Below are 263,216 nucleotides of genomic sequence, written 5' to 3'. Positions count from 1 at the left end.
TAGCTGACCACTTGACTACTTTGGAAAAATTTGCTTACCCTGAAAACGCGTCTGCTTTGAGAAACTTGTTCGGATTACGAGTTTTCACCTAAAATATTCTCATGATGCATTTTTAAATTACTATTTTATCTCACATATATCATATATCGTTATAATATATTTTTTTTTATAAAAACTCTAAAAACTTGCCATCCAAATGGATAAGATTTCATTTGTCTAATGTAAGATGATTTTTTATCACTAAAATGAAAACTAAAATAGCAGTAGATTTGAGTAAGTACTAAATCTGGGGCAATGCCGGAATACAATACGTACGGTTGGTGTAAAATAATTGCCGATACAAAATACTAGTTATTGAAAAGGTTAGATGAGTGGCAATAGGATCAAGGCAAATATCCAACCTTGCCCACTCCTTTTTTTTTTTTGGTTGTCCGCCCGGTATCCGAAACTTTGCCCCGACTAATCCGGACCCGACCCGCGTCGCGCACCTGGCTATGGTGGGTGAGTCTCCCAACAGGGGTGTCTGCGTACACTAGGACTCGAACACGAGATCTGCTTAAGCGAATCCGAGCCGCTTACCACTCGGACCAACCCCTGTTGGTACCTTGCCCACTCCTTCACAAACAATTACTAATCGAGTGACCAATTCATTAATAGCATTCCTTTTATTCTGTTAAAGAAGTTTTCTTTTACCATGTATCATGCTCCTTCGTTTCACATGGCAAATTTGAAGATTTTGCTTCAAACTGAATGTTGTAAATTTTCAGATATTTAAGAGTTTCACTTGTCCAATTTATCATGATTCGGACGAAAGTTGAAAGCTGAAAGAATTCGAAATCTAAATGAAACTCACGTATTTGATTTGATTTCTTTTTAGGTGCCAGGAAAATATATCGTGATAAGAACCTCTTCTAGTTCCCCCAGAATGAAAAAAAAAAAAAAACGAAAATACCACATAGAACTTACGTCTGCCAAACCACTAAGAGACGTACAATCATTGAAATCGAACTCTATCCTATTATAAATTTGCATTTCAGACCTGTGATATACTAAACTCTAATTTTTGACTTGTTTATGTGAACAAATCTATACACTATATCTATATCTATATTTGTATCTATACTATATATACTTGTTATGTATAATGGGAGGAAGGGATTTTGGTGTAAAAGAAAATTCTATCATCATATGCTTTTTTTCCTAAATTACCCCTGATAACGATTAACTCAACACGTCCTGCTAACAAATAACATATATTTTTCTCTTACGGTTTGTCTAATGGATGCCCATAGGGCACTCGTTAAAATATATGTCAAGTATCATATTTTTTGAAAATGTAAGATTAATTAGGTAAAGTAAATAAATACAAGGGAGAGGGGTAAGCAAGATTAAATAGAAAAGTTGTATAAAGGAATGAGAGGATAATAATTGTTAATATGTGTATATATATATATGGTAAGTTAAATGAATACTAGGTGTGGTAATGGGTGCCTTTATAAAAACCCTTCTTATTATTCCGTTCTTAATTTATTTAATAAATCTTAGGTTTTATTATAGCAACCACTAGTTATGGCTATGTTTTACCACCAAATAATTATCTATTTGCACATTTTATTTTGGTGAATTTTTTATATATCTATTATCAAATATAAAATCAATTGACAGAAGGAGGGAAGGGTTGAGTTAGGTGATAAGATGCCTTGGGTTCAAACTCTCTCATTTATAATATATATACATATAATTCTCCTAAAAATGATTTCAACAAATATACTAGAAGAACTCATAAACCATATCATAGTCATCAAAACTTAAGAGTGCTTGGCCTCCGTAATTACCGTGGGCTAAAGCCTAGCGTATGCTTCTAGTATATTCTTTTGCTCATCTTTTTGTAGATCATGTAGTATGACTATATATTCATAATTTAATATGATTTTTTTTTATTTGATGCTCTAAAGGCGCCAAACAAGAATATTAAAAAGGAAAAACAAATTAACTATGAACATTCTAAAATGATTACCCATATTTAGTGCCCCAAAGAGACAAATTAACCCTACTACTAATATTTAAGAAACTTGGTCCATTAATTTGACACAGGAGTAAATCAAAGCGATTCCACTAAAACAAATCATTAGCGGCATCCAGATACAGATGCAGACTGCAGTCAATCATCATTCTCTCTTTTCTTTTTCTTTCAAAGAAAAAATTGGTGAGAATGTCAATCATCATCCAATCCAATAAGAGAGAAGTCCCATTCCCTCCGTCTAATCTCCATCTTACAACTAATAAAGAGTACAATTGAATTTGCAAGGAAGGCCACAGAATTTGGTTTTCAGTCAGTCTGATGTCTGGTGTGCCCAATGATCAAGGTACAGCACCTCCACAGGGCATCCACATGCCTTTTAGTTGTAGAATTTTGTTGTGGTGGGCTTGGCAATAGCCAATAATAATGAAAATAAGGACAAATACATACTTATCAATTACGTAGAAATATATATATATACAGGTCCTCCAGTCCAACAATAATTATTATTATGATTAAGGTGTTATTCTGTAGTACGAGATTGGGACACTAGAGGGTCCAATTTTTTTTTTTAGCTCAGCTAATCTAAATAATGGAGCCCAAGAAAGAAGAGTCTTTCTTCTTCTTCTTCTTTTTTTTTTTAAAGAAAAAAAATCTTTTGACAATGTATGGTATCAGTAGTAATTAGGAAAATCTTTTTTTTTTAAAAAAAAAGGGTAAATAAAGAAGAAGGAAATGGTGATTAAGCATTGAGCATCTCCAGGGCAGGGGGAAAAGTAAAAACAAAAATAAAAAAATTACAAGAATAAACTAGGACCGTGGCGGTGCCACGTGCTTTGGTATCTTTTCCGGTCGTTGGCATAATTTCCGCCGCCATCTAAGAAAATGTACGTCGACTTCCCATTGGCGCTGTACCGTAACAGTCACCATAGCAGAAAAGGAGAAATAAAAAGTCACTACTACTGCTACTTTCCTCCATGAATTTGATGGTTCCGACAAACAAAGATTTACCCATTTCTGTCATGAACTGTATCCGCCTGCAAACTTGCTCGGGCGACTTGATTAGGGAAAAGAAAGGATACGTCTTAAATGCGATATAATCACACTTTCTTTCAACTGAATGACGTGAAATGAAAAGTTGTTTAGAAACTAACTAGGGCAGTTTTCTACTGCTGCTGCTGCTGCTTCAGGTTCAGTGATATTATAATACCACTAGCTAGCTAAAACCATTTTTAATTATTGGTATCAGTCGTTTTAGGGGAGTAAATTAAGAGAATGTTGAAGGGTTGAATTTGGAGAGAATGTCAAGAAAAACTTCATTTTTCTTTAAACGCCAAATGCAATTGGCGGCTGATTATTGGATGTAGTATCACAATTGGCATTCCTTTATTGGAGTGTAGAATTTGGTGCTTCTTCTTCTTCTTCTTCTACTCCTTTTCATATTTACAACAGGATTGCACATTCCCAACTGCATTGCTCGGCAATTGTTTTGTTCAGACCTCTCATTCAGTAGTGAGCTGGAATTATACGTACGAGAAGTCAATGATTATGAAGTTTGAAACCGAGAGAGAAAAAGCATAGAATAGAGATTGACTCATCAGAGCCAGCCAAGACGGATCAGATTTAAAAGAAGAAGTTTTAACTTTTAATTTTGCCACCACAACAATCATTAAGTTCTGTCCGATGCATTGACTTCTTTCTTGAATTTTTTTTTTTTTTAAAAAATGGAAATCTAAATCTGATACATTTAACGTATATTCTAGGAGGTGCAACAACCTGATGTCAAATTCAGACGACATTAATCATACAATATTGAAATTTTTTGTTTATCAGATGATTACAGCTTAATTAGACACTCAAGAGCAGAATGAAAGATATAATTTTTTTTTTTCCCACGAGGTATAACGATGAATTGGTGGAACAATGGAAGATCATATGCTACATTATTTGCTTGCCATTTACGTGCAATTGTGTACGCAAAGAATGACATATAGTTAATTTGTAAACCTATCTAATTCACACTTTATTAACGTCTAATTACACTCATACATGTTGATGTTGTAGTTAAGTGATAATTGATTATCGCAACAGTAATAATGCTAATAATCAAGATGGCAATAATGCCGAAAATAGTATCCACAATTATGAAAAACAAGTTAATTTACTTCCAAATCGTTGAACTCTTCAAACTAATAGCAGTAAAAAAAAAAAAAAAAGGAAAAGGACGCTGATATTAATTATGAATGCATGTACAATGTCGATCTAACCAGAAGGTACACAAAAGAGCGTGACACCAAGGGCCTAGATTCCAAGATTATTGAAAAGATTGAAGGTCCAAGGCTAAGCATGAGCTGTGTTCTCACATGTCTAACCCCAATTATTAAGCACTAATTATTAGGATAAAATCTGCCATAATTCTTCTTTCGCATCAAATACAAGATAGATTAGGGCGATTGTTGGTTGGCGATTAGAATTCAGGATAGGGATGGCAATTGTGTATCTAAAAATGTTCGTTCACTTATACCTTGGACCTGCTGGATTTAGGAACAAATTTTGTTTGCATTAACTTGTTAAAGCAAACAGATTATATATATCATCGCCGCAGCTATTTGAACCAGCAAGTTGGAGGAACCAATATTTACCCACGATACTTACCGTTTAATTAGCTAATTTAGAAAGCCATCATTTTTTCTATCTCAAGCAAAAAAAAAAGAAATCCATCAATTATTCACAAAACAAAAAAGAAGATGAATATTAGCAACTTCATTTTCATTTTTTTTTTTTATTGATCGTCAACTCCTGCACGATTCTTATTTCTATTTCTACTCTGACCTATCTAAAAGAAGATTCAAGGGAATTAATTAAAATGAGTGATTCTCACTTATGGATCAAAGAAATGAACTACCGCACACCTTTTAAATTAAATTTTACTGCAAGTGATTACGTTCGAAACCCCAACTTACGATTCACCTGATGGTGGTCAATTCACCTTCATTAATGTTCAATTAAACTCAACAAATCGGCCCACGAAACAATTCATCCAATAGAAATAAAAGAAGCAATGCACAATAATAATACACAAATAGACGACAAGTGCTTTGGTTGTCAAGAGAATAATACCAAATGGGGAATGCAGATGATGTGACGTGTCAAACAAATAAGGGGGTTACACGTCACGGACGCCTGACGCATGGATTATTATCGGAAAACCAATGACAAATGGAGTTGCTAATCAAGGAAGAAAAATACAATGATTGATTGAGAGTTATAGGGTCAGGGTTTGTTTCCTATGTGGGTATTTTCAGTTAGGCGTATGCGTGGTTCTGTGCGTGTGTGATCAGTGATGTTGGCGAATGAGTGACGGCTTCACATTCTTATCGATGGGAACCAATAATTTATTTTCATATCTCTCTCTCTATTTCTCTTCCCCCCCGCAAATACTATATATATGTGTCCATTTTAGCTACAAATTCACTCCCACAAGTTATGGGGTCTATGGGGACCCCGACGCATCTTTCACTCGCACGTCCGACTCACAACTCTATCTTTTACACATAAAATTTCTATTCATAATCATTGTATTTAGTACGTGGACAAATAATTATACCCGACTCATTCCTTCTCATTACATTATGTATAGATATACATACATATATATATATATATATATATATATATATATATATATATATATATATATATATATGTCATTGCTCGTGATGTCTAGCTACCATTCGTGCGATAGTTGAAGTTCAATCAATTTTTCGAAATCGATTGGTAATGAGAATTGGTTGCTTTGATAGAGAATCCAAACGTGAAGAGGGAAATGAGGAGGATTTGAGAATTGAATCAATACCATCATAATCACATAGTTGATTAAATTGTGTTTTCACACGTAACCAAATTTTGTTGAATTGAGGGTGACTTTAAACTTGACAAAAAGCGAAAGGGAAAAGAAAAAAAAAACGAGTTTGAGAGTCCAATAAACAAATTTTTATGATTAATCTAATCATTGTGTTTGCAGCCGAGCTTAGTTGGTAATGGAATTTAGATTGACGTAGATTGTCTTGTATACCGAATTTAGGGGTTTAGAGTTTCGAAGTGAGATTAATTTTTAAGGGCACAATTTAGTACATTGCTTGTACCACCAAGAGGGAATTGTTAATCTAATTAGCCTTCCTCTGCTACGGTATTGTACATTGGTTTAAAGACAATATTTAAAACAATATATTTTTTTGTCTAATGGCAGCACGATTTACACCATTTCTATCTTATGAGATCTACACTACTCATATCCTATGGCGGAGGAGAAGGCCAACTACTGCATTCTCTGGATTTTTTGAATAAAGGAAGCACAATGCTTCCTTGTAATGTACTATTAGATGTTGTAAATAAAAGGAATATTTCAAAAGATCTTGTCCCACGTCAAAAAACTAAAGAGACTTCTCATCATTTATAATGTGTAGTCTGTTATTGGGCTTATGTTAAGTTGGTAACGAGTGTGGTCTCGCGCGCATGAGACGGAAGTTGAATTTGTACATTTCGTAACGTTCCTTTTTAACATTACTATCTGTTAATATAAATTAAACGTTACTTTTAGCTACACAGAAAATTAGCCGTCTTTTTTATGTTATCGTATATTATTTTTCACCAACGTATGCTTTCTGCTGCCTATGAATAGCAGCCATGGTCCCACTTTAGAGACATACCAACAGCTGACAGTAGATACCTTCCTGACACCTTTCTTCCTCTACTTCTCTTCTTCTCCTTCTTTCCTTGTTTTTTTGGCTATTTCTGACTACATTAGATAGGGTTTGAACTTCCAACCTAGTGCACAGGAAAGCCTCTTGGCCATTGGACCAAAGTCCAATGGTTAGGAAATATTTTCTACTGTAAGTGTTATGTATGCTAGACTAAGGGTGCGTTTGATAAAATTATAATTTGAAAACTTAAATTTGGGCTTTAGAATTTGAATTCATTAAATTACTAAATTATTAAGTACTAAATTTGAAATATTTGAGTGTATATCACAATAGGTTAAGTAATAAATGAATAGTTTATCACTTAATTTTTGGGAGCAAGTTTTGACTAAAAAATTCAGTATCGATTAATTAATTCAAATGTTCTATTTTTGGTTATCGAACGCATTTAAATATGTTAAAATCTGAATACATTAATTTTAAGTGCTAAATTGAATTATAAACTACGCCTAAAATGTACACTCGTCCGCTCGATCTCGTGCCACATCATTGCGTACTCTGGCCTTCAGAAAATCACCGCTGGCATTCCTGCCTGATAATATCTTCCACACAAGCTTGGTTTGTCGAAAAAGGTATACACATGTAGATTGATTATCCTAAGATTCGCGAAATGAGGCTGACAAGCGCGTAGTTTTCAACACCACTTTTTTAATTTGTTTACATGGTTTTTAGTTTACTCAAACACACTACTAACGACCAACGGAATCGCCCAAGCCTTTTCTCCTCCTCAGAATTCAGAAGAAACTTGGGACACAAGATATATATATATATATATATATATATATATATACATAAAAGGGGACAGAGAATAATTTAAAAAGAAAAAATCACACGACTTCGTACGTACATATGGCACACTGCACGCTTTTTGACAAAATGGAAAGGCTAAAAGCGGCAGCTTCTTTCCCCCTTAATTTGTTGCAACTTTTTCCTGCCTTGCTGCATCTGCATCACCTCATGAATCCATTTCAACAAAAAAAAGTTGTTTCCTTTCTGGATTCTCAATCACGACTTATCTGATCCCTTGCTTTTAATCCAGCATCAATCTTTACACCATGGCACGTACCCATCTTTAAGTTTTCCATTTATCTTGTAATTATGTTGTAGCACCCAATTTTCTGTCACAAATCTGCATACTTTTCCGTGACGATGATTATATGATGACGAGAAAAGATAAGTCGCTTTTACTTTTGGGAAAATCCTTCACAAATTATGTCTTCTAATTTGGTGGCTAAATGCGGTCTTCTTTTCTCACCCCGATGCCTTTGGCCTTCTGTTACGCCTTTAGAGTTAGGAATGAAACGGGGCGGGGGTACGGGTCCCCGGCCCCACCTCGCTTCCCCAGCAAGGGCACTAGTGGAGTTAATAAAAATTTATCATATAATTTTATTATAGTCAAATTTTAGCAAAGAATCAAGTATTTAAATACCAACATATCACCAAATCATTATTCATTATAATTTCATAATCGAAACCCATAAAAATAATCGAATACAAGTTATTTGAACACAATCTAACATGCGAGACACATACAATTAAAGTAATCAAGTTTTCACTTTTGAAACAAATACAATCACTAAGTCATTATTGTATTTTTTTAGAGGAAAAAAAGTTTTAGTGTGTTAAGTGTAATTAGGAATTTAGAATAAATGTATTCGTAAATTTAGTATAATTAATTAATAATTTCTATTAGCAGACATGTATAATTATTACTTTAATTAATAATATCAATTATATTACAAATACTAATATATATTATATAATACTTATAACTAATAATATCATTATTATAAGTTTGTAACTAATTAAATTAAATATATTTTATATATAATTATATACATATAATTGGTGACGGGGTATTCCCCCACCCCCCGTCCTATTTTTTAGCTGGGGGAAAAAATCCCCCTCCCCTCGCCCCATTAACCCCCACGAGTATCCGCCCCAATTGCCATCCCTATTTAGAGTTAAGTTTGATGTTATACTATGCTTTAAAATGACACTCATGCTCATGAACCCTGTTAAATTAAACAAGAATTTTATGGTTCTTTAGGAATCATTCCCTTAATCTTGCGTCTCTCAAGAATGATATCTTTCTATATTTTAAAATTATTAAAATTGTTACATCTAATGATCAAAATCATAAGTAATTTATCTCATCATCCAATGTACGATGAATTTAGTTAGAGATTATGAGATTCAGAAGGGATCGTAAAATTTTTCTAAATGTATATAAATTGGCAAGTGTCATCCTCAAAAATGATTTAACCCTAGTAAAATCACAGGGTACTCGTAACCTACATGTGTTATACAATGGATGGAAGAAACTCCAAATTCTTGTTTATATTTTTCTTTTTTCTTTCTATTCCCCGCCGAACGTCCGCATTAACATGTTTGGTAATGGAATCGTAACCTCGAGTGTATGTGTTTTTCTGAAACTACGCCAAGTATTCGTTGCTAATTAATTTTTGCTTATACTGAGTTTCGTTCTTCTTTTCCTAAAAATTCACTACAACAAAGAATATATACATGTTTTTCCTTTCCTTTGAAACCGAATTTCCAGACGGGGCTCTACAAGTGCTGATCGCCCCAATCAAAGACCCAAAAACAGTGCATCGTAATTTTCATTTGCAAGAATCAGCTGCTCATTTTTAATAGTGGGATACGATCAAAATGAAGACAAACGGGACAGTTTCCACGGCGAAAGGAACGGATGCAGCCATGGAGAAGAAGCTCCTCCTTCAATACTACTGCCTCACTTTAAACCCATTTCTTGGCTGCTATGTCAAACCCTCGATCATGTAGCCTTTGAATTTCTGAACAACTATGAGTATAGCTGAGTAAATCTTTAATGAATATCCTACTACATCATTTTAAAAAAAAAAAAGAAAAAAAAAGAATATCCTACTACACCTATTGCATATTTATTCTCTCTCTCTGTCTCTCTCTCTCTCAAAATGACGGAGGTTTCTAAAATCACATGTCAAGATACTTGAGGAATAATAATCCACGTCGTGTTGAAAAGATCGTCTCCTAATCCAATATTAAGTTGTTATGCAGACACATTTTCCTGTGGATTAAAGGAATAAAAAAGAATCCCTACCTAATTAATTATAGGTATTATGAAATAACTGGATACGGCAATCTAGCTATCAAATCATTCTTAACTTCTTTAGAATTATTTCGGAACATCATTCTCCAATCATGTATGCATATATATTGACGCTCATACAGGGTAAAGCAACGCCGGCTGTACCAAAGTCCCCATGTATGTTTCATTTCCTGAGCTTAGTCATTCTCGTATATATGCATGCACCTGAATCATGGCAAATTGAACTCTTTCTTTTTTTTTTTTCTGTCCAATTGAACTGAATTATCACTACTGTTTATATGTTCCATTTTTCGTTATTTTGCTCTTTGATTGACTATGAAATGATTGATTATAAAGGTTCCTACCGAGTCCTGAGTGAGCAGCCTCGAGACTCAAAGGACATATATATATATAGTCTGAAGAAAATCTACATTGACATAACGCGTTCTCGGGGGAAATGTTCTTAATGCTTTCCTTGGATAAAGATTACCCACAAACCATCAAATCCCAGAACATCCTTTATAATTACTGTTGTGCGTTTTATAGATCAAGAAAGAAATTCCAGTTTAAATATAGGCGTTGCATGTATTTCAATTATATCCGAATCCCTTGTTAATTATATATAAAAAAATTATTTGCCCGTATCATAAATACGTTTTTAATCACTTTTTTAGCTCATAAACATCACAGTGTCGAAAGAAAGCGTTACAGTGCTGTCATCCTAAAAACTATTTCAAATAATCCTCATAGCCAAACACAAATAATTGTCTGAGTACATCCAATGGCCAAATAGCCAGAAAGATTAGTTACGAATATTAAATGTCGAAGGTCGTTTTCAAGTTGAAGAAGGAAGTAAAGTATTACATCGAAAGATTCTGCCGATGGCTTGAGAACTCGGAAAATTGCGTTGTTATACACAACCACAAGCATCTTCTTTGTGACCTCTGATGTTACTCAAAAGATGTAAGAATCCTAGACAATGATCAAAAGAACAGGTAAGAATTAGTCATAAAAACGGGGGATCCAAATCCGAACCATCATTCTACTTCTATGGAGCAACCAAACTTCCCCAAGAAGCAGATTGATCGTGCAAAAGTTTGCTTTAGAATGAGATGTAGATGCAAGCGTATTATAGTAAGAATCAAATCGTGTAAGAACTTTCGTGTGACTGACATTGCTATGGGAACTGATAAGAAACGTTGAAAAAAACTGGAAAATCATGTTAACAAGGATGCGACTGCTGACACGCGGATTGATGTGTCCATTTTATTCCACCCTTGTTCCTGGGCTGCCAGCTCATGTCTCTGGAAACTATTCAAGACTCTTCCGTTACCAACCCTCGATCCATCCATTGACACTAAATTATGCGTATGAAAAAAGTCTGGGGTCACGCATTCACAATATGCTCCCAACATCAACAAGCTGGCTACCTGTCTGAGAACCCAGCACACACACACACACACACACACACACTCAGAGATAGATAGATATCATGGAAGATGCAGGCCATTGGGGCACCCATGGACCGCTATGGATCACACAGGGCACAGCTAGCACTTGGTAGTATGTTCGTTTCTCTGATGATGGATGACCCACACGGTATCACTACGTCAAAGCACTCGATATTGGCTTTATACTAGTCTGAGAATTACGTGGATCAGATTGCTTCATGCACTATTACTCGGTAATCAGGAAATGGGAATCGGGATGCACTCGAAAAACTTCCAACTTTTCTCATTTCTGAACCCGATCACCACGCTCGCGATCTACTATACAACTGAAAGCTCCTCTTGACCTACCTCCTGTTCCATTCTTTTCGGTGTTTTTTTATTATTATTATTAAATTTTCTGCAGCCCCCCTCAGGCCCCCAGATTTTAGATCTTAATATAATTGTCCAGCATGTCTTGTTTTATCAGATCAGTCATTAGCAGTCAGCGAGCGTGTGTGGATGTAAAATGTGTTTGTTTTGGGAAAGCCTGGCTAGCTCGCATCGACGGACCAATGTAATTAGCGGAGCTGATTAATTATGGTATTGGGAACACCGGAACAGTGACGGATTTTTTAATCCACGCATGGGAGCTGCTGCAATCAATAATAGCACCATGTCAGGATTAGATGGGGGCTTATATCGAATAAAAACCGTGATCTTCAAGTTTCAGGCCAGCCGCAATTAGCTACGCGTCACCTCCAACATTCACCAGTATACGGACTGTGGAATTCCACCACTACTGTTCCAGTGAAAACGAAGCTTCAGCTGCAAGAGCCGAGATGACGTTCTGGGAGACAAATATATGCTTTAACCATCATTACTAAATAACGTACTATTTGCAATACATTAAGTAGTTTTTCTTTTCCAAAATAATTTTTTTTTTACAAAAAAAAAGAGGGGGGGGGGGGTTTCGGTTTCTTGACATGTATGCCATGGAGATATGGGACAAACATTCATCAATAAATCTTTCTATCATTTACCTGTCCCTTTGTCTTGAGAGACTCTGTCGCTTACGTATTAACAACCAGATAAACACACCAAACCCCAAATTATCTCCCTGCTGCCAATTTAATTATTATTTAAAAGACACAGTAAAATTCGATGGAAGACACAACGTTGTCCTGCAGTGCAATTTCACTGCAAGAACTAAAGAGAACGCATTGACCTTACGTACGCAGCGCAGTCAGTCCTGTTTTTATCCCGTGATCCGCCAATTATTGTAATTGGATTTCTCTCGGGAATGGATTGCTCGATTTGGATCCATTCCACCATCCACCCCTCTCGTTTAACCAAAAAAACTAATCCACGGACGCTACTGTTTTTTTTTTTTTTTTTTTGGGTCCCTCGAGCCATTATAGAAAACAGGACATATGATTTTCAGACAGTTATTGCTATTTTGGACCATCCTCCTTACGGTTAACCAAAGATTTCAGTTATTCGATACTTCTTTCTTTGCAAGTCCCGTGAAACCTCTTATTGATTTTTTTTCGTCCGTGGAAAAGGGGACGAGCATGGTCATCCATTCTTCTCTGGTTTCCCCTTGCAGACAAAAAGATGGCTTTGCAATTTCAATGGGTTCACGTTCAGATGGTGACTCCTTGCCACTGGTCACCTCAGACGAAGCTTAATTGAGTCCCACAATCTTTGCCATGTTAAAAACTGGAGTCGTCTAATTTTTTCCAGATGGCACAACGGCATCGAAAATTAATGCTGTTCAACAAGGCCCTCCCTCAATCAGAGAAGCAATTATGGCGAATGATTGCGAGGAGCACCGCCATAAATGGAGATATAGCGGCTGGGCTTGGCATTTTTACGCTATCAACCTCGCAGGACAGGCAGGAGAGGATTTTGGGACCCTCAGAAAAAAAAACACGCACACACACAACACACACTAACAAGCATTTTCTTGATTCTTTTCCCATAAAATTAGGCATTATTGAAGAAACAGCCATCCGGGGAGCGTCACTTTAGTGTGTGGTGCAAGAAAAACCATGGGCGTCACGCCTTTCTTCCTCAGCAGCCTAAGAAATAGCCTTTATATTCTTCAACTCCTAGATGGATATCTGCTGATTAAGTTACGATGGGTGACTCGAACAGCATCAGCAATATACAGAATAGAGACACCTCCGCTGTATCTCTTCTACCAAAGCACAAAAAGTACGCAAGTAGACGCCTAGCAAGAAAGGCTTAATCTTCGTCGTATTATCGTAATCATCTAATTTGATTAGGACAAAACTACTAAAATTATAAATTCCAAGGTCCTCATAAAGCCACACTATAATATTACACACTTTTGAAGTCCACAAGAAGTTAGGGTTTATCTCCCTAGCCACAGTTGCTGTCGATGCATCGCTTTTTTATTCAAAAAAAATAATAATTAAGTACTAAGGTCTCATGAATGTTCACGCTAAATGAAGTCTGGAACGGGGATTAAAAGGAGAAGATAACGGCTACAATTGGAAAAGAGAGAGAGTGAGACCATTAGCATTTGCCAAAATTTATATATATAAATAATGGTGTGCAGAATCGAACAATCATCGACATATAAAGTATGAAAGTTTGTTGTAAAATAATACCAAACTGTTCTTGTGGCAAAGTCTTTCCTATTAACAAATCATTCTCAGACAAAATCAACAGACAAACACGTGAGCAGAGACACGGAAGCAAAGCCGTGGGATTCCCTACTGGATGCTGACATATCTCGCGTCATCCCAAATGGGCCTCAAAATTTTGCAGAATTACTTTATGTGGCATCACTCGAAAGATGTTAGGCACAAGCAGGGAGGGCTATACCGGGCAGGCAAAGCCCAGCATATTCCTACCGCAGATGATTGAATATCCCCTGAAGTGATCTCATGTCCCAACCCTTGAACGAATCAAATAGTAGTATTTCGAAACAGGGCAGGATCCTATGTACCATGTTGTACTGTTGTTTATCTGCTTCTCTCCGTCTCCCCCCAACAGCTACTTCAAACCAAACATGGGTCTACATTTCCTATCATCTTTTATTTTTGAGCAAGTTTTGGTTCCCCATGTCCTGATGTGAAACATCACCACCATGTATAAAATTGCACCGACTTCCACCCATCCACTCCCTACATCTAGCCCTAAAAAAGTTAAATATGTTTGAAGAAACAATTAGAAGAAAATCTAACCATATGTATGGAAGCAGGGGATATCAAAGAACCCAACTTGAGCATGCATTAATTAAAGCCCAATTCGCATCCACGAACCTAAATTAAAGCCCAATTTGCATCCACGAACATAAGCTAGGAAAATTCACCAGGCATAATCCGGTTACACCATTCAAATTGATTGAAATGCTTTATGTCTTTCAAAAAGGGAACTAACAAACCTACAGAACAATTGATAAAAAAACAAGAAATGGGGGAGGAGGACAAGAAGGACGAAACAACAAAAGCATAGCAAAAGGCAAACCATGCTAGGCCCACAATTAAAAGAATTTTTTTGTGGATGGATTGCACCATCAAGATCCCAATCTATTTGGCTATATATATATATATATATATACATGCAGATATAAACTATGCAATCTACCTTAAATCTTCAAAATCATCAGTACAGCCCATTAAAGTTCCAAGAATTATAGAGAGATTTGTTACACACACAGGTTCAACTTGAACAAATGCAAACAGTACAATTGTCAGCCATCAGCATTCGTATGACAAGCATGCTAATATGGAGCATTACATTTAAGCTAAAAATTCAGATCCACTCTGTTTGATTTAATCTTTGCCTTTAAATAATTATTAGGTAATAAATATTAGCTCATAGAAAAGAAATACTACAGGGTTTAGGTCTCCATCCAACTCAATGATACTTGAGCTGAAACTCTTCATGGTACAATAGCTCAATCAAAACCAAAAATTCCATGCATTATTGAGTTTCACAAAGACAAATCTTGTTCGGTAAAAACAAATTTCAGATAAGAAAAATACTGAAACCAACAAGAATTCATGCTTATGATGCCATCTTTGACTGCTCAGCTACCGAAGCAACTGCACCAACTCTTGTGAATAGGTAAAATAGGTTAAGCTTCACTGCAGATCCATTCCTGGGAACCAGTAGTACTAGGGTATCGTTTATAAACAAAATAACAATTATTGTAAGGATAACTTTTCCATACACTATCAGTGTAAAGATTTTTTCACACAAGCACATTTAGATCATGCCATATAACATGAATTCAAATTTGAAATTCAAACCATGCACATGTGGCATACATTTAAAGCTGCTAGTGTAAAAAAATCACAATACTGTCAGCGCATAAAAAGTTAATCCTTATTGTAATGCTGTATAGCAAGGACTAATACAGTACTGTTCATAATTAGACAACAATAATTTATAGTGCAGTACTCTAGATGGTTCAGACTACGTTACAATGCCAGAACATACAGGCAAAGCGATGTCAAAGCATTGCCTATGCCAACAGAGGCCCTTAAAAATGAACATCTACCATGCAACTGTCAGAACTACTCAAAATAATCTAGAAAATGAAATTTCATGTCCAGAACCCAAAGATAATCAGTTATTTAAAGATAACCAGCCATAAAAGTTTTTCATAACATACCCTATAATATAATGACATTATTAGATGATTCAAAACTTAAACCATAATGTCAACTCCTCCCCCATAATGAAAGTCTTCTCAAGGAATTCTTAGGCATTTAAATAGACACATGCAACAGCAAAACAAAAAACCAAAAAAAAAAAAAAAGGAACTGTATCTTATTTACCACTCCCAAACAATCTCCAGAATGCAAGTATTATTGTCGTCAATGAATCTATGCCAGTATGTCTAATTTAATTTTGGTAGGTCTCTGGGCACACAAATTTCACTGCCACCATGATAATCAGGATCCAACTTCCACTAAGTAATTGAGTATGACCACCAACTTTAACAGGAAAGAGAGGTTGACCTTTGCAAACTGTTTAGCACCATGAAAACTCCTATGGTATTGTGAAGTTTCTCTGAAGAGTCATCCCTAACAAAAGTCAGTACAAACCTGCACAAAACCTCTTCAAATTAAAATCCATATAGGGTCAAACTGTTGTGCACCATGACAACCCCTATAGCATGGTGAAGCTTCTCTGAAAAGCCATCCCTAACAAAAGGCGGTAAGAAAACTTGCATAAATCCTCTTCTGATAAATGTTATGTATATATGTACATGTGTCCACAAAACACACATACGGCAAGTTTTTCAGGTAAACTTTGACATGCATCAAAGTGATGATAAGATATTTTTGGGAGATGATCACATGGATTAGTTATCTTACTTAACAAAAGGCGGTGAAAAAACCTTGCATAAACCCGTTTCCAATAAATGTTATGTATATATGTACATGTATCCACAAAACACACACACGGCAAGTTTTTCTGGTCAACTTTGACAATCATCAAAATGACGATAAGATATTTTTGGGAGACGATCACATGGATTAGTTATCTTACCTAACAAAAGGCAGTAAAAAAAGATTGCATAAATCCTCTTCTAGTAAATGTTATGTATATATGTACGTGTGCCCATAAAACACATACAGGGCAAGTTTTTCAGGTCAACTTTGACATGTCAAAAAAACTTGCAAAAATCCTCTTCCAATAAATTTTATGTATACATGTACATGTGTCCACAAAACATACATACGGCAAGTTTTTCAGGTCAACTTTGACATGCATCAAAGTGACAATAAGATTTTTTGGGAGATGATCACATGGATTAGTTATGTTACCTGCTTTTAATCCTTAGCAATTCGAACAACCAAACCACTGGGTGTCTGAATGGTTTTGAGGTGACCTGAACCAATTAGATCTCTAAGATGAAATCTCATATCCAGTAGAGAATGATGCAGGCGTTTCTTCTCCAAAAGAGCCAACATCATCTCCTTATACTTCCTGCGGTTCAGAAAAGAGAGAAGCTCTTTTCTTCCCTAAGATAAAAGATCTAATCAATGCAAGATAATTAACACCGACAAATGCTAAAAAATTCTAAGATCCATCTTGAAAAGCTGCTTTCTTCTACCACACTCTCTATGTATGGGAGTTATGGGATTATAACATGTATCACAGCTTTTCTTCCCCATCTTCTTTCAGTCCCCTGTCCCCTCCCCACCACCACTGCAAACCCACCCACCCCCCCCCCCCCCAACCAGACAGAGAGAGAGAGAGAGAGAGAGTGAGAGAATCTCTTTTTAGAAGAGAAGAAATTACCAATACATTTTATCCAGTCAACCCATTAAATGATTAATGGAGCAATATTTGTAACTAAAGACTAAGAACTCATAGCAGGCATCATGACAAACTAAACTATGGGTAAATAAACTGATGGATACCACCACTTCTGTACTAGTGGTATGGAGTCAGCCCCTAAATCTGCATATGTGTTGATGAGGGATTTTCTGGGAGTTGAAGAAAAGACGGCTAAAATTGAAAAATACTAGGAATAACAGCATCTTAATTCTAACCTGAGACAGGCCCTTAAGTACCGAACCAATATTTGGAATTGCAAACCAGTACATGTTGGGATCAATAAGTTGCCGAGTCTGAAAAAAATAAAGCCACATCAGGAAAAAAATCCATATTACATATAGGAATGAGGACCAACTGGAGTGCGAAAATAGAAAAAGAAGCACATTCAACTAGCAAACCAAAAAAAATAGTAATAGTAATAATCACTTTCCCATGCATGCCAACCATAATGATTCAATTTTATCCCATATAAATCCACAAACAACAAAATCCAATTTTCTCCTGATAAAGGTGCTTTAAAAACACAATGGCCTTCAATCAACTAAAGCCCTCAGGCAGCCCATTACATACATTTCTAAGCTACATTGTACTACAATTACAACTACTAATAGTAGTGTCTGCACACATCAACCAAACTATTCCAATACATAATAAGGAAAAGAACAGAAATCTAGGAGTGCCAATTCATTTTGAGCTCCCAGCCAATTCTAGACTACTGGAATCGACTCAAAAAAATGAATGCCAAATAACTGTACCAATTCAACAAAAGTGAAAAAAAGAAGAAGTTATATACACTTACAAGAAGGCCAGCATTAATCAGAAGAGAGATGTGTTCCTCTTTTACCTTTCCCACCAATGAGAGAAGTGAAAACTATCAAGGAAAAAAAAAAAGGACAAGAGTAAAACATTCAAATCATTAAATTAGTGAATGAAGGTCAAAGAACACGACAAAAAAGTCCATATAAAAGTACCTAGAACTCAGGTTCTAATACTATTTGTGCCCATTGTCAAAGAAATGCATGACCATCATAAACTAAATTGAGACAAATCAGGTTTGTCGAATTATGGAGACAAGAAGTAAAACCCAGTTAAAGAGGAAGATAATCAATGGAAAGATGTAAACAGAAAACAAGTGTCCCCTGTTTGACATCACATGAATGATTGCCAAGCCTTATTTTTGTAACATCCTTCAACTGTCTTACATCAAAGAACTCATTGACATGATTCTGATACTCTCTTGCACACAAAATCGTTTCCATGCATCTGTGAAGAAAAGTAAGCCACGACCTCTTATCATTCAAGCAATATGTTAGGACATTCAATGTCTGCAATAGATTGCTTACAAGTTCTTGATGTCCAATACTAGGATCCAGCTTGGAAGGAATGACGTGTGTTTTAAACCAATCAAAAACAGTCAGATCATCTTGCCTCTTGGTCTGAAGTCGTTTGACAGCACGCTCAATCTAGAGAAAAAAATTGGAGTTGATCAAAATGATCAAAGCAGTCCTAAAGTACCTAAAAATTTCACTTGCTCATGAGCACATGTTATAAAACAATGCCTTCCAGGATTTGAGCACATTAAAAGGCATACGACATAGAATACCTGAAAATTGTGTTGTACAATATAGAGACCATAAAAGTACTACTACTATCAAGAATAAGCTCGAAAAGAAGAAAAAAAGAAAAGAAAATTTGTAGGACAAGTATCTCCTCTACAGATAAAACGCGGATACATAACTCACCATTCGTCAAATTAACCAAAAAAGAAGTGACACTGCACGGGAGGTGTAAAGCAACCAACTAACCTGACTTTGGTAGTCATCCACAAACATTACAGCATGATCGTCTTGTCCAGTATTTAATTTAAAAACACGTATAATGCATTCCCTTTTCAGAGACTGCAAAATAACGAAGTTAAAATGAATTAGTCTGCCACAGAAAGGCTGACAAAACCAAACCTCCGTCGTGCTTGCAGGCCGCAGCAGCAGCACCTACCTCTAATTCCCTATCCACTTGTGTCCTGTCCTTGACGCAGCTGTATAATTGTGACCTTAAAATGAAAGGCTGAATTGAAACCTGTTTCCAGCATGCTTTTAAATGTTTAGCTCATGCTAATTGTAACGCAGGCTTTCTCGCTACAGCTAACACTTAAAACTATGAATGCCGATTCAGCTCTGATCGACTAGCACAAATAATCAATCACGGTCATCAATTAAAGGAACAAAAATGTATATTGAAAATACCTTTTCGATTCGAGGGAACTGAGAACGCATCATCCGAAGAGCTACCAAGGTGTCGCTAAAAATTAGATTGTCCTCTGCAAGTGCATGCATTCATGTTTGTCGTAATTAGCATCGCAATGCCCCGAGGTTAATTACCAGTATTCGCTCTCTCAATTTCATACTGCTCTACTAATAGAGTATTATAATGAATAAGCATTTTGCCAGACTAGAAAATTCCACGGACCTAGTGATACAAATTGGTCGGCTGCTTCAGTCTCCGGCGAAGATTCCTGCTCTCGTTGACGTTTTCTGCCGGTCGATGCCTTCGACGTCGTTGCTTCCATCGGGATTACGATTCTCAGCTACGGTTCTGAGCTCGTCCAACTTGGCTATCTAGAGTCCGTAGCGCTTAGGTTGCTTTGGGAAAATTATGATGCAGTGGCCAGATCTTGAAATTAATAAATCCTTAGTGAGATAGACAGTATTATTAACCACTGGGCCAATGGCTCAGTGGCTACTAGGGAGGGACTTAAGTCCCTTCTTGGGTTGTTGGTGAGGGTTCAAACCTCACCAGCAGCGAAAAAAAATCTAAGGGTTGTGCCATAGCACTTCCTTGGTCTAGTTGGGTCTGTATACCCACTAACCCCTACAACAGCCTCCTTAGGCTTCCCCTCCCCCTAGATTAGGATAGAGTAGGTTATACAAATGTATCGTCGCTGACAAAAAAAAAAAAAAAGAAAAGAGATAGACAGTATTATTGACTCTTCCCCCGTAGGCATACGTGATAGCGTGCTAATAATAGCAAATTGATTTTTCGTAGATTTCAAATTGCACATCAGACCTTCAAATTTTTTTTTTCCCCTTTAGTAAAAGCAATGATTAGTTGCTTTTAATTTAGTCCTAATTCTGCCCATTACAAAACAAACCTTTAATCCCGCGTTTATACCCTGCCCGTTCGCATTCTTACAACAGTAGATAATTGCTCAGAATCTCACTTCTTAACATCCAGGGTTTGCACTTTTTCCTTTATGTTTCTCTGGTTTTTAACTAATCTCGTAGTATCCGTTTAAGAAGTGTTTTCCTTTCTCTTTTCTTTTTCATTTTGAGGTGGAGGTACAGCCGGAGCAGTAAATTGTAGAGGTAATTTGCAACATAATAAATACGTCATCCATGCTGAATTCGCTAATAAATCCAAGTTCCAATAGTTTTAATTCTAAGATCACGTCAATGCTAGAAGACGCTGTCGTGACTACGCCCTTCTTTGTAATTCTCACTTGTGACAAAACTCAGTCCAGTTGCATAATAACTTAACTGAATTTATCCTACAACAAAATCGAGTCCGTTATCCAACACTCAATTTTCTCAAGTAACCATCCCATGCCCAAAAAAACGTTGAAATCTCAAAGCTATGAATGAGAATCCTTAAGCCGATTTCAACTTTGCTGAAGTGGAGGCTAGGTAAGAAAGGGTCCTATGTCCGGTAAACATCAACGAGATTCCCAAGATTCCAAGTGCTTTCAATGTTGTAAACAGATCCAACTGCAAAACACAGTAGAATACAAAGCATTAGCCATTCGGAATTGCATGCAAGTCCACGTTGAGGATTAATTTGGTGTTTAGTTCATCAACAAATATTTAGATGTAATTCCATTTCCACTCACAAGGCCCTCGAGGCTATTCAAATGGATGAAGGAGCACTCAAGCTACATGAAACCTATGCAAAAGAGCAGGTTCTTGCAGCTAAACCCAAAGTTGATGCTGTTCAACTACTAGGGGGGAAAATACTCAAAAGAAAACTTTATCTACTTGTTAATATGGAATTATGACCATGTCCAAAGGATCATATTGAAAATATGGACAGTAAACAGTTGAAACAGAGGGCAGTGGTCTTATTAGTTTGATAATGCAAGTGTACTTACAGTGGCACCAATTGTCAACACAAATTCAGGGAAATAGTAATCCAAGACAAAAGAGGTTAAAAAACCCTCATGGGTTCATTTCTCTCTTTTGGTGTGCTTCATACAAAATGGGCCAGGTTAAATGGAAAGAAAATTCAGAGCTTACAATGAACTAGGAAGCAACTAAGCTAAAGCTATATAAAAGTGAGAGTATAGGCTAACAGTGTAAACATGAAAATGCTCTGTTTGCCTAAGCACCTTTGCATAATCCTAACCACCATTTTATCTCACAGGCATCACATCCCAAGAGTGCTACAATATTTTTCAAAAACACGCAATAAAAGCACGTTAATTGTTTGGATAGTGCTTTTATCCCAAATAATATTTCGTTTGCATCATAAACACATTTTCCAACCCACCTTTTTATATTCCCAATCACCTTTTTATCTCACATACATCACATCACAAAAAGTGCTACAGTAATTATTCCAAATAATATTTCAAATAATATACTATCCAAACAAACTGTTCTGTTTCCCTTAATTGCTTTTTGCTGAAAAAGGCCAAGGCAAGTTAGCCAAGGATCTAGGAAGAGCTAAAAAGCAAGCAGTTTACATCAAGGTAGGCAAGGTGGTTCTAAAATTCACCGTGGCACAATGGAGCAACATTACAGTTGAACCAAGGGCCTACCATTTCCCACTTAGTACTATGTTTTTTACATCTACTGTCACATAATAATGAAGTTATTTTGGAGTAGCAATGATGGAAAGGAATCCATGGAGACTATATGCCCAACCCAGACGGCAACCCACACAACCTGGCCCCCTCCCTCCATACCCCTCAAAAAAAAAAAAATGAAACCAAAGTAAGATATGGCCCCTAAATCTCAAAAACCAGAAAAGCATCTATGATCAAAAAGCAGCGCAAAGTAACAAACCTTCAACCAGAAGACCACATATAGTGAGAGAACAGCTGCAATGCCTATGTGGAAAGAAATGGCAAAAAAGGCAGGAAGTGTTGATGAGGGGAAGTTCCTCAGGTTAACCCGGAGCAATAGAAGCTGCAAAGATTGGAGGGAATCAGTATTGTGATCTCGGATGTCAAGCAAGGTTGAACTAGTTAACAAATTTACTAATAACAAAGGAAGGGGAGAATGCAGAAACCTTCCAAAAAAATGCACACACACACACACATAGAAGCATAGGAAACATATGGCATCATAACCTTAGGCTGCAATACTCTGTCGGCTCCTACATATTCCCTTGGATGTAAACACAAATAGAAAATAAACATTCACAAGCAATACCCCACATACTAAGTAAATGCCATATCCACACTCCTAAAAAGTCATACTTTGCGGCAAACAAATGCTCTTTTCTCAGCTTCTCTTGTAACAAATGTAAACATGCTTAAACAAAACAGAAGATAAATAAACATGAACCCACAACCCACCCCAATCAAGAATCCACCAAGTGGCAAGAGAACAAGCCCCAAGAATGCAAAAGAAAGTTCTGTAGGAGGTCTCTTGTCTGGGGATCTAAAAATGTGAGTGATCTCTGCTCTTGGCCCGTATTTTGAGGAAGAGTCTACAGGTTGTGGAGGAGGGCGAGCTGCTTTTTCTGGTGCATCTGGTAGATCTAAATCAAGATAGCCCAGAGGTTGCAAGAAAGAGTTCTCCTAGAAAAGGGAAAAATATTTATTTAATACATAAAAGTACAAAACTTTTCAGTATGCTACTGTGTGTATGGAGAGAGAGAGAAAGAGAGAGAGATTTACCATGACAGAGTCACCCACAGTGAGTTGAATGTCATATCTACCAGACAAATAGAAAAACTTCTCAACCAGTCCAAGAAAATCCTACAACACACAATGTGAAGATTGAAGGCATGAGTTAGGAGCATATGTCAGAATTTACAGACTCGTTTAATTTTGAAACTATCAAATTCTCATCTCAATCATAGGGATTAAAGAAAGTGCGTCATTGTTAGAAAAGACCATGACTGCTCCATTTGAGGTCATTAGACACATCTATACATCTATCCAATCTTGTTCAAGAAAAGATGATTTATACACACACACACATATATCGGAATAATAGTAGTTAATAACAACTAACCAGTGTTATCTCAAAATTTTTCCCAGAACTCCTGACAAGAAAGATATGTTCAACCCCACTCTCATGTCTCAACCTGAGAAATGCCTGCATTACAAGAGACACATTAAGCAAGCAGAACAAGGAAGAACATCAATGGGCAGAAAAAACAAAGTACTGCCAACCTGGTGAGGCTTAAATGCACGACCAAAAGGAGTGGTCAACTGAAAAGTCAATCGCAACTTCTGAAGATGGTTTGCTGATAAAGCGATGGTGTTCTCTCCAGTTAAATCCAGTCTGCAAGTTTACCGACACAAACAAGATGGTAAACGTAGTTAAACTTGATAATCAGTGAAACAAGCAGAGATCAAGGCCAGGAACCTAGATGCTGTCATAGTATTCTAGAATCACAACTCTCCCAGCCGATTTTAAAAAGCGTGCATCACAAGCAATTGTCATGCAGTCCAAAAGAGACTGTTCAAAATTTCAATCCCAATCATCCTCCCATCCATCCAACTGCCCCCTTCCCGCTAAAAGGAAAAGAATAAAGGACATAAAATAAGGGAAAATGATGCTAATTTAAGGCTAAAAAAAACTCAATGCTATCAAAGAGTCAAAGGAGTTGCTGGTGTATTGGGCACGGCTTTGCTATGCGCTATTCTTCATGCTACTGTAGAAAATACTATATTTGAAGATGTGGTGCAATACATTCCATATGTATCATTTGATAACCCCCAAATCTTCTACCTATGGTTCAAATTTCAATCAAACGGAGGAAATTCAAAGATATTTACTGCTTCATAGATCTCAACAACACTGCTTTCTATATCGAGTTTAAATTAGCAGGTTTTTCACTTTTTAACCATTGGAAGCAAAAAATACAAAAATCACCAACAAATAAGAAAATTAATGAACAGATTGAATTCAAAATCAGATCACACACCTTTTTTTAGTTTCTACATTCCCAAGATCACTGTCGAGTATAGCAATCTCTGCTTGATCAATATTAACCACTCCTGTAACATATACAGATACTTTTGTTCGTCCTCCAGTAGCATAGATTTTCTTATGTTCTGGGTCATGAAGCAAAATCTACCATTTGAAATGCGGATTATAAGAATGCCAGCAAAACAGCAGGAAGAAAAAACCTTATGCACAAAAGTGACCAGAGGCACAGAAGTGCTAGAACCCTAAGGAAGAATACCTCAAAGGTAAAAGTATATTTCCCGACATCAACATTCTCAGGCAGAGCATCCAATACATGCAGCTTAGTTTCTGGATCAAACTTAAGTTCCTGGAAATAAGACAGAGAAACAAGAGATAAAGGCACAAGTGAAGGAAAAATAACTCAGAAAAATCAGGCTTTTCCAAAGAAAATGAAAATTTATCAAAACCTGGTCAATAATAGATGCATCCTTTGAACCAGAGGTAAAGATCTGCATCAGTTTGACTGATAGAGGTGGAACAGCAGAGCCAAGAACAGTGTTAACACGAACCTGACATGTGGGAAAATTAAGGCTAAATGAAGCAAAAATGCATAGCATGAAATCTTGAAGAGCCATATACTAATATATTAAAAGCAGCGGAAGGTTTGATTGAACAGCAGGAAACTACAATCTCAAGCTGTATTCCTACTTTTCTACTTTCTCAAACATATAATTTGGGGAAGGGCTTTATTGTTGTTCTAAACCCCTGATTCATATATCCAAATCTTCAGCAAAGCTGAACTCAGAAAAGTATTCTGGAGAAAGAAAATCAGCTCAATCGAATACCTTAAGAGATGCAAAGAATAACAAGAATATATGCTTGAGATTTAAAAAAGAAAAAATCACTGCACCAAGGTCAGAAACCTGACAGGGTGACGCACCTTAAGCTGGTCTTTTCTAGTAACTGAAAGCACAGAGGACGGAAGTGACAATATCAAAGGAATTGAAATCCTGTCCAGCATGGCAACAAGCAACCGAGGGGAGTCCAACCAATCCCAACAACAAAGAAGCAACTAAAAAATATCAGATTCCCAGCAAAATTATTAGACCCAGTAGGATTTAATAGAACAGAATCATACAATACTTGCCTATTGTTTTCCAAGGAAGCTAATGCATCAATTTGGTGATACAAGTCTTTAAAGTTGCCAGGAACTCCAATGCCAAGGAAAAATTTTGCTAAACATAGTATTCTGTCCCCAGGAAGCTGCAAAGGGAGCAAAAGACACAAATTAATGCATGTTGATGAGAAAAGCAAAAGAATATACAAATAATGCTCCAACACACATTTAGGCTTTCAGGAGTTGATGTTGCAAAACTCGTGAGCCCTCGGACAATTGACGAGGAAGCTGAAACTGGACCCCAATTTCCTTGTGCATCCACAAGTTTTTCATCGAAGTAGCAGGACCCATCATCTGTAATAAAACAAAAACTCAACAATTTGAAATTTGCAACTATAACAATCGTAACTCTTAGACCAAATAAATACTTGTTTTTTTAAAAAAAAAAGTATGAAAGTTCAAATCACTGAAGCTAAAGTAGCCAGAAAACAGTCGAGATTCACCAAGAAACAACATGTAGGAAAATCCTCCTATTCTTTAAACACCACTTCAATCATTGATTCCAAATAAACATAATTCACTTATTAACAAAGATATCTTTTTTCATTTCTAACATAAACCACCAACCACCAAAATATGTTTGCCTCAACCTTTGCCATGTTAAATCAGGTAAAAGCCCGTTTCAAACTAAGAACCATTTCTGTGACATATGTAGATAAATAAGATATTGTAGGAGTCAGCTGATCAAGGGAAGGTAAAACAAACAACAAAAATCCAGAAGTCATTATTCCATATTTTGTTCAATCACAAACATAAGAAACCTCGGAAAGGTAAATTAAGAGTTATTCAACATGCAGAAAAGCTGATAAATTAATAAAAGTAAAATGCTATAGAATTTCACTAAAGCACATAACATTTTATATGCAGCTTCATCTATGTAAGAAATGGGAACCATATATTACGAAACAAAGAATACAGGAGGTAAAAAGAGCAGATATAGCTTCACATATGTATAAATGGGAACTATATGTTAGAAAACAAAGAAGGGGGTAAGAAAATATATCCATACCATATCTCTCGATACCATCAAAGAGTTTCAGTATATCCTGTTTGAGAGTATCCATCTGCCAGAACAAATAAGCAAAAAACAAAACACAGATCAGATCAAATAACAAACTTCAAAATAGCATCAAATGAACAGAAAAAGAAAACCATATCGAATGTCGGGCAAGAAAAGGTCTGAAATGTAAAATGAATCAACAATACAGATTCACGTACAAAAGCTACTCAAGAAAGATCATTCAAGATTCCAGGTAGATTCCAACTACCACTCTGAACAAATACAAAAGCAAAACAGAACGGGGGCAGAGAGAATAAAACAAAAGAAAAAATCAGCACTCTGCTGAAGAAGATTACAGTCAGTTTTATAAATATGAATTTAAAAGAAAATAATAACAAAAAGGCCTCAAGTATAAAATACTCAACCTACCAAAGACTGATCAATGTCATGAGACGCCAATGCAACAACTCCAGCCAGTGTTTCAAGCGCTATTCCTGCCAAAAGTTTTGAATTAATTTAAAAGAACTTTCAGAATTATAAACAAATCCAAAGTTACAGTACCTATCCAGTAGAAACAGAAACAAGTAGCATTCAATACATAATTTAGAAACCAATTGTACAATTCCGCAATAAATAACACTTCTTCTTTCAAAGAGATGCATATTTTTTATTTCACACTGTCAGCCATCCTTCTATCCAGGTGATCTTACTCAAGCATATCCCAAAATGGACAAGAAAATCTGATTTTATTGCCAAGGGACTGTAACATTTTCGAAGAAACAATAACACAATATAAACAGTTTCATCACTAAGGGAATCACCTGCAGCATAAGTACTTGATTCAGGATTGTTGGAACTAAAACGCCACCTTCCATCACTTTGGCTGAGAGCCTGATAAGAATTGTCCAAGTCACAAGGCATTTAGGGACACTGTTATACAGAAAATGAATTTCTTTTGCATCATGAAAGTTTACTAAGGGGTTTGACTATCACAAGCCATTGCAAGATGATCTCACCTTTATTGCACGGAAAATTCCATCAGCATCTTCAAGATGTACATCAACTTCAGCAGTCTGACCCTGCAAAGCCAGTCAATAACAAGAAAATTAAAGTCTATCAAGCCCTAAGGAGATGGAAATCAAATAGCATAGAACTAATTATTTTGTCCCAGAATACAATAAGGGCAAGAACAGCAATCGAGAAGTTAGGATTACAGCATTTACCTTAATAAGTTTCAAACTTCCGATCAAGTAGTGTAAGTCAAGTAGTGAATTGGCATCTTTAACATTATCTTTAAGCCTCGAAGCAATGCCCTTTGATTGAAAAAAAAATGGTCAATGAAATTAAACCTCAAATTCTGGCTATGAATATGCTGCAGAAAGAATATAGATGGGAAAAAGATTCCCGACATACCGCAAAGACCTCATCATTGAGCTCACATTTTAGTACTCCATTAACCCTTAAGGCCTGAAATAAATCCTTTAATGCTGAAGAAGGAGACCAAAGAGTATCAACCACAGTTGGACAAGTGTAACCCTTGATCTCGGACTTTTTATCAATACCAAGAACTTCAAATGTTCTCAACGCCTCAAAAGTTTCTTCTAGACTGAAAAAAAAAAAAAAAAAGTCAAGATGTTAGATGACGCGAACCTCCAATCAACATTTCAAACTCTCCACCCAATTTCAGCACTTCCCTCTAAAACTCAAACTCAAAATAAAATAAAATAAAACAGCAAATAGGACTAGTTAAGATTTTCATCCAATTATTCCTATACACAACATAGCCTTCATACTTTCTATCCGTCCAACAGACAAATTTACATGTCTAAATGCGATTCACCATCAAATTGGGTAAAATTGCCCAAACAAAAATATCGAATGGGGTAAATATAGAGAGATAGAGGAGGGAGTGGGTGGGTTTAGTAAGGGTTTAGAAGCTGACCTCTTAAGAGATCCATCAGTGGGGGTAAATAATTCCAATGCTGCAGATCGGTGAGAATCGGAGATCGGATTAAAAGTCGCGGCGTCACAGATCGATGCAACTGATAGTATTAGAACCAGAAATCTAAGACCTCTGGCCATTCCTGTGTGAAATTAATAAATAAAATCAAAATAAATTGGCTGGGAAATTAAGTATATTTTCTTGATTTGAATTACGAAACCCAAAATGCCCGAAAAGTGGTTTAATCGTACGGGAAATCTTGACGTGAAAACTTGGCCGCTGCTGTTAAAGTCAGTATTGGTGGTCTGCGCCAGAGTGACCACACTCGAGTCGAGAGGACGGAGGGAAACTGGGAATAAGCGATTCCCTGCTGTTTGTAGAGTGAGAGAAGGCTTGATCGTAAATTCCCGAATATACCCACAGTCTACGGTTATTTTACCACATATATCCCACATTAAACACGCGCCATCATCGAAGACGTGTTTGGGCCTATAGAGTTTGGACACGTTTATTCATTTGTTTATGTTTGTACTAATTTCTAAACCAATGCTCTTTTCAGTATCTTATATTTGCTAGTATTTCACAATATTTCGTTTATTTAAGTGAGGGGTTTCGGGTTTGAGTTGCTCTTTCACTACACTTAGGTTGTGTTTGGATTGCATTTTTTAGAATTTTTTATAGAAAAATTATTGTAACGATTTGATGTATGTGAGGAAAAAATGTAGGGAAAATGATCAGTTTCATCATTCACATTTCACAAAAATATTCTTTTCGTCCCTCACTTTTAAAATGAAACAATTTTGTTTTTGACATTTAAAAACTAAAATTATTACATCCCTGAACCCAAATTTCAATTTGAATCAAACCACCAATCAACTTGATTACAAATTTTGGGGGTGTAATTGGTAGATCATTTGGTTAATTCAACTTGATATTCGTGTGAAATTTAATGAACCTAAAAAGAAAAATAAAAAATTATAACATAAAAAAGAAAGATTAATCTTTCCTACATATCATTGTATACACTGATGGTTTTATGTATCACCATATCATTTTAATTTTAATTTAAACACCAAATTTTATATTTATGATACACATCTAGATTCGCAAGCGGATATACTAACGGTGCATGAAAAAATTTACCAAAAAAAAAACTTTACTATTCTAAAACAAATAATGGCCTTTTATTTTATAATTTTTATTTTTTTGGTTTAATAAATGTCATGTGAATATGATAAAATTGACCGAATGATCTATCAATTATATTTCCGAAATTTATTACTGGGTTATTGAATGATTTGATTCAAATTGAAAATTAGGTTCAGGGATGCAATAGTTTTAACTTTTAAATGTCAGGGACGAATTTGCTTCATTTTAAAAGTGAGGGACGAAAATAATATTTTTGCGAAATGTGAGGGATGAAACAAATCATTTTCCCAAAAAGGTAATTGAGAAATGTGATTACAAAAAACGACGCAATTTTTCAGCGAAAAATGGCTGTCCAAACAAGGCCTTAGTTTTTATGCATGTGTAAATTTAAAAGAATTGGATGGAAAAAGTAAATTAGCTAACTTAGTTAAAAGTTACTACTATCTTCATTTAATACTTAAAGCATCTGTATTAAAGATTATTTGGAATTTTTTTTGTTATACACTGTAATTTTTTTAATAATATAATGTATGTGAAATAAAACCTAAATTCAATGAAGAAAATATATTCAAATAATATAGAATTCAAGCACTATTTGGTAAGCTCGTTAAAAAATCAACATTAAATTAAGGCAATATCAAAAAATCTAAAAAATGACATGAATATTAAATCCAAACTCCATAACTCTCACACTTGTTTTTCTTTTTTCACGATAAAATTTTTTTAAATGAGATAAAAATTAACCAACTCGATCACATACACACGCTTATATGTGTATACACAAGTGCTATATCTATACATTATGATTTAACAATGATGCATGTGTATTTATATATGTATACAAAAGAATATTTTATATGTGATTCTGTTAAATATTATATGTGGATGTATTTTACATATGAATATGTGTGTATATGTAAATATTATATACGTGGATGTATTTATATATATATTTATATATATACACATACACACACAAAGAGAGGTTTAAGTGCATATATATTTTTTCTGTATGTAGTTAGTTCAGTTGACAATGACGAGTCATTTTCCCACAATATATCAATCTAAGAATTGTGTTGACAAGTAATTTGTAAGAACTCAGACATATGATCTTGAATGTATGCCCAACGCAATTCAGTTCAATTGGTAAGCACGAACCCATCCAAAATTTTTTTTTTTTAAATAACAACTTAGAAATTCAAATCTTCTTCCTTGCGTCTGCATTATACGCATTTATGTGGGGATAAATCCAAATACTACTCCTTCTTACTAGTAAGTAGTGGACCAATAGCACGTCGAACGCATCTGAGTCGACAAAAAAAAAAAAAAAAAACCCAGAAATCTCCCACACGGTTTAATATAGGACTCCGCTGAGGTAGGCGGTAACCATCAACAATCCGATCCAAATCCGACCCAAAGAGAGAAAGAATTTGTATTCTCCCACCACCACCGGGCCACCCCACCTTCCCTCCAGCCTCCTGTCTCTTTACTCCTAAGCTACCTAAAAACAATTAACATTGCACCTTTAGCCCAACTGGTTTTATTGTTTCTTTTTTCTTTCTCCTCTTCTTCTTGCTTCACAGCTTAGACTTCATCCGACGCGATGTCCTTTGAGGACGACGAAGAATCCTTCGAGCACACCCTTCTGGTGGTCCGCGAGGTCTCCGTATACAAAATCCCTCCACGTTCCACCAGCGGCGGCTACAAGTGTGGAGAATGGTTACAGTCCGACAAGATCTGGTCCGGTCGACTTAGGGTCGTGTCCTGCAATACCCGGTGCGAGATACGACTCGAGGATCCGAACTCCGGTGAGCTATTCGCTGCTTGTTTTATTAATCCTGGTCAGAGAGAGAACTCCGTGGAGCCTGCTCTCGACTCTTCTAGGTACTTTGTGTTGAAAATTGAAGACGGAACTGGGAAGCACGCCTTCATTGGATTAGGCTTCAATGAGAGGAACGAGGCTTTTGATTTCAATGTGGCGTTGTCTGATCACGAGAAATATGTTAGGAGAGAGCATGAGAAGGAGACTGGCGGTGCCGCCGGTGAAGGCAGTGACGATAGTCATATCGATATTCACCCAGCTGTCAATCATAGGTTAAAGGTAAATTTAATCTATCTGTTCGTGTATTTACTCTTCTCCCTTTTCTTTTTGGCTGCCCTGATTATGCAACAAGCACTAATTAATTGATCGAATGACTTATTCATCTGTTCTCAGACCAATGCACTATGAGATTTACGTGAAATTTTATGAGAATGGATGAGAGGCTCGAGGATGGTGATTTTTATGTCTTAAGATTGATCCAGCAAAATGTTTTTTCGCAAAGGGATGCTTATTAGTTGTGAAAATTTGGCTAAGTATAAATTTTGATTAGTGTCAAGAATTCCACGTCTGTTTTTCTACTATCAATGCTGTTAAAAGAATTTTGAGAGTCTAGATTGTTGACTTCTGCAAAACTAATAGTTAAGCTGGTATCTGTTTGTCTATGTCAGGGTTTTTTACTGCATTGTTTACTGATTTTGGGATTTGATAGGCTATTGAAATCTGTTAAGTAATACTTACAGCCATTACTTTTTTTCCATGGTAGAATTTGCGCTGCATTCTCATCCTATGCGCTACTTGTCCAATTAAGATGAAAACGATGAAGAGGAATAGTCTTAATTGGCTCTTGAAATTGATGCACTATGTGTTACTTTGGAATTGATTGTCTTTCTTTGTTAGGTTTATCTAGCAACCTCGGATTTATGTGCTAGTTTTGCATTCTGTTCGTTTATTACGTTCTGATATTACTGGTGAAGTTTTAGTTATTTTGTTGATCCATGTTGATGTTATCTTTTTTCCTATGGACTAACTTTTTTCTTTTTATCTTTCAGGAAGGTGAAACTATCCGAATTAATGTGAAGAACAAACCTTCTAGTGGAACAGGCATGCTTTCAGCTGCAGGAATGTCAAGTGGACATCCTGGAACTGTAAAGGCCAAAACTCTAAGCCTAGCACCACCCCCCAGTGGAGGAGTGAGGATTAGGTCTCCTCTCCCACCCCCTCCCAATGATTCTGCAGCTGCTAGGACGACTTCGGGAAGCCATAATACTACTCTCAAGGTGCCTGAGGAAGTTGCCAGACATTCTGCTGATCCACTGGCAGATCTGTCACAACTTGAGGTGCCCATTCTCCTTTCTGTTACATTTGGGAACTTCATTTATCCTTCTATACAATTTAAACAGCAGAAATTTGTATACCAAGGGGCTTTGTGATTAGAGGTATGTAGAGGACTTAATTGCAACTGACTAAAATCAAGAAAATTGAGACCTGCCTACTTTCGGAAACTCCCATCAAGACGGATCATTGATCATCACGTGATTGGAATAAAGGACTCATCTGAGTCGATTTAAAGGTCAATTCTTCTTGTGTTCAAGGATGGGGTTGGTAGATTAAACTTGAGGCTTTCATAAATTTCTACTTTGTCCAGCTTTTTGATTATGAGGTGATCAACCTTTTTATTTAACCTTCATTTAGATCCATGAATTGGCTGATCATATAAAGCATCCTTTCTGAATTATCTTAACTGGATAATTTCAGTAACCAAAAGCATTTTGCCCACTGTTTGTTTTCTTGTAATATTCTCTGATCTGCAGTGTAGATATACAATGGTACTCAGTGTGGCTTTCCAAGTTAAGAATTTTAGTAATTCAACTGGTATTACCTGATTTTGTGAGCTATTGACTTTTTGGAGAAGTAGAGGTAAGGTAAGGTCATCCTTTTCAGGTAGTCATGTAACTGACTTTTTTTGCAAAATGGCTCTGATAGGGATATAATTCATATTTAGAGACATTTGGAAGCAAAATCTGCAGCAAATATTTCTACGAGCCTTTTGTAAATTACCTTTACTTTAGTGGCATTTAGAAAGACAAACTTATCTCGCTTGATAGAGATTCATAAATATAGGAATCATCAGTATCTTGCTTGATAAATATGAATCTTTCTTATGGGTGCCACCTTTTTATGTGATGTATGTACACATAAAATATTAGCTGCTGTTTTACCAAATGTCTTTTATCTGGAAGTGTTTTTGACTTTAAATGGATGGTGTTCTCTCTCCAACCTGTGTAAATAGGCTTGGTCGTTTTAAGTGACTTATGTAGAGATACAATGCTTGTATCTCTGAGTCAGCTCGTGGTCTACTTATGACATGATGAAATTTAATAGCGGCTTTGTTGTTGGCATTCTGCAGAAGAATCTTCCTACAGCCACTGGAACAGGTTCTAATAAGGCCACTGCAGCTGGATGGGCTGCTTTTTGATCATGTTAGCATTTGACTGTTGGTGGCTCGGATCTTTGTCTCCTGTTGTATTAAAAGAGATGAGAAAAATTGAAAAGAAAATTCATAACTGAAGGAAATTCAATATGTGCTCCATCTTTGGAGGAATAATTATTCTCGGAATGTGTTGATATCGTTCTTTTGACATACTTGGACTGCTGATCTCAAATTTATAAACGTATAACACAAGATAATTCTCTTTCCTGGGTTTCTGCTCCAATGTTTGTTTTTCTCCAAGTCGTGATCAAGTGGTCGAATTGCTTTTACAGTGTTGCAGTTCTTTCCCAAAGAACAAGCCTTTCGGGGTAGTGGGTAAGGCTTAGTATAGTTTTGTGTGGTATCGCCTCTTGGGGCGGGTTAGATTTGTATACATTTTCTATGTACAAATTTGTCCAAGCCTGAATGGCACATGGTTTATTAATGTTTTAATCCTTTGGGTGTGTTTGGATTGACATCATTTGTAAAAGATTATTTGTTTGCATCAAAATATACTTTACAATTTTTTTTTAAATCTTTTCAATTATCTTTTCTATCTTACGTACATCATATTATAAAAAAACTATTGTTACAAATAATATTTCAAATATTATTCTAAATAATATTTTAAAATAACCTCCTATCTAAACACAATTATTATTTTTACATGTTATATATAGTTTTTTTTTTCGACCAAGAGCAACTTCTCCAAAGAAGGTTAACGGAGTTGGTGGGTGGATGACCTTTTCCCTTCTCCAATTGGATCGTGTTGAGGTGAAAAAGGGGGTCAAGTTGAACATGCAGCATTCTAGGATTGTGATTGTTTAATTGGAAAATGGCCAAATTCGCCCCTAAACTTTTTACTAGTGTTGATTTAGTTCTTAATTTTTATTTCTGGTTAATTTGATACGTGAATATATGTTGAGGTTCTAATTAAGGACTTCTGCGGCAATGCCACCACGTAATTGAATAGCTAAATAGGGGTATTTTGGGAACTTCAAGTATGAATGTTAATAAAACCAAGTAAATAAAAAAAAATCATTTGGTTTGTTTGGATAAAAGTTTATTTGGATGATTTATTTGAGATAATTATTGTAACATTTTTTGTGATGTGATGTATGTGAGAAAAAAAGGTGATTGGGAAGATAAAAAGGTGATTGAGATTTGTGAAGCAAATTGTTTTTTTTTATCAAATTATCTCAATCCAAATACACTCTATTAGTTTTTGGGGTATTTTAATATTTAAAACTTTTTTGAGGTAATTTTAAATTTTTTATTTTAATTTCTTTCCTCTTCCCCTACCTTACGTCTTCCCTGTCCCTACCATCGTCACCACTCTCCTCTCTGCTACTACCACCACCCCTTCCTATTTCCTTTCCTTTTTGTCTATTACTCTCTTTCTATTCCCTTGCTAATGCTATATCTCTTGATCTCGTTCCATCAAAGAAAAGCCAAAAGATAAAAAGTCAAAGTTCCCAGATTAAAGGAAGAGAGAAAAGCTTTAAAATTCAGATCTTGTAAAAAAATTCCAGATTAAAGAAAGAGAGAAAATCTTTCCATTTGAACTCACTTCATAGGATAGGATTTCTATTCCAAAACTTGATCTTGCAATTCAAATAATTAAAAAGGTGACTGCACATGAACATTTTGAAAGACCCAAGTTCAATATTAGAAGTCTCTAGCTTTTCTCCTCAATTCGTTGAACTCTTTCTCAATCTCAATGCATTGGGATTTGTTGTCCATAATATACTTCTAGTTATTTTTCTCATTGCTAGATTTCCTGAATATTATCAAGGTGTATCATATCCTTAGGCAATTGTTCTTCGAAAGAAATTTTACTACTACTGCACTTCGCTTCTCATGTCCCAAGGGAGAGGTAGGTGGCAAGCCATGGAGTTTGGTGGTGGAGGAAGAAGATAATCCAAAATACCAAAATACCCTTGTTTGTTTGGTCTATCAGAAACTAAATCGATGTTCTATGGTGGCACCATTGCGAAGGTCCTTAATTAGAGCCGCAATATAAAGTCGCGTATCAAATTTGCCAAAAATAAAAATTAGAGACTAAATCAGCATTAGAAAAAAGTTCAGGATGAATTTGGTCATTTTCCCTTGTTTAATTCAGGCACCATTTGCAAGTTGTGAATGCGCCATGCTAAACTGTAGTCGGGTGTATGATTTGACTTTGTATTACCATTTTCATGCAGGAAAGAAAGCCTGTATTGCCAGATGTCATGCCAAGAAAATACGCCTGATCTTGCCTGTGGCACTTGATACGTTTTTTTTTTTTTTTTGGCCACTGGATACGTTTTGCTTTGATAGTTTAGTATATTCGCAGAGACGTGCAACCACTTTCCCTGCTTCAGAAATCCCGTCGCTGAGACACTCTATCTCCTATGGTCATAATATGTGTAAGCATAATCCTGAATTTTTTAGAGCGAAAGCTATACTACATTATATGTTTTTTTGGGTAAAAATCACACACTAACGTCAAACTTGGGAAAGGAAAGTGCAGCACAGAACAGCGTAATCACACTCGATCGGACCAAGAAAAGAAACAGTTCCATAGCCAATAAATTGCACGTTCCAGTCTTTTGTGATAAACTAGAAAACAAAAGGTTTGTCAAAATATGAAAACAACGGAGCCAGCGAAAACTGGAAGTAATTTTTTATTTTCCAAAAGCAAGAAAAAGAAAATTAGTTGTAGAAAGCAGGATAGGCAAGAATTCTTTAAGAAGAAATACTGGATCCTGAAATAGCTAAAAGAAAACTAAAACATAAGGGGTTTATTTAAAAAAAAAAAAAAAACACGAAGACATGCTATATTACAGAAGGGGGAAAAAGAAGAAGATGCTTATAAAGGCCTGGACGTGTAATCACGACCTCAACTTCTAAATAATTTTGGAAAATCGGAATGAATTTCAGTATCGTTCAGACACTGACTGTATTAACAAAACAGCATTCTATTGGGTGTCAGTTCACTAAATGTCAAAAACAATTGATGGGAGCTATCCGGCCATCAAATTGGAAATACTCCCTCGAGCAAAACGAAGGAAGTATTGTTGCTGGATACTGAGGCTTGACCCGCAGGCAAATTTCATAGCAATCATTCTTGATACTCAGGCTTTAAAACCCAGGACGAACCACCCGAGTTTTTCTCCAACGTAGCTATTTCCTTCAGAAGATTTTTAAACAATGGAAGATCCTTCGATGGTATTCTGTCCTTGAAATGGTCCACGATGCTGGCAGTACTTGAGCTTCCACCATTCTGCTGAATAAATGTATAGAGTTGACGAATTAATACTTCTGGCTGCGTAGCCGAATTCTTTGATTCCCTAGGTCTGGTGTCTGCAGACCTCCCAAAGTTATTGGAACTTGAAGCCAGGCCAAACTGATGTTCAAGCCCTTGATTAACAGCTCTCTGTTGGTTTCCTCTAATTTTGGCCAATAATTCAGCTGAAGATAATACTTTACCTGAAGAAGCCCCAGCAACTAACCCATTTGGCCTGTTTGCCTCTCTGTTAACTAATTCATCAGATGATCTTGTTTTGCTAATCATATGAGAATTCATGGTAGAGCCAAATCTTCTTCCGCTAGCAGATGGTGCACCAGCAGCTCCAGATTTACCTGTCCAGGTAGGAACAGCTATATTTTCTTGGCGTCGAAGCATTCGTGACTGCCGCAATGCTTCTGCGGCTCTCTGTGCCACTTGGGAGGCTTGTTCCTCCAGCTTCATCTTCTCCTCATCATGAGCATTCATGAGAGCGTCATGATTCATGGCACTCTGGAAAAGTAAAAATTATACTAACATAAATGATATATATGTCTTGAATAGAAAGAGACCAGGGAGCAAGAGGAAAATCTGGAGAAGCATGAAATGGGCTATTGTTTGCCTAATTCTGTCGCATATCAAAAAACTAACACGACAAATCTATTATTAAGTGGGAAAAAGATCATCTTTTAAAAATAACTAGGATTATTTATACCAGTCACCATCTCAAAGCATCCTTTGATTATTGTCAAAATCCATTGGTCAAGCAAGATGTTCAGCGCCAACGGAGGACTAAATGAACTTATCTACTTGGAAGGACTTGGATCCTTCAATCAATATTAGTAAAGCTAAAATGCAGTCAGTTTGACTATTACTTAGATATTCTTTTCCGACCGTATGTCTTAGAGCTCAAGTATCTCAACTATGATAGAGGTCAAACTAGAAAACATGATATACTCTCAAACAAGCCCTACAATGCAGCAATAACATCTATCTGAAAGAAGACAGCTAATGCAAGCAGTTAAGTGGCTTACATGAATCCCATGAGCATCAAAAAGGCTCCGCAAGATGTTTCTTTCTTCATCAACTTCCCCATCACTGTGGTCATCCATCTCTTTCCCTTTATTTTCAGTATCTGAGCCATTACGTTTGTCACTTGCAGCAGAAGGGGCCGACTCTGTCAGAGATGGCTTATTCTGATTATCATCATGCACCCCTACCACATTTATAGCTTCAGATAACTGACTAAAAATATTGGATGTTTCAGTAGAACCATCCTTCTCATCATCATTCAATGTGAAAAGATCCTTCATATCTCGTGATCTGAAGAATCTTCTCTGTTGTGGATTATTCAAGATTTTGTTGGTAAGAAAGTGTTTATAAATTTGACGGTGATAAACCTTCTCTTCAATGGTACCACGAGTAATCAATCTGTAAACAGTCACGTCTTTTGTTTGGCCAATACGCCAAGCTCGCTCCCTTGCCTGTTATTTGGATTATGTGAAAAATGGGATCGACTATAAATTCAGTAGTAACTGATCATCAAGTACAAAAATAAAAAAAAAAAGTGTGAAGAGGGAGTTAATGGCTCCCTTTACCATTTTTTTTTTTGGGTGGGGGGGGGGGGGGGGGGAGGGTTAGTGATGAGAGGGAAGCTGGATCATGGTTCAGCAAAATTTGTGAAGATAAATAGCTTATCAAATAAAAGTCCAGTGCCATAAAAGATGAAACTTATCCACAAACACACACCAAAGATGAAAAGAGAGAATGACTAAATATACCTGCATATCAGTTGACGGGTTCCAGTCTGGGTCAAAAATAATCACTCTATCAGCACCCGTTAAATTTGTTCCCAGACCACCAACTCTGGTTGTTAAGATGAAGATGAAAACATCATCCGAATTATTGAATTCATCTATCAAAGCCATTCTTTGCTTTATAGGAGTCAGACCATCCATTCTCCGATAAGTGTAGCCAACACCTACTACAAAATTCTCAAGTATATCAAGCATCTGCTGCGTTTGAGTAAAAAGAAGAACACGGTGACCCTGTTCCTTCCACACCTTGAGCACTTGGGCAACAACTTTCATTTTGCCACTGCGCACAGGATTTCCATAATCTGGATTTTTGCAGGAATGCTCTCTCTCAAGCAGATCAGGATGGTTACAAATTTTTCGCATCACATCAATACCATAAAGAGAATTTCTGCTACCATCCAAGATCTGTTCCACCTCAGAGCTAGCTAAGAATGCCCGGTAGACAGACCTCTGCTCTGCAGTAAGGCTGCAAAACAGGACATGTTCCGTCTTTTTTGTTAGCTGGGCATTTACATCAGCCTTCATGCGACGCAGGAGGTAGGGCATGATCAGGTCACGCAGGACAACGGCACATCTACATAGCGCCAAAATTAGCAATGCAAAATCTTCGACAATTTATATCGATTGTGGAAGTTGGATAAGAGAAACTACGGGAAACAAAATCTCTGCCCAAAAACACACACACATACCAAAAAAAAAAACAAAGGGAGGGGGAACATAAAGAAAGAACAGAAGGGGAGAAATGGCTGATGATGTAATAAACATTACAGCACTGTCTAACACGCATTTTTTGAAATGTTAAATTCCCGGTGTCCATAGTCAGAGGCAAACTTCTTTTACTTTATCTTTGCTTTCACATGCTTTTTCTTTCACCTTGAGGCAATTTAAATGGTTAAATGTAACTTAAAAATATCCTAAAAATTCAAATCATGTACAGCAAAACCTGCTACATTTCATCATGGACATCCCCAAATCCCAGTCATCTAATCAATAAAATCATAATAAGTAAATGCCTGATACTATACAGTGCCTTAAAATATGGACCTGTAAGCTGTGGAAACTTGCAAAGGGGTCGCATTAGCATAACCACCAACAGATATGGGAACTGCAAATTCGGCTTCAAATACAGGCAAGACGCCCAATTTTCCTGGGAAGACAAAGTCAAACAAAGACCATAACTCACTCAGCTTGTTCTGAATTGGTGCACCTGTCATTATTATACGGTGCACGGTCTGCAACTGTTTGCAAACAAGCGTAATTTCTGCATTCGGATTTCGAATGCGATGTCCTTCATCCAGAACTGCATATCCCCATTCAATATCAAGTAACTTCTCGCCCAGCAACCTAAGTTGCTCATAAGTGGTGATCAGCAGGCCAGAATCTGACCTAAGAACACGGTTGATCAAAGAATCCCATTTTTTGGTAGTTTTAGAAGGTAAAGTTTCTTCAATATCGCTATCAAGAAACTCATCATCATCACTCTCGCTAGAAGATTTCTGTTTCTTCATACCAGGTGCATCCTGAGCAGAATCATGCAATAATTCCACATGAAACCTTGGATACCACTTTTGAACTTCTCTTCTCCATTGCCGTAAGAGTGTGACAGGACAGATAATAATACTTGGCTTATACATAAAGCTGAAATGCAATGACCCCAGGAAAGCTATGACCTGTATGGTTTTACCAAGGCCCATCTCATCTCCAATTATCCCACCAGCTCTTTGACAGTGGAGTTCCCATAACCACTGGACGCCAACCCTTTGATAATCAAAAAGTTTGCTAAAAATTGCTTCAGGAATCCTCAGCCCACCTTCTAACGCAACAAAACTAGGTCCTTCACCATCCAGATCTACAGCATCTTCTCCATCATCATCTTCATTACCAGAGTTCCTAGCATCTTTAAAAGATACAAGAAGATTAGTAACTAGCTTACTGCAAAATTGAAGAACAATGAGGATGTCAAACAAAGGAGAACCAAGTTAATTTGCAGCTATTCACACCTAGAAGAATATAAGGTCTGTTAAGGAAGCATAGTCTCGCAAAGCAATACATCAACAACTACTACTAAACCCATACTTAACATATATCGATTTTGATAATAAACTTGCTGTTAATGCTAGACATACCATTTCCCTCAAATGTTTTCTCTTCACGGGATATTTTTTTTCTCCAAATTTTGGCAGGAACTGGCCTTTTCTTCTTCCTTTTTGTATCTTTATTTTTCTCCACATCATTGTCTAGAGAATGCTTAATTCTCAATGGCACTCTTAACCTTTGAAAAGGATGAGTGGGTGCATCCAGTTTTGGTAATGCTTCTGAATCAAGCAACTTCGTTGTTGGACGAGCCTGAGCAGCCTCAGTGATTGAACGGACAGCCCTGGCTAGGCTGGACGAAGCAACCTGATCATTCTCATCTGCATTCTCGATAACATCATGCCTGCTGGATGAACCAGGCTCTTGAATACGGCGTTCAAAACCCCTAAGCTTGTGGAAAGGGGTGAAAATTCCTCTGCGGACTAATTCATCTCTTTCCTAAGGCATAAAGGGTCAGCTTTTAGCACTTGTTCAAACATAAACAATCCCCGTAATCTAAAAGTCAATTGTACATTTAGTCATTAAAGACATGTTAAACAAATTGCACCAGTAGCTACTTTTTGTTTTTTTTAAGAAACTTAACCAAGTAAGAACATCTCAATCGGTGCTTCCCACTTGTGAAAAAGCAGAATTTTGGGCAATCCATAGCCAATATACTACAAAGGACTCACTGTTTCAACAAACCCCGCAGATGCTGCATTTAGAACTGCATCAAAATCATCATCCTCGCTAAAAGAAGCTCTTTTCAGCCTTTTGCTCTGATTCTTGATCAATTTCTTAACGTCCTTTGGCTTTCGTTTGGAATTACGCTCTTCCTTGACAATATTCTTTATCAAGTTCCTGTACTCAAGATCTGGGGAACCATCTGAAATTTTCTTCTCAAGTTGAGCCTTTGTTTTAATCAGACTCTTTAAACGATCAGAAGCAAGAGCATGCTGGAGAGTTGTATCATTGGGAGAAGCACGAGAATTATTTTCTTCGGCTTCTACACTCTCATGCCCTTTCTCACTATCACCTTCAGAGACATGCGCATCGTCTTTTGCAAAGTTTTTAACTTCAAAAGCAGATTTAACAGCATCTATTTCGAGCTCCATTGCTCTGAGTTTATTGTAGAGATCAGGAAGACTAGTTGATGATGCACCATTGCTTTCTGCTCCAACAACCAATTCTTCACCATCACTTCCTCCAGCTGCACTACTGTCTGCAGCACTAGTTTTAGCCTGCGAATCAACAAAATTAAAACACCAAACTATGTAACTTGTGCGTCAACCAAATTAGTTACATCAATATGAAGGTACAAGACTACAACAGCTAAGGAAAAGATGATCGTAATATATCAAAACCTGCCCAAAAATGTGGCGCTCGATATCTTCAGGATTTGCAGAAGTGACACCTAAACGATTCAATAAAACCCTATCTTCCTCCTCTTCTTCCATTGAACAGCATCAACAAGTTGTTTCTTCTCCACAAATTGCCCGCCAGTTGCCACCAGCTGCGACGGCAAAAATGTCATTGCTTTCAATTTAGAAAACAACACGTTTCTGACTACCTAATTGCGCACAGCTTTCACACTTTTTTTTTTTAATGATGCTACCGGAATTCAAAATCTACGGGATCAAACCAATGTGACTTAAGGAAAGGCAAAAGCAACGATACTAACCCTTACTACTACGTTCCAAAGAACAGTCCAATAGATTGTTACCAAATTTCTGATGAAACAGCTTCCTCTTCACTCAAAATGGAATGCCATTTCAATGAAACAGCACGAATAAATACACAGATTTTATCATGATGAAGTTGCAAAGAAAAAAGAAGGGATTCTGAAGCTTACTACTTGTGATTATTAAAACTGCAGGGAGCCGAGAGGGTTTAAGCAGCGCAGAATCAATTGGTTGGATTGCAAAATTGACAAACCCCACAATCCCTGATTGAATAGTTTCTGCAATGAATCAAATACAAATCCGTTCCTCTTATAATTTCGCCCTTCTCCCGTCTCAATTATGGTCCCTTCATTTTGGAATTTCGGTCCTTCCTCCTCTTATATTATTTCTAATTCTCTGTTTTTGCCAAATTCTATACAAGTTTTTTTTTTTTTTTTTTGGTTTTGTACAGTTACAAATGGAGGAGAGACTGGTGACTGTTTTGGACGGTAGATGGAAGAGGCCAAGATGCGGCGATTGGTTAAGATGCAGGGTGCTATGATGGTTATCCTATGCTCAGCTCCACCGGGATTTGACAGTGCTACGTAGCGACCAAGTAATACAACTTATTTTCCAACCCACAACCGCCACCGCCAAGAAATCAAATTCCTTTTCTGCCACCCAACTTCTGATGGCCCATTCAGTCAAATACATACTTGTAAAACCAGAACCCAAAAAATTTGTAAATAGACCTAGTATAACTGTAGTAGCGTATTTTCTGTTGGAGTTGGTGAGCACGGCAGGCCAGAAGCAGGTACGACTAGAATTTTCATCCAGCTGTTTGGTTATTCTACTTTTTACATAATGTGCTGTATATTTATTTATATGATTTTATTATACGCATAAATTTTATTTTATTTGTACACATCAACTAGATACAAAAATGCAACCGTATAAATTATGGATAAAATATCATGATTGTACCAATTGTCCCTGAATCAAGATCATCGCACAGGCGTGGCTGGGTGCTCTTATGGATGAATGATGAACGTAGTATTTATTAAGCACAAATACTAATATTCTATTTACTCGATTTATATAAATTTAGTGATTTAAAATTTACCACACTATCTCGTCAAATCAAATACTGAATACATGGTAAAATTTAAATCACTAGACCTATAAAATCAGATCTTGCCTTCTATTTATCCTTTATTTAAGAGAACAAACAAAACCAGATACATAATATATCATTTAAATCATCACGTATGAGAATATCTAATAATATTCACGTGCTATGTATGGAAAATTAAGCACGTAGCTTAATCTCAATCTTACATTTTTCACCAAAAAAAAAATCTTTTTTTTTTACTAATTTCGACTTTAAATTAATATTAGAAACTACAAGCAGCTCAGTTCCCATCCTCCTCCAATATTTCCACAAAAAGGGTATAGAAAAGAATAAATTCAGGTTCATTCATCTTATATTCACACATCATACAAAATTTAATGCGAACAATACAATGCATGAATTATGAATACAACAAAAGTATAGATTTAACCCTTTGGCCCCAGGACTCTTAAAGGAGGAGGGAGGACAGGCAAGGATGGCGGAGGAAGAAAAAAATGTTGTAGGATACATTTTTTTTTTTTAATTCTTTTTTAAGTTGTATTTGAGGTTATGTGTGTCTTAATAATTACTTTTAAATAGCACTAGTCTAGCGTACTAGTTAGAATATCCTATACTAAGCGGATATACTATGCTTCACAAAAAAAAAAAAAAAAAAGAAGCGAATATACTAAGCGAAAGGAACTATTTGAGGTAGGTGGCGGCAGCGCAGCGCAACGCCACGCAAACCGAACCAAGAGATGCGTACGTATATATATTATATATTGAGATCCAGAAGACCCCGAAGCACCGAGCGAACTTCAAACTACTTCCCCTGCCTAAGACAAATTGCTCATAAGCAGATTGTAGATGGAGGAATCCAACTGTAGCATTCAAGTGAATGGCATGCAATTTGCATATGAGATTCAAACCCCTCTCTTTTTCGATTTAACCATCAACATATCTCCTGGATCTCGTTGTCTCCTTGTCGGATCCAACGGCTCCGGTATGCCCCCGGCTAGCACCTGCCCTCCCAATTTGATGTTTTTACAGTGAGTGAGGTTATTCGAGGTTTGATTATTGACGTCTTCTCCTCCTTGAATTTTGAATAATTTAACAAACAGGGAAGACGACTCTACTGAAGATACTGGCTGGAAAACATATGGTTGGGGGAAGGGATGTGGTGCGGGTGCTGAATTTATCAGCTTTTCACGATACCAATCTTGTTTGCAGCGGCGACTTGGCCTATCTGGGAGATTCCTGGAGTAAAAATGTTGGTTCTGCTGTAAGTTCTCTTAATCTCATTCCTCTTCGCACTTTACTCCTCTCTTTTCCCACGGGTTTCTTTCTGTGTTTTCGTTTTCTTCGAATAAATGTCACTCATTAGAACATGGTAAAAATCATTTACTTGCATGATTTTAGGGTCAAGGAAAGTCTTCAACAGGGTCATGCCCATCATGATATTTCTCTTCAATTAGTTCTAGTTGGATTTTGCCTTTGCTTCTTGCTCGTACATTGTATGCCCTAGTAAGGTCAGTCTGAGATTCTAAACTTTTGTCAAAATTTCAGGGAGAAATTCCACTTCAGGGAGACTTCTCAGCAGAGCATATGATATTTGGAGGTGAGGGAAATCTGTATTGCTATGGAAATTTCATAGTTGTCATTGTTATTTCTAGTTCATTAGCAGCATGAGGTGACTAAAATCGTTTCTGCAATTCAACCTTTTAGCACTGTGCTCTTATCAGGTATCGTAGTGATATGCTACAGCTGATAATTATTGAGTCTGAGCTATCTAACTGTGTTGGCACTTGACACAGTGATAGTACTAAATTCTTTTGGCTTGAATTCGATTTATACTGTAGATTAATTTGTAACGTGATACTGTTTGCATGTCACTATCCAGTGGAAGGGGTAGACCCTGTTAGGCGAGAGAAGTTGATCGAACTACTAGATATTGATCTGCATTGGAGGATGCATAAGGTTTCTGATGGTCAACGGCGTCGGGTCCAAATCTGCATGGGTCTCCTTCACCCTTTCAAGGTTACATCTGTTCGACTTGGATCTGACCACAAGAATGGGAAATTGATATACATGTACACAGTGCTAGTCATTGGGCTTCCATGTATATTAGATTCATTCTTGTCTTTGACTTTTTCTAATCAAACTGTATATATTCTTGTCAAACTAAGAATTATACAACTTTATTGTCATTGTTATATCTATATGCTAGTTGTTTCCTCAGGGCTAGGCTGAGATGCGGAGGCAAATATCCCATGTACTGCTGATGTTTTCATAAATTGCATTTTCTGTACTTCATCCCTTCTTTTTCTCCTCCACAACTACTGTGTTTCTTGATTTAGAATGGTCTTTATTCGTTAGCGACCTAAAGCTTCTCAGCATGTATGATTTGAAAAGTGGCTTGCCATGCCACTGTTGACATAATTGTCTGCGCTATCACAAGCATATTAGCTCCTACTAGTACTTTGCTGATCTTGTTTACTATTTTCATTGGGTCGTCCAGGTTCTTTTACTGGATGAGGTTACTGTTGACCTGGATGTTGTTGCAAGGATGGACTTGCTAGATTTTTTTAGGGAAGAATGCGAGCAGGTATACACTTCTGAATCTCTCATCTTCACTGATCATCAGGATTCATTGATTAGATTCTTCTCTCTGTTGTTAAATCACTATGCCTATTGCAGTGCTACCTAATTTAGCAATCATGTTGTATGGCTTGATGAGAATCTCTTACATTTGATTTTTGCAAACTGCTTGAATTTAAATTATCTAGTTTGGTCATTTATGGCGTTATTTCTTTTTGTTCATTTATAGCTAAATACTTTATCTAATACCTTCTTAGATACGCTCCTTTAAAAAAGAAGAGAAAAGTTCTGTATTAAGTTGGATTAAAATGTATGATGTCAGTGGTTATCCTACTCTGTTTTATAAGATGGGAGTGATCATTTGCAAATTTGGGGTTCTTTGCTGTAGTCAGGCCAGTAAATTTTCAGGATGAGTAGAGTCGAAATATCTTTGGATCATCTCTGATTGAGAAAGCAGGCAGAAGTATTTTTTTTTTCTTTTTATTGGGGGTGGGGGGCAGTTGGGGTGGCGCGGAGGGAGGACCGTATTTTGTTAGACGTGTAGCTTGGAAAGAGAGAGGTAGGAAGGTTACCCGCATCCTGTTTGGTACATACCTCGATTCTAGAGATCAATTACAAGTGTGATCAATTTCATCAGGGATGCAGTACATGAGAGGGTTTGTCAGTCTAATTCCTGAAATGTGCTATCATCCTAACAACAAATTCACCAGGATCTTGTTTTGAATTCTTGATTGCCTGATAATTACAGAGAGGAGCAACAATTGTTTATGCAACGCACATATTTGATGGATTGGAGACATGGGCAACAGATATTGTATACATTCAAGAAGGTATTTTGAAGAGGCATGAGAAGTTATCTGACCTTTCAGAACTAAAGGCTTCCCCAAATTTACTGTCAGTTGTGGAGTCTTGGCTTCGATCTGAAACCAAGGTTGAGAAGAAAAAACACATTACTGCTCAAAGTCCAGTCCGGAAGTCCTCGCCATTTGATGCTTCTCCTTTTAGATCGTCCAGACACATGGCATACTATAGGTGATCTTATCTCCTGGAAGGAATCTAATTTCTTTTCATAATTATGATATACGAGACAGTAAAATAGGTGATAGATAAATTGCCTAACTCAAGTCTCAAAGCTATTGACATTCTCCAAGTCCAAGGATTGGGATTCATACAAGAGTAGCATGGCAACACTCTTTCTTGTGAGGTTAAAGGTGCAGAGCAAACTGCATACGCCTCCTCTTAATAAGAAATTCTCTCTCTGGGTCAGATTAGTGATGAATCTGCAACTAGTGGCATTGTAAGTCTACTGCAGTTAAAAGACTGGATTCTTTCTTTCTTCCTTTTTTTCCTTTTTTTTCCCGTACATTGGTGTGGTGGGATTGGGATCGAGAAAGATCAGATTCCTATTCCACAATGTAATATGTCATGGGGCTAAATCTTATCCTAGAGGCTCAGTTGCCCACATTTTTTTTTGTAAAGTGCCTCTTTCTATTGATGTACTCAGCAGAGCATGATCATCAATTTGTAGCGTGATGTGAATATGACTAGCAAGTGCTATTAGAAACATTACGGATGGCTAGTTACGTCTAAAAAGGCTGACGAATCACGAGTTAACGAAAAAGAAAGGACATAAAAAAACGACGACCCCTGGTGTCCAAACTCCAACGTTTGCTACCCAACTGATCAGTGTGATGGAGATAGCTTTTCTTGTCTTGGTCGAGTGACTACTTAACTTTCAAAGCCTTTTATGTGCAGTTCCCCCAAAGTGGTGAATATTTGAACGACTTTCACTTGCACCAGAGATATTTTATAGTTTACACTACTGACTGAGAGTGACTGCAAGCATACTGACAAGAGTTTGTCTCCCTTCTGGACCGGACTGATTGAGAGTGACTGCAGTCACATCTGATGCTTCTGTTTCTCCTGCTTCGTAGTCACGTCTATTGAAGGACACGTATTGTATTTTGGCTAAGGATAACACATGATTCATCATTTGTCTCATTTCAATATTTCATTGCTGCTGCAGTGGAGAGTGGAGACATCGTTGCTTGTGGGTAGAGATTATCTGTGCTCTGCTTGCTACTACTTTTTTCAATCATTGCATCAATTAATCAGCATCATCTTTTTGATATATCATTCATTAGAACCAAGAATGATGCCTAGTATTTGTTTAACCAAGCAAAAGCCTGTTATAAAAAAAAAAAAAAAAAAGGAATCAATGCTTTTTATATTTAATTTTTTAGTTACATTAGACTGTTGGACAGATGAATGGATTGGGTGGTACGGAGAGAAAGTGTGAATACATGATCTTAAACTCAAAACTTCTCATTTACATTTAAAAAAAAAAAAATTAGGACCTGTCACTTACGCTTAAAAATAAAAAGTAATATTACATTGTCACTAAAATAATCCATGAAGCTTTCATAAAACTTAACGGGAATTTTCTTTTGGGGTCCATTTTGTTGTGTTAGCCCACGCGAAATGGTACATTATATTACTCGCTCTATCTCCATCAATATTTTGGAATACCCAGACTAGAATTTAATATTCTCGAATTTGATGAGTATAATGTGGTGTATTCATCAAAGCACGTAGGGCGTGTAATTTCTAAAACAACAATTTCATTCCGTCTGCAATTAAATATTATTAGTCGTGTATGCACGTCCATGTGAAAGGTGTTTACTTAGTCTACAAATGGTACCTGGATTAAGTAGCAAAGGGGAGCATAATTTGATGTGGAAATCTCCTTTCTCGGTGGAAAAGATATGCGATTCTGTTTTTTTTTTTGACTTTTTGTTATCATCAAGAGGGGTTTGAGGATGAAAAGATGTAATCATATGAAATTGAGTGATGATGATGATGATGATGATGATTAGTACTTTAGTAGGGCTGTAGGGAAAAAATAAGAAAAAGGGATAATTTCGAAAATCTCAGGAGAAAGGTTTCTGACAATTTCGCTAGCATCTCTTAAAGTTTATAAAATTACATAAACTTCCATTAAAGTTAAAGTTTACAAAATTATACGAACCTCTATTGTGTAATTTTACAAACTTTAGAGGAGGCTAATGAAATTGTTAGAAATCACAGGGAGGTCTTTGAATTATCCCAATAAATAAAAAAAGAAGAAGATTCTAAATCATTTCTGGATCAGTCATCATCAGGGCTTGATTAGCATTTGACAGATGTAGTAACTATTTTGGTTACTACTCCCAATTCCAATTCACAAAAAATAAATAAAAGTAATATTATTCGGAACGAGCATGAAAAGATAGACATTTGTGGGGACCCACAATAGGCATATTTGTATTACTAGTAAATAAAACATAACACAATTTATTTTTTTGATGGTTAATGCTAGTAGATCCTTGATAGATTTTCAACCCAAAAAAGAAGAAGAAAAAAAAAAAAAAAAAAAGAGGAAGAAGAAGAAGGAGGAGGGGTGCTTCGGGGGTGCGGGACCAAGTCCCGAACTACTGCCAACCTGCGAAAATGCCGGATTAACTGTCCTTGCCTTCTCCCTTCCTTCCTCCATTCCATATCTTCCTCCTCTTCTCAAATTCCATCCTTGCAACTGCATTTTTTTATTATAATAAAATCGTTGTCACTAATCTATTGTCCACCCCTTACACGCATCCACATACATTTGTTTGCACTTTGCGGGAACTTGATTCCTCTATTGTACATTGCTGCCAGTAATAATCCAATTACACTACATATTAGCTTATATATGCACGTCCCTCTTGGCTGGTCTTTGCAGTTTGGCGGATCGGGTTATCAACTATTATCTCCCTTTCTCTTACACGCCAAGATTTGACCGTAAGCCGATCTCTCTACCATTTCAGGTATGGTCTCCTCATTTCACTTCTAATTATCAGTTTTCTGTCATTTTCTTGATGCTTTTAACGAATTCTCACGTCGTTATTTGAGTGGCTCGAACAGTTTTTGTTCGCCAAAAGAGAACAAGAAAAAGAAAGAGCTTGAAATATGCGCATGAATGTTGAATTCTTGATCCGTTGACCCTTTTGAAGCGGCCCCTCAACTTTTCAAGATTTTCCTCCTTTTCTTTTCAGGATTTCGGTATCGTTTGGTCTTTTGTTAGAAACTAATGTGTTTGCAGTTTTTGCATTGTCCAATTTATAAGTCTTGATCGATGAAGTGGTTAAAAAACTGGTTCTTTGGAATCAAATTTTATTTTCTGTTCAGCCCGGAAAACAGAAAAGGATAAAGTGAATTCAAATATTTGATGGAATTGGTTTTTTTCTTCTTTCTTTTAATATGCCATTTTTTTTTTCGTTTCGTGTATTATATGGAGAATGTGATCTTTTCATGCACCTGTATTGAAATTTGTGAAAATGGTATGCCATTTTTAGGATCGTCACTTTCGGGCTGAGTGTGTTATCTGTTTAGGATGAGAAACATGTTGTGGAGCCATATGTTGGCTTCCTCATGAACTGGGGGAAAATAGATGGACTCAGCAAGAAGTTGGTTCCAGAAGTTTCAACCACGCGAGCGCTTTAAGTCATCATCAAAGAAGAAGGATTCAATGGCTAACAGTGGAAGGGAAGATCCAAAGTCTTTATCATCTGAAGATGCCTCCAATATAACGAAACAAAAGGTTGCCGCAGCAAAGCAATATATAGAGAACCATTACAAGGCGCAGATGAAAAATTTGCAAGAAAGAAGGGAGCGGTATGTGATTCTCTTTAAGTTGTTGGATAGTTACATTATTGGTGTCCAATAATAGGTAGTGAAATGTTGTTCTTTCATGTCTTAATGTTAGATGCATTGTTCTTTCCACTATTTTGGTTAATGTCAGTCACGGTGGTTGCTGCTGCTGTTCTTTCCGGTACTTTTCTTTTGTCCTCTTATTTTTTTTGGGGCATCAGATAGTCTGTCTAGACTTGTGGGCAGATCATGGTAATTGGTATGCATGTGTTTTGCTTTGTGGTAGAATTAGGTTTGAATATCTTAGTATTTGGCTGAACTGAATGCCGATTAAGTATACGCCATTGTGTTGTATAAAATTTTTATTCTCCAGCGGTCTGTGCAACAATTATGCTCTGCCACAAGAGTTTTATGAATTCATTCCTTATACATGCCTTACAAGTTCATGCAGAATGTACCCTAGTGATACACGTGGCATGAAATTTTGTTGGTGGGGAACCAATTAGCAATACATTTGTCCAGTGTTATTTGATAATTGTCTGCCGCTGGTACATTTTCTCTCATTTTTTTTGGTTGAAACAAAGTTTGAAGAGTCTTTTAGAAAATCACGAAGTTACCTCTATTTTCTGTGAGCAGACGAACTCTACTGGAGAAGAAGTTGGCAGATGCTGATGTTTCAGAGGAAGATCAAAATAACCTGCTAAAATTTCTGGAGAAGAAGGAAACTGAATATATGCGTCTCCAAAGGCACAAAATGGGGGCTGATGACTTTGAGTTACTAACGATGATTGGGAAGGGTGCATTTGGGGAGGTAAGGATTTTCAATGAGATCATTGACTTTCTTCTCCAGCTTATTGGGTCTCCCATACATTAAATCCTGTTGGTGTTTATATACGCAAATCAAACTATTTGGTCCATTTAATTGTCAGATATCTTTTTCAGCCATTAAAACTGATATGAACAATGCGTACAGGCACATAACCACTACCAGACAACATGAATCTATTTATTTTTTCTAATATGTGAGGAGATCAGGACTACATGAAATTTGGTGATTCTAGGTGCATCGGCTTTTATTCACTTGTAGACTTTACTCATGCTTTGCTACTTAAAATTTAAATATTTGTGTCTTTTTCATGTGACGTGTTTCTTCAGACTCTTGGGATGCCAACTGGTGGAAAATTCTCTGGTGGCTTATCTGTTGTTATTAGTTCCTTCAGGGTGCTTTTTGGTTTTGGTACTTAGTCATGCACAGAGTTAAGTTTCCCCTCTTTCATGTGGCTATTGATGGATAAGATTTTGGATGAGATAAGATCTGGAGGCCCATGTCCAAATATTGGGTGGGGCTAACTCTTACACGGTCTAATTTGAACAAAAGCAGTATACAAGTTAACTATGCCCCTTAATAACTAACCAGTCTTAATTGTGGCCAGCTTTCATTCTTTGGTCTGACAGTTACTGGAAATAATGCAGAACTTTTTGTAAACTACTTGTGACTGTTTGGGGTGAAGTGCAAATAGCCTGCTATGATATCTGTTTTGCTTCATTTTCTTTCCAGGTAAGAGTTTGTAGAGAAAAGACTACAGGTCACGTGTATGCCATGAAAAAGCTAAAGAAATCAGAAATGCTGCGTAGAGGCCAGGTACCTAATAATTGATCGTCCGACCTGATATCATGGTTTTGCTTTCTAATTTAATAATTCTCAGCTTGTTGATCATTTTAGGTTGAGCATGTGAAAGCTGAAAGGAATCTGCTTGCAGAGGTTGACAGCAATTGCATCGTCAAACTGTATTGTTCGTTTCAAGATGAAGAGTACCTCTATCTCATCATGGAATACTTACCCGGTGGAGATATGATGACATTACTAATGAGAAAGGATACCTTAACTGAGGATGAGGCGAGATTTTATGTGGCAGAGACTGTTTTGGCTATTGAATCGATTCATATACATAACTACATTCATCGGTCTGTATCCAGACTTTGATGCATGCTAATTTGATCTGTTCCTTTATCTTTCTATAGTGGTGCCTTAGATATCTGATTGTTCCTATTGGTTGATTGCTACAGAGACATTAAACCTGACAACTTGCTTCTAGATAAATATGGTCACTTGAGGCTGTCAGATTTTGGATTGTGTAAACCATTAGACTGCAGTACTTTGCAAGAGAAGGATTTTTCAACAGGAGACAGCTTTAATGGAACATCAAGAGTTGATGAGCAGCCTGCAGCTCCAAAACGCACGCAGCAAGAGCAACTCCAACATTGGCAGAAAAATAGAAGGATGCTTGTAAGTTCCACTCCATTTAAGATTATTTTTCTGTCTTGTGTTTTGGCACTTTTTCAGGTTACATTTAATGTTTTTCATTTATCGCTTTTATCATCTGCTTTGCTTGATTCTCTGTTGAACATACTTATTTTCTCTTTAATTTAAGAATCATGGGATGGATCAACAGGGCTTCCTTCACTTTTTAGCTGATAAAAGTTCTACAACAACATTTAAAAGAAGATTTTTCATATGTATCTGTAATTTTAAAATTTTCTTCCTTGTTATTGAAATTTAGCTGTTTCCTTACTTGTTAGGAAGTTCCACCTTATTACTCTTTGGTGAAAGTTTTTTATTTATAAGAAAGTGATTAGCTACCTTTTCAAGGCATGGAGTAGGGGCCATTTTTGGCTATAAATGGGCTTCAGCTCATCAACAAAATAGAAGCAGTTTGGTGGCTTTTTTCTTTCCCAGATTTAGATGTTGACCATTCTACAGGGTTCCATCTTTTAAGTTTCTTGAGTAATCAATGTTGGGCCATTACAGGCTTATTCGACTGTTGGTACACCTGACTATATTGCTCCAGAAGTTCTGCTGAAGAAAGGTTATGGCATGGAATGTGATTGGTTAGTTCTTTGTTGATCTTTTAGTCTCTTTTTACGTCAATAGTTCCCTGATCCACTTAGCTTCCTTTAGAAGTCTTCAGTTTTTCTAGTGTAGGGATGTATTGGTCAAGTCATGTTTCTAGAGTCAGAGTTTATAAGCCATTTTTAGTTATAAGATCCCTTGCAGGACTCCTTTGTCCATTTACAAGACATTCTTTTGTGTGTAATATCAATGAAAAAATGTCAAGAAGTAGTTTTACTGTCTCTCTCTCATTGATAGGAGGACACCATTCATTACTGTGCAGGTGGTCACTTGGAGCTATTATGTATGAAATGCTCGTGGGATATCCACCATTCTATTCTGATGATCCTATGTCAACATGTAGGAAGGTAATCTTTGACACCGCTAATTGGCAAATCTAAGGTCATGTGTTTTTTGCATGTTATGTTGAAATTGCAAATATTATTATGCCTTAATTATTCAATAATTCGACTTTCTCCTAATATGTTTAGGAAGTAAAGCCTTATGTTATTCATAGGAATTATGATGATGCTCTGGCCACTCATTTAGTTTTGTTCAAGATTCCTGTTTCATTTTGCCTAGTTATTTTGGTGCTCAGAAAATTTTAGTACTCAACAGATTGTAGTTTAATTTCAGTAAGGGGATACTGTAAGGTTATCTTATGGATGATGATAAGATAATTTGCATAATGACATCTAAAGTTGAGTTTACGTAATTTAATCCTGCTGTTTGTTGTTGAACTATTGGTGCTCTGACTTGTGGTATGCAAGATGGCCTATTTTCTTCAGATGCTATCATCATTTATAGATGTGATGGCTATGGGATGTAAATTTAGGTGTTATAAGATTCAAATGTTAGAGGTATAGATGAAATAAAAAATTCAACTAGGTGGTAAGACTTGGGTCTGGGATCTGGATATATCATTATGGAGACTTGTTATTTTGTGCTTGAGTTATACATTTGTAGATGCAGAAGTCACGTGATTGATTCTATTTTTAGCAAGCCTGAATCGAGTTGGGGCAAAGAAGGCCAATATAGCTTATTATCATATTAGTGAACTTGGGGCTGGTAGACTTATCTCAGTTATGTGGTATTTTTATCAGAAGCAGATATATGGTGTCTATGATTAAATAAGAACATCCTCTGTTTGTGGTTTCTTTTACTTTTCTACATTATTTTTGTTCTTTAAGTTTTTGGTTGGTGTTGCTTCTGCAGAGCTGCTAAATAGATGGTAATGCCATGTCATTTTAATTTCTACTAACATTAGACAGTTTACCTTTATTGCATTGCAGATTGTAAACTGGAGAACACATTTAAAGTTTCCTGAAGAAGCAAAGCTATCAGCAGAAGCAAAAGATCTCATTAGCAAACTACTTTGTAATGTCACCCAGAGACTTGGTTCAAAAGGCGCAGATGAAATAAAGGTGTTGTATGGTGTGTGCTATGCTGGTTCCTGACCATTTCTATAAGTTAATGAAAGAAGTGGTAAAAATTAAGTGTTACTTTATTTGATTTCAGGTCCATCCTTGGTTTAAAGGAGTTGATTGGGACAGAATATATCAGATGGAAGCTGCCTTCATTCCAGAAGTCAATGATGAGCTGGATACTCAAAATTTTGAAAAATTTGATGAGGTACTGTTACTTGATGTTGTAATTTTCTCTGAACTAGTTATGTCGCTAACACTTCTCTCCCTATGTCTCTAATTTTTGGTTCAGCAGTCTGAAAAAGCAACTTCAAATCCATCAAAATCTGGACCCTGGAGAAAGGTATTCTCGATGTTGGCTTTACTAGAAAGCATTTAAATATATATATATATATATATATATATATATATATATATATATATATATATATTGATCGGCATTCATCTTCACTTTTATTGTGTTGTGGTATCAAAATTTTTATTTTCTTAAATCATCTTTACTGTATTATTTTCATTTGATCACATTTTTCTTTCAATTCACTGCAGATGCTTTCGTCAAAAGATATCAACTTTGTGGGGTATACATACAAGAATTTTGAAATTGTGAATGACTATCAAGTTCCTGGAATGGGTCTCTCTCTCTCTCTCTCTCTCTATATATATATATATATATATATCAGCTGTATGAGGCATCTGCAAACTTCAGTGCCCCTTTTTCCCACTTAAGAGAATATCATCTTCTTTCATTTTTACTTTTTCTCATGATGTGCCTTCATTACTAAAGATTTCCTCCCTATTTATTCAAGAAAAGGGTCCTGGGGGGTTTGGGGTGGGTGTCAGGGATGAGGGAATTGTTTAATCCGCAAGTTTGTTGAGACAGACATAGCGAAGTACTAGGGATGAGTCGATCAAGGGCGGCATTCAGGACAACTTCCCGTGGGCCATGGTTTTCAATCACCTAAAATATATTTGGCTTAACTAGCTTTATTCTGGTCTAGGATGTTAGAGACTTTGGAGATATTTAGATTCCTGTGGACTTTGATTCTTAACTTAGTTTGTGCTGCTGGGGCTTGATTGTGATTGGTTAAGGTCACTGAATTTAGATTTTGTCTTTTGACACAGCTGAACTGAAGAAGAAAAATAACAAGCCAAAAAGGCCAACCATCAAATCACTCTTTGGTATGTCTGTCTCTCTCTCTCTCCATCTTCTTCTTCTTCTTCCTCTTCATCTGTATTCCAAAGTCAATTTTCATCAGCAGCTGCTAACGTGTTTGATATTTGGGTTACTTCTGTTGTAAGGATATCCATTCATATTGCTCTGCAAATTTCAGTTTTCCAAGCGAAAAAAGTGTGGCATGCATAGAAGGCTTTCCCTTTTTGCCAAAATCATATGTGCAAATGCTCAAGTTATTTGTGCACTTAGTCAGCTGGGATTTTTTTTAAATTTTCTTATTTCTGTGTTGTTCTTTTAACAGAAGATGAATCAGAATCTTCAGAAACAGCTAGTAATGGATCATCATCACAAGGCAGCTTTTTGAACCTCTTGCCTTCCCAGCTGGAAGTTTCTGAGAAGCAGAATAACAAATCCATGTAGCTCTTTTGGTTGGTTGACGTTTTCTCATGGCAAGAGCTGCTGGCTGCCCCAGAAGCACCAAGTGGGTGGCGATTCTAGTTGATATGGTAAATATCAGTTTGCCACCGAGTAGCGGCTTTAGGAACTTGAAGATTGATAGTTTGGCGTCAGACAAGCTTGAAAGTTGGTGTTTTGAAGTTACCAATCTCCTTCAAGTCTGCTTGCATTAGCCTTTTTTTTTTTTTTTTTTTTTTATCATTTTTGCTTCTGCAACCGCTGTATTCCTCCTTGATGGTCTGAACTAACATGTTTGATATGTAAGTTATTCTTTTCCAAACGAACGACGTGTATATAGAAATAGTGGGAAAAAATACATGCAGTTCATATGACCCCATTAATTGTACTTCCAAGGTCTTCAATTAATTGTTCAACTTGATTTTCTTACAAGTACCTGTACCTCCCATCCTTCGTTTTGTTTTTCCTTAGATTTAAATGAATGAATTGACAAAATCCTCCACAGATAAATGAATTGACAAAATCCTCCACTGATGAATGAATTGACAAAAACCTCTTAGTTTGAAAAAAAGAAGAAGGAAATTGCTGCATTCCCACCAAGAGCTGAAGTTGGTTTTGATTTGTAATCTGTTTTAGACTGTGAAGCCTGACAAACATGCACAAGTAGAAAGTTAGAAACGTTCGTGGTGGTTTCCTAATTCTTGAGTTCTAACAGTATATTCTTTTCGTCCCATTAAAAGTTTCATAACAATGTATTTCTTTCGTCTCATTAAAAGTGTCCCGTTTTTCATTTTAAAACGTCTCAAAATATTTGTCGTCTTATCAAAGTTAAAGTTATTTTTGATGTATTTTTTCAATATTATCGTTTACCTATATCTGTATTTCATACTAAATTCAAATTTAAAATTTGAACTTTCGAGAACAACTTTGGAAACAAATCCAATAACATCATCATCATCAAATTACCATTTTTTAAAAGTTAGAATCTCGAAATATGACAAACAGTTTGAAAAGGAGACAGTGTACTATTTTCAATACTATTTAGTGCTCTACCTACGACAATTTTGAAAACAAATTTAATAACATCGCTATGGAGTTACCATTCTTAAAAAGTAAGAATCTTCCAATGCGATCAACAATTTGGATCGAGGGAGAGTATCATTTTCAATTAAGATATTATTCTAAGCTTCGTTATAACTCTTATGTTCTCTGACGCTAATGTTTTGTTCCTTGCTAGCCTAAGTTGATGTAAACGAGACGAGGGAAAGCGGAGAATGATTATGAATGATTAGTTAGTTAAATCAAAGCTAGCTTTCTTGGTACCATACTCCATACTGGATAGGGATTTTTATTTATTTATTTATTTATTCCAGCCAGATAATTTAGCTTTGGGTTTATTGGATTTTTCTTTCTTCTAAAGAAATACAAATGGACGAGATGTGAATGTTAAATATTTTCATGAACCAGAAGGATCAATGATTACGTAATATTGGTCATTAGGACATAAATTAAAAGGAATAAATAATACTAAACGAAGCTACCTAAGGCTGCTAAACTTTTCGGCCCTGTAAAACATGAGAAGCGACCGGATTAGTTGGAAAGCAACGACGTCCTGATTCCTAAAACTGCTTCAAGAAATTAAATAGACCACATATTGCTATTATAATATTGTTGCCGTGAAGGCCACGGTCCGCGGATGTGGTTTGACTCGGCAAAATTTACTGATATATCACCGGCTATTAATTTCCAGTCAACCAACCACGTCAGTATACTATAGTAGGTTTTATGATATGGCCCGTTACCATTTACTTGCATCATTAATGTATTTTTGAGTAAATTTTTTTATCTCATATATATCATATTCAAAGATAATTTACTATTCAAACACACTCATTATATCACACTGGTGATCGACGCACACTCGATGTGTGCGCAATTGATCATAAAAAAAAATCTTCTATTGAACTAATGAATGTAGATTCACATTTGATAACATTATCCATAAGTGGTTATATTTAAGTGATTAACGGATTGTCTACACAAATCACCTGCTCTCGCTTTATTATTTTAGAGATGCTTGTCATTTTAACAAAATTACTTTGACAAAAAAAAAATGATTTTAGCTCTAACAAATATTACCGACCATATTTTTTTAAACTTTTTTGATAAGTAAGAGGATTTAAACAGAAGATCTCTTACTTACAATCTCTCGCACAGATCATATCAAGTACACCTATTACTGATGCAGCTGAAAATGAGGAAAAATTATCAGGGCGTACACATGCATTAATTGAAGCTCTTGATTTCGACAAAATTAAGGCTGAAAGATTACTAGAGACAAAAGTGGTGGTTTCAGCAGTCACACTCGAAATATTATGCATTATGATCGACTACTCAACTTAATTAAAATGACTGATCCTTGATCGTTGACAAAGAAAGTACTCTCCTACAATTTGGACGTCAATCCTTTCCAGTTTCTGCTTTTCATGTCATGTACAGTTGAATGTCGTTTTAGTGTTTAGTCACGAAATCTCTTTTCCAGATCACGAGGATCACCATGGCTGGCGTAAGTTTTGATACCATTACTGAGTCACTGATGCCCATTGGCGTGAATTGGCAAAGCAAATTGTCGTAACTTGTATTCTTCCCTGGCCTGTGGAGTCATCGATGAGAACATATTAGACGCCCTGACAACGTTACTGTGCGACTGTGTTGAGTATCCAATTAGCGACCGCTATGCTTTCTAGAATCGTTAATACCAACATTCTTTCCACTTTTCTTGTTCAACTGCGTCATTTTGACTTGACATATTATTAGCATATCATGGATAAATGATTATCATACACTAGAGAACCGTTTCGTACAATTTTATTACAATCAGAAACCATAATACTAGGCTTATGCATACATACATACATATATATATATATAATTAATTTTTTTTACACTGACAGTATATATACTGTCAACGTTAGATGAATGATAACTATGCAAAATTTGAATTTGAAATTCAATTTTTGCACATGCGTCATGAGTCCAACGGTGATAGTGTATGTACTGTCAGTGTATATATATATATATATATATAGGTTTTGTCCACCACTGAGCAGCATCATTCCACATCAAAATTACAGGTGAAACCTCTCACCAACCCTTTAATCTTTCATCTCAAGAACTCGAAATGATGCATCCCAAGTATTATGAGCTCCCCTCCACTGATCTACTAATTCGGTTTTGTTACAAATTGGGATTAACTAATGAGGTAATACAGGGAAATGCATCTCTAAAGATGAGTACCATCATAATCATATACTAATTAAGAAACTTTGAAACAAATGGTCTTCCATGCATCCTATACTAATACTACTAGCTTTTATGTCTCGGCCAATCAGTACTATTGTAATCAAGTGATTAGTTGAATCCGCAATGCGTGACAACTATTTTAAATATGCAAAGGATTTAATTATAATCAGGTAGGGTATCTTAATGCAATTCTACCACATTATGTTATGTAATTTAACTTCCTTTGTACTACACTTTGGACACCTGACCAAGTAAAGATTTATGTTGTAGATATCAAGCTTGTGTGTAAATTAACATTTGTGAATAAGTAAGGTCACTACCAAACTGACGTGCATTTTGGAGGTTAGCTTTTATCTTCATTAGTTTGTCCGACTATGCCGGCCACCCTATTAATCCAATAAATAATGTCCTAATCATCTGATTACCCACTTAGAGGGTGACTATTACAATTGGTCGTCCCATCCATGCTACTTTACCTTCCAAAAAAAAAAAAAAAAATGGCCTGCATCATTCTATAAAATTAATTAGCTGCCCTTTTTGAAATCACAGTCTCCACTCCACTACTCCTAGCTTCCTCCTTGTCCACCTCCTCCGACCGTCCTGACACTGACCATCAAAGTCAATGTTCAAAGGAGGGTTCGACATAGTTCATCGTGGGGCTATTGAGATAATGCAACCCCATGAACAATGGGATAGTAGTTACGCCAGTCTTGGATTTCCTGGCGGCGGCAGTAATTCCATCCCTTGCACAAAACCCATCATTGACAATCGAGGCATCAACCATCTAGAGCGAAATCATCGTGATTTTCCTCAGTGGGTTCAGCAAGTCACCGAGCAACTTGTCGAAAACCAGCCAGAAACCGGATTGTCGGAAAGCTTGCAGACCTCTGAGAACAACATCGTTCCGGCACTGTTGGGCGAATTGAGACCTGCAAAGTCCGCTAGGAGAAATCCCACTGAAAGCGCCGGACAGCAACATCAGTGGTTTGCTGAGCTTGGGGACCAAATCACTAACTTCAGCAACGACGCCAAAGGAGGATCAACGGCTAAAGGATCAGACGACCAAAGCTTGAACTTAATGACACTGCTGTTGGAGTGCGCGGTTGCTATATCGGTTGATAATATCGCTGAAGCCCATAGAATGTTGCTTGAGCTAACGCAAATGGCCACCCCTTACGGGCCTTCTTGTGCTGAAAGAGTAGTGGCTTATTTTGCCAAGGCCATGGCTAGTAGGGTTGTCAACTCTTGGCTGGGGATGTGCTCGCCCTTGATCAACTACAAAAGTATACATGGCTCTTTCCAAGTCTTCAACAACATTGCACCCTTCGTCAAGTTCGCACATTTCACTTCTAACCAATCAATCCTCGAGGCATTCCACCGTCGCGACGGTGTTCATATTATTGATCTTGACATCATGCAAGGCTTGCAATGGCCGGCTCTATTTCACATCCTCGCGACGAGAATGGAGGGCCCTCCGCACGTTAGGATGACCGGGATGGGGACTTCAATGGAGCTTCTGATCGAGACGGGGAAGCAACTCTCTAATTTCGCAAAACGCCTGGGAATGTCCTTCGAGTTCCATCCGATTGCAAGGAAATTCGGAGATGTTGATGCCTCGATGTTTCAAATTCGAAGAGGAGAAGCTGTTGCCGTGCATTGGCTACAACATTCCTTGTACGATGCCACGGGGCCCGATTGGAAAACAATGAGACTCCTCCAACAGTTATCACCGAGGGTGATTACGCTAGTCGAGCAAGAAATAGCCCATGCTGGTTCCTTCTTGGACCGATTCGTCGGTTCGCTTCACTACTACTCCACCATTTTTGACTCTCTCGGAGCTTACTTGCAAAGCGATGACTCGAGCCGCCATCGCATCGAACACGGCCTGCTGTATAGGGAAATCAACAATATTTTGGCCATTGGAGGACCAGCTAGAAGCGGAGAGGATAAATTCAGGCATTGGAGAAGTGAACTCCTGAAAAATGGCTTCATGCAGATGCCCATGAGTACCAACTCCATGGCCCAAGCACAACTGATACTCAACATGTTCCCTCCGTCTCACGGTTATAGCCTCGCGCAAGGAGATGGAACTCTGAGGATTGGTTGGAAAGATACGAGCTTGTATTCAGTTTCTGCATGGACTTCTCCTGCTTCTAGATAGCTCAGCCTGTGCATTCTACAAAAGTTATAAATTAGTTGTTATACGCTGCCTTAGAGTTTAGAATCCTGCCATGGTCATTGTCTCGTCTCAGAATCTTAAATTCTTGAACTGGGACTTGTGAGAGCTGGTCAGTAGATCACCGACTTATACTTTGCAATCTTTGCCATTTGATGAGAACCAACGAATTATGGGAGAACGATGGACCGGCCGGCATACTTCGTCGTTGAGGCCCTTACTCCCGATCGGATCAAGATTAAACTCAACAAAATATCTTAACCACCAAACAAAAGATAGAAAATTAAATAAGTTAACCTCTTAACTTATATAGTAACAAACTCGGGCTTCGGTTGTTGAGATCTTTCGCTAATCCCCAAACTTTTGTGCTCAAATTATAATTATCAAATCAAATAATAGGTGACTTTCCTTCAAAGTTGGAATGGGCTAATTTTCCAATGACTTATGGCTTCTGTTTAATTTGCCCAATCAGAAAATTTGGGCTGAAATGCGATTCCATTTGTTTCCCGGACCACTTCAGTTATAAAAATGCGGATATTCGCTAGGCAAAGGCAGGCAGAAGATCCTGGCTCAACGCTTACCCTTCCCTATAAAAGCTCAATATCTCCTATTAAATCAAATCAAAAATAGAGAGAGAAGTCAAAGTTTCATAGGTTCTTTCCCTTTTTTTTTTAAAGCCAAAGGTTCATAGGTTCCAAAAAAAAATACACATTGTCTTTTTTTTTTTTTCTATCTTTCTTAATTGTATCCGATAAACTGTTAATTCTATTAATTCATAATTAAAAAATGATCGTGTTTGATTATGATTAAAAAAATAAAAAATAATTATGTTTTATAACAATTTTAAAATATATCATGTAGACATGAGAGTAATGAAAATATGATATTTTACTGAATTAAATGCCTAAGTTTTAAAAACATTTACTTATCTCAATGCATACAAATATCACTTAAATAAGGAATAAATATTAAGAAAAATAAGAAATCATCGATAACGGCGTGTTGAACAAAAACAAATTGTGAGGTAAAAACCTTTTTAGGGGTAATTTGGAAATGAGACAAATTAAGATAGAATTGTAAATGAGTCGAATCGAGTCTAGTATCTCATATTTGAACTCTGTTCGTTAAGCTACTCGAACAAAACTCGTGTTCGTTCAACAATATTTGAGTTCCAAATCCGTGTTCATATTTGGTTTGTTAAGCAAAATCCCAGTTTAAGTTCGAGCTCGAATTCGACTTGTTTAACATAAACGAGCCATTCGCGAATAATTAGACCCATGTTTGCGAACAATTAAACCTAGAATTAGGAATACAATATTAACTATAAGTTTTGTGAAATAATAATTAGGCTCATGTTCGCAAACGATTGTTTAAATTTGCAAATGAGCTTTTGTTCGTTCGATTACTCTTCGAGCTAAAATATTTGTTTGAACTCGCCTCATATAAAATTTCGAACGAGCCGTTATTAAACACGAATGAGTCTAAATGAGCTGAGCTAACGGACAGTTCAATTCGTTTAATAGTCCTAATTTGATTGGATCTGGGGAAAAAGATGATTGAACGGCAAAGCAAATCTAGCAGTCTTTCGAGCCACCAACTCCCACATTCTTGAAGTTGTTTGGATCGGGAGTTTTTTTTAAAAAAATATAGTTTTTCACATAAAACGCTACAATAATACATCCCATAGCACTTAAAATGGAATCTTAGATATAACTAACAAAACTCATCAAAAAAAAAAAAAGATATACCTAACAAAACACTAAAAAACATTTAAAAAGAAAACCGTCAACTCTTTTTTCCTCTATCCACCACTATCACCATCATCTCTCTTTTCTCTTTTCTCTTCTCTTCGGTCTTCTCGTTCACCATCATCACCGCTCCTTCTTCCTCTCTCTAGCACCACCATCGATGCCTTCACTAGCCCCACCACCATCTACTCTTTTCCCAATTCTTTCTCTCTTCCTCTTCTTCTTCCTTCACTCATCTCTTGATCCCCTTCCCTCCTTGCTCGCAACTAGATTGATAGTCGTGACCAAGGAAAAGGGAGGAGGGGAGTAAAAATGAGTGGGGCAGTGCTATTGTCTGGTGACTAAGGAGATGTTAGGTGGTTATGGTAGAGAAGAAAAAAAAAAGATTTTAAAAAGATTTTAATAAAATTTTAAATTTTAAAAATACCCCCAGCATACATCTACAGTCATATGTACTCTATATTTTATCGTTTGAAACCAAAACTAAAACTAAAATCATGTTATCGTTTGGAAAAAAAAAAACCAAAACGAAAAATCCTAATTCCTCTATCTCTTTTCATGGTTTAGGCAATATTCTCTTATTGTCACACCTAGTTTTTAGTCAATATGTTGTAGGGTTTTTTCAAGTAGTGCCTCAATGGCTTTGAAAGTTTTACTAGTATTACGTGACAGTAAAATTAGATCGTCAAAATATATTAAATATAAAAGAGGATAATAAATGTACATATGTATTATGAAGGAGATCATTACTGCTTTAGGTAGGGCTGGAAAATTAATTTCTTAAAATCATGTACGTTTGTTCCAAAAAACACCACATCACCGCATGTTAACGTCTAATCCTACTGAAAACAGCTTAATCATTTCTTTCGATTCATTTTATTATTCATAATTCAAGAACATAGAAAAATATTCTAAATTTTATTATTCACAATTTTTTTTTAGGGTGTTATTCACAATTCAAGCGCATCAGAAACATTCAACATTACTCGTAAAGTTTACCCTAAGTGAAGGGAAAAAAGAAACATAAGAAAGCAATAGACATATAATCATGGAGGAGTGAAAAGAAAAGTACAAAAAAACAAAAAAATATCAGCGCCACCTGCTTTCCCCTTGTTTTCCCTATCCCCACCCTCACGAACCTCTCTAATCAATCGACCAATCTTTTTTCTCTCGCTCTTACTTTCTCTCTCTCTCTCACACACACACACACCGCACATTGCTTTTCCACACACACACACACGTCCATCTTTTTTTTTTTTTTTGTACGAATAAACAGATTACTCTTTTTTAATCTCTATATCTGTGTCTCTCCCCGACTCTGATCCCTCAATTCTCGCTTGTTTGTCCCCCTAATTTCTTCGTCATTCTTTCATTCGTTAATTTCAAAGTAGAAGGAAAAAAAAAAACAGATTTAATTCCTATTTATGTTTAGGTACACATATATAGGTTCATACATTGATTATATTTTATTGTTCGACCAATGACGATAGTCGAATTAGGGTTTGGAATCACCGTCATCAATTTTTGAAGATTTAGGGCTCGTATTCGTTGAAGGATGTAGTTGAATTTTCTTGATCGACAATTTCTAGGTTTTTTTGTTTTGTAATTCTCAATTGTAGTTTCGATATTGAATCGATGTTCTTGGATCCGACACCGTCGGTGGTGGCATTTTTGGTGAACAATTGGGGTTGATTTTCGGCTGGATTTTTAGCATTTCTCCTCCCCCTACCCGCGGTCGTTTGGTTGAGTGGAATCGGGTGATAATTCCAGTGCCAAAGAGCTTTTAACTGCTGGGGGTATTGATAGAAATCTTTATTGGAAGGGATTATTATTGACAATTGAATCAGTATGGATCATGTGGTTGGTGGTAAGTTTAAGCTGGGGAGGAAAATTGGGAGCGGCTCTTTTGGTGAGCTTTATCTAGGTACGCCTCATTAAATTTTTGTCTAAGCTGGGTTGCTTTATCTTCTTTTATTTTTCCCTTATAATTTATATTTTCTCTTTTTTGATTCTCATGCTAGCTCAATTTTACTGACCATATGTTTTTCTGGACTGATCCAGGTGTCAATATACAGAACGGAGAAGAAGTGGCTATCAAGCTGGTAGGTTCACTTTTGCTATCTGTTTTTTCCTTTTTTTAGTCTAGTTATTTAATATTTAGAACTTCTTTTGTGGTAAAGTTACTGGTGTTGTGTTGGGTAAAAATATTAGGCTAAACTTGATATTTGATGCATTGATCTCTGTCATCTATAGTGGAAATTTTTATGTAATTTGTATGTTGAGTAGATTAAAATTTTTACATAGACTAATTGCAGTTCTTTTATTCAAAATTGGGACTAGATGGCCTAGATTTGCTTACCTTTATCTTTTGATACTTCACAAGTAATCTCTGTTTTGAAGCTTAGGATTTTGTAGGGGACTAGGATGTTCATATTCTTACGAATTTTGTTGCTGTTACTTTGATAACAGGAATCTGTGAAGACCAAGCACCCTCAACTTCACTATGAGTCTAAAATATACATGCTTCTCCAAGGAGGAAGTAACTCTCTCTCTCTCTCTCTCTCTCACACACACACACACACACACACACACTCACTCATACTACATTGTCTGCCCGTAGTTGGTGTTTTATTTCTTGTGCAACTTAATTATATGTTAATAGTACATTTGAATTACCAACAAGTAGAGGTAATCTTGAAGCCGTTTTTTTCTGCTTGATTTAGTACAAGTTACCCTGGCAACACATTAGACTAAGTGTGATGATATTTTCCTTGTATGGAGGATTAATTTACTTCTTTGCACTTGGTGTTTTCGTTTTGTAAATTCTAAAATGGTGTCTTGACATAAATTCATTTTAATTTTGGTTGCATGGAAGAAGGATTGAGTTATGAGACATATTAATCTGATTATCTTTGTATTTTCCATTCTGGCAAAGCTGGGATTCCCAACCTGAAATGGTTTGGAGTTGAGGGCGAGTACAATGTGATGGTTATTGACCTTCTTGGGCCAAGTTTGGAAGACCTCTTTAATTATTGCAATAGGAAGTTCTCCCTGAAAACAGTATTGATGCTTGCAGATCAGCTGGTAAGTTATTGTATATCTTGTATGTTTTAATGGATATATCTCCTTACCAGCCAAATGATCTTTTTGTTGTCTTATTACTTTTTCAGATTAATAGAGTTGAATACATGCACTCAAGAGGATTTCTTCATCGTGATATTAAGCCTGACAACTTTTTGATGGGCTTAGGGCGCAAAGCAAACCAGGTGGTCTTTTTATTTTAGTTTTGGTTTTTTGGCTACTTTTTAGTTTAGCTCTGCAAAACCTTTTACTTTGTCATGATGATTAAGTTGAAGTTGTTATATTATTGATTTTGGATAAGCTTTTGCCATGTATGTGAAGTTTTTCCCCATATCGCCTCATTCAGGCCTAAAAATTGAGAGTCAATTATTGGCAGCGGTATTTATGAGGATTTTGTATTGCTTTATGTTTATCTTTGTGTTTCTTCCTTGTCTTGCATGTGCAAAGAATTTGGACCCTTAAGGTGTATTAGCGCATGTCTTTTACTGAATAAAGTCATATGAATTCTGTTTGGGTGCTGCCAAGTTCTTACTAGTTTCTGAATAATTTGTTTGTGTAGGAGCTGATAGTTTTTTGCCTAGTTGTCTGTTTTGAATATTCAGTGAAATGTTAGAATTCAGCTTCTTCTTTGAATCATTGTTGAACCTCACCTTGAGATGACTTGGTTGAATGCTATATGCACGAATCCTTTGGTTGGAGTCAAAACTTTGGCAGTTTGGCTACATTGATTGCTGTAGATGGTGCTTCTGGTATTGTGTCATATATTTGTCTGCATGTCTTAATAAAACCCCTTTTGGAGTTGTTGAAATAAGAGTGTATGATTGCTTTACGTAAACTTCATAATATCAAAATATTGGATCATGTATGAGATGGACTTTAAATAATTGCATATGAAACCTTAGCAGCACTGGAATTTTCAGAAAATGTGGTTTCAGGGATGGCAAAGGTTTGAGAATTTCTACTGTTCATGTTTCTGTTTGTGTTTATATTCTTAGTGGGAATTTCTGTTTCCTTAATAATTTTCTCAATATATCTGGTAATGTCTGTGCTTAGCAATGTTCTTACTTCTATGCAGGTTTACATCATTGACTTTGGCTTAGCCAAGAAATATAGGGATTTGCAGACTCACAAGCACATACCATACAGGTATCAGTTTATCTTGCAGGTTCTACCTGTTTTACCCGTCTGTATCTTTTACTTGGTTCTTATAGGAAAACTAGCTTGCGGAATTTATGCATAAAAGGCTAGGTTGGAGTGGCGTTGGGCTATGGTTATGTGAATGCTTTTTGGATTGTGGTAGTTGCTGAGTTAAATCAAAATAGAAAGTTATATATAGCCTGGATGAGCAGTAGAGTGCAATAGTGAATTGTAGCCTTTTCTGGTTCAATAATTATTGCTTTGAGTTGTATGCGATCTAAGTTTGTCTTTGGTTGATATAAACTGCCATTTCTAGGAATCTTATGCCAGTATTTTCTTCTCACGTTTTTTACCTATGAATTGGATATAGTGAAATGCAACTTGGCTTTGATGAGATTATGTATTCACAACCATGGAGCATTTATAATTCTTAGAATGAATTTGAAGAATGTTTTTTATCCCTTTTTTTTTTCCTGGAGGGAGGGGGGTTGGTTGGGGCCTGGAGTCGGTTTAACTGTTGGATTTATCAAAATGTATATACTTTGACTATGCCTTCTTGTCTAAACACTTGATATGTGGTGTATTATTTGCAGTTGTTATTGAATCTAGCAATTTTTTGTCAGATAAATCTATTTGTGATTTAGTTTAATGCTGAGTTTATAATGATTTCTCTTTCCTGTTGGCCTTTATTACTGACTCTCAGATCTTCTTGACATTCTGTTTCAGAGAGAACAAGAACCTCACAGGCACAGCTCGATATGCTAGTGTTAACACACACCTAGGAGTTGGTAATTTGTGCAGTCGCTTTAGACATCCAAGACTCGGTTTACTTTCATGCTTGCGTTTGAGGAACCTGATTTAATTCTGGCCTATTTTGTGTAGAACAAAGCAGGAGGGATGATCTGGAATCTCTTGGCTATGTACTTATGTACTTTCTGAGAGGAAGGTTGGATTGGAGAACTGCTGCTTTTTTATTATTTTTTATTTATATAATTGCCCATTCTTTTTGGAACATCTTGGGGTTGGGGAAGAAGTCGTGGGTGTGGAAGGGGACGTGTTGGGATGGCTTTTGGGACATTACCTTTATATGGTTGATTTTAAGTTTTTGTACTTGTGTGGATGGATTTTCTGATTCTTTTTCCCTTTTCTCGCATTAGCCTTCCTTGGCAGGGTCTGAAAGCTGGCACCAAAAAGCAAAAATATGACAAGATTAGTGAGAAGAAGATGCTAACCCCTATTGAGGTGCTTCTCATGAACTATAATTGCATGTCTATCAAATGCCTGTCACATAAAGTATGTTTTACTTCTGGCATGTGGTAAGAGGTCTCTAGCCAGATCATTCAGCAGGATTCGAGCCCAATACTACTTTTTGTGATCTGCACTAACTTAGTTTGGATCATTACTTGCTAACATCTGCGCTTATGATTGTTTCCAGGTGATTGTTGATTCATTAACGGATTTTTGACTTATTGTCGTCCAATGCGAATTCCATTTGAGTCAAATGAAGGGATTTTTTTAATAACATGTATTAAAAAAAATTGTCCTAGTCGGTTGCTTCACAGTTTTCACTACTCGCTGCCAGATGCTTTTGACATTTCAGTTCCCCTACTTTCCTACCATATTAATTAGCTTCAATTGGAACAACATAGGATCATATTATCAAAAGGAGTATCCTCCCCATAGTTTTCAGGCATTTTCAGTATCCTGTTCAGTTAATCTGCTTTAGAGATCGGCATATGATATAGTCGACAAAACTAATATATTAGTTGACTACAGATGCAATTATGTTTCACAGGTCCTATGCAAATCACATCCATCAGAGTTCATATCATACTTCCATTATTGCCGATCATTACGTTTTGAAGACAAACCAGATTACTCATATTTGAAGAGGCTTTTCCGAGACTTATTTATCCGTGAAGGTATATCAATTTGCTGCATGATTCTGTTTTCTAATTTTACGGTAAATCCATTCTTCATATGGTTAATTTTTACATGTTTTGCTACCGTATTGTTCTGTTAGTGGATTTTTAGATACTTGAAATATCTTGCTTTCTAACCTGATTTTGTCCTTTGGTGCTATAGGTTACCAATTTGACTATGTTTTTGATTGGACGATATTGAAGTATCCTCAAATTGGTGCTAGTTCTAGAGGAAGGGTAGTTTCTTCTGTTTGATTTACTTGTCTTCAAGTAATGTGACTAAAACTGTTCTTGTAGCAAAATAATTTCGTCCTGTCTGACTATTAATCATTGCATTAGAATCCTAGTGGGTCTGCTGGAATGAATGCTGGACCATCTGCAGAGAGACCAGGAAGGACATCGGGTAAGCAGCTACAAGTAGAAATTATGGTCGTATCTTAATATAGGTACCCTTTGACAGAACTGTGGAAATTGTAGGGTGCAAATATCTTGCTTTCTTATGATACAATGCTCTCCTAGTTGCTAGTTTATGCATGCTAATTCTTTTCTTCTGCTAATACTGACTTCTGAAGTTTTGTAATTGTTTGGATTATGGGGTTTTGCTTGTTTAATCTAGTTGGGCAAGATATTCGAGATAGATTCTCTGGTGCTGTGGAAGCTTTTTCTAGACGAAATGCTTCTAGTTCTGGTCGGCATGCTGAGCACTCAAGGCACAGATCAGACGATATACCTTCATCTAAGGATGTGGTATGGCCTTCCTCTTTGATTGATAATTTTGTCTCTGTGCATATGCATTTGCATGCTTTCTCTCTCTCTCTCTCACACACACAGGCGCAAAATGAGTCCCAGATTCCACGTGCATGTCTAACCACTCAGTTTGGATAATAAAATTCACATGTTGTAATTAGAGGTGGCAAATCAACCCACTTAATTAAATTTACCCATACCCGCCCATGAATAGATGGGTATGGGTATCTTAAATTTTTGTATATGGGTATAAATAGGTTACCCAATAATACCCATTTATTGTATATGGGTATAAATGGGTTACCCAATAATACCCATTTAATAAATGGGTATTATTGGGTAACCCATCAAACCCAATTAACCCATTTAAAATTCTCTTCCCCCCAAGTCTCTTCTTTTCTCCCACCCATTTTTTTTTCAAAATTTTCATTTTGTCATGTTGTTAACTACTTTTGTTTTATTATTATTATTATTATTATTGTTGTTGTTGTTATTGTTGTTGTTGTTTGTTGGTTTTATCTTATTATTTTATTTTCTCTTAGTTTGTTAACTTGCTTATTTTTCAGCATTACTAATTTATGATAAATTTTAGCCTATTTTCTTATCTTTCTAAAATGAAATTTTAAATTTATATATGAAAAAAATGTTAAGGGTTCAAAATTTTTGGATTAAGTTTTTATATTAATTTTTATAGTACTTAGTTCAAATTTTGATATTCTTATTATTCAATTATTAAATAATAGGTAATTTTGTGATATAGAGTATAAATGAAAAAAAATTGGTAATTAAGTTTATTGAACATTATAAATAAATATTTAAAACTAATGATGGATACAAAGAGTGGTATAAATTGATAACTTAGTTTGCAAAAATGAATTTAAATGAGTTTACAAAAAGTTAAAATAAATGGGTTATAAATGGGTAATTGGGTTACCCAATTCATTTTTTGACTTACCCATTTATACCCATCTAATTAAATGGGTATAAATGAGTTGACTCACTTATACCCATTACCTATTTTACCCAACCCAAACCCCCCCAAATCACCCATTTTGACACCTCTAGTTGTAATTATATACTCGGGGGATATGAGAAAAGGACATACTTTCCTTTAAATCAAAATTTTGATCGTCTTGATTATGTGCAATGTATATTTGACCAATGAGGATAGTAAGCAACTTACTTGTGGACTGCTGAGTTTGGACTATAGTATTAGATATGACAATTTGGCAGCTTCTATCTTCCAAGTTGTACGTATTGTGCCCTGTATACTGCTCAGTCTGTTGGTGTGAGTTTTCATTGAACCTGGTTGCTTGCCAATTTCACTTTCCTTTGGATCTTGGGGTTGTGTGCTTCATTGATACATTCTATCTCCTTCATGCTTAAGCGAACTTATGTTAGCAATTTGGATCAAAATCGTACTTCAAAAAGTCTTGGTGTTTTTCATGACAGCAACCTGATTCAGAAAGAGGGCGAACTTCACGAAATGGCAGTTCGTCAAAAAGAGCTGCCGTTTCAAGCAGCAGACCAAGCTCCTCTGGTGAGCCCACTGACAGCCGCTCAAGCAGACTAGTGTCAAGCAGTGGTCGACTGTCAACCACGCAAAGACTTCAACCTGGGATTGAACCCAAATCAGCGTCATTTTCACGTGCTGGAGTCACAAAGGGCACTCGTGATGATCCTCTCCGTAGCTTTGAGTTTCTCTCAATCAGGAAGTGATATGGGTTTGTAAAAAGTTAAAAAGTTCCTCCCGCATCAAAATATCAAATGGACGATTGAGTCATTATGCTCGATCAAATCATAGAATTATCGCACTCCTGTAAATGCGAAATATGTGTCTTACACCGCTAAAGCTCATCCGGCTTCTAAATGCCCATGTTCTCGTTTTTGTTCCGAGTTTCTACTTCTTGTAAACGCATTTTGGACTCATCCAAAAAGATGATGAGTTTTACATGCGGGAATTTTCTTATGTATGAAACATTGTTAGCTGTAATAAATGTTCCGATGTAACCTCGTACAGGGAAAGAATGTATTTGCTCTGTGTAAATGTTTAGTTAAACCTTGAATTCTATTGCACAAATATTGTCAAAAACCTGTTTTGTATGTTAGTGACATTGCATATGAACCAAAATCTAGAACTGGTGGTCTGGCCTACCTTTCTCACCGTGGCAAAGCTCTGAGAATGTTATAATATGTGCAACGTTGTAGTTATATCTGGGTAACATCTCGTTAAGCTTAAAATTGACTCAAGATTAGAGTGGGCAATCTTGGTAGCCGTAGCTCCTAAAGACTATTTGCTTACATCATCATTACAATTTCCAACGCACCTTTTTATCTTCCAAATTATCTTTTTATCTCACATACATTACATCACAAAAAGTGCTACAGTAAAAATATCTCTAATAATTCACAATCGAAACAAACCTGTATGCTTGCCTTTACAAACCTGTATGCTTGCCTTTAGGATAGCTAGAATGACATAGCAGTGCAGGAGATGCACTTTGCGTGGAACGTACTCCATGGACTCCTAATGCACTCTTTAAGGCTCGTCCTTGCCCCCTTCCAGGGATCAGGTCACTGCAGACAGTAAGAGAAAGTTAAGAATTACAATAAGAGCATTCATAATGGTTTACACTTTTTAGAGTGTAATTCGCATGTCACGTCAGTATTTTATTTTTTCCTTTTTTATTATACTTTCACTCACAATGGATTACACTCCATAAAGTGTAATAGTATGGGTGCATAATTAAATCAAATATTTATTTTAATAATGCATAACTCATATCCCATAAATAAATAAAGTAATTTTTTAAAAATAATTTTGTTATTTTTAAAAAATAAAGTATTAACTTTCATTAAATTTTTTACCTTTTGGATTTTTTATTTTCTAAAAAATAATATTATTAATTTCTAAGTTTGAACAATATATCTTTTTCTATCTTTCAAAAATAATATATTGTTATTTTTTTCACATTTGTAGGAATACCAAAAAATGGGTAATTTGTAGGAATAACAGAAGTGGATAAATTGAGGGGATAAAAATAACTTTGCACAGTTGTAGGAATATCAGAAAATGGGTAATTTGAAAAATTTTGGGGTTTTGATTTTGTGAGGAGGATGAATTTTCAATAGTTGGAGCATTTAACATGTTTGTAAAACTACTAAAATTCTCATCCATAATCACAAAATATTGAAATTTTAAAAAATTGTGGAATGGGGTTGAGGAAAATGAGTGAGAGAGTAAAAGAAATAATAGAGTAGAATGGTAGGATATAAAAAAAAAAGGAGTGTGTTGTGTGTTTATATAAAGAATTAAAACATAACTCTTGGAAAAAAAATGAACGTTGCTGACTTTAACGTTGCTGGTATAAATTTTGACACTGGCCTATCCATTACATGCATCATCAGAATGATACGTGTGATGGGTATTACACGGCCACAATGGATCTATGTCATGACAGACATTGCACGCATCATTACACTCCGTTGCAGATGCCCTAAGAGGCCCAGACGGAGGACATTATATTCAATCGTCTTTCATATGGCCCTCCTTTCGTTATCGCTTCAATCGGAATGTTTCCCAACCCTTCCTTCTCTTTGCTTGTTCAACAAATTAGGTTAGATGCTTTCTCAAAGCCTCCTCCTCCTACCCCCACTCATTCGTGACCCTTACCCAAGGATCACTCACTCCAAAGAAACGCTCTCTCTGATTGCCATTTGCTCCCTTTTGGCGTATGCTCGTGCCAACTGATGAGAGCTTACTCTATTTCGGAGTCACTCATTTAAAATAAGCTAGAATAACAAGGGAGTTCAGGAAAAGCACGCATCAAACGTACTCTCTGGGTAAGTTGGACTTCCCTAAATGAGGCCACTTAACGCGCAACACAGACAAGAAATATTGTTCCCACAACTGTTCTGTTCCTATTATCATTTTTGCCCTTTCTCCATCAAACAAACCCAGCGTGAGCTTACTCATACCACCACCAAAACATGAGGTCAAAACACTAGGTACTTGTAAAATGTGGCTGAAAGCTGAATTCTAATGTAATCACATGGATTTCGGAACTGAATAAACGTATAGCCCAAGGCACATAATTCTACTGAAAAAAATTTCGAGCATTCTTCCTACTTAAAATCTATCACACATGGCCTCAATGTAATGAAAAACAGGGTTAGCTAACTTTGTTTTTACAAAATGGTAGGACAAATATGTGACATGTACAACTGTGAATAACTGCAGACCGTACTGCCAATCAACAATCTGGGAGGAAACACGGTAACCAATCCAAAGACAATCCCTTAGGGATTTCTAAGCGCAGCCAATCTCTTCTCCAGATCATCAATCCCCGAACTGCCAAAAAAAAAAATACAAGGGATAACTTTAGATCTATACAAAGAACTGGAAGGAGAACCAAGCTACACTTCCTACGACGATGGATAAACACCACATTGGAATACAACCTCATCAATTTATTCATGTACAATAGTGAACAGACATAATAACAGGCCAAATCTAGTATGTAAAGATCGTACTCCAGGGTGCTATGTTACTCGGACTCTTCACTATTCCTTGTGGCACTCGTGTCCAACTCTTTATTTTACACTAGGCTAGCCATATTGGCAGGACTCCCATAAGTAGAAAAACTATCAACACCTATTGAACATATTAATTTCTAGGTCATAATAGCAAAAATCCTAGCATTCCTTAAAAGAATAGTCCAATTTTCTAAAGAAATTTGTACATCAAGTTCCCCTTTATTATGTCAAAACACCCACTATGAGTGAAATGAGAAAAGGGGAAACAAGAAAAGAAAAAACTTGTCAGCTCTTGAATTCAAGGTGTTCACTTTGTTCCAAAGAGCAAAATGGTAATTTAACATAACATATCCATGTGCACGTATGCACGTCTTTGTTCGTATTCTTGTGAAAAAAATACAAGAGGAGGAATGAAAAAGAGTATAGGGATGCACCTGCTTCCATCCTCAGTGTTCTTCCCAGCAATTTTTCCCCTGGGAGCTGCTGACAACTGGAAGACAAGATGTGAAAAGTCAATTTGGCTAAAAGAGTATAAATAAGATAAACTCACACAACCACCAACCAGAAAGACGAACAAACCTGTGAGGCAACATCAACGCCAATTTCATCTAGCACCTAAAAATGTAAGATCAATGAGACATGGGCGTAAATCTCAGAAATGAGTAAAGAGATAGATATTAACACAATTAAAGCAAAATATTTGTAAATTTCAATAAACAACAATTTGCAACTAGATAGCATTTAAAATTTGATTCTCTATTTTACAGGACTCATTTGATGTCATAAATGTCAAGCAGCTTTGCATTTTAGCATACCTGGAACTCAATTTATCACTTTAAAGCACAAGCGAAGATGAAATTAAAGCCACAATGACATTCTCAAACTGCAAAGACTAGCTTTAAAGGCTTTACTTTCATGGTGATCAATTGTGACATACTCCCTCTGTCCCATTGAAAGTGTCATGCTTTCCATTTTGGGATGTCCTAAAATGTTTGTTATCTTACTAAAGTCAAAGTTACTTTTGATCTTTTTTTCCAATATTATTCCCACCTTTATCTATGTTTCATACTAAATTCAAATTTGAAATTTAAATTTTTGAGGCTAATTGTGGAAACAAATCCACTAACATCACTATCAACCACTATTCTTAAAAGTTGGAATCCCGAAATGCGACAAACATTTCAGGACGGACATCATTATGATAGCATACGCAAGTAGCCTTCCATCTGCATACATGCTTCTGTTTCTGAACTAGGTTCATATAATCAGTTGGAAACTAAAACATATCAGAAAGGCCCATCTCTTCCCATGGACATTAATTGTAGAACTTTAGCTTCATATTTTATAACTGATTTAAGTGACTTCTCCAACTAAATGATAATTTCAAACTTAAAAGTTCCCAGTTCCAAGCATATGCCCCAAAATTTTACTCAAACTAAATGAAATGCCCTAACAAGACTTGCCTGATTCGTCAACTCTTCACTTTCATCTTCCGCATCATCATCATCCAGAACATCATCTATGGCATCTGACATCATCTCAGTCTAGGAGGACAAACAACATAAACATTGGTGCCAGATATGCAAGTTAATATTCCATATTATAGTTCAAAGAAATTTTACAATCTTACCGTCATGTCCATCTGCCCTGATTGCTTCTGGAACTCTTGCATTACCTTTGCCTGATTTGCTGGGGACATTTGCTACAACACAGTATATAATCATGGATGTGAGTGGGGATAAAGATAACACAAACTGACTTTGATTTCATGTTTCCCCCTATGACAGAGAAAATCATTATGTTTTTGACAATTAAATCATAACCATTTTGTTTAAAGGAGATCACATGGTGCATGCAGTAAAAAGTTTATGGTCTAGGAGAGCCTAGACCACCCTTAAAGATGACACACTGTGTTATGAAGCTACCAAAAATAAATAAATAAAACTATAATGCTATTAAAGGATCCCTTGCCCCCTTGTTTTGTCTTGCTCAAAGGCGAGGGGGCAGGTGTCCTTGTCATTCATTCCAACTCCATGAACCATGGGTTAACCCAAAGCAAATTATGCTAAAATTAACTCTAGAATCTAGTATTTTGGAACTCTTCTCATTGAGAGGAACCAATTTCTTCTGCCTTCATAAGTCTCTCTCTCTCTGAGGGCATAATCATATGCATCTATATTTTCTCTTTACACCATAAAACATTCACAAAGTTGACATCAGCCTAACCTTATTCATTGCTGACATAGCTTTAGTAGCACCTTTCATGCCGACAGCGACCGAAGAGTGGGCAGAAATTGCCTGAAAAAATAAATACAACTTGATGAGGAATGCACTAGCCATATAGGGAATGGAAGGGTTAGAAAAATAAAGGATTTTCAGTGGTCTACCTGAGTGTGAGTAGCAATACCTCTCATTTGAGCTCGACTACCCTGCAAGTTGGCTATCTGCTGTCTCAGCCTAACCAGTTGACGTGCTAGAGTTTTGGCTGCTGCCTGGAAATTTAATAACAAAAATTAAGATGAAAATGCCAAAGACCTTTGTGGCGTATAATCTTATATGCTGTACAAAGAGACCATGAACTATAATAGGCACGAGTCTCAAGAGGCAAGGAAAAATTAGTAGAAGTGTACTGAGAGCAGCAAACCTCATTGCCTGTCTTAGCAGTTCTCTTTATCTCAGCAACAAGCTTCTTTTCCTATTTCACGGTCAAAGTTAGATATTCAACTCGAATTCTATGCAACTGAATTGTCAATAGAACTACCAAGAGGAAACTTTTGGCATACCTCTAATTGTAGTCCAGTAATTTCTCTCTCAATACCTAAAATGAAAAAAATCCAAGTGCAACGGAAATCACAATTGTGGAATTTTAACTAATCTGACAAACTATAACAATAAAAATAAACAAGGAAGACTAGAAGCAGAAGTATATTCTCATTTTTGCCTCATTAGATGGTGCTCTTTATTCAGCAAAAAGATGATCTATAAGAGGGTAAACTGCACAATGGCAAAGGTGTCAAGTTTAAGAAATTCTGACCAAATAGTAACAAGACTTGCACCACTAAGGAAATTTGAGACTTTTCAACTCTTAGCAATACTGTCAAGCGCAGACATCAGATGATGATACTGCATCTTCTCCTCAACTTATATTCCTTGACCCCAGTTTAAGACTCTAACCATTATTAGGTCATAAAGAATTTTACTGCATCATCATGACACGGTAACCTTTACTTTGGCTTGTGCCTTTTGGCCTGAAACTTAAATAGAAAACATACCTCTATTTTATCTATTAACAGGGATGATTGGAAAATTACTACTATCACAATCTCTATGCTAATCAAAAATAAGATTAAGAATGAGATTTTGGGAAGCAGAGATATTGATACAACCTCTGGTGGCATTGGTCATTTCTCTTTTGCTCTGTCGCAGAGCCTCTGCAAATCAAACCAAATACAAATCCATTATTAGAGAGCATGAATTAGCATTAATATCCGATCTCAAGCAAAACAGATTTGAAAAAAGAAAAGAGTGAAAAACCAAAGACCACTAGTAGTACAATGACTCGATGAGTTCACAAGTCAACCCATAAAAGAGTTCGTCATATACCCATAAAAGGAAAAGGGAAGACTATAGAGAATTTTGATCAGAAGAATTAGACGACACCAAACTCGAGAGAATTAAGAATGGGCGCTGAAAAGGAACCTTTGGCGGTGGGCTTCTTTGAGAAGATGTTCATTGACGTTACTTTTTTTTTTTTTGCCTCTTTCTTTAATTTTGATCCTCCAGATAAAAGATATTTGTTTTGCCGGCAACAGATGTGTCAGGCGGGTGGCGAAAGTGACACGGAGAAGTGATTCCTCGGCGGTGGGCGTGGGGGGTTTGTTCTAACTTCTTTCCAACTCCTGCAACTTCGCACGGAAGACTTTACACTGTTTGATCAACAGGAAAAGGGAACGAAAGTGAAGGATAACTTTCCTCCCTGTACGTTTTGTACGTTTATTTGTCGGCAAAAACTTATGGGATCCTTCACAAAAAATTTGTTCGCAACTGCTTATTTTCTTATAAAATCTTTTCATCTGAAATTGATAGAAAAGTGAGTCATGAAAAAATTTTAACTAATTAATTTTTTTTTTTTACAACATCTTTCTTTCTAAACTATTTCCTCCATTCTAAACTTTTACCTAAATTAGAATTACAATTCAATCAACTGGCTTGTAATTGAGCATTTTATTCTTATTTTATAAATTAATGAATTAGTAATTTATTAAATGTATATGACATTAGTATTTTTTTCGTTTACATTTATGATCCTTTTTTATGTCTATATATTTTTGAAATAACTGACACACACACATTTGTGCATATACATATATAAACTTATTATTCCGTTTGAATTTTCATTTTTTAAAAAACAAGTTTTTCATATATAATGTCACATACACAAACAAAAACAATCTCAAAGATACCAAAAACAATCTAAAAAACACCAAAAAAAAAAAAAAACAATCTCAAAAACACAAAAAATGCCTTAAAACACACTAGCTAAATCTATGTTTACCGAAAATAAAGAAGTTCAATATTGAATTTTTTTCTATTAAAGAACACACTAGCTAATTTTTCCGTAACTTTCTGTTAAACAACCACAAGCATTTGTATTTTCTTCTTGTTAACTAAACACATGTGGAAAAGTTTTCTTTCTCCTTTACCTCACTTCATTTCCTTTTTCCCACGACACGCTTGCAGAACAATGGGAATTTTTGTGGGAGCTTCCACCAGGAAAGGGAAAGGCTTTTTAATTGTCTAACAATGAATTAGCAACAACATGGTATTATGCTTCCGAGGAAAACAATTCGTGAACTTTTGCCAGGTGCATTGGAGTTGATTTTCTCCAAAATCTTTTAAGACAATTTCATACTCGTTATGTGGATAGATTGTCAAAAATGAAAAAAAAGAAAGGATAAAGGGCAAGAAAAATAATATGCTAAATGAATACTACAAAATTTAGGGAACCTAACGCTTTTTTTTTTTTTTTTTTCTTCCTGAGGACAACTGAATTGATTTAAGCCCAAGTTTACTTCCCAAGTTTATCTAATTCTGGCGTCCCTCATGTGAATTGTCAAGTAAAATCCTTAGGTTTTTTTTTCTGTTTATTACATGATTTTGTATTTCCATTTTATTTTACTCACCTGATGAATTTTAATATAGTCCAAATCTCTAATTCACTTACCAAAAGTATGTTGCACTAACTCTATCAAATTATTAAAAACATATCCGTATGAATTAGGTGTTTTGAAGGGTGTTTTTTGAAATATAGTGTTAACATTTTATTTAAAAAACTTCCTATTATAAATGGATAGTGTGAATTATGTGTTTTTGAAATGTGTTTTGAGGTATTTTTAAAATTTAACATTTTGTTGGATTTTTTTTTTCAGATTTGTTAATTTCCACCATCATCCACCGTACACCACCATCCGTCTTCCCTCCTTCCTTTTCTCCTCCATTGTCACCATCCCCCTCTCCTCCCCTTCTCTTTCCCTCTTCCTCTCTCCCCTCTTTCTCTCTCTCTCTCTGATCGCCAATCACAACCAAAGAAGAGGTTGGGCTCTGCTTGGATCGGCAAGTTTTTCACAAATTAATTTTCATCTTTTGGAATCTATAGTAACACACACTAAAAATACCTTCAAAAATATTTAAAATATATACAATTTCAAACATGCCTAATAAAAATAAATAAATAAATAAAATAAGCTCCTGTCCAAACAAACTTTTAATCTCTCCTTTTTTATTTTTTTCACCCACCATCATCAAACACCATTACCCACCATCACCAGCTGCCTCTCCTCTTCCCTCTTCATCCCTTTTCCCCAATAATCTTCAACGGCCAGCTAAGCATCCTTCCCAATAAGATAGATAAACTTGCATTACTCGGTACTTAACAAAGACCAGAAAGAAGCTAATGGTAACACCTACCCGACCAAGAAAAGCTAACAGAAGATAATGCGGGGCCTTCTGCGTGCACAAAGCAAGAACCCATTGACATAAACATGCACAATAATCAGTCGGTGCAACTGCACGAATATTTTTACAATCAACATCATTCAGTAAAAATGCCACACATACCATGCTAATTTGGCATTACACGTACGGCAACCAATGGCATGCAGATCTAGTTGGAATACCAAAACGAGTAGTAGCACAAAAATTGATCCCAGAAGCAAGGTTAAACTTCATAAATAAAACTCAAGAACTCCAAGACCATTTAATCTTCAATTCCATCCAAAAATGGTCAAAAAGAAAGCATGTTTCTCTCCTTCCACTATTAAAACTAAACTGAGAGTACATCAATACACCTTCCGAAATAGGCACTAAAACAAAAATTGCAATTATGATGTGAAGATTTTCCTCAAGCAGCACTCTGCCTTTTTAGCTTTGCAAGCTCCTGCCTTACTACTCCAGCTTTCTGCAAAAGAACAAGAAGAGAACATCTAGACTTCATCAGGACATTAAATTCCAGAAAACAGAACGGCCAACACATATTTACTACAGATGGGATGTTTAATTATGTGAAAAGGACTTGCAGATGTATCCAAAGCACAGTTAGAAAATCAGACTCAAACATACACTCATCAAGAAAGAGACCAGAAGGCAAAGGGACTATTCAGGTCTATAACACGGGATTCATTTCTTACATGTTTCCTCCTCCATGTTATAATCGGTGCACAAAAAAATTCACACATGACTAGTAAATGGCACCAAAAGTAACACGCACCTTAATCTTTGCCAGCATAAGCTTGAACCTGTCAAAATCATTGAGTGAGGCCCTTCTCTTCTGAACAATCAGCTTTCTACCCCAAGAACTATTCTCCCATTTAGTCTTGACATCTGCAGAATACCATCAGAAATCAGCAGGGTAATCCCCAAAATTTATCAAGAGAGAGCAAGTCTATCATATCACCTAATATACCTACCGGCAGCCTCCAAAGCAGCAACCAAAGCCTTCTTCTTTGGAATTCTTTTGATATCAATCTTGATATCTGTGAGAGTGAGCCTCTTGAAATTCATTTGACTCCTCACCATGTCGGGGGCATCAACAAGAGCCTACAAAAATAAAGGCTCAATAAACAGATTGAAGTCCACAAATCCTTCAACATTTTACTAGCATCATGTACATCCTATCTATTCCGGCTAATTTATCACCAACAAACTTTCCACCCATTAGGCAAAAATGAAGTGATAAGTACTTAATTCTCTAAAATAATATTTACCTAGAACTTTAAGATTCCAAACTTGAGAGGGAAAAAAGTTTGAAAGAAAAATGATAATCTTAAAAAGTTTCAGAAAAATAAGATATTCGCTATCAAATAGCAAGTGAATAGTAGCCATTGCAAATCATTCCAAGAAATTTACAAAAATAGCGACAACTAGTAGCCATTGGAATCCGCTTCAAGCTTCTGTAATGAGTAGGACTCAAGGGAAACTTACAGATACTCATTTCTTTCTTCTCAAGAGAAAAATATTCACAAGCAAATCCCAAAAAAATGCTGGAATCCTTATCATCCTATGAAGGTCCATCAATCTAGATAATTCACAATAAAAAAAAACCTTGAAAAACTCGAGCAGACAGGCTAGTCTCCACTCACATACTTGAGTTCAATTAGAAAACTACGGATAATAGATATCTACGAACCGACATAATGCTACTCAGCAACAAAATCCATACGGATACCCAAACAACACCTCCTCGCTAATACGCTTGCAAAGCATCAAATTAACATAAAAAAACCTAATACTGTTATCTATAAGCTCTGTTTTTATTATGCAAAATATGAAACTTGTAAGGAAGCAGGGAACAAAAGGTTACCCTATTCTGGTCGATGACGTCGACGATGACGACGAGCTTTCCGTATTCCTTGCCATAGTTGATCAGAGCGACCCTTCCGATCTCCACGTACCTCTTGAACACCTTTACAAGAATAAAAAAAACACAAAACAGAAAATTCATACTCATTTTCTAAGTGAAATATGAAGAGCAGACAATCTAAAGAGAGACTGGCGGTAGCTGAAGGACATACGGCGGCGAAGACTCACCATTTTCGGCGATCTCTGATGGGCGCTACGGAGGGAGTGGTGATGAGTGACGCGGAGGAATATGTTGGCTCTAGGGTTTGAGGAATGAAAGATATAGCGCTAGGGTTTTAATTTCCGGACTGATGGGCTTTGATGTTGATGGGCTGCTCTTTTCACACTAATTGGGCTTTAACCGATTAATGCCTTGCGGCCTGTGCCCACTTGTTTTGTTGTCCAACATCGGCTCCAACCGACTGACTCTATTCAATTTATCAGAACATTAAATATAGTATTAAAATTTCAACACTTGTTTGTTTAAAATTTTTATTTTTTTATCCCCAACCACTTTTGCATTCACCAATCCAATTTCTAACTCGTGGCTTTAACCTATTCTCAATACGTAATTGATTGGCAATTTTCACACTCTTTTCAAGCAAGATATTACATACTAGAAGAAAAATGCAGATATTACATAGTAGTATACGATTCTTGCTAATACTTCTTTGAAAATTTTCATTGTCCTATCCTTAAAAAAAAATGATAATAGACACTCATGCGTGTAGAATGAGTTGTGAATTCTTGTAAATTGTTACTATGGAACACGTGCTGTAAAAAAAAAAAAAAGAAGACAGGTTTCTCATTTTTTTCATTTTATTGTAGCTTTAGTCCTCTATCTTTTCTTTGTTTTTAGTTTTGACCCTTAATTTGTAGCTCATATATTGCCCTTTATTTGATGGTGATTTTGTACCAGAAAGTAACTAATTGGTGGCGCCGCTATAGAGGTTCTTAATTGGTATAAGTGAAAAATTTTAGAGATTAATTCCATGTAAAAAAACTTTTAGGGACTGAATTGATATAATTGAAAAAGTTTAGAAATTAAAATGACAATTTAGTGGTGATTTTGTACAGAAAAGTATACCAGTGAAAAAAATTTAGGGACTAATTCCATGTAAAAAAAACTTTTAGGGCCTAAATTGGTGTAACTGAAAAAGTTGAGAGACTAGAATGACAATTTCCCCAGCAAAGAAAAGAAAATTATTGTCCCATGTTATTGTCCTCCTCCATCTCGAATTAATCTCAGAGCCACGCGAATCTTTTGTCTCCTGTTTTTCTGTATTCGTACCTGGCATATGTCCTTCGGGAAAAAAAAAAAAAGAAAAAAAAGAAGCTGCAGAAGTCAGAAATAGAATACACCATTCCTGGTCATACATACCTAAGCATTGTTGCGTCTCGTTGAAGCTGCTTCATTTGTTCGATTTTAAGGTGGGAGAAATCTTTAAAGAAAATTGAGGACTTTTACTGGGATCTCACTTTTCGTTGATCAGTTAGGAGTATTATTACGTTGCAGCACTTGAATAACTTAGTTGTTGGGATTGAGTAGAAACTAGAAAGTGCGTTTTTCATTTGGCAGAACATAATCGACCATCCGCGAAAAGAGATGGGCTTTTTGATGTGCAAGGAGGATAATGGTACAACCTACTTTGGCTGATATCGTAATGTGGTAGCATGCAACAATAGGGTCTTATCTTTTGGGACTGCTGATTTCCTCTATTGCTAAACTTTTACATTGCCGTCAGGATTGGGGTGTCTGATGAAGAATTCGGCTTCCGTAGAGTTGGATTCATACTTCCCTGTGAGGCATCAACGCCAGGAAGATGTTCCCAAGACCCGCTTCAAACCCAGGGTTTGTGCGAGTTCCATTTGCCTGTCATATTTTATCTGCGTAATTCATTTAACTCCGTATGGTTAATTACTAAACTTCGCTTTTAGCAATTGCTCATGACTCCCAACTTTTTAGCATTTCACTTGCGTTTGTTCAAGTATTTGTGGATTTGTAACTTGAACTCTACTGGTGAGTGAAGCTGGAGAGTGTATAAACATTTATTAGGCTATGGAAATACAAATACTTAGAACACGCCGAGGACTTGATTATCAGTTGCAAATTTTTTTTTGGTACCATCACTTATTATTATTATTTTTTTTTTATCTTTTTGTTTTGATATATTTCGAGGGATGTTGATTGGCAGGGTGGGCTGTACACCTTTCCTTCTCCCCACCCCACCCCCCACCTCCCAGAATTTTCAACAGATTCTTCTGACAAGATCCTTTATTTGTTTGACAGGTGGGTAAAACTCTAAGTCCAAGAAGATGGAATGCTGCTTTCAGTCAAGATGGTCAGTTGGATATAGCAGGAGTTCTTAGAAGAATTCAGAGAGGGGTGAGTTCTCCACACCCCCCCCCCCCCTTTTTTTTTGGTTTTAAGTGCTGTCCAAAAAGCTTGTTTATCAGATAGTATTCAGGCAGCTTGGTCTGCCTAGAATATGAAATATGTATAAGAAACTTGCAAAATTGCATTCAATTGTTGCCTGGTCTTGGGTGGTAGACGAAGTGTACCTAAAGCATGCGACGTTGGTGGCAGGGCACCTTCTAAGCTCTGCAAAAGTTTTATTTTTCGCATTTGATCTGCGGTACTAAAGTTGTTGTGTTGAAAGCTACATTTCTAACTTTAGCCTCGAATATTATTTGTTTCCAATTTGACTTTAGTGCCGAAGAGTAAGAATGCATTTGCATTGGGAAGTTTATTTTAATCACAGGATGCACTCTTTTGCATTAAATCTTTACTTATGCTGTTTGTTCAAGAGTTTAAATAAGAGTGATATTCAATTCGATCTGTTAAATGTATATGCTTCCTTAGCTCATGGAATATTGGCAGTATTCTGCTTATTTGATTGCATTGCAAAAATGGTAGGGCATTCATCCATCAATTAAAGGTGCTGTCTGGGAATTTCTGTTGGGTTGTTATGATCCCAACAGCACATTTGAGGAAAGAAATGAAATTAGACAGCGAAGAAGGTAATGTGAGTTAATTTATCGCAGTACCTTCTGCTTTTGAAATTGCTCGCTGCAGTTATTTTCAATACTATCTCTTGAGTTATTACAAGCTGAATAATATAATTTATGCACTATTGAATGCAAGAATGGTTTCTCACGCAATGATTCTGTTTCTGTAACAGTTCCTCTTATCAGCGTCATTCGTTATATAAGGAGTTATTATGTGGTTCAAGTAACGTCATATGGCTCCAAATATTTGTTAATTCGTATTGTCACAAACATGATCATCTTCACTTTATCCTGTGTTCTACTTCTTCTGTTTGAGTAACAATTTGGTTGCAAGTGTTCATGTTCAGTCGGTTTCAAACTTGCCTCAACATGTTGGATGCAAACTTGCCTCTACATGCTGGATTCAATTGATGCCACAGATTTAAGAGTTGGTGGATCTATGTTCTTATTTGGATGTATTGATGTGTAAAATTTGGGTTTTGTTCATATGGTTATTTATTGACTAAGTATGTCAAGTTGGCTGATCAGGGAGCAGTATGCTGCTTGGAAAACTGAATGTAAAGAAATGGCGCCAGTTATTGGCAGTGGAAAGTTCATAACTGCAGCCATAATTACTGATGATGGCCAGCCGATAATTGAAACTTCAGTTAATGGCAATCTACCAGATGACTTTGGTGGCAAGCCGAGTGACAATGGTTCAGCAGATAAGAGAGTGATTCAGTGGAAGCGGAGCTTGCATCAAATTGGTTGGTACACTATACCCTATATGGTTGTTATAGTTCTTCTGATCTTGGCGTGGTTAATGTAGTTCACCCATTTTTCTGGTTATTTTTGGGTATTCCTCTTTGCTAGCAACCTAGGCTGTTCGTGTTCATCCTTAGTGCGTTCCTTGTTTGAGTTAAAATTATTTTCCAGTATCATGTGTATTTGGACATTGCTCTGGAATGCATCATTGATAAATGTGAGAGCTGCTCAATTGCTGATTGAACATTACAGTAACTTCGTGTAAGGAAAATTTTCTTTTTTCCTAAATACTTAAAAATCTACTTCATACTTGTAGAGATCTTTTTCTTTTTCTTTTTTTTTTTGGTTATCTTTTGCATAGATGATAAATCTATCATCACACCTTCTGTACACTTGAATTCCACTTGTTACCAGCAAGGTAATGTTTCTTAACTATTGGACTTCACCAATAGTCACAAATGATATTAGAGTACTATTAATCCATCGTTAATGGACTTATGATGTTGCTGCAAATTAGCTATACGTATGAGTTGGGTCTATGTCAGGTTGAAGTGCTGTTATTAGGCATTTTACTTTTCATTTGGCTCAATCCATGTAATTAGGTGGGGAAATAGTTTAATTTAGTAGAGTCTTCATTATTATATCTACAGTCTAAAATTGCATATGTAAATAAGCCAATGCAATATTCATGTCTACTATATAGCTTAGTTTCCTGGGAAATTATGTTGTTGCCATGTCCGATGTGGTGTGTTTGTTCCAGCATTTTGGTCGAGCAAATTTATTATGTTCATATAAGCACATTGCAATTACAATGTACAAATATTAGGTTCATTTTTAGCGATTTGTACCCTGTCTAAATCGGCCTTCCCTCTCCCCACTCTTTTTTTTTTTCTCCCCCTTCCCACCTTACTCCTGTAGAAGTACATCTATCATTCTTGATACCCTTCATTCTTTCACTCAAACATATTTAGTTTCACCATATAGCTTGGCTCATACTTAGGAAGCTACTAGAGTACATCTTCATGGTCTATATTGCTAAAACAACTGGAAACAAATTTGTGCTGTAGGTCTAGACGTTGTTCGCACGGATCGTATTCTGGTTTTTTATGAAACCGAAAAGAACCAAGCCAAACTTTGGGATATCCTTGCTGTATATTCTTGGTTTGACGGAGATATTGGATATGTTCAAGGTAATTGGCTGTCAGTTTAACTTAACATAGCAAGATGATCTTGTATGTCTTACAGAGTCTTCTTTTATTTCTCTAAGCAGGAATGAATGACATATGCTCTCCAATGGTTATTCTTCTAGATGATGAAGCAGATGCATTTTGGTGCTTTGAGCGTGCAATGCGCAGATTGGTAAGCTCTTTTTCCCTGATACGTGCAATTTTTCACTTGCTTATTGTAAAATATGTATTCATATTTGTTGTGTTAATGTTCTTGTGCTCATTCTAATTCTTGTTGTTTCAAATGCATGGCTTCCAATCTATGCTTAAATTCATGCTGCAGTACTGTAGATAAATTGCGTATATTTTCATCTCTGAGCACACTCATTTAATTTTCTCCCCTTTTCCTATTCTCGTCTTCATTCTTCTTTTTACTTTTTCTGGAATGGAGGAGGCCATGGATCTACTCTTGTTGCTTTCCTTCTTGTGGTGCTAAAACTGCCTAAACAAGAAAATAACCAGGGGGCAATTTGAGTTTAATTTGGCAGTTTTGGTCTGCTCATGATATATGTCATATGGAGATTTGAGAAAGTGAAGAACGATTTTCAAATGGACTATGTTTTCTAATTTTGTACTGTCATGATTTGCCGATTTTAGATGTAAAGTTGAACTCAGTTGTTGCTGGCCATATAAGAATATTCAATGCTGTCAGTCCATTTTCTTTGCCATACATATTGAAACCCTGGAAATGGAGTTAAGTTAATTGAACACTATTATTGTTGTATGTCTGCAGGTGATAACTCTTTGATATTATTTAACTTGTTATTTTTTACATTGAAAATTCATGGCCAAACAATGCAATTTTTCTTGTAACTCTATAAATATAATATTCTGTGCCAAAGATTTGATTGGTGCATATTTTCTTTATATGTAATTTTCTCTGCTTTGAACGTTCATGGGATGTCAGGGACCTGACTGATTTGGTTGTTTCAGTGTCCTTATTAGGATTTCTCTTTTTTGAGTTTTTAAACATGTCAAATCTTAAGTGATATGCGTGTATTTCACCTAGCCCTGATATAAGGCAACTTCTTGTCTTGTATGTTTTACAATTTAACCTGTATTCACTGCTTATTTTCTGGAATTCTATTGTACATCTCTGTGCTTTTGAAGAGGGAAAACTTTAGGTGCAGCACAACTTCTGTTGGTGTTCAATCTCAGCTGAGTACTCTTGCACAGATCATTAAAACTATTGATCCAAAGCTACACCAACATCTTGGTATTGGCTGCTAACCCTGTTCTCTTCTAGATATTGTTGTAGGATTCAGAGCCTTAGCTTTGTGGTTCTTGCATCTACATGCAGTGTGTAAGAGTTTTCTATGCTAGGCAGATCATTGGCGAGGGATCAGTGGACTTTAAATGGATAGTGGTTATTTAAGTTCCAAGTGGACTAAATATTTAAAGACTCCAATATTTAAATCCATCAGAGCTTAGGGTACAAGATTTACTTTCCGAATATGTTCTGGCCCATATGTTAACTTCATTACTAAAAAGGAAAGCCTCAATTAGGATAAATAAAAGAGATTTCAGATGTGTGTAAAACTTGTTAACAGTTAAAAAATTCTACAGCAAACTGCAATTAAGATGTTTATGCCAGATCTTCAGTTTCTTTTCTTCTTTTCTAAAGGTTTATACATGCCAGATCTTCAGTTACTGAAGTGGCAAGCCTTGATTGTACCTGAGCAATGGCAATGCTACGAACTACTAGAACAGAGTTTTGGGATATTCCACATAGTTAATTATCTGTCTCTATCACTTACCCTCACCCCCAAGCTTGTACTTACTATTTTATTTATTAAAATTTTCTCCAGAAAAACTTGGATGGTGGTATTTTGTGTTTCTCTGTCGTCAAACTTTTCTGTCTGTCTCTCTCCTCCCATCCCAAAGTAGTAATTTCAATTTATTTAATTTTTGACAGAGGAATTGGATGGTGGGGAGTATTTGTTTGCGTTTCGTATGCTGATGGTACTTTTTAGGAGAGAGTTCTCATTTGTTGATTCGTTGTATCTTTGGGAGGTAAGGAAAACTGGATACTGGAGTTTGAAAGCCATTTGTCTTAAAAAGTTTTTTCTGCTAAGCATCAACTTCAATGTGTTTTATTGCTGGGGAACTGTTCCTCTTAAATGGTCATGACCAGGGAGAACGGAATAGTCCTTGAGGTTTATCTGGAAAACTGCTGGATTGCCCACTGGCTGGGGACTTATTGCTCGACGTACAAACATTTTACTTACTAGGTTGAACTTAAAATAGGTGATGTGGGCCATGGAATACAATCCAAACATGTATCTGTTGTACGAGGAGCCGAATTCTAGTTGCCAGAATGGCAGCCAAAAGATCAACAATAAACTGCTAAAGCTGTATGGAAAGTTCGAGAGGAAAAATGTTCAAACTGGATGGACAGAACAGAAAACTGCTCTTGCTGTTTTTGTTGTTGCTAGTGTCCTTGAGACGAAGAATAAGCGACTTCTAAAAGAGGCCAAGGGTCTAGATGATGTTGTTCAGGTATACTTCCACAGACTCTCTCTGTTGATGTTGATAGGGAACCTTGCTCATGTGCTTGTCCGTTGACTATGTGCTTGATCTCTGTCTAGATTTTGGGTGAACTAACTGGGAATATGGATGTAAAGAAGGCGGTAAAGGGGGCCTTGAAAATTCATAAGAAGTATTTGAGCAAGGTAAACTTCATAATAACAAGAGTTTTATCAGCTGCTCTTGGTGGCTGCATTTGTTGTGGATACCTTAGTGCTGCTCATCATCATTCATGCAGGCCAAGAAATCATAGTTGCATTCGGCTGCAGCGGGAATGTTTCACGAGTGAGCTCCATTCCATATTTCCAATTTTTTTTCTATTTTTCTGGTCTATTTTTGGTCTGGGGGTTCTTCTATACCCGATTCTTTCGAGGCTGTCTTGCCTGTATAACAACATTGAGTGTATAGTATTCTGGCTTAAATCCAATGGTTTTTTTTTTTTTCCTTCTTCCGGCAGTCGGCTATATCCTACAACAAGCGTAACAGTGAGATATGCGAGTACTACTCGATAGCAGCCGATGGTTTAGGAGTATTCTAAGAATTGTGATTCCTCATTGCATCCTTTTGTGATCTAAGATATGTTGAACTTACATGTAATAAGCACATGAAATCGGATTTTTGTGCGGATTTAATTTTTCTTAACGTAAGGATTAATCTTATATACACTACTGTCAGTGTATACACTATCACAATTAAATATATGATATATATGCAAATTTTAAATTTGAAATTCAAAATTTACTTATGTGTCGTTTATCTATCACCATTAAATGTATAATATATGTGCAAAATTTGAATTTAAATTTTAAAATATACTTAAATGTCATTCATCATGATAATATATATAGTAATAGTGTATATAAAATTTACTTTTAACGTAATCGCATTCTGTTTAAGCTTCCGTTCTTTTTTGTTTGGAAATTTGTGGGATTGGGCCGAAGGGCTGTTGCACGCAGAAGCAAATAGATGTTTTTTTTACGCTGGGAAGGTCTTAAGCCTGGCCCAAATTTTAATGGGTTCTTTGCCCGTTAAATTAGCTATTGGTTTAACTTTATAATGTGATTATGGACGCGGTAATCCATTTGTTTTCAGTACGCAAGTTCCGTAGAATTTGCTTCACAGAATCTAATTGGAATAATTATCTCAAAAAATCCTAAAATAAATGCTTGGCTTTGATATTTTAGCTCTTCCTAAAACATCTAAACAATGTTTGGTTATACATACTGTCTAATACTGGCTGAGAACGCAATATCTCAAAGTGTGTTAAAAGTTGCATTAAAATATGATTTTAATTAGAGATTCCTGTACTCTTATAATGAGTATAGCAGTGCCTAATCTATCGTTTTAATTTAAATCATTGTGCTTAATATTATTCCTCTAACTTATCATTTATCCCAGTTCCCGCCTCCACATTTCGAATATCAGCTTTAAATTGGATTACGAATCTTAGGTTGGAGAAGACATCGAAAATGGAAACTATCTATTTTTGTGTCATTATAATTATTAATTATTTGGATAGTAATTTATTGCCAATTAAAGGGTCTTTGTGTTGTGGGAGAGAAATGAATTAAATAATACATTAGAGATTTTGAATGCAAAACTTTTTCTTATAATTAAAGGATAAAAAAAAATTTGTCTTGCATCGTGCCGTCACCTCGAGGGAAGAGGGAGGTCGCACCTAGGGATGGCAATGGGGGCGGGTGCCCGCGGGGGGGGGTCTCGGGGCGGGGGTTGGGGCGGGGACGGGGAGGAAATTTTTTCCCCCCGCTTAGAAACGGGGCGGGGGGCGGGGGAGTATACCCCCCCCCATCCCCCGCCCCGCCACCCGCAAAAAAAAAAAATAATTATGTATAATATGTAAGTTAATTAGTTATAAACTTATGATAATGATATTATTAGTTATATATATTATATAATGTATATTAGTTTATGTAATATAATTGATATTATCAATTATATTAATAATTATACATGTCTACTAATAGAATTTATTAATTAGTTATACTAAATTTACTAATACATTTATACTAAATTTCTAATTACACTTAATAGAATAACACTTTTTTCTCAAAAAAAAGCACAAACACAATAATGAATTAGTGATTGCATTTGTACTAAAAGTGAAAACTTGACTATTTTAGTTATATTTATTTCATCATATTGGATTGTATTCAAATAACTTCTGTTTGATTGTTTTTATAAGTTTCAATTGTAAAATTACAATGAATAATAATTTGGTGATGTGTTGATATTTTAGTACTTGATTATTTATTAAAATTTAATAATAATAAAATTATATAATAAAATTTTATTAACCCCGCGGGAGAAGCGGAGCAAGGCGGGGCTGGGCCGGGGCGGGGGGACCTGGAGGCGGGGGAGGGGTCCCCCGCCCCGTTGCCATCCCTAGTCGCACCACATTGGAACGAAAGGACCGCCGAAACGACTCCGTTTGTGAGATCAAGATTTACCCTTTTTTTTGTTTTTTTTTTTTTAGCTCCTGAAAGATTTTTTTACGAGAATCAGATGCACTCCCATTAGTGGCGTAAAAAAAAAAATAAAAAAATTTCCGTCATCTTATTTCTGTTAGTTACGCGTTTGCAACATCAGCGTTTTCCAAAAGCAAACCCGAAAGGAAAAGAAAAGAAATCTCAAAATCAGAAACCAGTAGGCGGTGACTGGTGACTGAGTCACTGAGGTATAAAAGGTGTAGGCTTCGCTCCTCTTTCCCTATCGCATTCTCTCCCGATCTACTCCTCTCTGAATACGCTTTCGCATACTCACGCAACCAACATTCTCTCCAAGCTTAGGCGCGTCTAGATCTCTATCTAAGCATTTGTCCTTTATTCTTTTCTTTTTCCTTTTTTTTTTTTGCCTGCGATCTTCAGTTATGGTGTTTAGCTTCAACTCCGGGCGTTACCACTGGATTTCGTTTTACTACACATTTGTTTCAGTAGCTGCTTTGGTTGTGAAAACATGGCGCGATTTCACTGGTCGAGACGATCTCAGTACACTCTGTGCTGTGATTTATCGGCTTGACTTGACTTGACTTTGAAGCTTTGTTTTCCGTTAATTTCATCAAAATATTATTGTCAGTTCACGGTCACGATGATCTCTTAATTTCTTAATTTGGACTTGAATTGATCTTCTCGTGGGAGTAAATGACTCTTTCTTTCTTATTTTTTGCGTATTGAAAAGTTATAAGTTTGATCAAATTTCGGTTATATATATGTGTATGTATGTATATATGCAGTAATTGTGTTTGTGTGGTGAATTGTAAGACTTACTATTAATGTGAGCGAGCGAACATGTTTGATGCAGAGTTGAGCGGCGACGGTGAGAATGGCAGAGACAGTTTTTGCCCCTGCTTTAGAAGGAATGAAGCATGTCAAGTCTGAACAAGGAGATATGCTTACCAAGCCTTTCTTAGAAGTTTGCAAACAAATTCTACCTGTTATAGGTACTTTTACTTTCCACTTAGATACCTATCGTTGCCTTTTTACTCATTGTTGCGTTTCTTTTCCCAAATACTTACATGTTTTCATGTTATATCCACAATGTCGCATCGACATGTCATTGAGTGGTACTATTTTGCAAAAGTATGGATTGATACTCTTTACTTGGCCGGTAGCTATTGGTCTCTTGGTACTTGAGATTCTTTTCACGATGAGGTTTGATTTGAAAATTGCTGTGAACCGTTTTTCTTTCTGTAATTGAGCTTTACGTGAAATTTAAATGTGACAAAGACTACTGGAGTTTCTATTTTTCAGAAATGAATGTCGGTTGCCTTATTGTGTCATTTTGCTTGTCAATGAGATTACTTTTTCAGGATCTTGACAACATAGTTTTGTTTCTTTGTAATGGCCAGACAAGTTTGGAGCTGCTATGGCACTTGTCAAGTCTGATATTGGTGGAAATATAACGGTTAGACTTTCTGTTTTAGTTGTTAAGTGAATGTTCATCATTCTAATTTCTTGAAACTTGTCCAACTTTGCAGCCATCATTGTCATGGAAATTTGTTCCAATTGGATAATAAGCATGTTGGTCTGGATTTCTAATTCGCAGTAAAATTTTGAAAAACCTGGAGATTATTTTTTTTTACTGAAATGTGGTCAGTTCTCCTAATATCACTCTTAAGAGGCTTGGATGCAGGATAGCTTTCCCTTGAGACTTTGTGTAGTTGAGCTGTTTTCCCTCATGTTGCAGTTGTTGAGAAAAAGAATTGCTAAAATGGACAAATATTGGCCATGGCATATTCTATCTATATTTCAAACTTTATTCTGTTCAAAATATGTTTAAGTATTTCCTTGATAATGACTATGTGAAGAGCAATGCATAACTATTGTTCATTTCCAGGGACCAGGATATTGTCTGACTTCTGTTATTCCTTATGTGTAGAGGTTAGAAAACAAATATTTGTCTGATCCAGCACAATTCAATCACTTGTACAGCATGGTACAAGTTGAGATTGAAGCTAAGACTGCAAAATCCTCATCCAGCTGTACTAATGGTCTTCTTTGGTTGACAAGGTAAAACTAGTGATTCATACAGTTGTAAATTTTGAATTTTCTATTTGCTCTAAATTAAATGTAAGCTAAAGAAGTTCTCTCGGTGTCAGTCTCACTTGTATTCATGAACTCATGATATTTGCGTGTAAAGCATGTCTGTTCTTATGCAACTATGTCTTGTCATGTTGAACTTAAATTATTGACTTATTCTCTAGGGCCATGGATTTCTTGGTGGAATTGTTCCGCAATTTAGTGGACCACCCAGATTGGACCATGTCACAAGCTTGCACTGATTCCTACAGCAAAACATTGAAAAAGTGGCATGGGTGGCTAGCAAGTTCCAGTTTTACGGTATGCACCTTAATATTTGCATTTAGATCTTTGCCATGGTTTGTACCTAGTATGATTTAACACATAGGTATTAAAATGCAGATTGCCATGAAGCTTGCTCCAGATAGGAACAAATTTATGGATGTAATAGGTGGCAAAGGTGATATTAATGCTGACATCGAAAAATTCTGCACTACTTTTCCACCACTTCTGGAAGAGAACCACAAGTTCTTGGTAAGAACCCTTGAGCAAAAAGTTTTCTTCTTATTTTTTTTCCCATTTTTTGTTGGTAGTTAGCTGTTGTCTTGAATATGGCAACTGAAATATTTCAGATTTTACAAGGATAGGAAAGAACTGATGTATCGTTTATTTTATGTCAGGCTAGTGTCGGATTGGATGAACTGAAAGCATCTTAAAATGCCTGGATGAACTGAAGTTGGATGGTTGATGTTGATGTTATTTAGAAGTGTTCTCGAGTTCAGAGTTTGCGAACCTATTACTTCATTCCCGATGCTGACTTGATGAGCACGAGAGTTGCTTTTTATGAGAACAAATATGGATTCCACCTCTTACTTGTCTTGTACTTTTAGAGAGTTTTGTTGATTCGATATCTATCAGTACTTGATATTTGAATTTGGATTGCTATCAGCACAAGTAAAAGTGATTCATGTTTAATGATTAATAGAGTCGTTTACGTGGTCCTTTTATAATTGCCGGAACAACAATTATAGGTCCAAGCTTCAGAATGTGTTCAAAGAACATAATTAGGTTTACACGACTTGGAAACTTTGAGTTTGGGACACTATCTTTCCAGTCATCATCCTTGCGGGAAAGTTTTGCTTCCAAGTTCCTGTTTATCCTTACTTTTGGACAGCCCAAATTGCGAGCGTCTAAAATCTCCAGAGAGAGTTAATGTTTCGGAAGCAAAATTCGGTGGCTAGTGATACCACGCTTGTATTTTTAGTAGTAGAGTAATTATATTTGAACATGACAAATTCATCCTTTCAATGTCAACCCAGTTTTTGGCTACTAGCGAGTTTATTTCTTGATTTCATTTTCTTAAACAAATTACAGACCTTAAAATATCAACTTTGGTAATGTCACATGTGAAATTCTTTTTTTTCCCCTGTATTATTGGGATGCATTTGTTGAATTGAGCAGGCGGCCACGCCAGCTTGGTGGAGAGGATGACTAGGTCTCTTCTGGCCGAAAAAGGTAGTAAACAAAACAATTTTGTTGCGGTAAAAGCAAATTCCACTTTCAGAGAGCAGCGTCTGCCTAGTGGCATATCGTCCGCTTTCCCATGACCAAAGAATAGGAGCTTACATGCTGTAGTTTATTTTGCAAGGATATTTTTTAGAACTATTTTATTTTTAGCAAATGGCTCGTACATGTCAATTAGCTTTAAAAAATTCAGATATGTTTTAAATGTATACTTGCAACGAAGTCTGATAGTGGCTCCTACAATTTCGAATAGCGTCTGGTTTTGATTAGCGGATGTTAGAACGAAGCATGCATTGCCATTGAGTCAACGAGAGATTTGCTTTTAACAGCATTTTGCTTGGGGTAGTTTAAGCTTTTCTCACCATTCACTCCTCATTAAGCACGCAATATACAAAACTGCTGAAACACCAAATTCTTCCCCTGCCATTGGTAGAACTTTTGTCTCCTTCCAATCTTTAGAGAGAGAGAGAGAGAGAGAGAGAGAGAGAGAGAGAAAAGCTCTCAGGTCCTGGCCTTGCTATGGATTGATGAGTCCATGGCAGTGCATTGACTTTCCTTGTGATTCAAAGGAAATGTCATATTGTTTCTTAAATTTATAAAGCAGAGCAGGGATGACCACAAAGATGAAAGGCCTGCTCAAGGGCCTTAGATACATATCCCAGATTTTTGGTGAGTTCTGTTTCTTAATCGCCCTCATATTGAAGGCTGCAATGAAATGCTGAAATGGTTTCAATAATTGTAATGCAGATGAAGATAAAGAACCAGATATGCAAATTGGTTTCCCCACAGATGTAAAGCACGTTGCTCATATTGGGTGGGATGGGCCATCAGTTGATTCACCTAGCTGGGTATTAATATATTTCTATCAAATCAATATCCTTCTTTCTTGTCATTCCCTTTCCATAATTTTGGTGATATTAGATGTGGAGAAACCATTATTGAGTTTCCAGGTCTGGTGATTGAAGTCCTATCATGCAGTAGAAAAACTAAGGCTCTCAAAATCTTGTTGGTCTTTTCTTTTCTTCCCTCCCAAAGGATAGAGGATATGCAAACATTTCCATTGTTGCTCCTAATATTTTCCTAGATGTTAATATTTATTGTACAGTGTAGAGGCGGATCCGATGTTTTAGCATTACACTTCGGAATCTTTTCATCTTGTTTGTGTCCTCAGAGCATCAACTTAGGATCTCTAAGACATGAATACTGGAGGAAAGTTTGGTGGGGAGTTTAATGCCAAGGAACTTGTCAGCCAATTAATGTGTGCCATACAAGCAAAGAGTAATGTACATTCCTTTCAACAAATGTTCATATGACCTCTTCTAAATTGTAATGTTGTGCAGATGAAAGAATTTAAATCACCAACCGGATTTCAATCAGCACCTTTAGCTATTCCTGGAGACCCCAAAGAGAACCCGGAAATTAAATGGGTTTCTGAAGGTCTGTCATGTTCCCTCTCTCCTGTATTTTTATTTGTTCCCCTCCTCGTTGAAATCATTTTCAATTTTACAAAACTGGGCTGGCAACTGTCGCAGCTTCGAAAAATTAGCTCCCAATTTTGTGTTCATGTTCTCGAATTATTATCTTTGAACCAGAAGGATCAAGCAGAAATGATTTGCGGGATCCCAGTCCAAGATTTTATTTTTTTTTTTTAATGATTTGCGAGGTCGAAATCGAGTAAAAGTGGATCCTTTTTTGAAAAAAAAAAAAAAATTTTTGAAATGTTCTGCACCAATTCTGTTCCACTTCTCTGAACCTTTATCACTTGTTTATGGTTATAGATGGAAAGAATGCCCGAGGTAAAAGCTCTTCAGCCAAAGACCAATCTGAAGCGCCAAGATCATCATCTCGACGCCAATCATCAACAGAAAATTCATCTGACTCCCCAAAGAAAGAAAAATCCAGGCACTCAAGAAAGCATCACTCAAAGGACTCATCTGACAGTGTTAAAAACCGGCAGACCCAGGATTCAGGCCTTGGTTCTGAGTCTCCCTCAAACCTTCCAGACATCCCAAAAAAATCAAGAAGAAAGAAGTCAAAGGAATCTATCAGCGGCGGATCCTCTGGTTCCGTAAGATCAAGAAACAGGGGCAACACTTCTGGCACATGTACATCTCCTGTTTCGGATGCTGGGAATAACTCGGAGGCTATGAACTCAAGAAAAGATGAGCTTTCTCAAACCTCAAATTTGAAACCTCGTATAGAAGAGGGAGAGAAGGAAAGTAGTGGCATATTTTAGACAATTGGAATAATGAATATTCTTTTTTGTCCCTTTTTGGTTTAAGATTTGGTAGCTAGAGAGTTGCTCAATTTAAACAAAATTTTCCTTTATATTCATAGATTCATAGTATGGACGAAAGTTGTATGTCAATTGTTGTAGAGTTCTGGATTTTGTGAAGCCCTGGAGTTCATTTTGGCTATAGCACCAGAAGCCAATAGAACGACCATGTACAATCTGCAGCTATCATCCTCATCCTGTGTGGTGTAACTGTGCAAGTCTAAACGCGGCTACCCTATATTTTGATTAAAATGGCGTGGCCCAGAGTCGGTAGATCCCTAATGATTAGTTCTTGTCAACAAAAACATGCATCCTCAGAGCGGATAATGATCATTGATGCACTAAAAATGATCAGAATCACCAATAGTATACAAGATCCCAGTTCATCTGCTGCAGACTTCAAAGATTAGAGAATGTATCAATAACAAGAAAAGCAACCATAGCTTTGGTCGCTAAAATAGAGACATATCAAAATAGCAGAAATAACCAAAGTTAAACCTCAAGTTAAACCTCGAATTACAATATTCTGCATCTTAAGAAATGTAGACCACATCACATGGCAGTAGAAGAAAACTAATAACAGTAGTATTACCCCAAAAAAAAAAGTTTAGAAAAAAAAAAAAAAAAACTAACTTGAAGCCCAAAAAGTTTCATATGAACAAAGTCACTAGTGCTATAATTTGTGTGCTGTTGGAACTACGGTCTTTGTTCAGCTGACAGTCAAATGTATGTCCATGTATAACCAAAGTAGAAACACAAATCCACTGAGCATCGACAGACAAGATGCAGAAGACTGGTGTGGAGAATCCCCATGCAGAAGGGCATATGTGGGAATATATGGCTCGTTGCACGGCTTTAATTTTCCCAGGCTAGAGCCAACTTTAGCAGACCTCAACCCCTCGTCAGCACAGAGTTCAGGATTGCCGTCCAACTTTAACTTATCCCCGATTTTAGCCACAAACTTCGCAGAAAATGGGACTTTGCCACTCAAATAGTTGTTCTCCAAATTTAGCTCCCTCACGGATTCCAATAACCCAAACTCCTCAGGCACTGTCCCTTCCAGCTTGTTATTGTCAAGCCCCAGGTAACACAGGTTTCTCAAGTTTACCCCCATCGAAGCTGGAATATTCCCAACAAGACCATTGCCGGATAATCCCATTCCCAAAATACCCCTCAGGTTTTCCCACATCTCCGGGATCCTCCCACCGAGCAGATTCCCGCTCAAGTACACTTCCTTCAAGCTGGGCATCTCTCCCAAAAATAACGGCAGCCCGAAATTGCCAAATCGATTGTAACTCAGATCCAGAAACTCCAAATTCTTCAAACTTTTCAAATTATCTGGGATTTTTCCCGAAAACGCATTAAAGCTCAAGTCAAGCTTCAACAGTTCAATCGATCCATTCCCCAATGATCGGGGAACATTCCCCCGAAGCCTGTTTTGACTCAAATCAAGAACTTTCAGTTTTTTCAACTTCTGAAAATTTAGAGAAATCTCGCCGGAGAAGTTGTTTCTCGACAGCGTGAGCTGCTCGAGGTTGATCAAATTTCCAAACCCATCAGGGATGTTTCCAGATACATTTGTCCCGGTCAGAACTAGCCTCCTCAAGCTCGTTAAGGTACTCATTCTTCCGCTGAGAGACCCAAGAAGAGAAGGGTTTTCAACGAACACAAGTTCTTCCAGAGAAGGCCCGAGAGAGGAAAAATCAGGCAAAGGAACACTGGTTTCAGTGAGGCATTTATAGAAAAAGAGTTTTCTTAGGTGAGTGAAGGGTGAGAAAAGGGACGCATTGAGAGTTGAGTCGGGCGTGCATGGTGGGTTAGGAGAGTAGTCGGAGACGTAGCCGAAACTTAGCTCTGTGATATGTGAAGAAACGGTGGCATTGTCATCGAAGAAGTCGCAAACGACTCCGTGTGGAGCGGAGGAGCATAAATCGTCGGGGAAGAGAGAGCGCCAGGGAACCTCCGGGTTGATGGAATGGAGGACCTGGTATACGGCTTCTTGTTCGGCTGAGTTGAGCGGTTGTTGTGAAACGACAAAACTGGGCATCAGAACGAAGCAGAATGCCAGAACAGTATGTGGGGACAGTTTTGGTGCCATTGGTTAGTCCTTTGGGGTCTTTGTTTTCAGCCGGAGTTTGAAGTGATGAAGAGTGTAAAGAAGAAATTGGGTGGGTTCCAAGTTTTAACTTTCAAGAAGACGAGACTGGAGAGGGTGTGTTGTTGGAGAAGAGAGGACTGAGGAGAGGGTCGAAGTAATTGTCTTGTGCAGGCAGGGCGTGTAGCATATGAGAGTTGAAGAGGGAATGTTAATAAAAGAGCATGTCTGTCTTGAAAGATGATAGAGAAAATCAGAGGACAAAAATGTTTCAGAGATTTTGCTTTACTGTAAACCCCGACCATTAGGCCCCTCTGCCATCTCTTGTTTGCGGTGCATAGCTTCGAGTAGAGGCCACAGGAAGGGTAAAGCAGGCAGAAAGTAAACACGACAGTACACGTTGAATCACGGTTTAGGTTTTACTTTTACCTGCCTGCATGGAGATGCCTGCTTTTCTTTCTCGATCCTACTTTCTTGTAGTAGCAGTACTGCTAAATTTGTATGTTCGACAGAGAGTTCATCAAAAGCTTTTTGCATGTTTCAGTGAAAACAATGGCACACTCAAGTGATTTCCCCCAAAAATGCGATGTGCATTCACTTGCTTTCCACAACAGAAGAATTCTAATTCAGGGAGAACATCTATACAGGGGGTTTATGATCGTGATTATAGCATTTTCTTGACCGGGTTGTTAATCTGCTCTTGTGATCCATCATTAATCCACTCAATTATTTGTACCCTTAACGTAACAAAAACCTTGAGGTCAATGATCCATCCACTCAGTTAATTCTGTGTACTTTGTTTGATATCCCTTTGTGCCTACGTGCTTTCCATCTTGGGATAATTTCAGAAAACCTCCTTGAGGTTTCTGACAATTTCACTGAGCTCCCCTAAGGTTTGGAAAATTACACTTGTCTCCCTTGATTTAATAGTTTTAGTAATAAAATCTTAAAATAATATTGACTTGGTCAATTTTTTAAATAAATATCCAAAAATGCCCTTATGTAATGAGTTTTAATTTATCTTTCTATACAATTATAAGATTATTTAGTATAATTGTAAGGAAAAGATGCCAAAATTTTCATATCCATATCTACTATTTGATAAACAATTATAATAATAATTTTATTACTATAATATGATATTTTTTATTGTATTTTATTATAGATTTAAATTTATAAGATATAAAAGAAAACATTGAAATAATTCATTTAGAGTTTATGAATTTTTGGAGTAATGGGATTATCATAATTTAGTAGTGCTTTTGGACCATTTCTTTTTTATTTATTGTTAATTTTAATACCAAAAAATAGAAAACAAAGATCGATAAAAACATTGGATTATATATAAAATTAACTCGTCAAAAAAATCACTAGTTTGACATTTGATTATAATAGAAATTAGAGGCAATAGTGGTAGTTTTACAGTTTTATTGGCGAAAAATTTTAAAAAATGAAAAAAAGAAAAAATAATTTTAAAACTCATTATAAATATAAGTATACAAAATAAGGAAATTTTATTAAAATATTTAAGGGTAAAATTGTTATTTTAAATGACAATGGATGTATGTGTAATTTTTCAGACTTCAGGAGAGTTCAATAAAATTATCAGAAACTTCATGGGAGGTTTCTGAAATTATTCCTTCCATCTTATGAGTTATAATCATCATAGTAAATCCGAAAAGACGTCAAAAGATTGTACTAGGGTTGTTATAAAGAGAGAAGCAATAATTACTAGGAGTATTAATTAAGAACCCTGTATTGGAAAAGAGAGATAAAATGGTAAAATTGTGAAAAAATAATTAATACTGTATGGGGATAATAAAATGACAGATAAAAGTACACTAGAGCAAATTTCTTAAACGTCAGTTATAAAAAAAGGGGAGTAATTATCTATAGAGAGAATCAAACATGTCGGAATCCATCTAAATCCAAAGCCAATGATCAACCCTTTTACTCCACCGCAAATCATTACGCCGAAATATCCAATGGCCTTTTTCTATTCTTTACTACTCACTCTGCTTAGTAGGGAGATATTATTCTTTAGATAAAATTCTGCAGAGCTTCACAGTTCCAACGCTGCATTATTAAAAACTCTCATAGCTGCCAGTACAAAAGATACTTTTTTTCCCCTGCCAAGGCGCCGTAGTTGAAAAAAAAAGAGGACGGACCGGTTAAAAGTAAACCTCCAAGCCAACACAGCTGAGATGGACCTGCGGACAACAGGCTACAGCTGCTGCGAACCCCAGGGCCGAGCAGACCGCCACCCGCCGGCAGCCGCCGACCTGTCTGCTCCAGAAATTGTCCTCTTTATTGAAACTTGAAAGCGACGCCCAACGGATTAAATACTCCTCCGGGAGCATCTTTGCCTCGCTACGTGGCGGCGTAGCAGTGGTCTGATATGGATTCGTAATAGGAGGTACTCGAGATCGTTTCTGGCAATGACAGAGCATGCGAATTTCGTTTCCAGGATACATCCGCCAAACATCCGTTTCTGGATTCGGATTGACCATTTTGTGATGGTGGGGCTCTGTACTTTTAATTTGCCTTTAAACTTGCTGGTCTGGTTTTTACCCGGTGGTTCGAAATTTTTGTCCTGTTTGGGGTTAATTCGCTTGATAGCTTGCAATGGAAACATGTAATGCTGAAAAAAAAATAAAATTCAAGGCAGCAGGAAAGAAGAGACGAAAGGATAAACAACAGTACGAGTACGGGTACGAGTCCAATGAATAAAGAATGATGTAGCCAACAATATACAATGACTTGTCGTCCAAGATTGCTTGCGATGCTGCAGTTTTCCCCTGGTAATGAGTAGCGTGCAGCTTTTTTGACTGCACGTAAAAGTTGGCCGTCCATGTTCTCAATGGGGAAAACTTCTCATCTCGTGCTGTATTCTTGTAATCGACCAAACTAATGAATTGATTTGCAGTTTAAAGTTTTGCTCCATTTCGATCTCAAACTGGATCAATTGCAACACTAGGACTCTCGCGTGTGTGTGTGTGTGTATATATATTAATAAAGAGAGAGAGGAAAAAATTCAATTTTAATTTGTCTAGTTACTGTGCAGTTTTAGTTCTTGAAGTTTTGACAAAAATAAATTTGGTTCTTAATCTTTAGCACGTGTGTAATTTTGGTTTCTAAAATTTTGGCAAGAACAAATATGGTCCTAATGTATCCAATTTAAAGCAAATTTAGGGCATTTAAATAATTTTTTTCAATTTACTGATAGAATTTAGTCAAGTTTGGTTATGTATACGTCAAAATTAAATTTAAAATTTTTTAAAAAAAAACTAAAATAATAGCTAACTTTAAACAACAAAATTAAGAATTAATAGCTTATGTACTAAATAATCAACTAGTAAAAAGAATATAATTTCTAAACTAAAACTAGTCAAAAAAATCCAATTCATTAATCCAGAACTTATTTTTGCTCTCTATCTCTATTGTCCCTCAATAAAAAATCCAACTACTTAATTTTTCGTATAGATTAAGGAACTTTTTTGTTTCGTAACTTCTTGATTATTAGTTACTAACATGTCATCATGTAAGTCATTATTCTTATTATCAAAGATTACTTGCTATTATGTTTCTTCTTTTAGAAGTTTAATTCAACAAAAATATGAATGCATGTGACTATATCTATCAATATTTGGAAATTTCCAATAATTATCTTAAATTTGCTTCATATTAATAACATTGGGAATCAGATTTGCTCTTGCCAAAATTTTAGAGACTAACACTGCACATGTGTTACACAATGAGGACCAAAGTTAACTTTTTAGGAACACATGGTAGTCATTATGTTTAGATGAGATGACATTTGTAAATTTACATATGTATCACTTGAATTCAAAATATTCTCTTAATAAATGTGTATTATGATTTTAAAAAATTATTTTTTTAAATGGTAAAATTGGAAAGCATGTCTTAAATTTAAAATGATAACTTTTATTTTGAGACCTTGAAAACATAACAATAACAATGGGACGAAGGCAGCAAAAGACAGTTTCCAAACTCGGTCGGAGAATTGTTTCGGGCAATAAAAAGAGCCGGTCAAATAAAAGATCAAAAGCAAACAAGCGAGACGCGCTCCCCAAGGCCCCCGGTCCCTCCCCCCCTCCTTTCTTTCCTGAAAGAAGTCTCCCCTGTCACTTAAATCTACATAATTCTCACCTTTTTGAAACGGTTAATTTACGCGGGTATGTAACGGCGAATCTCCTTCCGTTTAGAGAAAAATCTTGCAAAACCCTAAGTCCCCACAACGATCACCATAGATTGCGAGTAGATTAGATGCTCTCGTTGCAACCGCCCTGAAAGATGGCAATGGCGGGTTTGTATAGGCGAATCCTCCCATCTCCTCCGGCTATTGATTTCGCTTCTTCCGAGGGAAAGGTCAGTCTATCTTCTGTGCTGACTTCATAATTAATTCTTGCGGATTATTGGAGCATACGCTTTTGATTTTTTTTTTTTTTGACTTTGATCTGTTTTCAGAGTATAGGCCTGATCAACCATGTTTATCTTCTGGTTTTTCTGTCTTACAAAAGTTGATCTTATAATGTAAAACTGTGTTTAGGTAGTTTCTAGAACTTGAATTTTGGCAATTCTGTACGGGGAAAAGTTAATTGTTGTTACGGGCGACTGCGGATATATGTTGCTGTAGGATGATTCGCAGGGTTGGCATCGTTGATTTGTTTGGGGAAATTTGGGGTGGAACTGGTGGTTTTTGTCTCCACATCAGCTCTTCTACTATTTACTAGTTGCAAAATCGGGTCCCCTGATGACACTTTCCGAAATTTTTGGGCTTTTGTGATTTCGATAGTACTCCTTTAATCACTACATTTGATGTACGAGAACCTTCATTACATTTGATGTGCTATGGCTGCTTTGCGATACTGCTAAAACACAACTAATACTTGTTCTCTTCAAGGAGGCAAGTCTTTCACTTCAAATTTTCACACGCGGTGATTTATCCCTGATTCTCTTTAATGAATTCCTAAGGGAAAGTTCCTGTGGTTTTTTATATTGGTACACCAAAAACATTTACACCCAATTTAAGAGACAAGTAGTGTTTTGTCCCCTCTTGTTTAAGCCACTGAAGTACTTGCATCTGTTATCAAACTGCAGCAACTCTTTGTGGAGGGGATTCAAAATGGAACCATGGAAGGTTTTTTTAAGCTGATTTCATATTTTCAGACACAATCTGAAACCGCTTACTGTGGTTTGGCTAGCCTTTCTATGGTCTTGAATGCCCTTGCTATTGATCCGGGTAGAAAATGGAAAGGTAACTCTTGTTTTTACAACTGATGAGACGATGTAAACTTCTAAACTATCTTTTAATGCAACTACTAGCTAATTCTGTTGCTTGTGACAGGTTGGTTCATTTCTACCATTGCTTTTGCATACCTTCTCATGTTCTGAAAAGCTTGTTTTCTACAAAGTACCTGGGAACATGAATATCAGCTTATATGTGAAATGAACTGATTTTTGGATTAATGTTATCCTTTTATTCACCGGAAGATAAATATCTTGGATAAGTTGGTGAAAATGTTCTCAGTGTTTTAATGTTTACATTCTGCAGTGTTTGTTTTTTTTTAATTTCATTGTTCCTACGTGGGAAGCTATATACTTTTGATGCAATGGTTGTTTTCATATTGATTTTCCTGTTTCTTATTGGATTGGTAACTGATTTTCAGGCCTCATTTTGTGCTCTTTTGCTGATTGGAATTCTTCTTAAGTAAATATATGCACCATATGCGCTTATAATGTGCAGAAGCAGGTTCTTCTGATGATGAGAAAAATCATCCTGTCTACTATTTACTTGGATTTTTAAAAGTTGCTTAGGCCTGTTCAGATTTTTTTTACTTGGAAAATGCAGTTTGGAGTGTTTGTTTTGCATTTGTGATTTTTTATTGGTTATTTCTTGATTAGTGTCTCTATTATGGGCTTATTAGACTGAATTTTCAGGGCCTTGGAGATGGTTTGATGAATCTATGTTGGATTGTTGTGAGCCATTAGAGAAGGTCAAAGCTAATGGCATTTCTTTTGGGAAGGTAGCTTGTTTGGCTGGTTGTGCTGGAGCAGAAGTTGTAGCTTTTCATACAAATCAAAGCACTGTTGATGATTTTCGTAAATATGTTAGGGCATGTTCCACTTCAGATAATTGTCATGTGATCTCATCCTACCATAGGGGTACCTTCCAGCAGGTGGTTATTTCCTTCCCTGATTCTGTGGCTAGTAGGATTTTTTTTTTGTCTCATATGCTTTGCATTTGATGAACGTATATTTTGATTTCTTCCCTATCCCCCGCCCAAAAAAGAGAAAATGAAAAAGAAAAAATAACTAAAAGAAGAAATGGTCAATGATAAATCTGATCAAAGAATAATTTGGCTAAAATATTTGAGCTCCATCATACTTGGGATGTTGAATTCTAGCAGGTTGTAGAGTCTGCTATCCGGGGTATGAGTGTAATAGTTAACTTTCTAATTGCTTTAACGAAACAGAAGGACAGAACGTGAATTATATGTTGGTTTCTGGATGGCATGTCTTTCAGATTCTGCAGGAACTGATGGTTTATTTCCTGCAACCCTTTTGGATTTGCAGAACAGTCAATAGTGATAGGTGTAGTCGCCAATTATTTACTCCTTGCAGATATATTGAGATAGGTCACAAATTGGAGGTGATAAATACACAAGTGAATCTTTTATTTTGTGAAACTATTATATCAAGAATATGCTGTTTGTCTCAAATATAATGTTCCATTGAATACCCATCAAACTGAGTTAGAAATACATGTAGCTGCATTTTTTTTGGGTAATACTTATACCTTTAGGAACACATGTGGTATGTCAGGTTGAATTAGATATCTCTTGCATATTTTCTTTGCCTTTCTTCTTAGCTTCTCAATGGAAGGCATGTGCCTTTTTTAACTCTTACTCTTCTTTTTGAGCTTTACAGTCCTGCTGGATCTTTTCTTTCTTCCTCTCTTGTGCCTCCAATAATGATTTATTTAACTTTTTGTTGCCTTTTTGAAGACTGGAACAGGTCATTTCTCACCTATTGGTGGTTATCATGCTGAAAGGGACATGGCACTGATTCTAGATGTTGCACGGTTTAAATATCCACCTCACTGGGTTCCACTCTCTTTGCTTTGGGAAGCCATGGATACTGTGGATGAAGCAACTGGATTGCAGAGAGGGTATGTAGGACAGCTTTATACTTCAATCATATAACTATAAAATCCTATTCTCAGATAGGCAGTTGTGATGAAAAGCTGGATGCTTTAGTTTCACCATTTTTACATGTTAGAAGTGATATGCCATGTAGACAATGTAGGGTGGAGAACTCTAGTACAGAAGGTGGTCTAAGCTGTTGAACGAGGGACCTTGTATAGATTCTTGAGGGTGAGTTGTGTAACAAACTTTTCGAGATCAGAGATTTTAGATGCATGGATATTTATTTCTGTTAAAGATCTGGATGCTACTTGTGCAAATTTGTGCATGCATGACTGGATAAATGCGAAGTGAAGATGCTTGGTAGTTTGAGACTGAGCTGTCTGGGGGTTTTGACCTTATTGATTCCCATGGATATTAATTTCCATCAGCTCGTCTTTGTAAAAGAACAAGTTTTGGAAGGAGCACTTGGTGTAGTAAATGCTATATCTTCAAAGCTAATTCTTCAGTGCTTCATATAATCACATCCAACAGTCTTCTTTTTGTTAGTTTTTTCCACTTTTATTTTTTTTCATTTCAAATTTATTTCGTAAACTGTTGTTTGATCACTGAATAACTTCACAGGTTCATGCTAATATCCAGGCTGCAAAGAGCTCCAGGATTGCTTTATACGCTGGTATGATTCAAGAGGCTTGTATCACATTGATAATATCTTATTGTATGCGGATCTAACATTCATTCTTGAATTATCATCACCATGATTTTTTTCCCTTTGGTTGTCTACTTTCTGTGGCTGCTTATGTAGCTTATACTGTCAAATACTTGTGTAGAGCTGTAAACATGAAAGTTGGGTCAGTATTGCAAAGTACTTGACCGAGGAGGTTCCACTGATGCTGAAATCAGATACTGTGAAGGGCATAGAAGATGTCATTTCTATGATTTTTTCATCTCTGCCCCCTAATTTTGCTGACTTCATCAATTGGGTTGCCGAAGTTCGTAGACAAGAGGATGCTTCTGAAAATTTAAGTGAAGAAGAGAGAGGGAGGCTTGCAATGAAGGTCCTCATCTTTGATTTTCTTCTTCCTTTTTCTCCTTTTCTTTATTTTTGTAGGTGGTTTGCAGAGGATGTGGTTTGGTATTTTGCTCAACATTTCTCTTGGCCTTATGACCTAGAGCCAATAAAAGTGTGTCAAGTCTATCTGCTGAACCTATTGCATTATAATATTGCAGGAAGAGGTGTTGAAACAAGTGCAGGAGACTGGTCTGTACAAGCATGTCACTGATCTTTTGTCTGTTGGAGCATCTATCTGCAGGATTAAACCAACAACACTCTGTCACATGGATAATTTGCCAAATATTGCAGCACGTGTCTGTTGCCAAGGTGCAGGCCTTTTGGCAGGGAAAACCGGTTCATCAGATCGGTTTTGTTGCCGAGAAACGTGTGTGAGGTCCTACAGAGCTAATGGTGACAGGACTGTAACAGTGGTGTCTGGGAAGGTAGTCGGTGGCAATGGACAGCAAGAAATTGATATGCTTGTCCCTTCTCTGGCAAAGAACTGCTGCAACTCTAGTTTGGATAGTTGCCAAGGGATGCACCCAGATAGCAATGATATTCTGACGGCTCTTTTACTAGCATTGCCTCCAGAAACATGGTTGGGAATTAGAGAGGAGAAGGTTTTGCAGGAAATACGTAGTCTGTTGTCAACTGAGAATCTCCCTCTTATGCTTCAAGAAGAGGTAACATCCTCGTCTGTTACAGTATATACCTGTGCATGTTGAATCCTTCGTCATTATATTGTTCTTCCCATTTCTGGTGAGGGATTTGTGTTTACTCTAAATAAACGTATCCATCATTTTTGTGTCCTATTTGGGAGTTGATTTTGTTATGACATTTCTTATGCCAGATTACTGTGATATGTATTTGCTGAAAAGCCCTTGGCTTGAGGCTGAGTATAAGTGTTCCCATTAACCTACAGCCAGAGCTGTTTGCTTTGTTCATTGGCTAGGGTTTCACCTATATGCATGCACATGAGACATTGATAAAGTTCGGCAAATTAACATTAAATAAATTATTTTTAGTGGATGAAGTTGAGAACTCATTGATTATGATGATCGAATGAGATGAACAATCTAAACTAGCCTTACTGAATTTTGGAAAATTCTTCATTTTGGTAATTTTCGTGCCAGGTTTTACATTTGCGGAATCAACTGCTTTGTCTCAAGAGATGCAACGACAAGGTAGAAGAGGATCTCGGGGCACCTTCTTTATAGCTTCATTTTCTTGTTTTCTCATTCTTAAATTTCTATATGTGAGGAAAGATTACCTGATAGTGATTTCCATGAGAATGTGAAACACGTGGGACGCCAAAACATGCTATAGGCGGTACTGCAAAAGTCTGTCTTTTTTACCTTCTATAGGTCGTGCTTCAAGAGGCAAGAGATCTCTCCCAAAGCTTGCAGTTGGTTATCAGGGAGGATAGAGTTGTTTCACAGAGATTATGCAGCAGTTCCAAACAGATTCCTTCATGGAAGAATGATCGTGCAGTGACTCTCTCCTGCTACCTGCCTCTGTTAAGTGAACGAGGAATTCCCTATCATGGCAAGTCAAGAAAGGAGTCTCTTTATCCGATTAATTTTCTGGCTAGAGTCAGATATCTTAATAACGTTCCTAATTCCGCATTTCATTTGCCGCTTTATGGCTTTAAATTCTAGTTACTGTTCTCCTAGCGGTGTTTTTCTTGGGCTAAATTTTATATTAATGTACCCATGTAAATTAGAGACGGATCATAGCATAGGTGTTCATGAAATGATCTCTTTCAGCTTCTGACAGCTCTGACTGTTCATGATTCTTCGGTAGGGTATACGAAGTTATTTGTACTTCATGTCTTCCCGTGTTATAGTCGACTATCTATATCTATATCTATTGTAGGGAAGGTTTTAGTGGAGGCTTTCTGGATGGCTTTGAAATCTCCCATTTTTTTTTCTAGATTTTTTATTTATTTTAATACATAAATTCAATTAAAAAGTTTAAAATAGCGTGATTTACAACTAATCTTATGACAATTCAAATTTAAAATTTAAAACTTTCTTTCCCACTTAAAATGATTATTTAATAAATCATTTATAGTTTGTTTTTAAACTTTAACCCCTTTTTTCTTTTATAAGTAAAGAAAATAAATTTGGATAATTTAATTAGTCTCATGTTAAAATCATTCATCTCATTACAACTTTATTGCTTTAGCCCATTTTATTCCTTGATTAATAAGATGGATTTGTTAAATCTGAGGAATAATGTGACTAGTTCCATTGTTTAATCAGTTATATAGTAATTTTTTAGTACTATTCTTTGAGATATATAAATGTAGATTTGTCAAACATTCATATGACATATTCAATTATAGCTATTTTTTAACCATTTTACCTTTTGCAAACTAAATTAATTTTTTTTAACTTTAAACTTGTCCTATTAGACGATGATTCCAACCAATAAAATAAACATTCTGACATACAATGTCATGTAGATAATTTTTTACATACTCAAAACTGCATCTAAATAATTTCGCACATAATGCGTACATCAGAAAGTGCACATAAAATAAAAATTTGATATGAATTTTAAATTAATAAAAAGGGCATTTAAATGGTTATTTTTTTTGGAGTGCTTATCAAAAATTTTAAAATAAATATTTGTTTAAACGATTATCTTGAATATTGTCACAAAAAATAGTAGTATTTCATCAAAATTATACCCAATTATTTTACCTTCATGACTATAATTCTAACTCTTTATTTGAAAAAAGAAAAACTTAAAAAGTGAGGTAATGAATCCTAAATGATAATATGAATAGAAAGATTGGAATATAGGGTTAGGAAGGATAAAAATAAGATAATAAATCCTAAATAGTAAAAGGAGTATAAGGTTTGAGAGAATAAAGTCAAGGGAGCTTTAATTGTGGGTTGGGTTGAAACTATTAAAATGAATGATTTATGTGAGTTAAATGAATATAGTTTTACATGATTTTAGTTATCTTACATATTTACAATCCACTGCAAAATTTTATTTATTTTTTCTTCCATATTCTTTGAACAACAAAATAAGATATTATTGTAATCAATAAAAATAAGAACACGTTGCATTAATAAATATTTTTTTACCTAAAAAAATTACACAGAAGAACCAATAGTGGTGTTCATAAGGAGTTTTAATTTTGTCACTCTACAAGAATCTCAAAATAATTTAAGTGTGAATGTAAAAAATCAATTTAGACTTAATTAAAACTTTGATGGAAGGGAGGAGGGAAGTAGGATAAAATTTAACAAAAATTAGAAAAATAAAAATTAAAGAATAGGAGTTAAATTATTGAATTTGTAGTGAGTTAAATTTGCTTACTAATGAATTTGAATCTACGTCTAATTTAATTAGGTCTAAATAGGTAGTTCCAATCTATCCATTTAATAGCCACTAATTAATGTGTTTAATTGGGTTATCCATTTAAAGTTAATAAAATTGCATACTCATACTCATTTGTTGAAGAGCCAATTGAAAAATTGGTCATTCTTTACAACTATATATAGAGAGTAACAGGATATGAGGTAATAGGTTGCGAAATTGGGTAAAAGATTGCATAATTTGATAGAAGTAGGGTAAAATGAAGGAAAGGTAGAGTTTGTAGGAGAGAAATGAGTTGGAAGGATGTGGAAAGTTTGGGTTAGAAAGATAAGAAAAAGGATAATGAAAAGTACGAGAATGTTAACAGAAAGTGATGCAAAAAAAGAAAACATAGAAGAAAGTGGTAACAAGTTATATTTGGAGTGTTTTCAGTGTTTCTTTAGATATTTTTGTGATATTTGTTCATATTTTTTAATATGTGTTAAGGTTTTAGATAAGGTACATAAATAAAATATAAATTATATACTAAAATAGCCCTCTTTTGATTTTTTTAAACCTTTTTTCATGTAACTAATATAAATAATTTATTTACTATTAGTCTAAACACCTGTACTGTACTGGAAGAAATTAAAATCGAGAGAGGAATTTAAAAAGAGTAAGAAATTTATGTAATTGTTCGTATAGTTTAGGGCACATCAATATATAGTTAAAAAAATGAAATTTTGTAACAATTGTTCAAAGTATAATAAAAACATTCCATTATTTACAAACTACCACTTTTGATGCAAGTTGAATCCTGAAAAGAAAAAATAAAAATGTATATCATAAATTAAGTGAAATAAGGGTCTAATTAAATATAATTGAATATTTAATTTGATAAGTAAATGAAATACCAACATTTTGCATTCTATTTGATAATCTTCTACGAAAGTGTGAACATTTTTTACACCAATCAACTCTATGTACGAAACACCAATATTGGGGGATTAATTAATTCTGTTGAATTCTGTGGAGTTAGTTTACAAATGAGAAGACATGATTTTTGTATGAATTAATGTGTTGGTCGAACAATGTACCTCCATTTTCCTAGAATTAAGAGCATATAGAATTCAGAAATATCTTTTTTTAGAAAGTTTGTAAATAATATTGCATAAAAATATATACATATAAATAATTTATACATTCCTTTTTAAATCTCTAAAATAAAAAACATCAAAACGAAATATGAATCGTGCATGTCTGTTTTGAATATCAAAGTACAGGTTACCACTTGAATCTCTAACTTCTATATTCACATTATATCTGTTAAGAAAAAAATATGATGTACGATACAAAAAATTATATTAAAATTAAAGATAGATGACAATAATTACCTAACAAGAGTGTGCACTACGTCATTACAATGGATACACACCATTTTTACAAAATGAGATCGACATGGCTGTCCACAATTTTTGTATAACTCATAAAACATATTGTCTATGTTAATGCTTTGAATGTAAGTAAGTATTCAAAAATATTTAACCTTGTAAGGGGTATGTTTCATGATGAAATTAAGTAGTTGGCTAAAATGGATACTGTAAGGAAGTTGAAAGAGATGATAGATTCCTATTTTTGTTTACGAAAATTACGAATGAACATATGGGCAAGCAGCAATGAGAAGAGATGATAGATGTCGATGAACCATTATGAGAAATGAATAGATCGGATAAGCAATGGGAAGGGATGATAGATACCGATGAAATACTAGGGTTTTTATCCTTTTCTTTTTTTGTTGAAACAATGAACTGTTGTGGTTGAAGGATGCTATGTTTTTATCTCTTATTATGGTTTTAGAAAAGTTTTAATTGGAGTGAAATTCGTATTTGATGCAAGCCAATTAGAACGTCTTGAATTCAAAGACGAACATCTCTTATTATGGTCTTGGGAAGTCTTAATTGGAGTGAAATTTGTATTTGATGCATGCCAATGAGAAACGTGTTGAGTTCAAAGACAGAAACGTGATGGTGATTTGAAAGACATACACACTAATGACTTAAAATGGTGCTAAACACGCATATATTAATGAGTTATTTCAATTGTAAAGGATAATGTTTACATGATGAAATGATTTTGAAAAGTAACTAAATATCAGTAGTACATTCGGTGGGAGTTGAGAGGAATGTATTTTATGGACTAAATTAAATGTTGAAATACTAGAAAAATGGAATTGGGAATGAGAAGGTGTGTGGAGATTTGTTGTTGAAAATCCCTTCTCAAATTTATATAGATATAGATTATTATTATTATTATTATTATTATTATGTTAAACATAAATCCGTGCATGGCACGGGTTGCAATACTAGTAATTATGCATTTTGATGTCATAGTAGGCTGCAAACGAACCAAACTCGATCGAGCTTGAGCTGGCTCGAGTCGAAATCGAGCTCGAACTCGAATTCAAAGTATTAAGTTCGTTGCTCACGAACTCAAGTATATATGTGTGTGTGTATATATATATATATATATATATTATATTTTTTTATTTTAAGTATATATATATTTTATTTTAATAGTAAAATTACATATATATATCCTTAATATTTTACTCTCTCCGTCCTATTGAAAGTGTCATACTTTCTTTTTTGGGCAGTTCCAAAATATTTGTCATGTTTAACATTTCAAAGTATTTTAAGCCATGAAGTCCCATTTCTGCCCTTCACTAATGTTGTAAAAATGCATGTGCTAGTTGGCCCACAAATTGATGTATAGTCCCAAAGGACATCCAAATGGCACAACTTGTACCATGTTTGACTTCCGGTTCCAACAAAATTCTTGGTTCCGACTCCAGCCAAATGCATCACCAAGAATGTGTATATGGCTTTTTCAAACTTCAATTGAAGACTAATTTTGTTATCAAGATGATAATTTCGATTTTTTGCAATAAATAGAATATCGAGATGACTTAATTAGTGATTTTCTTTTAAAACCTTTCAATTTTTAAATTATTTTCATGTACACTAATTTGTTAAGAATAATCAACTTTCACAAAATAAATTCATTTTGAAAGCAAGAAAATAGTGTAAAAATAGGTGAATAATTTTAGATTGACCCAAAAACTAAACGAGCAAAATAATAAGGCATGTTATTCTACTAGGAGAAAAAATAATGGAGAAGAAATCCGCTAGAAGAAGATTTTGATAAGGAAATCGGTTTTTGTGGCTGAAACAAACGATTGCTTTTTGTTGGGTCCCACTTTAACCCATTTGTTTCTTGGATGAAGAAGATTTTGGTAAGGAAATGAATTTTTTGTAATCAGAAACAATGGAGTGTTTTTTTATGGGTTCCACTTTGACCCATTTGTTTCTTGGATGAGTCAGTGAAATATAAAGGGCAAACTTGGAACAAATGAGCTTACAGATAAGTTGATATTGCTGTGCATAAAAAGCATTATTCCCAAAGTACGACAGACTTTACGGGACGGAGGGAGTATTATTTATTAAGAAAAAATATTATTTTGTTTTATTTTATTTAAAAATAAAATAATTATTTTTTATTTTTTTCGAACTCGACTTCGAGCTCAATAATTTTAAGTCAAGTCTCGATTCGATTAGATCAAAACTCGACTCGGCTCGTTTGTAGCCCTAAGTCATAGAGTCCAGAATTATGATTTCCTGCCGTTAGAAGATACCACTGGGGCATTCTCAGGCATGCTTCCGCCTTCTGGTAATAGTAATGTTACAGATCTTTACTTCCCAGCTCTGCCAACTTCTCTCTCCTGTATATAAAAATTTGCGCACATTGGTCCCTAATATCTGGAGTGGTCGTTTGGAAGTTTTGTTGGCTGGAATGACGAATGCATGATGAATGTACCAGCACCTGTGCGGTGAGTCATGGCTTTTCACTGCCATTATTTGTTTCACCTGATTTATCGGAGCATGACAAAACTTTGGCTAATTGTATCTTAATTCTCGAGCATTTCTTCTTGAATGGCAGGAATGGTATCTCGAACCTATTAGCCTATGCTCGACAGAGAAGAACCCCAAAGGAGCAAATCAAATATCTTCTGCTTTTTCTTCATTCGAAGAGCATTTTAACATTTTGTCATCTGGATCACTGTACAAAATTCTATCTCTAAAGACTACCGAGCTGACTGTGTTCAATTGTCTCTAATTGCGAGACAAAAGAGAGGAAGCGAAAACCCAACTTTAGGAAAGAGGAGTAGACGATACAAGTCAGTTGCATGTGCACATAATCTCAAAATTTCCTATGATTAACTGATATGAATTGGATTGAGAAATTTTTCTGGAGATTGAGCTTCTGATCCGCGCAAATTCAATCAGATCGTTTTACAAATGCCGAAATGCTTTAACGCGTGCCTCATTCTTCTGCTTGTAACGTTATCAAGATTCATGAGAGCGTTCAATCAGATTTAGGACCAATACTCTATCGTTTTCCCTGCAAACAAGCCAACTTGTTGATTGACATGGAAATATGCATTCGGAGCATATGCACTCATTCTACATGGGGCGGCAATCACTAGAAGCCATACGTGCTTGTTGTGCGACCCGTATCCAAATAACTTCTGAAGTAATGGTCGGTCCCTTGCGAAAATGCCCCAAATTTTTTCTTAGGAAAAGTTGGATTTCGGGTTTGACAAAACGATAGTGATTTAAGTGTGATATTTGTACTTCTCTTTTCAATCATACCTTCACAAATTCAAAGTTTGAATTTGAATGATAACATGTGTTGGATAAATGGCTGCAACAATGTTAACACTATCTGCTTGAGTCGTGCGTAGCACTGTCCTAAGAAACTATTTCATGAAATTAAAATGTTTCCCCAGGATTAAACAAGCCTTCTTCTATTTATTGCGAACAAGAAAGACAAACTTTCTTCTTGTTGCAAACTAGAAGGACCAGAACTAGCAAATTAAAATCAGCAGATATATATATATAAAAGATGAGAACAGAATTATCAGGAAGATATCAACTAACAAAAAATAAAAGAGAGAGAGAGAGGGATAGAGCAGCTATCAAAAGATATTAACTGAAGCTGCTGGGGTGATTTTCTGAGGAAGGAATGGATCCTATTTATAGACTTCAGAATGGGGTGCAACCCTTCTCACTTCCGATGTGGGACAAAGACTGCAACTCTTCTCACTTCTCAATGTGGGACAGAGAAAGCAATACTTCTCATTTTTCGATGTGGGACAAAGAATATTTTGAAATACTATATATTTTACAACAATCTCCTTCCTATTTCAAAAAATTCTTTGGATAAAAGAAGAATGTTAAAGGTAATCTGCTGGATTTGGTTGAAATGTAATTAGTTTGGTGTCTTTTGGACTATGAACCAAACATAGATTGATAAAACATGATCTACAAAATTATTGGTGAAATATAAATTTCTATGAACCAATAACTCTTGATGTATGATAGAGATTTTATCAATCACATTGCAACTCATAATTTGCTGTTAACGCGATTTTGCGTTTTTAGGCCGTGCGCCTGCCTGGTTATTTCATGAGAGCTCTAAAGATTTGACCAATGAATCTTATAGGAGCGGCCCCACTCCACTCTCATATAGGTGAATTCATCAAGTGTATATTGCTTTAACTACACCTCCCTAATGGGATATGAATTCATTAAGAGTTTTAACTCATCCTCACAATTACTCAAAGCACTTATCTCTAGAGGGACTTAAATTTGAAGTGCTTTACTATCAATATTGACTTGTTATTACCCATATGAACCTACTTCATGGGATCACCAATCACATAGGTTGGGTTACCGTCTCTATTGACAACTTGTTGGTCGAAGTCCCATTTCTTTCGTAGTTTGAAGAATCAATTTTCTTCCTACGGGTTTAGTCAGAGGATCGGCCAAATTCAACTCTGACTTTACATAATCAATGGAAATAATTCCATCTCTAAGCAGCTGCTTCACGACATCATGTCTCAATCTCATGTGTCGACTTTTACAATTATACGATTTGTTTTTAGCTATGGCAATCGCTGCTTGACAGTCACAATGTATGGACACAGGAGGCAACAAATCCTTAGTTGAAGGAATATTAGCTAAGAAATTTCTCAACCACTCGGCCTCAGTCCCTGTCAGTTCCAGAGCTACAAACTCTGACTCCATTGTTGATCTAGCAATGATTGTCTGTCTAGCAGATTTCCATGCTATTGCACCACCACCAAGGGTGAACACATAACCACTAGTGGATTTTGTATCATTTGAATCAAAGATCCAATTAGTATCACTGTAACCTTCTAATACAGTGGGAAATCCACTATACAGGATACCAAAATTCATGGTACCTCTCAAATATTTCATTAGTCTGACTAATGCAAACCAATGCTCACGGTTGGGATTATGAGTATATCTACTCAGTCGACATACAACATAAGCTATATCAGGTCTAGTGAAATTCATCAGATGCATCAGACTCCCAATAATCTGAGCATATTTAGACTGAGCAATTGGGTCACCATTATTTTTCTTTAATTGAGTGTTAGAATCATAAGGAGTACTCACAGGTGTCACATCATAATTTTTAAACTTCCTAAGAAGTCTCTCTGTATAATGTTCTTGAGACAACATTATACCATCACCTTTCCTTATGATTTTAACACCCAATATTATTTCGGGTTCACCCAAATCTTTCATATCAAAATTAGAAGACAAAAAATATTTAGTACTATTTACAATATCTAGACTAGTACCAAATATAAGCATGTCATCCACATATAAACTGATTATCACATATTGATCATTTATAATTTTGACATATACACATTTATCCACTTCTACAGACGAAAATTCATCTTTCATCAATACTTGATCAAATTTCTCATGCCACTGTTTAGGAGCTTGTTTTAGACCATAAAGAGATTTAATTAGTTTGCAAACCTTATTTTCTTGTCCAGGTATAATACATCCCTCAGGTTGAAACATATAAATTTCTTCTTCTAAATCACCATTTAAAAAGGCTGTTTTGACATCCATTTGATGAATAACAAGTTTATGGATAGAAGCTAAAGCAAATAAAACTCGAATAGACGCAATTCTAGTTACTGGTGCAAATGTATCAAAATAATCAATATTTTGTTTTTGAGAAAATCCTTTTGCTACTAAACGAGCTTTGTACTTTTCTATAGAGCCATCAGAGTTATATTTTCTTTTAAAAATCTATTTGCAACCAATAGGTTTTGCACCAGGAGGTAAGTCTACCAAAATTCAAGTTTTATTTGACAAGATAGAATCAATTTCAGATTTAATTGCTTCTTTCCAAAATTTACACTCAGGAGAAGAAATAGCATCGCAGTATATTAAAGGATCATTATCAATAAGAAAGGTTTGGAAATCATTTCCAAATGAAAATTCTTTTCTTGGCCTTTTGCTCATTCTTAATTCCTCAATTGGAATAATTTCCTTATTTATTTCAACAGGTGCATGAGAAATTTTACTAGACAGTGGAAAAATATGTTCAAAAAATTCTGCATTCTTTGTCTCAATAATTGTATTACAATCAAGTATATCACTTCTTAACACAAGAAATCTATATGCAGCACTATGTTCAGCATATCCAATAAACATACAATCAGAAGTTTTAGAACCTATTTTCCTTTTCTTAGGTTCAGGCAACAAGACTTTAGCAAGACACCCCCAAACTTTTAAATATTTCAAATTTGGTTTATAATTTTTCCATAACTCATAAGGTGTTTTGCCAGTCTTTTTATGTGGGATTCTATTTTGTAAGTGACATGCAGATAATATAGCTTCTCCTCATAAATTATCTGGAGCATGAGAACTAATTAACATAGAGTTCATCATTTCTTTTAACGTTCTATTTTTTCTTTCAGCTACTCCATTAGATTCTGGTGAATAAGATGGAGTTATTTCATGTATTATGCCTTCCTGTTCACAAAGGTTATCTAAAGTTAAATATTCGCCACCCCTATCTGATCTAATTCTTTTTATCCTTTTATTAAGTTGATTTTCTACTTCAGACTTATAGGATAAAAAGGCATTATAAGTATCATCTTTATTTCTAAGTAAATAAACTTTGGTATATCTAGAATAGTCATCTATAAAGGTGACATAATACATTTTCCCACCTCTAGTCATTGTTTGTTTTAAATCACCTAAATCAGTATGAATTAAATTTAATAATTCAGTTTCTCTATGGACAGTTATACAACTTTTCTTTGTTATTTTAGCTTCTGCACATATTTCACATTTGTCCATATTATCATTAATACCAGAAATTAGACCACATGATTGCATTTTCTTTATATACCCAATATTAACATGTCCTAATCTAGCATGCCATAAAGAAATTGAATCAACAATATAAGCAGAAGAAGATGCATTTTCATTGATCACATTGGAAATATTAAGTACAAAAAGTCCCTGATTACAATAGCCCTTGCCCACAAATACATTATTTTTTGTCATTATAATCTTTCCAGAATCAAATGACACTTTCACTCCAACTTTTCCTAACAATGCTACGGAAACCAGATTTGCCCGAATGTTAGGCACATGCAGCACATCATTGAGAGCCAAAGTTTTTCCTGAAGTGAGTTTCAAGAATACTTTGCCCTTACCCAGGACATTAGCCGTTTGTGAGTCACCAAGGTAGACCACTTTTTCATCATCCCCTATAGAAGTATAGGAGGAAAATGCTTCTCGATTCGCACATATGTGCCGAGTAGCCCCAGAGTCTACCACCCACTCTTTGACATTGGCTGCAATGTTCACTTGAGAGATGATAGCAGCAATTATATCATCTCCTTCGGTTAAGTGCACCTTAGGAGGGTTACCATTTGCTCTATCACCTTTATTATGTCTGCATTGGACTGCATAATGTCCTGGTTTTCCACAATAAAAGCAATTGCCTTTCTTCTTCTTAAAGTTGGGATTGTTAGGCTTGTAATTGGAATTTTTTGGTCTATTATACTGGGACTTATTGGCTTGCATATAGCTACAATACACGTCAAATAATTCATTTAAAAGTGTTTGTAAAATAGTATGCCTACATACCTTATTGGCATATTGCCACGATTCTTGTATTTTGACATCTGTTGTTGAAGCAGGTTGGGACTCCGTTAGTGCATAGACCACTCCATGGATGTCGAGTCGTGAGTGTACTCGTTCTTGCCACCTTTTGAAATTTTCATTGGCAAAGACTTCAACTCTGGAGATATCCGGAAAAGGCTTGGCGAATGGTAGTGCCACTGCAACAGTTGCTGATGAAGGCTGCGGGGTGCTAACATTGTCAGATGCCATAGTTTCTTAGATTGTTGGATAAATGGCTGCAACAATGTTAACACTATCTGCTTGAGTCGTGCGTAGCACTGTCTTAAGAAACTATTTCATGAAATTGAAATGTTTCCCCAGGATTAAACAAGCCTTCTTCTATTTATTGCGAACAAGAAAGACAAACTTTCTTCTTGTTGCAAACTAGAAGGACCAGAACTAGCAAATTAAAATCAGCAGATATATATATATATATAAAAGATGAGAACAGAATTATCAGGAAGATATCAACTAACAAAAAATAAAAGAGAGAGAGAGAGGGATAGAGCAGCTATCAAAAGATATTAACTGAAGCTGCTGGGGTGATTTTCTGAGGAATGAATGGATCCTATTTATAGACTTCAGAATGGGGTGCAACCCTTCTCACTTCCGATGTGGGACAAAGACTGCAACTCTTCTCACTTCTCAATGTGGGACAGAGAAAGCAATACTTCTCATTTTTCGATGTGGGACAAAGAATATTTTGAAATACTATATATTTTACAACAACATGCACATTGAAAGAAAAGATTAAAAAAGTGCTTTAATTTTCTCAATATGACAAACATTTTAGAACATTCTAAGATAAAAGTTATGACAATTTCAACGAACGGTGAGGCAATTACCTAAGGCCACGGGTACAAGTACTTAAAGTACGAGTGAACCTATGCGGCATTGGCATGAAGAAAAGAGTGTCCGACCGACTGGTTAGCTTTCAATTGTTTGTCACATGCATTTGGTTTAGCAAAGAATGCCAAAATAAAGTCGGCAAAAAATAGAGCTGCGCATGCAAAAACTTCTGCATGTAATGTGGACCTGTACATTTTTGCATTCGTTGTGGAGGCTTTAATTACGTGCTAAAGAGGGAAGGTTTTACGTGCTAAATGGGGAAGATTTATTTCCTAGGTTTTTTGTTTTTTTTTCTTCTTTTCACCTTTCATCGTAAAATGGGGTGTGCATGCAAAAACTTCGAATGAATGCTTTGATTCAGGTCCCGTATTGCACTAAAATAAAAAGAAAAATATGTATTAATAATATAAAAGCCGAGGTGCATATATGTCGGTGGTTTTTTTTTTTTCTTTTTTTTTCCTTTTGTGACAAAATGTTGTTGTCAGTCATTAGCGAGAGAGTATCCAATGATGCCAATTTTTAGACGTGACGTGCCCATTCCTATTCAGGGGTCATATTAAATTATTAAGATTGAGCTTAGTAAAATTTGCACACAATTAAGCTCGTTGCTTGCAAGCAATAGTTATCTTCTCAAGCAAATTAGACAGTTTACTAATTTGTCAGGACTACTCCTACTTTGAAGGAGTTTGTCAGGACTACTCCTACTTTGAAGGAGTTGATAAAGTTGTAGTAGTAGTCAAATTTTGCAAATACTACTACATTAACAAGCAAGCAAGCAGTTACTAGTCTTCGACTTCCAGACCAGCAATGGCTATCGGGTATCCACTAGCTCTCCAAGACGCCTTTTTTTAACAAAAATATTCCACCAACAAGAAGCCAAAATGGACAGCAGGACGTCAAAATATCTAGTTTTGTTGCTTTTACCAAATTCACTGTAGTATTCCTTTCTATTCTTTGTTGAGTTCACTATAAATATGTGAAGCTGGAATCTTATAGTTTGACCTAACAGGCAACATTTTGTAGCAACGCCAACACGGGAAGTGAGTATATATATTATCCACTAAAGATAAAAAGAAAAGATGGAGGGAAAAGAAAGCCATCATCGTCATCATCCCTTGTTGACCAGAGCTAGAAGAGGTGGAGGTGGTTATGGTCATGGTTTCAGCCCATCTCAGATCCAGGCACTCTCTGCTGTTTGCGAAGCTTTCCTACCATCCCTTTCTCCTCCCTCCGATGCAATCTCCCACAGTCAAGGGGATCCTCAGCTTCATAATGAGGCGGCACTTGAATACTATTACAAGGCTTCTGGATCCCAGTCTCCCTTTCCAGATGAGGTAAATTCCTAGTATTTGTGTTAGTCCTCGCTCCTCCGTTAGCTTTTCTAGTAATCAAGACTTGTTCTGGGTTCTTTTTGTTCTTTTTGTTTGGACGTACATATTCTTGCTTTTGAGTGCTCCTGGGGACTGCAGGTTGCGGAAATTTTGGTGAAGCGGGGATTGCCTGAAGGACTTTCTGTCGTGAAACTAGTTCTGAAGCTTTTGTCAACCAGACTGGGAACACTTTTGGTTTGTGGATTAATCTGTTTGAATTGGAAGTGGCCATTTGTTCACAAGTTCTCCGAATTGCCAGTGAAGAAGAGAGAAACCATACTGCAGAAATGGTCCACAGAAACTTTTCTGATCCCCTTGAGAATCGTCTTCTTGATGATCAAGATCATGTGCTGTTACGTTTTCTTCTCTTGGGTAACTTCCCTCTTCTCGTTACTTCAACATTTTCTCCCTTCTTATGTCTAATCCTCAAGACAGCTCCTTTTCTATTATGGTAGTAACATATTATTTTTACCCCTATTTTATCTCCCGGGAATTGGGTAGAGGATAGGGTTGTATGGTGACCTGCAATAGCATGCTATTGAAAAAAATGAGATCAAAAATTAGGTTGAATGCAAACTTTAATTGTCGCAATTGATTTGCATGGGAAGCTGTTTGACGGCAATAGTAGGCTATCGAAATTGTGAGAATATGAGGATTAACCTAAAGTGGTTTATTGAATTCGTTAGAATGATGGTTATGACGTTTATAATAGTTGCAATTCAAAGAAATTTATTAGTGAGTTTTTCCCTATTCTAAGTAACAAAGGGGTTATTTAGGATTTTTGAGAACAAATTTAGTATACTGGGTCTATCTTATTATTGAAATGCTGATCATACGGGAGTTATGTGTAATTTTTAAAATTAAATAGGAGCTTGCTGTAGTAATCAGTAACTTAGGGAGGTTTCTGAAATTATCCCTTGAGTAAAGGAATGATCTTACAAAGAGTCAAAACAAAAGAAGTCAAAAGGTGCCTTTACAGACGGATGCTACTAAGCTTGCTTGATGGGCCCGGATCTGTCTACGGTGGGCGAGAGTAGACACGTGTGAGGAACATTAATAATGGCCACCTGCGGAGAACTGCCACTGCCACTTAGGAATGTAATCGAGCCAAGTCAAGTTAGACTATTGCTATACTCGAGTATTGCTATACTCGAACTTGACTCGACTCATATATACCTAGGCTCGAGCTCGATCGAGTACAAAAAATCGATACTCGAAACTTGACTCGAGAAACTCGCTTTAAGCTCGAGATTCGACTCGATAAGGCTCGACCTTTAGTCAAGTCTTATCAAGTCGAGCCTAATCAAGCTTTTTGACACACTTTCGTCTTTTCTTCCCTTTTTTAGACATTTTTTCTTTTTAGGTCTTTTTACAATTATGTTATTACTTTTTTGTCATTATGAAATTTTATTATAAAGAAGAGTTTATTGTAAATTCCGTAAAACTTATACCCATAATGGTCATTTTATAATTATAATACATATATATTATTTAAATTATAAATATATTATTTAAATACCCCCGACTCGACGAGTAGCTCGACAAGTCTCGAGCCTCAAAATATTGGCTCAAAACTCTATTCGAATGACAATCGAGTAGCTCGAGATTCGGCTCGAACTCGGTCAACTCGAGTTCAAGCCAAGCCGTTGACCGAGCTACTCGATTATGACTCGGCTCACGTACATCCCCAGTGAAAGTTGGACGCGCGTGAATGAATGAATAGCAAGAAACGGTTTGGACCAAAGCATTAAAAAAAAAGAAAAAGAAAGTAGCGTGTAGTTTGTAACGGGACAAATACGAGGAAATCTATTGTACCAGTAATTTATTTTCTAAAAGATTTTTAATAATATGACATGCATTCTTGAATTATTTTACTCTTTAATCAGTTGAATTAATGTTATTTAATAGTTATTAGTTTGTTTAGTTCAAATGTTTAAATCACTATATTTTAGTCAGAAAACTATTTCGTTAAACTAATTTATCAAAAAGCCTCTCCAAATAAATATTTTATTTCAACATTTCCTTTAGACATAAAAATTTTAGTTAAACAAACTTATCAATAAGTTTCTCTGAGTAAAATTTACTATATTTACTACCTTCAACATTAAATGACAAATAGCATATATATACTTTAACATGTGTCATTTCTCAAGGATTTTGAATTATTTTATTTTTAATCAATTTCAATTAATGTCATCTAATGATTATAGATTGTTTAATTTACATGTTTAAATCCTTATATTTTAGGAAGGAAAATTTTTTGTTAAATTAACTTATTAAAAAACCTATCTTTGTTTTAACAGTTCTTTTGGGCAGAAAAGGCTTAATTCAACTAACTTCTCAATAATTCTCTCCAAGTAAAATTTTTTACTTTAACATTTTCCTTAGCTTCAAATTACAAGTAGCATGTATTGTCATTTGTAAATTTTTTTTTCTATATAGGATATTATAAATTCAAATAAATGGTTTGACAAATGTTAAACCATTAAAAAAAAGATTTCACGTTTTACAAAAAGTGAACAAGGATTACCCTTTCCCAGTTACTTGTGTCATCAATAATCATAATCAATTGTTGCCGTTTCCGACTAATAAAAGAAAAAGTTATGAAAAGTTAATGTCATAATCAAAACTTTTTTCTTTTTTTTTTTTCGTAAATACCAACTAATGCTCCAGATAATAGGAGTTATCAGCTATGCGTCTCATTCAAGCTCATGCGTGGTATACTCCGTTTCCTTTTTCGTAAGACCACATTGCAGAAGTTGCGTTTTTAAGCCATGTCTTTCTTTCCACTGATTAACGTGGTTAAAAAAGCAAAAGTTTTATTATAAAAAAAAAAAAAAAAAAGCAAAAGTTTTTTTTTTTTTTTTTTGGGTTTTTTGTGCCTGACTGTCCTCGTGGAAACTGAATGCAGACTGATGAGAATTACAAAAGTCGAACACTGGATGCAATTGGGTACAATACAGACGCCAGAGAAGACAAGATCAGACCCCGCAAGGAGAGGCCTCTCGAAAAGGGCGTAATTGAAACTCTGTACGAAAATGATTCAACCCTGAAGACATCCCTCATCCAGAAAGGTCTCTTTGTGGAAGAGGAACCAAATGAGGACTTGTACAAGATCAAATGTGATGTGGTGATCGTGGGCTCTGGTTGTGGGGGTGGGGTGGCAGCAGCAATTCTTGCAGCCTCAGGCCACAAAGTCCTTGTGCTTGAGAAAGGTCACTACTTTGTCCCAGAAGATTATTCAGGACTCGAGGGACCTTCCTTCGAGGAACTCTATCTGTCAGGGGCGAAGCTGACGACTGTCGATGGGAAAGTCTTGCTTCTGGCAGGATCAACAGTTGGGGGAGGCTCTGCTGTTAATTGGTCTGCTTCAATCAAAACTCCGGATCATGTTCTAAAAGAATGGTCAGTGGATCGAAAGATCCCATTTTATGGAACCTCTGCGTATCAATCTGCTATGGATGAAGTGTTTAAGAGGATTGGAGTAACCAAGAACTGCACGGTAGAAAGTTTTCAGAACGAAATAATAAAGCAAGGCTGCGAAAAGCTCGGTTTGGAAGCTGGACAAGTTGCCAGGAATTCTTCTGAGAATCATTATTGTGGTTCTTGTGGTTATGGTTGCAAAACTGGTGATAAGAAGGGGACTGACTCGACGTGGCTCGTCGATGCTGTAAACAACGGGGCAGTGATCCTAACAGGTTGTAAGGCAGAGAAATTTATTCTTGGAAATAACAAAAATGAGGAGATGAGAAGGAGATGCAGGGGTGTGATTGCAGCAGTTGAAGGTAGGAACATTACAAAAAGGAAGCTGCACATTGAAGCCCGGGTGACAATTTCAGCTTGTGGCTCTCTTATGACACCCCCTTTACTTGTATCCACTGGGCTGAAGAACAAAAACATCGGTCACAATCTTCACCTCCATCCAGTTCTATTTGCCTGGGGATATTTTCCGGAGTCCAAGTCGAAAATAAAAGGAAACAGTTACGAGGGAGGAATTATTACTCGTCTGCACAAGGTGCAGACCGGAGATTCTAACAACAATTGCATCATAGAATCCGCAGCGTTGGGCCCTGGAGCCTGTGCCTCTTTGCTTCCTTGGATATCAGGGAATGACATGAAGGACCAGATGAGCAAATACGCTAGAACTGCAAGGATTTTTGCTTTAATAAGAGATGAAGGTTCAGGGGAAGTGAGAGAGGAGGGAAGGGTTACATATCATTTGAATGAGATGGATAAGGAGCATCTCAAACTCGGGCTCAGACAATGCTTGAGGATTTTAATTGCTGCAGGAGCTGTTGAAGTTGGAACTTACAGGAGCGATGGGCAGAGATTAAGATGCGATGGGATCAAGAATGAGGATGTGGAGGAGTTTCTGGACACAATTGTGGCAGATCCGGGGCCAAAGTCCGCGGCAGAGTATTGGACAATATACTGTTCTGCTCATCAGCTGAGTAGCTGCAGGATGGGATCTACTGAAGAAGATGGTGCAGTGGATGAGAATGGAGAAAGTTGGGAAGCAGAGGGCTTATTCCTATGCGATGGAAGTGTTATTCCCAGTGCAATTGGAGTTAATCCCATGATCACCATCCAATCAACTGCTTTCTGCATCTCCAAGAAAATTGCCGAGTCCCTAAAGCAAGGGAAGTTCTGTTTCGATGATTCTTCAAGGGCTTGATTACTTTAATTTAGTCCACAGTCTACTTGAGCAGGTTCACTTTTTCCTTTACCTGTATGCCTGTAGCATCAAGTTCCCAGAGGGAAATGATTGTAGTATTCACTTTCTCACCTGTATGGAAACCGCTCTGCGATTATGTAAAAGTTACTTGAGTGGGAATAAATAAAGTGGACTTCTTTAAGTTTCGACCAACCAAAAGGGAGGCCAGCAGCCTGCGGCCTGCCAAGTGTCCATTGAAGATTGCAAAATTTGCGACAAAATACTTTAGATGAAGAAGAGCGCTCCAACTTCAATTGAATCAGGATCAGGGCATAGTGTCAAAGTATGGTTTCCGGACAGATGATACCATCACAGCCCCCCTCTGCAATATCCAGAATTAGAGTTCTAACGCTGTGCACAGGGACATGCGACTACATTGATTCATTAAGAGCTCAATTCAATTTCAATTTTGGATGTATTGAAACTCCAAATCGAACAAGAATTAAAATTCCGCTAAAGTTTCAAATCGAGTTTGAATTTATACATATTTATCTAGTTTAGGCTCGATTCGATTCAATTAATTTTTTATATTTTTAATATATATATACATATATATATAGAAGTCACTGTTAAATTCATGACATATGTATTTCAAATTTAAATTTTACACAATTAATATTCATTTAACGATAATAATATATACTTACACGAAATTATGCATGTATTATTAATAAATTTGTAATAAATATTAAAAATTTAAGCTTTTGAATTGAGATATATTATATCAAATCAAACTCCAACTCAAAGTTTAAGCTCGCATAGGACTCTAGTGTGAGCTCAAAATTTCGAAACGAGTTCAATAGGTCAAAAATTCAATTCGATTCGATTTATTTACAACTCTAATCCGAGGTCGGCCGCTTCGGCATGAGTGTAAACTTATCCCTTGTCAGTTGATATACAAACCAGGACATCCCGAAAAAATGAACCAAGCGCTTATAACCATAACAAATGTTATGTGAGCTTATTAGAAATTTTCCATAGCAAATAAAAAATCGTGCACTATTTTCATTGACAACAATGAAGAATTGTTAACGCCTCCAAGCCAACTTTCAGGGACTTGAGCTCCACCATCCAAAGGGGAAACAAAAAGGTAAACAAAAGCAATTGAGCTTAGACAAAGGAAAACGTTAAATGGTCCCAAAGATTCAACTAGCGGGTTGCTTTCACAGCTTTCTCAGCTGCGTCGTCCAAATCTTCAGCTGTAATTAGGGTCATACCACTTTCCTGCAAATATCAACGACATGGGATATCATTTCAGTTTCCTAGTCTGTACTTTTATTCATTTTTGAAACTCAGGAATCTTGATGTTCTTGGGTCAAGATTGAACTTGTATTAGTTTACCTTGAGAATCCTCTTCCCTTGTTCAACATTAGTACCCTCGAGACGAACAACTACAGGTACTTTCAATTGAACCTTCAAACAAAAGCCAAAAAAATATATAATTAAAACCTATTACAATGATGTCAAAAAACTCCTTAAAGATACCAGGAAAGCCATTAATAGTAGTAAAACAAATATTTCACAGCCTGTTACTTGAGAAAGGGGAAGGCCAATTAAAACAACAATCATCTGCCATGAAAGACAGAAACAGTTCCAGAAGCAGAAATTCAATATGATGCAATAGGTTGATAAATGAATGTCAAGCGTATCATGACAAACCTCCTTAGCAGCATTTACAATCCCACTAGCTATTACGTCACATTTCATGATGCCTCCAAAAATGTTTACCAGGATTGCTTTCACCTTGTCATCCGAAGTCAAAATTTTGAAAGCCTCCACAACCTACTCAACAACAATGGATACTGTCTAAGACATCTTGTTTATCAAACAACAAATTACTTTGTCATATAATCCTTTGAACAGGTCTCTTCTTTTCTATGATTCCCTTTCCACAAGTTAAGTTGGATGATACAATAAAAACCCTACATCTGCTGTTACCATATCAAATTGAAAATCAGATCTACCTGGCCTTCAGAAGCATTCCCACCCACATCAAGGAAATTGGCAGGAGTTCCTCCATGGTATTTAATTATGTCCATCGTAGCCATAGCTAGTCCTGCACCATTCACCATGCAACCAATTTCTCCATCCAAACCAATGTAATTCAAGTCCGCTTTTGCAGCATCAACCTGCGAGGATCGCATCATTAAATTAATAAATAATAAATTAATGTTTCAGCACCCGTGATGGTACGTAGACAGTTTGATCACATGAATTACAACAATTACCTCACGAGGATCTTCTTGTGTGGGGTCACGAAGATCAAATATCTCCTTTTGACGGTATGCAGCATTATCATCAAAGTTGAGCTTTGCATCAGCAGCTACCAATTTGTTATCAGATGTCTCAGCAAGTGGATTAATCTGTCCAAAAGTAAGGAGATCAATGATAGAATTGCAAACAGGAAAAATTCACCTAGTCCTTTCTTGAAACTTGAGATATTGGATATTGATGGCAACAAAAGGATTGTGAAGCAACTTAAAGATATTACAGAAAATTCTCACTTCCAACAGTGTGCAGTCACTTTTACAGAAAAGTTCATATAACTTCTTCACTTGCTCAATTGAATCATTTCTATCAGCTGCTTTGGGAGCCAAACCATCAACAACTTTGGCAGCATCCTCATCCGTGATTCCTTTAAATACATCAATAGGTACCTGAGGCAAAACCAAGAAACAGAAACTTCTATTACAATTTAAAAAATAAGTAAATGGGCAAAAATGGATTGCAGTTGGCATGCTTTCCACTCAATATGCTGCAAGCAACTGGTGAAAAGACAACCTTTATAATCATGTCAGGAAACTTTTCTGCAAGGTCTTCAATACTTGTTCCTCCCTTGCTACAGGCAATAATAAGCTGCAAAATGAAAACGCAACACAAGAATATCAACTCAGGGTTCACCAACTACACCAAATGTGATCACTAGGAGTAGAAATTTTTACGTAGTTTTAATCCTGAAAATGATAATCTCAATTTATTACTGTCTCACGCATTCATTGGATACACATCGCAAAGTCAAATGCTCAAACACCGCATTCTGATTCCATCGACGAGGAGAAAGGCCCAAATATAAATTATTCCAAGGTGAAATTAGGGACCAAACTGCTCACATTTAGATAACTACAAGATGCATAATAGGATTCATGAATCCTATTCGCAAAGGGTACTCAACAAGGCTTTTCGTAAAGAGTACTCAAGTAAGGCATCTAGTGGGAACAAGCAAACTTCGGTCATTAGTACTGTGGCAAAGATCTAACAGAAGACCAAACTTGTGCTTCACATTTATAAAACCCGTACTTTTTTTTTTTGCATCAACACTTTTATTATAAAGCAACTTCATATAAATAGACATCCAAGCTACTGAAAAAAGCACACTCGATGCTTATCCATAAAACAATTGCATGTTAGGCATACTATTTAGGACTCTGGAAATTTTGAACAGAATCCTAGTACCATCATAAGCTTGGATCGGCAGAAAATTCAGTACAACACTCGTGATACATTTTAATGCACCAGTCTAGAGATATCAAGAGATCACATCCAGTTCCATATCTAATCTGAAGCGCAACATGTGAAAGCATAAATGCAGAAACATGAGTAGCCATCCATTCCTCATCGAGATCCAATTGGCCAATTAAAATAATCGCATACCATCTGGATATCAAAATTCACCCATTTTCAGATATAGACTACACATGAAAACATTGATATACATGTATGCATGAATTTACATATCAAAATTGTAAGTCATCAGCACTGCCAAGTACCCTCTTCCATTTTATATTACATCCTTCTCACTCCACCAAGTTCCCCAATACACGTACATAACTTTCTCCCAACAATGCTATTGACTCCCCACTATACACCCAAAATCCACAACATATGCAGCAATTTTATTCAACTAAGTAGCTTTGCAATCCTCCTTTATTGATCAAATTTGAACTTCAATCCTTGGTGTTTTACTGTGTAATGGCAATCGCTTTAGCTAAGGAGTTCGATTATGATCTTCCCCAAATACAAGCTTCCAGAATAGGATGATGACTAACCACAACATAATTAGATGTTGAAAATTCTTAAGATAGTTCTTGTTTGAGCTAAATCAGACAATTAAGCATCAACGACTTCAGAACTTACAGGACCAGCAGATGCCCGATCAAGGATTATTGAGAAGTACATTTCGTTCACCAATGATAACTTTTCACACAAGTAAACCTGAAGTAAAAGGTAAGGTGCAGTGAAACAAACTAGCCAAAGATTAAAAATGAAATAAACGAATCACTTCATTGAATATGATACAGAAACTAATCGGCAACATAATCTCAAAGGTGCATCAAAAGCTGGATCTACAACGTAAAATCTAAAATGTAAAACCACTTTAAAGTCTCTTGGGAATGGATATTCTCGAAGACTAAAGATCAAAGTCTAAAGACTATAACCAAAAAAAAGAGAGAGAGAGAGAGAGAGAGAGAGAGAAGCAACATCATGTGGAGTCATATGATGCCAAATTTCAAAAATTACTTTTGCATGTAAAAAGGGAACATAAGAAGAGGTAAAATATGCCAAACCTTGCTAACTATCTTTCCTTGAGGGCCAGTTTGTTTGGTAACAAGTATCTGTCCAAGCATCTTTCCTGAAAGTAACCAACATGAAAAACTTAAATAACAACAAATTTTGTGATGCACAAGGTTTTCCAAAGATAAAATTCAATTGCTTAGCTCAACCTAAAACAAGGAAGGTCTGTTTTTAATCATTAGTTCCTACAACAAAGTGAGCTACAAATTCTTCTCAAGTTCAAAGTCCAAAATTACATATCTGGCTTACATGGACTTACAACTGGATTTTTCATTACTCCTCTAAAGCAGTTTGTATGTCCTAGGCATATGCACTAGGGCATGCTAACCAATCCAAACAGGTTTGCACTTTGAAGTGCTACATCAACAGCACGTATTACCAAAGAAACCTAGCAAATTGGTGACTAACTTTCCAAGATCTTGCATAAATTGATAAAGGCATGGCCATTACCATTTCAATTACTTAATTATCAGTAACATATGCTTTTATATCAAAAAAGAAATCAGACATCAAAATGCAACAACCAAATCACAATTATGTTGACAATCCAGAAGGGAATTCCATACCAGCTATATCTTCAACTTGGTCAGACTTGACTATGTGAACTCCACCCTTAAAACCATTCTTAAAAGTTCCAAGCCCACGTCCGCCAGCAAGAACTTGAGACTTGACCACAATCTGCATGAGAAGCAAATTAGCACAAAACTAGACAAGATAAAAGGGAGTGATTCTCCAGGCTCGAAACATTCAAATGTTACTATTTCAGCATTTCCTAAGCTTTCTGAACGGAATACTGCTTTAGAACCTCAATCGAAGCCTACAATTATCAAAAATCACTCTGCGAAATGTTATTAATTACCTCATCTTTGTCGGGGAAGACAGACTTAATTGTTTTGCTGATGTCTTCGACAGAAGCAACGGCTACACCTTTTGGTACATTGATTCCATATTTGCCCATCAATTCAGCACCCTGACATCACACACATTCAGAAAATCTCGATCTTCACACAACACATACACACGAGGGATCAACTATCGGAAACAGAAATGACAGTTCAATGTTATCATACCGCAAAATACCAGTAATCATATTCAACGGAACGAAAGTAACGTTTCAGCAGCAAAACCCAAATAATGCTATTATCATTATTATTAACCAAATAAACAAAAAAAGGAATTGTGCGGAGATGAGTGGGGGACCTGATATTCATGGATGTTGAGGCGGCGAAGCTGCTGCTGCTGCCATTTTCCGGCGACGGAGAGAGAGCGACTGGCAAGCTTGCCGAGCAAACCTCTTACCATGCTTCAGATCCTCTCTCTAATAAACGATGATCCAGTAAAATTAGAAGGTAGAGGGAAATATCGAGGCGAAACCCTAACACTCCTCCAAAGATAAAATTAAAAATAAATAGGGAATGCAAGTGCCGGAAGCCGTGTCTTGACCGTCAGCCACGCCGGGAAAAAGGAAATTTAATACTAGTACTTACTACTAATTACCCCTACCAAAGCTAATAACTCAAAATGGGACCTTTGAATTTTCTTTTTCTTTTTTTTCATTTTTTCCCTACACATATGACATATGCATATTCCTCCTCCTTTTTTCTTTTTTTTTTTTTTTTTTTTTTACACATATAAATTCGTTTCCTCTCACCTTGGGCCCGTTACTTCGGTGTTGCCACATTTGGTCTTTCAGAGGCACATGGATTTTGTTTGGGCCGAAAGAGCGGGGATGGAAGCCCAAATCTGCTCCTGCTTCGGCCTAGTTTAAGAACGCAGATGATATGGACTAAGGCTCATTTGGATAAACCCGATTTTCAAAGATCCAATGGACTAAATTGTGGGTTGTTGGAGACAGTATCCAAGTTTTGGCCATATCTTGTCACAATCTAGGCCATTGAATGTTTAAAAATCGGATCTATCTAAGTTTTCGTCATAACAATAATCTTATCTATTATTTTTAGGGATTAATCTTTCTTACACTGATAGTTTACATTGTACACTGTCAACGTTGAATGACAATTATACAAATTTTGAATTTAAAATTCAACTTTTACACACACATCATGAATCAAACGATAATAGTATATACACTACTGTCTGTCAGTGTACATAAGATTTACTTTATCTTTAGGTAATTTAAGGCAGCGAGACTTTAAATGAACAGTAGAGGTTTCGTCCGGTTGCAATTGCTTAGTGGGGCGTTTAAGATATTAGGCTTTGAAGAAGAGGTGTTAGTGGGGGTTTCGCGTTAATTCTTCAGTTTCCCTTTTGGTTTGGATTGAGCCTGCGTCTGGGCTTCATCAACTATTGTTGGAGGGGATGATAATATGGATTTTTTGGAAATCTCGGTTGGTTTACTTGGCGGGCTGACCAATTAGTGCAAACCAGGATTCTTGGGAAAAAGTTGGATGTGCAAATTTGCAGTTTTGGTACATACTTACAGGAACATGGGAAGCAGGACCGCAATCATTTTGGTCCATTAACGGTGCGGAAAGCAAACCGCATTGTGAAAATGAAAGGGCAAAAGAAGGAAAAATCGCACCGGCAGGAAGCGTAGTTGTATAATTGCACGTGTGATACATTAACAGCTATCAATCACTGATAATAACTAACCACCAGCCGTTGAGCTGGTGCCACCATCAATGCATTAAAGTTTGGTGGGGTGGGACTAATTTGTCACAATTAAGTGTGATCTTACTAAAAAAATTCAGGCATTCCGCTGGTGGTGGCTCAGTCCCCTCCGGATTATCCCAAGATCTCTTCAGGCTCTTCCTCTCCCTGTAGTGCAGGAAGCTATCGTATCGATAAAAAAAAAAAAAAAAAATTCACTGATAATAACTCATAACTGATGCCCTGATCATCTTTAGAGCTTGCATGAGGGGCATTCTTGTATTTCCTCATTCCAACAGAGGCCCTTTTCTAAAAGCAAAGATGATGCTAATACTTCATCAATGGTCAAGACAAACCTCGTGCACCTGTTGGTCGATTGGGTCTCCAACGTTCTCATCAGTAGAGTAGAGCCAACTTTGTTGATCCTTAAAAATACTTATAAGCCCACTTGGATGCTTCCTTTGCACAAAACATCTTGGATTCGCATGTATAAAAATATCTTTTCATAGTTTCTTTCAGCTCCTTGTGACCAAAAGCTAGCAACAAAATATTTGTCCAGTCTTCAAGATTACCGCAACCTAAAATTACGGTGGTGAATTTCCGTCATCGTCGTACGAGACATGAGTTTTGACTGTTTCCTACATGAAATAATATATGCTCGCTAGCCTAGCATCTCTACATAAAAAATACAGGTCAACAAAAGTGTAAGTCGAAGCATATAGTAGTATTTAGATTTATGCCCAAGGGGAAGCACTTAAAAAATTTTAATTTACCACCGGAGCCAGCCCTTTTTCTTTTGTTTCCTTTCTTTGGCATATCCACTGGGGAAGAAGCTATTGACCACCAGCCCGAGATCGAAAGAGATCTGATTCAAGTCAGCAAGAGTAGTCAGTACCCTTTTAGCTTCTCCTCTCTTTCCTTTTTCTTTTTTGTTTTTTTAATGAAAAAAGTAAATTTGCATGAGCATTGAGCATATATATCATTCCAAGGGAGATGCATAAACGTGAAAAAGTAGTGGGAAGCAAGCAAGCAAGCGTCCCTTCTTCTTGAGTGTAGCCACGCTGCATTTGACACCAGACTCCCTCAAAAGATAAGACTAAAATTCCACCTCCATCGCCATGGAGTTGCAGAAACTCCATTTTCTCCATCCAAATATTTGTGCTCCAAGGCACAGATAAGCAAATGACCGGACCCGGCCGCCGTTCCCTTTCATTTTCATTTCTCAAAGTACCCACGAATTGAAGAAGAACGTGATCATCGGCAACGTTACATCAAACAGCCATATCAGCTATAACGACATCAACTAGATTGAAAAAAAAGGCCTCCCGGATCGAGATACAAAATACAGATCATGTTAATTAACCATCATCAATTAATATAAGAAAACCGATCGTATGCGCTGCCAACCCAAGCACCCAAAAAGCCTCGATCAGCGCGATGGAACGCAATATTGCGATCAAACCCATATCAAACAATTGAATCACAACACCGTGAAGGATCAAGGAGGTCTCGCGGATTGACGGTATACATACTTGCATGTGGGTATGTATGTATGCATGCATGCCAAAACACATACGTACAAGCGGGGACAATTGACTGTATAAATGCACAAGCACAACAAGAATATAGTACTTACTACTCGTACAGAGAAAGCAACTACCAACCTCCAATACAATTGATTCTGCTGCTACTATCCGAGAGTACAAGACATCGATTCAAAATTAAAAGCATTTCAAATGCCCCCAGAAGAAGAGAACCAAAAAGACGAAGGGAAAGAGCAAGAAGACGAGAGAGCCTGTTCTCTAATCGTCACTCTCTTTCTCTTTCTCCTTCTCCCTCCTCCTCCTCCTCCTCCTCCTCAGGCCTCCCCCAATTATCATGGAATTATTTTACAGCATTGGCCCTTAAAGGCCGAGGGAGGGAGGGACTTGGCGAGGAGGGCCACCCTGCCTCGAGTAACTCGTTTCCCAAAATGTTTATCGCTAATATCATGAACTTTTAATTGGAGAAGTAGGGCATCCAATCAGATTCCCCCACGTGTCCCTTCGAGAGTTGTCCTCCTCCCAAATCCAGATACCACGCCAACGAGCAGCAATTAGCCTAGCTGTAAGAAACGGGCGAGCTGTGTAGGATTGACGATGCCCGGTACATGGGCGTGGGCCCCATCCCCCTTGAGCAAATCCGCTACTTCCAGGTACCTCTGTTGCTTCTCCACTCGCTTCTCGTCTTTCTCGCTCGGCCCCGGCGCAGGCTCGGCTTTCCTCTTCTCCTTGTTATTAGTACCACTACTACTACCAGTATTGTAAGCTTTACCAGGTCCACCGCTACCTCTGGTGGGAGCTGAAGAAGACACGGGGACGGCCTCGGCTCGAGCCGGGTCCCACGGCTCCCCAAATAAAGTCCCCTTGGTGAGGAACTCGTGGGCTAAATAGCCGGCCAAGAGCTGGTTGTTGCAAGCCGGCTGCTGCTGCTTGGGAGGCACCGCGGATGCCGACGTAGATTTATTACTAAGCGGCGTGGGGGCTCGGTGAATGCTGGGCTTGGCTAAGCTCTTTGTCGTTATTGCTGACGGCTTGAAACCGTCAAGACCGTCTCGCTCTTTCCGTTTATTGTTTGACGGCCCGGGCGTCAAAATCTGACGACGTGAGTGGTTCATCGTGGTTGCACTCATGGCTCGATATGCGCATGCCACGTCAACCCACATGCATCATCCAAATTTTATTGGAATTTTTTCTCTTTGCCGAAAATGCCCCCACGGACCTTTTCTTCTTCTTCTTTGAAAACTATAGAAAAAGCCAAAACTCGGGGATGGTTTGGGAAAAGCGGAAACGGTGATACAAATATTAAGGTGGGGATCAGATAAGAAATTCCTGGGTAATGAAAAAAAAAGGTTAGATAATGAATTGGATGAAGACGAAAATTTCATGAACAGGTAAAGGAGGAGACCAGTAACCAAAATATGTGCGTGCGTGTGTGTGTGTGTGTGAACACGAAAAATACAGAGGTACAGATCAGTTGAATTAAGCGAAATTAGCAGAAAACCCGGGATAAATCCGGTGGTTTAAGACCTTTCGTGGCCGCTAATTCGCTACTCCGGCCACAGAAGAGGGAGAGGAGGGCAGGGAAGGGGGCCAGGGGAGAAGAATTTAGGGAGCTAGAGAAAAGGTATTGGCTTTTGGGGAGAAAGAGTTGGGGGAAGAGGAGTAAGCAGAGCACTCAAAAAAGGGGCAAGAGAAATGAGCGAATTGTGGTATTTATAGAGGAAGGAGTACATAAACGCCCCTCAAGTTTGGAAAAATTACAAGGGTAAGGAAAGGCTTTGAAATGCTCCCCCTTTTATCTCTACATATTTGCAGAATGGGCTCTATTTGAATTGCCATTTTTCTTTGAAAATTGTTATTTTTTTTTTTATATATTTTTCAATCACTCTTTTACTTCACATCTATAAAGATGCAATCCAAGCAAAGCTTTTTACTATTTTCCTCCTTTTTCTTTTAAGGGCCTCAGACGGCAAAGACTCCTCCTACTCAGCAGTGTAAGATATTTTAAACATTTTTTTTCTTCATTTGAGTAATTAGAAGGGCAACGTGGACCAAGTCAGTTTTGCAATCAATTTGACGAGCGATTGATTCATCCACCCAAGAGGGCTGTTGGTACCACCGGGACATTTAAATCTTAATGAAGGTGGAACCTTGCCTTCTGTCTTGTTACTTAATTGTAGTTACTTTTGATGGAAAAAATCCGTCAGCTTCTCTTCCTCTTAGATTAGGCTAGAATAAATTATACAAATGTTATCATTGTAAAAAAAAAAAAAAGATTCATCCATCCAAAAAGTCACAATTAGGCCGTCTAGTATAGCATAACATTTTAATTGCCTTAAAAGATTAACTCGCACTCGTTATAGTTATAGTACTAAACTCCACTATTTGTTTGACCAATGTGCAACCTTGATACTTAATTTATTTGACGCTTTGTTTCGTGTGCGGTTACTTTGTATGGGCGGTCTTGGTTTTTGTAGGTAGGTATATTTTCTTACAAAGTTTCATAAAGCAAGGAAGATATGTCGCCTTTATTGTATACGGAAATTAAAGTTTCCAGTTTTGCAAGCAATTTAATTGCCATTGGCTGAATTTGTAAAGGAAAAAGATGCTTGCGTCAAGCTCAAGTATACAAACTCAATAGTTAATACTACAGATTACAGAGTAATCAAATTCTTATAAAAAAAAATGTTTTTTTCTTATAGCTGTGGAATTTTATGTGCATCTTATGATAGACAATATCGCGATGATATTGATCAATTCTATCTTCAGTTTTCCAAACGAACATGCATTATGGTGTCAGTTTATTGCCAGCCACGTCTAGACCAACAATCGCAAGTTTTTTAGCCTTAAACTGCCATTAAATCCCTTCTTCATTTTCTGATATTCATTTATTTTGAAAAAGCTTAACGTTCCAATGGCTAACAAAGGCAATAAAGTGTTTTGGATTCAGATGCGAAATTGATCTTTCTAAATTAGCGAATGGTTAATGAAAATGACCGAATTGGTGAAAGAGGGGGGTGGGGGTGGGCCCACAAAACATGCTGATTAGGGTGAAAAAGTGGTTTTCTATTTTGTTGGAAATATGAGCAAGAGAGTTACACTTTAATCTGGAAAGAAAAAATATGATTAATCTTTCATGCACTGGTGGTGTATGAACTGTCAGCGTTGGATGAATGATAACTATGTAAAATTTGAATATGAAATTCAAATTTTGCACACGTGACATAAATTAAACGGTGATACTGCATACACTGTCAGTGTATATAAGATTGACTCAAGAAAATAAATATATATATATATATATACAAGAAGATGAAATTACTAGAAAGTTCCAAATATATAAAGAAAGTGAGAGAAAACCTGCTCAGAGGTTGGTAAATGGTAAACCTTTTCCCTAATAGTAAACAATAAGTTGATAATATCAATGAGTCCAAAATCATCAATTTCCTTTTTTTAACATTACGGAAGAGCACATATATTTTCTCTCCTTAGACTCCAAATCAAACCAAACAAATTATGTGTACGCGCCAGTTCAACAAAAGTCTGTGTACTGAGGATATAATGTAGAACCAAAAAAAAAATATACCTAAGTATTATTTTCGTTCCTAAATTTGGATTATGGATCACCTTTTTTTTTCATCCTCGCATCCTTCCCATACATTATCCATCCTCAGATATAGGATTCGTATCTGAACCTTATAACAGAAAGAACTCTAAAAACCGCAACAGATCTTCTGTCCCACACCCTATGTCACTCTTTGTCCCACTTTTTATTATATTGATATTTCTCCTGTATAAACATCACGTTTTAGTTCTTTTTTGTTTTCTTAAGATCCAATAACTATTAATTGAGTAAAAAATAAATACAGGAGGTTCAAAAAAATAATATATAATAGAAAATTAAAAAATACAGCAGAAAATTCATAAAAAATCTCATTTTTTATGCATTTTGGTTTTTTGAGTTTGTTAAATTTTGTATATTACTCAATTAATAGTTATTGGATCTTAAGAAAAAAAAAAGAAACTAAAACGTGATGTTTATAGAGGAGAAATATCAATATAATAAAAAGTGGGACAGAGAGTGACACAGGATGTGGGACAGAAGATCCGTTGCGTCTAAAAACTCTCTCCTAATTAATCGTGGATCACCTTAATATGTAACAACAACATTGTCACGGTCCTTTTTTTTTTTTCTGATGCGTAATTCATTTTGTATTCTGAACATGGACTTAATTTTGTTTTTTAATTATACGCATATCAAATTTATATCTTTTAATTATTTTTGTTAAGAACCCCCTGCATTTACCTTGACTTGAGAGCATCACTATAATTTCAGATGACTAATTCTATTCAAAGTTCAAACCAACCCCTTGACGCTTCAAAATTATGCATTTATCTCACTGGTTTCCTTATTTTGCCATTCTATTTTTATTACTCTGTAAAAACCAATAGGTAATAGACACACAAGTGCATCATGCAGTTTTAGCACGTGCGTGCTTATTGGTCAGTACAAAAATACTCGTCGTGCACCTTAATTAAACAAAAGAACTTTAAGGTACGGATGGCTCTGGGACCATATATTTTCATGGTGCCCAATTGTTCCTCCTATATATGAAGGTTAAAGGACTTTTTGGTAAATTACAAAATTTACAACCTCGGAAATGTGAGGGCAAATATCAACGCTCCAATTGATAACATATAATTACACGTGAAAGTAGGTTTAAAAACTTAACGATCCTCGTGTAATCAAAGGAGGAGGAGGAGGAGAAGGCCGTTGGGGTCGACGTTGGCAGACTAAGCTAAAGTATAAAGCAAGAAATGGCCACAGCATAATCATTAATCAATGCAGTTCAAACTACGGTGCGATAATAACTTGGCAATTTAATATTGAACTCCAAGCGATGCTCTCAATAAATTTAATTATTAGCATTTATTAGGTTTTTCTAGCGGTGCTTATTTAGCAAGAGCACTCCCATTAACACATTTAAAATTCGCATAACCTATCATATGTATAAATATATATATACACATACATATTAATAATTATTACACTTCATTATATTTATATACTTTTTTCTAATTAATCTTATCTTTCAAAAAATTTAATAGTTAAATTACATTTTAACGAGTGCCTATTGGATACAGCAACCATTAGACTGACCATTGCTTGAAATCCAGAGGCAGAAACATAAGGTTTGTTTGGATAGTGAAATTATCCCAAATAATATTTCGTTTGCATCATACACACATTTTCCAATTCACTTTTTTATATTCCCAACCATTTTTTTTTATCTCACATACATCATATCACAAAAAGTGCTACAGTAATTATTCCAAATAATATTTCAACTAATACCCTATCCTAGAGCGTAATCTTTTCTTTCTTTTTTTTTTGCCTCCAATTAGGAAAAGAAAAGGAAACTTCCAAGTTTGTGATTTGTAGTAGTAATTTGTTATGTGTAGTTAATGTGGACATTATAAGATTAATTGTCCTCGTTTAAGTTACAAAAACTATCAGGTTAATTGTCCCCTTAGCTTACATATGTGTTTTGACTTTTTTCCATGTTTAGAGCCAGCAATTGTAATCGATATCGAGTATACAAAGAAAATAACAGATTTTTTTTTTTTTTCTCCTGACCATAGGATTCACGCCCATCTGGTGCGATTCGTCTTTGTTATGAGAAGCTTAGGGTTAGGTGGGCAATAATTTTCTTGTGAAACTGGACCCCTTGATGTTAATTGGTACGTTAATGACAAATGACACAACTAATACTACCATGTCAAACCGAATCTGCGATTGAATCCCAAGTCACGCAATTTGTCACGAAAAGCCAGAAAGCGGAATTTGAAGGATATACAATAGTGGGACAGGCCAATTGTGCATTAAAATTGAGAGCGTTATTAGATGGCGAAATTAGTAGATGCAGCCGTCGCTATTCTGACACCGGCCCAAGCCATTCAGGCCCAGGTCCTTAGGACATTAGCAATTCCTATGACGACGCAATAAGAAACATGAGAGTTTCAACTTCCCTCCTCGGGCCCGGTCCATTCTAGAATTTCATGCCCTTCCGCGAATTTACTTGGACCGCTGGCCTTGCAGAAGTTTCATGCAGACGTTATACCTTTTCCATTCTCAGAAAAAAAAGAAGACATTATACCTTTTTTTTATTTATTTTTTGATTTTCTCTTTTTGTCAAGAAACATGAGAATTACCATTGAGTCTATCCAAATATTTACTAAAGTATGCGGAGAGAGTTTGGTATTAAATTTTCTATCATCTCTTGATTTTTTTTTTTAAAAAATTTTATCCTCTCAAAAATAAAGATTTACTAAACATAACTGCTTAAATTTAGTAATTTCTAATAACTTCCACTTCCAATAAATTTTATTTTTCACAATTACTTTTTATCTTTTGCAACAAAAAAATAAGATTCTTATAATTTTTATGGGTTTTAATAAGACAACTAGATTTTCTCTTAATTTGCACACTCATGGGGTGCGCTTTTTCCTCTAGTATATTATAGACGGTCATACATTACAAAAATGCGGTTAAAACTCAAGCCAGACATATATTTCGCACGAGAATTTATTATTATTTTTTTGTAGAATTTGGGCACATGAGTTAATTATGGCTCTCTTTTAATTCTTGGTGACTTGTTCTGTTTTAATCAAATCGAACTTATACAGTATTCGATCGAGGGTCCAAATCAAGCCAGTGGTTTGCTATCGATTCCTTTGAGGAGAATCGTGCGGGGTTGGAGACATCATCAAGAACAAAAAACAAAGTTGAGAGAATAAAGGGCAGAGAATATCTTTTGAGTGTTATTTTTTCGGAAAACAAGGTGCATATTCACTGTAAATGTAAAAGTTGTGTTGATGGGTAATTTGTAAAAACAAATTTGTGGGAGGTAGGGATTGAACCCCTGACCTCCAGCATCACCTTTAATGATGATGACCACTGGACCAAATAACCACCGGCTGTTTTTACCTACATACCACATATCTATTTTTAGAGACCCTCTCAATATTAAGTACTATCTAGTCAAATGAAAAAATGAAAAAAAAAAACTAGACACGTAAATTTTTTTTTTTTTTTTGTTACACTTCACATAATAAGGATCTTAAACAAATTTTTTATTTTCTCTCGTAGGTGAAGCTACTAGAAGTTACTACAACCCGACAAAAGTTAACCATATTAACAAGACCAAACTTTGTCCGGTTCACGAAGGAAAGTTCTTGTAACTTTTACCCGCCAATATAACAATCACTACACAAAAACATGTGCCGCGTGGCAAAATCGTAGCCTTAGAAAACTACTGACCTGCAAAGTTGGCCCCACATTAAATTTTCTCACACAAATCTCACCATATAGAAGTAAATACTTTGACATGCATTCATAACGATTTAATATTATTAATCCATTATTTTCCCTCTCTAATGCCACTTGTCATTAAACAACAAATCTTGCCCTTTACGACTTCAATTCAAGACCACCGTAGTCCGTCCCCTGTTCAAACTTCGAAGCTTTAACGGATGACCCAAATCAGCATTTGATTCAGGGTCTGTGTTTAAAGTGGCAGAAAACAGAAAAGTCTGGAGCTTTACCGAGGAAAAGAAACCAAAAGAATGAAAAAGGGAGAAAAAGCAAACAAAAGTACTAGGGTTGTTGAAGCTTTGTTCTGATTCTTGTTTAATCATAGCAAATTTGCCTTCAAAGTGGGAATTTAAAAGTGGGCATAAGAGATGAAGCTTGGTGGTGATGCCTTGTCGGCTTTCAAGCTCTGTCATCTCTTTTTTTCTTCCAAGAATAGTGAAAGGTGAGAATTTTTTGTTTTAATTTTGATTCATCAAGTTTGATAGGTGTCATTGCTTGGGTTGTTTGCAGTTCGTATCTTTTTTGGTAATATTCTATGGGATTTTACTTCATCTGTTTGGTAGCTTGCTGTGTTGGGTTGAGGTTTTGGTTTATGAATTTTGTGATCCAAGTCCCATAATTTTGGCTCCAGAGGTTCTGAAATAGGTGCCAGTTTTGAAATCTGAAATGGGCTTTTGGAAATTTTTTGATTTTAAGGAAATTTATTTGCTTTTGATGATGAAATTGATTATATCAGGCTCAAGGTTTTGAGAATAAGTTCCGAATATGTTGCTGCATACTGATTGCTAAAAAGGTTCCCATTTCTGAAATGATCTTAGTGTTGCATTGTTGTAGTCCTGTTCCTATTTAGGAATGTTTCCTCAGTATTTACTTCCTCTTTTGTTGTGTTTTTCATGATTCAGCCATGCAAAAAATAGGTTCTCATTTTTTCTAAGGTCGGGATGCTTATGTTTCTTAATTACCATTGGCATGTCCCTTCACTGAATCTCTGGACAGGATTCATTGCAATTAGTTTTTTCCCTTTAAGGAATGGATTCTAATTTGTTATTCCCTATGTTGTTGCACGCTGAAGATTTTTGAGACAGGTGACAAAGCATGAGGAATGAAAAGTTGGGCAAAAAGCAGAAGAGGGCTCAAGTTAAAGTTAAATTGCGAAAGGTCATGAATTGTCTCTGCTCAGGGGAACTTGCGAAAGCAGATGAAATGATCCCTTCTTCTGAATCACTTGCAACTAAGGATTATTCCACAAGTGTTTATTCTTCTCAAGCTGGAGAAGCTGAAAGGAAGCCTGATGCAGGCAACATTGAAGAGGCTGAATCGTCTCTGCGTGAGAGTGGTTCTTTGAATTATGAGGTGTTGTCAAAAGCTTTCTTTTCTGAACATCTTTTACTTAAGTTTTTCAGTTTGTTGCTTGTGAATGCTTTCTTAATTTGTGTTGTTTCAAAGTTGAATTATATCTTGGCTGATCCTTTGCTTGCACTAAGTTGTCCTTGCTTTTCAGGAAGCCAGAGCACTGTTAGGAAGATATGAATATCAAAAGGGAAACATAGAAGCTGCTTTACATGTCTTTGAAGGAATCGATATTGCTGCAGTTACTCCGAAGATGAAAATCGCACTTGCCAGACGAGGAGACCATCCCAGAAAACAATCTCAAAATTATTCCTCGCTGCCCATGTCATTACATGCAGTTAGTTTGCTCCTGGAAGCAATATTTCTAAAAGCGAAATCTCTTGAGGCTCTCGGGAGATATAAAGGTAGTTTTCAACTACTTGGTGAAACTTCAATCTGTTTTCTGTAAGTCCATATCATACATTTCTGCTGGTCTTTTGAGTTTTGAATGCCTTTACCTACTTTTGCTGCACTCTGATCATTCTTCTCAGTTGTTCTTTTGATAGTGACGTCATGTTAAGACTACAGTACATTTCTGATTGCTCATAATTATTATATTTTACGGTCACTCTCTTAAAATGCTTGTAAGATTTTTCCTGACAATTATTGCCCCTTTGCCAGATTACTTGGAAAATGGAGATTGCCACCTCATTTTGTTATTCTCCCAGTACTGTCCCATGTATTACTATAATTTTCTGCTTCATGCAATTGAAAAGTTGAACTTGGAGGGCTACCACAATCAAAACACCTTGACTAAGAAGTTGGATTCCAAAAGACTTTCTATAATTTCATGACAGAGATGGTGGTGTATTTCATTGTACTGGAATTTGTGGGCAATAGATTTAATACTTCTGAAATTTTTAAATTTGCAATTGATAGCTATTTAATTCAGTCTACCAACTCATGTAAGCGAGATCATTTCTATTGAATAACACTTATGCCTAGCTTTTGTACTTCCCTTTGTGTTTTGGGGGTTTGTATTCTAACACTGACATGCATGGATGTAAAGCTCTTGCTTTTTGCAAATTTTCCAAGTTTTCCTCTGAATTGGTGACAAAGAGAAGAAGGATTTGCAAGGTCAACACATCAAATTTTTATTGCCTGGCTAATACACAATTCCTATTATCTTGCAGAAGCTGCTCAATCATGCTCAGTTATTCTGGACATAGTTGAATCTTCATTACCAGCAGGCTTGCCTGAAAACTTTGCTGCTGACTGTAAATTGCAGGAGACACTGAGCAATGCTGTTGAGTTACTTCCAGAACTGTGGAAACTTGCTGATTTTCCCAGTGAGACAATCATTTCATACCGGAGGTCCCTTCTTCATCCATGGAATCTTGATGCACAAACTGTTGCCAGGATTCAAAAAGAGTTTGCTGTCTTTCTTCTTTACAGTGGAGGTGAGGCAAACCCTCCGAACCTGCGATCCCAAATGGACAGTTCTTTTGTTCCTAGAAACAATATTGAAGAAGCTATTCTTCTTTTGATGATTCTATTGAGAAAAGTTTCTCTCGATAGAATTGAGTGGGATCCATCGGTTTTGGATCACCTTACTTATGCATTGTCTATATCAGGGGGTTTAAGGGCTTTAGCTTACCAAGTGGAAGAATTGCTTCCGAGGACAATAGAACAGAAAGATAGGTATGAGAAGCTGGCCCTCTGTTATTATGGAGAAGGCGATGAATGGGCTGCTTTGAATTTGTTGAGGAAGTTGTTGAGTAGGGCGGTTGATCCAACATGTGTTCCAGCATTGCTATTGGCTTCCAAACTTTGCGGGGACAGCTGTTCATATGCAGAAGATGGGATTAGCTTTGCTCAACGAGCCATTGAAAGCTTGAAAGGAAGATGTGATCAGTTGACTGGTGTTGCCAATTTTCTAAAGGGTATATCACTTTCAAATAGTTCCAGATCAGCTGTGAGTGATTCTCAGAGGGTACAGAGACAGACTGAGGCACTTCACTCCCTAGAAATTGCCGGTAAAATTACCCAGATGAAGGACCCCATGATTATTTACCATCTTAGCTTAGAAAATGCTGAACAAAGGAAGTTGGATTCTGCATTTTATTATGCAAAATTCTTGCTCGAATTGGAAAATGGTTCTAATCCTAGGGCGTGGTTATTATGTGCTCGCATATTATCAGCTCAGAAACGGTTTGTAGATGCCGAAAGTATCATTAATGCAGCTCTAGATCAGACAGGAAGATGGGATCAGGGAGATTTGTTGAGAACTAAAGCTAAACTCCAAATTGCACAGGGTCAAGTCAAGAATGCAATAGAAACCTACACTCAGCTTCTTGCTGTTCTTCAAGTTCAACTCAAAAGTTTTGGTTCAGGGCAAAAGCTTGAGGTATGTTTAATACTTGCTTATTAGCTAAATTAATGTCTTCTGCAGCCTCAGTTTTACAATTTGAATATTATAAAAAAGCTTTTATTTGTAGCACTTGTAATGTTGCCTTTTGGGCCATGCATTTATAAAGATTACACCCATAGGTATTCGGTAGCTTGCATGATAATTACCTTTCTTTATGTGATGTTAGAGGCACTAGCTCCTACTTATAGCATGAATTTCTTCAGAAGCTAACTTAAACTTTCAGAACCTCAGCTGGCTAGCTTCTTCTGGTTTGTTCATGTAGATTAGGTTATGCATATGTCGCATATTATAGACAAATTAGTGGATTGTCACCTGTCTCTTCATTTAAAGATGTTTAACAGATTCTTCTTTTGTGTATGCCTAACTTGTTTTGATCAAATCGTGTTAGACAATTTTAACTTTTTGAGTTCATTTGTAGATTCTAAAATTCACACACACACACACACACTCTATCTCTCTCATGCGTTGATCATGTGACAGGGTGGATGGAAACAGAATAGAAATTTGGAGCTGGAAACTTGGCATGATTTGGCTTCCATCTACATTAGATTGTCTCAGTGGAGGGATGCTGAAATCTGTCTTTCCAAGTCTGAAGGCATAAATCGTCATTCTGCTATGAGGTGGCACACTGCTGGTACATAAATGAATACTTGTATTCCTCATTCTGCTATATTCTGTTTGTATCTTGCATCTTGCTTCTGATTGTGAAAGGAGAAGGGAGATCATATAAGAGAAAGGGATTTTGATTGAGATGCTTTTTAGATTTTGCATGAATGCTTTCGAAGTTGGTTTAATCTTGTCTCCCATTATAAAAACAACTGGAGATGCAGTCTATGTGAATGATGGTCGGGGGGAAATATTTATTCAGTAAAGTTAAATTAGCTCTTAATACCTACTCAGAGAATCTATCAAAGATTGCTTTTGGCGATTGAAGGGACAAGAATTAATGTGCTTTTTATGTCTTCAAGGATGGTTGATTTATCATATTCCATCATACCCTTATTAATGATAATTATGGATGATAGGACATATGCCTTGGAGCATGCAGTTAAGGTAAGTTGGTGTTGTGGTTTAATAGTTTTACTCCAGCTGTAAATGGCGTCATTATTGCAAGCTTTGTTGTTCAAAGGGGTCAAATGAATCAGAAAGTGAGGGTATAGAAACTTTCTGGTTCACCATCTTTTGCCAATTTCTTGTGGCTAGTCCTCTTGTCTGGTGAAAAAATAAGAACGGTTACTTTTTCATGTTCTCGTACAATGTATGTTTGAGTCCTTGTATTTCCAGTTGTTGGTGGTGGTGGTTGTGCATGCAATCATCTTACCTGTAAGGTGTTGCTTGATGTGATACATGCAGGTATGCTTCACGAAGCTAAGGGCCAGCACAAAGAAGCCCTTAAAGCTTTTGCACATGCTCTGAGTATTGATCCCAGTCAGGTCCCAAGTCTAGTCTCGTTGGCAGTGGTTCTTAGACGGATGGGCACTCAATCACCTGCAACTGTTAGAAGCTTTTTGACGGAAGCAATACGGCTCGACAGAATGAATGCTTCTGCGTGGTATAACCTTGGCCTTGTTTTTAAAGATGAAGGCCCTGGCTCAGCTACAGAAGCTGCTGAATGTTTCGAGGCTGCTGCTTTCCTTGAGGAGACGGCACCAGTTGAGCCCTTCAGATGACCACCTATGCCCTGTCTCTGTGTAGGAGGCATTTCGGTTGCTTTAATGACCTGTATCTCATTCGTACATAGTCGAAGCAGACGGGCGTTTCTCTTTTTGTTACTTGGGTCGGAACACGTTGTATTATATAAGAAGAGCAATTAGAACTTTGATTCTTAATTTACTCTGCCCTCAGTTGTAATTGCCTTTCTTTTCTTGGTATTTCTCTGGCTGTGTCCTTGCCCTTGCTACGTTAGTTACCCTTTGAGCTCCGAGGGACGATGAGATTTCATTTGTTTACTAAACGTGTCATTAATAATTGTGGGCAAAATGGATTAAAATGACACAGGCTGATGCATGTACCAGGGCGCGCGAGTCAGGAATCACGAGAAGTACATAGCTGCAATAAACATGGGAAAACCGTATTGTACAACGCGCCGACAGAGTAGACGCGAAAGAGAGACGAGAAAACCGACATTTAACATGGGACGTAGCACACTCACATTGTCGTGTCGTGTGTGAAACTGTGACTGTTGAGAGAGATTTTGTTGACTCTTTACCCGAGAGTTCCCCACCCCAAAACAAAAATGCCAAAACAGTCACGCTGACGCACCCATCCCTCCCTCTCCGCCCCCTGCCCCCAACAACGAGCGCCCCATGCCCCAGCGCCCACCTGCCGGGCCGACCCTCCTGGGGGGTATGGTACTACTGTGAAATGTTGCTACTTTTCTTTTTCCCCCTACTTTCTGTCTTTCAGAAATATAGAAATGTATAGGTGTCCCCACTTCGGCCATTAAAGTACCCAACTTTCAAAGTTTCTACTGTTTTCAGTAGGTCTTTGCTGACTGGCTAGAGCTCGCATTTTTCTAGCAGAGCGTCCGGTTGTACCTTATTTAGGAGTAGAACTTTACTGCTTCTATTTCTGGAACTACTTGTCTTTTCCTTTCCTTTTTTTGTTTTTTGTGTTAGAATTAATTACTCATTGGAGTACTAGTTTCCTGTTGATCGCGATTTTGTGGAGGAGAGATGCAGGGTGGTGGCAAGAGGGAAGAGGCAGGGCCTTCTTCTGCAAGTGGGGTTGTAAAAGATTACCCGAAAGGACAATTAGAGATCAATGACAAGGCTGAAAATCTTGCAGTGGTCAGCAGTGATGATGAGGAGGAGCAGCATCAAAACCATGATGAGGGTGACGATGCTGATGGGGGCAAAATTGCTAATTTCGTTCCCGGCCCACTTATTTCTCTCAAGGACCAGATTGAAAAAGATCAGGTTTCAGGTTTTATTTTCCCTTTTTTTTTCCATGAATTTTACTGTCGTTTAGTATTTGTAACTATTTTGTAGGTGATGCAGTTTAGCTGCTTGCCTTATTTCATCAATTTGATTTTTGAAAGATTGGGCCTTTATCTCACATGAACACACACTCACGCGTACCATTGATGTTTTTCTCCCCCATTTTAGGCTGGTGGCTGTTCTACTATATGTCCCTTTATCTCTTTGATTTATCTCAAAGTTTGAATTTTGTATTGTTGGTTTTATTTCAAAGTTTGAATTTTTCCCGACCCTATTAGTGTGGCTGCTTGAGGTAATTCATACACATGCTTCTCTTTGTCTTTTTGCTGTTTAGTTTATAGGGATTCAAGAGAATAATAGTAGTCAAATAAAAGATATAAAGAGAGGTATAGCTAACAGAAGTAAGAAAAGAAAATGTTTGAAGTACTTCGTTAAAGAAATAAATGAACAAAAGGAACGAAAAAGATAAAATAGTGGCGAAAATATCACTTTATAGAGCTTTAAAGTTGAAATTCTCTTGTTTATCAGCCACAGTGCATAGTAGTTATGAACGTATGCGAAGATTGTACGTGAAGATTGATGGCTAAGTGTTCGTATGTCTTTTGATTTCTAATGCCATCAGGTAATTTGTTTCCTCGTGTCCCTTAATTTTAGGTTTTACATGAACATACCACTTACCATTATTATTTCTTGGTGTTTTCTCTTGGCCTTTTAAGTTTGCATTCCTGTGTTGGGTGGTTTGCTATGCTGATTGACCACTAAATTCTGTTCCACCTTTCCTGTTCTAGGCCTTATATTAGAAGTTGAAAAACAAAAGCACTCCTTAAAGTATATAATTCATTCATCTAGGTAACTGAAGTATATTATCAGTGGTTTAATTGGCCTTTTTCTCTCAGGAGGATGAGAGCCTCAGGAAGTGGAAAGAAAAGCTGCTTGGTTGTCTTGAAAGTGATTTAAATGGTTGGTTTTCTAGAATTTTTTTCCATAGTTTACACCATTCTAGCTCGGTTTATTTATGCAAAAATTGCTCTTCTTTTATTTAAATAAAAAAAATGTTGGTACTATTAATGAACTCCCAGGAATATGCAGTCGACTTTCGTTCCTTTACTTCACAAGAGCAAATTCTACAAAAATAGTTGTCCTCCCACAACCAGGAATCAGTTTTCAAATCTGTGGCAAAAATCAGCCTTCGAGACTTACTGAAGACTGATAAAGACAGTAGGAGGACGGAAATGAGAAGTAAAAGGGAAGGGAGGGGAGAAGAAATAAATATAAGTTTTGTCTCAATAGATAACTGAAGTTGACTTCATTATTTTGGGAATCCTAATAAAAACAAAATTATATTTTTCTAAATTTTCAATGAAAATGCAATAATTTGGTAATCAATCCTTTCTAGCTTTATTCTGATTAGTATAGCTTAATTTTATGAAATTTTATGTGTTCTGTTAGGGCGAGTGGAGCCTGAAGTTAAGTTCCATTCAATTGGAATTTTATCCTCGGACTTTGGGGAGATTAATACTCCCTTGCCTGTTTGTGGAGACCAAAGCAAACCTGTACTATTTACTCTCAAGGAGGGGTCTGAGTATCGGCTAAAGCTAACGTTCTCCGTTCTTCACAACATTGTATCAGGTCTGGCTTACACAAATACTGTTTGGAAAGGTGGAGTTGAAGGTTCGTTTTCTGACAGTTTCAAACTTTATTCTGTTAATGACGAATCTATTTATTGAATGTTACACATTCTGCATTTAGTTTATTCCCAAACTTTAATACTCATAACTAGCATGTTATATCCTTGTCTAAGATGACAGTGACCAGTGAGGACATAATTGGATGCGCTTGTTACTATACTTGTCCAGCCCTTCAAGTGTTGTTAATTTCGATTGTCACAATGGACTAAAGATGTTCTCAATAGCTTTTTTGTTAAGTGCATCATATCTCCTTTTCTTGTCCAAGCACAGAGAGGGCTTGCATCCTCTGAGCTCTCACTCATCTGGTTTCCTTGTTAGTAAATCTCATTCTTTTCATTCTCGACTAAAATGCTGAAAAGACGATGACACAACACAGAAGAAGATTACAGTTGAGTCTAAATTTTGAGTTTGGTTTTGACATCCCAGTTCGTGCTACTGATAATTTTGAGTCCATTTAAAAGTCAAAGTTACTTTGCAAAAACATCCCCACTTTGATATTCTACAGTAAATTCAGGTTCAAATAGAAGTTTATCCAATCTTATCAGTTTTGAAGAAAGAGAGGTTTAATGGAAGTATTCAGGGGTCACTTTGGTAGCAAAGGAGTCATTAACAAATGGTAGAAGCTAGTAATAATCTCTCTCTCTCTCTCTCTCGAAAGTGGAGTTATTGTTTCCTCAGGTTGCATTACTGATCTTATATGACCTTCATTTGCATTTAGACGCTTCTCATTTAGTCCTTCAGCTTGATTATGTATTTCAGTGGATCGAAAGAACGGAATGTTGGGCACGTTTGCTCCTCAGCGAGAACCATATATCCATACCTTAGAGGAGGAGACCACTCCATCTGGTGTGCTTGCCAGAGGAAATTATACAGCAAAGCTTAGGGTGGGTTCATTTGAATTTATACATTATGCAGTTTCTGTTCCTCGCTCAGACAGCATTTTGCAACATCAGTCATTTCGAATGTCAAGCATGGTGAAAGAACCAGTTTCATGTGCCAAAATTTGTTTATTGATGGTATATATTACTGATTTTGCTGTACCTCTGATTGCTGGTTCAGTTTGAAGACGATGATAGAAGATGTCATATGGAGCTTGATTATGTCTTGGAAATAAGAAAGAGCAGGTAGCCTGCAGCCAAGTCGTCATTGAACGCTCTTCATCTGTCATTTGGAGATTCGTTTTTTCGTTTTCCCTTATTTTTGTCAGCCAAATCTTTCGATAGCGAGCTTGCATTTCCATTTACCAGCAATGTTTGGCTCTGTGTAGTTGGTTTTCTGGTATTCACGAATCATCAATGCTGAGATTTCGAAAGTGTTCCAACTTTCTCACTCATGCTTAACTTTTAAAGTGTGTTGCCACCTGATCGTTCACACAAAAGGTAATCATAACGAGAAGGGCTAATTACGCTAAAAGCTCGAGTAATTGCGTCATTTAATCATACCAGCAAAATGAATGACCAACAGTTTTTGGTTCTTCTACAGTTATCATTTAGCTTTTCAGGAAAGGGAGAGTGACAGGAACTCTTCAATGTATACCAGCAAACAATAATATCGTTGAAACAATTGATTTCAGACCGTTCAGTTGAGTAACTAGTTGTACAACACCATGCAAAATTTTCCTTTTCCAAAGAGGCCGATATCATATACAGTAATTCTGGCTTACAGCAGTATCGGACCTCATTCTCACAAAAGCATGTCCGGCTGCCTTTTTCAAGTACGGGTACCCATTTTCTGTAATGCATTATCAAATTAATCCTCCATCGAAGTTGAACGTGCAGCAGCCAGTTCATGTGAAAAGGTTTATAGGAAAAACATTCAAATGAAAAGCGGCATAAAAATTACCTTGTTAAGATGATATAATTATGGTGTTGATATAAAAGTGCCTCTGATTACTACTAAAAAGGATGAGGAAAATGTACAGGAACGAGATCATCTCATCAATCTGGCATAATGAAACTGATCCCGATTACTGCAGAAGCATATCAAACAAAGATCAGTACAATCAACTTCAGTGCAAATATTACATTTTTATCGCCTAAAGTATCAATGAGTATTGGTTTTCTTCCAATGGTAAATAGATGTGCAGGGACATATATATTCGAGCTCAGGGGAATGGGGTCTCATATTCCATTTTGGTTGGAAAAAGAGCTTCGGGCAAAGCATCACGAGATAGTGCCATTGACCTACTCCTGCTGCTGCTTCTTTGATTCCTCAAATTCCCGATATGTGAATTCGGGATCCAAGTCGGTATCTTCCGTACGAATTAGTGCTGTCAATGAGGATCTTATTCCCTTCCCTCCCCCCCCTTTCTTTTTTCCCCCTCAAAACACTTCTCCCAACAATCACCCTGAATTGTTTTACTTCCTGTGCTTTGAGCTCCTACTCAACCTCCAGACAAAGAAACAAAATTCTCCACTTTACCTCATAAATTATACATAATGCAAGAGCAGATCAGCTGAACTATTCCTCAATCTGCAGCTCTGTCCAAGATGAACATCCCCAAATACATATCTGAAACATCACACCTTAGTGAATTAGATGACCTTTGGTATTCTAAAGAAAATAATTGCAGGACAAATAATGGTTTTACTGGAAGGCCAACAAAACCTGTATTCGCAATGCTCAGGCCATGCACACCGAGCTTTTCCATAATCCCAGTAGCAGTCTTCGTCCCTTAGAGGTCCCCGCTTACCTATCGTGTAATACTTGTAAGACAAGTTTGAAAACACACCCCCCTCTCCCAGAAAAAAGGAAAAAAAGAAAATCAAAAGAAATATCCACCTTTAGTAACAAAATTTGATTTTTTATCAGGATGAATGTCATGCCACATCTCCAGCCATAGTTCCCGCATCAAAACCGGTGACCTGACAATATTCCTGTGATTTGCTGTAAAAGAGACATATTACAATTTAAATGAGCAAGACTTGTATCATATTGAGATAGAATAAAAAGAACATGTCAAAGTTGCAACAGGAGAATCAGTCATGCCTATATAAGATATGGCAATGCATATTCATCATTCATCAACAAAATCAAAATAAATTACAGTAACAAGCCATGCAGAAAGATGAAGTAGTTCATACTTTATATGAAGTTCACGTAATTCCTATTTGTAAGCCAACTTTCACAAAAAGAAATAGGTTCTGCAAGTGGAAAGACAATGGTATCTAGCACCCTTGAAAGCAGAAAAGAAAGACAAATAAAAAGGATCCCTGCAGGTAATTTCAGTCATGTTTTGTCTCATTTTTCCATGAATACATACCTAATAGGAAATACAAGTCAAATAAGTGGTAATATGCATGATAAAAAGGACCCCTATGCAGTATCAAGCAACAGGACAAGATTAGAGGATATCCATCCCCCAACCACCAAGGGTAACAATTTTTGTTAATTTGCCAATGACGAAGGGTAAGAGTCATCTTCCATAGCAAAAAAGAACATGTACGACCAAAATTCAAAGTAAGATGGTTCAGATACCTTTATCAAGCTCCCAGACAGCTGTCCTCTTCCCTGGAATGCTTTCAGAATCTTCATAATAGGTTATGTACTTCTCCCGAGGTGACCGTGTCATGTTGGGTAGGATATCTGCTTCGTGGTGATGTTCTACATGTAATTCAACTTGTACATCTGAGCCATCATGCTCTGACTGCAAGAGTAACGAGCAAAAGGAATATATATATATATATATATTATAAATAAAAATCAGAGAGGAAAAGAGCAAAAATGTTGTTCTCAAGGTATTCACCTTGGCAACCAACTCATATGTCTAGCTAATCAGAAGGGAGGAAAAAAAGAACCATAGAGTAGGGAAACAGGATGGCTATTATCAGTGAACTTGTGTCAATAAGCTTTTCAAATATGGCAAATCCAGTACAGCAATTGCAGCAACAAAAGAAACCAACATTTCTTTCATGTTTTTTTCTTGCATGGTAGGAGGTGTTTATTTAGAAATTCTAGTTACTTGTATTTTTTAAGATGGTAATGTGACATTTGATTCTAAGTTTCTATTGAAAGAAACAGGAAAGATATTTTCATTAAACTGCTTGTGCGTCAGGTCAAGGTAAAAATCTCAATCCTAGAATAGTCGAATGAATCAAACTAACAGCAGCACTTATTGTATAACGCATAAAAATTATGATTTTACGCACTAACTGAAGTACCTGAGGAGCCCTTGTTATGTTCACTTTTGGTCCCAACCAATTCTTGCACCAAGAAAGGGAGTGATATGGTACCTGCCCCAAAAAAAAAAAAAAAAAAAAAAATTACCGCACCTATTAATGAAACTGAAGTTCAGACTCCATAAATGTCAATGCCTCAAATTTGTAGTATGGATGTTAATATACTTATTCACAATCATACCGTCTCATCTCCACTAGCTGCACCTGGATTTCCTTCAACCAGATTCCCTGATCTGCACAAAAGTAAAAATGGGAATTTGCATATCTACGAAACATTTTCCAGGATATTAACAGAGCAGAACAGCATTTAGAAAGCTCAATAGAAACATGGGATAGAGAATCATTGCCGAATTGATTTCATCTAACACATAAAAAAAATGCAACATTGTTCCTTACTTCTAGTGTCATATGAAGGTTAATAATAATGCACTTGCGCTTCTTTTGCTTTTAATGGTGCAACATATATGTTTATCTCATTATGACATTCAATTCTTTTTTACTACAATCTTCAGACTTCTAACTTCTGAAAAATATCATGTACATCATAGCATGATTAAGTTTTTACTAGTTCCCAAAGGCCATAATACCCACTAAACAAATTACAGGAAATGTCACAAAATCTTGCATTTATAGTTTAAGTTGGTCAGGAGAAGTATTAATTCAAAGTCATCATTCTCTAGGTGGAGCAAAAGACATCTCAGATGGTAACACTTTGAAACTTCCATGTGATATGATCATTTAATATCTTTTCTCAAACATGCTAGCCTTCTCGCTAGCGGAAGTCACCTGGAGTACAAAGATCCTTCAATTTCATATATCACATCGGTTATGATCCAATTGTCAGGATACGGCTTCCCACTAGGTGCGAAGTAGTAACCAACCTGTTAAGTTAAATGAAACAAAAAAACCACAAAGATTATTTCCATATGCATTATTGACAAAATACAATTAAAAACCAGCAAAGCCATCATTTAAAGGAAGTTAGGATTTGAGTTCCATACAATTGTAAGTAAAAAAATAATATTCAAAACTACTACATATTAAATTAATTCATGAACATACTTAAAGTGGCAGAACATTTCTTTCAGATACAGAAACAGCACAGACCTCCATTCACAAATTTTCTAAGCTATGAATTAATTAAATGGCCAAACATCTCAGAGATCATTTTACAAATTATTTGACTAATGAGAATAAAGCATTGTTGAATGTGGTCAATACATGATTATTCTTTTCTATGGTACTCAATCATCATACTGGGGCTTAAGTTGAATTACAGAGTAATAAAATCAAGATCTAGAGATGGCAACAACAATTTATATTTACTAGAAGAATTTAAGTGGATGAGAGTCATTTTACGCTCTCTCTTAACCCCTAACTATAAGAAATCTAGAACTTGAAATCAGAGAAAGATGCTTTAGAGAGCAAAATAGGAAATACAACAAGAGCAGTAAATAGATAGAAGAACAATAACCAGAGATGGAACCCTGGAAAATTCATGCTGTTACAGCATAAAACAAGATCAGGCTCAATACTAATACAATTAAGAATTCATTATAGAATATACAATATGAGAATAGCATCACAACATAAATATACCTCTGTTTTCATATCGATTCCATAAATACAAAATATATTCTTCAGAGGAGGTCTTTCCCAAGGTGTTAGGGGATTTAGAACTGGATCGCCATGGTATGACCTGAAATATGGAGGATTTACAGTAAAGGAGGGCTAGACTACAAGCAACCGATTTCAGTAATCCAGTCAAAGTTAAAATGAAAGCCTTTGCAAATAAAGGCAGGGTGGCAGAAGGAACAGTCAACTATGTCATTGCAGGTGCGTTTCTTAGTAATTCATTGCTAGGAACAAACGTTGCATCTCAATTAGAATATTAAACAACTCACTTCTGCATTTGATACAGCAGCCTCTGGCTATCAGGATCATAATCTTCTATTGCTTTGAAAAAAGTCCCTTCTGAAATTTCACGAGCAGAAAAGGATAACTGAGTAGGAAATCCACATTCCATGCCAGATGAGTTGGCCTGTGCAATATCCACAAAAGATGGATAAGCATCATCCCCTACAAATATGGCAAACAGAGCCTATTAGCACATGTAAACGTAAGAAGTTCAAATATTAAGTCTGGTCTCCAAACCAAACCTCGAACTGAAGGAATCTCAATGTTAACTATATTTGTTGGCCATCCAGAGAAGTTTGTCTGGAACTCGTGTTCATCACAATGGTAGGCAAGATGACCTTTTTTGCTTCCAATGGAGAAATGCTTCCAGTACGCATTATCTGTTCTACAATATTTGGAAAATGGCATCATCCATAACGAAGAGCCAAAAGAATTGAACATCAATCGAGCTGTACCCTGGTAACTTGCCAAATTATATATAAAAATGTGTTATTGCAGGCATCAGTTATCAGAGGGAACACCATTCATAGATTACCGTTAAACATACTGCTAAATTTAGATAAGAAGTACATGCTAATTTAAGGAAGGACTAAAGCTGAAGGTACATGAAGCTAATTAACAGCATGCACAAATATTAACATAAAAGGGTGGTGTTTCCTTAATGGCTAGACACCATATCAAAGAAAAATAAGAGCCAACAATTAAAATCAACAAAATAGTTAGTGAAACAGTGTTTATTCCTAGAAATCTAAAAGTACTTTTTTGGCAGAGGACGGGAAGGGGTTTTCTCTCACATGACAAAATTGAGAATTCAAATGCCTTTACACTACCGGAAAGAGAGTTCATGATAGACTAGCCAAAACAAATGCAACTTTCCAGGTTGTGAAAAATTCTTACTCTTGAAAAGTTTCTCCAGGGTAAACAATTAATCAACTATTTCAACCACATTATTACTTGAGAGTAGAGATGCATGATAGAATAATGTATGAGTAATGTGGGTAAGAAAGCATAATATTCACGCTCCAGCTTACTTTACTCTTTTCTTTTCTTTTTTCCCTTTGGGGCCTGGGGGCGTAGAATAAATTCTGCCAGTTACAGAAGATTGATATGTCAAACAACTATAATTAGAGAAGTTGACCTCAGATATAGGAAGACCAAATGTAAGTCCAGACAAAGTTGCTTTGACTGTCTCGATTGCACCAAGAAGAGGAGCTCCTAACATCCAACAAGCAGCTTCAGATACATCAAATATCAAGATGTTATAGTTTATAATTAGAAAACTTCTAGAACTGTGAAATCATACCAACAGCAAAATAGGCATGGATATGATCATCTAGCCACTGGATATACTGTTTAGGTGCAATTTCTAATTTCAGCCATTCCAAGAAATATCTGAATACATTGTTTCCCAACGAATGAGCAAAAACTACTGAGGGTCCACCTCGAAGCTTGAGAGCAGTTTCAAAAGTCAGCCTACACGTAAAAAACAAAGAAAGCACATTAACCAAATGAGGGTTTTTTGAGTTAGGCAGCACGGCAAAGCTGTGGACACTTCATAAAACTTCATCAAGGGAAGGGATCTGCTCAGAGCATTTTGACTCCCCTTTAGGGTAGTTACATGATAAAACAATACAAAATGAAGTTTTATAATGAAAAGGTACAAACTTGAGCTTGTGAAAGTAAAGATCCCTCTCCTCCAGCTTTGATGGTGACAGCCTCCAGTCATAAGGAACAGCAATGATAGCATTAGCCTCAATACCGAACTCAATGCACCACTTAACCCATTCTTTCCACACAGATGAGAGAGGACCTGGCGGTTACATGTGGAAAGTATTGACATGATGTCGATCAGCAGAAGACAGCACAGAGTATTTTTAATCTTTATAACAAAGGTAGAGATTTCAGAGGTGGTGGAAATTGCCAGTAGGTAGGGTACCAGTAATGTAACCGGGATCCAGCTCAGTGATGGCAGAGAGACCACTGTCAGGACGGGACTTGCATTCGGGATGATCTGTCTGGTTGTAAGGATCAAGCGACATGCACTTGAGCCAGCAATTAACAGTAGAAAGAAGCTGCACAAAACCATTCCGAAAATCCCCTTGTTCAGGCAGCCCTCCCAATGTTAACTTTTGCGCATTTGCCACTAATTCTAACAACTCTAACTATGTAACAGTAAGCTAGTATTAAGAAACACTTCACCAGTAGAGATTGATTAGGCAGTAGCATCGACTAGTATCAGAATCAATCCATTAGGCAACCAAAAGATTTTTTGTTTTTTCTTCTTTTTTAGCAGGATACTTATTAAACATATGCACACAATCACTTAGATAAACTAAAAAGACACAAGTTTAAGATGCATGTAGTGATAAAATGAGCTGAGGAGTAAGCTGTTGGGAAAAGAAGTAGAGATAAAAGTCCTTAGCAGTAATAGACGATAGTAGAGTAAAGAAGAGGGGATACTTTGGTTGTGTCGAGCCAAACCAAATCGAGGGGATTGAAATCGAGAGGAGAGTAAGGGCAGTCGAGTATTGACCAAGCTCTGAGCTGCGTGGAGGCGAAACCCGGGATGATTATCCCCGACAGCTTCAAGTAATCTCCGGTGAAGTCGCCACTGGCACTGGCGGCGTGTCCTCCTCCATTGCCAGTGGCCAGCAGTAGTAGGAGAAGGAAGATGATACTAGGAGTTTTGATTGGGACGTTGAGTCCGACGACGACTACGACTTGTCCTCCTCTCATAAGCGAACTTGCAACACCGCTGTTGGTGGCGCTGGCAATGGCCGGTGTTTGTGTGGCGGAATCGTTTTTTGGTAGTATTCGGTTTGGGAGTTTCTTCCTTTCTTTCTTTATTATAATAATATTAGTATTTTTTTTTATTTTTTTTCCTTCTTCCTAGTTCCACTTTCAACCGTGTGCTTGATGATGGTCAAAGTGACTAGTAAAAGTCCAGCAGAACCATGATCAATATGAAAAGTCCAGCAGAACCATGATCAATATGAAAAGTCCAGCAGGACCTTTCTATGTTTTCATACTACTAGTCTACTACTACTACACTTTCTAGTGTATTTCCCATGTTACCCCTGCTTCTCGCTTCAATTTGTCTCGCGGTCCCGCATGGCTTTACTGTTATGTTTCTTATTATGGGATGGGGAAAGGCTACGTGGACCCACGATTTCTTCAGTCAAACTCTAGTTAGTAACACGCACACCGATTACGTACTGTTGAGATAAAATGCTATCTTTTTTCTTTTTAGGTACCGTTAGGATAAAGTACTATCTTTTTTTTTTTTTTTTTCCAAACGATAGAAATCTTTTTTCTCTTTAGATACAATAAAAATTTAGATGGATGATAGGTTGTTTATAGAAATTCTTATAGATCGTCCATTGATACAATGATTTTTTGTGAGATAGTGACACGTTCTTACTAATTGAATTAGTACGTGTCAACAAAGTACTATTTATTGTCAAATACAAGTCATTGTATCAATTCATTTATATTGTATATGTACATTTTGGAAATTTTTTTGGCGTAATTTTGGACATGTTATAAAAGAAAATAAAGTGACATCAACAATAATTGGACGTCATTAATAACACACTTTCTAAGTTTTAATGGTTCTCCTAGTTATGCTTCTTCTAACAATTATGGTTTATTTATGGGCAAATTACGCTTTAACGCGCTATAGTTTAGTGTTTAACTCTCTTATAGTTTCAAAAGTTATACATAACTTCTCATGATTTGAATTAAAGTGTCAAAATGACGGAATTTGCAATCTACAACGGGTCAGCTAAAATGTCAAAAAATAGTCCTATGTAAAATTGAAAATTATTTATTAATCACGGGAAGTTATTTATATATATTGAAAACCATAAAGGGGTTATATGATAAAATATAAAATTATACGGGGTTAGAGTATTATGTTTATTATATTTATATATTTTGGTCACTTTAACCATTTTAGTTTTTAAACAAGGATAATTTCAATATTTTCATAGTTTACGTTACGAATGATCATTTCCGTTACTTTGACACTTTAATCCAAACTATAAGAGAATTATATATAGTTTTTTAAAACTATAGGAAATTATGTAAAATTTAGCTATACCACAGGTGGTAAAAAGTGCAAATTGCCCTTTATTTATTGTGGTCCTGCTTAAAGAAAAAAAGATTTGATTATGCTTTAATGTGTTTGAATATCTTTATTTTTCAAATAATATTTTACTTGTATTATAATCAAATTTTGCAATCTACATTTTTATATTTTCAATCACATTTTTATCTCACATACATCACATCATAAAAAATATTACAATAATTATTTCAAATAATACTCAGTCCAAACAACTCCTCGGATTAGGATGACTTCCCTCCCTCACATGGTAGGAGTATGGCTAATTGCTCAGAATATAGGCCAAAAAAAAATTACTCGCACATGTATAGCTCTGACAGCCATTAGGTACGAATCTATGGGTGCCGGGCTGTGTCAACCCGGCACCCAAAAGCTTTTTTTGACTCTGGCTTCTCCGTCAGAATTGCAGTTCAGAATTTTTTTTTTTTAATAAAGCTGTCGGCTACACAGTGCCCGGTAGCCGACAATGTCTGCTAAAGCTGGCTACCGGGCTGAGAGTGCCCGGCAGCCAGTCAAATTTAAAAAAAAAAAAAAAACTCCAGAGTGTCCGTCTACAACATCAGGTGATAAAGGCAAGGGCAAAAGGCGTACCGGCCGTTGACATGATCATTTCCGGTGCATGTTTTACAATTTCAAATATTTGAATATGGGGCACAGCTGAGCTATTTTAATATTTTATTAGAATAATGTTTATCGTTATTGGGTGTATTCACAATTTGACAGTGTGAAGTTATGCATTTTTCCTTCTCCTCATTTTTTTTGCCTATTTTGTTTTTATATTGCACAATAAATTTATATTTATTAAATTATATAGTACATTAAATATTAGATAACAATTTTAACAAATAATTTGTCAACAATTTGAGAACTGCATCTTATTGTAAAAAAAATTAGATTTTTCGTTTAAAACGGGTTTTGTTTAGTTTAACATCTTATAGAAGTAATTATTGATTTAACAAATCTGTTTTCATCTATTTCTATTGTTCGATTCATGAAATGTAATTTACTTAACTTAAAAGACTAAAGAGATTTAGCACGTCAAGTGGCATAAGTTTTAAATAATTAGATTTGACTTCATATTTTTTCGTCTCTTATGTTTTAAATAATTATATTTCAAATGAAATAAAATGTGAATTTGATTGAATCCATAAAAAATGTGGTCTAATTCTTATTAAAATCCTTAAAAGTAATCCAAATTGTCAAAACATATTAGCCTAAAGAGTATCTTTTCGTTATATTAATTATCAACAAATGAAAACACTTACATCATATATAAAAGAAAATTTAGTGAAATTTTTTTTTTAATTTGAGTATATAATAACTTTAGTTGTAAATAGTATTAGGATATGAGTTTCAATCGACTATGATAACATACTGTAATTATAATAACAAATAAAAGTGATTACCAATATAAAAAAACTCGCAAGAATTTTTTAAAAATTCCTTGCCATTTCTTCTTGTCTTTCCTTCATATTAAATCAAATATTTCAATAATACAATTTAATGTATTTATATTTATATTCATCTTAAATTGATAATTTTATTGAATAATTTAAATAATAATAAAATCTTTATTTAAATTGAAATTTAATAAACAACTAGTTGAAATGTCAAAAAAGAAAAAAAATATTATTCAATCGACTCAATGACATATACTTATATTATAATAGAATACTTAATTAACTTTTTTAATTTATTAAATATAAGTATTGGCCATTAGATGATGAAAAAAATTTTAAAATAACTTTTATTATGATTTTAAAATATATAATATTTTTAATCTATGAATAATCTACTTTTTTTAGTGCCCGAATATACTTCTTTGTGCGTCTATATAGGATAAAGTTGGCCTCTTTTCATTGCTTCTTCCTATTATGCACAGAAAAGTGAAGTCTCCGCGTGATAGAGTTGACTTCCTTGCATTATACGGAAAAGTGAAGTCTCCGCGCGAAATGCTAAACGAGATAGTAAAGCAAGACATTCAGGCAACCTTTTTTTTTTTGTCCTGTACGCACTCTGCCAGCCTTTTTTTTTTTTTGTTTTGCCAGGCACCCGAAATTCAAACGTCTGGAGTTTTTTTTTTTTTGAAAATTTGACTGGCTGCCGGGCACTCTCAGCCCGGTAGCCAGCTTTAGCAGACATTGTCGGCTAAAAAAATAAATTCTGAAGTGCAATTCTGACGGAGAAGTCAGAGTCAAAAAATGCTTTTGGGTGCCGGGCTGACACCCATAGATTCGTACCTAATGGCTGTCAAAGCCATACATAGCCGAGTAATTTTTTTTTGGCCTATATTCTGAGCAATTAGCCTAGGAGTATATTCTTTATTAGAAAAATATTTCAAGTACACTAAGTAGTATCTATGCAAACGTCGGGGAAATTAATTTGTTAAGAGTTATTCTTCTTTTTTTCTTTTTTCTCAAAACGAAAGCGCCACAAGTATTAATTTTTTTAAACGTATATTAAATTGCAGTGGCAACCATAAGAAAAACACACACATTTTATACAAGAGTTTACTTACATTTGGGCGGCGAAGATCAATCCGACCGGACAAAAACGGACAAGAAGACGGCAGCGGAGTAGCAAGGCGGAGGAGGAGTGAGGAGGAGGGGGACGAAGGGAAACAAACGAACGAGTGGAAGGAAACAAAACAGCAGACTGCAGCCAGAGCAATAAAGAGCTTATTTGCCTCCAAAAATTAACGAACAAACCAAAGCCAACCAAAAGAAAACAACAATGGCTGCACAACACGACGTAGCAACAACACTCCTCAACAGACATCCTCCTCCTCCTTGCATTCTTCTCTACTCTCCCATCAACTCCACCCGATCAAACCTCTCCACCCCAACTTCATCATCATGGACACCTCCACCGCTTCCGCATCTTCTTCGGCTGCAACAACATCAAGAAGATTCCGGTTCAGAGATCCGGCGAGTCTTCGAGAAATCATGCTGGCCTCTCAAGACTCTGTTAATGAAGACTTGTTACGCGGCCACACCAGCCCAGACTACTCTTCTTCTTCTTCTGGTGATCATGGCGATGTCGATGACTCCGAGCTCGAGTCCATGACCGCTAAGGTGGAACAATATTCTTTTTTTTTTCTGAAAAAAATTATAGACTCGACACGTATGTATGTATATTTGATGATTTTTTTATTTTTTGTTTCATAGCCTGATTCTCAACTTCCTTTTTCATGGCTGATTTGACGAGGATACAGGGTATTCAGAATCTATGTTCCGAATTGCTTGAGCTGAAAAATGAGTCTGATGAAGATTTTCAGAAGAGCATATCTTCTAATTATGCTGTCTTTCTTAGGTAACCTTTTCAGTTACCAGCAGTTGCTCTGATAGTTTTTACACTGTCACCGTACATTGATTCTATTTATGTTATTATGTCAACTTGTACTCGTGCTAGATATTGCCCTTCAGTATCCACAGTGATTTACCAATACATCTTCTATTACAAAGAATGACAATGAACTTTTGAATCCACATTAATTTATCAATATACCATCTCTTTCCAGTTTCTGAACAGAGGTCTATCGGTTTAGCCTAAGGCATATGCATATCTGGACAGAAATTTACTACTATGAGTTGCTGAGCGGATAGCGCGTTTAGTATGTTGATCATTTTCCTAAAGAGCGCCTGCATCCCACTTTGACATATAAATGATGTATTTTGCTCTGCAGAACTTTCAAAGATATGGAAGGTCTGGAAAGTGAATTGATGCGACTGAAATACCAGGCTGCCACTCAGAAGAGGGTTATAAAAGACCTTCAGGAGAGTATCTCTTTGAAGGTTTTGTCTGAGGAGATAATGGAATCAATGCTCGAAGAGTCTTTCGATTCTCACAAGACAGCGTCTCGAAGCTTGCTGGAAGCTCATACGGAAGACATTTCAGAAATCCTGGATATACTACTTTCAGAACATAGGTTGGGCGATGCTCTTTCTGTCCTGGAGATGGAAGGCAGGGCTTTCCAGAGCATGCGTTCTGGGGAAAGCTTTTCCTCAAAGGAGTTGATGTCTTACAACTCTGCAATATCAGAGAAAAAAGCGATGCTTGAGGATCAATTCACTCGACTGGCTAGAAATCCCAGAGTGTCAGCGCCTGAACTGCAAAAGGCGTTGCTTGGACTTTGCAGGCTCGGTAGCAGTTATCTTGCAATCCAGCTACTTCTTGATTACTACGATGCACGGATTGTACGCGGTACACATGATTTGAATTCCTCAAAAGCAGTTCAAAATGGGCTTTACATCCAACAAGCTGCAAAATTCATTTTTTCTATGATCTCCCAAGCAGCAAGGAGTTTTGTAGCATTACATGGAGAAGCTTCTTCTTATACTCCAGAACTAATCCTATGGGCCAATGAACACACCGAGGCTCTTGCCACTTGTTTGGCTAAGTATGTTGAATCCATATCCGAAATAAATGGTGGACTGTCTATAGCAGCAGAAACCGCTCAGTTTGCAATAGCATACTGTTCTTTGTTAGACAACCAAAATCTTGACTTAAGATCATGCTTGACAAATCGTGTGCGCCCTAGCATGGAACAGGTTCTACGGGTCAATGTTCATCATTACAAAAGGGTCATCAGTATTTTCACATCAAATGATTCTTGGATTATTGGAAGGTACCTTGTATCTGGTATCCTAAGCAAAGGAAGCTCCGTTGATGTCGTGGATAAGAAACCAGAATATTGCTTGCTCACTAACAGTGGAAGGAAGCTAGTCACGCTGTTTCAGGTTAGTTTAATTCGTTCAGCAAAAAGTTGTGCTCGAACTGAGAGTCGTTTCCTTAAACATGGACTCATGTTAGCTATTGGTGTCCATGAGCAACTGATTAGATCTGAAATGCGACTCGATCTTGATATTGTTATTTAAAAACTGACTCCTGAAAGGCCATTCCTTTCCTCCATGCTGATAAATTTGGCTGCGGAAGCATCTGACCAAGCAGTCCTTAATGATACATCAAATCCTTAAAACTGTGTTTCCTGTGTTCCTCTTTCTGCAGATCCATACCAAGGTTTAGTCTTTGTCATTTGTGTCCAAAATATAAGAGTCACTAAAGCTGACTGCTAAGGATATCAACAGTGGACTGTGTCTAGAAAATTATCTACGCCTGTATCTAATATCAGTAAATTGCTGACAGAGAATTCAGATTTAATTCAACTAAGTTCGTGAAAATTGAGGCAATGTCTAAACTTAGATGAAAGTATGTTGAAGGAATGATTAGCACCTATTAATCTTATCGCCGATTATTCAGTGATATAAAGCAAGGATCTGACACACTTTTTTTTTAGGCTATTACAGATGACAGCTTTCCCTTACTTTCCCTTCAAATGGAAGTTACTGTTCTTAGAGAGCTAATGGAACTCTTCACTGAGTATACCATCATTCTTGAAAAAGCTCTTAGTAGTGGTGCAGATCTGATCCAGGAAAGTGGGTCGAGTATTCAGCCAGCTGAGTCCCTGGTACAGGGAGTTTGTGTTATAGCCAACTCATTTACACTTGGGCAGATCTTCTCAAATATAATCAGATGTATTTTTGGCAACATTCACCACTTGAAGTTTGAGATTGATAATTATGTACTGTATATCCAAGATACTCATGTTCGACTTAGAGCATATTTTCTTGAGCAAATTATGCAGAAACTCTTAACTTCTGAAGGCAGTCAAGGACATGTTTCAGGAAGTTGCATCACTCTGGAGAATGATTCTGATATATATTATCTAGTGCCATCCATGCCTTACCAGGTATGTATCAAAGCTTTAGTTTTTAGACAAATGTGATTGAGTGTATGTGATTAAGCCTGAGGTAGAGAGATTTTTGAGCTTTGGAGTATGTTGATTTACACTGAAACATTTGGCTAACAACAAAACCGTGATGGCTTGTAACATATGCTACTTGGATAATAGAGAGCAAGCAAAGGAGATCCCTTGCTTGAGGCAGCAGGAATGCTTAACTGACCTAAATAGGCCCAATTTTTTCAAGGAAAATATCAGGCTTCCTGACTCAAGTTTGGAACTTCTTGATGCTACGAGTTCATTGTAATTTAGCCCCTGCAAGTGATTGTTTATCTCATGCATTAGCTCGAGTTCTCTTGATTTCTTATTTGTGATTTCCCTTCTCCCTTCCTGGATAGAACTAAGATTTTGTTCTATTAGTTAAAATGCTTTATAGAAAGTAACATGTTTTGACATGCTTACACTGTTTTTCCTTCTTGATGTGGTAACAATCAGGGACTCTATTTAGAGCTAAGAAAGTTACAGAAGTTTGCCGAGGACAATTACATTGAACTGGATTGGTTGCTGGATGTACTCAGAGAGCTGATGGAGGCAATATTTTTCCAGATTGCAAACAGAGAGGAAATTTTGACAGTTACTAATGATCTATCCATGGAACAAAAGTCTAGGAATTTGATGCAGGTATAGATTTCTCTTAAGGCAAATGTGTTCCATGTATTATATATGAATCACCTTGTAACCTGGATTCGAATTGCCTGGGATCTGGACAGTGCTTAAGTTCCAAAAAAGTCTGGATATACTTAAAACTGGAAGATGGTTAACCTCGTTGTTGTTGAACTACTTGTAAATCTCAAAGGCACTATTCTTACTTATAAGAAAGAAATTCATGCTTCGTTGGACATCATTGATCTGAACTACTGATAGAGGTAGATAACTCTGTTCAATCTAGACTTGGAAAGATAGGTGGCAGCTAGTTTCTCCCTCAGGCTAGATCAAATGCTTGCATCAGTCTGTCTCTTCCTTTCTAGCAATACAATTAAACCTGATATGGTCACAAACTCCACAGTCTAGCTTGTTGGTCACTACATTTTGTTAGTAATGATGCTTCCAATTGGGTTAGATGCAAAACAGTTTTATAAAAGAGGATTGCCTCTGAAGAGAGTGTTTTTTTTTTCTAACTTATCAAAACTTGCCAAACTTGTTCACATTATTTGATGATCAATTAGTCATTTTGATACACTCAAGCAGTTCTGCAATCTACACTTTCTTGGCTTCAGTCTCAGCTGCAATACTGCTTATTTTCTTCTTACTCTGGTTTAATGAAGTTATTTAATTTGCAACCAGTTTATTCTGGACATGCAGTTTCTGGTGGAAATTGCTAGATCTGGGGGATATCTGTCTCATAGTATAGTCAATGCCTCCATGGAGACTGTAGCTCACATCAAATCTGGCCTATATTCCTCTGATTTTACTCTGGCAAGGTAACTATTCAGCTTAAGCTTTTTATATTCATGAAAACGATCCAACCAGTCAGAGGCTCTTTCTGATGTTGGAAATTCTTAACTACTGCATAAGAAGAGGTGCTGAGTTGGTTCAGCACTAGAAAGTTCTGTCCATTAGAAACCAGGGTATGCAACACATCTAACTTCTGAAACATTGAAGATAGATTGGTAAGACATAAGCATACAAGGGAAGACGCAAAATCACTCTTGTACCTCTGTTGCCCGGTAAACCAATTATTTTTAATAATATTAAATAAACCTACGAAACTTTCTTGCAACTGTCATGCCAACAATCAGAAATTCATATGCCTATATGGAACTCAGCTTGCAGCTGTTGCCTGCAGTATACTGAAGAGCTAACACAGACTTGTTCTATGCTTTCACATCCTTTTATCTTTCCTGCAAAATTTCTTATGAAGGAAAAAGAATGTTAGCTAGGCATGGATCACCATCTAATTAAGCGAAAGCCAGAGATACTAGAGCCAGCATGATGGTAGCTACTAAAGCATAAACAGCTCATTTTTCCCTACCCTATGCAGCATGGTGCCATTATTATTCAAAGTTCATCCTGAATTTTGCTGTCATTCAGTTTGTTATGATCAGTAAATATAGGTATATCACTATCATTAAGATCTTTATTGACTTTTGGAATATCACTTAGTGTTTTAATGCTCAGGAACTGTCAATTATATGTAGCATATTTAAACCACTTTTTTCAGCATATGCGGCAAAAGTAATCTGTGTGTTTCCTCGGTTCAGAAGATGCAAGTACAACATTGAAAATAAGGAAAACTCTAGATCGGAACGCTTGTTAATTGCTTCAATTATGACTAATCTGGATTAGGTCATCTTGTTTGTTTCTCCTTTTTGTAGCTGCGTCAATGATCAGAGATGGGCTGCAGATGCTGCTATGATAGCCATGCAAAAGCTTGACGTACTTGATGAGAAAGAATCTGCTACCAATGACATGGCTAATAATCTGGAAGGAGAAACAATTGAATGTGAATCTCAGCATTCTACCGACTCGTTTGAAGATGATGAGAGCACTACTTCTCCAAAACAGTCTATCGAGTCACCAAAAAATCTGGCAATTTCACGTGCATCGGAAATGCCCAGTCATTCGGAAAAGCGGATTTCAGAAACAGAAAATATTACATTGGAAGGAGATATCCTTGATGATTCAAGTTCTGTGGATTGTTCCGAACCTTTCAAAGAAAGATTACGCGGATTTGGAAGGGATGAAATCAATTCAAGAAATCCAAATAATGATTCACTAGAGACATTATTGGCAGAAGACAATTTTGCAGAAGCCTCCATGGATGAGATCAGCAGTTTACGAGAGAGGAATTACACTCGTAAAGGTTTGCCTATAAACACAAGTGGAACTCTCGCTAAAGCTGAGGACCTGATTGAACGACCGCAAAGTAACCATGGAGAAAACAATGGTGAGAGAACGTCCGCTGTTCTAAAAGAGGATTGAGGAAAGGGCTTCATCTTTCTAACTAACACTTATACGCCCCCAAATGAACGAGCAATTCTTTTTTAAATCTGTGCAGATGGACATCACAAAAGGATCTTAAAGCCAACCTAAGCAAGCGTTACGAAAACACAGAACTTGGATGCACAGATCCCTCCATGGCTCTATTTTAGGCTTCACTGCTTAACTTAGGCTTTGGAGCGGGGACAAAGCGTTAAGGCAATGAAGCGCGCTCCACTTCAGTGACCTGTTCAGCCCCGCGTCTTTGTACGTGTAACTAAACTCGAACCCTAAGCATGTATCCATATTGATATCAAATAATAAAACGTTTCCATAGACATGAACACTTGTGGAAGAACCTAATGCTCTGGTTCTGCAGGGCTGAAGGTAACTTTTCTTTCTGGAGTATAAATCTTGATGGCTTTCACTTTCCTTATCCTTCACCCAAATACATCTTATGATGAATTCCAACCTTTACCGCTGCCATGGTAAAATCAAACAAATATTCAACTGGCCTCAGGCAGCGGCAGTCCCCGTCAATGACTGCAAAAGATTAATTGCACTACAAAGGAGAATGAAAACAAAAGAAATCTAAATCTCCACCAGACTACCATTTGAAGTTCAGAAAAGCCTACATGGCTCACTTTGTTGTCATATAACCTTCAAAACAGCGCAAATCCCAAACATGACATCTAAATACAACCATTTCATGACTGAACTTTCATCCACTAGATGACATACAGAGTCCTTCAACTAAAGTTCAGCTAATAGTTCACCGCATATTTTCGCGGCGCCTCACATAACGGGTGCGGTCATTGTATCTTGGTCTGTCTTGGGCTCTTTGGGGTACTGGCTCCACTCTCCTTTGCCTCTCTGGGGACCTTTGAACAATCTCCCCATTCACGTAAAGCTCGGCTGGTAAATCACAGCAAGATGCCAAATTAAGAAATTCAACTCAATCTCTAAGTAACAAGACATAGTTAGAGTGTAAGAAAACATGTTCTGGTAACTAGGACGATCATGCAGTCAAAATCAGATGCTTCCATTGGTGTGAGAACACTAAGCATCTGTACAAGACCAGATATCATTCAATCTTGTACAAAAATGCAAAACAAGTAATAATAAAACTCCAACTTCTTCACTTTTGTAGACTAAATAAATCCTAGGACTGCCATGAAAGGAACTACTATGAACGCCTCATAAATAGGCAAGACAGACAAAAAGAAGGTTTTGGAGGGGGAGGAACCACAAAATGCAGTCTGTTAGACAAGAAAGGAACAAATGACTTGGCTATTTCAAGCCTGGAAAAGAAAAAAACAATCAATAAATAGAAGTTCAAAAGCTAAGTTTGCACTGAGATGAATTCGTTGAACGCATTCCAATAGATAATTTTGCACTTTTGAGATAAATTTAGAAAACGCATACTTTTGACTAAAAGCAAATCATGCTGCCAATCCCCCCCCCCCCCAAAAACAAAAAAAAAGTGTAGATACTTCTACAATCATACACACTATACAAATTTTTACCTAACTCCAATATATGTGAATAAAGCTGTTCCTTTTTCTTTTTAAAGGTTGGGAATTTATGGGATAAGAAGGAAAGACTACCTCCATAATCCTTGTTCTCAGCATCGACGTAGGAATCCGGAAGAACAAATAAAACACCAGGCAGTCCTGTTAAAGTCATACGATGTTGATATTCATAATCAGCAACACGAACTCTATCACAAACATAAAACTAATAATTTGAAAAAGAAAAATGACCAAAAGTATAATACTAATGGTGATAAAGAAGAGGCACTACAAACCTTCAAGCTTGTTGGAGGTTTCCTCGTCAATTTCACACCCAAAACCGAAATATCTTTCGCATGAAACATTATATATCTTCTTCTTTGCTTCCTCCTCACTGAATTCAATAAATGAGAATCTTTTATTTTATCCGAATATTTTCAAAAGAAACAAGCAATTGTACAGCTAAAAAAACAATTAATTGGAAGACAAAAGTTGAAGGAAAAAAATGTAGCAGCAGCAGTATTAAGCTGAATGACCTGCCGAGGACTTTGGCTAGGGTTTGTACATAGCAATCGATCATTTGCTGCTTAGCAGCGCCTTCGCCGCCGGGCTTGTCCATAACAATAAGCCAGTGCTCGTAATCGCAACCGGGGAAAAGCGGAGCCATTTCAGTTGGGGGACGGTCGCTGAAGTTTGACCCGGAGTTGAGGGGCGAGTAGGCGGAGCCGGGGCGGTTAACTCTGCATCGGACAGGGTTGAGACGGATAGTTGCAGGAACGATGAAACGAAGGGCATGGGAAATGGAAGGTGAGGAGTTGGGCCGGGTGGACGATGCCGGCCTAACGAATCCGGGTAGGGGTGGGGGCTTGGATACTGTGGAAGAGTAGAAGCGTTTGGAGAGGAGAAAGCAGGTGGATTTGGTGGTTGATCGGATGGATAGGAGTGATCGGGCGGCTGTAGCTGCCATGGTGGCCGCTGCCATTTGTCGTCTCAGAAGATTTGAGGGCTCAGCGAAGGAAAGTAGAGGGCGCAGAGATGGGGGATGAGATGAGGGCTTATGGTGAATAAGGGTTTTCCCAGACTGAAGAGGATTCTTTTTTGCTGTGTCTCTCTTAATTGGATATTGAGAGAAAAAAAAAAAATCTAAAGAGCTATGATCAGATGTGATGGGTTACATCCGCTGTGAGATGCGCACATCACGGGCGTCAAAATTTAACCTGATATGATAGATGATTACTAATTCTATTTGACTCAAAAATTGGACCTAGCAACCAGAATTAGTACCTCTGATTCAAGCTTATGTAAGCTGTGTTTGGATTGCAATTTTTTCTGAAAAATTATTACGTTTTTTTGTAGATATATTTTTAATTATCTTTTTATTTTACATATATTAAATCGTTACACTAATTTTTCTATAAAAAGTTCAAAAATATGCAATCAAAACAAAAGACCATGAATTGGAGGTTTCAGTGTTTGTTTTCGAGTTTTGTTCGTTTAGCTTTGTTTTTCTCTTTCTTTTTTTTTTTTGCTTGTTGATTATTGGCATCATTTTGCTTTAATTTAAACCAAATTTAATTTGTTCATTTAGTAAATTAGCATGATTTAACGTGTTAAATATAGATAATGAAAACTAAATTGGACACTAGATAGAGTATAAGGTGTAAACCTCGCTGTAGATCAAGGATTCAAAGCAAAGATATGCAGCAGTGCACCTTTTTGGAGTCCGTTTGGACCTAATTTTTTTTTTCATTTCACCTTACAATAGATTAAGCCCGTTACATAGACATAGACATCCTACCTTCAGAAGTAGTACTTCTAATTGAAAATTACACAGAGCTAATTTAGTAAGACCATGAATTGGAGGTTTCGATGTTTGTTTTCGAGTTTTGTTAATTTAGTTTTTTTTTTTGTTGCTTGTGGAATATTGGCATCGTTTTGCTTCAATTTGAGTCAAGTTTAACTTGTTGATTTAGTAAATTAGCATGATTTAACCTGTTAAATACAGATAATGAAAATTAGATTGGCCACCAAGTAAAGTATAAGGTGTAAGCCTAACTGCAAGTCAGGGTTCGAACCAAATATGTGAATGATGCATCCTTTTGGACTATTACTCACGAAATTAAAAAAATTCCATTAGCCTCTCTTTCTATTGGAAAAAAAAAAACTATAATAGCCTTCACAAGATCTATAAAATCACAAGCAAAAATAAAGTAAAAAAGAAAAAGAAAACCCTTTCTTAGTAGTTAACACAAAAAATTACATTAACCTCCATTTTTATTAGAAAAAAAGACCATAATAACTTTCACAAACTTTTGTAGATTATAAGTGAAAATAAAGTAAAAAAAAAAAACATTTCCCTGCTAGTTTAACACATGTCTACTAAAAAACTTTAATCTAATTCCATCTAGTATATTGTATTTCATTCTTATTTCCTCTAATAAATTTATTATTCAATTCTAAAAAGAATCGACTAACTAGTAATGATGATTGATCAAAAGAAGTCTCTTAAATAGAAAAGGATGCTTTCAAAACATAGCTCAAAATTTTTTACAAAAGGACAATCTTAAAATTTTTATTCAACTTCGATTTCATTTATTTCTTTTTTAAAAATTAGACAGGGGCAATATAGAAAGTTCATCAGACTCTTTGTGCTTATGTCACCCGTTATTGTTGCCCCAAACATACTTTTCAGGGGACGTTTATACAATTTCTCAAACTTCGGTAAGGTGACTGCAATTGTTAGAAATTTGAAGGGAGGTTTCTGAATTTATTCCCAAAAATAATTGATCATCAATTAGCAATTAACGCAGCTCCCATTTAAAAAATTTGCCTCACCATATATATATATATATATATATTTCTTTTTGTGGGTTCGTCATTGGCGGACCCGGCGGGAGCGAAAGTACCTTTTGAAAAAAGAAAAAAAAAAACCAAAAACTGGGCGCCAAGATGGAAATCAATGGCGCCTTCCGCATTTGCCAGATTCCCACTAACTACAGGGTCTCGAACCCCACCATTAAATTCGCCCTCTTTGTTTTCCCCGCTCCACACATCTACTCATTACAGTAACTTAGCTGCTATTTCCGATACAGTCACACCCAAGTAGGAAGTTCTTGAAGTTTTTTGAACTTTTCTTTAGTTCTTGAAGATTTTCCGTTCCTGTTAACCTTCAGTTCTTTAACCTTTTCTTTAGTTTTTTTTTTCCTACTTTTCCTTTTCTTTTTTTACCATTAAAAGTTATTAAGCGTGTAGTGGTATTATCTGAACGGAAAAAGCAAGGGAGATCAGGAAATGGCAGAAATGCAGAAATTAGTGAAGTTGTTGAACCCTTGGGCTCTCCACCATCAGAAACTGGGTCTTGAGCTCAAATGCCCTCTTTGGTAATGATTTTGTTCTCTCTCCCTGAGTTCTTCAACGTACTTTTTTTTTTTTCTTGTTTTTCATATTTTTATTGATGTTAATAAATGGGGGATTTACTCGAGGTGAATTTTTTTTCCCAGCCTAAATTTGCTGAATAAACCATTGTTGTTGCCCTGTACTCACATTTTCTGCGAGTAAGTTCCGTCTAGATTCTGGGTTATGTTACTTCTTTTCGCGCGTTGGTTTTTGTTCTAATTTTTATCTCGACTTCCTAATTTGGTTGATGGTTCTGTTTCTCTTTCTATTTGCAGTATTTGCGTCCCTAGATCTAACCAATTTGGAACAGAGTGCCCTGCTTGCAAAAATCAGTGTCCTGATGGAGGTACATTCACTTTTACTTTCTTATTTTCATCATAAATACGGAACTGCAACATTCTGATTTCTAACGTAATTGAGGAATTCTTGATAACTTGTGGTATATTATTGCCTGTGTAAGTGTGCTTCTTTCATTTATGGTGATACCTCTGCAAGAACAACTTCAATATAGTATTTATTGCAATTCAGGAAAATTACGTAAAAATGGGCGAGAAAAAAAATGACTGGATGGGGTGGTGCCTGAAACGTTTCTGGGCTGGGTAAAAAGACAAAATCGGGGTGCTGCTGAAAATACTGAAACATGTCATTTTTTTTACTCTAAATGAGTAAATGTTTTCATGATACAGATATAAGATCAGCTCCTTACATGGAGAACTTGGTTAGCATCTACCGAAGTTTGGATGCTACTTTTGCTAATATCAGCCTTCAGATTCTATCTTCTGGTATGTCCACTATGCCTTCTCCTAAAGAGCATGTTTATGATGTTAAGAGTTTTCTAATTTTCTTAGCAATTGCATTTTGAGTTTTATTTTTCGTGATTTCAGAGCAAGCACTGCCACATGTTGCTCCACGAATTGTTGATAAATTAAAAAAAGAGCTGAGTGAAACACCTGAGGGTGGAGTAATCAACAGTGCAATAACCAATAAAGCTGCTATGTTAAGTAATGCTCACAATAAAGATGTATTGCAGTCTTGTGGTAAGAAGGGAAGTGATGAGGTGCTTGAGACTGAAGAAATAGATATGAATCAGGTACCTCAACTTTCACCGGAGAGCCCTCCTTCATTTGGTGATGTGAAAGATATGGATGGCAACACTAGCTTGCCAGGCAGCAGATGTGGGGTGAGTTAATGCCTTGTACTGCGGGTAAAAAATTTGGAAAAAAAAAAGGATAGGATTTATTGGGATGAGTATATTGCTGATTAGTTCTTCAACTTGATGCTTGTTTAGGATGTCTACAGTCACAATTTGCTTTTCCTTCATGTTTAAAGGGATAGCCTGTCTAAGTCCTGGTAGTTTAGTTTTTTGACTTGTCCGTAGAAACCACTTTAAAATGATTGTACTTGTTTTTATTCTGCTACTTAAAATTTTTTTTTCCAACAAGTACTATAGTTCTATGACTTGTGCTCTCAAACTGCTTTAAAATGATTGTATTTTTCTATTCCACTACTACTTATGGACATTTATCCCCCCCCCCCCTCTTACATATGCACCAAACTCTTGCATGATTCATGGAGCCTTGTTTTGTGGGTTCACTATTGCAGACCACGGAGAAATGTAAGACCAAAATAATAATGGACAGCTGTATGTTAGACACACCTGGAGGAGGTGTCGTGGACCAAGGGACTATCCAGAAAGGGACTCCTTATACAAGGGATGCAAAGAGACAAAAGATGTTGGATTATGGTTCATCTGCAACTGTTGTGATGGGTAATTGCCTCACTAAAAAAGTTGACTCTTCCTCAAATGGTGCAATCTCCAACTGCAATTTGGCTGTGAAACCTGAAGAGCAGCCCTGTATTGCTCAGCCAACACCAGTCTCAAATTCATCTGATCTGGAAAGTGTTTGTGCCTTCTGTCATTCCTCCAAGCTGACTGATGTGAGTTCTAAACCTAAGCATAATTTTGTATGAATTCTCCAGTGCCATTAGTATGTCATTAAGATAGTTGATAATTTACTTGTAGATTTTCCTGTCAATGACGGACCATTCCATGAGTAATCCGTCCCTCATGCTTTCTCCTCTCAATTGGTTCTTGCAGGGAACGGGTCCCATATTGTACTATGCTAATCGAAAGGAAGTGTATGGAGAAAAGTCTGCTCTTTCCAATGTTACAGCTGTTCATAGCAAATGCATCGAGTGGTATGTTAGATAATCATTCATTGCTTGGATTGTAGGAATTTCTTTTTGTTGCTTGCACTTTCTTGCATCTTTCATGCTTCTCCTTAATTTCTTTTCCTCATCCTTTATTTTGATCTTAAATATTAAGCAAGTCTCTTTATCTGTTAAAGAGTTGAATTTGGCTGTAAGATATGCTTTTGCATTCTATCTTGATGATTATGATTCCTTTTAGGCGAAAGAAAAAAGACTTGATCAATTTTGTTGTGTGGTTATGAAACATTCATGTTTTGAATTCTAGATATGTTCTTTTGCAATCTGTGGCACTACTAAAAATCACACGAACATTAGCAAATACAGTAAGCTTGATTTGGGAGTCTGGTTCGCTAATTACTTTTCTCCATGGTATATGTGATTATGTGTACCAAATTTGCTTTTGCATGTTGAAATAGGTCTTTGTTGTATGATGCCTATGTGACCAATGTGCTATTGCAGGACACCTCGAATTTATTTTGAAGGGGAAACTATAAAAAATTTGGAGTCCGAGTTGGGAAGAGCTGCTAAGCTCAAATGCAGTAGCTGTGGGCAGAAGGGTGCTGCACTTGGCTGCTTTGCCAAGTCCTGTTGCAGAACTTATCATGTCCCTTGTGCATTTGCGATTCAAGAGTGCAGATGGGATTGTGTATGTCAATCATGCAAAAAGTGTTGTTCTGTTGAAATTTATATCTTGTTGAATAGATTCCTTTTCTTTCTCTAAAGATGTCTTCTTTCATCTTAAACAAATGGAATTACAGGAAGATTTCCTAATGCTGTGTCCAAGTCATAACTCTTTTAAATTCCCAAGAGAGAAATCAAAGTCTCAGAAGTCTTCTACTGGATTGAAGCACAACACCATGTCCAATGAAACGTACGTAAACTATTTTTTTCTTTTATATAGGAACACTCTTTCATCAATTAAATTACTGAAGCAAACACTTAAAAACAATGTGTACAATTCTTTTCATTTGTTTCTGCCTGATCTTGGTCATAGTATTAGTATATAAGATAAATTATCATTGTGCTTACAGGCTGTTTACAAATTCGGAGTTTTGGGCAACCTTACCTTCTGGACGAAAAGAGTGGGTTTTCTGTGGATCTGCTCTGTCTTCGGAGGAGAAGGTTTGTTTATCAATGATGGAAAAGCAAATCCATCTAGTTGATCAAATGCAGAAATATCAGTTTTGTGCAATTATAAAAATGTTAATCTTTAGAAACAATGTCCTACTAATTCTTCGGTCCTGCTAAAGTGATACTTCCCTTAATTGAAAATTTATAGTGGTCAACTTCTCTGAAGCTTGATTTGCAGCAATAGTGCTCGTGGATTTGCATCATCCTGCTTGTGACATGCCAACTTGCACAGGAGCCCCACATTTTTGAGGGGTCTTGGAGTGGGGTGGGGGAGAAGCCACCCCAGTATCTCCCTCTTTATCTCTTAAGCAATTAAGTTATTCAAGTTGGTCAAACTAAATCACCCTTGTCAAATTGTATAATTTGATAGATATCACGTATGAAAAGAACTGAAGAAACTTTTCAAAAATGTCTTTTGTTCAAAGTTTGTTTTCTTAAGTGGCTATAATTTGTTTGAGTTTTAGTAGTTGACTTCCATCATATTTTTTGAATCAATATCTGCCACCCTTTTAACCCCATCAAAGCTTTTATTAACCCTTTTTTTGGGCTGTTGACTTATTTCCCTTTAACATGATTACCTTATATTTTTTCTAACAATATTGAGGCATCCTAATTTTTCTTTTTATTTTTTGCTGCAGTTTATTCTTGTCAAGTTTGCTACTATGTGTGGTGCTACTGTATCCAAGCTTTGGGAATCGAATGTCACACATGTAATTGCAGCAACAGATAAAAAGGGTGCTTGCACCAGGACATTGAAAGTTCTGATGGGAATATTGAATGGAAAGTGGATCCTTACAATGGATTGTAAGATACATATCCTCACTTACATTAGAAGAATTGTTCTTTTATCTGTGAAACATTAGGTCTGATAACCTGTTAAGAAGTTGCCCTGTTGTACCCTTCATTCTGAAGGAAAATTAAATATCCCTAAAGAGTGGTCAGTTTGTTCTGTTAGCCTCTTCAGCACTATAATGATGCTAATTGCAGATTGTCTATATGCAGGGGTAAAAGCTTGCACAGAAGCAAAACATCCTGTTAATGAAGAACCTTATGAAGTTAACTTAGACAACCATGGATGTCTCAATGGCCCAAAAACTGGCAGACTAAGGGTCTCAAATAATGTAAGAGCTCTGGTCTGGATTTTGCTGCACCTTGTGTCATTGTTGTGTCCACAAGGAAAATTATACATATTAACCAACAATGATTACATTGCATTTTGGTCATGTAAAGCTAGCTGAAATCTTTGGTCCAAGAGGGTAAACTTTTGAAAGAAGTAATAAAGTCGAAGAAACAATTTTTGCCTGACTGGTTTTCTGTCTTGTAACAACTTATGCTATCATGTATGTGATTTAGGTGGAATTGAGTTTTAAACATTGTAAGTGCCTGACTAATTTTGAGTTTGAATATCTTCCTGGTACTTTTACAATATCTTGATCGTCTTTTTCTCTTTGTAGGAGCCAAAACTTTTTGATGGCTTGAAATTTTATTTCAGCGGGGATTTTGTGCCAGCTTACAAAATCGACCTGTTGGATCTGGTTAGGACTGCAGGAGGTACCATACTTGAGAGTGCGGAACAGTTAATAGTACAGTGCCACGAACAAACAACTTTCCACGAATGTTTAGTTGTTTATAATAGTGATGCCACACGAGCATGTGCAATCGAAGAAGAAATTTCAGTCATTTCACGGAGGTTAGAAGAAGCTGCTAATGCGGCGAAAGAAACTAATTCACCTGTTGTTCGACATACATGGATTTTGGAATCAATTGCTGCATGCAAGTTGCTACCTCTGCCTTGTTAAATGCTGAATCAGTGAATTTTTTGTCTGCTGAAAAGCAAGAAACTAACTTTAGAGCTCAGTGCCTTGTATATTAATTTATCTATTTTGGTGGTGCTCAGAGTGGTAGCAATATCTTCCGTTTGTAATACTGGAAAATATGCAGGAAGTAGAAGACAGTATGTAATTCCAGTATGATACAGTTTCAATTGTTAAAGAGTTAATTTGGGATGCAGAGATGAGCATTAACAGTATTCTGTTTAACCTTGCCTCTGAACTGAATGAGCTGGAAAACGAAAATGTTGTCCATTCTGCTCAAGGATTGTTATGTGATACTTGTAGGCAAATTTGTACGACCATTTGCCTATGATCTGATGATTATGTTCCCATCGAGAAACCAAAGTTTATTCATTTTCAGTTGTAGGTTTCATTGGTGAAGTTTCCATTGCTTCCTGCAACTCCCTTGTGGTTTCACTGATATCGGAATTGTAAACATAAAACTTTGTGACGACCAGATAAAGAAGAAAGTTAAGAAAGCTTAGAAGGGCAAAGACTGCATAGTAGTAGTCTAGTCGTGAGGTATTTAGGCTGTCTAAGATCCATCCCTTGTGGCCATCTCTCTTGGTGACATCTGCCACCGTCGTTAAAATAAAACTGCTTAGGAAATAACCAATTCCTAAGCTCGTTGTAGAGTAGGCAGTTCCAAGACTTTTCATGCCTTTGGGCGCCTGATCATAGAAGAATTCTAGTTTTGCGACTTCCATAAAGTTGTCTGCAATCCCCATTAGAGCAAACTGAGGGAGGAGAATGAAGATGGAAAGAGGAACAATCTGGTCTTTCCCAACGATGTTATGGTCTCTGGCAGCTTGCAGCCTCTCTCTCTCAACAAAACTAGCAATAATCATTATAATAACATGGAACACGAACCCAATCCCCATTCTCTGCAATAAAGTGATCCCTCTTGGGTTTCCAGTGTATCTTCTAATTGCAGGAACGAAGAAGCGATCATAAACCACGATGCTTATCAACATGAAAATTGTTACGAAGGCAGAGAGACATGCAGGTGGAATTTCAAAATGGGAACCGATGTGCCTTTCCAAAGTCTTCCCTTGCTTGACGAAGAGGGTGTGTGTCTGTGCTGCCATAGCACTGGGTATAAATGTTGCTACCAGAACTGGAAGCATTTTTATCATTTGCTTTGTTTCTTCAACTTGTGTCACCGAACATACCGTCCACGGTGAAGCAGATTCACATAGCACGGCTGCTCTGTCAAGAATTCTGCAGGCAATAAGAAACGAGTTAGATTAGGTAGAGAGAAAGCAATAATTAGGACAAGACCCTATAAACTTACAATTCTATCCCAAAAAACTTTTCCAAACTTAAATCTTTCTGTGGTGAACAACACAGTTTTATACGACTATTCTTTTAGTATTTTCTTTAAAAAAAAAAAAAAGAAAACAGTATGTATAAAACCGTGGAGGACTGAGATTATATGGTAAAGGGTTGATTCATAGAGCGATTGCTTGGAAAATGGTTGATTCATGGGGAATGTCTATAAATATTTTGTCAGGCTTAGGTCGGTGCCAGAGAGTCTTAACCTCAGAGAGGAGCTGTGATCAATTCTAAACTTGCCAGCTTTGGAATATTCTTCCATGCCCAGTTCGTAAAGCTCTTTTGGGTCCTCCGGAACCGCCACTTTCCACTTCCTAACCGTTGCCACAAGTACCTTAGCCATTCTGCTCAGAGGACTTTCCGAAGGAGGTTTGTGTCTATAATAACGGGTCCCAAGAATGAAGACAAGTATGGATAAAGCAAGTCCGCCGGTTGGAAGGCCATAACCAACGCCCCAACCAACGTTGTCTTGTATGTACACCAGGAAAGTGTTAGAAAACAGTGTTCCCAGGAAGATGCTAAACATCCACCAGTTGAAGAATGATAATTTATGAAGCCTTTCTTTGGGCTCAAAATCGTCGAACTGGTCGGCTCCCATGGTGGAGATGTTAGGCTTAGTTCCTCCTGTTCCAACTGCAACGATGTACAGAGCACCATAAAAAACACCAATTTGCAATGATGATGCATGGTTGCCACAGTGCCCATCTTTCGTCTCCTCTCCACAAGGCGGTGGCCTCAAGGATGGAAGTGATACTGCCATTGTCAACAGGCACATTCCCTTTTCCAAAACATAGAAAAGGATTATTTAGGACGTAAACCAACTAATTCAAAAATTGACTCAGGATTGTTTATCCCCTGTTCTGTGCTGATTTCTATATATTTACAGTAGTGCTTCATGCAAAATTATACGTGATCAAAGCCTACTTACCAAGAGATAGATGGCGGATGAAATGATGAAAGTCCAATATCGACCAAGGTAACTGTCTGCAATGTAAGCACCTAAAAGGGGAGCCATCCACACAGTTCCAATCCAGTTGGTGACATTGTTGGAGGATTTTACAGTGCCCTCATGAAGCTTATCTGTCAGATACAACACTAGGTTTGTTGCTATTCCATAGTAAGCCATCCTCTCAAAAATTTCATAGCCTACAAAGTAGAAGTAGACACATCCAGATCCAAGTCAAACAGCCCTTCTTAAGAATTAGTTCATTGATCGAAAGTTATGTGAATTACATATGTGACTTGGGAAAAGAACTTGAAAAATAAATTGATCCGTCTCAATGACGTTGTGCATGGAGCCTTACCGACGATGAAGGAACAAGCTCTCCATCTTCCAGTTTCTGATCTTAAAACAGGTCTACCTTTAAGATCCACTGTCCCATCTTGTGTGTAATCCTCTCGTCCACTGGCAGGGCCTTTCTCCTCCACATTCATTCCCATTTCTTACCGTGAGAGCCCGCCTTGTGGTTGGCAGCAGGAGGAGGAATGAGAATGAGAATGAGAAAATACGACTCCTAAATAAATAACTTCGCAGTGCATGTCAGTGTTTTTATGCAATGACAAACCGGGCATATCTTTTTCGACCATATGGAGATACTCTCTCTCTCTCTCTCTATATATATATATATATTCCACTTTGCGTCTTTCTTTCGAATTGATATATACCCTATCCTTCCTCTTGAAACTTCGGCTGGAGACATTGAGAATGAGGTAAGGTTTGCGCTTTCGTTAGCTGAATGACAATAGGAGATTTAATACGATTGTTCTCCCAAAAGATGGCATATTCCATACTTGTCTTTGCTTCAACTTTGCATTTGTAAAATCTTAGATATCTATGGTTTACGATAGAGGCAAACGCAGGAGAAGACACTGACGAAGACGGCAAATATATTTTTGGAGGACATCGTCAAGACTTAAGTTGGATAATTTACTGTGATTCTGTTTCACCACAAAGCATGGCAACCAATGGATCGACCCTTGAAAGATACTTCGAAAAGCTAGGAATTGAATTGTTTCCATCAGCTTCAGATTCTCGTAAACGAAAGTGAGGTCAAGATTCCTGATGTAACCTTTTTGATAATACAGACGGACCGCGAGTAGGCTGACAGCTAATCTAAGAACAGAAATGAACCCTCCTTACAGCATTGGAAAGCAACCAATTGTTACTCTATAATTAGCTCAACGTTTGATGATTTTGTATAATCTCATTTGCTTTGCTTCTCATGACATTGGTCAACCAAAAAGAAAGAAGGAAAGAAAATCCCAAACACAAATAACGTCATTATGAGAATGTGTCTTGTTCAGTTATAATAGGGCGAAAGCGTAATGGAATTTGTAATGCAAGAGACCTATGCGTGATTAATGAGAATATTATGATAGAGACATGGGCGGTTTGGCAAGGCAAATCCCTGCAGTTACCATTTGGCAAAACCTGACATTAACGATTTGAGGAACCATTCTAAGCAGTGATGATAGGATGGTGAACAACCCAAGAATCCCATCTCAGAAACCATCCCGGCGGCCACTTCACTCTTAATGTCATTTTGTGAAGCGCTTGCCTGCATAGTCAAACGCAAAACGTCGAGTTTTCCCTATGAAACATCAACGAACTCGTACAAGAAGGCAACATCGACGACAGAGATAACATAATAATCCCCACTTAATTAACATTTGTATCCCTATCAACAGCTTACATTACTTAAAACTCTGAAACCTCCATAATATTTAAAACAAAAGAGGGAATTTTGTAATTGAAACGAGTTGAATCAGCTAACAGAATCTAGTTGAATCAGAAAAAGTAACAAGGCAAATAAGTACCATAGCTCATGCATATGCATACAATTCTGGCCAGAGAACCATGATTATCATGCTCTACACAAGGGGATGAAACGAGGACAAGTCATCACATACCATAGCATATCTAGATGCTCCAAGTCCAACATAAAACATAGCCAGAGGGAGGAGAAGAAGAGGTGATAAGATGCAATAAAAGCACCCGGGTGATGATATTCTATTAGGGAAGATATTATTCAGGAATTTTTTTCCCAACCTTCGTACATCAAAACCACACATACCATGCTGCGTTTGAACATTCAAGAACCAATCAAACTTCATTTAACGCATCAGGAAAAAGGGGGGGAAAAACAGCTATTTGAGACAGTGATGTAGGCAAAACAACTAGTTTAAACTACATAAAATTATCTACAACGCATCAATTTAATGTCCAAGGTTGAAAGGATCCACCAGCAAAGCGATATGAAGAATCTTTACTCCAATCGATTTGCACCAAATCATAAATCATTTGCTGCCACTTTGTGTTTAATTCTGTTAGTAAACACTGGACATGAATGATCTAGTAGTTGTTGACCAAGCCTAACTGCTGGATGGAGAAGCATTTACAATGGGGATAAATTCATCAAGCACAATCAGGTCACCGAGACCATTAGGTAAAAGCCAAGTAAGAACAACTAAAAGATAAACACTGCTAGACTATAACTAGCTAGTGACATTGTTCTTGCAACATAAGAACATGAAACCACAGTCAAGATTGAAGTATCCAGTCAATCTGAGGATCTTGTATCAGAAAGCAGAATTTCTTGTCAATAACCAGGTATAGTGACACATGTTAGATGTGAACACCTATAACAGCTAATACCTCCTGTTCTCATGTTCACCACAACCAGGTAAAAGCTCAGGAAGACCTTCATGTACCATCTGGATACTGTGAAGCACCATCACTGCTGTCATAGGTCCTTCCCTTGAAGCCTCCACTCGCCTCATGATGCCCTGTTTCAGCAGAATTCTGACCTGCATTTCTATTTTTTTTTATGCTCCCTCTATGCTTATTTAGTGTTTGATGTTTACCAGAATCAGTAAAAGGGTATTCAACACCACGGTAACTACTAGTTCCCGAGTTAGCAGTGCCTCTTGGAGATCGTCCTAATGATGCAGCACCACCTGGAGTATTCCAAGGAACAGTGAACCCATAGCCAGCATTTAGGCTGTAGCCCAAGGCACCATGCCCAATACTCTGGCTGCCCCATTGGCCTTTCCGAAGATCAGCAGTGCTGCTTGCATATCCAGTGCTTGTAGCAGTTTGGTTACCATATGCCAAAGCTGAGCCACTATAACCAGCAATGGAGCTTCCAAAAGCATAAGCACCAAAACCACCGTAAAAAGCATTAGTATTTGCCAATCCATATCCAAAACTAGGAGCTCCAAAGCTGGAATAGGGAGGGTAGCCACCTGCAGCAGGTTGTGGCTGCAAGAATCTACTACTGTCCATTTGACTATTAAATGCGTTGGCACTGTAAGAACCATAAGCATTGAAGTTTCTGCCATGAGCAGCATAGACAGGATTAAATTCTTTGGGAAGAGCCTTTTTGACCTCAACAAGTTTGTTATTCAACTCATGAAATGTCTTGTTCAAAACTCTATCAACAGCATCTTCAGCGTCAAAGGTGATAAAACCAAAACCACGCGATCGACCAGTACTCTGGTCAAACATAATTACTGCATCGGCAATGTCACCATAATTCTCGAAATACTGCACAAATTCACCTTCTGTCAGAGTAGAAGGTAACCCACCAACAAAGATCTTTTTAGTTCTGTAATTCCCAAGCCCACCATAGTTTCTACTGCTGTTGGCATTTGAATCCCCTGATCGTAAGCTTTGCTGTTTTGCTCTTGACAAAGCCCTCTTAACTTCTACCTGATTAACCAAACCGGAGTTTCAAGAGTAAACAAGGAAGGGTAGGCAAGCAGATATTTAATTACAAGCATGAGAACTCAAAAACAGCAAATCCGAATACCAAATACTCCAACCCCACATGTCAAGAATTTTAACATAAAATCATGTAATAAACATGGTTCAAAGAATCGGCCAAGTTTGAGACGACTCGGCCAAGTTGTCACCGGAACGATACCGGGACGAGATGACTCCGAGATACATGGAACGCCGAGATCTCGGCCAAGTCACTAAGAACTCGGCTGAGAAGTCTCCGACAACGATAAAAACGGCCGAGTTACACTGAGTCGTCCCGAGTCATCCCGAGTCAACTCGAATCCAACAAAAAAAAAGTACATTTTACAGATTTTCTTTTGCTAATTTTTTTATTATTTTTGTTTAGCATAATTTTGTTATATTATTCACAATTTTTAGAATATTAAATGCTTCATTTGCATCTCATATGAGAACGATATGGAACAGTTCGGGCCGCGATCACATATGAGAACGATATGGAACAGTTCGGGCCGCGACCTTGACCGCGGTGGATTTTCTCGCTTCGGATTGCGAGAAGTCTCTGCTTTGAACCATGGTACTAAATGCTCAACACCAATAGGAGAGAGAGAGAGAGAGAAAAAAATGAACATCAAGTAGCTAGGCTAAAAACAGCCCTTTCACTAACACCAAAAAGCACACAAAACCGCCACATATCCAGACAAGCATCGAGTAAAAATGAAGTTCCAAGAAATTCACAAGGCACAAAGACCAAATTACCAGAAAAGGGATTTCCCGAATTACCCAGAGAATAAGGAACGAATCTGGGCATATTCCTTTTAAGTACAGTTAAATTAATGATTACAAATACAGAAAAAGAACATCATGAACACTCTACAGTCAAATAAACTCACGCACACGCACACGCACACACAATCCGGTAAAAGAAAAACATGCAGGGAAATTCAGAAAGATCAACCAAAACTCTCCAAGAACCAACACCTGGGCTCCCAAGAAACAAGTTTTCAGTGGAAACGCAATACTAGTACTAAATTGAAAAGGGTAGCTTTATGCAAAAAAATACAAATTGCCACAATGCCACAGAAATTATACCGTACGGCCATCAACGGTGTGCTTGTCTCGAAGAACTGAATCAAGAATGGAGGGGTCAGAGAAGACGACGAAGCCAAAGCCTCTGGGCTGGCCAGTGGCCTTGTCTCGCATGATCGCGGCATGGGTCACTTCTCCATACTTGTTAAAATAATCTTTGAGTCTATTTTCCTCGGTGTCCCATGCAATTCCTCCAACGAATAGCTTCCCTTCGTCTGATACTGATGAATCCATCTATGTTTCAACCGCTCCCTCTCCAATCGGCTACTCGGTACAGACAGTGGAGGTGTGCTTGCACATTAGTGATGTGTGGAAAAAAATTGATGCATTATTGTAATGTAACGGTAAGAATAAATGGGACAGAGAGAAACAGAGGGCTAGGGTTTGGCGGTTTGGGCGCCCCAGAGAAATTAATATGTAACAGTGCACGAACGAAACGGGAAGCTGGGAAAAGGGATTAAAATAATTCGTGCAATGAAACGCTGTCGTTTCTTCTAGTGATTGTCGGCTTAGTGGAGGAGTGTGTCTTTCGCCTGCGTCCAAGTAAAAGCGTGGCAGTTTCAGTTCGAGGGACCAATTTGATTACGACTTTTAAGTCGCCTCGCGAAATTGATACGCGTTTTGGGTGCGCGCTGGGAAGGAGCCACATTTGTAATGAGCACATTTTTATGAGATTCTAATCTTCATCTCTAAGTGTTAAGATGCGTTCAGGTGTTAATATTTTTGAAATGTAAAGTTAAATAGAGAATACTATAAATATAAGGTAATATAATAATAATTGTTAGCACGCGCATTCATGTGATATGTTAGATGTAATTTATCTGTTTTTAACAATTGTCCAATAAGTATTCATTAGGAAAGAACCCTTGTTATTTCACAATTGTAGGTCATGAACGAAGAAGTTTGTTTTTAATCCATTAGTACACTTAATAAAGAAATGTTATTTGCACTCTATTTTTTTTAGTTATTTATAGTCTCACCATTTGTTTTATCATGTAATCTAGTAAACGAAAACTATATGGTCAAAAAGATAGTAGAATCATAATTAACAAAAATAGGAAAGCAAATAATTTCTCGTATACTTAATTTACGTCAAACTTAACTTATGAATACACACTTACATTTATTGCTCGTGTATTTAGACATTTTTCTTTCAAATTGACAACGCTCTTACTTTTAAAAAACGAATGTGTGGCCCTGAACACGCCTTAGCAAAACAATAGCAAGGGCTATTGGCCACCACCAAATCTTAAGGCTTGGTAGGGTGGGAAATCAAGAATTTAAACCTTATCTCTCACCAATTACAACAATATGTGATTTCTCTTAAAAATCCGTACAGGTGCATAGTGCATCTGTCTAGTTCGATGATGGTTCAGTTCTTATCGATCCCTTGTAGGTCCAATTGAGTCTCTCCCTTTAGATTAGGATAAGTAGGATAATATAGATAAAAGTGACGGTGATAAAAAAAAAAAGAAAAAAGAACACACATTAGCCAACTACTTTTGGCACAAGTTCTCAAGAAAACGGACTTTTAATGATCGAAGTGTGTCATAAACGTAAAATATGTTATTTTTTATTTTGCTATCAATAACATTACCAAGTTTTTCGGTCACAAATTTTAAACTATCCACAATGTACTTTGTAATTAACAACAAACGCAAGTAAGTGTTCCATTAGTCAATAGCCTGATTTAATTGTTTCGCTAAAGTGGATGCCAATTTTCCAAAAATCTTTAAACAACAAATCGTCCGAATTTCCTAATTCTGAGATTTTGGGACTTTAGGCTATCAACGGTTTAGGATTCTAATAAAGACAAATAGGCCTCTTCAACCAGCGAGGCCCACAAGCCAGGTCATCATCTGCTCAATTCCAACGGTCACTTCCTCCAATTCCTCCCTATTAACAAAACAAATGAACCCATTAATCAGCAGCCAGGCCCAGCCCTACCATCATCACTTGACCGTTATGCCGTCCTCCTCCTCCTTCTCCCTCTTCCATTCATCTTCCTCTTCAAGCTTTTCCCCTTCAGTATTCTAGAATCCACCACGCTCCTCCTCTTTCACTTCTCACTCCTTACTCCTTTCTCGGCAAGTATGAAGAAAATCCCTTTCCTTTAACCCCAAATTCTTCGCAACATTCCTCTGCTGCCCGCTTTAGACCGCTGAGATTACAACAGATATCTCTTTGCACTGTCGTACTGCCAAATGGGTTGTTTTCTTGGATGCTTTGGCGGGTCTAAGGATCGCAAACGCCGAAAACAGAGGAACAAGGTCATCCCTCGAGACCAACAACACGTAAGCCCCCACCCCCATTTTGCCAGCTTAGTTGTTTCTTTGTTTCTGTTAAGGAGGGAGAATCTGTGGATTCCTTTTTTTTTTTTTTTTTTCAATTTGAGATTCCTCTCTTTCGTGAATTGTGTAATGAACTAAACGGGTATCAAGAAAAAGGAGGTTCTTTGATGTTTGAAGTCAGTTTCGCGGTTTTCCTTATATCCTAATTTAAAAAATCTTCCGGGGTTTTAAGGGTTTTGATGCTATAATGATTTTCAAGTTCTTTTACCTCAATAAGACATTTTCTCTGTTTCTTGTCGAAATTCTTTTAGTTGTAAAATAATATTCTTGGAACCACATTGCTAATTTTGGTTTTTAAGGTTCACTATGATCTATGCTTTGGATGATTAATTGCTATGGTTGTTTGGCAGAGGCATGGAGGCCAAAACTCTCTTCAGGGTACCGTGTCTACTACTGAGCAGCCGATTAAAGAATCACCACCGACCAACTTGGTTTCCACAGAGTTGCGGTTAGTCACTGGATTTCTTGGATGTTGTACTTTTAATTCTCAGTTATTTATTTTCTCTAGTTTAGTTCTTAATCTGCTTTAACTAGATTGGAGTAACCTCTACTTGACCTGAAATTTTGCACTATTGGATATGATTGTAGGGATAATCCTGAAGAGAAATTGAGCCCATTGAGCTCAAGCAATAGAAAAAGAGTTACATTCAATTCAAATGTAACAACATATGAGAATGTTTCAGTTATTGAGGGCACTGAGTTTTTCCCGGAGGGTAAAGAAGTTATTGAGAAGGAGAAGGGGGATATTTTGGTACAATCAAGTAAGTCTGAATCTGAAGATGATTCGATTACATCAAGTATTGGATCATACCCTCGGAACCATAGGTATCAGAACTGCAGGGACAGTGATGATGAAGCTGAAGTATTTGGTGATAGTGACTTGGAAGATGATGGCGACAATGGTGAAGACTACAGTGATTATGATGAAGATGGGAATGACCAAATCTTTGGTCAAGAAGTCCAGTCTGGCTCAGGATTAACAGCAACTATGGAGTCAAGAACAGATGATGTTTCAGATAGATTAACTTTGGGGGAGGTCGAGAGTCCAATGAAAGCATCTTTCTTGCCTGAACAAGAAGTCAAAACTCTTGGGCTCAACAGAAATGCACGGAGTAGGAGTGCTTATATTCATCCTGTGCTGAATCCAGTTGAGAATCTTACCCAGTGGAAAACAGTGAAATCAAGAGGGACTTCACAGTGGAAACCCCAGAAGGAGAATTTTTCTGCAGAACTTGAAGTACCTCGTATGTCATTCAGCTCACAACCAACTTTTAAGCAGCCATCATCTGGTCTCAAGCAAAAATCAGACTTGTTCAATACTTTGAGTCAGGACATTGCTGTGGATGCTAGTCTTTCGACTTGGTTAGTTGGCCCAGACTCCACTCCCGCCAAGACGAGCCTTAACAGTCTTGAAACGGTTACTTGCGAGAAGGTTAGCAGCACGTCACCAGGTTCAAATTCAGTGAGAAGCTTTGAAGATAGACCAATTTTAGGTGCATTGACGGTTGAGGAGCTGAAACAGTTATCAGCAGCATCCTCCCCACGAAGGTCACCTAGTTGGAGCCCTGATGAGATGCCTATCATAGGAACTGTTGGAACTTATTGGAATGACTCGGTATCATCTAAGGATTCTCGGTCAGCGTCATCTTATAAAGGCATACCAAACACCACCAGCAAGTATAGAGAGGTAAATCTGAAAATGGAAAGGCCTTTTCTTCTTCTAGTTCTCCAGCGGTGCATGATGTTGCTAACTCAAATGTTCTCATTTGTATATGCAGGATAAGAGAATTAATTGGCACAACACGCCTTTCGAGACAAGACTAGAGAGAGCTTTGAATAGAGGTGCTGGTGAAGCCTAAATTTCTAAATACTTCCACCGTCTGTTAGGGGAAGGATGTGGGATGCTTTTCTTTATTACTGCAATTTCCTCCTTTTGGGTCATTTTCATCCTTTTGGGGTGTTTTTTTTTGTGTGTGGGGGGGGGGGGGGGGGGGGGGGGGGGGGGGGAGGGTTCGGGGATCGAATGTTAATACTACTTGGCTTGTCAAAAATTTAGTTGTTTGTTGTAAGTTCTTAAAATGATAATTACAGTGTCTGATATGTAATTAATTGATTTGCCTTCAGTTTTTGATCTGCCTGTTTAGCTATACATGTACTTGGCTTGTGAAATATTTAGTCTGCTTGTTGTAAGTTCTTGAAATGATATTTACAGTGGATTATGCATAATACTTGTTTCGTTCAGTCTCTTTATCCGAGTTTTAAGCTGAGTTCTATCCTATACACGCACACACACGCGCAGGTTTGACTATCTTTTCAAGATAATGAACCCCCTACTAAGACTAGTTACTGATGTCCTATGAAGAGATTAGATAAAGTGGGAGAGTGATTTAAGCGGTTCTAAGTTAGTAATTTATTAAGCATAAGTTGGGAGCTATGCAATCCCTGGAAGAAAGGACACGGGGATTAGGGATGTGATGAACAAACTAAACCACTCCTCCTATACCCTTTGTTTTTGGACAGTGAATGGTGAACAATTCTCTCTGCCAGTAATGCGGTGCTCAATGAACTCTGAGGCTATAACGTTCATGAATGAATCATGGTGGCTTATATTACATCTTTTCTACTGACAAACGACAAGGTAGGTTCTAGGTAACCAACTGATTGATATTTGGCTGCAGTGTCTAAGAGAAGGCTGAAATGAAATAGGCAAGTACTAGCAGATGCAAAGATTGCTTTTGCATTGTTTACAATAATATCTACGGCTGGGCTCTGTATTTGAACTTTTTCTTGCAACAAATTCAAAATCTGTGGAAAGAACAAGAGGTTGTTTCCATCAGAAAGCTTCTCCTATGATCTTAATGCCCATGCCCTAAAGATATCGGCAAAAGTGATGGTAGGTAGACAAACAGGCTTTTTCCTTGAACAGAGAAACGTTGATGGGCAGCTTCTTGACATCCACGCGGTTTCAAGATCCAGCCGCTGAGGTATAAAAGTAAATGGGAACGGGCCTAATTTTTCTTGTAGTTAACTTAACAATGAATGTTAGGGACAAAGCATCTCATTTTATTAAGCTTGTGAAGTCCAAGTCATGTTAGGCTTTCTTCTTTTGGATTTAAGCACAAGTTGACTGACTTTTGGCAGATTTGGAGAAAATAATTCCACAATATTTAGGTGAGATTGATACACACTTGAAATGAAATCTTGCATGGGGGCGGCCGACCGGAAGACAGGGAAATTATACTAAGCCAGATTAACAGTCAAGAGTCGGAGGGATTATATTTCCCAAAACTCGGTGGATTTCATTTCTTGGTCTAATCTGAAATCTTGTTGATATGATATTTACCTGTCATATATGTTTGAAGGTCGCATAATTCAAGTAGCATGCAGCGAAAGAGACGGTTGACCATCATACTACTATACACTATACATTATGCTTTGCTTTAACAAGTGGGCTTATTAATTGATGAGTAGTGGAGTGTTATCTGTTTCCTGCCAGTCAACATTCTCATCAAAACAACTAGCAATAATGACATTGACAACCCTGTTTTTGCACTTCTAGAAAGAAAGTGCTCAGCCAATTTTGGTCCAAGATAATATGTTACTAGCAAGTTCAGTGGCTAGCCTAGCAGCATGCACTCTGCATAATTGATTTAGTACCCTGGACCGGAGAACAGGGAAGCAACAAGCATTAATGGCTTTTACTGCATATTCGTTGAGCTGCGAAATATTGGTATGACAATACCCCGGCGGAGGAAAAGGTTAAAATTCCCAGCTCCCAAACGCCTCAATCTGGACGCATTGAATGCTTGGCCATGATGCAAGTTGGCACTCAAATGTCAACTTGGATAAATAGCCTGTCTGTCCCAAATTTTGTCTCCGTCCCGTTTTTTTCCGTTCATGTTTAACTACTACGTTTATTGATTAGTAATTTTTAGGATTCTTGTTGAAATATGTCAACTTTTCTTACAGATTTTACTAGATTATATTTGATATCAAAATAATTTAGTTATTAAAAAAATAAGAATATTTGTTAACTAAAGATTATGTTGGTTTGTTAACAAATATTTTAGCTAAGATTTACTAGCAGAAGAAGATTATATTTTGTTAAGATTTTTATGATAATTGTTAGTTGGATATTTTGCTAATTTGTTTCATGTAATCACTATAAATAATGAGTTGATGAATGAATAATATAAACTCATTTTTTAGTTTCAATACAAGTCTCTTATAAGGTTTTTTTGCAACACTAGGGTGTTATTTCTTAGTTTTTACCTCCAAAAAATCAACAATTCTGTTGTGGATAAATCCAACAATCAATAATTTTTAGAATTCTATTGAAGGATAAGTCCAGCAGTATTATATCGTGGCAATTAAACGAAAAAAAAATAAACGAGATAGAAACAAAATTCGGGATCGACAATTTCAGGCGATATTGAAAACCTTGCTCCCAGAGTAACATTGATGTTGATTTTGTTTTCCACGGAATTGAAAAATATGGGATAATTGCAGAAACCTCCCCTGAGGTTTCTGATATTTGCACTGACCTCCCCTAAGGTTACTAATCCTTTGTAAATTTAGTCCAAACGATTAAAATATTATTTTAGGGAGTGAAATTAGAATTTGTACCAGATTTGCCTTTTGTGCTACATATCCAATGAATGACAAAATATTATAAATCAATTAACAATTAATAAATTTTAAGGAGTATAATTTATAGGCAAACACGCATTACTCATTTAAAGTACCAACTCTTTACGAGTATTTTACTTTCAAATATTTAATTTATGATAAATATATCAATGTTTGTTAATAAAATTCAAAAAGTGTTACATCAATATTCTTGCAAAAAGGAAATCGGTAGGTTATTTATTTAATATAAATTAAATATTTTTTTTTTAAAAATGACCCATAAAGTATTAATTCTTTATGGGTTTCATCCATTACATGAGTCAAGTATTGGTTCTTTATGGGTATTTTATTTTGAATTATTTAATTTATGTTAAATACATAAATGTTTGTAACTAAAATTGAAAAAGTGTTATATTAATATTTTTACGAAAGAGAGATTGGTAGTTTTTGTATTTAACAAAAATTAAATATTTGAAAGTAAATACAAATATGTATTTGAGCGTAAATATTTGTATTAAATTAAATATTTGAAAGTAAAATACCCATAAAGAGCCGATACTTTAAATAGGTAATGCATATTTGCCTATAAACTATACTCCTTAAAGTTTATTAATTGTTAATTGATTTGTAGTATTTTGTCATTCATTGGACATGTAGTACAAAGGACAAATTTGGTAAAAAATTATAACCCACGAAGTGTTACGTTCTTGGGATTTTTTTTAGGGTTAAATATAGTAAACCCCTCAACTTTACATTTGGCTGCACTTTAACCCCTCAACTTTACATTTAGTTGCACATTTGTGATTTTTTTGAAACGTGATTATAATTTGCAAAGCTCATTTGTAGGGATGATTATAGGGTTGGTGTGGTGACAAATATTTCTTAATTATAAAAATGTAACATTATATTAAAATAGCATACGAATGAGCATTTGTCTTTAATTAAGGAGTAAAAAGAATTTAAAGTATAAATAACAAACTATAAATGATTTATGAAGAAGATAGTGGAAATGTTTTAAATTTTAAATTTGATTGGTGATAGGGTTGATTATAATTCACTACTTTTTATGTATTAAAATAAATATAAAAATTTAGAAAAAAGAATGAGAAATTTGGAAGTTATTGAAAAGTTCTCTGCTAAAAATCTCTTCTACAGTACATATAGATATAGATGCTTTGCTTTAACGAGTGGGCTTATTAATTGAGTAGTGGAGTGTTATCTGTTTCCTGCCGGTCAACATTCTCAGCAAAACAACTAGCAATAATGACATTGACAACCCTGTTTTTGCACTTCTAGAAAGAAAGTGCTCAGCCAATTAAATTTTGGTCCAAGATAATGTTACTAGCAAGTTCAGTGGCTAGCAGCATGCACTCTGCATAATTGATTTAGTACCCTGGACTGGAGAACAGGGAAGCAATAAGCATTAAGGGCTTTTACTGCAAATTCGTTGAGCTGCGAAATATTGGTCAATACCCCGGCGGAGGAAAAGGTTGAAATTCCCATCTGCCAAACGCCTCAATCTGGACGCATTGAATACTTGGCCATGATGCAAGTGGGCACTCAAATGTCAACTTGGATAAACAGCCTGTCTGTCCCAAATTTTGACTCCGTCCCCTATTTTTGGTTTATGTTTAACTATTACGTTTATTGACTAATAATATTTAAGATTTTGTTGTGGATAAATTCAGTAATTTTTAGAATTTTATTGAAGGATAAGTCCAGCAGTATAATATATGTGGCAATTAAACAAAAAAAAAAAAACCGGATAGAAACAAAATTCGGGATCGACAATTTCAGGCGATATTGAAAACCTTGCTCCTAGAGAAGCATTAATGTTGATATCTTTTGTGTTTGGATTGCATTTTTCGTCATTTTTCATGGAAAAATTACTGTAACGATTTGATATATGTGAGGGAAAAAGGTGATAGAGAAATGTGATCACGGAAAACGACAATATTTTCCAACGGAAACAAGCAATCCAAACAAGGCTTTTGTTTTCCACGGAAATGAAAAATATTTCTAAGCAGCTATTTTTGAAGTTTTCGATCAGCTTTCTCAAGAAAGACCGACATTTCTAGTCAAATCAAATGTGCAAAAGATTCCTATGGAAAGCAGCCCCGCCCCGGGGATTAGTTAGTTGACTCATGAATGTCGCAGCTTTCTATTTTTGCCCAACGAAGTCCGCGGAATTTCCTTCTCCGCGCTTGTGTCCCCTCGCCAAAGAAGAGAAGTTCGAGGGCCTAAATGGATGTTTCTTGTTGGTACGAGTTTGGATTACAGACCTCGTAATCTTTAGAAAATTCCAATAAGCGAAAAAAAATAATTGTTAAATGATGGCACGGGTTGGACAAAGCATTCAACTTTCTAGCCTGCGTTCATATCACACATCTCAATGGGCGCTGACTATCAATACACCACTTTGGTTTGAAGTTTAGTGCAGCTTTCGTTTTCTCAATGATGTAATCATCTCTCCAGTCTCCACCATTGCCTGCATTTGGTACAAAACAATAACCCACCCAACCAAAATATAATCCTGTAACATGAATCTCAGAAAAAGCTAAGGGATGACAACTTCTCACAGGACTCGTTTTCTTCTTCTTCTTCATATTATCTTTTCCTCATTTCTACCCTTGAAGATCAGTTCATCAGCAACAACTGAAGCACAAGCTCTTGTCAAGTGGAAGAACAGCTTATCATCTTCCTCTCTTGATTCATGGTCTCTCAACAGTGTTACAAGCCTTTGCAGTTGGACCGGAATTGTCTGCAACAGGGCCGGGACAACAATTTCGGGGATAAATCTCTCCGGTGCTAATATTACGGGAACTCTTGACCAACTTGATTTCACATCACTCGCAAATGTCGCAGTTTTCAATCTCAATGGCAACAACTTCAGTGGGTTCATACCATCTGGCATTGGCAATCTCTCCAAGCTCATTTTCTTGGATTTAAGCAACAATTTATTCGAGGACATCATACCAGTGGATATTGGGAACTTGAAGGAGCTGCAGTACTTGAGCTTTGTCAATAACAACCTGAATGGTACTTTGCCATATCAGATTGGCAAACTTCAAAAGGTACGGCACTTGGACCTTGGTTCAAACTACTTAGAGAATCCTGATTGGTCGAAGTTTACAAGCTTCCCTTTGTTAACTCACCTCAGCATCTCTTACAATGAACTCACCTTGGGATTTCCAGATTTCATCCCTCGTTGTAAGAACCTGACTTACCTAGACTTGTCCGTTAACCACTTGACTGGACCGATTCCTGAACCAGTATTCACCGATTTAGATAAGCTTGAGTACCTAAATCTTACTGGCAACTCATTTCAAGGGCCATTGTCACCATTTACCAATCTGTCCAAGTTAAAAGTGCTTCGGTTAGCAGAAAACAACTTCTCTGGTTCAATCCCAGAGGGCATTAGTTTGTTGCCTGATCTTTCAATGCTTGAGTTGCATAACAATTCATTTCAAGGAAAGATTCCATCTTCCATAGGTCAACTGAAAAATCTTCAAGCACTTGATCTAAGGATAAATCGCCTGAATTCTACAATTCCTTCTGAGCTTGGCTTGTGTACTAATCTCACCTACTTAGCTCTAGCCTTGAATTCTCTTACTGGTCCCTTGCCTTTGTCGTTGTCCAGTCTGATCAAGATATCTGATTTGGGATTGTCTGATAATTCTCTTTCTGGTCAAATCTCCCCTCATTTCATAGGTAACTGGACTGGATTGACTTCGTTGCAGCTTCAGAATAATCGTTTCTCTGGGAGAATTCCCTCAGAAATTGGACTCCTGCTAAACCTAAATATTCTTTTTCTGTACAATAATCAGTTCTCAGGCACCATACCACCAGAAATTGGAAACTTGCAAAGTTTGACGGTTCTGGATCTTTCTGGTAACCAGCTTTCTGGTCCAATACCGCCAAAACTTGGAAACCTCACAAATCTTCAAATGTTGCAACTATTTTCCAACAATCTGAGTGGAACAATTCCACCAGAGATCGGAAATTTAACTGCGCTTACTTCTCTTAGTCTCAATGGCAACCAATTCAATGGAGACTTGCCTGACGAAATCTCTAATCTTAGTAATCTGCAGACTCTCTCCCTCTTTACAAATAAGTTTTCCGGTATCATTCCCAGGGACTTGGGGAAGAACAGTCCTTTTTTGGCAAATGTAAGCTTTTCAAATAACAGCTTTACTGGTCAACTGCCACCAGAAATATGTAGTGGTTTTGCTTTGGAGGAATTCACGGTGAATGGAAATTATTTGACAGGGCCGTTGCCCGGGTGCTTGAAGAACTGCTCCAAATTAGTCAGAGTGAGGATGGAAGGAAACAAGTTTTCTGGAAGTGTATCAGAGACATTCGGAGTTCATCCAGCCCTTGAGTTTATCTCTCTTAGTGGCAGCCAACTTACAGGCCAGCTTTCACCTCAATGGGGGCAGTGTCAGAACCTTACAAATCTACAAATGGATGGAAACAAGATATCTGGTAGGATTCCAGCTGAGCTAGGGAATTTGGCACGGTTAGGTGTCCTTAACTTGGGATCAAATGAATTGACTGGTGAAATTCCAGAAGAGCTCGGGAATCTAGCCCCGCTTTTCAATCTCAACTTGAGCAACAATCAGCTGAGAGGACAGATCCCTAAAAGCATTAGCAAATTGACAAAGCTGCAATATCTTGATTTTTCAATAAATAAACTGAATGGAGGCATACCGGAAGGCCTTGGCGATTGCCAGGGCTTATTGACTTTAGATTTGAGCGACAACATGTTATCAGGTGACATACCATCTGAACTGGCGAACTTGATGGGATTACAGTATCTTTTGGATCTCAGTAACAACTCGCTATCAGGAATGATTCCGCCAGACTTGGGAAGGCTTACCTCGCTGGAGATATTTAATGTATCACATAATGATCTCTCAGGTAGAATTCCATCAGCATTGTCTGGCATGGCTAGTTTACGGGGCATTGACTTCTCTTACAATCAGTTGTCTGGTCCAATTCCCAGTAATAGCATTTTCCGGGTAGCTCCAGCTACAGCTTTTATTGGAAACTCTGGTTTATGTGGAGATGCAAAAGGATTGTCGAGCTGTTCTTCAAATGAACCAAGGAATTCAAAGAACAGCAACAAGAAGGTTATTATTGGTGCAACTGTTCCGGCTGTATGTCTCATTCTTCTAGCAACCATCATTGCTGGATGCTGCATGTTTCGAGGAAAGGCAAAGCAGCATGATGAAGAGGCTAAAATTTCCAAGGGATTTGAGAGTTCAGAATCTCTAATATGGGAAAAAGAAGGGAAATTTACATTTGGTGATATTGCAAAAGCTACAGAAGGCTTCAGTGAGAAATTTTGCATTGGAAGAGGAGGATTTGGAAGCGTATATAAAGCAGCCATACCCAACGGTCAGATTGTGGCAGTCAAAAAGCTCAACATGTCAGATTCCAATGATATTCCATTGACAAACCGGCGCAGTTTCGAAAATGAGATAAAAACTCTGACAGAAGTACGTCACAGAAATATCATCAAGCTTCATGGATTTTGCTCAAAGTGGGGATGCATGTATTTGGTATACGAGTACATCGAAAGAGGTAGCTTGGGAAAAATTCTGTACGATGATGAGATGGCAATTGATCTGGATTGGAGTACAAGGGTGAGAATAGTACAGGGAGTGGCTCATGCACTTTCTTACTTGCACCATGATTGCTCTCCACCTATTGTCCATCGAGATGTATCAATAAATAACATTCTTCTTGAGTCAGAATTTGAGCCAAGACTTTCAGATTTTGGCACAGCAAAACTACTAAATTCAGATTCATCCAACTGGACTACAGTTGCTGGTTCTTATGGCTATATGGCACCAGGTTACTTAATCTTTGCCAATTTATGTCTGGTTAGCTTCAGCAACATACCTTGCGATAAGTTTCATTAGTTATCAAACTAATAATGACTTTTGTTATATACCTATGCAGAGCTTGCGATGACCATGCGGGTTACTGAGAAATGTGACGTTTATAGCTTTGGAGTGGTTACATTGGAAGTTATGATGGGAAAGCATCCAGGAGAACTTGTGTCTTCACTGTCATCTGCAACAGCCTCGATTGATTCCGATACACTTCTGAAGGACCTCCTTGACCAAAGGCTGCCACCCCCCAGAGGACGATCAGCCGAGGAAGTGGTGTTTGTGGTCACTTTAGCTTTAGCATGCACTCGCACAACTCCAGAGACACGGCCAACCATGCGTTCCGTTGCTCAAGAATTAGCTGCTCAAACCCAGGCTTACCTCCCGGAACCCCTCGGAAGAATAACAATTGGCAAGCTAACCAGTTATCAGAAATAGGGATTTCTAGAAACTAGTAGGCAAGCTTTGTTAGTTTGGTGGGCAGGGTGAAGCAATAATGCCCCACGCATCATAGTTGATGGTAGCTAATAACTGCAAGATATGTACAGCCGCAAAATTTTCTACCCAAGAATGAATGCCGTATTCCAATTTTGATTTCCCATTATACTAGCTAATTGGACAAGAACTTTAAAATTACAGAAAAAAAATGATAATTGCCCAAGCATAATGAAATATATTTTCTTACTTGGTGCTGATAACTTGTTAGGAATTAGCTAGAAGGACAGCATTTGTCGTTCTCCCTATGCTACATCGAGCAAGAATCCATATGAGGATGCGTGTCAAAGCTATTTGTCTACACAGCACGAATCTGAGCCTTTGTTACACTCTTCTCTTCGAAGTGAAAAAGGGAAATTAATATGTAGTTGCAGTGCATTTTCACAAGATCAAGCAAAGTTCCAGGTTTATACCCGGCTGGAACAAGTAGTCAGTCACAAAAATGTAAAGGTACATGGATTGTATGGGAAAAAGGTAGTCCAGATATGTCTTACAGCACTGGTATCTCGCAAATTTACATATGCCAGTGCCTTTAATTCCTTGTCCGAAACTGGTAGGATTCTTATCACTGACGACATAAAACTATTTTTACTTGCAACCAAAGGAAAGACCTAGCAAAATTGGACGAAATTGAGGAGCAACTGCATAAAGAAATGTACTAGTATAGGCTTGCTAGCACTCCACTCCGCATTGTTTGAGTATGGGGCCAGTTTGCTTGGGCAAGAAAGGATCAATTCTGACCCAAACCAGCGAGAAGATGGATGCTAAAAGTACCGACCAAAGAACCACAATTGTGGGAGTCCGGTTTTGCCTTCCCATCAGACCCTTTAGGAAAGGGTAAAGATGAACAATGACCCAGAAGGAGAAGAACAGCTTGCCAAAAAGTGGGCCCCATGAGGTATATCCATTGTTAATTGCATCTGAAACTCCAGCAACAACACCAACCATATTCAGGATTATCAGAGTTGTTGGTGGGATGAGAAGGGTAGTCCACTTGAACATGTAGAGCTCCCCAAACTCGGCGTCGTCAGCAGCCTTCGCTGTTACAGTAAAGTTGGTGTCGACTCCTGCAAGGACCTTTAGAAGGCCCTGGAAGACAGCAAAAAGATGAGCTGAGACGCCACCTATGACCCAAAACTGCTCATTTCTCCACCAGTCCTCAATGCTGACGCCACTCCATCTGAGCTCAAGCACGCCTGTGACTATGATTGACATGAAAAGAGCAACGAACCATAGGCTACCAAAGTTGTTTAGCTGCACAAATGATGATACACTTGTCAGATTCCGAAAAAACAAGGTGGATTTCAGCGAAAAGAAGTTAGTCGTTTATTTTATGGACATCAAGAATTCTTACAGACGGGACAATGAACTTTCCGGTGAGAAGGCACACAGCAGGAAGCGAGCAATAGGCCAGCAGAGCAATGGAAGTGAATGGATAAACAATTGTGTTAACATAAGCAAGTCTTTGTAGCCATTTCAACTTTCCTCCGTAGCCATACCAAAGCGGGCAATGCCTACTGAGGAAGATTTCAACAGAACCAAGAGCCCATCTCAGGACTTGGTGCAACCTATCCGATAGATTGATCGGAGCTGATCCCTTGAAAGCTGGTCTCTTTGGTGAGCAGTATATTGATCTCCATCCTCTACAATGCATCTTGAAGCCTGTCAGAATATCCTCTGTAACCGAACCATATATCCATCCAATCTGAAAGAAGCGAAAACTTATCAGATGACAGCTTACGTACATTACACTTGAAACAATTAAAACAGTGTGGTGCCAATGGCCGGCAATTCAAGCTAAAACAGGTTACTAGTTGGTGGTGCGACATTTGTTAAACGTTGATTTTGACTCGGAGAGCAACAGTTTCCATTATAGCTAGGTTTTAGAACTAGCAATCAAGAAGACGTCCATAAAATTAAGCTATTCTCGTCTGAAGTTGACCCATAAACAATAGTAGTTTGTAAGTTTACGCTCCACAAAACTGGCCTCTATGGTCGAACAAATGGAGAACCATTCTGTGCTAATGGTAGTTACCTACCTCTTTGCCCCACTCGGTTTTCTCTTCATAGCCACAGCTGATGACGTGAATGGCTTCTTTAATGAGCGACCCGGGATTAGTCCCTTCAGGGAGGCCACCTTCTTCCATAAGTGTGGATGTAATGAAAACTGGTGACTGTCCAAAACGTTTCTCGAAGTTCTTTTGGGACATGAGGGATGATTTCTCTAGCTCATCATATCCTTCAAGGCCTTCTTCGATCTCTTCCAGATCGAAGACTGGTGCAGATGATTTCCTGGTGTAGCTCTTGCCCTGCATTTTCTTTTTCTTGCTGAAGGTTCCAATTCCATCTAGCAGGCCCTTGACGGATGATCCCTTCTTTTTGGACTTGGCCTTCCTGGAACCGCCACAGCAACAGCAGCACCATCTGGGCCAGCAGTCGCAGGTCATCTTGGGCCTCTTTGCAGATGCTGGTGGATCGTACCCGTACAATGCCTGCCTGTTGAAGACACATCCAGTTCCCACATACACAGGCCCTTGGATTCCGTCCAAGCCTTTCATGTTGATCTGCATCCAAAATTGCAGATGGTACACAATTAAATAGCGGGCTTCGAGGTCCTACAGCCCCTTAAGGCCCAGACTAGAAGATTTTATTTCTCTTTTTTTTTTCTTTTTCATTTTTCTGGGGAATATTTCTCTGAAACAAATATAAAAACTCTAAAAGTTAATACATAAATCAAGTTGGAGACAAGCAGCTGATAGAGGAGGCACCAAAAATGCAATGCATTTATTCTTTTCCGAGTATGTTTTGTTACCACTACTTTGCGATGATTTTTAAACTCGGACCGGAGGATAAATCAGAAAACCTTTCGATTCGCACGATCGATTCAATCCCAATTTAAAAGTTTAATAAATTTTTATTTATTTTACTATTAAAAATTTTGAATAAAAATAAAATATTTATTTTAAAAAATAAATATTTAATAAAAATCAATTGAACCTCCCAATTTTTATCAGTTCAACCGATTCAATTGGTTCTTTGAAATTTTTTTATTGAACTGAATTGGAGGCATGGCTAGTTTGCAATCCAATCTGTTGAACTGGCTGGTTCGATGCGATTTTCAAAACACCGTTACTTTGGTTAATAGAAATGAGTAGAGCTATCCACCAAAGTGTAAATGAAAAAACATAAGATACGTACGTCAAAGAAGACGACGTTGCGATTAGCGTATCGGTCGTGACGGTCAATACCGTCGAAGCGTTGAGGGAACTGGACGTAGCAGATTTTCTTGGCGACATGGGGATCCATTAAAAAGCACATGCCTTCCCTGAGGGCTTTGCTGTTGTTGAGGTAGTGATCACAATCCAAGTTCAACATGAAGGGTGCATTTGTCAGCACAGCAGACACCCGCACCTATGCACAGTATATAAATATATCATACATTTTTATTTTTTTTTTTTCGATACGATAGATTATCCTACACTAGAGGAGAGGGGAGGGGAGGGGAGGACATGAAAAGATCTCAGAGTAATTCAGAGGGGACTGAATCATCATCGGATCAAACAGGTGCACTACGCACTCACCTGGATTTTTTGTGTAGAGATTGTTATTTATGTCTGATTTATGGCTGAATATATGGCCTTATTAGTTGATAAAACTCCATGAAAGTAGCATAGAATTTTACGTAGTAATACTGGTAATTAATTAGTAGTTATATACACCAACCAGAGAATTCATGGCACCGGCTTTCTTGTGGTGTTGGTAACCGGGTCGCTTCTCACGAGAAACGTACACCAGTCTCGGCAGCTCTTTACCTTCCACGTCCAGTGCACCTTCACTCCCCAAATATACCTACATAAACAAATATAATCCAAATCCTCTTGTATTTATAATTAATAAGCACTTAATTTATGAGTTCTTTTGACTGAATTTTTATTGGGGTGAGAACCTGAATCATGCCGGGGTGATCGCGGGTGTTGTTTCCAGGCCACGGGGTACCGTCTTGCATAACCCATCCTTCCTCTGGTTTCTTCTGAGCCTTTGCCACTAATGCGTTTATTTTTACTTTGAATTCCTCGTATTCTCTCTACGGCATATAAAACATTACCAATTTCTTCATTAGTGTCTCATAGCTAGCCTGTAACATTTAAATGATTTGATCACAAGATTTGCTTAATTACCTTCATGGCCCTACGATCCTTGACGAAGGTGTGTTGCACCTTATCCTTCAAGTAATCAATCTTCTCAGAGAAATAGAACTCCGGAGCTCTAGGCTCCACGCTGTACTTCTTGCAGAACGGAACCCACCTCCGTGCAAATTCTGCAGTCTCCGACAGCGTGTCGAACAGCAGCATCGCCGCACCATCGTCCGACACGTAGCAGCTCACCTTTTCCACCGGATAATCCACCGCCAGAATCGACAGAACCGTATTGGCAGTTATAATGGGCGGTTCCTTGAGAGGATCCACGGTACTGACGAAGACATCGACCGGGGACAGACGGTTTGGTTCACCCTCCCTCTCATACCTCAGGGAGAGGCGATCCAGGTACGTTTCCCGGTTGATGGGGAGCCATTTGGGGAACTGATCAAGAATCCAGGACAGCCCGAACCATATCTCGCATATCACGGAGATGATCCAGAGAGGGAAGGCATCGTAGGCCGGGGCCAAGATTCGGAAGTGGAAGAAAAAGCAGAGAATGATGAGCCTGAGGACGATAACAATCCGATAGGGATTGATTAGGCTTGAAGGAACTGGAACTTTTCGCCACAGGGGTTGCCTAGCTTCAGCGATACTGCATTCGTATGCGGATAATGATATAATATCAGTTATAATGCTGATTTTTTTTTCTTTTTTTTTTATATGTAAAAAAGAATAAAATTTCTTTTCCTGGACTACTTACAGAAAATCATCTTCATCGCCGGGGTCGTTTCCTCCATCGTCCAACTTTGTGACCAGACCCCTCTTCTCCTGCCTGGTTTTCCATTTTTCCACTCTTTCCTTCCATTCGGAAGTGCTGTAAGTCTCCTTTTGATCGTCTTCTTCGGCTTCTTCCTTACCTCCCACAACTATATATATATATATATATATGCATGAACAAAAAAATTCCCAATTTACAAATGATGATATATTCACACGAGTATGGTGTGTGTGTGTGTATATATATATTAGCAGTGAGCATTTGATTGGATCCTGATAAAAAAAAAAAAAGGAAATTGCAAAGGAATAAAAATAAAAAGAAGGATCTAACTTAATTAATTCGATTACCACTTCCAGCGACGGAATGATGTGCGGCTCCATTAGTATGCAGATGTTGGTGATTATACTCACCATTTTCCTGGCAACGCCAACCAATTATGGTGTCATTATATATGATGCGAACGCCAAAAATAACTTTCTTCTACGTATATCTTTTTCTTTCGTATTTTTATAGGTACGTACATACATAAAAAAACTAACAAGTTTTTTTCACTTGCACTGTACTGTATATTAGGTAAGTAATGAGTATTCTGTAACTGTTTTTGCAGTCTGTACAGAAAAAGAGCATTACCCGATACTGCTGTCGGCGATCGGGACTAGTGTCGTGATGATTTCTGAGCTGAAATTCATCCTCAAAATCATCGTCAAAATTATCTTCATCATCTCCTTCGACTCTAGGGCAACCTGCTCATGAATTAGCTAGCTCTTTTTTTTTTTTAAATATATATATATATATATAAATGGAAAAAAATCCCCAATATATATACGTAGTAAAGCTGAAGTCGAGGACCTTTGTGGCGCTTATAACGGGTGTGGCACTGAGGACAGCACCGGTCGCCGTCACTTCTCTCGTACTCATAACAAGGCCGACACACCGGGAAACCACACTCGTGACATGCCACGAAAACCTCTCCATTCTCCTTCAACCCAATTTCATCCCCACAAACTCGACATATTTTCGTCTTGTTTCCAGATTCACGTGTGGGAGGCCGCTGCTGTGCATGCAAAATAACACGAATTTATGACAAGTATGAATAATTATATGAAAGAACAAAATACGATTGGTAGGAGAATAAATAAACTCAAGTCATTAAATTCATGATTTCATGGGGAGTGACCTCATCCTCCATGCCATGAATGACGTGATGTTCATTACGAGCGTGAGAACCAGTAACTAAGCCGGCAGCCATGGTACTGGAAAGACTTCTTGTGGCTGAATGGGGGGAAAGACAAGGTGATTAAAAAGAAAGGCCTGTGAGAGCGAGGGAGACAGGGGGTGAGGAGCAGGGATTTTAAGTAGGATTAATGGTACGCGATCGATCTATGGTGTAACAGAGAGGTCATCAGAAGAAAGAGAGGAGGAGAGGGGAGGGTTTGGGTGCATGTGCAGCCTTCTCTACCAACTGATGGTTGAGGAGTCGTAGGATTAGATGGATTAGAACAGACGTCAACTGCGACAGGTACCAGACCAGACCACACCAGCAGGGACAGCTCGCTCGCCTCCTTCTCTTTCTTTTTTCTCTCTCTCTAAAAGCTGCCTGCGTATCCACTGAACTTCTCAGCAGCTTAATTAAGCACATAGCTTCGGCTCCAAGAATGCCTGAGTAAGGATCGATGATGCTAACCCAGTAGCCCTAAGACGCGGACGGTTGTCCGTCTCTTAACAATAACATCATTCATATATCTGCAGTGCAGGCTTCATTTCCCCGCATCATTTAATTATTAGGACTATTTTTTACACATTAAGTACTGCCCTATCTCTTATCATGGGAACCAAAATGTTATAGTAAAATAAAAAATAAAATCTCTTTCAACTCCTTTGGTTTCTTTAATTAGGATGTAACATAACAAGTATTTGGCAACCAGCCAGAGGAGATTCTCCTCATACTTCACCGGGTCTTTTGTTAATAGGATGAAAAGAGAGGTTGGGAATGGGGACGAGCAACGGGAGGAGGAGGGCGTTGACGAGAAGGGATAGGAGGGGCATGGGGGTGGTAGCGGTTGAGCAAGGGAGTTAGTCTAGAGACACAAAATATGTGGGTCTAGTTTGCAATTAATATAATTGTAATGCTTTTTCTGAAATACCAAAGAATTGGGATTACAGTAGTGTCTGTGATCTAATTATTATCCTTTCCTTATTAATATTAGCGGGAAATACACACCCTACAAACGTGTAAATTTTCAAACCAAAAAAAAAAAAAAAAAGAGAACTTTTCTACTAATAAAAATGTAGAAGTTAACATTTCACCAAAAAGGGAAGTTTTTGGAAGTTAATATTTATGTTGAGTTACTGAGAGTTATTAAAATTACTCATAGTATAAAAAACTTACCCATGCGAGGCAAAAAGTGATAAAAAATTTTGACACCAAAAGCATCCCTCATGCTTTGTACTTAGAGAGATTTTCCAAGCAGAGTTCCAAAGATCTTTATTAAGCTCGAATATACGATTAAATTCTTGCGTCAGAACAACTACCGGAAGAACTTGGCAAACGTTTTATCATTTGGTCACCGACAATACCAGTCCAACTACGCTAAACAGTACCAACTGATAGCTTCGGTGATCACAGGTATCCGGTCAAAATCGAACCGATCTACTCGCAAGCTAAAAACTTGATTTGGACTCGAGTTGACCGAGTTTGAGGCAACCCAAGTCCAAGCGAACCGATCTACTCGCAAGCTAAAAACTTGACTTGGACTCGGGTTGACCGAGTTCGAGGCAATCCAAGTCCAAGTGTCTCGATAAGCCAATCAAGTCAAAGTTCGAATATCCAAAAAGAATGCTCAAAAGCTCGTCGAGCCTTATTGAGTTTTTTAATTTTAATTGTTTAATATATTATTATTATAAAATTACTTTTATATCCAAAAGGGTTATTGAATTTACGAAATATTTTAGAACGTATGAAAATTTTTAAAGGGCAATAATATGTTTTAACTCAAAATTGTCAAGAAAATGAAAATTTCTAACTCGAACTTGACAAAGCTTGTATTGACTCGAACCCATGTGAATCGAACTTGAATTTTATGAGCGACCATCGAGCTCGAACTCGAATTCCAATAATACTACTCGTTCGAACTCGAGTATACTTCTTGCATGTCAAGTCGAGCCCGAATATGACGATACCCGAGCTCGATTCGACACGATTACATCCCAAATTATAGGTATCCGGTCCGACGTCAACAACAACGACAGGCACCATCTTTTTGGGCTGCAGAGTTAAACAAGATACACAGTTTTTCAATTATAAAATCGTTCCAGTGTTATATATACATTGGGAAACAGAATGCTCTGGCTCACAAAAATGTTCAAGCTGGGACATTGAGAAGCAAACTGCACCTTTAAGCTCTAGAAATTATAAGTTCCTATTAACAGAGTCCCGCATCATCGGATCATAGGTTGGATGGTTGCAGAAAGCTAAATCATATAAAATCAGGAATAAACATTCTACAAGCAAAACTGGTGGCCTCATCTACCTCTAGAAAGATTCCTCTTGGTTATACATGCTAGACTCAGACCACATAACCAGGTTTCTGTAAATAGGGTAGCCAGAAGTCACAAAGCTTATCAATTAAACTTTAGGAAAGGAAAAGCTGTTGCCCAATTTTATCCCAAGATATGAAAAGACCGGAGCTCCAAAGCTCTTCACGAGCTAACACTGTAAAACTCAAGGATCAACGGTCAATGTACCTATCATGATCTCCTCTTCCGACAAGGATTATATGATAAACCATGTGTGCCTATTCATCCAGTTTAGCGCGCTTAGGTGGTGGAGAGTTAGGCGTGTCTGTAGCAGTTGCTTCTAGATTTTCAGGCACTTCATTTTCAGGTGATTTTTGCTTCTCTCCAACCTCATCCATTTTGTGATCATTACCCTCTGAGACTCCTAGGTTGCTCTTGTCAGGCGATTTTAAAACTGGTTCTGTCAAATCTGTTAAAGGATTCTCCAAGTTGGAAGAGGAGCCCTTGAGCAAGTCAAGCCCTGACTTGCACTGCTTCTCAAACATCATCTGGAGATATCGCCCTTGTTCCTCTATACGCAGCTGTAAATTCCTCTGAATCTGCAGGAGAATTATAGCCAAGTGAGAGACACACCAGAACGTAAAGAATAATATCAACCAACCACCCATTGACTTTGATAATTCCTTTTCTATGATCTTGTAACTTGTTCGATTCCATCATGAGACCCCTCATTAATATTAACTGCTCAAAATGATTTGGCAGGACCCCATACCGCCATACTTGCTACATTCAGAAACCTCATAACTATTCCTGTTTCCAAGGTGACTGAATGATCAAGAAACCTATGGATATGATTATTCATGTCATCCATCGAAAAGTCAATAAAGAAATAGCAGGCTTCAAAGAAAATTATGTAGAAATCCCCTGGGAAAGTGCACACACACCTCAAGCTGTTCATGAAGTCGTTTTTGAACTTCCATCTGTAATCGTAGTGCTTCAGTGATCTCAATCCCCCTATCACCAAAATAGAGAAGCACAAGGATTAAACAAATTAGCCACAAAAACATGAATCGGTAAGAAAAACAAAGAATTAAAGGGAAACCGCTCCATACAGCAAATCAAATAGCCACAAATAGTGCGCTTATTTAAAGTCTTAACAGCTATAAAAGTAGCACATTTTTTTTTCTTCAATCTGATTGAAATCACATAAAAAGCAAAAGTACAGGTAAGGTTGCAGTTGTATATACCACACTCAATACCAATCTAGCAATGAAATTAATTATAAGCTGTACATGGATCCATAGAATTTAGACCTAGGACTCAAAGTACTCAGGTTTAACATCAACTCTGGCAAAAACAAGTGAATTATCTACCAATACTTATTGTTTCCTCTTTGGTGGGTCTACAGTGAGCAGCCATATCCCTTCCCATACAAATTGAAAAAATAACACTAGTAACATAAAACAAAACAATAAGGCAGCACTGCAAAATTCTTCACTCGAATAGCTTTCTCCAACCAGGATCTGCAAAAGCTCTCATCAGACATGCCATTAAGTGTTCCCTTTCTCTGATAAGAATCCAAGCACAACCAAGGTTCATTACGGTCTCAATCCCTCTCTCCCAAACCAATCTCAGCCTGGCTCCATTCACACCCACACCATGCTGTACCCCCTTAAGTCAAAATAATCTCTGCCTGGCTCCCTTCACTCCAAAGTATCCCCTTACCCCTCAAATCCAAATCTCTGCCTACCCCTTAACTGCTTTACCTTTCTTCCTTAACAGAACTACATGCAAGGACAGGACGGGAGGGAGGAAGTTCCAAAACTTTAAAGGCGGGGGGAGGGAAAAGAGATTCAACAAATTCGTTTCTTTCACTAGAAAGTTTATGCACATTAACTCAGAATTCTAAGAACCTAAATTCCCTTTCTGTTCTGCGGTACAAGCCGTCCTATTGAGAAATTTCCTTTAATTTTCACATTAAAGACAAATAATGAACACCATGACAATAATATACTAACATCGTAAGAAACCTAGCCAAGTTACATTGCGACCAATTATCAAGTTTAAGCTATGACCAACACTAAACAACAGAATCAAACGTCACATCCACATATTTAAAGAAATGAGACAAATTTGTAGGACATCTACTGGAAGCTCATTGTTCAAATAGATCAACTTACGACTTCAGATCCAAAGATGACAAATCATCAATTAAAGCATGTTTTTTCTCTGAAGAACCTGCAATGAAAACAGAATGAAGGCAAGGAAAAGGCTTGTCAGTAAGAAAAATATAAAGTCATCCATATGTAAGATAATAAAATTCTCATTCAACAGTCCATAGACAACACTAACAGCCAAAACAGGCATGGGAAAAAATTGATTAACAGCATTTGTACTTAGTTACCTCTCAGAGGAAATTCCAATTAAATGCAAAAAATTAACACTAACTTTGAAAGATAGTAAAACTGCATGACAAGGAAAATAAAAGAAAGCCATTTTTATTAGTTGTTTTGAAAGATCATTTAATTTCTAATTTCAATATATCATGTCTAAAATAAATTATTTTGTCTACTTCATGACGATGATTGATCACTAATGTAATGAACTATAGTGCTAGCATTCCACCCAAGTTAACAGCAACATTTATGAAAATTTAGAATAGATATCATGTAAACAACGTTATGCCATTCAAGCAGAATAACTTTAACTAAAATCAAAATTCATGATATGGCTTTGCCTCAGAAATTAACTCACACAAAATGCTATTTAAGCACTCATCACCATTGAAAAAAAACTATTGACTTCCAAAAATCAGACATTTAGCGATGCTAACACTAAGAAACAAAGAGGTCACTAAGTTTTCTGAAAATTTTCCCCACCTTCTGATGGCTCTGGTTTGTATCTAGCCGTCCGATATTTCTGCAGTTACCAAAAGCATCAAGTAATCATACTAGATTTAGAACAAGGGCCCTTGGTCAGAGACATCTATCTGGGCAGACCAACCAACATACCTGCAAGTGGCTTTTGACGTGATAGATGGTCAAACCTTCAACTTTCATCAACTTCAGCACACCCTTTGGGGTAGCTCCTATGACATTAAGCACAACATTCAACATGAATGTTTATCCAAAACATGTAAAAGCAATTTGATTTGAAGTCATGGTGGACAGAAAATTACTTTCACTCCCACCAAGCTTGTTGACTGCCTCAACAAAGGCTTCATGAAGTTCTGGCGTCCAACGCATGCGTTGCTTGGTTGGCGCACCACTTCCTGAGGGTGTTGGAGGGACAACAGGGCAAGTTTCTCCAGAAGATGCTGGAAGCTGCTGGGAAGCTTGTGGTTGCTGGATTGAGAAAGTTGTAGACTGTTGAGGTACCTGACATTGGACCAACAACAACAATAGGAAACGCACATCATAACACCCCTCTTTCATTCTTCTTCACAAACAATAACAGGAAACTAGAAGGCACTAAAAACATAAAATGAAGAAAACCTAACAGAAAAGAGGAGATAAAAATAAACTAGGACTGAGTATTAATTTCCGGAAGGACCTCAACCTTCAGGCCTGGATCAGTAACATTTGTTTCTGCAATCAACTCATTCCAACTAGAAGTCAAAGCATCATCGTCACTAATAAGCTGGTCAGCCCATTCCCAATTCCGTTTATTAAGATCCTCAGATGGAAGGATTTCACCTGTATTGCAGCTATCAAGTGGATTATTCTGATTTATTGGGTAATCAAGAAAATCAAGTGAATCTGTACACCAGGAGGTGTCATTGTTTTCCTTTGTATACTGGCTAGATGCTGTAGAATGAAGAACTCCTGAATGGGAAGCCTGTTGAAATAGCATTGATGTCCCACAACTAGTTGATTGAGAAATAAAAAGGGACTGTCTTGAATGTTTTTCTTGTTGCGAAACAGAAGAAAAATGAAGATCGGTAGACAATCCTGATGATGAAGAAAACATATGACCAACAACCCCACTGCTGGAAGATATTGGAGAAACAACAGTACTAGTACATGGCCTAAATTGTCTCTCCACAGGAACTTGCTGAGAGTCAGGTAAATTGGGATATTTCTCTTCCAAAGCAGAAGGAAGAACAGGGAAAGAAGTGGACAAAGCCCCAGATGCCCCACAATTATTCAGTTGTTGAGTACCCGATCTTTGTATGGATAAAGCAGGCCGCGCCTCCATTGCTGGTGTTCTACGAAACAGATAATGCTTTCAACTTAAGCAAATAATTTCGTTTCTCAAACACCACTGGCACTTCTCAGTCCTAAGCCACAAGAATTCAAAATTTGACAAGTCAAATAGTGAATGAGTAAATTAAACAAAAGAACCAGAGATTCAAGTAAAACTAATATATTCAAAAAGTCCTGTGGCATATGTCTTCAAGTTGAGATGACAAGTGGAGGGCCACTTATTTGCATGTATTCAGACCTAAAACAGCTTCGCAATGTCTCATGGGTGTCCAATGAACTTAACCTGAACTTTTTCCTTAATTGCTTCACCTATGAGACTAGAATCTAAAAACCCAGTAGACAGTCAAGGATAGCAATGACAATGGTAAGGGCACCAAAATAAAACAACAGACACCAGAGAAAATAAGGAACTAAGGATATTGGAGCCAGCACTTGCAGTGGAGAAATACACAAAAGATATATCTAGTAGCTAAAGAACATGAAGAAGGTCCCCAGGGAAACATGTGCTGACTGATAGTCAAAACAACTATTGTACCATAAGATGAATGCTTGTATGAGATTTGCTGCAGAAAAGCTGCAGTCCATGATTGAAAATTTCGCTCAACCATGAGTATAAGCCTGCCTGACTGCAACACGACTCATGGGACAGAAACAAATTCATATAGGTGGGTCGAAATAGAGAAATTCACCTTGTAAGCCCCATTTGTAAATTAAAAAAGTTCTTTACTAAATGCAAATTCTACAGATAACAGCCACCAAACACATTAATATCATGGAAAACCTACAATCAGTAATCACGGTTAAAAACCACCACCCAAAGCTCTCATCTTTACCAAAAAGATCCTAATTCGTCAGTTGAAGCTGTATAAGTTTCCCTCTCCATCGCCTAACTCACTCACGGCTGCCCCATTTTTTCAAGGAAAAAAAAAACAACAAGGGAAAACCCATCAACCTCTACAGAGATAAAAACTTTAACAACAAAAAAACCAGAAAACGAAAAGGAAAAACATGATATAGCTTACCCTACCAGATAGAAACGAGAATTGGGCATATTCCAAGTCATGCATAAGCATCAATTTCCATTTCCCAAACCACGCCACTCCCCAGCCACCTTCGACGACAGAATTTTTTTTTTTTTTTTTAAAAAAACCATACACAACAAGAAAGCAAAATCAAAATCAAACAAATTTTGCCAATTGAAGAAAAGGAAGAAAACATGAAAACCGGGGAGTGGGGAGGAGACGAAGAGAAAAGGTTGAAGATAGTCTGACCTAAAATTGGAGAAGAAAACTGAGGAGTTGAGAGTCTAACGGCTCCATAACGAAAACAACGCGATTGAAGACTTTCATAGGCACATCACTACCTTCGAGTTTGGACAGCTCAAACAAACACTAAACAGAAGAGTTTCTTTCTTGCAGGCTTAAAATTACACAAATAGGTTGCAGCCCCATACAAGTTCACCTGCGGGTTTATATTTTTGGGGTGGGGTTGGGGATTTTTTTTGTGGGGGGGGGGGGGGGGGGGGGGGGGGGGGGGTCCGTCACCGGCGCGATATCGAACGGTGAGGGCTGGCGATGTTGGAGTTGTGGTGGCTAGCAGTATTTCAGTCGCATTTGGCTTCTACGTACAACTTACACGCAGGATTTTTTTATTCCACGTACGACAATAATCGCACTTCCACGCCCTTAACCTTTGCGTGTGGAACAGGGCATGGGAATATGGGAAGGTTGTGAACTTGTTGTTGGTGGGTCCCACTTTGATAAGGGAATGTGATTGGATTGTTGGGAAAGTGTCTAATGGGATGCACGTGTGGCTCAGGTTTCTGATCGTTTAGTATTTTATAAAAGGAGAAAATCGTAATTTTATCCTCTCGAGGGAATGGTCTTTCCATTGGGCCAAAAGGCCAACTGGGGGTCTTTGGGGAAGCCATTCGGTACCGTGGTGGATTCTTCCGAATCTCCATCATCATCATCTCGATTTTTTATTTTTAATTACTAAGGTAAAAGTTACAATTTGATATCAAGTTAAAATTATACTAATTAAAGTTCAAATTCAAATAATACATTAATTGTCATATATCCAATCTTACTAGTGCGAAACAACAAAAGATTCAAATATTATAGGATATAAATTATCTTTCTTATAACTATCAATGTATATGCTGACGCATCTGGATGCATGTCACATCATTTTAACTTAAATTTAAATATTAAATTTCACATATATATATGACATGTATCTAAACTCATTACGTATATATACACACACGCGCCATAGTGCATAATGGATTTACCCGTATTAAATTAATGGAAAAAAGCAACTAGTTCCTCAATCTACTACAGCAAAAGCTTGAGCCTACAAAGAGTTTCAACCTTCCCAGTAATTGCGTTGGATTACATATAAGTTAACTCATCAGAAAAATCACTAAGTCGACATTTGATTACACTAGAAACTTTATTAAAAATAAATTTGAAAGTTATTCTAAATATAAGCATACCAAATAAGAAAATTTCATTAAAATATTTAAGGATAATAAATTTATCATTTTAAATGATAAGGGAGGTATGTGTAATTTTTAATTCCTCGAGAGAGAGCTAACCGAAATTATTAAAAACCTCAAGGGAGGTTTTTGAAATTATCCCTTGCATTAACGGAAAAGTTTCTGAATCTGATACAGCAAAAAGCTTGAGCCTACAAAGGGTTTCAACTTTCCTAGTAATTGTGTGAATAGCCGTGTTGGAATGGAATTAGATCTTACTTCAATTTTGTCAGCTTTGAGCACTTTCCTCCTAAGAATTTTTTTTTTCAATCCCATTTTAATTACATTAAAAGTTAGTTAACGAGCATTCGTGTCTTCTTTCTTTTTGCACGAGCAATGGCTGTAGTTGTCTGACCTTTGTAGTGCTCCGCTTTTCCTTCTCCTCTTGTCTGCGTCTTAGGCAGAAGAAAGAAAGTGATCCTTGAGATTTGATGGGTACACAGTTGATGTACAGGTGTGCCCCTTTCATAATGGGCTGTTAGCGTATTCAACTGTAAGGCTGTAAAAAAAAAGTATGCATTTTGGTTTCTCAATATTCATTCAAGGGAAGAAGGACCAGGATATAAGTACGGTTGCAGAAGGCCACAAATGTGTAATCCCCAAGTCTGAAACCAAGAAGGAAGAAGCCGGTCCTCTTGTAATTTGCTCAAAAAAAAAAAAAGGACAGAAGGCTGGGCTAAAATTTTACTACTACAAGGAAGCAGAAATGATGCTTATTTGACACCAGTTCCGGCCCCAGTGCTGATCAATTGTTTGATCGGAATTTTGGTTCAGAAGCAAAATATGGGCCGCGGGGATTGCTCTGGCAATCAAGAGCTCCCGATCTTGTTGTCTCTCACTATCACATTCATTTGGAGAATTCCATAAAGCACGATGTTGATTGATTCAAGAAACGTAGTACAGGGAATTGGGAAGCTTGAAGGTTCTTTCAGCAGCTGGACCGCCATCAAAGCTGCTCCATTGATCACCCACAATTCCCCATATGCGGTAGCCCTCCTCCTCCACCAATCTTCTCCTTGCCTCGGCCTTGTAGTTTCTTACTCCTTTATATTCATCGTCCAGACCCCTGCATCAATAATGCCAGGCCATGAGGAGGAGTTTGAATCAATAAAATTTGACTCTATTTAACATTAAAAAAAAAAAATCACTGTCTCAAGTCTCAACTCAACTGGATGGTAATAGTAATACGCACCTTAATGTCAGACCACTCCATCCATGATATCCTTCCTTGATGAGGTTGTCTACGGTGGCATCTCTTACGCATTCCCTCCTACTAGAGATCAAGAAAATCTTGATGCCCTCCCCCCGGATCTCATGGAAGAGTTTGAGCGTATGCTCCAGAGCTGGTGCCTTCGTTTTCCTCATCCATGCTTCTAGAGATGTGACATTCAACTTCTCTCCCCTTGTTTGATCATTTCAAGCAATTACATCAAGGTTTTTTTTAAAAAAAATTTACTTGTTTAATGCTACTAAACACAAACTAAGCTGGTTTTGTCCCGCCATATGCGATGTGATATAGTGAGCTGTTGTCAATTCAAAAGGGGGTGGAAAAAAGAGAGGAAGAAATCAGTGAAGATGGATGGACTTGCTTACCCAAAGCTATGAATCTTGAAGTATGGGACGGTGGATAACAAGGTGTCGTCAACATCAAAGATCCAGGCATCTTTGCCATCGCCCTTCAAAGTGCAGCAGCTGGTGAGATGCAGATGGCATTGCTCAATTGCTCTCTGGGAGTCTGTTTTGTATTGAGTTGACGTCATATACTTGCCTATATAGCTGATGCATTCTTGTGGGACAACCTCAAATCCCCTAATGTTGTTTAGCTCCACATTCATCCTCCAACTCTCACAGTAGTTCTTCAAGCTAGTGCCGCCCAGAAGCGGAGCCCTCCTTTCTGGGTTCAAAATATTCCAACGATCGGCAATTTCTAAGCCATTGCAGAGGCTTACCAAAGCTAGCAAAAGCAGCACATTTCTTATTGCCATTTGCATCGCCGGAATGAAAGAGAGATCCTGACGGATGTGAAAATCGAGAAGGCTTGAAATTATGATGCTCGGACCGGACTGCTGGCAGCAATTTGCGGGGAAAAGGGAGATATTCAATCATACGGGCCTGGCTGGGTAACATGGGAGTGGGGTATGTATGTTGTCCCAAATTAGCTTTAAAATTGTATCAGGCGGAAAGGAGAATCAGCAGCAAGTTTACTGCTACAAATGGAACGATAAAATAATCGATCACTTCACTACTCATTGCTATTTATTTTGGCGTCTGAGGTCCCCTGCTTAATTATGAGTTCGTGTAATTCAAGTATCAATAATGAATTATGAGAGATTTTTTTATCAATCTATGACATTTAAGTATCGTTCTTTAGGTAATTCGAGTAATCAAAATGAATTTAAATGAAAATTTTCCCATAGGCAACACAACAACTTAGGTAACTGAGACCAAATAGTCAAAAAGCGCACAGAGATTAGCCGTCTGCTTTGGATGCAAAAAAGAATGCGACAAAATGTAGTGGAGGGTCATCCATTCCTCACGCTTTTCTTCCTGGTCCCTGTTACTAAACCAAAGGACCAAAAATGTCACTTCAATCGCCAAACAAACAGAGTCTACAGGGATACGTCTTTTGCAAACAGCTGTTGTAATTCTCAGGATACATAATAGTGTAATACGTAAGAGTTATTGCATATCTCTAAAGCTCTTCTCTTACAAGCATCGTTAATTCTCAGGACAAAAAGCTCCTGCATCACACATGCCAATGGAGATCGCAGGGAAGTTACCCAAATAACGACGTATTATTCAAGACAGAAGAAAGGCCCCTCGGAAGCTGGCTGCTTTTTATGAAACTTAAGAACATAGGTGGGTGATTGTTATGATGATGCAGAGTGTAAAATCTGAAGTCATCTGGGAGCTAGAGGTGATCTATGATCACTGGAGCAACCATCATCGAAGTTTTGGGAGTAGCTGCAAGCATCATAATTGTACCTTATGCTGCTTTTCTGCCACCTCAGGCTCAGAACAGGCTTCCATTGTGACTTTAACCTCCACACTAACTGCTTTGCAACATACGATCCTCCACCACAGCACTTGACTGGAAATTTTCTTTGAACGCTTAGAAGGATTACAGCAGAACCACTTCCAACTATTCTTGTTCCCCACTTGGATATATGGATCTTGATCAAACTCAGCATATTTGACAGTTTCATGCTTGCAAGTCTTGAAATGCCCTCGACTGAATAACCTCAAAAGTGGGGGAGAGTTATAACTCTGCTTTGATAGGAATAGAAATTCACCAGCAAAATGAGCTTTAACAAGGAACATGATACCTGTGCTTTAATAGTCTCCATATTCCATGAGTAGGCATCAATATCACATACTATTTGCTGTCACTTTCGCATTTGCGGGAGGCGGTAAACATTGCTATCAAACACAGACCAGTCAACCCAACTTGAATTCATGTAGGTCCTGCTCGTCCCCACCTCGAGAAAGGACTGGAGAATCCATTACTTATCTAGCATCAATTTGGAGCGTAACAACACTAACGGGACCAAATAGAATTCGCACCGAATTGCTGTATCTAGTGATCCTGACATTTCATTGTCATTAACACCATGATGTGGCTGGGGCTTCTCGTGAAAGACAGAGATGGATGAGGTCCACTCTTACACAATCAAAAAAATAAATAAAGAGGAAAAGCAGTGCTAACCATCCATCCTCAGGGCTTAAATTGGTCCGCTTGATCAGATTCATATGTTGAGTACCATGCTATAAGGTTTTTCTGCAAGTAAATGAAGATGAGATATCAAACGGAGCAGGACATTTTCAAGATACACATAAAGAACCAGAAAGGGTGGGGAATTGGGAATACATCAAATCCATTGCTTATCCTTCAGCTATGGTAGTGCATTAACTCACTATGAACACACAACGAGAAAGCACCATCAATTGAAAAAAAAAAAAAAAAATCTTTTTTACTGTGAATTCCTGTTCAACCTTTTCTTTTGCATGCTAGAGGCAATTTTAATTAGGTCATCTTGATTTTCTTCTACCATCCTTCTTCCTGTTTTCTTGTGGGTAAAAAATCACAGTATGCTCGGGATATTTTGTCAAAAAGTAAAGGTAAAACCACGAAATGGTTAATTCTTTAAAGGATTTCCCCTTAAGAAAGAGAATATTGCTCCACTAAATCTCTTTATCAGCATAGAAGGAAGCAAAACTCAACATTATGCATTAGTCGACCAATTGACTACAGCCAGAGCCCGGAGTCGTCAGTGCAAAGACAAGTATCAGGATGCATAACCTCTACTCAAGTTGCCATCCCTTCAGGTTCCCCAATTGAATCAGTTGCAAAGCATAAATTTCAAAAAATGACCATCAAAAGATCCAACTCTTTTATTTAAATCAAAGATCCAGGAAAGCTGAATATAAAGAGCATTTGTCAATTGTGACAAAGACTGAACATAGATGTGTATATTTGTCAAGAGTCAGAGTTTAAAGGTCACTATTTCCATAACTAACTCTTTGCAGTACTATTAATATCTCTTTCTAATATTCCACATTTCCTAATACTAAAACTGGTCATCAATCTTTTCTTCTTAAAAGCTTTTTCTGAAAGGACCACCAGCCGTCCCACTCGCCTCCTCAGAGACAGAAAATCTCCAAGTTGTGCTTATCTAGCGCATCGAGCTTATTCCTCGACAAACACCTTTAATATATAATGTGCGCACTTCATTTGAGCCCGGAGTGAGCTTTAGGGTACTATAACTGCCACTTAACTTTAAAGAAGATAATCTTGCTCAAACAGAAAGCCACGTCCAAATATCCACAGTAGTACTCACTCAATAAAAACTAGATTAATACATGAAAACCAGACAAAAGAACTGAACAAGTAAATGTTTAAGCAATAAAGACATGGCATAAAAGAACCATGAATACATACATATTCAGAAGCCAAGAGTAGTCATAAAAACGGAAGAAGTGTTCAAACACTGCATAATATAACTGAAAAAACCATTATCTAGCAGACTAGCACTGATGCTACATGATGTTACCAGGTACCAGAGGCATGGAAAATATAGAGGCACCAAATTCTCTCAGCTATTTCACCTGCAAGTAACAACAATGCATATCAACTGCAATTCAAAAGCCATTAAAAAATTAATATCTTGCACTCAGCTCTATTAAACCGGTTGCACGCAAAGGCACAACATACATTATACTCTGTAGAAATATATAAATAAAGTAATTCTAATGATTTGCAGTTTTCATAATAAATTAAAAACAACCCTATTATTTGAGTCTGTAAAACACCATTTTTTGCTAAAAAAAAAAATATTTGTTGTTTTCTTATGGTAAAGGCTTCCAGCAATGAGCAATCTGGCAAAATGACATTCTGCACCATTTGGCAGTGCAATTCAATTCCCATAGTCAGCATCTCACGACATACAATCAACAGCAGCTCACAGAGAAAAACTATTTTATTAATAAATAAAAGAAAGATAAGAAAAAAACATACATTCCCCGTGGTTTTTGCCATCCATCATACAACTACAACATCTGCATGCAAGTAAAACTGGTTATCATTAATAGAAATAAAATTGTTTAACATACAGAAGATTGGCCAGTAGGCAGAAATTTAAGAAAGATGCAAGACCTAATTGCTGAGGAATCCCCTCTCATCTGATGCTCTAGCTCAATTAGATATAATCTGAACAACATTGACCTGCAAACAAGTTGTCCCATATGCCTTCAGTAAAGGGAAACTAGATGCACCAATGGCCTTGATGAGCAAATTCTTAATAAATTGATGATAAATAATACTCTATACTTCCCAGAAAATGCAATAAATCATGGCACCTCATCACAACTAACTTGAGTATAAAGAATATCCACTGAATGTCCTATATTATCCACAAGGAATAACATACCTGGAAGGAATGGCCATTGCTAGAAGGACAGGAGACATTTTCCAGAAATGATGAAACTGATTGCCTAAAAGACCTTCTAAATATTCGAGAGCACCTTTTTCCTAATATAAATGCATAAAGTGACGAGTCATAGTTAGTGAAGGATTATTATACTTAACTAATAAGGGAGCACGCATGACTGGAAATGTATATACATTCTTGATAGCAAAGCCTCTTAGAAGTGAGATAACTGACTCTAACTACGACTGTACTTGAGATTTGGAAACTCAACACAAAACATAATTAGACAAGCTATTTGCCAGTTTAAACAAAACAAAGCCCTGTGGCTACATTTTTTTTTAAAGTGGACTTACAGTACTGTCACAGTGCAAAGCTTAATTTTGCCAGTATTAAATGCCAAAGAAAGATACCATCATCAACCCATCAAGTAGATTATAAGCATGAACAGTTACAACATATTTGTTAATTCCAATTGTTTCATTAACTGGAGGTTAATATTTCATGTCTGATGGGAAACTCACGTTATATTGATATGAATTGATCAAGGTCACTTTATCTTGCTGACAAACATTATTTGATTATCAAAATCATCTCAGAGCTCTTTCTCAGGTCCATTGTGTAAAGAAAAAAGAAAACTAGAAGGGCTGAAAAGCCAAGTATGTGAAAGTACAATTGCCAGCTAGGCTACGGCACAATAGGTAAGTAAACCTTCAAAGTTAGGTGAAATCAATTTATTAGACTCAAAAACTGTCATATAAGAAATAAGAACAGTCTCTTTCATCAATAGAGCACAAAAACATACATTTAACAGATATGATCTGCAATGGTAAGAGATACCTCTGTTAACATGTTCTCTTCACAACAAAGGTTCTGCAATCTTCCAGAAAGAAAGTTCTGCACTTCTTGGAATAGTTTGAAGACGGTGAGACATTCATAGGAACTTGACATGAACTTTTCAACTAATGAACTCCATTTGTGGGCAATGCTTCCTAACAACAAAAGCTCCTTGCATGGTAAAAGAAGGAAACAATCTCTTATAAACTGCTAAGTGACCAAAAAAAAAAAGAGCCTAACTAGAACATAACATACATAGAATGCTAAAAGAAGGTTCATCAAAATGCCTGAGCACTCACCAAATGTTTAAGCAATTACCAAACAAGCCATGTAGCAAAACAAAACCATCTGTGCATAAACGTCTGCATAACCTTGCAAAATACTCTTGTTGTATTAAGAAGGCATTACATTACAGGTTACTAAACAAGGTCTTTAGGGGCTAACCAAAGTTCTTACAGTCTTCATGACCAACATATTCAAAGTTTTTGCTAGACAATAATTCATCAATTAATTTGACCTGTATGAATAGATAATCTATTAACAGATTGAATGCATGATTCAATGTCATCATCACATTTACAAGGCCCAAAGTCCAACTTGTGCAGGCATAGGACAGGAATAAAGAAAAAAAAAATCAACTTTTAGAAATTTGAAGTATGACTTAATGATGCCCCAGCAAAAATAGACCCGACTTACTATCTTTTCATAGAATTCATCAGTGTCAGCAAGTACAGCCATTCGTTCAATCACCTGAATCCATTGTTGCTTTGGTGCTGAAAACAGCAAAGCGGCACCAGAAACCAGCCTAATTGTCCTCTTGTTGAGCAAATATGAGAGGCTTCTCAACTTCCATTGACTCCAAACAGCAGGTTCAACAGGTCTTTCCTCGGTTCTTGGGGCAATATTCAAACAAAATCAAACTCACAGCATATTTTTGTTTAACAGAAAGTCCAGATAATCTGTTTTTAAAAAAATCAATGTGTAATCACGGCATTTCCCTATTGAAAACATAGAACTTAAGTTTAACAAATGAAGAAAAAAATGCACCTAGAAAGAACGATGAAGATAAGAACAACTATATCAATCATATAGAAAGGGCAGGGAGGTTTTAAAGACAAGAACCAGGAGACAAGCACAAAAATCCAGAACCAAGTTGGATGAACAGGAATATGGTGCATAAATATCATCCCCGGTAGGGTCAATTCAAAGTACAACGACTCACATAAAAGTAGTCAACCGTTGTGGCGGTTGTTGTTTGTGCCATTCCTTCCATAACGTAGTTCCATGCTCATGAATCATATTGCTCTTTGTTATCATATTGGAGAGAGCATCTAAGCCTGTTTCTGCTGCTGATATGCAGGACACTTCCAGTTGCCTCCTACCAAGTTCTTGGACTGCAGACTTGGTAAAACTACCTTCTAAGCTAGTCATACACAGACTCGACTGAGTGTCTGAAGAAGCAAAGCTACGGTTCCCACTAAAAGCATTGCTCCCGGTTAAAATAAAATCTTTCAATGCATTAGTCATCAATCTTTCAAGATACAGATGTAATTCATCAGTGCCTATGCTTTGAAATTGGTGGCTGTCTATCCCAATTACAGCTGCTACTGAAGCTCTAAGATGCGCGTCCGTCAATGGCACGGAACGGACAAGATGTTTCACCATTAAATCTCTAGCATGACTGAGAGTTGTGCATGATAATTGCCTGAGACCCTGAAGTACATAAGAATTTAAATGGATGAATTTCAAATCGTGCTGAAAGGAAACAAACCAAAAAAAAAAGGAACAACCTCCGGGAAACAAGGATAAGATGTCAGTTGGGACAAAGCTGCATCGAGCTCTGCGACGGAGTCTTGGTTATCATCAGAGCTTCTCAAGCAACTCAACACCTTTTAAAAATTATATTAAAAAAAAAAGGATTGAGAGAGCGAAACAAGGGGAAAGGAAGAACAAAATGGCAAGCCGAGACCCTATGCATGGGGGAAAAATTTTAATATGCGGAAGACAATGTATTTTTGATGGAAATTTAAGTGTCACAGAAAGAGAAGGATGGTGGGAGGAGACAGGAGAGAGAGCTGATTACAATCTCAAGAAAGGTAGCCCACTGGAAAGCTTTCTCGATGTTATGCGAATCCCAGTGGGAGAGACGACCGGAGGATTGATACCCGGATGCAAGAACCAACATGTCCACGAACCCTTTTATCACTCTCATCAGATCCTCCAGGGAAATGTCTGGGTACGACCAACCCATCCAATCTGCTGCACCCCCAAAAGCAAATGAGATGAGGAGGTATCGAATATTGATATTAGTATAGCTATAAGCACCGAATGGGGGGTGGATGCAAAGCTTTACCTGATTTATGTCTGTAGGGTAGACTGAACTGAAGAGAGGAGTGTTTGTAATTGGGGGGAGGAGAAGGTGGAAATTTTTTTCCCGCCCTAAACGACGCAACAGCTTCTGACGGACCATCTTGGGCCCTGACCTTTTCTAGCTGCTTCATCCATGTATATGTAACCCAATGTGCAAATACGGACCATATGAAAGTCTCCGTTTTACTCCCAGCCCCAGGACGGACAGGCCTCAATCAAGCCGGCTAAGGCTTTGTTTGGATTGCCCGTTTCCGTCGAAAAATTACGTCGTTTTCCATGATCACATTTCCCTATTACCTTTTTCCCTCGCATACATCAAATCGCTACAATAATTTTTTCATGAAAAATCAAGGAAAATGCAATCCAAACACAACTTAAGTTTCCTTACACAAGTATCAATTGCTGCATTAAACAATTGTCCGCGGCTTTTAGAACCCACTCTTTGTCACTCTACTTCCCCTTTCTAGCCGCCAAAAAAAAAAGAAAAAAGCTCATCGAGTCGAGTTAATTTTCTGAAAAAAAAAAAAACTTCGAAAATTAGCCTCGTCTCGTCATGACCTGCTCAACGGAGATGATGAGGATAGTTATGTAAAATAAGTTTCATGCTGGACTTATTTTTGCTTTGCTTGATCCTAGGTCAATGATGTGTTGATGAACAACCATTTCTAATTCTTAATACTTACCACAGTGATAAAAGTACAACACGTGATGAATTTATCAATTTGATTAAGATGCACGTTAGCCAATGCAATCGAAACTAACCGCAGGAATAATCTGCTAAAACAAACTTGCTCATTTTGCCAGGTAGTTACCGTATCGGAGTCTTGTTCATGCATATAATCAGGATCGGCAAGAGACTGACCCCTGCTCTCTTTCGATTATTATTATTATGATGCACCTTGCCACATTTATTATTTTTATTTATATGCAGCTTGATGAATGCGCAAAATGGAATAAAGATCTTGCTTCCAGTTTTTTCAGGTAATAAGTTCCGAAGTCTAAGCCTGAATTTGAACCACATTTTGAAGTTGCAAAAGGGCTTGCGCAACCACAGGTTTCACCGCATCACAACAAAATTTTGGAAGTAATCGTCCGTAACAGGGCGAAAACATGCCATCCACAGACATAAAAAGGCTAATTACCTGTAAGAAGTATTTAGTGTCTTTGCCAAAAAGATACCTTTATGGCTCTTACAAAATTCCGAGAATCAATTAAAACTGACAAGTCTCCAAAACAATAGCATCATGCTCAAAATCCTAAAACATAAAATCAAAACATTCATTTCACTCAGACTTCAGTCGGCTAAACAATAGCATTGGCAGCACTAGCAATCCTAGGCCAGAGATCAGCACACTCCTTCCCAATTGGCCCAGTGATAGCAGATCCTGCATGCATCAAAAGAACGTATCAGAACTAAAAGACCAACAAGCAATATGAAGAAAACAACATAGATACAAGAGAGAATTGGTTCCCACAGTTCACATTAAATCGAAATACTGTAATTTTCTGTAAAAATAATAAATGAGTTTGCTTTTATCTTTAAGTAAGCTTTAAAAGTTGAATCAAATTTTGCAATCCACATACACAGCTGCTTCTACATATAATGGCCAGACGCACTAAAAAAAAAGTTAGCAGATGAAGAATACCTTTCATTTCACCTTTGGGATTCACAATGACCCCAGCATTATCTGTACAACAGCAAACAAGAATTCACATCAACCAGAGATCCCACATACTTCACCAAGAATTGCCCAAAATATACGCTTACTATCCTAGTCAAATTGACTGTTCGCACTAAAATATCCACAACCCAGGAACAGAAAGCACGAAAATATATACCAGCAGACAGGTAACACAATGCTACATGACAACATCATGCTGTTTAAAACTGGCAGAGACATCAATTTATGTATGCTTCCTGATACAGTTGACCAATTAACCAAGTGGCCATTATTTCTAGCTCATCAGTGAAGCAACCAGGGAGCTAAAACGCGCAAATATGCATACACTATAGCAAACGTAATAAACTACAAAAGTTAATGACCGTGTTGAAATTCCCAAGGATTTACAAACACCTAAAATACTACTACTACAATTCAAGTATTAAGTACAACTAACAATATAAATCAGACAGAACTCAGCTCGCTAAAATCAAATATGACATAGTAAACAAAGGGGAAAAAAGGAAAATACAGCAGAATATTTTTTGCTGAAGATAATCAAACGCGAGGAATTATCATGACAGCAACCAAAAAAAAATACCTTCGAAATACATGTAGACGCCGTCCTTTCTGCGCCACGGCTTGCGCTGGCGGACGATGACAGCGGGCATAACCTTCTTCCTGAGATCCGGTTTACCCTTCTTGACAGTAGCCATGACCATGTCGCCGACGCAAGCAGAAGGGAGCCTGTTGAGCCTACCCTTGATCCCCTTCACCGAAATGATGTAGAGGTTCTTTGCCCCAGTGTTATCGGCGCAGTTCACCGTTGCCGCCACCGGAAGACCCAGCGACATCCTGAACTTGTTCCCGGCGGATCCTCCGCGTCCTATACATAACAACAGCAATAATTAATCTTACAAATCAAAACGAGAAAAAATGATCAGGGTTTTAAGTGATCAGATGAGTACCTCGCTTCGACATTTTGGCGCTCTCTCTCTCTCTCTCTCCCTCCCTCAAGTGTAAGAAGAAAGGGAAAATGTGTTGAGAGAGGCGCTAGGGTTTTATATGAGAAGTTAGTAGCCTAGGGTTTTTGTGGGATTTTGGGTGGTGTTAGGACTTTGGATGCGGGGTCTAATTAGGCCCTTGTTGTAATAGTTAAGAATGTAGACCCAAGGGTATACCAGGCCTGATTCCCACTGGCTATCAGGCCATGGTCCGCCCCAACAATAACGGGTCTAAATCTGTCGGGCTGGGCCGAGGGATTCTAAGCTCTGAAATCCTAAGGTATAAACTTATTGAAATAATCTCCTTTTTTTTTTAAATATACTATTACAATTTGATGAATTTCACATGAACAAATTAAATTTATGTGTCATATATCTAATAGTAATAATGTATACACTAACAGTGTATATAAGATTTCTCTTCCCAACTCTATAGCTTTGTGGTTTACTGTAATTCTTTTTTGGGAAAATACTCCAAAATTTTCTTTGTATTAAAGAATAATCTCCTTTTTGTTAAATTTATAAGAAAAAGGGGGCTCTTTCATCACCAAATAGTACCTTTTTTTTTTCCTTTATTTCAAAAATGCGAATGAAAGCATTTTCAACACCCTATTTAATTTCATATCCCGCAAACTTTGTCCCTTTGATAATGTAACAACTTATTAATAGTTTCTAAGAGACATAAATAGCTCCAGAGGCTAAGAAAACAAATTAAAATTTATTTCCATTTTTCTTTTCTTTTCTTTTTTTTTTTTGTGAAATCCTACATGAGAGAGTAGCAAAAAAAAAAGCAAAAATCATTTATTGCATTTCCTTCTTCCGGTGGAAATTTTTTTGATTAATATTTTATCAATAAAATTTGACTCTATTTAACATTAAAAAAAAAAAATCACTGTCTCAAGTCTCAACTCAACTGGATGGTAATAGTAATACGCACCTTAATGTCAGACCACTCCATCCATGATATCCTTCCTTGATGAGGTTGTCTACGGTGGCATCTCTTACGCATTCCCTCCTACTAGAGATCAAGAAAATCTTGATGCCCTCCCCCCGGATCTCATGGAAGAGTTTGAGCGTATGCTCCAGAGCTGGTGCCTTCGTTTTCCTCATCCATGCTTCTAGAGATGTGACATTCAACTTCTCTCCCCTTGTTTGATCATTTCAAGCAATTACATCAAGGTTTTTTTTAAAAAAAATTTACTTGTTTAATGCTACTAAACACAAACTAAGCTGGTTTTGTCCCGCCATATGCGATGTGATATAGTGAGCTGTTGTCAATTCAAAAGGGGGTGGAAAAAAGAGAGGAAGAAATCAGTGAAGATGGATGGACTTGCTTACCCAAAGCTATGAATCTTGAAGTATGGGACGGTGGATAACAAGGTGTCGTCAACATCAAAGATCCAGGCATCTTTGCCATCGCCCTTCAAAGTGCAGCAGCTGGTGAGATGCAGATGGCATTGCTCAATTGCTCTCTGGGAGTCTGTTTTGTATTGAGTTGACGTCATATACTTGCCTATATAGCTGATGCATTCTTGTGGGACAACCTCAAATCCCCTAATGTTGTTTAGCTCCACATTCATCCTCCAACTCTCACAGTAGTTCTTCAAGCTAGTGCCGCCCAGAAGCGGAGCCCTCCTTTCTGGGTTCAAAATATTCCAACGATCGGCAATTTCTAAGCCATTGCAGAGGCTTACCAAAGCTAGCAAAAGCAGCACATTTCTTATTGCCATTTGCATCGCCGGAATGAAAGAGAGATCCTGACGGATGTGAAAATCGAGAAGGCTTGAAATTATGATGCTCGGACCGGACTGCTGGCAGCAATTTGCGGGGAAAAGGGAGATATTCAATCATACGGGCCTGGCTGGGTAACATGGGAGTGGGGTATGTATGTTGTCCCAAATTAGCTTTAAAATTGTATCAGGCGGAAAGGAGAATCAGCAGCAAGTTTACTGCTACAAATGGAACGATAAAATAATCGATCACTTCACTACTCATTGCTATTTATTTTGGCGTCTGAGGTCCCCTGCTTAATTATGAGTTCGTGTAATTCAAGTATCAATAATGAATTATGAGAGATTTTTTTATCAATCTATGACATTTAAGTATCGTTCTTTAGGTAATTCGAGTAATCAAAATGAATTTAAATGAAAATTTTCCCATAGGCAACACAACAACTTAGGTAACTGAGACCAAATAGTCAAAAAGCGCACAGAGATTAGCCGTCTGCTTTGGATGCAAAAAAGAATGCGACAAAATGTAGTGGAGGGTCATCCATTCCTCACGCTTTTCTTCCTGGTCCCTGTTACTAAACCAAAGGACCAAAAATGTCACTTCAATCGCCAAACAAACAGAGTCTACAGGGATACGTCTTTTGCAAACAGCTGTTGTAATTCTCAGGATACATAATAGTGTAATACGTAAGAGTTATTGCATATCTCTAAAGCTCTTCTCTTACAAGCATCGTTAATTCTCAGGACAAAAAGCTCCTGCATCACACATGCCAATGGAGATCGCAGGGAAGTTACCCAAATAACGACGTATTATTCAAGACAGAAGAAAGGCCCCTCGGAAGCTGGCTGCTTTTTATGAAACTTAAGAACATAGGTGGGTGATTGTTATGATGATGCAGAGTGTAAAATCTGAAGTCATCTGGGAGCTAGAGGTGATCTATGATCACTGGAGCAACCATCATCGAAGTTTTGGGAGTAGCTGCAAGCATCATAATTGTACCTTATGCTGCTTTTCTGCCACCTCAGGCTCAGAACAGGCTTCCATTGTGACTTTAACCTCCACACTAACTGCTTTGCAACATACGATCCTCCACCACAGCACTTGACTGGAAATTTTCTTTGAACGCTTAGAAGGATTACAGCAGAACCACTTCCAACTATTCTTGTTCCCCACTTGGATATATGGATCTTGATCAAACTCAGCATATTTGACAGTTTCATGCTTGCAAGTCTTGAAATGCCCTCGACTGAATAACCTCAAAAGTGGGGGAGAGTTATAACTCTGCTTTGATAGGAATAGAAATTCACCAGCAAAATGAGCTTTAACAAGGAACATGATACCTGTGCTTTAATAGTCTCCATATTCCATGAGTAGGCATCAATATCACATACTATTTGCTGTCACTTTCGCATTTGCGGGAGGCGGTAAACATTGCTATCAAACACAGACCAGTCAACCCAACTTGAATTCATGTAGGTCCTGCTCGTCCCCACCTCGAGAAAGGACTGGAGAATCCATTACTTATCTAGCATCAATTTGGAGCGTAACAACACTAACGGGACCAAATAGAATTCGCACCGAATTGCTGTATCTAGTGATCCTGACATTTCATTGTCATTAACACCATGATGTGGCTGGGGCTTCTCGTGAAAGACAGAGATGGATGAGGTCCACTCTTACACAATCAAAAAAATAAATAAAGAGGAAAAGCAGTGCTAACCATCCATCCTCAGGGCTTAAATTGGTCCGCTTGATCAGATTCATATGTTGAGTACCATGCTATAAGGTTTTTCTGCAAGTAAATGAAGATGAGATATCAAACGGAGCAGGACATTTTCAAGATACACATAAAGAACCAGAAAGGGTGGGGAATTGGGAATACATCAAATCCATTGCTTATCCTTCAGCTATGGTAGTGCATTAACTCACTATGAACACACAACGAGAAAGCACCATCAATTGAAAAAAAAAAAAAAAAATCTTTTTTACTGTGAATTCCTGTTCAACCTTTTCTTTTGCATGCTAGAGGCAATTTTAATTAGGTCATCTTGATTTTCTTCTACCATCCTTCTTCCTGTTTTCTTGTGGGTAAAAAATCACAGTATGCTCGGGATATTTTGTCAAAAAGTAAAGGTAAAACCACGAAATGGTTAATTCTTTAAAGGATTTCCCCTTAAGAAAGAGAATATTGCTCCACTAAATCTCTTTATCAGCATAGAAGGAAGCAAAACTCAACATTATGCATTAGTCGACCAATTGACTACAGCCAGAGCCCGGAGTCGTCAGTGCAAAGACAAGTATCAGGATGCATAACCTCTACTCAAGTTGCCATCCCTTCAGGTTCCCCAATTGAATCAGTTGCAAAGCATAAATTTCAAAAAATGACCATCAAAAGATCCAACTCTTTTATTTAAATCAAAGATCCAGGAAAGCTGAATATAAAGAGCATTTGTCAATTGTGACAAAGACTGAACATAGATGTGTATATTTGTCAAGAGTCAGAGTTTAAAGGTCACTATTTCCATAACTAACTCTTTGCAGTACTATTAATATCTCTTTCTAATATTCCACATTTCCTAATACTAAAACTGGTCATCAATCTTTTCTTCTTAAAAGCTTTTTCTGAAAGGACCACCAGCCGTCCCACTCGCCTCCTCAGAGACAGAAAATCTCCAAGTTGTGCTTATCTAGCGCATCGAGCTTATTCCTCGACAAACACCTTTAATATATAATGTGCGCACTTCATTTGAGCCCGGAGTGAGCTTTAGGGTACTATAACTGCCACTTAACTTTAAAGAAGATAATCTTGCTCAAACAGAAAGCCACGTCCAAATATCCACAGTAGTACTCACTCAATAAAAACTAGATTAATACATGAAAACCAGACAAAAGAACTGAACAAGTAAATGTTTAAGCAATAAAGACATGGCATAAAAGAACCATGAATACATACATATTCAGAAGCCAAGAGTAGTCATAAAAACGGAAGAAGTGTTCAAACACTGCATAATATAACTGAAAAAACCATTATCTAGCAGACTAGCACTGATGCTACATGATGTTACCAGGTACCAGAGGCATGGAAAATATAGAGGCACCAAATTCTCTCAGCTATTTCACCTGCAAGTAACAACAATGCATATCAACTGCAATTCAAAAGCCATTAAAAAATTAATATCTTGCACTCAGCTCTATTAAACCGGTTGCACGCAAAGGCACAACATACATTATACTCTGTAGAAATATATAAATAAAGTAATTCTAATGATTTGCAGTTTTCATAATAAATTAAAAACAACCCTATTATTTGAGTCTGTAAAACACCATTTTTTGCTAAAAAAAAAAATATTTGTTGTTTTCTTATGGTAAAGGCTTCCAGCAATGAGCAATCTGGCAAAATGACATTCTGCACCATTTGGCAGTGCAATTCAATTCCCATAGTCAGCATCTCACGACATACAATCAACAGCAGCTCACAGAGAAAAACTATTTTATTAATAAATAAAAGAAAGATAAGAAAAAAACATACATTCCCCGTGGTTTTTGCCATCCATCATACAACTACAACATCTGCATGCAAGTAAAACTGGTTATCATTAATAGAAATAAAATTGTTTAACATACAGAAGATTGGCCAGTAGGCAGAAATTTAAGAAAGATGCAAGACCTAATTGCTGAGGAATCCCCTCTCATCTGATGCTCTAGCTCAATTAGATATAATCTGAACAACATTGACCTGCAAACAAGTTGTCCCATATGCCTTCAGTAAAGGGAAACTAGATGCACCAATGGCCTTGATGAGCAAATTCTTAATAAATTGATGATAAATAATACTCTATACTTCCCAGAAAATGCAATAAATCATGGCACCTCATCACAACTAACTTGAGTATAAAGAATATCCACTGAATGTCCTATATTATCCACAAGGAATAACATACCTGGAAGGAATGGCCATTGCTAGAAGGACAGGAGACATTTTCCAGAAATGATGAAACTGATTGCCTAAAAGACCTTCTAAATATTCGAGAGCACCTTTTTCCTAATATAAATGCATAAAGTGACGAGTCATAGTTAGTGAAGGATTATTATACTTAACTAATAAGGGAGCACGCATGACTGGAAATGTATATACATTCTTGATAGCAAAGCCTCTTAGAAGTGAGATAACTGACTCTAACTACGACTGTACTTGAGATTTGGAAACTCAACACAAAACATAATTAGACAAGCTATTTGCCAGTTTAAACAAAACAAAGCCCTGTGGCTACATTTTTTTTTAAAGTGGACTTACAGTACTGTCACAGTGCAAAGCTTAATTTTGCCAGTATTAAATGCCAAAGAAAGATACCATCATCAACCCATCAAGTAGATTATAAGCATGAACAGTTACAACATATTTGTTAATTCCAATTGTTTCATTAACTGGAGGTTAATATTTCATGTCTGATGGGAAACTCACGTTATATTGATATGAATTGATCAAGGTCACTTTATCTTGCTGACAAACATTATTTGATTATCAAAATCATCTCAGAGCTCTTTCTCAGGTCCATTGTGTAAAGAAAAAAGAAAACTAGAAGGGCTGAAAAGCCAAGTATGTGAAAGTACAATTGCCAGCTAGGCTACGGCACAATAGGTAAGTAAACCTTCAAAGTTAGGTGAAATCAATTTATTAGACTCAAAAACTGTCATATAAGAAATAAGAACAGTCTCTTTCATCAATAGAGCACAAAAACATACATTTAACAGATATGATCTGCAATGGTAAGAGATACCTCTGTTAACATGTTCTCTTCACAACAAAGGTTCTGCAATCTTCCAGAAAGAAAGTTCTGCACTTCTTGGAATAGTTTGAAGACGGTGAGACATTCATAGGAACTTGACATGAACTTTTCAACTAATGAACTCCATTTGTGGGCAATGCTTCCTAACAACAAAAGCTCCTTGCATGGTAAAAGAAGGAAACAATCTCTTATAAACTGCTAAGTGACCAAAAAAAAAAAGAGCCTAACTAGAACATAACATACATAGAATGCTAAAAGAAGGTTCATCAAAATGCCTGAGCACTCACCAAATGTTTAAGCAATTACCAAACAAGCCATGTAGCAAAACAAAACCATCTGTGCATAAACGTCTGCATAACCTTGCAAAATACTCTTGTTGTATTAAGAAGGCATTACATTACAGGTTACTAAACAAGGTCTTTAGGGGCTAACCAAAGTTCTTACAGTCTTCATGACCAACATATTCAAAGTTTTTGCTAGACAATAATTCATCAATTAATTTGACCTGTATGAATAGATAATCTATTAACAGATTGAATGCATGATTCAATGTCATCATCACATTTACAAGGCCCAAAGTCCAACTTGTGCAGGCATAGGACAGGAATAAAGAAAAAAAAAATCAACTTTTAGAAATTTGAAGTATGACTTAATGATGCCCCAGCAAAAATAGACCCGACTTACTATCTTTTCATAGAATTCATCAGTGTCAGCAAGTACAGCCATTCGTTCAATCACCTGAATCCATTGTTGCTTTGGTGCTGAAAACAGCAAAGCGGCACCAGAAACCAGCCTAATTGTCCTCTTGTTGAGCAAATATGAGAGGCTTCTCAACTTCCATTGACTCCAAACAGCAGGTTCAACAGGTCTTTCCTCGGTTCTTGGGGCAATATTCAAACAAAATCAAACTCACAGCATATTTTTGTTTAACAGAAAGTCCAGATAATCTGTTTTTAAAAAAATCAATGTGTAATCACGGCATTTCCCTATTGAAAACATAGAACTTAAGTTTAACAAATGAAGAAAAAAATGCACCTAGAAAGAACGATGAAGATAAGAACAACTATATCAATCATATAGAAAGGGCAGGGAGGTTTTAAAGACAAGAACCAGGAGACAAGCACAAAAATCCAGAACCAAGTTGGATGAACAGGAATATGGTGCATAAATATCATCCCCGGTAGGGTCAATTCAAAGTACAACGACTCACATAAAAGTAGTCAACCGTTGTGGCGGTTGTTGTTTGTGCCATTCCTTCCATAACGTAGTTCCATGCTCATGAATCATATTGCTCTTTGTTATCATATTGGAGAGAGCATCTAAGCCTGTTTCTGCTGCTGATATGCAGGACACTTCCAGTTGCCTCCTACCAAGTTCTTGGACTGCAGACTTGGTAAAACTACCTTCTAAGCTAGTCATACACAGACTCGACTGAGTGTCTGAAGAAGCAAAGCTACGGTTCCCACTAAAAGCATTGCTCCCGGTTAAAATAAAATCTTTCAATGCATTAGTCATCAATCTTTCAAGATACAGATGTAATTCATCAGTGCCTATGCTTTGAAATTGGTGGCTGTCTATCCCAATTACAGCTGCTACTGAAGCTCTAAGATGCGCGTCCGTCAATGGCACGGAACGGACAAGATGTTTCACCATTAAATCTCTAGCATGACTGAGAGTTGTGCATGATAATTGCCTGAGACCCTGAAGTACATAAGAATTTAAATGGATGAATTTCAAATCGTGCTGAAAGGAAACAAACCAAAAAAAAAAGGAACAACCTCCGGGAAACAAGGATAAGATGTCAGTTGGGACAAAGCTGCATCGAGCTCTGCGACGGAGTCTTGGTTATCATCAGAGCTTCTCAAGCAACTCAACACCTTTTAAAAATTATATTAAAAAAAAAAGGATTGAGAGAGCGAAACAAGGGGAAAGGAAGAACAAAATGGCAAGCCGAGACCCTATGCATGGGGGAAAAATTTTAATATGCGGAAGACAATGTATTTTTGATGGAAATTTAAGTGTCACAGAAAGAGAAGGATGGTGGGAGGAGACAGGAGAGAGAGCTGATTACAATCTCAAGAAAGGTAGCCCACTGGAAAGCTTTCTCGATGTTATGCGAATCCCAGTGGGAGAGACGACCGGAGGATTGATACCCGGATGCAAGAACCAACATGTCCACGAACCCTTTTATCACTCTCATCAGATCCTCCAGGGAAATGTCTGGGTACGACCAACCCATCCAATCTGCTGCACCCCCAAAAGCAAATGAGATGAGGAGGTATCGAATATTGATATTAGTATAGCTATAAGCACCGAATGGGGGGTGGATGCAAAGCTTTACCTGATTTATGTCTGTAGGGTAGACTGAACTGAAGAGAGGAGTGTTTGTAATTGGGGGGAGGAGAAGGTGGAAATTTTTTTCCCGCCCTAAACGACGCAACAGCTTCTGACGGACCATCTTGGGCCCTGACCTTTTCTAGCTGCTTCATCCATGTATATGTAACCCAATGTGCAAATACGGACCATATGAAAGTCTCCGTTTTACTCCCAGCCCCAGGACGGACAGGCCTCAATCAAGCCGGCTAAGGCTTTGTTTGGATTGCCCGTTTCCGTCGAAAAATTACGTCGTTTTCCATGATCACATTTCCCTATTACCTTTTTCCCTCGCATACATCAAATCGCTACAATAATTTTTTCATGAAAAATCAAGGAAAATGCAATCCAAACACAACTTAAGTTTCCTTACACAAGTATCAATTGCTGCATTAAACAATTGTCCGCGGCTTTTAGAACCCACTCTTTGTCACTCTACTTCCCCTTTCTAGCCGCCAAAAAAAAAAGAAAAAAGCTCATCGAGTCGAGTTAATTTTCTGAAAAAAAAAAAAACTTCGAAAATTAGCCTCGTCTCGTCATGACCTGCTCAACGGAGATGATGAGGATAGTTATGTAAAATAAGTTTCATGCTGGACTTATTTTTGCTTTGCTTGATCCTAGGTCAATGATGTGTTGATGAACAACCATTTCTAATTCTTAATACTTACCACAGTGATAAAAGTACAACACGTGATGAATTTATCAATTTGATTAAGATGCACGTTAGCCAATGCAATCGAAACTAACCGCAGGAATAATCTGCTAAAACAAACTTGCTCATTTTGCCAGGTAGTTACCGTATCGGAGTCTTGTTCATGCATATAATCAGGATCGGCAAGAGACTGACCCCTGCTCTCTTTCGATTATTATTATTATGATGCACCTTGCCACATTTATTATTTTTATTTATATGCAGCTTGATGAATGCGCAAAATGGAATAAAGATCTTGCTTCCAGTTTTTTCAGGTAATAAGTTCCGAAGTCTAAGCCTGAATTTGAACCACATTTTGAAGTTGCAAAAGGGCTTGCGCAACCACAGGTTTCACCGCATCACAACAAAATTTTGGAAGTAATCGTCCGTAACAGGGCGAAAACATGCCATCCACAGACATAAAAAGGCTAATTACCTGTAAGAAGTATTTAGTGTCTTTGCCAAAAAGATACCTTTATGGCTCTTACAAAATTCCGAGAATCAATTAAAACTGACAAGTCTCCAAAACAATAGCATCATGCTCAAAATCCTAAAACATAAAATCAAAACATTCATTTCACTCAGACTTCAGTCGGCTAAACAATAGCATTGGCAGCACTAGCAATCCTAGGCCAGAGATCAGCACACTCCTTCCCAATTGGCCCAGTGATAGCAGATCCTGCATGCATCAAAAGAACGTATCAGAACTAAAAGACCAACAAGCAATATGAAGAAAACAACATAGATACAAGAGAGAATTGGTTCCCACAGTTCACATTAAATCGAAATACTGTAATTTTCTGTAAAAATAATAAATGAGTTTGCTTTTATCTTTAAGTAAGCTTTAAAAGTTGAATCAAATTTTGCAATCCACATACACAGCTGCTTCTACATATAATGGCCAGACGCACTAAAAAAAAAGTTAGCAGATGAAGAATACCTTTCATTTCACCTTTGGGATTCACAATGACCCCAGCATTATCTGTACAACAGCAAACAAGAATTCACATCAACCAGAGATCCCACATACTTCACCAAGAATTGCCCAAAATATACGCTTACTATCCTAGTCAAATTGACTGTTCGCACTAAAATATCCACAACCCAGGAACAGAAAGCACGAAAATATATACCAGCAGACAGGTAACACAATGCTACATGACAACATCATGCTGTTTAAAACTGGCAGAGACATCAATTTATGTATGCTTCCTGATACAGTTGACCAATTAACCAAGTGGCCATTATTTCTAGCTCATCAGTGAAGCAACCAGGGAGCTAAAACGCGCAAATATGCATACACTATAGCAAACGTAATAAACTACAAAAGTTAATGACCGTGTTGAAATTCCCAAGGATTTACAAACACCTAAAATACTACTACTACAATTCAAGTATTAAGTACAACTAACAATATAAATCAGACAGAACTCAGCTCGCTAAAATCAAATATGACATAGTAAACAAAGGGGAAAAAAGGAAAATACAGCAGAATATTTTTTGCTGAAGATAATCAAACGCGAGGAATTATCATGACAGCAACCAAAAAAAAATACCTTCGAAATACATGTAGACGCCGTCCTTTCTGCGCCACGGCTTGCGCTGGCGGACGATGACAGCGGGCATAACCTTCTTCCTGAGATCCGGTTTACCCTTCTTGACAGTAGCCATGACCATGTCGCCGACGCAAGCAGAAGGGAGCCTGTTGAGCCTACCCTTGATCCCCTTCACCGAAATGATGTAGAGGTTCTTTGCCCCAGTGTTATCGGCGCAGTTCACCGTTGCCGCCACCGGAAGACCCAGCGACATCCTGAACTTGTTCCCGGCGGATCCTCCGCGTCCTATACATAACAACAGCAATAATTAATCTTACAAATCAAAACGAGAAAAAATGATCAGGGTTTTAAGTGATCAGATGAGTACCTCGCTTCGACATTTTGGCGCTCTCTCTCTCTCTCTCTCCCTCCCTCAAGTGTAAGAAGAAAGGGAAAATGTGTTGAGAGAGGCGCTAGGGTTTTATATGAGAAGTTAGTAGCCTAGGGTTTTTGTGGGATTTTGGGTGGTGTTAGGACTTTGGATGCGGGGTCTAATTAGGCCCTTGTTGTAATAGTTAAGAATGTAGACCCAAGGGTATACCAGGCCTGATTCCCACTGGCTATCAGGCCATGGTCCGCCCCAACAATAACGGGTCTAAATCTGTCGGGCTGGGCCGAGGGATTCTAAGCTCTGAAATCCTAAGGTATAAACTTATTGAAATAATCTCCTTTTTTTTTTAAATATACTATTACAATTTGATGAATTTCACATGAACAAATTAAATTTATGTGTCATATATCTAATAGTAATAATGTATACACTAACAGTGTATATAAGATTTCTCTTCCCAACTCTATAGCTTTGTGGTTTACTGTAATTCTTTTTTGGGAAAATACTCCAAAATTTTCTTTGTATTAAAGAATAATCTCCTTTTTGTTAAATTTATAAGAAAAAGGGGGCTCTTTCATCACCAAATAGTACCTTTTTTTTTTCCTTTATTTCAAAAATGCGAATGAAAGCATTTTCAACACCCTATTTAATTTCATATCCCGCAAACTTTGTCCCTTTGATAATGTAACAACTTATTAATAGTTTCTAAGAGACATAAATAGCTCCAGAGGCTAAGAAAACAAATTAAAATTTATTTCCATTTTTCTTTTCTTTTCTTTTTTTTTTTTGTGAAATCCTACATGAGAGAGTAGCAAAAAAAAAAGCAAAAATCATTTATTGCATTTCCTTCTTCCGGTGGAAATTTTTTTGATTAATATTTTTTAAAGAAAGTGGATGAAATTTAAGAAACAAGGAGCCGGAGTGTGATTAATACTAAAAGGCAGTTATTTTTGGTGTTAGTGAGTATTTTTCGTATGGTAGCATTTTCAAAGCACTATATGATAGTAGTATAAATATGGTAAGTGTAAGATTCACAGTCACAAAAGCCAGTAGAAGGCAGTTATGATCGGATCAGTGACGACAACGGTAAACGAATAAAAGAGAGCGGCTAAAAATGTCCTCCTCCTCCTGCACTTCATCGCTGCTCACAATTCGACCTCTGCCGACCAAGAAAAACCCCATAACCAAACCCACAAAAGCACGCCTTTTTGTCAAAACTATGTCCCTGAATCAGAACCAGAACTCCCCAAACCCCAATCCCAACCTCTTAACTTCCATCACTAAGCTCCTGTGGGGCCAATCCCTCCCGCCCCAGCTCCTCATCTCCGCCGTCCGCACCACCTGGTCCACAGCCTGGCACCTCATGATGTCACAGATGGCCCCTTCCGACCCTTCCGGGAGTTACGCGCGACCCGCTTCCAAATTCCGCATCCACCACGCCTCCTCCAACATTTCCCGCCAAAACCTCCACCTTTACGTTGGCCTCCCTTGCCCCTGGGCCCACCGCACCCTCATCGTCCGGGCACTCAAGGGCCTCGAAGACTCCGTACCCGTCTCAGTTGCGTCGCCGGGCATTGACGGAGCTTGGGAGTTCCGGGATAGTGGTCATCCTGTCTCGGACCGGGATATGCTCGTCTCAACCTCGGACAAGGCCCAAGGATGTACAACCTTAAAACAAGTTTATAATTCAAGGCGCGGCGGTTATAACGGTCGGTCCACCGTCCCAATGCTCTGGGATGTCAAGAAAAAAGATGTTGTTTGTAACGAGAGTTATGATATCATCGAATTTTTCAATTCGGGATTGAACGAGGTAGCAGGCAATCCGGGATTAGACCTTGCACCGCCTCCGTTGCGAAAAAAGATTGATGAATGGAATCAAATTATATACCCCAAAGTCAACAATGGGGCTTATAGGTAACAAATGCCACACTTGACACGATGTAGTACTACTGGTTCTATCTGCTCTTCTAATTTAGGTCCAGTTCTGAATTTGCAGGTGTGGTTTTGCGCAAAGTCAAGGAGCATATGATACCGCAGTGAATGAGCTGTTTTGTGCATTGGATATGATAGATGATCATTTGGGTGGGTCTAGATACTTGTGTGGAGATGAATTGACTCTTGCAGATGTATGTTTGTTTACTACATTGATCAGGTTTGATCTCGTCTACAACGTTCTGTTCAAGTGCACAAAGAAGAAGCTGATTGAGTATCCCAACCTTCATGGTTATTTACGAGATATTTATCAGGTAATAGCTCTTTCTACTCAGTATTCCATCAGGAATTAATACATCATGTCTTGTGTAAATGCTGCAGTTGAGGAATAAATCCATTGATTGCTTAGTAGGATACAAAATGTATCTCTGAATTCTATGTCAACTAAACATAATATGTTAGTGAAAGACTCCTAAAGTATTACCAGTAGACAATTAAATCATAAGACTGCCGTAGTTTGTGATGCATCATTATCGAAAAGAGTGTGTTGTGCAGTTTCTGTGATTCACAAGATCTGTTTCAAGCAAACATTCAATTGATGGTGGAATTTTCCTTTCTATTCTCCATAGTAAAGATGCAAAGTCAGTAACGTCAGGTCTGTTTGTAATTTATCAAAGGTTTCTGAGGGGTTTGTCCCCTCAAGAATGAATGCTAGAAACATGGGGCTTTTGTCCACAAAATTATACTAGAAGGACTATTAGTTGCAGATAACTCTTGCACCATAAAGGATGTCAACTAGCAGGACTAAAACTGCATTTTTTTTTTTTTTTGGCTGAAACAGATTCCAAAGGTTGCAGCGACTTGTAATTTTGTTGCTATCATGGATGGCTACTACAAAACTCTCTTCCCTCTCAATCCGGGTGGCATTCGGCCGATCATACCTTCAGATTGTGAGCATGAAGCGCTTTCCAAACCCCACAACAGGGAATCCCTCTCATCGACTAGAAATGATGTACAGATTTATGCTTAACGGAGTTTACCATGCAACACTGTGTGTACATACCTTTGTTTGACATGCTTGTATATGGGAAGTTTCAAAACTGTTAGCATAACTTTCAGATGTATTTTGAAAATAACCTAAGACTAAATCATTAATCCCTGTATGATAGTAGGCGCCAGCATTCTCCATCTGGCTGTGTTGTGTCAATATGGATACCATAATGCATTTGGTGTACATTCAGGAAATGTAACCAATTGCTTCTTTTCCTCCTTTTTTTTCAGGTGGTTGCCTTCCAAAGAGACAGATGCATTTTGTGCTCCAAGCCTAAAGTTTAAATTCTAGTAAAATTCGTTCTCTGGATTTAGATGCTTAGAAGGGAAAATTGAGGGCTTCTGCCGGACATTTCAAATTCTGTGGTGGTGAGATTTTTTCTTTTCTTGGACCCTAGCAATGCCATCCATGGTGTCATCCCCGAAAACAGAGCTTTTCGCTTAATAGCTAATCGCCAGTGGCTTGTTTTCGGTTTCCTACTTCAAGCAGAGCTATATGTAATATATATACATGCAAAGAGCTGATACAGGTCATCATCCCGCCATGGATTGGCGGATGGTAGGTACCCCAACTTGTTGCGTGATAAAATAGAATGATCAAACAGGTGCAGTCGGCAATGGACAAGAGTAGACATTCCCTTTGCACAGAAAACTACCATTCAGTAGATTTACTACTCAACAAGGTAAATACTTAAACGTCAATTTTTACAACAAGAACAGGACAGTGAACCATGGCAAAATTCGCATCTCCCTCCCCCAGAACAAAACCAAAGAAAGACGTTCATGAATTAGTCTTCCCAAGTACAACTGGCTCATTGGAATAAGCCTACTCAAAATCACTGTCTCCACAAACGTCTAATAAAATTAAAGAAACTAGGTCATTTACAAAACATAGCCAGTCACATGGATCCTTTCAAGGTTAATTTCTGGGTGCTGAAGGCGGTGCCGATCTGTCCTGTATGATTTTCCAATAAAGATTGAGGCACAATTCAAAGACTGGTCATGGAGAAGACCATATGTTCATCTCCTTAATGAAGATCTGGATCCTGCAATGAAAGCAATGAGATATCTAATCAAGTCTTTGAATCTCAATGATTGATCCAGTCCAATGTACTAATTGTTAAGCTACTGAGTTCATTAATAAATTGGCTATACATTTGGCATTATCCTTAAGACAATTATTGGGATTTGACCCAGAGGACAACTCCATTATAACAAAGTAATGACTCAAAGTGGCCCTTTTGAAAAGACATAAATGAAGCCTACATTGAAAAACTAAATTAGTAACTTTATCTTCACCCTACCATACAGGATATAACTTATCAATTCAGAGAATACAAAGTATTTAAAAAAAATAATAAGAATAATGAGAAAAAAAATACAACTTATTTATATTACTTCTCTCAAATAATTGTGTAGCAACTGTTGGTGGATTTACGTAATGCTAAAAGCTCAGTTGCTAAATAATGAAGCTAGTAGAAAGCATGTCAACAGCCCAAACGAAAAGATAATTCTTTTCTTTTTAATTCCTCTTTTTTCTATTTAAAATTTGAAACTAAAAGTAGCTAATTTAACTCTAACTGAAATCAGAAAGAGCCCCTCCGTAAACAATCACTTACTACTTGGACGTCTAATGTTCCGGCAGTACTTGCTGCCACACTGGCAGTGAAACGCCTTAACCGGATGATCAACGTCATCAAAATCAATACCATAATCCTGCAAAAATTACATTTTTACCAGTTAGCAAAAAAATCTGAAATAAACCCATTTGGAATATTTTACCTTTCCAGTTGGAGGTTTCCACAACCTGAATATTGCATCTCCTCTTTATATTGGTTTATTATGTTCCAACAGTTTATTTTTGCATCTAATAAATTACTAGTCTAAACTATAAGTCAACCCCAAGCCATCAAAATCAGCTGCTATTAAGGTACTTTTCCAGCAGCACAAACACTACTTACCCATGTAAGTTCCTCCATCGCCTTTACCTTCTTTGTGGTGAAAAAGGCAAGCTGCATCAAGAGACAAAAAGAAAAATAGAGATTAAGTCTCAGTCACAGGATTAACTCCGCAGCAAGCATATAAACTATCTTACATGATAATAGTGGTGATCAGGAGTTTCTACTTCAACTGGAATCTCAACCATGTTTGAGTCAAAACATCTAGCATCCAGAAAAAGACACATTAAGTACACCATGTTTTGAAGCATGCAATCACACATTGTTCTCTATTTTCGCTAAGACCAGAAAAACAGGAATTTTACGACATGCAACCTGACAATGTCACAACAAATTCTGGGAAACGTCCACAATCATGAGAAACCTTTACTCTTTTTTTTCACTTTGTTTTGGAGGGGTTGGGAGGAAATGGAATAACATACAGAGATCGCTAAAAACTCCATAACTGATCATTTAAGAAAGGGCAGACGCAGCACCCGTAAACTGCATTTCCACTTTCATGGACTTACCTGTGATTAATAAACCTTGCAACATTCCCATAATGTGTAGCATCTAAACAAAGAGCTTCTTCGTCTTTAAGTACTCCTTCGCAAACCCAATCAGCATCAAGTAGAACAGGATAGGAATGCACTTCGCCCTTTGGATTCCGTGAGACACGATCAAAGAGTTCGGCATTTGTTAAAACTTCACCCACATATTCACAAACAAATGCACCTTTTGGCAGGTCTTCAAGAGTACGCAATCCCCATCCTTTTCCTTCTGACATAAACACCTGAAATTCTCAATTTAGAAAAAAAAAAATAGAGCTTAATATTTACAGGAATTCATTTTAATGTCACAGACAACAATGAAATTTGAGAGGGAGGGAGGGGAGGGGAGGTGAAGAAGGGAAAGAAAGAGCCAGAATGAAAGTTTACCTGCAGATTGCGAGTTATCCCCCGCTGAACGACTCGATTGCCACACTGTTTAGAGCATCCACACTTCCACCAACATTCTTTGATGAACTTCCTCACTAAATGGCCTTTGCAAGGTTCTATGACATCCTCATTTTTGGATCTTTCCAATGGGCATTCCTTGCAGAAGTACTGGCAGTGCTTTTCAGGTTTACGATTCATAGAAACACACTCGTTAAGAAACTCCTCTTTGACAAGTCCCTCGGCTGTATATACAAATTCACCACCAGTTTCGTGTGCACATGCACAAGGTGTAGACAAGGACAGACAATCACCACAACAAGTAGAACAACAATTATTATCTCCAATACGGGCAAGAGAGAAGTTCATATATGCATTTTGGAAGACAGCATTCTGTGGAATATAGTGAAAGGATGGCGGGCATTCACTATTTATTTCATTGACTAACGAAATCACCACTCTCTCTTGCCCCTTACTTATGTCAATGACATCATGAAGATAACGGATCTGATCTGGAGTTAACTCATGTTGCTGACAAACCACCAAGCTCCTACAATTCGGGTCATCAAGATCATTCTGTTCGGTATCCTCATGAATTCTATTACACTGACTAGCTTCTTGATGAGGTTGAGCACAGTCATGTATCCCAGTGCAAGGTGTAGAAAGTTGTAAAGTTTTGGGGAAAACAACCTCAGTCTCTGATTGAGCATTATATAAACCATCTGGCATATGGAAATGCAAACCTTCACCAACTAAAGGATCCCCTGAAGGAAAGCTTTCAAGTACATCATTTCTAGGTGACACTTGCATATTTCCTTCAGATTCACTACAAGACTCAGTTCCTAATTCCAAAAAGCAATCACACATGTCTTTCATTAGTTTCATGACAGAGAAGTTTGGGTCCAAGAACTTGTATGATCTGAGACATCTATCCTCCACCAACTTTACTACTGCATCTAGACTAGGCATGTGGAAGTCAGGTCTTTCAGGAGAAATTTTGCAGCTCAAAGAGATTTTCACCTCTCCCAAGGGTGAGGAAGCAACCTGGAGCTGAGAAGATGATCCATCTGCAACTGTTGAAAGCTGGGAGTTCACTCTGGTCTCGCTTGACAAACTAGGAATTCCATCACTCACACTTTTTCCTCCTGGATGTTCCAATATTAAAGGGGGTTCAGAGCCATCGTGTGGTTCTTCTATTGAACTATTTTCCCTTAAAGAGTCTCCTCTGTTTGAAGTCTCTGTAAAAACAAAGACAATTAACATCTGGAACCAAAGATACATTTGATACTTCAATCTTAGCAAAAAAGTAGAAAAGCATAATGCATAAGGTAGGCTTTAGGATTGAAACCAAACAGGCCACCTTACCTGGAATTCCACTCGCTAAACATTGAAACTTGTCTGAAATTAATTAGTTGTACAAGTTACGTGTAAATCTGGGCTTTTCAATGTTAATAGGCATAAAATGCAAAATTTTTAGCGATGACAATTTTTTTTAACCAATGACTTGATGCTGCAAATAGTCAGAGAATTTTGATCCATCTCAAGTAGTCAGAGTGGAAGATGTTAAGCATTAAGACCTACAACATGACCCTATATAATTCTAGATTTGCTTAGAAAGAACTAGTGAAGAATAGTGCTTTCCAGCCCAAACATATGATACCTGCATTCCACCTAATGTAGTGCAGTTTATAAAGCCTGCTGTTAAAAAGCATTAATGTATTTCCCATTATGAAAACACATCATTTGCCCAACTAGAGAGAAAAGCTATACCTGGATGGATAACAGCAAGAGGAAGATCAAATACTGGTGTATCACAAGTGAATGGCTCTTCTTTAGGCTGAACCAGACTCTGAACACCAACAGTCTTCTCTTTGGATACTTTATGAGACAACCGCTCCGACTCCAACCTTTTATCCACAGAAGCAGGTTGGGGTGAGAGAGCCCCCATCCTCCCATTTCTAAGACTCATTTGATGGGGAATGGTGCCTGATCCAACAGTCATTGGGATATTCGTTTCACTTTCATTAGCAATAACATGATGAGATGTACGAGTTCTTTCTTGGATTGTCAAAGACTTAGGTGAAACAGGTTGCTTTCCTTTACTTCTATCAAGTAACTCACGTGATAGATGCTGAGATTCAATACTCCTATGTCCATTGTGTGTTGGTGTTGAGCCCACCATGCTTCGCAACTGTCTCTGGGGATGAACTTCAGGTAGTTCAACAGGCTCATCCTTGGGGATTATGAGAGATGTCCCGGCCAAGCGATTAGAATTATTGCATGACTCTGAAGCTTGCCCCTGGTACTTTAAGCGCAACCTTTTTAAAGGTCGTGCGGGCTCACCCTGTTCCTGAGCTTCTTCCTCCGTTACTGGTTCTTGCTAGCCAAGAAGAACGTTTAGGCATGACATACAACAAAAACACAGGGAAAAATTACTTTAAAGCAAGTAATTCTATAGACAAAGCCAATGTGCAAACATTACAAAAATGTGTCATACTTACAGAACTCTCAAGCTTCTTCTTACTTTGTGCAGCCTGATTTACCTAGAAGAAAAGTTGAACCGGTTGAAACTAAAATCTTAATTGACTTTAGTAGAGCAGCTGAGAAAGATAATAACAAAAAGAAAAAACAAAATTTGATTGAAAGAAGTATGTAGCAGAGAAGGAATGAAGGAAACTACACCATCGCTTCCTCATTATCAAAAATAGCATCTGCAAGGACTCTATAATTTTCAGCTTCAATGTAATCCCAATTTTTCTCGTACAACTTCAAGAGATTTTTCAAGACCGGTTTCACTTTGTCTTCAGCAATTCCAAGATCTCGCATAGCACGAAAGGCCTTTGCAACTCTAGGATTGGTCGGCATTGATAACACCAGCAGATTACAAGAGCAGCCTCTCCAATGCCCAAGTTACCTACATCTTCCAAGATCTATAAGCAAGATAAAGAACAGAAGAGACAAATAGATGGCTTTGACTAATAGTGATGGCAACCAACATTTTTTTTAGCATCCTCAACAATTTGTAGGAGATGCACTATACCGAAATACCATTACTGGCTTGAGCGATACCAAAAGCCACACGAGCTTATCTTTTAAAGCAAATATTAGTTGCAACTGCTCTTTGAGAGAATCAATTTCAAAATAAGCTATTGAAAACACAGAGTAAAGGAACAGCTAAACAATCAACATGCTGTCTACATTTACTCTCTTTTCTATATTTCCTGAAGCATGGAAGACAAATACCATTTTTCCAAGCAAAAGGGCCATCAGATTAGATTAAGGAACTGAAAAAAAATGAAATGTAATGACCATTGCCTTAGGAGGCAAGTAATAGTATGGGCAACAGCAGACTATAATGGATGGATAGTACATCATTGATACCAAATTGCATTATGACCAGATACTGACGCATACCATCAAATGAGCAGCAAAAAGGATTGAAATGCTAAGATGAAAGAGGCATTTACACTGAGATAGAGCAGGATATCCAGTGCTTTCCATATGAATATCAAACAACTAAAAAAATTTGAAAAATCCATATCAATTCTTACAGATAAGAACCATTTACTGATTCCATCCCTCTTTGCAAAAAACTGTCAAGCCAACACTTCAAGGGGGTGCATGGTAAGAATGCATGGGAATCAAGGATCATAATTACTCCCATATTTCATGCTTGGCTAACAGGTATAGGGATTGAAATTTTGGAATGAATTTTAAAAAGTTGGCAAATTTCCATGCCAAAGTAGATTGGGTTCTGATCTTTTATAATTTTGATTCCAAACTTTTGAAAAGAAAAAATCAGACTAAAATTATCTCTTCCATTATCATTGCTCCATCCTACTGCTGCTACCCTACATCCCCCAACTGACCTCTACCAACAGACCCATCTGAGCCACCACCACCACCACTCCACCCCACCTCTCCCCTCTCCCGTGAGCCACCAACCCCGTCTTCACCCTCAATCCCATTCTCTCAACCCCTTCTGCTACACCAACCTCATCTCCACCCTCAATCCTACTCCTCACAACCCTTTCCACTACCTACCAATTCCATCCTCTGCTAGTACCCTCCCTCCCTCCAATCCACCACCCCAGCCCTCAACCCCACTTCTCTCTATCCTTCTCGCTGCCGCCCCAAATCACCATCTCCCCCACACCCATCCCCTCAAACTCACCCTCCGCCCCTCCAACCCAGAAGACCACCACAAACCCACTGATCCTGCTGCAACCCCTCATTTTTGCTCCCTCCTCATGGCTGAAAATCACCTCCGTGATAGATGATGTATGGATCTCCTACAGTTTTTAGGCCTTGATTCTAGATGATCTGGAGAAATCAAGGGGCGGTTGTGGAAGAGCTGATATGGTAATCGAGGGGCGGTTGTGGTAATCTAGATGATCTCCTACAGTCTTTGAAGGTGTTTTGACTTGTATTTATCCTGAGCGAAATGAAGTAGAGCTGTAATATAAGATGTGTCCGCTACATAAAGAGGTGGGGAAAAACTGAAGATTGGAACAAATATGGGCACGAAAGCTCCATTCATTTGCTTACCAAGTTAGCAATGACACCTACAGACCAAGCTGGGATGGTATTCAATGTATTCCATGTAAGCATTTTCTAACTCAAAATGTTCTCAGTGCTCCGTGCCTTCTCCATTAGCAAGAGCCAAAACTTTGGGAAAGCTTTACTGGAAATAAAAATTTAATCAATATAACAAGGGAGCACGAGTACATTCGTGACAAACCCTGACATGAGTAGATATAGCCTTGTCTAATTTAGCTTCTGTCCAATTTCAAACAAACTCATTTAAGACTCTTCTTACTTTTGTTCTTTTTTCTGCAAGAGTCATTACCACTAGTAGATCACATATAGTTTGTTAATATTGTCTTTATCAAGTCACAACTATTGCTGACTAACTTGCATTTTATTCAAATGATTCTCTCTTCAAGCTTGACTAAGAATTGTACTTGATTAAACTTTGTGTCTAACTATTTATCAAACTCAAGCCCAAACATCCAATCCAGCATAAAGTAATGTGACCACATGCCAGAGGTGAATAGTATGACACCTACAGGAATAGCCAATCCACCAGCAGAGTTAAGCTCTGCTCTTCATCTATGTCTACAATACAGATAAAATAATGGATTTCCTCACACATATTACTCAAATCAAACACAATAGGCATTGCCCAAATGTCATTTTGTTCTTGTCATACCAAACATTACCATCCTGAGCAACAGATCCAGTAAAACCAGAACTCAACCAAGTTAAGTTAATTGCAGTAAGACTAAATTCTTTTAGGTCTTCCAAGAATCTCTTTCATCTAGCTCACAGTAAGTGGTAAAGTCCAAAAAGGTGCTGGTACCATGCAGAGAACTAGAATAATGTCAACAGACCCCTAACAAAATTGGACAACATATTTAACAAGATAAAACTTGTCAGACTATGTTCAAATTAGTAGTGATTGTGAATTTTTCTCAAAACATTAAATACCAAAAAGCTCTCAATTTGTGAGACAAATCTGTAATCATTTTAATAAAAAAAAATTCAACCTTAAAGTCACAGAAGAGCTGAGAAGAACCTGAGTTCTTAAATGATCTTAACAAACAATTCCCCCTGAAGATAGTCAAACAATCAGGCCCTGAAAAGTACCACAAGACATGAGCATAAACCTCACACTATAAAAAACAGCAAAACTTTAACCAAAATTCAATGAAATCCATCCAAACCACTGCAATTGCAAGGGAAAAAAATATTTATACAGCTCGACTCAATAGGGAAAAGTAAACAACATTTTCCTTCTTCTCCAGCTTTCATTTAGACTTAATTCCGACATCCCCCATCCTAAAAACCAATAGTTAAAAAATAATCATCTATATAGTCAGAAAAAATAAAAATTAAAACCCAATATTCTGCCGGAATGACGAGATTGGAGTGTATGGGGAACATGCAACAAAGAAATCCGCACTTTTTAACTTGTAATCAAGTTTTTCTGGAAACAAACGGTTAGGCGTGCGAAATAATAACCTAACAGCAGACCAAAAATTTGGAAAAGAACGAAAATTTAGTACCAGTAAACCCTATACAAATTAAAATTGAAAATGGGAAGAAAAAGCTTAACAACAATGTGAATGGGAATAAGTTGAATAATCCGAAACCCACGTCACAATAATAGTACAAAAGCTAAACTAGACAAATGCTTGATTAGTTTGACTAAGAACGAAACAGAAAAAAAATATTAAAACTAAAAGTTGTCAAGCCAAGAAACAGTCTAACAGACGATACAATGCTAACACTTAATCTTTGCCGGTTTTAGTAGCGGAGTGCGCTGGTTACTACTTACTGGGGTGTGAATGACTATGAGACAGCTGTAAAGAGAGAAAAAGAAACTAAAAGGAAAGAAACAAGGCCGGGAGAGGGAGCTACGCAGTCGGAAGTAATTTTGAGAGGGAGGAGGTGGAACAGCAGCAATGTGTCAGCAATGATGCAGGGGGCGCATCCTCATCCTGGATTAACTTTTACCCACTACATTGCTTTGGATGCTTTCCCTTCCCTCTCTTTTTTTTTTTTTGGGTACTAGTATACAATTTAATTGCGATATCAGGAGCTATTTGATAACTCAATTCAATATTTAATTAATGAATTCAGATCTTAATTTTAAATGCGCAAAATATTGAATTTTTGAATTAATTTAAATTAATTAAATGTAACTAAATTTTTTGAGCAAAATTTATTTTCAAAAGTAATTGATACACTATTCACATATTACTTAGTGTAACATACATTCAATTGAATCATGTTTAGTGGGAGTGATTAGCAATTCAATAATTTAATGAATTTAGATTTTAGATTTTACAAGTTTTCATAATAATTCAATAATTTAATGAAAAGTGACGACAGTTTTCACACTTCAATTTTATTAAACGTATCCTAAATCTTTTCTCCTTTTTTTTATTTAAGTTTTGTTCAAGGGACGCTTAATCCTTACAGGGGAAAAAAAAAAGGAGGATTTGAGACTTGTGAATAATAATTCTTTTTTCTCTTTTTGTGTCAAGAAAAGGTTGCATGCGACATCAAAGCAAAACAAGTAAAGCTTCAATTTACGTCAAGTGCCACGAATTTAATCAGTATTGCTAAACAATAAATGTTTAAATTGGGAGATGCTTTACAAAATACAAGATTCATGGGAATTATCAGATTATGGAGAAAATAATAATAGAAAAACAAAATGTGAGGTCCTTTTTTTTTTCTGTTATCTATTTACACTCTTGTAATATGGTCTTATCTTGTAGAGTTAATTATTTTGTTGTCAAAAACTTACCATCAAAAGAAGATCTTAGCTGCTTTCCCGCTTCCCCCCATCCTCCACTATCTTTTAAAGCTGAGAAAACATTAAAAATAATTGTAATAACAGTTCTTTTTTTTTTTGATAACACAAAACATTGGAAAAGCACTAAAAGAAAAATAAAAAAAAGCATATTGTAATTATTTGATATAGGTGAAGTAAAAATATTATTAAAAATATTTTTATGAAAAATATTTTTAAAAATTAGAAAAAAAAAATTGCAATCACCCTACGCTTGGAAAAGCACCAAAAAAAAAATTACTTGCATGGCACACCAGTTCTTAATGCACATACCACGCGCGTAACGGCACTTCAGATCATGTATAATTGTCTCATGCTGACTAACTAGGATGATGTGGCAGAGCACTTGGACAAATGAAACCGTCACCCTTATTTGGTGTGAGATGAGATAAACATGTCCTAGGCTCCTAGCACCATCTGATAGGAGCTCCATTTTTTCACCAAAAGAGGAAACAAATCTCGCGCCTCTTGGGTAGCTCGGTTTTTTCACGACAGCCTCCTTAGGCACCGTTGTCCATTCTCCCCCATCAAGAATCGAGTCCCAGTGGTTACCGGTTCGAGGGGATGGGACATCTCCTCTCGAGTCTCATGGGGATTAATCGGATCCGGCATACCCGAAGTCCGGATACCTCCCGAGTAGAAAAAAAAAGAAAAAAAGGAAACAAATCTCCAGTTTTCTCTCTAGAGGTCTAGCTCATGCCGACAACTTGGCTAACTAGGTGATCCCTTGATTTAAAAATGTTTTAAATTTTGAGTAAACATATCAAAAGTATAGAGATTTTTTTTTTTTTGTTAAGTAAGAGAATAATAAAATTTAAGTAAAAGATAATGAGAACGAAAATTTGAATCCAAAACTTCTAATTTCTAAAGTCTTAGGCTTCGTTTGAAGTAGCTGTTTTTTAAATATTTTACTGTAGTAACATAGGTGAAAAATTTTTACTGTAAATGAAATTATTTTTTTAGGTTGTTTTTGGTACTTTTTATGTTTTTGAGACTTTTTGGTATTCTTGAGGCTCTTTTTGGTGTTTTTAAGATTGTTTTTGATATTTTTAAGGTTGTTTTGTTTGTGTATTACTGTAACATTATACATGAAAAACTTGTTTTTCAAAAAATGACTAATCCAAATAGAGCCTTAATTTTAATTACTAAATCAAAATCTCTTCAGCTAAACTTGGAGTACTAAACAAATCAGACAAATAAAGAACTCAACTTGCATGACTCTCATGTATTTAACAATTTATCAAGCAATTAGCGCTAATGTAAAAGGAATGAATGTTAGAACTTGATAAACCGAATGTTTATTTAAAAAAAAATGTTGACAGGGAAGAGAATTGGTTTGCAATTAGACGTCGGCATCTTGTTGAACTTGACATGGAGCAACAGCAGCAACAGGTCTTCTTGCTATCACCCATCTTCTTTATTCAACTCGTTTCTGCTGATTTATTACAAGAGTCAAAACCTAGTTCCACAACACCCGCACACATGTCCTCCATTAGCTTCATGAGGGAGAAGTTTGCGTCCAGGTTTTTGTACGATTTGAGATACTTTTCCTCGACCAACTTAACTACCGCAGCTAAACTAGGCACATGAAAATCAGGTCTTTGGGGAGAAATATTGTAGCTCAAACAAATTTTCACGTCTCCCAAGGATGACGAAGCAATCTCCAGCTGAGAAGATGATTTATCCGAGACCTTTGCAGCAGCACCATTACTCGTATCTTGTCCTACTTGGGGTTCTGCTGTTAAAGGTACAGAACCATTTGGTACTCTTTCTGAACAGCTTTTCCTTGAAGAAACTCCCTCTTTGGATGTCTCTATGAAAATCAAGATTATTAAAATCTAACGCTAGAAGGTGCAAACTGATATGCATTAAGGCTATCTAAAACTTTTTTAATTTGCTAATGCAAGATGCCTACATGTAACTTAAGTTGGAATTGAAACAAAAACCAAAGGCCATGCTCACTTGAACATTAGAAACTTCACAAACTAAACATTAGGAAAAAAAAATCTTTGACTTATCCGGTTGAATATGCACATAAATCAAGCTCCTTTTAGTTTAGTAGACTACAAAATTACATTAAAAAAGAAAAACAATTTTGATTCTTTATAATGTGAAAAAGTTTTATCCCGAAAGATAGGCATACATGTCATCAAAAATTCAACAAGAGCATCAAAAGAAGTTTGATCAATCACAAAAAACAGGAAGGGAAGATTATTTAGCAGTTATAAGTTTCTATGTCGCACTCATGAGCTAAAAGCTGAATGTGAGTTGAAAATTCCATCCCAGACCTAATACACCTGCAACACAATTCATGTATTCCAAGCCATAATGTTGGGTGTGAAAAAAAACTGATGTACTTTTCTTCGATAAAAATGTCAGTCTCAAACAAACAAGTTTGCAGAACTAGAGAGGGTAAGTTGTACCTCGAAGATCATATACTGGAGCATCACCAGCTAATGGCTCTTCTTCTGGCTGCACCAAAATCTGACGACCAACAGTTTTCTCCTGGGATACCGCCTGGGATGATCTCTCAGATTCCAACATTTTCTTCTCTGAAGTACAATGGGGTGACAAAGCCTCCTTCCCTCTGTTTTCAAGACTCGGTGGATGGGGAACAGCAACTGATTCAATTGTCATATTCATTTGGCTTTGGTTATTACTAACAGGCTGAGATGTATCAGTTCTTTCTCTGAATGTCAAAGGCTTAGGTGAAACAGGTTGCTGTCCTTTATTCGTCTCTAGTGATCGACATGATAAATGGTGGGACTCAATCATCCTGTTTCCATTATTCGGTAACTTTGTGCTCACCATCTGTGGCATCTGTTTCTCAGGCTGCACTTCAGGTAGTTCAACTGGCTCATCTTTGGGGGTTATGAGAGAAGTCCCAGCCAAGAGAGTAGAGCTATTGTGCCACTCTGAAGGTTGCCCTTGGTAATTTGAGCGCAACTTTTTCAAAGGTCGTCCAAGCTCATCTGGCTCTTGAGCTTGTTCCCTCACAGCTCGTTGTTGCTAGCCAAAGTAAAAAGGAGCAAACAAAGAAACAAGCACACATGAGGGAAAAGTCAGTTAAAACTAATTATAATTCTTAGACAAAGCCAAGACACAGATAATACAAACAAGCCCATACTTTGCTATTCTCAAGCTCCTTCTTCCTTTCTGCAGCCTGAAAGATTCAGTTGAAGCAGAAGAAGTGAAAAGTTAACCCATTGCATGAGAAGTTGATGAGAAGAACAAATACAACAAAGGGAAAAAACAAATGAAAGAATCTGATTGAGAAAAGTATAAAATAAACAAGGTATGATTAACTCTCCACCTCTGCTTCATCACTATCAAATATAGCATCAGCAAGAGCTCTATAATTTTCCTCTTCAATAAGATCCCAATTTTTATCATACAGTTTCAAGAGATTTTTCAAGACTGGTTTCACTTTCTCTTCAGAAATTCCAAGATCCCGCATAGCACGAAAGGCTTTTGCAACTTTAGGATTGGGAGGCATTGCCAACACCAGCAAACTAGAAGTGCAGCCTTCCCAATTGTTGAACTTACCTACATTTTCCCAAATCCATAAGCCAGGTGAAGAACAAAAATCATAAACATATGCATTTACAAGAAACAATGGCAACAAATGTTGCCTATAGCAGTGTCAACAATTAATTAGGCAATGCACAAAGCCAAAGTACCATCGATGCCTTGGAGAGGTGCCAAAATTCAAATTACCACTTCCCACCAAACAAAGAGAAACCATGAGTCAAGCTGACCTCAACAAGCAGCCCAAACAGAACTGGATGCTCATAAAATAAAATTCCAATGTTTTGTAATCTATGAGCATTAATCACTAACAAATTGTATGATAAGTAAAATGCGAAAAAGTTGACACATAGAAAGAAGAAACTCTATAATTAGCACAAGAAAATTTTCCAAGAACCATTCAGAACTTAGATTCTGATGGAGATAAAACGCCTGGGATAAAGTAAATCTGTTACATAAATTACCCCACTTGCAAATCAAACATATATGTTAACTATGAATGCTGGTATCATTGTTTCACAATGGAATATAAGTCATCCAGCATCCTTTGCTTGCCACGAGTGGTGAGTTCTGCTTATTACACTAACAAAAATTGCATATGAAAATATCAGAAACTCTAAGACAAATCTCCAAAGTCATTTTGGAAACCGTTTCAACCTAAAAGCCCAAAGAACAGCTGAGAAGAAGCTGAGCCCCTCGATGATCTTCTTAAACAAAGCCCCTTTTGCGGTCAAACATTCACCCCATGAACAAAACCTCAAGAAATAAGCATAAACTTCAACATAATTCAGCAATGCTAGAGTACTAACCATGCTAAGGGAAGTTAACAAAAGAACTCAACTCATACAATATAAACATGGATCTCGGAAATCCCAGCAATAATTTTCTTTCTTTCCCAAACACCCACTAACAACCATTAGACGATAAATGTTCTGCTGACCCCCAACAGACCACGAGGAAATTGGCACCATGCAAGATGAAAGTCTGAATCTTTACCATTCCCGTTTAAACATGCACTAGTGCTTGTCTTGAATCGAACAGTTGGTGTGCCTATAAATGAGTTGCTGACGGTGACAAATCTTACCAAAGAGCAGCAATGTAAGTAAACATGAAACCATCTGGCAAGCCACGATATACTACAAGCTCGAATCAGATAAATACATTCATATGTTTGACAGACAACGAAAAGAGAACAAGACAAAAGTAAAGACAAAATGCCCAGATGAGAAGCAGACTATAATACCATGAATCGTATCCTTACCAAGAGTGGCAAATATGAGGTTTTGCAGGCCACTCAAGCGAGAGAGCTGTAGAGAGAAAGGAGGGATTACAGGAGAAATAGGGCATACTTAGAAGAGAGAGTGAAATTGGGAAATTTTGGGAGGGAGAAGATCGGAGCAGCAGCGAGCGTGAAAGTAGATGAATCGGGGCGCGTCTGTGCATGGGTATTTCCATGGTTAAAGAAAGTAAAAGTGGGCGAATAATTTCGGAGCTTTGGATATTCTCGGTTTACTCGGTTGCCCCGCATACAGGCACTTAATCACGCTTGGATGCTGATTCCGCCTCGATGACGTGGCAGAAGACTTGGAAAAGTAGAGAAAAAAGGCTCTTTCTTCATCTCTCCTAGCTGGATAACGTTCTGAACGACGTCAACCGTCAGTATCCAGTTACGTGTCTGTATTTGAAAATTTGAAGTACATCTAAGGTGCTTGGGTTGTTATTCATGATGTTTAGTCTGTGCGTACACGATTTCGAATCTTCTATCCCCAAATTAATCTTTATCTCGTCTATTCCTTTTTTTTACAACTGTCATGTGTCTCGTCTATTCCTTTTTTTTACAACTGTCATGTGTCTCTGATTTTTTAATAATTCAAACTCAAAAAAATTGATAATAATTGATTGACAAGTTTACTTAAAAAAACCAATTAAAACAGATAATTCAAATTAAAGTACTTGTCAGGGTTTAAGGAAAAAATGATTTGGGATAAAAAATAAATAAGAGTTTTAGTTGATTTCTACGTTTATGACCAACAAGACTTTTTTTTATTAAAATAAAAATAAAAAAATGTTTTGAATTATCTGTTTTAATTGGTTTGAATAAACTTGTCAATCAATTATTATCGATTTGTTTGAGTTTTGATTATAAAAAATTTAGAGATACGTGGCAACTGTACAAAAAAGGGATAGAGGGGATAGAGACTAATTTGAGAACAGAAGATTCGAAACCGTGCATACACAATACGTGAATTATACACATGAAAAGCTCGACTTATTTTATCATAGCCACAATTTGCTGATGAAGCTTAGCCATTGCCTTTAGCATGTCAAGAGGCAAATAGACCGTTAAAGAAATTGTAAAGAAATATGAAATACTCCATAGACGAACTTTGGGTTTGTTTTCGGTTAATTATTTTAACTAATTAGAAATTCTAATATTAAAAAGTCAGTTTTTGTGATTTTTTTGTTACTTTTGTGCTTCGATTATATATATTTTTTATCACTAAAGAAGCTAAAATCTATTACTACTCAAACTGTAGGTTTTGTTGATTTTGATTATTCTCTATAATTAATTTTTATAATAAAATTTTGTAAAATCTAAAGCAAACAAGTCTTTTGAAGCCTACTCGCTTTAACTTTTATTAATGTTAGCCGTTCTTTGCGCGTCACTAAGGTATACTTAATTCTACTTAATTTTTCTTTGTGCATGACTAAGGTTTACTCACTTTCAGTGTTAACTATAATTAATCTTGCTTCTAGACAAAACAAAATCAGACAAAAAACAAAGAAAACTGTGTGTTTGGATGAGAGATTATTTGAAACAAAAAGTTTTGAAAAAAAAAAACAGTGTAGTATTTTTTTAATGTGATACATACAAAATAAAAAGATAATTAAAAAATAAGTATATGATATAATCAAATAAATTGTGCAAATAATAAACTATCCAAGCATACTCTCACCGCACTTCATGCATATCAAATAGATAGAGCGGCTTTGGAAATTGAAATTGAAAAAAGGAATAACGTAAAATTGACACGTGTAAATGGGCGAGTATCGATACACTGCAGATTTAAGTTTGAATATTTTTTTTCTTTTTTCTGAACGATGTAACAATAGTATATGAATAGTATGTTGACTTGTGCTGTATACGAGTCTATAAAAAGACTCGGTTGATACATCTAACATGGAGATACCGGAAAAGTTTTAAATTTCAAAATTGATTCTTACTAGGATTAGTTAATTCCACTATTTCAAAGTTTTTAACTGTATTAAAATAAACAAAAAATAAAGAAAAAAGGAATAAAGAAGTTCGAAACATATTGAGAAGGTTTATACTAAAAACCCTTATTTTGTATTATATACATACGCGCACACTAGGGCTGCAAACGAATCCAGCGGCTCGAGTCAAGCTCAAGTCGAGCTCGAACTCGAGCTCAGAATATTAAGCTCGTCAGCTCTGGCTCGCGAGCTTGAGTATATATATATATATATATATTTTTTTTATTTTTATTTAATAATAAAATTACGTATATTATATTTATTTTTTATTTTTTATTTTCATAGTAAAATTACATATATATCCTTAATATTTTATTATTTATTAAGAAAAAATATTATTTTATTTATTTTTAAAAAAATAAAATAATTATTTTATATTTTTTTCGAGCTCGAGCTCGGCTCGACTTGATTCGAGTCGAGCTCGAGTTTGAAAATTGCCGGCTCGTCGAGCTCGAGCTCGATAAAATTTAGTCGAGACTCGGCTCGATTAGCTCAAAACTCGACTCGGCTCGTCTCGTTTGCAGCCCTAGCGCACACATATATAGGTGGGCAAAAAACCTTGATGATCCTTAAACTTTACTAGTGATACCCTTTTAATTGTCTAACTAATAAGTATGTATATTTTGTTCTCTAATTAATAAATATGCATACTTATAATTCTTCCGCCTAATTTGTCGTTAAAGTTCAGAGAAAACACATAACGGACTACTCGATCATAAAATTACACTTATTAGTTGGAGGACTGGGGATGCCTTAAATAAAAAGTTCATGGACCATGGGAGTTTTTAGCCCTATATAAATGCACTGGATGGAGTGAGAAATAAAAGCAATTCTTTTTTTTTTCCGAAGAAAATGGAATAGTCTAATACGCCAAATAATTTTACTTGGAAAAATTTACTAGTGCCACGACCACACAGTTGATGCATTTTCGAAGGGATTCACGCCGAAGGCGTGCCAGAGGAACGAGAATACTGCCTCTCCGGGGGCCGGTACGCATGTACCGTGGTGCACCAAGAGATTCTAACATTTGATTCCTACCATTTTGCATGGGAAAATGTTATATACATTCCATTTCAATTTTTTGTTATTTGCACTAGTATCATTTATTTTATTATATAATTTAATAAATAAAAGTAATATGATTAAATTGATAGTAAATATGTGATTAATAAAAATAAAAAATGTAAATAATATTTTCCTTTTGTTTATTAC

The 263,216-nt window shown here is 37.1% G+C and overlaps 38 protein-coding genes, 1 long non-coding RNA gene and 3 other non-coding genes across 90 annotated transcripts; 18 read left to right on the top strand and 24 right to left on the bottom strand.

Annotated features, from left to right (window-relative positions):
* Positions 1-13,845: 13,845 nt before the first annotated feature.
* Positions 13,846-20,515, bottom strand: LOC113716319 (uncharacterized). Of its 10 annotated transcripts, none has more exons than XR_003454118.2 (10): positions 20,095-20,507; positions 19,872-19,945; positions 19,624-19,704; positions 19,434-19,526; positions 18,972-19,091; positions 18,428-18,499; positions 17,844-17,921; positions 17,112-17,309; positions 16,299-16,385; positions 13,846-14,465 (listed from the first exon to the last, which is right to left on the bottom strand). XR_003454118.2 is itself a non-coding variant. In XM_027240621.2 (9 exons), exons 1-8 carry the CDS (start codon positions 20,192-20,194, stop codon positions 17,118-17,120), a joined length of 810 nt encoding a protein of 269 aa, XP_027096422.1. In that variant the 5' UTR covers positions 20,195-20,513; the 3' UTR covers positions 15,099-16,484; positions 17,112-17,117. The 10 variants fall into 10 exon arrangements, 4 of the variants coding, with proteins under 4 accessions (XP_027096422.1, XP_071919670.1, XP_071919699.1 ...); XR_003454119.2 differs by having other exon boundaries at positions 13,846-14,453; XR_003454117.2 differs by lacking the exon at positions 13,846-14,465 and adding an exon at positions 15,099-15,433.
* Positions 20,516-20,994: 479 nt separating this feature from the next.
* Positions 20,995-29,294, bottom strand: LOC113716311 (dolichyl-diphosphooligosaccharide--protein glycosyltransferase subunit 2-like). Of its 2 annotated transcripts, XM_027240595.2 has the most exons (20): positions 29,138-29,294; positions 28,887-29,028; positions 28,358-28,550; positions 28,168-28,257; positions 27,961-28,023; positions 27,766-27,835; positions 27,374-27,438; positions 26,954-27,008; positions 26,111-26,238; positions 25,915-26,030; positions 25,708-25,777; positions 25,235-25,336; positions 25,045-25,134; positions 24,784-24,932; positions 24,026-24,137; positions 23,865-23,948; positions 23,525-23,605; positions 23,201-23,425; positions 22,686-22,808; positions 20,995-21,389 (listed from the first exon to the last, which is right to left on the bottom strand). In XM_027240595.2, the coding sequence occupies exons 2-20, from the start codon at positions 29,024-29,026 to the stop codon at positions 21,273-21,275; spliced, it is 2,073 nt and encodes a 690-aa protein (XP_027096396.1). In that variant the 5' UTR covers positions 29,027-29,028; positions 29,138-29,294; the 3' UTR covers positions 20,995-21,272. The 2 variants fall into 2 exon arrangements, with proteins under 2 accessions (XP_027096396.1, XP_071919658.1); XM_072063557.1 differs by lacking the exon at positions 23,201-23,425.
* Positions 29,295-31,343: 2,049 nt separating this feature from the next.
* On the top strand, positions 31,344-34,803 carry LOC113716301 (uncharacterized protein At1g03900-like). The gene is made up of 3 exons (XM_027240585.2): positions 31,344-32,136; positions 32,907-33,194; positions 34,265-34,803. Exons 1-3 carry the CDS (start codon positions 31,639-31,641, stop codon positions 34,331-34,333), a joined length of 855 nt encoding a protein of 284 aa, XP_027096386.1. The 5' UTR covers positions 31,344-31,638; the 3' UTR covers positions 34,334-34,803.
* A 2,372-nt stretch (positions 34,804-37,175) lies between these two features.
* Positions 37,176-43,730, bottom strand: LOC113716271 (protein CHROMATIN REMODELING 8-like). Of its 2 annotated transcripts, XM_027240565.2 has the most exons (9): positions 43,338-43,678; positions 43,167-43,233; positions 42,850-42,998; positions 42,178-42,726; positions 41,539-41,944; positions 40,457-41,309; positions 39,377-39,986; positions 38,630-39,079; positions 37,176-38,108 (listed from the first exon to the last, which is right to left on the bottom strand). In XM_027240565.2, exons 3-9 carry the CDS (start codon positions 42,940-42,942, stop codon positions 37,431-37,433), a joined length of 3,639 nt encoding a protein of 1,212 aa, XP_027096366.1. In that variant the 5' UTR covers positions 42,943-42,998; positions 43,167-43,233; positions 43,338-43,678; the 3' UTR covers positions 37,176-37,430. The 2 variants fall into 2 exon arrangements, with proteins under 2 accessions (XP_027096366.1, XP_027096363.1); XM_027240562.2 differs by lacking the exon at positions 43,167-43,233 and having other exon boundaries at positions 43,338-43,730.
* Positions 43,731-44,987: 1,257 nt separating this feature from the next.
* Positions 44,988-48,354, top strand: LOC113716292 (ABC transporter I family member 19-like). The gene is made up of 6 exons (XM_072063540.1): positions 44,988-45,260; positions 45,379-45,539; positions 45,824-45,875; positions 46,158-46,294; positions 46,776-46,862; positions 47,604-48,354. Exons 1-6 carry the CDS (start codon positions 45,125-45,127, stop codon positions 47,889-47,891), a joined length of 861 nt encoding a protein of 286 aa, XP_071919641.1. The 5' UTR covers positions 44,988-45,124; the 3' UTR covers positions 47,892-48,354.
* A 1,850-nt stretch (positions 48,355-50,204) lies between these two features.
* Positions 50,205-57,854, top strand: LOC113696261 (uncharacterized). Of its 5 annotated transcripts, none has more exons than XM_072063534.1 (15): positions 50,205-50,358; positions 50,613-50,697; positions 51,263-51,544; positions 52,157-52,331; positions 53,079-53,162; positions 53,244-53,485; positions 53,588-53,807; positions 54,330-54,409; positions 54,694-54,778; positions 55,703-55,834; positions 55,929-56,042; positions 56,127-56,177; positions 56,381-56,465; positions 56,957-57,013; positions 57,310-57,854. In XM_072063534.1, exons 3-15 carry the CDS (start codon positions 51,321-51,323, stop codon positions 57,426-57,428), a joined length of 1,668 nt encoding a protein of 555 aa, XP_071919635.1. In that variant the 5' UTR covers positions 50,205-50,358; positions 50,613-50,697; positions 51,263-51,320; the 3' UTR covers positions 57,429-57,854. The 5 variants fall into 5 exon arrangements, with proteins under 5 accessions (XP_071919635.1, XP_071919626.1, XP_071919630.1 ...); XM_072063525.1 differs by having other exon boundaries at positions 51,226-51,544; XM_072063529.1 differs by having other exon boundaries at positions 50,213-50,697.
* Positions 57,855-61,286: 3,432 nt separating this feature from the next.
* On the top strand, positions 61,287-63,125 carry LOC113696171 (scarecrow-like protein 23). The gene has a single exon (XM_027215549.2). The coding sequence runs from the start codon at positions 61,348-61,350 to the stop codon at positions 62,884-62,886; it is 1,539 nt and encodes a 512-aa protein (XP_027071350.2). The 5' UTR covers positions 61,287-61,347; the 3' UTR covers positions 62,887-63,125.
* A 2,673-nt stretch (positions 63,126-65,798) lies between these two features.
* LOC140013700 (casein kinase 1-like protein 9) lies at positions 65,799-73,644 on the top strand. The gene is made up of 14 exons (XM_072063508.1): positions 65,799-66,573; positions 66,711-66,751; positions 67,119-67,188; positions 67,585-67,733; positions 67,820-67,915; positions 68,806-68,876; positions 69,594-69,655; positions 69,750-69,813; positions 70,025-70,109; positions 70,663-70,789; positions 70,953-71,026; positions 71,129-71,192; positions 71,406-71,536; positions 72,989-73,644. The coding sequence occupies exons 1-14, from the start codon at positions 66,498-66,500 to the stop codon at positions 73,253-73,255; spliced, it is 1,377 nt and encodes a 458-aa protein (XP_071919609.1). The 5' UTR covers positions 65,799-66,497; the 3' UTR covers positions 73,256-73,644.
* Positions 73,645-75,562: 1,918 nt separating this feature from the next.
* On the bottom strand, positions 75,563-80,075 carry LOC140004239 (vacuolar protein sorting-associated protein 2 homolog 3-like). 3 transcript variants are annotated; one of them, XM_072063487.1, is made up of 11 exons: positions 79,772-80,075; positions 79,459-79,503; positions 78,856-78,890; positions 78,717-78,767; positions 78,460-78,564; positions 78,299-78,370; positions 77,703-77,774; positions 77,536-77,616; positions 76,652-76,687; positions 76,507-76,562; positions 75,563-75,887 (listed from the first exon to the last, which is right to left on the bottom strand). In XM_072063487.1, exons 1-11 carry the CDS (start codon positions 79,803-79,805, stop codon positions 75,836-75,838), a joined length of 639 nt encoding a protein of 212 aa, XP_071919588.1. In that variant the 5' UTR covers positions 79,806-80,075; the 3' UTR covers positions 75,563-75,835. The 3 variants fall into 3 exon arrangements, with proteins under 3 accessions (XP_071919588.1, XP_027094775.1, XP_071919596.1); XM_027238974.2 differs by lacking the exon at positions 79,772-80,075 and adding an exon at positions 79,614-79,752; XM_072063495.1 differs by lacking the exon at positions 79,772-80,075 and adding an exon at positions 79,676-79,725.
* Positions 80,076-82,271: 2,196 nt separating this feature from the next.
* On the bottom strand, positions 82,272-84,292 carry LOC140013698 (large ribosomal subunit protein eL14y-like). Its single transcript, XM_072063478.1, has 5 exons — positions 84,158-84,292; positions 83,931-84,032; positions 83,038-83,167; positions 82,839-82,951; positions 82,272-82,529 (listed from the first exon to the last, which is right to left on the bottom strand). Exons 1-5 carry the CDS (start codon positions 84,158-84,160, stop codon positions 82,473-82,475), a joined length of 405 nt encoding a protein of 134 aa, XP_071919579.1. The 5' UTR covers positions 84,161-84,292; the 3' UTR covers positions 82,272-82,472.
* A 914-nt stretch (positions 84,293-85,206) lies between these two features.
* On the top strand, positions 85,207-92,115 carry LOC113714815 (uncharacterized). 4 transcript variants are annotated; one of them, XM_027238922.2, is made up of 13 exons: positions 85,207-85,605; positions 85,714-85,820; positions 86,259-86,354; positions 86,886-86,989; positions 87,506-87,723; positions 88,789-88,911; positions 88,992-89,080; positions 90,058-90,163; positions 90,863-90,960; positions 91,195-91,446; positions 91,536-91,619; positions 91,712-91,758; positions 91,931-92,115. In XM_027238922.2, exons 1-12 carry the CDS (start codon positions 85,575-85,577, stop codon positions 91,724-91,726), a joined length of 1,323 nt encoding a protein of 440 aa, XP_027094723.1. In that variant the 5' UTR covers positions 85,207-85,574; the 3' UTR covers positions 91,727-91,758; positions 91,931-92,115. The 4 variants fall into 4 exon arrangements, with proteins under 4 accessions (XP_027094723.1, XP_027094705.1, XP_027094714.1 ...); XM_027238904.2 differs by having other exon boundaries at positions 91,536-91,758; XM_027238913.2 differs by lacking the exon at positions 91,931-92,115 and having other exon boundaries at positions 91,712-91,917.
* A 1,971-nt stretch (positions 92,116-94,086) lies between these two features.
* Positions 94,087-96,990, top strand: LOC113714801 (glycolipid transfer protein 1). 2 transcript variants are annotated; one of them, XM_027238890.2, is made up of 7 exons: positions 94,087-94,177; positions 94,792-94,930; positions 95,339-95,394; positions 95,869-95,999; positions 96,194-96,329; positions 96,411-96,542; positions 96,689-96,990. In XM_027238890.2, exons 2-7 carry the CDS (start codon positions 94,813-94,815, stop codon positions 96,722-96,724), a joined length of 609 nt encoding a protein of 202 aa, XP_027094691.1. In that variant the 5' UTR covers positions 94,087-94,177; positions 94,792-94,812; the 3' UTR covers positions 96,725-96,990. The 2 variants fall into 2 exon arrangements, with proteins under 2 accessions (XP_027094691.1, XP_027094684.1); XM_027238883.2 differs by having other exon boundaries at positions 94,123-94,280.
* A 142-nt stretch (positions 96,991-97,132) lies between these two features.
* On the top strand, positions 97,133-100,005 carry LOC113714793 (uncharacterized). Its single transcript, XM_027238873.2, has 4 exons — positions 97,133-98,201; positions 98,280-98,380; positions 98,873-98,969; positions 99,311-100,005. Exons 1-4 carry the CDS (start codon positions 98,144-98,146, stop codon positions 99,766-99,768), a joined length of 714 nt encoding a protein of 237 aa, XP_027094674.1. The 5' UTR covers positions 97,133-98,143; the 3' UTR covers positions 99,769-100,005.
* A 444-nt stretch (positions 100,006-100,449) lies between these two features.
* Positions 100,450-102,286, bottom strand: LOC113714785 (uncharacterized). Its single transcript, XM_027238859.2, has one exon. The coding sequence runs from the start codon at positions 101,903-101,905 to the stop codon at positions 100,517-100,519; it is 1,389 nt and encodes a 462-aa protein (XP_027094660.1). The 5' UTR covers positions 101,906-102,286; the 3' UTR covers positions 100,450-100,516.
* Positions 102,287-105,975: 3,689 nt separating this feature from the next.
* On the top strand, positions 105,976-111,950 carry LOC140013694 (glutathione gamma-glutamylcysteinyltransferase 1-like). 2 transcript variants are annotated; one of them, XM_072063433.1, is made up of 9 exons: positions 105,976-106,291; positions 107,024-107,180; positions 107,864-108,102; positions 108,931-109,094; positions 109,693-109,744; positions 109,899-110,126; positions 110,299-110,805; positions 111,256-111,306; positions 111,487-111,950. In XM_072063433.1, exons 1-9 carry the CDS (start codon positions 106,217-106,219, stop codon positions 111,778-111,780), a joined length of 1,767 nt encoding a protein of 588 aa, XP_071919534.1. In that variant the 5' UTR covers positions 105,976-106,216; the 3' UTR covers positions 111,781-111,950. The 2 variants fall into 2 exon arrangements, with proteins under 2 accessions (XP_071919534.1, XP_071919538.1); XM_072063437.1 differs by lacking the exon at positions 107,024-107,180.
* Positions 111,951-124,156: 12,206 nt separating this feature from the next.
* Positions 124,157-129,601, top strand: LOC140013690 (long-chain-alcohol oxidase FAO2-like). Its single transcript, XM_072063430.1, has 4 exons — positions 124,157-124,309; positions 124,385-124,709; positions 124,845-125,117; positions 127,657-129,601. The coding sequence occupies exons 2-4, from the start codon at positions 124,455-124,457 to the stop codon at positions 129,418-129,420; spliced, it is 2,292 nt and encodes a 763-aa protein (XP_071919531.1). The 5' UTR covers positions 124,157-124,309; positions 124,385-124,454; the 3' UTR covers positions 129,421-129,601.
* Positions 129,602-130,392: 791 nt separating this feature from the next.
* LOC140013689 (succinate--CoA ligase [ADP-forming] subunit beta, mitochondrial) lies at positions 130,393-135,543 on the bottom strand. The gene is made up of 12 exons (XM_072063421.1): positions 135,232-135,543; positions 134,891-135,001; positions 134,598-134,709; positions 134,025-134,089; positions 133,594-133,671; positions 132,241-132,315; positions 131,964-132,116; positions 131,688-131,822; positions 131,424-131,588; positions 131,119-131,241; positions 130,801-130,872; positions 130,393-130,683 (listed from the first exon to the last, which is right to left on the bottom strand). Exons 1-12 carry the CDS (start codon positions 135,331-135,333, stop codon positions 130,609-130,611), a joined length of 1,266 nt encoding a protein of 421 aa, XP_071919522.1. The 5' UTR covers positions 135,334-135,543; the 3' UTR covers positions 130,393-130,608.
* Positions 135,544-138,214: 2,671 nt separating this feature from the next.
* On the bottom strand, positions 138,215-139,868 carry LOC113714755 (uncharacterized). The gene is made up of 2 exons (XR_011820513.1): positions 139,710-139,868; positions 138,215-139,511 (listed from the first exon to the last, which is right to left on the bottom strand). It is a non-coding gene; the product is annotated as an uncharacterized protein (transcript).
* Positions 139,809-140,498, top strand: LOC140013687 (uncharacterized). Its single transcript, XR_011820515.1, has 2 exons — positions 139,809-139,947; positions 140,141-140,498. It is a non-coding gene; the product is annotated as an uncharacterized lncRNA (long non-coding RNA).
* Positions 140,499-145,575: 5,077 nt separating this feature from the next.
* Positions 145,576-151,188, top strand: LOC113714745 (protein NPGR2). 3 transcript variants are annotated; one of them, XM_072063388.1, is made up of 6 exons: positions 145,576-145,999; positions 146,643-146,910; positions 147,059-147,311; positions 148,080-149,293; positions 149,798-149,951; positions 150,671-151,188. In XM_072063388.1, exons 2-6 carry the CDS (start codon positions 146,653-146,655, stop codon positions 150,985-150,987), a joined length of 2,196 nt encoding a protein of 731 aa, XP_071919489.1. In that variant the 5' UTR covers positions 145,576-145,999; positions 146,643-146,652; the 3' UTR covers positions 150,988-151,188. The 3 variants fall into 3 exon arrangements, with proteins under 3 accessions (XP_071919489.1, XP_027094594.1, XP_027094602.1); XM_027238793.2 differs by having other exon boundaries at positions 146,630-146,910; XM_027238801.2 differs by lacking the exon at positions 145,576-145,999 and having other exon boundaries at positions 146,783-146,910; positions 147,042-147,311.
* Positions 151,189-151,479: 291 nt separating this feature from the next.
* LOC113714733 (rho GDP-dissociation inhibitor 1-like) lies at positions 151,480-155,277 on the top strand. 2 transcript variants are annotated; one of them, XM_027238780.2, is made up of 5 exons: positions 151,480-152,242; positions 153,153-153,216; positions 153,706-153,927; positions 154,704-154,828; positions 155,004-155,277. In XM_027238780.2, exons 1-5 carry the CDS (start codon positions 152,081-152,083, stop codon positions 155,070-155,072), a joined length of 642 nt encoding a protein of 213 aa, XP_027094581.1. In that variant the 5' UTR covers positions 151,480-152,080; the 3' UTR covers positions 155,073-155,277. The 2 variants fall into 2 exon arrangements, with proteins under 2 accessions (XP_027094581.1, XP_027094573.1); XM_027238772.2 differs by having other exon boundaries at positions 151,485-152,235.
* Positions 155,278-155,812: 535 nt separating this feature from the next.
* LOC113714723 (phospholipid--sterol O-acyltransferase) lies at positions 155,813-162,977 on the bottom strand. 2 transcript variants are annotated; one of them, XM_027238760.2, is made up of 16 exons: positions 162,500-162,977; positions 161,976-162,111; positions 161,705-161,849; positions 161,343-161,512; positions 161,178-161,254; positions 160,282-160,495; positions 160,027-160,201; positions 159,722-159,821; positions 158,909-159,003; positions 158,304-158,355; positions 158,105-158,176; positions 157,422-157,590; positions 156,726-156,830; positions 156,552-156,636; positions 156,366-156,455; positions 155,813-155,913 (listed from the first exon to the last, which is right to left on the bottom strand). In XM_027238760.2, the coding sequence occupies exons 1-15, from the start codon at positions 162,773-162,775 to the stop codon at positions 156,374-156,376; spliced, it is 1,953 nt and encodes a 650-aa protein (XP_027094561.1). In that variant the 5' UTR covers positions 162,776-162,977; the 3' UTR covers positions 155,813-155,913; positions 156,366-156,373. The 2 variants fall into 2 exon arrangements, with proteins under 2 accessions (XP_027094561.1, XP_027094552.1); XM_027238751.2 differs by having other exon boundaries at positions 155,813-156,455; positions 162,500-162,975.
* Positions 162,978-166,606: 3,629 nt separating this feature from the next.
* On the top strand, positions 166,607-173,296 carry LOC113714695 (exocyst complex component EXO84B). Of its 3 annotated transcripts, XM_027238699.2 has the most exons (8): positions 166,607-167,239; positions 167,380-167,477; positions 167,851-168,904; positions 169,462-169,914; positions 170,401-170,586; positions 171,250-171,386; positions 172,281-172,852; positions 172,964-173,296. In XM_027238699.2, exons 1-8 carry the CDS (start codon positions 167,021-167,023, stop codon positions 172,996-172,998), a joined length of 2,754 nt encoding a protein of 917 aa, XP_027094500.1. In that variant the 5' UTR covers positions 166,607-167,020; the 3' UTR covers positions 172,999-173,296. The 3 variants fall into 3 exon arrangements, with proteins under 3 accessions (XP_027094500.1, XP_027094518.1, XP_027094528.1); XM_027238717.2 differs by having other exon boundaries at positions 171,268-171,386; positions 172,281-173,296; XM_027238727.2 differs by having other exon boundaries at positions 167,137-167,239; positions 167,333-167,477; positions 172,281-173,296.
* A 208-nt stretch (positions 173,297-173,504) lies between these two features.
* LOC140013682 (multiple organellar RNA editing factor 2, chloroplastic-like) lies at positions 173,505-175,574 on the bottom strand. The gene is made up of 4 exons (XM_072063378.1): positions 174,932-175,574; positions 174,692-174,789; positions 174,492-174,557; positions 173,505-173,799 (listed from the first exon to the last, which is right to left on the bottom strand). The coding sequence occupies exons 1-4, from the start codon at positions 175,375-175,377 to the stop codon at positions 173,657-173,659; spliced, it is 753 nt and encodes a 250-aa protein (XP_071919479.1). The 5' UTR covers positions 175,378-175,574; the 3' UTR covers positions 173,505-173,656.
* Positions 175,575-177,344: 1,770 nt separating this feature from the next.
* LOC113714689 (BRCA1-associated RING domain protein 1) lies at positions 177,345-183,162 on the top strand. The gene is made up of 13 exons (XM_027238688.2): positions 177,345-177,775; positions 177,896-177,949; positions 178,067-178,137; positions 178,478-178,573; positions 178,676-178,971; positions 179,394-179,729; positions 179,890-179,990; positions 180,462-180,648; positions 180,761-180,873; positions 181,034-181,124; positions 181,772-181,937; positions 182,136-182,254; positions 182,588-183,162. The coding sequence occupies exons 1-13, from the start codon at positions 177,687-177,689 to the stop codon at positions 182,930-182,932; spliced, it is 2,064 nt and encodes a 687-aa protein (XP_027094489.2). The 5' UTR covers positions 177,345-177,686; the 3' UTR covers positions 182,933-183,162.
* A 124-nt stretch (positions 183,163-183,286) lies between these two features.
* LOC140013678 (protein NRT1/ PTR FAMILY 5.2-like) lies at positions 183,287-185,781 on the bottom strand. The gene is made up of 4 exons (XM_072063360.1): positions 185,605-185,781; positions 185,229-185,446; positions 184,507-185,078; positions 183,287-184,186 (listed from the first exon to the last, which is right to left on the bottom strand). Exons 1-4 carry the CDS (start codon positions 185,738-185,740, stop codon positions 183,313-183,315), a joined length of 1,800 nt encoding a protein of 599 aa, XP_071919461.1. The 5' UTR covers positions 185,741-185,781; the 3' UTR covers positions 183,287-183,312.
* A 1,684-nt stretch (positions 185,782-187,465) lies between these two features.
* On the bottom strand, positions 187,466-190,553 carry LOC140013674 (heterogeneous nuclear ribonucleoprotein 1-like). The gene is made up of 2 exons (XM_072063351.1): positions 190,134-190,553; positions 187,466-189,011 (listed from the first exon to the last, which is right to left on the bottom strand). The coding sequence occupies exons 1-2, from the start codon at positions 190,362-190,364 to the stop codon at positions 188,004-188,006; spliced, it is 1,239 nt and encodes a 412-aa protein (XP_071919452.1). The 5' UTR covers positions 190,365-190,553; the 3' UTR covers positions 187,466-188,003.
* Positions 190,554-192,047: 1,494 nt separating this feature from the next.
* On the top strand, positions 192,048-194,449 carry LOC140013670 (uncharacterized). The gene is made up of 4 exons (XM_072063344.1): positions 192,048-192,424; positions 192,832-192,929; positions 193,070-194,168; positions 194,260-194,449. Exons 1-4 carry the CDS (start codon positions 192,335-192,337, stop codon positions 194,338-194,340), a joined length of 1,368 nt encoding a protein of 455 aa, XP_071919445.1. The 5' UTR covers positions 192,048-192,334; the 3' UTR covers positions 194,341-194,449.
* Positions 194,450-199,494: 5,045 nt separating this feature from the next.
* Positions 199,495-203,608, top strand: LOC113714652 (uncharacterized). Its single transcript, XM_027238637.2, has 2 exons — positions 199,495-202,969; positions 203,078-203,608. Exons 1-2 carry the CDS (start codon positions 199,675-199,677, stop codon positions 203,443-203,445), a joined length of 3,663 nt encoding a protein of 1,220 aa, XP_027094438.2. The 5' UTR covers positions 199,495-199,674; the 3' UTR covers positions 203,446-203,608.
* A 251-nt stretch (positions 203,609-203,859) lies between these two features.
* Positions 203,860-209,774, bottom strand: LOC113714661 (cellulose synthase A catalytic subunit 4 [UDP-forming]). 2 transcript variants are annotated; one of them, XM_027238644.2, is made up of 12 exons: positions 209,597-209,774; positions 209,269-209,473; positions 209,050-209,162; positions 208,767-208,836; positions 208,402-208,567; positions 207,681-208,293; positions 207,449-207,586; positions 207,226-207,351; positions 206,701-206,913; positions 205,542-206,066; positions 204,857-205,207; positions 203,860-204,756 (listed from the first exon to the last, which is right to left on the bottom strand). In XM_027238644.2, exons 1-12 carry the CDS (start codon positions 209,666-209,668, stop codon positions 204,175-204,177), a joined length of 3,174 nt encoding a protein of 1,057 aa, XP_027094445.2. In that variant the 5' UTR covers positions 209,669-209,774; the 3' UTR covers positions 203,860-204,174. The 2 variants fall into 2 exon arrangements, with proteins under 2 accessions (XP_027094445.2, XP_027094454.2); XM_027238653.2 differs by having other exon boundaries at positions 209,269-209,470.
* Positions 209,775-211,880: 2,106 nt separating this feature from the next.
* Positions 211,881-217,586, bottom strand: LOC140004233 (protein PHOSPHATE STARVATION RESPONSE 1-like). 5 transcript variants are annotated; one of them, XM_072063310.1, is made up of 9 exons: positions 217,412-217,586; positions 217,163-217,251; positions 215,488-216,214; positions 215,114-215,312; positions 214,947-215,023; positions 214,815-214,854; positions 214,116-214,173; positions 212,880-212,949; positions 211,881-212,534 (listed from the first exon to the last, which is right to left on the bottom strand). In XM_072063310.1, exons 3-9 carry the CDS (start codon positions 216,130-216,132, stop codon positions 212,214-212,216), a joined length of 1,410 nt encoding a protein of 469 aa, XP_071919411.1. In that variant the 5' UTR covers positions 216,133-216,214; positions 217,163-217,251; positions 217,412-217,586; the 3' UTR covers positions 211,881-212,213. The 5 variants fall into 5 exon arrangements, with proteins under 5 accessions (XP_071919411.1, XP_071919409.1, XP_071919417.1 ...); XM_072063308.1 differs by having other exon boundaries at positions 217,168-217,251; XM_072063316.1 differs by having other exon boundaries at positions 215,494-216,214; positions 217,168-217,251.
* Positions 217,587-219,198: 1,612 nt separating this feature from the next.
* On the bottom strand, positions 219,199-220,942 carry LOC140013663 (acid phosphatase 1-like). Its single transcript, XM_072063303.1, has 3 exons — positions 220,273-220,942; positions 219,872-220,081; positions 219,199-219,745 (listed from the first exon to the last, which is right to left on the bottom strand). The coding sequence occupies exons 1-3, from the start codon at positions 220,668-220,670 to the stop codon at positions 219,565-219,567; spliced, it is 789 nt and encodes a 262-aa protein (XP_071919404.1). The 5' UTR covers positions 220,671-220,942; the 3' UTR covers positions 219,199-219,564.
* A 127-nt stretch (positions 220,943-221,069) lies between these two features.
* LOC140020097 (uncharacterized) lies at positions 221,070-227,941 on the bottom strand. The gene is made up of 12 exons (XM_072071555.1): positions 227,794-227,941; positions 227,524-227,699; positions 227,231-227,329; positions 226,663-227,153; positions 226,137-226,332; positions 225,444-225,611; positions 224,607-224,707; positions 224,333-224,401; positions 224,195-224,235; positions 223,738-223,785; positions 222,006-222,457; positions 221,070-221,911 (listed from the first exon to the last, which is right to left on the bottom strand). Exons 1-11 carry the CDS (start codon positions 227,939-227,941, stop codon positions 222,426-222,428), a joined length of 1,569 nt encoding a protein of 522 aa, XP_071927656.1. The 3' UTR covers positions 221,070-221,911; positions 222,006-222,425.
* A 945-nt stretch (positions 227,942-228,886) lies between these two features.
* Positions 228,887-230,587, bottom strand: LOC140013659 (large ribosomal subunit protein uL14). The gene is made up of 4 exons (XM_072063298.1): positions 230,440-230,587; positions 230,073-230,357; positions 229,457-229,498; positions 228,887-229,195 (listed from the first exon to the last, which is right to left on the bottom strand). The coding sequence occupies exons 1-4, from the start codon at positions 230,450-230,452 to the stop codon at positions 229,113-229,115; spliced, it is 423 nt and encodes a 140-aa protein (XP_071919399.1). The 5' UTR covers positions 230,453-230,587; the 3' UTR covers positions 228,887-229,112.
* LOC140022059 (small nucleolar RNA snoR137) lies at positions 229,642-229,787 on the bottom strand. Its single transcript, XR_011826044.1, has one exon. It is a non-coding gene; the product is annotated as a small nucleolar RNA snoR137 (small nucleolar RNA).
* Positions 230,588-231,354: 767 nt separating the features above from the next.
* Positions 231,355-232,483, bottom strand: LOC140013658 (acid phosphatase 1-like). Its single transcript, XM_072063286.1, has 2 exons — positions 231,814-232,483; positions 231,355-231,622 (listed from the first exon to the last, which is right to left on the bottom strand). The coding sequence occupies exons 1-2, from the start codon at positions 232,209-232,211 to the stop codon at positions 231,385-231,387; spliced, it is 636 nt and encodes a 211-aa protein (XP_071919387.1). The 5' UTR covers positions 232,212-232,483; the 3' UTR covers positions 231,355-231,384.
* Positions 232,484-232,610: 127 nt separating this feature from the next.
* Positions 232,611-239,482, bottom strand: LOC113714589 (uncharacterized). Its single transcript, XM_072071554.1, has 12 exons — positions 239,335-239,482; positions 239,065-239,240; positions 238,772-238,870; positions 238,204-238,694; positions 237,678-237,873; positions 236,985-237,152; positions 236,148-236,248; positions 235,874-235,942; positions 235,736-235,776; positions 235,279-235,326; positions 233,547-233,998; positions 232,611-233,452 (listed from the first exon to the last, which is right to left on the bottom strand). Exons 1-11 carry the CDS (start codon positions 239,480-239,482, stop codon positions 233,967-233,969), a joined length of 1,569 nt encoding a protein of 522 aa, XP_071927655.1. The 3' UTR covers positions 232,611-233,452; positions 233,547-233,966.
* Positions 239,483-240,427: 945 nt separating this feature from the next.
* LOC140013657 (large ribosomal subunit protein uL14) lies at positions 240,428-242,128 on the bottom strand. The gene is made up of 4 exons (XM_072063277.1): positions 241,981-242,128; positions 241,614-241,898; positions 240,998-241,039; positions 240,428-240,736 (listed from the first exon to the last, which is right to left on the bottom strand). The coding sequence occupies exons 1-4, from the start codon at positions 241,991-241,993 to the stop codon at positions 240,654-240,656; spliced, it is 423 nt and encodes a 140-aa protein (XP_071919378.1). The 5' UTR covers positions 241,994-242,128; the 3' UTR covers positions 240,428-240,653.
* On the bottom strand, positions 241,183-241,328 carry LOC140022047 (small nucleolar RNA snoR137). Its single transcript, XR_011826033.1, has one exon. It is a non-coding gene; the product is annotated as a small nucleolar RNA snoR137 (small nucleolar RNA).
* Positions 242,129-243,009: 881 nt separating the features above from the next.
* Positions 243,010-245,445, top strand: LOC140013655 (uncharacterized). Its single transcript, XM_072063269.1, has 4 exons — positions 243,010-243,897; positions 243,980-244,229; positions 244,757-244,927; positions 245,197-245,445. Exons 1-4 carry the CDS (start codon positions 243,098-243,100, stop codon positions 245,248-245,250), a joined length of 1,275 nt encoding a protein of 424 aa, XP_071919370.1. The 5' UTR covers positions 243,010-243,097; the 3' UTR covers positions 245,251-245,445.
* A 159-nt stretch (positions 245,446-245,604) lies between these two features.
* LOC140013645 (probable inactive histone-lysine N-methyltransferase SUVR2) lies at positions 245,605-254,328 on the bottom strand. Of its 14 annotated transcripts, XM_072063218.1 has the most exons (12): positions 254,178-254,328; positions 253,416-253,475; positions 252,386-252,521; positions 250,520-252,272; positions 250,339-250,380; positions 249,608-250,217; positions 247,841-249,075; positions 247,433-247,695; positions 247,061-247,127; positions 246,927-246,977; positions 246,585-246,681; positions 245,605-246,011 (listed from the first exon to the last, which is right to left on the bottom strand). In XM_072063218.1, exons 4-12 carry the CDS (start codon positions 250,700-250,702, stop codon positions 245,986-245,988), a joined length of 2,574 nt encoding a protein of 857 aa, XP_071919319.1. In that variant the 5' UTR covers positions 250,703-252,272; positions 252,386-252,521; positions 253,416-253,475; positions 254,178-254,328; the 3' UTR covers positions 245,605-245,985. The 14 variants fall into 14 exon arrangements, 13 of the variants coding, with proteins under 13 accessions (XP_071919319.1, XP_071919308.1, XP_071919322.1 ...); XM_072063207.1 differs by having other exon boundaries at positions 250,520-252,521; positions 253,387-253,475; XM_072063221.1 differs by lacking the exon at positions 252,386-252,521 and having other exon boundaries at positions 250,520-250,751; positions 253,387-253,475.
* A 2,069-nt stretch (positions 254,329-256,397) lies between these two features.
* LOC140013652 (probable inactive histone-lysine N-methyltransferase SUVR2) lies at positions 256,398-260,243 on the bottom strand. Of its 3 annotated transcripts, XM_072063250.1 has the most exons (6): positions 259,990-260,243; positions 259,725-259,864; positions 258,514-258,746; positions 258,328-258,363; positions 257,624-258,209; positions 256,398-257,013 (listed from the first exon to the last, which is right to left on the bottom strand). In XM_072063250.1, exons 1-6 carry the CDS (start codon positions 260,181-260,183, stop codon positions 256,622-256,624), a joined length of 1,581 nt encoding a protein of 526 aa, XP_071919351.1. In that variant the 5' UTR covers positions 260,184-260,243; the 3' UTR covers positions 256,398-256,621. The 3 variants fall into 3 exon arrangements, with proteins under 3 accessions (XP_071919351.1, XP_071919365.1, XP_071919356.1); XM_072063264.1 differs by lacking the exon at positions 259,725-259,864 and having other exon boundaries at positions 259,972-260,238; XM_072063255.1 differs by lacking the exon at positions 259,725-259,864 and having other exon boundaries at positions 259,990-260,236.
* Between the last annotated feature and the right edge of the window lie 2,973 nt (positions 260,244-263,216).

The sequence above is a fragment of the Coffea arabica genome, chromosome 1e (assembly GCF_036785885.1).
Source record: "Coffea arabica cultivar ET-39 chromosome 1e, Coffea Arabica ET-39 HiFi, whole genome shotgun sequence".
Classification (NCBI taxonomy): domain Eukaryota; kingdom Viridiplantae; phylum Streptophyta; class Magnoliopsida; order Gentianales; family Rubiaceae; genus Coffea; species Coffea arabica.
This window is presented reverse-complemented; position numbering and strand designations above follow the sequence as displayed.

Excerpts from the sequence above, each read along its gene's own strand:
- LOC113716319 (XM_027240621.2), bottom strand. The coding sequence starts at position 20,194 with ATGGAAGCAACGACGTCGAAGGCATCGACCGGCAGAAAACGTCAACGA. Across the intron at positions 19,527-19,623 it reads AAGTGGATAGGGAATTAGAG|TCTCTGAAAAGGGAATGCAT; the intron begins GTAGGTGCTGCT and ends GTTATTTTGCAG. Across the intron at positions 18,500-18,971 it reads GTATTGGACATCAAGAACTT|TTTTCACTTCTCTCATTGGT; the intron begins GTAAGCAATCTA and ends TTTCCTTGATAG.
- LOC113716311 (XM_027240595.2), bottom strand. The coding sequence starts at position 29,026 with ATGGCCAGAGGTCTTAGATTTCTGGTTCTAATACTATCAGTTGCATCG. Across the intron at positions 27,439-27,765 it reads ATCAAGTACTTATGCTGCAG|GAATAGCGCTTGAAACACTG; the intron begins GTGATTCCCTTA and ends AACTTTTGGCAG. Across the intron at positions 23,426-23,524 it reads CTGTGGGTGACTCTGTCATG|GAGAACTCTTTCTTGCAACC; the intron begins GTAAATCTCTCT and ends TCCCTTTTCTAG.
- LOC113716301 (XM_027240585.2), top strand. The coding sequence starts at position 31,639 with ATGTCCTTTGAGGACGACGAAGAATCCTTCGAGCACACCCTTCTGGTG. Across the intron at positions 32,137-32,906 it reads CTGTCAATCATAGGTTAAAG|GAAGGTGAAACTATCCGAAT; the intron begins GTAAATTTAATC and ends TTTATCTTTCAG. Across the intron at positions 33,195-34,264 it reads CAGATCTGTCACAACTTGAG|AAGAATCTTCCTACAGCCAC; the intron begins GTGCCCATTCTC and ends GGCATTCTGCAG.
- LOC113716271 (XM_027240562.2), bottom strand. The coding sequence starts at position 42,942 with ATGGAAGAAGAGGAGGAAGATAGGGTTTTATTGAATCGTTTAGGTGTC. Across the intron at positions 39,987-40,456 it reads CAAGTTTCCACAGCTTACAG|ATGTGCCGTTGTCCTGCGTG; the intron begins GTCCATATTTTA and ends GGCGCTATGTAG. Across the intron at positions 38,109-38,629 it reads TTGATGCTCATGGGATTCAT|AGTGCCATGAATCATGACGC; the intron begins GTAAGCCACTTA and ends TTACTTTTCCAG.
- LOC113716292 (XM_072063540.1), top strand. The coding sequence starts at position 45,125 with ATGGAGGAATCCAACTGTAGCATTCAAGTGAATGGCATGCAATTTGCA. Across the intron at positions 45,540-45,823 it reads GTAAAAATGTTGGTTCTGCT|GGAGAAATTCCACTTCAGGG; the intron begins GTAAGTTCTCTT and ends TCAAAATTTCAG. Across the intron at positions 45,876-46,157 it reads AGAGCATATGATATTTGGAG|TGGAAGGGGTAGACCCTGTT; the intron begins GTGAGGGAAATC and ends GTCACTATCCAG.
- LOC113696261 (XM_072063534.1), top strand. The coding sequence starts at position 51,321 with ATGGACTCAGCAAGAAGTTGGTTCCAGAAGTTTCAACCACGCGAGCGC. Across the intron at positions 54,779-55,702 it reads CTATGTCAACATGTAGGAAG|ATTGTAAACTGGAGAACACA; the intron begins GTAATCTTTGAC and ends ATTGCATTGCAG. Across the intron at positions 56,178-56,380 it reads AATCTGGACCCTGGAGAAAG|ATGCTTTCGTCAAAAGATAT; the intron begins GTATTCTCGATG and ends AATTCACTGCAG.
- LOC113696171 (XM_027215549.2), top strand. The coding sequence starts at position 61,348 with ATGTTCAAAGGAGGGTTCGACATAGTTCATCGTGGGGCTATTGAGATA.
- LOC140013700 (XM_072063508.1), top strand. The coding sequence starts at position 66,498 with ATGGATCATGTGGTTGGTGGTAAGTTTAAGCTGGGGAGGAAAATTGGG. Across the intron at positions 66,752-67,118 it reads AAGAAGTGGCTATCAAGCTG|GAATCTGTGAAGACCAAGCA; the intron begins GTAGGTTCACTT and ends CTTTGATAACAG. Across the intron at positions 67,916-68,805 it reads TAGGGCGCAAAGCAAACCAG|GTTTACATCATTGACTTTGG; the intron begins GTGGTCTTTTTA and ends ACTTCTATGCAG.
- LOC140004239 (XM_072063487.1), bottom strand. The coding sequence starts at position 79,805 with ATGAACATCTTCTCAAAGAAGCCCACCGCCAAAG. Across the intron at positions 78,891-79,458 it reads AATGACCAATGCCACCAGAG|GTATTGAGAGAGAAATTACT; the intron begins GTTGTATCAATA and ends TTTTCATTTTAG. Across the intron at positions 77,617-77,702 it reads CAGGGCAGATGGACATGACG|ACTGAGATGATGTCAGATGC; the intron begins GTAAGATTGTAA and ends TTGTCCTCCTAG.
- LOC140013698 (XM_072063478.1), bottom strand. Across the intron at positions 82,952-83,037 it reads TGCTGCTTTGGAGGCTGCCG|ATGTCAAGACTAAATGGGAG; the intron begins GTAGGTATATTA and ends GGTATTCTGCAG. Across the intron at positions 82,530-82,838 it reads TTATGCTGGCAAAGATTAAG|AAAGCTGGAGTAGTAAGGCA; the intron begins GTGCGTGTTACT and ends GTTCTTTTGCAG.
- LOC113714815 (XM_027238904.2), top strand. The coding sequence starts at position 85,575 with ATGGGCTTTTTGATGTGCAAGGAGGATAATG. Across the intron at positions 87,724-88,788 it reads GCGGAGCTTGCATCAAATTG|GTCTAGACGTTGTTCGCACG; the intron begins GTTGGTACACTA and ends TTTGTGCTGTAG. Across the intron at positions 89,081-90,057 it reads AGCGTGCAATGCGCAGATTG|AGGGAAAACTTTAGGTGCAG; the intron begins GTAAGCTCTTTT and ends GTGCTTTTGAAG.
- LOC113714801 (XM_027238890.2), top strand. The coding sequence starts at position 94,813 with ATGGCAGAGACAGTTTTTGCCCCTGCTTTAGAAGGAATGAAGCATGTC. Across the intron at positions 94,931-95,338 it reads ACAAATTCTACCTGTTATAG|ACAAGTTTGGAGCTGCTATG; the intron begins GTACTTTTACTT and ends TGTAATGGCCAG. Across the intron at positions 96,330-96,410 it reads TAGCAAGTTCCAGTTTTACG|ATTGCCATGAAGCTTGCTCC; the intron begins GTATGCACCTTA and ends ATTAAAATGCAG.
- LOC113714793 (XM_027238873.2), top strand. The coding sequence starts at position 98,144 with ATGACCACAAAGATGAAAGGCCTGCTCAAGGGCCTTAGATACATATCC. Across the intron at positions 98,381-98,872 it reads CAGTTGATTCACCTAGCTGG|ATGAAAGAATTTAAATCACC; the intron begins GTATTAATATAT and ends AATGTTGTGCAG. Across the intron at positions 98,970-99,310 it reads AATTAAATGGGTTTCTGAAG|ATGGAAAGAATGCCCGAGGT; the intron begins GTCTGTCATGTT and ends TTATGGTTATAG.
- LOC113714785 (XM_027238859.2), bottom strand. The coding sequence starts at position 101,905 with ATGGCACCAAAACTGTCCCCACATACTGTTCTGGCATTCTGCTTCGTT.
- LOC140013694 (XM_072063433.1), top strand. The coding sequence starts at position 106,217 with ATGGCAATGGCGGGTTTGTATAGGCGAATCCTCCCATCTCCTCCGGCT. Across the intron at positions 110,127-110,298 it reads GAGGGAGGCTTGCAATGAAG|GAAGAGGTGTTGAAACAAGT; the intron begins GTCCTCATCTTT and ends ATAATATTGCAG. Across the intron at positions 111,307-111,486 it reads TCAAGAGATGCAACGACAAG|GTCGTGCTTCAAGAGGCAAG; the intron begins GTAGAAGAGGAT and ends TACCTTCTATAG.
- LOC140013690 (XM_072063430.1), top strand. The coding sequence starts at position 124,455 with ATGGAGGGAAAAGAAAGCCATCATCGTCATCATCCCTTGTTGACCAGA. Across the intron at positions 124,710-124,844 it reads AGTCTCCCTTTCCAGATGAG|GTTGCGGAAATTTTGGTGAA; the intron begins GTAAATTCCTAG and ends TGGGGACTGCAG. Across the intron at positions 125,118-127,656 it reads GTTACGTTTTCTTCTCTTGG|ACTGATGAGAATTACAAAAG; the intron begins GTAACTTCCCTC and ends AACTGAATGCAG.
- LOC140013689 (XM_072063421.1), bottom strand. The coding sequence starts at position 135,333 with ATGGTAAGAGGTTTGCTCGGCAAGCTTGCCAGTCGCTCTCTCTCCGTC. Across the intron at positions 135,002-135,231 it reads TCAACATCCATGAATATCAG|GGTGCTGAATTGATGGGCAA; the intron begins GTCCCCCACTCA and ends GTGTGATGTCAG. Across the intron at positions 131,823-131,963 it reads GTGACTGCACACTGTTGGAA|ATTAATCCACTTGCTGAGAC; the intron begins GTGAGAATTTTC and ends ACTTTTGGACAG.
- LOC113714745 (XM_072063388.1), top strand. The coding sequence starts at position 146,653 with ATGAGGAATGAAAAGTTGGGCAAAAAGCAGAAGAGGGCTCAAGTTAAA. Across the intron at positions 149,294-149,797 it reads GTTCAGGGCAAAAGCTTGAG|GGTGGATGGAAACAGAATAG; the intron begins GTATGTTTAATA and ends ATCATGTGACAG. Across the intron at positions 149,952-150,670 it reads TATGAGGTGGCACACTGCTG|GTATGCTTCACGAAGCTAAG; the intron begins GTACATAAATGA and ends TGATACATGCAG.
- LOC113714733 (XM_027238772.2), top strand. The coding sequence starts at position 151,993 with ATGCAGGGTGGTGGCAAGAGGGAAGAGGCAGGGCCTTCTTCTGCAAGT. Across the intron at positions 152,236-153,152 it reads ACCAGATTGAAAAAGATCAG|GAGGATGAGAGCCTCAGGAA; the intron begins GTTTCAGGTTTT and ends TTTTTCTCTCAG. Across the intron at positions 153,217-153,705 it reads TCTTGAAAGTGATTTAAATG|GGCGAGTGGAGCCTGAAGTT; the intron begins GTTGGTTTTCTA and ends GTGTTCTGTTAG.
- LOC113714723 (XM_027238760.2), bottom strand. The coding sequence starts at position 162,775 with ATGAGAGGAGGACAAGTCGTAGTCGTCGTCGGACTCAACGTCCCAATC. Across the intron at positions 159,004-159,721 it reads GAATCGATATGAAAACAGAG|GTTGGTTACTACTTCGCACC; the intron begins GTATATTTATGT and ends TTAACTTAACAG. Across the intron at positions 158,177-158,303 it reads CAGCTAGTGGAGATGAGACG|GTACCATATCACTCCCTTTC; the intron begins GTATGATTGTGA and ends TTTTTGGGGCAG.
- LOC113714695 (XM_027238699.2), top strand. The coding sequence starts at position 167,021 with ATGGACACCTCCACCGCTTCCGCATCTTCTTCGGCTGCAACAACATCA. Across the intron at positions 167,478-167,850 it reads AATTATGCTGTCTTTCTTAG|AACTTTCAAAGATATGGAAG; the intron begins GTAACCTTTTCA and ends TTTGCTCTGCAG. Across the intron at positions 170,587-171,249 it reads AGTCTAGGAATTTGATGCAG|TTTATTCTGGACATGCAGTT; the intron begins GTATAGATTTCT and ends ATTTGCAACCAG.
- LOC140013682 (XM_072063378.1), bottom strand. The coding sequence starts at position 175,377 with ATGGCAGCGGCCACCATGGCAGCTACAGCCGCCCGATCACTCCTATCC. Across the intron at positions 174,790-174,931 it reads CTAGCCAAAGTCCTCGGCAG|TGAGGAGGAAGCAAAGAAGA; the intron begins GTCATTCAGCTT and ends TATTGAATTCAG. Across the intron at positions 174,558-174,691 it reads AACCTCCAACAAGCTTGAAG|GACTGCCTGGTGTTTTATTT; the intron begins GTTTGTAGTGCC and ends TGACTTTAACAG.
- LOC113714689 (XM_027238688.2), top strand. The coding sequence starts at position 177,687 with ATGGCAGAAATGCAGAAATTAGTGAAGTTGTTGAACCCTTGGGCTCTC. Across the intron at positions 180,649-180,760 it reads AAGAGTGCAGATGGGATTGT|GAAGATTTCCTAATGCTGTG; the intron begins GTATGTCAATCA and ends ATGGAATTACAG. Across the intron at positions 182,255-182,587 it reads GACTAAGGGTCTCAAATAAT|GAGCCAAAACTTTTTGATGG; the intron begins GTAAGAGCTCTG and ends TTCTCTTTGTAG.
- LOC140013678 (XM_072063360.1), bottom strand. The coding sequence starts at position 185,740 with ATGGGAATGAATGTGGAGGAGAAAGGCCCTGCCAGTGGACGAGAGGAT. Across the intron at positions 185,447-185,604 it reads AGCTTGTTCCTTCATCGTCG|GCTATGAAATTTTTGAGAGG; the intron begins GTAAGGCTCCAT and ends TCTACTTTGTAG. Across the intron at positions 185,079-185,228 it reads CATCCGCCATCTATCTCTTG|GGAATGTGCCTGTTGACAAT; the intron begins GTAAGTAGGCTT and ends GTTTTGGAAAAG.
- LOC140013674 (XM_072063351.1), bottom strand. The coding sequence starts at position 190,364 with ATGGATTCATCAGTATCAGACGAAGGGAAGCTATTCGTTGGAGGAATT. Across the intron at positions 189,012-190,133 it reads ACACCGTTGATGGCCGTACG|GTAGAAGTTAAGAGGGCTTT; the intron begins GTATAATTTCTG and ends TTGGTTAATCAG.
- LOC140013670 (XM_072063344.1), top strand. The coding sequence starts at position 192,335 with ATGGGTTGTTTTCTTGGATGCTTTGGCGGGTCTAAGGATCGCAAACGC. Across the intron at positions 192,425-192,831 it reads TCCCTCGAGACCAACAACAC|AGGCATGGAGGCCAAAACTC; the intron begins GTAAGCCCCCAC and ends GTTGTTTGGCAG. Across the intron at positions 192,930-193,069 it reads TTGGTTTCCACAGAGTTGCG|GGATAATCCTGAAGAGAAAT; the intron begins GTTAGTCACTGG and ends ATATGATTGTAG.
- LOC113714652 (XM_027238637.2), top strand. The coding sequence starts at position 199,675 with ATGACAACTTCTCACAGGACTCGTTTTCTTCTTCTTCTTCATATTATC. Across the intron at positions 202,970-203,077 it reads TTATGGCTATATGGCACCAG|AGCTTGCGATGACCATGCGG; the intron begins GTTACTTAATCT and ends ATACCTATGCAG.
- LOC113714661 (XM_027238644.2), bottom strand. The coding sequence starts at position 209,668 with ATGGCTGCCGGCTTAGTTACTGGTTCTCACGCTCGTAATGAACATCAC. Across the intron at positions 208,837-209,049 it reads ATCGCCGACAGCAGTATCGG|GAAAATGGTGAGTATAATCA; the intron begins GTAATGCTCTTT and ends TGGCGTTGCCAG. Across the intron at positions 208,568-208,766 it reads TCATTCCGTCGCTGGAAGTG|TTGTGGGAGGTAAGGAAGAA; the intron begins GTAATCGAATTA and ends ATATATATATAG.
- LOC140004233 (XM_072063310.1), bottom strand. The coding sequence starts at position 216,132 with ATGGAGGCGCGGCCTGCTTTATCCATACAAAGATCGGGTACTCAACAA. Across the intron at positions 214,855-214,946 it reads ACGTCAAAAGCCACTTGCAG|AAATATCGGACGGCTAGATA; the intron begins GTATGTTGGTTG and ends TGGTAACTGCAG. Across the intron at positions 212,535-212,879 it reads GACTTCATGAACAGCTTGAG|ATTCAGAGGAATTTACAGCT; the intron begins GTGTGTGTGCAC and ends ATTCTCCTGCAG.
- LOC140013663 (XM_072063303.1), bottom strand. The coding sequence starts at position 220,670 with ATGCAAATGGCAATAAGAAATGTGCTGCTTTTGCTAGCTTTGGTAAGC. Across the intron at positions 220,082-220,272 it reads TTCAAGATTCATAGCTTTGG|GGGAGAGAAGTTGAATGTCA; the intron begins GTAAGCAAGTCC and ends TGATCAAACAAG. Across the intron at positions 219,746-219,871 it reads TGGAGTGGTCTGACATTAAG|GGGTCTGGACGATGAATATA; the intron begins GTGCGTATTACT and ends TTATTGATGCAG.
- LOC140020097 (XM_072071555.1), bottom strand. The coding sequence starts at position 227,941 with ATGAAGCAGCTAGAAAAGGTCAGGGCCCAAGATGGTCCGTCAGAAGCT. Across the intron at positions 225,612-226,136 it reads ATGAATTCTATGAAAAGATA|GAGCTTTTGTTGTTAGGAAG; the intron begins GTAAGTCGGGTC and ends TTACCATGCAAG. Across the intron at positions 222,458-223,737 it reads CTATATTTTCCATGCCTCTG|AAAAACCTTATAGCATGGTA; the intron begins GTACCTGGTAAC and ends ATTTACTTGCAG.
- LOC140013659 (XM_072063298.1), bottom strand. Across the intron at positions 229,499-230,072 it reads CGTCTACATGTATTTCGAAG|ATAATGCTGGGGTCATTGTG; the intron begins GTATTTTTTTTT and ends GCTGTTGTACAG. Across the intron at positions 229,196-229,456 it reads TCCCAAAGGTGAAATGAAAG|GATCTGCTATCACTGGGCCA; the intron begins GTATTCTTCATC and ends TGATGCATGCAG.
- LOC140013658 (XM_072063286.1), bottom strand. The coding sequence starts at position 232,211 with ATGCAAATGGCAATAAGAAATGTGCTGCTTTTGCTAGCTTTGGTAAGC. Across the intron at positions 231,623-231,813 it reads TTCAAGATTCATAGCTTTGG|GGGAGAGAAGTTGAATGTCA; the intron begins GTAAGCAAGTCC and ends TGATCAAACAAG.
- LOC113714589 (XM_072071554.1), bottom strand. The coding sequence starts at position 239,482 with ATGAAGCAGCTAGAAAAGGTCAGGGCCCAAGATGGTCCGTCAGAAGCT. Across the intron at positions 235,327-235,735 it reads TGGCAAAAACCACGGGGAAT|GTGAAATAGCTGAGAGAATT; the intron begins GTATGTTTTTTT and ends TGTTACTTGCAG. Across the intron at positions 233,999-235,278 it reads CTATATTTTCCATGCCTCTG|AAAAACCTTATAGCATGGTA; the intron begins GTACCTGGTAAC and ends ATTTACTTGCAG.
- LOC140013657 (XM_072063277.1), bottom strand. Across the intron at positions 241,040-241,613 it reads CGTCTACATGTATTTCGAAG|ATAATGCTGGGGTCATTGTG; the intron begins GTATTTTTTTTT and ends GCTGTTGTACAG. Across the intron at positions 240,737-240,997 it reads TCCCAAAGGTGAAATGAAAG|GATCTGCTATCACTGGGCCA; the intron begins GTATTCTTCATC and ends TGATGCATGCAG.
- LOC140013655 (XM_072063269.1), top strand. The coding sequence starts at position 243,098 with ATGTCCTCCTCCTCCTGCACTTCATCGCTGCTCACAATTCGACCTCTG. Across the intron at positions 243,898-243,979 it reads GTCAACAATGGGGCTTATAG|GTGTGGTTTTGCGCAAAGTC; the intron begins GTAACAAATGCC and ends CTGAATTTGCAG. Across the intron at positions 244,230-244,756 it reads ATTTACGAGATATTTATCAG|ATTCCAAAGGTTGCAGCGAC; the intron begins GTAATAGCTCTT and ends TGGCTGAAACAG.
- LOC140013645 (XM_072063207.1), bottom strand. The coding sequence starts at position 250,702 with ATGCCGACCAATCCTAGAGTTGCAAAGGCCTTTCGTGCTATGCGAGAT. Across the intron at positions 249,076-249,607 it reads TCTTGCTGTTATCCATCCAG|AGACTTCAAACAGAGGAGAC; the intron begins GTATAGCTTTTC and ends TTGTTTTTACAG. Across the intron at positions 246,978-247,060 it reads CTGATCACCACTATTATCAT|CTTGCCTTTTTCACCACAAA; the intron begins GTAAGATAGTTT and ends CTCTTGATGCAG.
- LOC140013652 (XM_072063250.1), bottom strand. The coding sequence starts at position 260,183 with ATGGAAATACCCATGCACAGACGCGCCCCGATTCATCTACTTTCACGC. Across the intron at positions 258,747-259,724 it reads TGCATGTTTAAACGGGAATG|GTAAGTTCAACAATTGGGAA; the intron begins GTAAAGATTCAG and ends GGGAAAATGTAG. Across the intron at positions 258,210-258,327 it reads AGGAGCTTGAGAATAGCAAA|CAACAACGAGCTGTGAGGGA; the intron begins GTATGGGCTTGT and ends TACTTTGGCTAG.